Below are 219,161 nucleotides of genomic sequence, written 5' to 3' on the forward strand. Positions count from 1 at the left end.
AACTGAGGCCGAATTTAATAATGTGCTTGGCCACTTTTATTTCTGACTTAAAATGTCAAAGATTGAAAGACCTTTTTTTAAGAATGCAGAGGATTTAAGTGATCCCAGGACACGGCACTTACTATTGTTTGTAAGTGTGCACAAAGGAATGGACTGCTCTCCTCCACGCTGGCAGCTGGGAGCAGTGCTGCAGAAGCCAAGGGCAAAGGCGGAAGCAGTGATAGGAGAGTCACCCCACCTTCTCTCCAAGTTAAAATTCCTCTCTTCTCTCATCTGTGGTAAATGGGCTGGTACAATTTTCAAATTTCCTTGAATTCTTCATTTTGTTTTTTGAGGCTTGGGACTCCTCCTCTTTCCACGCCCCTGGTTTACTCAGAGGAAGTAAACAAACATTGATTTCACCCCCATGATAAGTGCCACAAACAGAGTCTGAGGAGAGAAAGCTGCTCGGCTGTGAAGACAGTTCACGTCCCTGCCTAGCAGAATAGCAGGGAGGGGTTGGTAAGAGTCGTGCAGGACACATTGTCCACTCTTAAGTTAAACTTGCCCTGTGCAACTTGTTTTCTAAGTCACTTGGCAGAAAAGTAGCTATTCAGTGTTGCTGCCATAGGTATTTCAGAAACAGTGCTTTTAGTAAGAGGTGGCAACAGCCCGTGGAAATGTCCGGTTCAGATAGGAAAACATAAGTTAAAAAATGAATGGACAATCTGTTTTCCCAAATCACGCCCATTTCCACCTGTACAATACCTAGACAGCAAGAGGGGTTCTTTTAAAGCAACAGTAAGTCATGAATGCAAAGTGACTTTTATCACTGCTGCTGTGAAGAGCCATGACAAAATATATTCCTTCTTGGCTTGCGGCACCCCTGCATTTATTTCTCTCAGTTTAGGTGTAGTAGTTTCAAGCTCCCATAACATGAAGACTCTTAGACTATGCTAAACAGCTGATTCTAATTTTTCTCTCCATGAGTTCAAGCAACGGTAGCTGGTTGGGTACTTTTAAGCTTCCAGGGTTGAATAGTTCTCACTTATAGGAGTTGCTCCATGTGGTCAGAGCTGTGAGTGGTTTGAAACCAGGGGTCAGATGGAAAAGGGCTGACATGATGATTGATGAATATTTTGTGTTTTTCACTGTCCAGGTGATTGCCAGCCAGGTGAGACCATTGGATATAGAGGTCACTGACAGCAGAGATTTGTCAGTCTAAGTACCTGAGGAGGGTCTTGTGATCCTTCACGATGGGTATCTAGTGGGGTTGTTAGTTCATTGCCTTTGAAGTAAAGGAGGTGTGTGTTTAAGCCTTTGGGGACACCAATTAGTTCAGCATCAATTTCAGGATTTTTTTTCCCCAGTGAGCATGTGAGAACAAAGCTCCAGAGCAAAGGGATGTCTTTTGTTACCCTACAAAGCAATATTTTCAGCACTGTAGGTGCCATCGGAAGATGTGCTTTAGCTCTTGTGCTTGTGCTCAGCATTTGCAAACATTAAGTGTGTTGGGTTGTTATTACTTACATGTTTTTGCAAACAGACAAGAATTGTGTTATGAATTTGTAAAAGTCAAATACCAAGTTAGTCTTGGCACACTTGGAAACCTGGATAAATTAACTTTCTCAGTCATGGGAGACTTGCATATTTTGTACAAGAAGCAGCTTGGATTCAAGGCAGCTCTCTGTCTAACTGCCTGTTTTGATGACTGGGTTGAACTGATCCACCTGAGTTGTAAATTATCAGATTCCATACATAGATTGTGCAAATCAAGAGAGTTCCAAGCTGAGATGAATACTGAAGTTTGACTGTAGACCAAGTGTCCTTTTAGGCATGCATCTATGCTCTGAGCTGCTGTCTGAAAATGTCTTTCTTTTTCCCTTTACAATAAACCTGGGCTTCCGACTGTGGTTCTGCATGGCACTCAAATCAGATGTCTGGAGGAAATGGTATGAGTAGTAGTCTGAATGTGTGACTCTACGTGTGACTGTGTAGCACAGCATCTTGCCTGTAATAGGAAATAGCTGCTCATCTTTCCCATTTCTTTAATATCCTATCCACATTTCATAGACGTTAAATATGTAGCATTTTTGAAGAGGAGTGTTTTCTTCCTCAGAACATGTTTGTTTTTAATGAAAGTGGTAAACATTGTGCTGAATGAATCTGTTCATCATGGCTGGTGTAAAACAGATATGGTTAGGGAGACAGTATGAGTATTTAGAGCGTGAGGATCAGTAAGCAGAGTCTGAATCAAACTTTCAGTCTCTGAGAGGTTTTCTGTGGCATTTTCCTGTGAAAGGAGTCCAATAGTGCTTTCATTTGGAGGTATGACCATCTTTATATACCAACCCATCTGAGCATTGATGTGGTTAGGAGGAGTATGGGCATTGCATTTGAGTGCTAGCCCAACACCTAGAAGACTTCAAGTTGGTTTCCTGCTCTGGGGAATCTCTGGCAGTTTGATTACTCTCTGCACTGTTTCTGTCCGTCAGAGCGCAACTGCATGAAATATGTTAAAGGCTGTGATTCTGAAGGTCAGCCAGGCTGTTGTCTAACTTCTCAGCACAAAATGTTGAAGAGAGGGCAGTAAGCATCTGAATGTGGCATCCCCATCTCTGAGGTGGATAGCTAGGGCAGATAACCTGGTTGTGCCAGGAAGTCTCAGTAAAATAGAAGTCAGTGGTGTTAGAAGCTTGAGTGTTGTAGAAGGAATGGGTCTAGGCTAGTACTGGAGCATAGAAATAGACTTGTACAGATAATACTACCAATAAGCTGCAGTACCTCTTAGGTGAAGGCAGGCGTCTTGGACCAGCCATCCTCCAGTAACTGAACCTGGCTTTCACTGTGAGCTTCTGGTAAAAGATGATGAGTTATGAGCTTACCCTGAGCAGGAGAGTCCATGCTATTAGTATAGTGAATTAGCTTCCCTTTGAGAGCTATGTCAGAGTCAATGAGGTGGGTTCCTATTTTGTGAGTTGCAATGTTCCCCATTAAATTCAGGAAGCCTTTATCTAAGCAATCAGCCACAGTGATCAAAGTAGAGGTAATGCATAGGGAAACCCACAATACTTGGAACACAACTTGTTTAAAAGCAGTTTGAATAGCATGATGCTGAGCTAACCCTTCATCTCTGTGCACTTACGAGACTGCTGAGCTGCATGCAGGGACTAACGCAAGAAACCACACTGGTGGGTGAGGTTGGAGAATTGCCATGAGCTGGAGCTGAGGTCTGCCCTAGTGGTGCCATGAGCACCTGCCTGCAAGAACGTGGGAATTCAGCAGATATGGGCTACTATGAGAGCCCAAGAGCTGATACAAAGGGTAGCCGGAGGAAAGACAACTGCAGTGCACAATAATGTGTTTTATTAATCCTGTAATACCAAGGAGCTGTCTAGGATAGAGACCAATTGCTGGTGTCTCTCTCCTGGCATTTTATCTATTAATAACTATTTACTTACAGAGTGATATAAAGCAATACTGTAATGAAAACTGATCAGCATGGAAGGAGAGACTGCTGCTGAGTTGTGATAGCATCTCTCTTAAGGAGGAACTGTCTCTCCAGTTTCCAACTGCTAAAGATGCAAGCTTTCCAGTGTGTGTACACCATATGACAAGCTGTTTTAGAGCTGGGATTCCCACTGAATATATTTTTTGAGATGGGCAGGTACTTGCCAAAGATGTAGCCTTGTGTTGGCTTCTCATGATGTCTCATGAAGTGGTTAGTGAACCTGAAGTTTTAGATTCACTAACTAATCATGCAGTACATGGCTCTGGTGATCTGAATGAAGAAGAGCATACATGTAAGAAACTGAAAAACGTGTCACTTCACCACTAAAATCCAGTGACTGGGAGAAAAGCCACAGTAAATGCTGAAGCCATGCTGAGGCAGAGAAAGAGAAGGAAATAGAAAGCTCTCCAAAAAGGGCAGTACTTACACACTTATTTCACAAGGTGTATATATATGAACATATGTATGTGTATGTGTGTATGTACCTTGGCAACAAATCTTTTTGTATATGGAAGGTCTGCCTTGGAAACTATCAAATATCAGCCTTTTCTGGGGAGTACACCTGGAAAAAGGGAGAAATGCAACTTTTAAAAATTGACAGAAATTGTGTATGCATCTCAGTTTCTAAGGATGATTGTCCCCTACAGCTACTTATTTTAACAGTCTGCATCAGGGTGCTGTAGAGTAAGAAGGATGTTTTCCTCCCCTTTTTATAACTATTTTGTACTCAGATAAATACAAAGTCAGTCTGCAGCTTTAATACAAAGCTGATACAAGACGAAATACTAATAAAAACCAATCAGACTGATTTTTTTAAAGTATATATACACAGCAAAGTCTGCATTCACAATCAGAATTACTTTTCTAATGGGGTTGAATGCTGTGGCCCCTGCAGTTGCACAGCACCAGGTCATCTGGGGTGCACGTTCCTTGTCTCTAACAGTGTGGGCTATATATGCAAGGCTGCAAGATGGACCTCCCTCTTAGTGATCTGTTTCAGCCATATTTGACATATTTTTTTCTTTCCAGTTTCAATATTTTAATGAACTTTTGACTCACAGCAACAATCTTCATTTTAAAAAAAATTAAAAAGGCAAAAAGTAGTAGAGAAATCTAATCCTGGATCATCCCACCCATTCCTGAGTTGTGCTCTCAGGAGCTCAGTGGGTGCTTTTTGCTAATCAAACAAATCTAAGTCATAAGAGCTCCCACTCACTCTCTTGCTGCTTTTTCTTTCTAGCATCCCTAATGTAAACAACAACAAGGGAGCACCTAAGTAACAGCAGGGGCTAAGTGCTGGGAGGGAACATCTCAGTGGAACAGACATAGAAAAAGAAAATGCCTTTTTCTGAAGACTTCTAGTTTGGGATGTGATCCTTGTGCCTCTTAGATCAGCATGAATCAAGAGAAGAGGCTCTTAGCAGCACAATGTTGTATGCTATTGCACAGAACTTCATGGGGATAAAAAATTCTCACACATTATCTATTTATTTGGGTCTATAATGGACACAAGGAGAGTGGTTGAAGGTATCTGGGAATTGTTGCTTCCTTTCAATGGGTTACTAGGAAGTAGCAGGAATAAAGCTTTCCAAAGTTTAAGTTAGCTTTGTCCCCTTGGGGACCCAGTATGAATTTTACAAAAGGAGGGAAGGTTAGTTTCTGTTTGTTTTCAAGAGAGAAAGGAAATTAGAGAATTTAAAGAAAACCTAGGTGAGACTTCAAGCTACCTGTTAAATGCAAGTGAAGTATCAAGGGCTACTGACCAGTCTGAGCCTACTCCCACTATGGAACTGGTCTCCAAGGAGCTGCCACAGGTCAAGACGGCTGCTGTGGTGGAGGCCGCGAGAGTCATGATTCATACAAAGAGAATGTGAAGTAAGTTGGTTATTCTTTGAGAGTTTCACAATGGCAAAGAATGGGAGCCAATATACTGGCCAAGAAAACAGGCAACAATGGGTAAGAGTATAAACATGTAGGGCAGACGTATAGGGGGCAGGCAGCCAAAAAAGAGGAAGGAAGAAGCTAAAATAAGCCGATGAATGAACAGACAGGAAATATTTAGCAGTGAAAGAGATAACGTGTGACTTAGAGGGAAATAAGAGGAAAGAGTTACAAGGTTAAATCTGTGAAATAATACAGTGGTTATTTAGGGGAAAATTTTCTGATGTCTTGCTGCAAACAGAAAGGACAGAACAAAGAACTACAGGGGAATTGCTGTAAAAATACCGGCAAACAGCCAGCAGTGGCACCTTGCCCCAGCAAAGACTAGCCAACCCCTCTTGAACTCTGGCTTGTCTTGGGCGATCACCGTGCTGCTTTATGCCTTCTCTCACATGGCTTGCAAAATGCATGCAGTGTTTCTGGAGCACTTCTTTTGAGCACTTCTTTGCTGCCTCAGGTCTAAATCCTCTCTTGCCTATACTTTGTATAGGTCATACCCTGTGCTCCGTACTCTGCTTTGAGGTTCTGGCAGGGAGGGCTGCTGGAGCTGGTAGATTTGCATTCAGGTGATGTTCACATAGAGGGGGACAGAAACAACTATCCCAGCCTTAGCGAAGTTGAAAGGAGGTGAAAAAGCAGATGGGACTAACTGAGGAAAAATACTGACTGTTTCAAGCAGATCAGGCTATTTCAACTGCATTAGCAGAGCACATCCAAAACCAGTTTGGTATCTCTTCCTGGGCTGGGAAGAAGTAATCGCAGCTCCTTGTCTCTAAGTCCCTGGCATGCCTCCAGTCCTGCATTTTCCTCCCTTGTGGATGGTATGGGCTGGTGGAATGGTCCTGTAGGCTGGATTCAGGCAGATCAGAGAGAAAAAGAATAACCTGAAAGGCCTGTTTTTACAGGTTAGTAAATAAGGTAATGAACTTTTATAGTGGAATAGAGCCACAATTCTAGGCAAAATTGCATGTTATAAAGCCATATTTTTTTAGACAACTTAATAGAAGAAACAGCTGGGTCTACACAGAACTCTATTATTTTAGCATAAGGCAATTCATGCAAATATGGGAGGGGGGTGTCTCTGTATGATTGGCCTCCCCACTCTTTCTGCATTCCTTCATATTGACTTGAGTTCCAGATTTGAATAAAGTTGAACTCATAAAATCTTTAAATGGTTAGGATTTGCATGTTGAATTTGTAGCATCCTGAAATTAAGCAAGTTCCACATTGTTCTCGTTTTTTTGGATGTGGCCTTTTTGGACAGCTCTGAACTAACATTTTGGGGAGATACCAAAAAATCATCAGTCTGAGAAAACTACTCATCCATCAAAGAGGAACATACGTTATGACACTAAGAAATAAGGGATGAAGATGCTCCAGGACAGCTTCCTTATTCAAAATTAGAAATAAGGAAGTGGAAAAGGAAAAATTAATGACTTTGCTTTGCTCAGCACAATACCGTGATTTGAGTGCAGTGCCTGACTTTGCCCTCAGTTACCCTGAGAAATTCAGCGTGATCACAGTGTAAAAGTGGTAGGATCAGAATAAGACCTGTATAGTTCTCACACATGTTCACATTGCACAAAGCCTTTTGCATGGGACTGGCAGTGTGCTCAGTATTACCCAAAATACAAAGGCAGGCACTGATTTTTGGAGCTTAACACAGGAGTTACAACCTGCAGACGATGATGGCGTGGACTGGATTGAGAGATTTTGAAAGACACGTCTAGGACGTTGGATCTTTCAAAGACAAGAAGGTTGTTGCCTTGTCACTGTGGCCCCCGGGTTTAGTCATTCTCATGATAAGGGGGTGAAAGGTGTGTGAAATGAATACTTGCTACTGGCCTATGTCAGAAAGCAGTGGAACAGTTCAGCTGGGTGACATATAATCTAAATGAGGCTCTCCTTCGCCTCGCAGGATAAGAGCTACTTTCAGACAAAAGAAACTTAACCTGTAATGGTGTTATGAAGATGGCAGTGACTATAACCATTAAACAAACTAATGGCAAGTGCTGGGCTGTGTCTGTGTGCATTCACTTCACCACTTGCTTCCCTTTTGCTGACTTGAATGCCTTCAGCTAGCTGGTGCTCAGACAGGGGGAACACGTAAAGTGAGACCAGCTGAGTGTGCAGACAGCGTTGAGGCGTTCCAGGGGAGCAGTTAAACGTTTGTGTCTTCATAAGGTTTCCAAGTTCCAGTCAGCCTGGAGTTTGCATTCATTTTTGGGATGGAGTCAGCATTGGTTGGTTGGACAATTTCATTGTCGAATTAAATGTTAGTCCAAAGCAACATTAATATTACTTAGTCCTACCGCTTTGCTGACCGTTGTGTAGTCCACAAAATCTGAGGTATGAGATGCCTTTGCCTGTATTGGGAAAATTAATTTTTCAAACAAGACAAAAATGTTACTTGCCCTATTAAAAAAAAAGAAAAAAGAAAAAAAGAAAAAAAGAAAAAAAGAAAAAAAGAAAAAAAGAAAAAAAGAAAAAAAGAAAAAAAGAAGCCAGGATGTTTCTGTTTGGGTCTGCTTGGTGTTCGTGCTGTCTTTTGTTGTTCTCTAATACTTGTTCCTCTGGCATTCTCATTATATCAAGGCACCATCCTATGAATATATACCAAGTGACAGCTATCTTCTCTGGAGCTGAAAATCAAAATTATTACATGATGCAACAAGTCGGTGTGATAAATGAGTAGAGGGAGTGGAAGAGAAATGATGAGGCTAGCAGTGACAGGAAACAGAGTTATATAGACCATGTGTAAAATTTGCAACTTTGCAGCACGTGTTAGGTTTGTTTCTCTAAGATATAAAAAGAAGAAAAAGATTGATGGTGTCAGTAGTTCCTGCTGACCACCTGCTTCACTGTTATGTTGGAAAGGTGAAGGTGCATTCCTTTTATACATCAGGGTACATTTTATGCTTTCTGTAACAAAGCATATCATGGTATTTTGCACAATTGCATTTTCTGTTTAGCTATAAGAAAATGAATCTGAGAAAATGGAGTAGAAGTCATAGATCCTTGAGAACTATGAGCCTGCTAATTTTGTAGTTAACAAATGTCTAGCATGTTGCTTTGCCTTTCCCTTATAAATATTTTCCTGAGGAGTGCTATCTCTTGACTGCACCATCTTGTGACCATTAATAGGGAATGGAGAAAACAGTGATGAGCGCTGTGCTTGGATGAAAGCCTGCCAGAACCAGTAGCACAGCAACACACAACACCCCTCCTCAGACTTTAAACCAAACATCAGACTAAATAATGCATTTTTCAAGGGTGGGATAGTGGTGCAGCTGACAGTTACATGACAGAAAATGACAGAACGTATACACAAGTACATATAATTTTGTGTGTGTGTGAGGGGGGCCGAGATGGCGAGAGAGAGATCAGACTGCCATTTTCTCAGTGAAATCTAATCATACATCAGAATATAATTTTGCTTACATTTGCAGGGAACAGGAGTCTGTCTTTCAAAAAAAAATATATAGGTCCTGGTTCTAAGGAGAGCAGGGATCAGGAAGGAGGGATGAGGCAAGACCTCCTGAGGAAGGCTAGCAGCACTATGCCCCAGGCAGGCAGCTTTTTGCAGCCAATAGCTAAAATGACTTCACTGAGTACATCACAGGGACTGCCAGCTACACCAACAGCGGGGACTAACCCAGGTATATGTAGCTTGAAGGGCACAACTCTCTGTTCCCCCAAGCTAGAGTGCCTCTGAAGCGGAGGACCACACTACACACTCATCTTTTTCATTCAAGCAAAAAGGAGGAACCATAACACAATCTGGCCAGCAAAATGGCCTCAGAAAATTGCTATGAAGAAAGCTGAAAAGCATGATTTCTAATGTGAGAAGTTTGAGCCAGTCTTACACCAGTTAGGGTTAGGGTTAGGGGTTAGGGTTAGGGTTAGACACTTCTAGGTTTGCTTTCACATAGGATTAGGGTTAGGGTTAGGGTTTAGGGTTAGGGTTAGGGTTTAGGGCTAGGGTCAGTAGGGTTAGGGTTAGGGCTTAGTGTTAGGGTTAGGGTTAGGGTTAGGGTCATTAGGGTTAGTGGTTAGGGTTAGTCTTAGGGTCATTAGGGTTAGGGTTAGTGTCATTAGGGTTAGGGTTAGGGGTTAGGGTTAGGGTTATAGTCATTAGGGTTAGGGTTAGGGTTAGGGGTTATGGTTAGAGTTATTAGGTTAGGGTTAGGGTTAGGGTTTAGGGTTAGTTTTATGGTTAGGTTTATAGTCATTAAGGTTAGGGTAAGGGTTTAGTTTTAGGGTTAGCTTTAGGGATAGGGTTTGGGTTAGGGTTATAGTCATTAAGGTTAGGTTATTAGGGTTAGGGTTAGGGTTAGGGTTAGGGCTAGGCTTAGGGTTAGGGTTAGGGTTAGAGTTAGGGTCATTAGGGTTAGTGGTTAGGGTTAGTCTTAGGGTCATTAGGGTTAGGGTTAGTGTCATTAGGGTTAGGGTTAGGGGTTAGGGTTAGGGTTATAGTCATTAGGGTTAGGGTTAGGGTTAGGGGTTATGGTTAGAGTTATTAGGTTAGGGTTAGGGTTTAGGGTTAGTTTTATGGTTAGGTTTATAGTCATTAAGGTTAGGGTAAGGGTTTAGTTTTAGGGTTAGCTTTAGGGATAGGGTTTGGGTTAGGGTTATAGTCATTAAGGTTAGGTTATTAGGGTTAGGGTTAGACACTTCTAGAATTGCTTTCGTTTTGGTTAGGGCAGGGTTTGGGTTTAGGGTATAGGATTAGGGTTAGGGTTTAGCATGTGTGTAATAAGATTTAGGGCTTAGTGTTAGGTTTAAGGTTCGGATTAGGGTTATTGTTAGGCTTAGGTTAGGATTAGGTTTAGTGTTACACTTAGTGTGATATTCATTAATGTTAGGGTTAGGGTTTAGGTTAGTGTTAGGGTTATTAGGGTTACGGTTAGGGTTTGGGTTGGGATTAAGTTTTAGGGGTAGGGTTAGGGTTAGGGTTAGGGTTATGTTTAGGGTTAGGGTTAGGGTTAGAATTTAGTGTTCTGATTAGGGTTAGAGGTTAAGATTAGGCTTAGGGTTATAGTTGTTAACGTTGGGGTTAGGGTTAGGGGTTAGGATTAGGTTTAGGGTTACATTCATTAAGGTTATGGTTAGGGTTGGAGTTATGGTTAGGGTTATTATGGGTTAGGGTTATAGTTAGAGTTGTTAGAGTTAGGGTTAAGGTTAGGGTTAGAGTTTAGCGTTATGGTTAGGGCTTGGTGTTAGTGTTTGGGTTAGGGTTATAGTCATTAAGGTTAGGGTTTGGGTTCAGGTTAGGTTTTGGGGTTAGTGATAGGGTTAGTTTTAGGGTTATTATGATTAGTATTAGGGTTAGGGTTTAGGGTTAGGGTTAGGGGTTAGGATTAGGGTTATGGTTAAGGTTAGGGTTAGGTTTAGGGCTTTTAGGTTTAGGGGTTTTAGGTTTAGGGTTAGTGTTGGGGTTAGGGTTAGGCTTATGATCATGAGTGTTAAGGTTAGGGTTAGGGTTAGAGACTTCTAGATTTGCTTTCACATAGGACTGCTAAAGTTTCTGCACTCCTCTTTCATTATCTTATGTATTTTTGTTCTACTGTAATTCTTTAAATGCTAATTTATCTATCCCTTCTAGACCTCCGTGACCTCCTTGTCATCCACGTTATCATCCCCTCTATTTTTAACGTGGACCACGCAGCCTAGGCTGCATGAGTGCTGTTTTGTTCTTGTATGTTTATATCTGAAGAAGAGCTGCCTGTTCTACATACGAAGCATGTGGTGCTTAATTCTTCCCATCAGGAGACAAATTTTTCAGAATCTGGGAAATTTGTCAGATTTTAGCTGCTGTGGTGGCTTAGTCATTTGTTTGTGATAGAACCTAATGGCCTCTGCATTAGGGCCTCACTGTGCGAGGCACTGCACAAACGCAGAGTAAGAGGAGCTGTCTGTCCTGAAGAGCTGAGGAAATTGGGCAGAGAAAGGCCAGGCGCGGGAAGAAATGACAGAGTGGTAAAGCAATTGTCCCGCAGGCACACCACCCCAGGACAGCGCAAGGATTAAGAGCCGGCTCTCCCGACGCCAGGGCTCTACCTGGTGGGCCATACTGCAGGGCAACAGTAACAGCTCTTTGAAGAAGCAGCTTCTGAACCTCCAGATGAAAGGAGCAGCTGTTTACCAGCGATGCAGGACGTGGATTCAGTGCAGTGCTTTTCCTCACGTGCCTCCTATTAATCTCTAACTAATCACAAGCCGTTAATTTCTTCTGCGCTTGGATGGATTGATGTCCATGCATTGCAGAAATCTTTTCCTTTACCTTTTTTTTGGAATCTGTCTTAAGAGTGAAACCTCTGTGGTAGAAACAACATCTTGTGCATAAAACAAAGCGAGTGGCTCAGAAGATGAAATGTTCGCCCCTAGGATGTTCCCCCTGCACATCGCAGCACACGTCCTCCTCGGAAGGGTTTCTCCTGGCACTCCACCTGAGGGGCTCTCCATTTCCTGACCAAACACCACATGGAAAATTAAACTTCACAGAAAATATATATAAAATCCAACACCTCCCTATAACAAGCTATATGGAATGGCCAGATATTAAGTCGTTAATTCTTACCACTGTTTAATACACAGTGTATAATTACCACTATATAATACTGTACAGCACATGATTCTTTTAATGTGCTGATCAAATTGTAATTTATTTCACTTCTTTTTTCCTTACCTATTCTGGGTTGTCCCTCCCATTTCCTTCTGACAATAGCTCTTTTTTCTCTCTCTCACTTGCTTTCTGTGCAGTAACATATGTGTTACGCAGCCCTGTCCCTACAGTGTGTACAAGATTTGCTTAAGCTTACCAGAACACATACCTGGGACCAACTTAACTCAGAAGCACCGATACTGTTTTTCTGCCTCAGACCCCTGCCCAGGGCAGCCCTCCTACTTTCAGCCTAAGCACAGCCCCAAATCCCGCTCTGTGGGGGAGAGAGGAATGGGCAATGTGGAACAAAGTATATAAAAAAAGTTACTGCTTCGGTTTCTTTTTGCTGTAAAATCTATTCACCTTTATGAGCTTGTGCATCTCTACATCTATATGTATACAAATGTGTGTATGCATACATGTGTATATGCATATGTGTATACATAGATGCATACACCTAGATACACATAGCTTTTTAAAGGTTACTGAGTACTGAGTCAATGCCCCTTTCCTCCTTCCCTGTTTTTAAAGCCATTTTTCAGCTTCATTAGGAATCTGACCATGCTGATAAACGACACGTCACTGAAGGGCATTTCGTGAATTTTCTGCCGCAACAGGAGGATCGGAGCTGGCTACTTTCTTGTGCAGGGCTACTTCTGGAAAATAAAGGAAAACAAAGGTGCTCCTGCGGGCAGGAGGAAGGGGGAACCTGGAGCAGAAAGACCTCCGTGACTCACCGTGACTAGCACGTGCTGGTGCCACTAGCTCCGGGTGGTCGGCACCCCGTGTGCTGGGGGAAGGAGGGATGCCAGCCCCCAGCCCCTAGGAGGAGGTGGCTGCTGCAGACCCCAGCGCCACTGCCTTTCATTTTGCTTTCTCCCAAGACTCTGTCCAGCCTCCCTTTTTACGGCTTTATGTAAACTCTGGGGTCCTGCCGGATGAAAGTGCTCTCTGTTTCACAGCGGAGCTGTGGCTTTTGGATTTTACAGCCCCGAAATTACTTCACGATGATCCAGAGCACACATCACAGCCCAGAAACCACACGGGAGCCGTGCTGGTAAAGGAAGCTGAGAGTTGCTGAAGTAGCCAGACTGAAATTTATAACCGTGACCTGGGCCTTGTCAGGCCTTTACGACACCGTGTAAAGTGAATTGCTGCTTAGTCACCAATTTGCTTGGCAAGATTGGCTGGATTAGGAAATACATAAAAGGTCAGACAGTAGGAGTTTGTCTAGACATCCTATTTTGGATTATATGCTCTACATGTTTCTGTGGCAACCCCTGCAAAACATTCATATTTTAGCAATATTTTTGAAGGCTCCTTTTCTGTAATGAGCTACCGAAGCTTTTGTGAGCAAAATTAACTTGTTTCTCTACCGCCTGCGGCCCGGCGGCTGCCTAGCTACACCCTTTTAGGAAGCGAAGGGGAGCCACCTCGGCCGGGTGGCTGCCAGGCTGCCAGAGCGCCAGCACCGCCGGCTTCCTCACGAAGGCAGAGGCCATGCCTACAGGGGCAGCCGGTGACCCGACGAGGCCTGTGGACCTGCCGTCGGTGAAGAAGCCAAGAGACAGGGACCGCATGCTTCCCTACGGCTGCCAGACCACGCTCCATCACCCTTCACCAGCCCAGGCTCCACAGTGACCTTTCCAGCAGCAGAGGGATGGGGGGACACAGAAGAAACAGGTACTACCTCAGGTTCTCTGCTTGCAAGCACCACACTGAGGTCTGTGAATAAAAGAAACAGCGCCATGGCTTGCCACCTGCAACCGAGTCCACCAGGATTTGAGCTGGGCTGCTCAGAAGTTTTAACAAAAACGAATGCAAAAAAGCAAAGTATTGTAGTGAGAGAGGAAAACCAGCCAGCCAGGCAAAAACAGGCTCCATAGCCAGGTTTTTTACTTCTGTGACATTATTGTTGTTTACTCCCTTCCATCCCATCCCTCGTGCAAGTGAAAAGTGAACTGAACACTTGAAAGGGAACAATTTCAAATTTAGATCTCAGGAATTCTTCCTCTCAGCTCTTAAACTGGGGGGAGGGAGGGAGAAAAAGAAAAAGTGAACTCCAGGAGTTTTGATGACACTAATTAGATTTGGCTGGGCTTTCCAGGTTGAATCAAATAGATGCCAATTTAAACTAAATAGAATGTTGCAAGAAAGATTTTATGAAAACCAAGGGCAGATTTACTTTGTCTACTCAAGTAAAAATTAATGAATAAATAAACACTCCAGACAGCGCTTTTGACCAGGTTCATTAAAGAAAGCACATGCTTTAACTTTATGATTCCTATCATATGATACCTAGAAAACTGTCTTTCAAATTCATTCCTGAAAGGGCTGGTATTTATTAGGACTGGTCAGTTTTCTTTCCTTTTCCTCATAATTATCTTCTGGATAAATAGTACTGTGAAAGGGGTTTTGCATTGCTGTCTGCTGACATAGCCAGCACCTGGAGCCACGGCGGTGCTAATTCAGCAGTGCAGCAGACAATCCTCTGAGAATATCATGCACCTTTCTTGGGCAGTGCTCTTCCTCACCCGCCTCCAAGCCCTTCAGAAAAGTGGGTATCATTATCCCCACTCTGCAGATGAGGAACAGCTGGAGGAAAACAGGGCTTAGAGAAATAAGCAGACCGTTTTGAGAAGGTGTGGACTATTTGCAGCTTCCCTGACACTCTTGGGGTGAGACTGCTGTTTCTGTCACTGCTGGCTTTTTGTTTGTGTGTTGAGAAGGTGTGTAATTAGTTTATTTTGTAAATTAAACTGCAAAATACTATGCTGAGTTATAGCTGAAGTAGACTGAGTTGCTGAACTGAGTAAGACTTCTGAAGTAAGAGTAGAGAATAATAGCTGCTGTGCTGATACCCTTTGAATTTGAAACCTAATGCTCCAGCACTTCCCAGGCAAAGTGAGTCAACATGCATTCATAGTTGTCTCTGGCACAGGCAGAGGGATTGCACATGAATTTTGGGAGTGTAGCAACACCCCCAGGGCTGAGGGTGTGTGCGCTGTGTACGTACTTACTTGTAAAAGATTCTATGCTCTAAAATAACCGCAGGCAGATGCATATTTCATGGCCTACCTGTCCACCAAGGCTCCCAGTTTGACAGCCTATGAGTCCAATAATGTGAAACTGAAATGCACAGTGGAAGGGAAGTTCCAGGTTTGACCAAGCAAACACCTCTCTGGTTCTAAATTGTTTTCAGCCAGCTTCCTTTGGTCATACTTCCTTGGTGATTTGCCTATAAAATGAGCTTTTATTTAATGTTTTGAAATACTGTGTTAATAAGAAGGCTATAGAACCACATCAGATATTTCTGAATTCCAGCACAAATCTGTTATCTATTATTATTATTGTTATTATTATTATTACGCAAACAGCCCTGTTTAGGCAAAGGAGCGTTGCAATACAATTTGCCAAATGAGTAACAGGTCTCTGCCCTAAGGAGCTTACAGTCTAAAGGCAATTTTGGCAAGGTTTTCAAAGGTGCTGCGTACTCACAGTTTACAGTGACTTCAATGAGAACCTGTGAGTACAATGACAACTTTGAAAATCATGCCAAATATAAATACTTCTTTTTCCTTCTCTGAAATCTAGAAGTCACTCATAACTTTTTAATTACAAACATATTATCAAATTTTATTGTTTGACTTGCTTAGTCCCATCTCCCCCTTTCAGGACTGATCTTCATTTGATTGATAGACATTTATCGTTTCTTCCCCTACAATGTAAAAGGAGCTTGATTGTCCTCCTAGGGATGACTAGCCACCACTAGGGAAAATCCTACTAAATGTAGCAGCTATTGGCGTGAACTACATTCCTATTTTTATAGGTGAATATAACTGGAAGGTTGTCTATTACTTGTAAAGATAAATTGAGGGGACAGATTTCGTTAATGCTTACAAATATAAGGGGCAAGTAGGTGGGATATTTTAGATCTGTGATAGTATGTAAAAGTCTCAGGGTGCAGGACAAGGAGGTTTTGATAGGTGCTTGTGCATAGTGGGGAGAGTATTTTAAAGTAGTTTTTAAAAATAGGCTTCCTGGCAAGCTAATACCTTCAAAATTCTAGGGCAACATAATCTGTAGCAAAATATATCATTAAATTTAAAGTTTAAGCAAGTTACACATAGCTCATTATGTTTTCCACTAGTCATAAAGATAGCTGGATGTGGGATATGCAGTGTATTGTGGATGACCTCTCATCTCTCCATACTCCCTAATGAACAGTGCAACACAGTACATATTTCTAAAGTGGGGTAAAGGGAATTAGCAGATTATGCCTAGATTAAGAGGAAAGGATTTTTTATTTTTCTGGGGCCTTGGATGATGGCCACTCTGATATATCACTTTGATATATCATTTTGCTTAGGACTCCATATTCTTCACTCTTTTGCCTTAAAACTAGGCTATGAAATATCAGCGTTTTTATGAAGTAGAAAAGCAAGTGAGAAGATAAATCTATTGATGTGATCTAGGTACTAAGTAGAACAGAAAAGCAATGTAGAACATGTGAAAGGCTTGAAAATGAAGAAGAAAATTAATTCTTCTAAAAGGTAATTTTAGTCACACCCAACTCTTATTTACTGCTTTTCTCTTGTGGATCTCAAAGTACCTTAGCAAATCAGTGAGTACCACTACCTGATTTATGGATGAGGAAACTGAGGAACAGACAGGGAATTTCACATGCTCAAGGCTGCCCAGTATACCAGCTAGGAATAGCAGCAATATCCTGCTGCTGCAGTGCTGCATCAACTAGACCGTATTAACTATGAATGCTGATTCAGCTGAAATCCATGCAAAAGCATTGTTGAATTAGCACCAATACTGGCATGCAAACTACAAAAGAAATTGGGTTTCTCTGACCCAAAATATGCCGTGAGAACAGCCTGTTCCCTCTGACCACGATATCCTCACTCGAACCTGCCATGAGACTGGAAAAGGCAACAGGCTCTTTTGATGACCTGCTCAGCCCTTTCTCCTCCGCAGGTGAGCAGAGGCAAGGGCTTTGCCTCTGCTCCAAACTTTCCACCCAGGTTGCCCTAGAGAGTTTCCATTCCCTTCAGGAAAACTGCTGGGTCGTCCTCCTGTGAGTTTCCCTGGTGCCTGGCATCCTGCCAGAGCTACATTCTTTGGTAATCTTCCTCTTCACCTTCTCATTGTCCACATACATGCGTTAATAACGGTAACTATAGTTAAGTATTATCTTATTTTGGCAGCAGTTTTCTAGAAGATAAAATAAGAAATCTACTGCTTTTGTTGATGTCGCTTATCTCCCTTGCCAAGTCCTCATCTCCTTTTCTTCTCCTTTCTTGGGTCTTTTCCAATGTCTGTTTTCCCTCCACATAATTTTCCTTCTTGTTGAATATTGTACTGTATTAATACTTTTTCTTCCTATTTCCCTCTGCCTTTTTCCCTCTCCCACACTTTGTTTCTGTTCATGACCTCCATTCTTCTTCTTCTGTGTCTCTTTCCCACATTCCTCCTTTTCTATCTGGTTTGTCCCAGTCTCCTCAGTCAGAAACAGATCAATCATGTCGGGAGCTTTGGGGAGTTTCAGAGCAAGTGCATGAACAGCTGTTGGTCAGGCCAAGCGAAGCGTCTGCATTCAGCGGTTTCTCAGCCATTTTTCGTCTACCTTCTGCTTAGTCTGAGCATATGGAAGAAGGCACAGCTGCCACATCTGCTGGAGAGGTGTTCTGTAGCCATAAGGGATGAAAAGGGGATACAGCTATCCAGAAACTATGCCCATGCCTTTTCACCCTGTACGCCACAGCTGGAGCTCACCTCCACTTTCCTTAGAAGTTTAGAAAAAGGTTTTGGGCATGAGCTAGGGCAGGGGTAACCCATTAAATATTTGCAACAACCCTCAAATCAGGACATTTCTGTGGCTAAACTAGAAGAACAGCAAGGTCAGCAATGTTATTTAATACAGTGAAGCAGATTAGCTGATAAAAAATTGCCTGTGTTTAAACACAGCTTTGGTGACGGTCTTCTGTGTACTTAGAGATACTGCCCAGTCAGTATCACAAAAATATTATCTAATGAAAAATATTATTTAATGAAGAATATTAGTCACAGAGAGGACACTTGTGTTTTTAATTGCCCAGTCTGATTCAAAGTTATTAAGAACAAAATTTGTACAATTGCCTGCCTTCATACCTAGTTGTCAGTCCATGCAGAAGGGTACGTACAGCGCAGTATCTTGTGACTGCTGTACAAGAGAATGATTACACCAGCATTGGAAACAGCATTCAAGGAATATATGTCTTGCAGGCAGAGCCAATATGACCAGAGGATTCACCTGCTCCCCAGGACTGATGCCTCGAGCCCTGAGGCTCTTTTTCCCCTCTGCCTGCAGAAGCGTCCGCCACGGGAAGGATGGGGAGGCAGATGGTGCTGCTTCTGGAGGCACCAGCCTTTCAAGCACCGTCCCGTGCAGACGTGCTCTCAGCGGGGACAGATGCCTAAATTGCCTGGGGCCCTGCGTACCCCGACTCCCATCATCACTACCGCCAGTGGAAAAGTTGTAGACCAAAAGAAGCTTCATGTAAATAGACTCTTGTGTAAAAGCTTAGTGCCTTCAGCTGTTTCTAACTGAAGCATGTCAAGGTGTAGGAGGGAAGCCCTAATGGCTTCTGGGGAGCTGGGAAACACCAACTTCCGTGAAATGCCTGTGGCCAGCTTTAAATGTTCTTAGAGGTTTTATTTTTAACTGTTTCAGTAAGTAAGAGATCTCAAGTGTTTGTTTGGAGGATAAGTAAACGAAGTGTTGGTAATTTAATATCAGCTATGTACTTGGCCTCATAATTTTTCTCTTCTCTGTCTGTCAGTTCTTCATCAAGCCACAGAAACCAAACTTTAATCGTTGTCTCTTCATCCAAACAACATGATTGCTTTTGCAGTTCTCTCCTTGACAAGCTGCCAACAGTGCATTATGCTATACGCAGGATCTCACAAGACTTTTAAAAGCTGCATATCATCACAAGCTGTCTTCTTGGTAAGAAATAGTGTAGTGTTTGCTCTACTGAAACAGTAGTTAGCTGTGAGGTATAAATTTCTAGATGATGACTGCAGAGTTTGGATGGTGATGTAAGGGCTGCAGAGAAGGCAGTAACTCTTTGAGAATGCCTGCCCAGGACTCCTCATCACTGAGGAATGACTAAATATACCATAAATTGCAGGCTGATTGGCTGGAGGAGACTTCAGCTCCTAATTATCTCCTGCTAATGCACGCACTGGAATGAGACATCTAACCAAGTTGCTGTGATGCACAGACTATCCTCCAACCCACTGCCTCCCTAACTTTTTTACATTCTGTTCTTTAATAAAAATGCTTACTGTTTTTCTCTCCCTTTGCCTTTTTCCATTCTCCTCTCTAACACTCTTTTGAATGGGTCTGCCTGCTGTCTACACCGAGTCACTAAACAGATCACTTCACAGAAGGTTTCCAAAGGGAAATTGCCCATTCCCTTCATCTGATTGGTGAGGTGAAACCTTGGTCTTTGAAACTTCGGTTTTTGAAACTTTGTTCAAGCCAATAATACATCCGTCCCCCGACACATATACAGATTTAGTATCTGCTTCCTATTAATGTCCTCCTAAGATGTAGGTCATCTGGACTGCTGCTTCTGCTGATAACCTACTTCCATAGAGTTGAGCTACCTGTAGTGTGCTCAAAAGTTGCTTCTGCAGATAACCTCAGTGCAGTAGAAATATAGTTTTATACAGTTTTCTTTCCATAAAGTGGTTCCATCAGTGGAATTACAGAGAGCACTTCAGGTTTGCTCGATTTCGCTGTTACAAATCAAGGTAATTTGTCTCTTAGAATTTGACAGGCTATCCCCTTTTAGAGTTATGTTACTTTCAGTAACTAAAAAAAACCATGAGCAGTTAACTATTGCTTTCCGTAGAGCACAAGTTTGCTTGCTTTTATATCTGAAATCTTGCCAATTAAGGTTTCTACTTAACAGTTAATCCCATTCAAAAATAGGCTCAGCAAAACCCTGGTATATCTTTCCTAGTCATCATACCAGCAAAGTCATAGATTGGGATCCAGAAGGTAAAATTAAAAGGACTATGTAATGGATAATCACAGATGACTACAGTGCAGAGAAAGGAACGAGTGCATGGACAAGTTGTCTTTGGAGTAGTGGCATCCAAGTAGCTGTAAGGATGTGGGCTGTCAGCCATGCACACTTTGTCAGTCAGATGATGGGGAGCTACCTGCTGCCATCAATTCCCTGCTGCTGTACTCCAGACTAGGCAGATCAAAGTCATCTGGGCATGGCTCTGACTCCAGGGCTGGCCTTGTAGACCACAGAGGCTTGCAGACCGCAGAGGACAGGGTTCCCCCCAGCTCAGACACTGAGGTAGTCATTCCAGGCTCCCCAGTTCAGGAGCCCACTTTATGATGATGAAGTGAACCATATTGGGCAGTTTATCCTCTTTAAGAATGTCTCTCTAATTGGATAAGGGCACAGCCTAAACTGATGAATTAAAACATGGTGCCTAATATTTAGTCAGTTAAAATAAATGATCTGAATTCTGCACCAGTTTTGAACATTTCTTAACAGGCTTAGGAGACTAAGCCATGTTGTAGTATTGGAAATGCTACATCCAGCCATATTTATTATCAAGCAAAGAGCTAAGAGGATAGTGCTGCTGTCTCTTCATCTTCTGAAATCTTTCCATGTACATATTTATTTTGTCACTGTTGGAACATGTTGACATATGTTAACTAGTGAACCTTAAAAAGAATCAATTATATCAATAATTTCATGTATAAATACTTTCCAGGATCATCAAAATCAAGTTAATAGGTAATGAAATGTTGTCTCAATCATGACCACCTAGGCCTGAAGCCATGCATTGGATCATTCACCTCACCCATATTTGGAGTTTGCATAACTGATACAAATTGATTAAGAAGCAGCATGAGATGGCTCTAGTTTCTTCAAGTCCCAATTTAGTACCTGTTTCCAGTAATGGAAACGTATGGTCAGCTGGGATGGAGCTAGCCTTACAGTTAGCACACAGTCTCCAAGACAGCTTTCTGTCTTCAGTCCTTTCCTGTAACTCTGCTGGTTTGCAGGGGGGTGGCGAGTCTGACAGCTCCAGGCCTCCATTGCACTGCTTGCGGGGCACTTGGACTCCAAAAGTAATGTTGCAAAGGTCTTCAAGACATCAGGCAACATGTCTTGAGGGCATTCATTCCCCTGTTGTTCTTAAAAATATTACTGAGGTGAACAATGCCATTTGAGAAAAGCCCCTGTTTTCTTTTGATCGTAGCTGATGGGCTCCATTAGCACTTATGCGTTAACATTTTTTGTTTTGCTGTTGTTTAAAAGGAATGTATAAGGCAAGGATTATTTTAGCATGCAGCTGGAGCCGTGGCTTCCAGGCATAAGATGCAGTGAGTGAGGGCTGTGCTGGAACACATCCTACCTCTAAGGAGCTTCATTTGTGTGAGCTGCTGCTGTTAATTTGCATTTGCAGGATCAAGCTCTTCATCAGTCTCCCAGTCATTTCGCTCGGGTTTTCACAAGTGGGCAGGGGCATTTTATTTTAGAAGAGGAAAATACTGGTAATAGAAAGTGCAAAAAATTACTTGGAGGGCAGGGTTTTACCACCCAAAATGGCCTTGGCTCATTTCTTCTTCTTCTTTCTTTTTTTTTTTAACTTAATGAGAAAGTAGAAAATGTTGTTCCTTTGAGTATACTTTATCTTGATGGTTAGCTTTCCACAGAAATTCTCTGCTTTGTTTCGTGGTTTTATCTGTGTTTTTGAATGAGTGAAGGAGCAAGGGTTAAAAAATGTGCTTGGGTTTGAGAAGGATATAAGGCCAAACGTTGTTAGAAAGTTTTTGCCAGATGTCTGCATTCAGTGATATTTTTTTAACAGAGTTGGTATATTTTCTTGAAAAATAGGACGTAGTTCTACTAGGCTCTTTACACTAAAATATTTCAAACCCATTTCACCTAAGAATTCACTGGTTATATATACTTTTAATAAAATGGGCCAATAGAAATGGCCACTGATTTATGGTAGATTGGTTTTCAGTCCTAGCTGTGACACGGGTAAATGGGAAATGCTTTGGGAAGAGCTGAGTTAGTTTTCCCAGACAATCTAAAAGAACGAGTACTGGTATTGCTGCCTCCCAGTTATTCACTTACAGCCTGGTGAGTATGACTAGGATGGCACACATAGCGGGAGGAGAAGCGGCATTCTTGCCTCATTCCTCTTAAATCAAGAGGTAAGGCGGGAGGGATTTCAAGTTGTTTTCACCAAGGCATAGTTTGCTGGAAAAACATTTTCATCCATGATCTAAACTCAGAGCCAAAATTAAAAACTTCTAAAGTAAAGAACAAAAAAATCCCTTGGGATCCTATCAAATGTTTTCTTGGAACCAAGACTGCGAATTAGGCTTCTATTTTGTTCCACTGAAGGTAATGAATAATATTTAATAACCTCCTTATGTTATTGTTGGCCTGCCTCTGGAGGGGTTACCCTGACTGGTCAGTGTGGATAATGGATGTCAGAAAAGGTGCTAGGCTATTTGTATATACCTTGGCGAAGACTTTACCATCTACGTTCAAGAGTGATATGGGTTTTTATGAAGTGTACAATTTTACAGCTTCTTTGGAAAAATAGTCATTGTTGCTGCATTTAGGACAGATAGAAGAAATAATTTGGAAGGCTGTCTACGAGGTGCACACAGGGGATAAGCCGTTTCTTTAACTGGCAGAGTAGCCTAATCTGGATAGATTTCCCCTAATTAAGATGGGGTTTCATGTCAGAGGGGTTGGCCGTTGCCCCACCAGCAGGGCTGCAAAGCCTCAGCCCGCCCTTCAGCACTTCCTCTCATCTCCTGTCGCCCTGCACCGCATCCGCTGACCATCGGTCATTCAGGAGCTGGTGGGTGGAGCCATGGTTGTACAGAAGAGCATTAGCTGAGTGTCCCAAACAATTGAAAATCACTCACTCAGCAGCTGTGCAACCAAAACTCTCAAAGCTCCCTCTTGCTGAACAAATAAATAAAACCAATGTCAAGTACCCCATCTCTGCTATTGAAATGGTTGCCTGCAACATAACCAAATGGCAATGGAAACCTCTAAGCAAATTTCAACCTCAGTTACCCCTCTTCTGAAATTTTATTTTTATTTACAGCAAACCAAATTAAAGCTGTTAAGTTAAAACAAAATATTATGAAGATTAGCTGCCATATCTCATAATTTTCTTCTTTCTTCTGTTTTCTGCAAGCAAGCAAATGCATAGATTCTTCAGATAGCCGAAATGGTGTTTCTTGTCTCACTATGGAGTTTCCGGGCAGCACATGTGAGGATATGGACCATTCCTGTTCCTTTGAACACTTTCATCCTTTGATTTAGGGCTACTTTCTGATTTTTTTTATCAAAAGGTGCTGAAAAGCGATAGCAAACTGTAACTGTTTTGCCCTCGTTTAGAGGGGACTTCTTATTGCTGAACTGGGGCCTGCTGATCTGTCGTCATATCTTCACAAGGCTGAAACTTTTATTTTTCATCTAAATCCTCTAGAAGATTCTCTGCATTTCATGGTGTTATGTTTTACTTATGTTGACATTAAAAAAATCTGCTGTTTCAGCTCCCCAGTTTTTGTTGCTACAATGAGAAGGAAGCGCTATTTCAAACCTCTCTCCTGCCTGTGTCTCCATGTATTCCCCTCTGAGAATCACCCAGCCTTGCAGCTAACAGAGGAATTTGTCTGGGGTCATGTTTTTTGTCCTTTTTATTCTAAGTGGAATTTACACCAGATTTTGCTAGTTTTGTTGTTTAGCAGCCGCAGCTCTCCAGAGCGGTCCTCACTGCCCCACTGGCAGCAGGTCACTCAGATGCCATGAGGTCTGAAGCCAAAGCGACCAAGTACAGCTGATTGGTTTGGTCAGGTAGAGTCAGTGAGAGCTAAGCACCTTCCCAGCAAGAATTAAGGGTCCTGTAGTTACAATATTTAAACCCTTAGAGGTGCAGCTATCCATGTATCTCACAAAGCACACATACAAGTTCATTGTTGCTCCAAATATCACCGGTGACCGCACAGAAAAAGCCAGCTGAGCCCAGGGCTTTACAGCCCATTTAGTAATTGGCATTTTTGTACCCCTCTAGGTAGAATGGATACCTGATAAGAATATAGCACTGCGGGGTTTTTATCCAGGAGATAAAAACCTTTTCCGCAGACTTTTGCTTACCGCTTGCTGGCCACATTGTGGAAGCCACCTGCGTTTGGCAGGCAGCTCCCCTGACTCACCCACTCCCAGTGCCACTTTCACCGCTGCGTAGCCTCCCGCTTCCCTCCGCTGCCCTACCGCAGCCCTCGCGCTGCAGCCGGCAGGAAGCTGACAGGTCTTTCCTGAACCCGTCAACCCCTCTTTGATGTTCACCTCTCTTCGCAAGGGGCAACCCCACCGCCCCCCAGCCACGGGGCTCCTTCCAGCCCACCGCATGCAGCTCTCTGCATCTGCCAGCCTCCCCCACCTCCGTGGGCAAAGGAGAAAGGGAAAATAAGAGGGTGTGAATGAGTAGACAGATAATGGCATTAGAAACTCCCTTCTGGTGGTGCATTAAATCTTCCTTAAAAGCTTTGAAGAGCTTCCTGAAAATATGAGCGTTAAAATGTGTGGTGGGGATGTCAAACCTCAGGCCAGCGAGCCGCCATAGATCACCCAGGCCAGGTCACTGAGCCCACATCTTTCTCTCAGCCAATCTCTTTCCCCACGGCTGCTCAAAATTAGAGTGGAAAGATGCTTAACAAAGTGTTTTGGAAGTCATTCACTGCCAGCTGCCACCTTTGCCAGGGTACCATAGCCCCTCTGCTGTGATGTGATTAATATACAGGTGTTCCTTCTGACCCATGCTTATTCAGTGCAGAAAAGGGCTCCAGGCTGTAAGGGGCAACACCGCTTGCCACAAGAGGACATGTGGACGTCACTGGTGTATGGCTTGCCCTTGAGTATCTAAGGCTAGAGCTACTTTTTCTGTGAAGTGGCAGCAATGGAATAAATGCCCCGTATTAAAGAAGTCTTTTATTCTTGCAACTGTAAAATTGCACTACAGTTTACAGAACAGAGACTACTGTGATCTCTTGGTATTATGGTAGTGCTCGAGGGATGTGCTCGTACACATGCTGGGTAAGAAAGACCATTCCTTAGCCACAAAGCTTAAACCATCACCAACTGAGAAGGTAAAACAGGAGACCAAAACACAAACAACTAGACAAGGACTAGAGAATGGAGAAACAAAAACCAGTTGATTAGAAAAACAAAACTGTAATTCACAAACCAGATCAGGATTTAATCTTTCTGCTTTCCTGATGGTAATAACTTAGAGGTGCACAAATGTGGAAATCGGTCCTCGTGTTGCAAGAGCTATGGGTCTGGTGGGGCAGCTGCAGTTCCTGAACACACTGTGTCTGGGATGCCTGTGGGGATGGCAAGGAGGCACCCTGGAAATCCCCTGTTGCTGCTGGGGCAGTGGTGAGCACAGAGCACTACTCTTTACATTTTCAGTCTTGCAAACTCACTTCACGAAGAACTTCCTTGCAAGACTGCACCATGCTGACAGGACTCTGTCCAGGGAGCACCCTGCTGCTGTAACCCTTGCCAAAGAGACTGCTCTTGCAACTTGATTTAAGCACTGACCCCTCCTTTGCTGACCTTCCTTTTCTGGTCTCTAGACAACTCTTATGGCTCAGTCTTAAGTTACACTGAGTCAGCCCCCGGCATCCCAGGGGCTGCACAGCCGAGTTTGTTACACAGCTCAGTGGACTGCACAACCTGGGAGACCTAATTCATAGTTGTTCTTTGGCTACACCCTGATGTTCAAAACACATGAATCAGATCTTGAAAAATCATCGGACTCACTTAATGATCGTGAGATTTAATAAAAACAAACATGGGTTTCTTTTTATTTGTTTTTTAAAATTATTTCACTTCTATACTTTCAGGTGGCTCTCAGATAAGTGTTCAAAGCTCTTCTCCATACCCATGAGGGCTGCAAGCAGATGTAAATCCAGGACCTGGAGTTTTAATTAAAAAATTGAATACTGAGAGATTTGTGGTTAAATCAGGAGCACTGGCAGCCTTGAAATCACAAAAATTTGCACTGCTTTACACACCCCAGCTTCACAGTGGTGCTACCTAGTGCCATCTTCAGTGTGAGCAGAGGACCTGGGAAAAGAAAGCTAGGCTGGAATTGGGACCTCTGTTTGGTGTCCCTGTTGAAGAGTGCAAGCCAGATCACATTAATCCCAGATCCACTGAACATGCGATGCTGTTCAGAGATTTCTTTCTGACAAATCTACTTTTCTGGCACAATACTTACTGTCTCTGCAATGTGAAGAACCCGTCTAATATCTAAAATGCCATGAACACTGGTGTGATTCTGGGAGAGCTTGTTCCAAATGGGGTGTAGGAAGAGTAAAATTAACTTGCTTTTGTAGCTTTGCAGGGTGGAGAAGGGCAAGGGTTGACAGTAAAAAAATAATGTTTTAAAGTGAAGGTCTCCCCTCTCTTTGGATGGACGTCTCTACCCAGAGAAACCGAGAGCACTGGAAGTCTCAGTGATCTGGATCCATCATGGGGGTAAGATCGGCTGGCTTGTGAATCTTACTCCTGAGGTTTTGTGCAAGTGAAAATTGATCCAGGCCTTCAAATACAGCCTAATTGGAAGGCGGAATTTATGTAAAGCAACTGAATTTGGTCAGACAAGTTTCCTGGAAATTAGAAATTAGTTCAAACTGCACCATTGCAAGCCAATTTTAAACAGTTCAAACTCTAGCCTAGCTGATCATCTCTTCTTCCCTCTTCCTGCCAATCTATTAAAGATTTGGCCTCTGCAAGTGCATTATTAAAGACAGGAGAAAACTGCAAAATGCACATTTGGAACCAGTTTTGGCTTTTGGAAACCCTGATGTACTGAAATACTTAAACTCTCCTTGCTGAATACTTTTCACAAATTTGAGGTTTCTGATGTCGGTCTGAGCCTGGAGTTTGGTGACACAAAAATATGAGACCTTCACTTCATTCAGTCTTTGCTATTAAAGTCTTGTGAACAATGGGCAGACCCTGAACTCCTGTCCCTAAAATAGCAAATTTTGTATATTTTGAAATTTGTGGAGTGATGCAGAAACTATAGGTGAAAAAATCATCTTTCAGTACAGTCCTAATGTGGGTACAAAGACTGTGATTAATTCACATGAGGAAAGCAACCTAATTTGAAGTGTGGGGTTTGGGTTTTTTTTTCCTGTGGTTATTTCCATAATTGGTTAGAAAATCAGCTCTGATCAAGGAATGTTTTTATTTGTTTTAACTATGTCCTACTTAATAGAGATGTAATAATTCAAAACAATTACATTAAGGTAATTATATTTTAATAAACATAAGCTTGGCGCTTCAGACTGGAAATAGAACCTGTACCCTGAGCCAATTAGGAGCTGTGAAATGAATAGGAGACAGTTGACTGCAGTTTGTGGAGTGCATTTATTAAACCAGTAACAAATAACCTATTAATCCTTCTCTAAACATCAACAACATAAAAGAGTTCCTCACCTCAAAGTCAGTTGCATTAAATAATTTCACGCGAACAAAATGAGATGCCAGAAGTTTGCATGTCGGGATATGATTTATAGCATGAATTAGCTGCTTTTGTGTGATGAAGGGTGTAATTAAACTCCAGCGGCAGCGTGTGGCCATAGCGAATGGCTTCGCAGAGAGCTGATCTCTGGAAGCTGGCTCACAGGGAAAAGGGTTTGTGTTGCTGGTGGCACAGGCAGGTCAGCGGGACAGCCTGGTCGCTGGGCAGGCTCCTTCCTACCTTTGTCATGCACAAAGGAAACGCGCGGGTTTACCAGGAGCAAGGCAAGCCAGAAGGTACTGTACATGCCCAGCGAGCAAAACACAATAGCTTTTGTAAAAACAGAAACATTTCACAAAAGCCTTCAGACCGAGACTGTAGAAATATTGTAGGTGAAGAATGTAAAGGGAAGCGGTCAACTCAAAAACGGCATTACTTTCTGAGTATGTTATACTTGTGACGCTCATGTTACCAAACTGGACGATACAGGGAAAGGCTTGTGTATTTTCCTTTGGCTTGCTTTCCTTCTCAGCCCTTTTTCGGCAGCCAGGTCTCCCAGTTCTCCCTGTTGCTTTTATTTCTGATGCGGCAAAGAGGAGGAGAAGCATTTAAAAAGCTGTAATAATGTGAATCTGTAGGCTACATAGAGAAACGGGAAAGGCCAGAGGCACTTGGCATAGGTGTCATTTCAGAAAGTGCTTGTCATGTTCCCTTTCTGTTGGGCAGGATCTCTAAATAGCGGGGGGTCATCTAGCAGGGCCCCACACTGAAGCCCCCGGAGTCTGCCAGAGCAACAGTGTACACAGATAGCCAAGGCTCGTATGTAAAGCTATCAAACATGCTTATTTACCATCTACCTCCTAAAGTAGGTGATTTCTTCATTCATTTAACACCGTGCAAGGACACACAGCTGCTATTGCCATTGGTATTTTCAAGATTTTATATGGATTGTTTTTAGTTCAGTAAGACAAATGATCTCTTTTATATGGCAAGCAAAACCAAATAGCCTAAGTTTGTTGGTGGTGAATCACAAGCTTCTGATTTATTTGAGAAAAAAATGAAACAATCTAATATTTTATTGGTCTGATGTACCAACAGAAAAATTGCTGGCTCTATATATGCAAGCCGATACATTTTCACTGGTAGCATCATTGCAAGTGATGGAGTTAAACTTCAAATTCCCTATGTAAGTAACTTCCCTAGCTATACTGGTTCTCTGTCTTCACTTTTTCCTTCTCTAAATCCACATACTTTTGCCTGTTTGATTTTCTTTTACTCTCTAATGCCATATGGTCTTTAATGCCTTAGTTAACAATCTTAGCATCTTTTTAGGGTCTCTCTATATCTATTGTCCAAAGGGGTGTTACGGCAGATATGAAGCTGATTTGTACTAATCAAGATTATGGACTGTAATCATTTATGTAATTTATCCATTAACTGGATTCGGTATATAATAGAGGTTATCAGGGTGCTTGTTTTTTTGCCTGTGTGCATTGAACGCAACAGGGGCTGCTGGAAGAGCAGTCAGGGATCCAGCATGTCATCTCCACAGGCACAAACACTGTTTTATGCTTGAAAGGGTAGTAAGCAAAGCTGGAGAGCTGCATCATGGTTTTTTGACTCTAGGGAAAATGCATGACGTATTGCTTAGTTGAAAATCTAGATTTTGAAAGATTGCTGAATACTTAGAAAAACTCTTTTATGAGATGGAGGTAGAGACAGCTGCTGAGGAGTTTTAGAGGGACATGCTGACACATCTTGCGGAGAGATTTGGGGCCCTCTCTAGGGAATGATAAAGCTCCAGGAAAAGGCAGACATGCATGTAGACTGTACTGATATGTTGTCATGTATCGCTTTCCTCTCTCACGTTTTTGTTTTTGAATAACTCTGGTTTAGAAAGTCAGTTTGGTTTCCTGACTGCCATTGTCACGGCACCTAAAACCACAGACACTGAAGGTAAGTCAGGCTGCTGAGGCAGTCACACGTAATGAGAAAGGGGTACAAGCCACGGCCTTGCCTGATGCCAGCTCAAGGGAACAGCTGTAGGTTAAGGTCTGAGCAGATGCAGCTGGAAGGCAGGAAGGATAAGAGGTGCAGTTAGCCCAGGAGCTCTGACCAAGGCTCTGTTAATCATAGCCTCAAGTTACTAGCTGACCAGCTTCTGGTATGAGCTGCTGGTGCCTCGTGCAAGGAAATGGTTTTGTTAAAAATGGTGGGTTTGAACGGGTAGCCAAAAACTCTGTAACACAGTTTCCAAAAGAGCTGATCTGAGAGCAGGAGAGAGAAGGTTTCATTATCAAAATTGTAGTGTGTGGTTTCCATCTCTCTCTTTTAGGTATCTGTCATCATTTATTGGTTAAGACTTAATACCTAAAAGAGAGTATAACTCGGCGCTCATTGCCACAGCTCCAAAAGCAAACATGACTGCTATTTTTTTAACCACAGACAGCAGATCCTTCAGAGCACTTTCCCCAGCACCCTCCTCTCCCCAGCATCCCTTCTGCAGTGGGGCAGCTGAAGTACCTCCTAGCCTAACGCTGAGCCAGGCCGCCTCGTCCCCAGCAGCAGCGAGCATGGCACAGGAGATCATGGCCATGCTGCAACCTCCACGCGAGGCAAGCACAGGCCAGTGAGCTTCAACAGCACCCCGGGGAAGGCAGGCTCACCCCACGGCACCGTAATGAGGCCAGCAGGTCTCCATCAGTGCACTTTCTCCCCCCTCGTAGCACATGAGCTAATAGTGAACTTCTTAACCTCAAAGTTTATCAACCATTCAGCGAGCTTAAAGATATTACCACGATACATCCTTCAAATCATAATGAGCAATCTAATCCAAGTTACCTGTCACGTATGAATCAATGAAACAGTTTCATTGGCAACAAAGCACTTTATTTCTGTTTTACCGGTTGGAAGCAAGTCCCTCTTGGTTGAGAGACATGAGACAGTGAAGTCATGTATGTCAATCAATCTCCCAGCGAAACCCTCTGTGAAATGTGAATTCTGGTGCCCTGTTACATAGAGTTTCCATCTTCTGAACCATCAAGGCTACAAGCTGTCATGGGAAGCCTCCCATGATAAGCCAGGCCAGGAGCAACAGAGCAACAATGCCTCAGCCCATGGGAACTTAAAACAGAGGGCAAGAGTGATTTTAAAAATACACCTTTTAAGACTGGGGTTTCTTCCCCCTGCACAAAGGTTCTAATGTATTTTAATCAGACAGCTACACAGACACTTTAGCCCAACAAAATGTTGAATGGCACGGTCAGGCTGTAGGCAATCAGAATTTTATTTCTAGGTCTGTGCAACCAGTGGTAAGGAACTTACTGCAGCTTGATTTTAAACAGTCCCTGGTCCCCTCTGACTGCAAAATGAGCTAAAGACAAGTCCACTCATAGTTTCTGCTATCCTGCAAGTTCAAACCATGTGGTCAAGAGTTCTGGAATCTCATTTGGTTTTTAGTATCTCACGTGGTTTTCTTCCAGCAACTTAAATAGGAATTCTTAGCACCCAAAACTGCTAATATCTGACCAAAAAAGCTTCAGACTAACGCAGAGACAACCAGAATCAATGGCTGCTTTCCCAAATATAGCCCTTTATTTCTCAGCAGCTTAAGTTCTTTATAGTGATATGGAATAAAAATCTTGCTCTGCCTTCTGGGTTGCTGAATGGCAAATCACTTAGGTGGTGAGTTGTGCAGACTCTATAGTGACGAATGCAATAATTGACCGTACCCATTTGGTGTTAGTATTGTGCTGCATGTCATTTCAGTTCCAGAAATTCTGACACTTTATCTTAATTTGGACTGGTCTTTTTTTTGCCACTTTACTACTCTTATTATTTACATCAAGTAGATGCTGTGCTCTCTCCCTGCAATACAGACAATTAGTACAGTTCTATATATTTTGCATTTAATTGAATTCCATATACCTCTAAGAAGGCTGCTGATCTCATCCCAGTGCAGTAACCTTCTTGATATGAAACACCATTAGAAGAATGTTTTCTGCCTGAGAGCCGTTCACATACATGAGCTGCTGCAACCAATTAAAACATTAAGGAACCTACAGTTGAATAAATATCAGTGAAAATATAAGAAGAACAGAGTGGTAGTTTTCAGCCAGTTTTATGGAAAGTCAATAGGTATCCAGAGGTCCAATTACAGGAAGTGGTTTTGCAGTATGAAATAAAATTAGAAGAAATAGAGAAGTAAATGAGAATGTTACAGGCACCTAGCATGCTTTTGGTCCTGGCATAATGAATTAATTAAGAAGAAACAGTATTAAGTAGTAAAGATGAAATTCTGCTGTGAGTTGCACCTCTTTAAATCTGGCATAATTTCATAGACTTCACAGAAATCACACTGGATATAAAAGTAAGAAACATGAAAAACTCTCACCCTGACAAGCCAAAATTTGTCATCCCTTTTGGCCTAAGGTCCACCTCCCCCTGCCTATTTAGTACAGGTCAGGGGCAGGTTCGGAAGCCAATGGCCCCAGTTCACAGGGAGCAGCAAGATAAAGGGCGGCATTTTATTCCCACTCAGCTACTTCGGGGTGTCTGAGCAATGAGGCAGCTTCTTTCTTTAGCCGCGTGTTTCAAAAAGAGTGAGGAGGAAGTCTGCTGTTCCTCTCCTAGATTCATTTCGGGCTGTACAGTCTCCCTGGCTGTATGCTTCTGCGCTTTCCTCTGTTTTCTTGCAGACAACCTGCCAGCACGCATGGGACGGCAGCATCACCCTGCTCCATCTACCTGCTGTTTGCCTCATCAGCGCCCACAAGTGCTGTTTGCTGTTTAATCTCCGAGCTGTGCACCTCTAGTGCTGCCAGGTGTGCCTGGTAAAACCTACTGAGCTGTTCATTTAAATACTTGTTAAACAGGAAACTGCTGCTGGAAAGTTGAGCACTATTTTATATTTAAACAAATAGTGGGAACAGGCATGAGTGTCATTTTGTGATGTAGTGGAAAATTTGAATGACTTGCATTATCCCACAAGTATCCCCTGGAAAACAAACCTGAAAGGCTGTTAAGGACCCTGCTCAAATCTGTAAGCTTTTGCATTGGTAACAGCAGTGAAAGGGTTAACCTGCACAGTTCTTTCACTGCAAACGTAGGCGTTAAGGAAAAGTGATGCACACAATGGTGTAGCATTGGTGTTTCCCTTGTGATTGAAGGAAAGTAGTTATTAAGGTCAACCATGCTTATTTTTGGCTGATGTGGAGCCCCTTTCAGCCTGAACACTCCTAAGGAGTGTACTTAAGGTCAAGAAAGTTGCATATTTTGAGAGTGAAGTAAACAAGGGAAGCCAGAAATGTTGGTGTGTTGAGTACCTCCTTATATTAGCTGTGGAATATTAAGGCTTAAGATTTTGATTTAGCCTCTGTCTCCTGCAAAGTTGGGCATCAGTATTGTCAGGGATGCCGGCGAGGTCAGCTGCAGCTGTGGTGTCTCCAGAAAGTTTGAGGCATTCAGGGGGATGCCGGGTTACAGAGGCGTGGGAAGCTCGGAGATGCAGCCAAAGTGCGCGTGGGTCGGGGTCATTTGGGCCTTCAGATGTTCTGGGAGGGCGTCGCTTCACACCTGTTTTTTTTGCCAGCTCTTTCTGTGCTGCAGGAGGTTTTTGACTCCGCTGGTCTCTTTGCTTATGTTTTGACAGGCCGTCCATCTGTAGAAAGTGCATGAACTCTTGGAAGAAAGCAGACCTTTTCCTCCTCTGTTATCCAGTGATGGTGTGATAGCTACCACAGTGACACGGTGCCTATTTTACCCACTGTAGGCTTACTCCTCGACAGTGACGGTCGCGGTAGTTTACACAGCTGATGACGCCTGCCAAACTTCACAGCATAGCCAGGAGAGCTTTCCTGAGAATGCATTTTTTGGAGACATGCATTAGGCTATCACGGAAACACGTATTAAGGTGAAAGTGGGAGAGAGCCTTACATTTTTCCCGAGCAACCAAAATGGTTAGCAGCTCTGGTCAGCTTCCCAGATACATCACAATATCTTTCTAGTCATCATCACACTTCATTCTTCATGCTCTCCTATTTGCCTCTCTCACTTCATGTTGACAAGTGCCATGTAAACTATCTTACTATTAATAGAAAAAAATTATATTTATATATTTATAATGCATATACTGTATAATTTATACAATTAGCATTTGAATTCTTATTTGTAATTTATGCTCCACAAATGAAGATGGTTATTGATGGTCCAATGCCAAGAAAATACTTTCAATTCTAACCATTTTCTCATGACTTTTTCTAATAATTTTCTTTTTGAGCTTAGGCATGCACTGGCATTACAATATTTTGGAAGGATGCCCTTTATCTTCAGTCTTAGAAGTCCTCTCCATTTAACATTTAATATATTCTTGTCTGCTGGCGTGTTAGACTGAGCTCAGAAATGCATTGCAAACTACAGGCTGAGTTATTTCTCCTGTGAATGCTTTAAAGCACAAAAAATGTTTTTCTGGTCTTGAAAATCTGGCCTGAAAAGCATGCAAAATGATTCTCCACGCAGTGGGTAAGATATTGCAAAATCTCGTCCGCGGCCAGGTAGCGTCTGTGGCTGCTGGCAGCGTGCTTCCTCCCGGCAGCCCGAGCAAGCGCTGATCCCTTTCCCCTGCGGAGCCCACCCTGATCCCAAGATAGGCAGGTGAGGTAATGCAGCTGCATTTCATGACTGTGACCCAAGAGGGTGGTGGGGTTGGGTTTTTTTTGTAAGATTTTGCCAAAACAGAAAGTCAGAATTAGCGCGTACAAAACACATCTAAACAATGGAACACATACAAATTGGAGTACCCACCCACAACGCCTAATACATAACCAGTGAGTCATGCCCAGAGCCCAGTGTGAGAAATCTGTGTAGGTGGGTTTTATTTAGTTTTCTTTTTGATTGCAGTTGTGCTTCTCTCTAGCTAATAATTATTGCACTCTGAACTAATAAACATAAGGATCTGAGCTTTCCAACATGTCCAAGTGGTAAATATTTCATTTGTTAGATTGAAAATTTGATCCCTGTGGAAATGCAAATGAATTATGTCTTAGGACCTTAAACCCCTTGCTGCACATTTGAGTTCAGGGATTAAAAGTGAGATACTAAACCACTGGAATAAACCCAGTTCAAGGTAGTAGTGACCAAAACAGTCGCCGTTAGCAAGTTATTCAATCACCTATGCAAAATGTGAAATGAAATGAACATCAATAGTCTCCTGTGGATAGAAGTACACATCATAAACATCACCGGCAGTGCTGGCTTCTTTCTTATTAGGGTCAGCAAAGATGCCAAAGGTTTCAAACGTGTGGAGCCTGAGCTGCCTTCTCACGCCCAGCAATGGTCCCTCCAGGTCAGGGCTGGGGCTCGCTGGCAGGGCAGCATTGGCAAGCGTGCGATGCCGCTCCCTCCTCTCTGATCGGCCTCTGATAAACAGGGAGAAGGCCAGTCCGCGGAGACATAAACTTGGCACTTTTCCTGAGTGCTGCACTTAGGAAACCAGAATAATGAAAGGGCGCATAGAAGCCTAAGCTGTTTGTAAATGCCATTTGACTTTTAGTGATTTCATTTTCATTATTCTGAGAAACAGATTTTTCTAAGCACTACAATAATGTATATTTTTACATTATTTAAAACAAGTGAGTTTTCTAACCAGCCTCTGAGGGCCTCAAAAAGTTCCCGTGTTGTAATTGCCGCTGGGTGTCTTAATGTCACAAACATCTGAGGTTTTCCAGAACATCTAAGTGGACACTGGCTGTAATTTAGTAGCCATGAGTATTGCTTGACGTCATTGTTGCAGCGGAAGTTGTAAGAAAGCAATGTAATTCTAAGGTGAGATTTTTTTTTAAGTGCTCATTGGTAGCCTGACTCTGCCACCTCTACTTATTTTTGTTGCCAGCATCAATGGGAAAGTAATTACAACTTTTTAGGACAGCGAGGCACTTTTGAAAATCCTGTCCTTAATTTACTGCTTCTGTAGTGCTTCCACTTCATTTTTCCCCTTCTTTACTTCTAATGTTTCCACATCCATTCCCTCCATCTCTACTTCAGTATCATCCTTGCCTTTGATCTTAATGTCTCCTCTTTTTTCTTACTGTCTCTCAGGGTATTCTCCCAGGGTTGTTTTCCTATTGCACTCATTATTGTCCATAGACAATAAGGTGACTCATTGTGACCCATCCTCATGTTGTGACAAGCCACAAAAATCAATAGCTCCCCCCCTCGGTTGGAGCCTCCTTCTTTTCACATCCTCACTTAACCTTATATTTCTGATCTTATTTAATTGTTCATCTGACTGTTAACAAAGTCATAAAAAGCAATGCATAACAAAGAAGATTTATTTCTAAAGTAATTCTAAAGATACAGTTGTTTCCTCAACCACCACTTTTTCCAGGAAACTTCAGTGGATGGATAGACTTGCTCATGTCTACAGTTGCAGCAATTCAGTATTCAATGAGATCAGGCTAAGTTCAGTATTTTCTGACCTATGGAAGTGTTCATGCAAGATACACAGACAGTGTTTAGGACCCCTGCAGTTCATGTTTAAGGTCTTGGTGAGAACAAGCTTATCTGCTGGTATGGCAAATGCCAAATGGTATGAGTCACTTAGACCCCTGACACACTGCAAAAATGCACATTAGAGGGAAACCTTTATTCACACTCTTGGATTTGTGCAGTTTTCCTTTCTTCCATCCTGAATAGGAACACAGCCAGGGCTGACTAGTGTTTCCACACAGTCTCCTTAAGTCATGGTCTAGAGTCAGCAGTTTTGGACCGGACTGTCAATTATCCTCTACTACCCAGCCCAAAGCAGACACCACAGCAAGGAACTTGGACGCTGGAACTTTTAGTTCCCAATGAGATTTTGGTATTCCAGAAGGATTAAAATTCTTCCAAAGCGGATGTCTTGCATAGCCATAGCATCCTCAAACATTTTTTCAGAGCGTATGAGTTCAATGGAAATCTGATAACTCATTACAAGCTATGGAAGTTCCCTTTCACTTGGACACCTTTCACAGTCAGTCTAAACCACTTTCTTCAAATATCAGATGTATTTTCTTCCCTCATTCCACTCTAAGTGTTGTATGTTTTTCAGTCTTTTCTTGGAGAGAATTGTCACTTGAAGGAAGATAAACACTTGGCAGCTTTCTCTCAGGCCATGATAGACAGCACTTCTGTGTGCTCATGCAGCTTGTTTACTCGTGACCTGCTAAGCTCCGCACATTCAGAGCTTTGTCTGTTGTAAAAGCAGAAAAATAACATCTCTGTTGTACTGAAAACTTTTAATTTTTTTTTTTTTTACTATTATTTTCTTGGAGAGGAGAAAACGCTAGTGCTGCCTGGAAATCAGAAAGGCGTAGAACAAAAAACCTCATATGACTACATATGCCAGATGCAGTCCACAAGTGGCTCCATTATTATTAGTTGTCCTCTCAGTAACCTTTCCCTCCTGTGCATAGAGGAGTGCTTGCATGCACCTGCTTCTCTCAGAACAGCAGGTAATTTAGCCTCCATGGTAGTTATAAGAAGCTCCTCAGCCACTAAGTGGGGACTTACAGTCCCAAGAGTCAATCTCATCTGGAGCACGGTTCTTCTTAAAATAAGGTGATAAGTCTAATGCCTGGCGTATTAGACAGAAGAAAAGGAAAAAATACCTTTTTTCCCACATCCAATGTTTTCCAACTGACCGCAGGAGCAAATGCAGGGAATAGGACTCAATGAGATTATGGAGTGCTACCAAACTGTTCCAGTGAAGTGTTTTCCAGATGTGCTGAACAAGACTTTCATTGCCACGAGCTGATTATACAGAGTTCAGCAGGTTGTTAAGGTTCAGATACTACAAATACAAAAGTTAATGGCAGTTTTGCCATTGATGTGCAGGGAAACAGAGTAGGTCCCATATTTGCAAACCACGTTCTGCTTTCAGTCTGCCCAGCAACATTACTGGGGTTTGGAAGCGGTATGTCACCTGAATAACGCTCTGTCTGGGTCCAGCCTGCAGGGATGGAATACCTCCGATGGTGGTGTAATGTCACACATGCGAACACTAGTGAGGCACAGAGCCCCAGGTCCAGTAGTGTGGGTCTCACTGATGCAGCATAGCTCCTCAAAACAGCAGCCAGCTAAAAGGAAATAAGCAGCACCAAGTGCCTGTCTGGACTGCAATGTCTGAAAATGAGGTGTGCAGAAAAGGACCTGCCGTTTTAGTAATGTCACTAGGGATATGTGACTGAATCCCTCTCTGTGGACAAATACAGCTGGACCACCCATATACATTTTCAGACTATCCTCTCCCAAACCATCCTCTGATCTCTCGCACCCTCCAAGCCTCTTGGCCTTTCTTGTAGGCTGCTCTTCATTCCTGTTCTCACCTGTTAATTTAACCTTCCCAAACCCTGCTTGGAGCCAGTTCTTTCCACTGTGATGACTGCTGGAAGGGACCAGCACAGCTTTCTTGCCCTCTCTTCACTGATGCCCCTTTTGCTCCCTCCCAGCTGGCAGGTTTGGCTATACACATTGCTAAGGCTGTGGGACCACCAAATACTTCCCACACCAGTTCACTGGCAGCAGAATAGATGTCACTCAGGTGTTTCAGCCATTTTAACATTTTGCTAGAGGAAATCCTGTACGCTGCCACTGTACTCTGTCACTTTCTGTGACAGCTTCATGTCACTTGTATTTAGTTAGATTTTTAAATCGCATGAGCTCCCTCAACCAAAGTATGATTATTTAAGTGAAGTAGATTTCCAAAAGGCAGGGACATAAAGTCTAAAATCAAGTAATGCTACTCTGCAATCCCTCACTGTTTAGTGTTTAGGGCTTCTAGGTAGCATAGCAAGTACTGCTCAGTCCAGTAGGGTTATTCAGTTTGTGTCTCACCGGGGCTGTTTTTAGAAGGAGCTGAGCCAAAGCCCCAGTCGTGGGATCAAGGCAGTGATCTGTCATTCCTGATGTTCAAGGTCAGCATCTGAGCTGGATGACTGGCATCATCAGCTACAAAAAAACCCCATATATTCCAGAAGACTTCTGTAAACCAAGATGATGCTGTTCCTGGTGATCCCTGCTAGGGAGAGGATGCTACCTCCTTGTTGTGCTTCTTCCCACTATCCTGCAGAAGTCTTTCATTCCACCAGTGCCAAGAGACAGTCTCAGCTCCAAAATGCTAGCAAAGGTTAGTAAATACAGGTTCACAGCAATGCTCAAGCACATTATTTCAATGAGATCACCCCTTTGGAGTGTCCAAACCTGTAGCCTCTCCTGAAGGGAAAACTATACGGAAATTCTGAGATAAATATGTCCTTGATTTTTCAACCTGCTACACCTACCTGAGAGCAATTGAACTGCCTAATTTAGCCCTGATGGCAGAAAACTGGAATTAGGCCTTAGGGCTTAGTATGGCAGATGTACATGTCTACCAAAAAACTTAGTGCCCCTTATAATGTTCCTCCAGCTGTTAGCAATCAGGCTCAGACTTGGCTAGTCCTGCGCAGAGGAACCCCCTACTTCTCTGGTCATCTTTCTTCCTGGATCCAGCCAGGAGATGTTTATTATGAGATGTGGAAAGGGTTGGGATGAGGGAGAGTCTCTGTTTCACATCCGTAGGAAGACTATCCAGGGCCACTGAGACAGCTAGACCTCGTAGGAGGGAAGGATTGACATTTCCCATCTCTAGGGCAAGAATGGGACTAAATAAGGAAAAGGCACAAACTGAGGTGGGATCACTCAGTTAAAAGGTTTGGTGTCCGTTGTCAATTAAGTGCAGACTAAGAGAAAAATCCCATCAGCTTTGTGGTCCCAAATCAACGTTTCACATTGGGCTATCTCAGCCAGCTACATTTACCCCTATCACGCTTCCACTGTATGAGGTGGCCTACCTTGGTTTGTCCCTTGTCTCTTACAGCATCTCAGAAATTTTAGAAAATACAGTATCTTCTAGGTTTTCTACTGATAAAAATATTTTTCTCCTGTTGCAAATTAACTAAACTTCCTGCTGTCTCTCCTACAACCCAAGTTAAAATATGAAACAAATCACAGACGCTTCCTGGAAATTTTAGCTCATAATTTGCTCTGAGCTGCACTTTGTTCTCTACTGGCTACTTCAATGTCATTTCTTCTAGACCATGACTCTCAGATGGTCATGAAACATCTTGGATAAAACACCATGAAAGTTGCCTTCTCATCTATTTTAATTTTGTTTGTTTGTCTGCTTGTTTTCATGGCTGCTGCTTTCCAAAATTATTGTTCTTCTAAAATGATGGGGAGAAATGACAATTTGGGTAACCACTGAGGACCAGAAGCTTCCTACTTGGACAGAGTTCCCATTCTTCATATTCAGTGGAACTTTATTTAATCATGAAATATAGGCTCAGGCATGCAAAGAAATGTAAATATGGGCTTGATTCTGCAATTAGGACAAAACTCACATTGGCCTGAGATGAATTTTCACCTACAGAAAAGCTGTAGGTTTTTATTCTGTGTGTAAAACACATACAACAGCCCTTTCTTCCTCCCATTTAATTAAAACTAACACAGTGGTCTGAGTTCCTTTTATCTGCCCATTCCTTCACTGGAATTCAGATTTTTATATATTTTTCAGTGGAAATACTTTAGACCACCCTAGGTAGACCTCCAACATTTTACTCCTATAAGAGGTATCTATCTCAGAGATGTTTTGGTTGTTAGAACTATAATCAGATAAAGCAGCACTGTATAGAAACAGTTGCTCAATAAAAAAGAATGGGTGGTGCCCTATTTGGCATCCATGCAGCAAGTGATGTGTGATTTATTATTAGTGAGACAAGTACAAGAGGAGATCATCATCCCAAGGAGTCTCAGGCTACGGGCTCTGTCACGCGTTTTACTTGCTGCTGCTCCCACGTTCTGGATGGGTGTGCAACCTCAAGTCCTGGAGGCATTTTGCTTGCACTATGATGAGGTGACCAAAGTGCCCCAGAAATGGAGAGTTTCTTCCTGCCACAGCCCTGCTCAGAGTGTTTTTCTCTCAAAAATTGGTAACCAGCACCTCATGTTAGTGCGACTGCGTGCAAGGACAAGCATGGAAGTGGGCTTTCTGTGCTATATTATTTCCTTCTGTGTACCATATAGGAGAATTCAGTCCATCCCCACATTAGATAAAGTGGGCTTATTAAAATTCCTGTTAACATTTATGGTAAACTTCCTACTGGTTTTAATGGGATGTGGATCAAGCATGGGAGGCACAGGGATCCAGAACCAAGAGTAATGTGATCACACATTTTTAGTTTGTGTTTGTGTGCATGCGTGTAAATACGAGCCAGCAGAGAGGATTGTTAGTGGCAGCAGATTAGCTCAAGCTTTACTGGCAGATGAAATATAGAAGTAGAATCCTGTGGTGATGAGTGTTACTGAAAACTCTAAGACAGGCAGAATGAAAGAAAACACAAATGTAGAAAAACAAAGCCTTGGTCTGTGCGATTACTGAATATGTGTTAGGAACAACCACAGAGTGCTGGAGACCAGAGCTGACCCAAAGCTGAGGAGCAAAAAACACAGAGGCATGGACAAACGCCATAAATCACTCTGACAGACCTATCATTAGATCTGTAGGAAAGACCACCTAGAAGGCCAAAGGGAGGGACTCACCAAGGCTGCGTCTTATGCTGGAAAGCGTTATGGATAGAGATATGCTCCTTGCTGTAGAACTGCAGCTATTTTGAACACTAATAATAGTGTTTCTTTCCAGTTAATATAAAGCAGAAATTGTTTCCCATGTGATAGTAGAACTATTTAATTTACTAGACTGGCCTGTCATAACCCAAGAGCAAAGAGTTATGAGGTCATTTCATTATCACTTCAGTATTAAACTATCTTGATAAGCCAGTAAAAAATTATTAGATGTGTTTTCTCACAGCTTGAAAACATCGTGTCTATTTTCTTTTCAAGGAGTTGTTATGACCTCCAGTACAGATAAGAGTTTTCCCTGATGGGGATAAAAAAGCTTTGTTAAATCATGTATCTCAGCAGCATTTAAAGAGGGCATTTTGGCAGAGAGAGAGAGAAAGAGAGAGATTCTGCCTTTTCTCCCAGTGGCGAAGAGTGTATCTGACAAAAATGTAATCCTCTTTTCCTTTCTGTGTTTCAAAAAGACGTCTATTGTCAGCTCAGTTTATTTATTTACTTATTTCACTGGGAGGAGGAATCATTTATTAAAAAGTTCACTTGGGAAAATTGAAACTGTTGTAACTTGTTTACAAATGGTCTATTGACAACCGGCCATGCTTAAATTTCATGAATCATCCTAATATGCCATAGATGACACACTAGAGTGTGCGAGCAGACTACCGAACACGGGCTACTGTTGGTCTTTCTTCTTGAGGTGGTTGATAAACCTTGTGTTGGTTTCTCATGATTCTTGAAGGTGGACTAAGCCTGCTTATGGACATCTTGCTTCTCTCTAAAGAAGAAAACAAACTGCAAAATGCAGCCAAGGGAGAGTCAAACTGAATGTTAATCTGATGTTCAAAAAGTTTAATGAGATTCCTTGTGCATGGGTCATTCTTGATGCCTGGCAATAAAATACTCCAGGCTGGGCTTTATATGGTTAAGCTGAGTGACACTCAACATGGGTGCATAACAAAGGATGAGGCAGAGCTGAGTATTTCCAGCATCCTCATGTGTGCATTACTCAGCAATGGCTTGTCCTAGAGTCTCGTACTAATTATGACCTGAAAGAAAGGGTAAGGTGGCGTATGCTGGCTTTCTGAAGCATCAGGCTATCAGTTTCATGGCCAGTTTTTCACTGTGCTAACTTCTCCATTTCCAGATTCAAAAAGGAAATGCATGTGACATATGCATCCAGCAGTTTTGTCTAGCAGTACTAAGTATAACGAGATTTTAAAGACAGTGAGGGCTCCATTCAATACCGAACATAAGCTTCCCAGCTGGTGCTGAGCCCCATGCTGCTGCAGTTCAAGTGCTAATGCTGTCACACCTAGCTAATTTAAAGCTAGCTCAGGTGCTACACCAGACATCCACAGAGAGGTTAAGTGACTGGCAGTTTTTCATGCAGGAATAGAATTGCATCGTGCAGTCTATAACAATCCATTTAACATCGGTATTGCTTTTGCCACTGGCTTCTGCTAAAACTGGGACACTGGATTAGGTGAAAAATCTTGTCAATAGGCTAAGAAAGAAACAATAGACACTCTGAAGAGTTGACTAAAACATTTTCCAGTTTAAAAAGACAAATCAATATGTGAAGTAGCTTCTGTTTTTGTCCCTCAGTGCTTAGTATAATATTAGTATAACGCTGGAGAAAAACGGGCGAAATGCACTAGATAGGAGGCTGCAATACCACAAAAGAGTGAACAAGAAAGGCGGTTTAGCCCTGGAAATCAGTGGACCAGGATAGTTTTTCTTCATCGCTGCCACTAATCTATTGTGTGACCCTAAACAAGTCACTTCTCTGAGCTACCTGCTTCAAAAAATAATTGCTAAAAGCCTCATTTCAGACATACAGAAACACATTTAAAGGAGCTCTATAGACAACAATGATCATTTCTTTGAAGTATTTTAAAACTGCTATCCAGTTTGCTGCTGTGCAAGCTTAGTTGTCTGTCTCAAGCACTGAAAAGCACCATTTCTGTTTGATCAAAGGTGAAAATGTTTTCTCATTATCACAGTCCTTGAATTTAATCAGGAGTCATTTTTTCCATTTTGTATTAGCATTCCTTTAAAGTAAATGGTAGCTTTTGTTTGTGCCATGTTTTGTATCCATCCCTCTTTATCAAAGCAACAGTCTGAGCTGGGGAAGGACTGCTCTGACTTAGGCAACCTATAATGCTTTTCCATAGCACGTGATTCCTTGAATAGGATGAAACCCTCCTCCTGTTGTTCCATGAAAGTTGTACCTAAAGTCACAGTCTGCACATGACAAATCCCCTGTCATGTGGACCATGGTTCATTTTTTCCTCTGAGTTTCACAGAAGCTGGGAAAATAGGACTTACCTATTATTTGGCATGTTTGGGGGCAATAGGATCTCCATGTCTGCCCCACACCATCTGCAGTGATCCTCAGGGTTGAACTCACCTGACCTGTGCAGCAACAGGCCTCTCCATTGACATCGGGCCTCTATCTGCCCGGAAAGGAGCTCCTTGGACGCTAAGTCAAATCGCTTCTCGTTGTAGTAGCTACCTCTCTTAATCCCTTTAAAAAATTCATCAGTCCAAAATGGTCTTTGGCAGTTGCAAAATGGTAGTGTGGTGCCTGGGCTGTAACTTTGGAGCACAGGAGGTGAGAGTGGTATTCAGAACTGAGTGCCCATCAGTTTTAATAGCAGGGAAGCAGTTAAAACACCAATGTTTTAAAACTTTTACTTCAGAGAGCAGTTGTTGTAGGGGTTTTGTACCCCAGAGAATATCTGTTGCCAGCCACCACTTCCTACGTGTATAAAGTTAAGCTGAAATTGTCCACAGTTGTGAAACTGTGTGTTAGTGTCAGCAGGTAAAAGGGGGGGGGGGGGGGGAAGGAAAGGAAAACAGAGAACTGGCCCAGAGACTCCGCTTCTGGCTGCAGGGGCCATCTGAGCTGCCAGCCACAGAGCAGCTTGGGCAAACTGAATTCAGCATCTACTCCTCACCACTTCACCTGCACTCAGCCCATCACATTCCTCTTCTGCTGGACCACCTCTAACATCCCAGACCTCAAAACAGCACCAAACAGCAAGCTCTTCTTTCCTCCAATCAGTCTGTTGCAAGAAGTGTTGTTCTTTTAACCAGATTAAAAATTTTCCTTCTCAAAATAATAGCGACTTGAGATTTGGGCTGGGCAGCATTGAAACTGGGAGGAGAATGACAAAGCTAAGACCCGCCATCTAGAAATGAATACTAGACAGTGAAAAACATCTCTAGCAAGTACCTAGTAAAGCTCCTCTTTCCCCATAAACATAAAGCATTTTATTCTACTTGCAGACTAGACTTCAATGTCACAGAGAGAAAAAAATCTTTTTTTCCTCTTTCACTCTCAGAGGGTCAGTTTTACGGCATGTGTGCCACCTTTGCTTCCTGGATGTTTGACACACCATATTAACCCTACAGCTCGATTTTCAACTCCGGGAAGCCAAAGGGACACACAGTCATGTGGCATTTAGGCGTAGTGGGCTCTCCTGCCTAAATTATTTGTGGCTCCAGCATTCTTGAACCGCGTGCGCTTTCCCAAGCTCCTGCCGGGCGCCTTTACACCATCCCTTCCTGGATCTGCACTCACCGCTTCTGTTCCCTTTCCCCACCTCTGTCATTTATATATGTTGTAGGGCTGGCAGCTGAAAGTGTTTATTGCTGATGTTTACCTTTGTGTACTGATTGTTGTTCTCTCCTTGTGTAATTTTATTGTTTCTCTATCCTTAACGCCTGTTATTTGTTGGCAAAGGAGAGCTACTGAAAAAGCCACAAAAAGTACTCTAGCACAGAGAAGAGCGCAATGAAAAGAGGGATTAGACGGAGCCTCTTGTTTACACTCAGCGGACAATGGCTTGCAGTCATTTGAAGTGTGGCGTTTATCCCGTTGCTCTTTTTCAAAAGCACATCTCGGCAAGGAGCCGGGCACGGATGCGGCAGCCGCTCCGGGCCACGGGGCGAGCGGGGACCCTGGCAGCGGCGCTCGGCGCTCAGCGGGGCGGCCGACAGTGGCAACACCCCCCAGCACTCCTCGTGCATGCTGTTTAGTTGCTTTAACATGTGGGTTTGCTCGCTACTTACTTGCACGCCTAAGAATGGCTCGGATTCAGAAATCAACTCCCAACAACTTTTTCATGAGGTCTGACCTCCAGAAAGTCATCAACGCCAAAAAGGAGAGACACTGAGGGCAAAGGACAGCACCTGACAGAATGGGAAAATGTACTGCCACACAGTTGAGACTGGTGTTTCTGATAAGGAACGGCAGACACAAAACCTCATTGTGGATTTTCACTTGAACAGCTTTTGAACAGCCATAGGGTGCAATGTTTGAACCTTGAAGTTTAGAGGCAGTTGGTTTAAGACCATCTTTGATGTCTAAAGCCTCATTGATGTTTTGTTCAAAAATTTTGGTTTAATCTCATCGCTGCTGATCATTCCAGCCATAACCAGTAAATCCTGTCAGCATATATATGCTTAACTGCAAACAGATATGCTGACCGACAGTTTGCAGCAACGAGCATCAGAGTACATTGCAGGTTTGACACATTGGTGGATCATAGAGTTTATTGCCGAAGTGGTGGAAGACAGAAAAAGAAAGTTAGAAAAGGGTACTGGAAATTATTATGCAGTGACAGACAGTGTTAAACTACTTTGTTTCCTGTTCACACCATGAGCTTTAGCCTGCTGCCGATGTAAACATTTGGGCATATCCTTAGGCGATGGACACAAAGGGATGGAAATTAGACAGTTTATACCAATGAAGGTGATACATTTCCAGTAAAATTCCTAATCTTGTTTTCTGTTTACTGGAAAGCAAACTTCAGAATGAGGGGTAACACCACAGCAGAGTGTACTGAACATTAAAGCTGTCAATAGCAGCTTAGTTGTCTAGAAAAGTCTTGCCCTGGCTCATCCCACAATTTCCTGCTCTGGTTAGGCTTTTTATTTTCTAACAACATTTTTACTCATCAGCTTTAATCTGAATCCCTGATCCAGCCAGATGCTCTTGTAGAGAATGAACCGGAAGCCCTGAAAAAGTCTATTCCACTTAACAATGCATTTAAGTAGTATTGAGCATATTAGTAATTTCATGGGTAACAGTACCTCAACTTAAGAAGTCTTGGCCATGATTCAGCAACATACCCCTATTCAGCAAAACATTTAAGCATGTACTTCAAATTCTATGGACTTCAATAAGATTTAAGCCTGTACTTAGGAACCTAAACATTTAGACAGTTTTTTTCCTTCTTTTCAGAGCAGGAATGACTGACTTAGCTTTTCAGTAATTTAAGATGGAAAAGACTGTATAGTTCATCATAGTCCATCCCCATGCAGGCATGCGAGAGATTAAATGGGTAGGCGACACAGAGCTAGGATCTAAGTGAGTTCACCTTTGTTTCACTGTGCTCCAGAGGCGGGAGTCTGAAGCATCTCTTCCTGAGTCTTCATGTCATCTCTTCATCATCCAAACACCCCATTTATCAGAAAGCTTCATGTGTCTCCCAAGACCTTGATATAAGCAGAATTTTATTGTCAAAGCCATTTGAAGCTGAAGAGAAGACATTTCTCACTTTTTTAATAAATAGAGATACTGTTTATATGAATAAAAGTGAAAAGTACTTTCCCTAGATACTTTGGAAGCTTCCAAAAATAGTCCTAACTCTCAGCCAAAATTACTGTTGCTGAGCTTCCCCAGAAGAGCATCAGTACATGGTACTGCTGTGTGAAATATTCTCACTGCCAGTTAAACTGGTGAGAAATCACGTTTTGGTGGTTTTGTAATAAAACAAAATATTTTGTGGCCTGGCCCCTAATTCTTGGCTTATTTCTAAAGAAACAAAAGGCTGTTTCCATAGCTACAAAAATAGGGAAACAACTCTGTAAAAAATTAGGCTGCAGTTTAAAAGAGAAATTTCACAATTTTGCCCATAGTTAAGCAGTGATTTGATCTGCAAATAGAGAACCTTGTTCCGTTTGCAGTAAAACACTGTACTGTTTGAAAGATGCATTTTCCTCTTGATCAGATACGAGATGTGTAGGTGGGCAGTTTTCACATGAGTTACTGCAGAAGCACGCTCTATCACAGGACCTAATCCTGCAAGGTGCAGAGTGCTCTCAGCTCCCAGTGGTGTTAGGAGGAGGAGAGGTCACGCAGAACCTAATTTTTTGCATTTTTTCACCTTTTTATTCTTTTGTTTTCTATCAGAAAAAGCTAGATTTTGGACTTGCTTCTGTATTCCTTACCTACCTGAATAATCCCATAGGGCAACCAGATAACAGAGTAAAAGCTGTGGTAATGGATCTTTTACTTTTGACATAGCAGTAACTGTGAATAGGAGAGCCATTCGGACAAACACTAAGGACCAGGGGATGCAGTCAGTGATACTTGCTTATTATTTTCTGTAACGGAGAGACTATTTACAAGCTAAGCAGTCTTTAAGGCTGGGTATGTATAATGTGGAAAAATATTAAGTAGATCAATATAGTGAAGTAGAAGGAGATCTGCCAGGCACCAGTATCACTGCCATCAATTTGTTTTGAATGACATAACTTCTAATAGTAGGTAGTCGTTGGTAAAACTACCTGTGTGTGGCTTTATTTTCAAATATCATACTTATCCACTCTCTCTAAAAAATATAGCTTTATGAATGCATGCTCGCATGTGAATACATAACTATTTGTTAAGCAGGAATTTTAAAAGTAATTAACACATTCTAGTGTTTTAAAGTGTCTTTAACATAGCGATGTACGCTTCTGTGAATGTGTGAGAAGCACAAAAGTTATCAAATTATAGCACTTTCACGAAGCCTCAGAGCACTGCAAAGAACAGCGGTGGTTCCCCTTTAGAGAGAATCCATGATTATTTTTTCACAGACATGAGGGTCGCTTAGGGCAGAACAAGGGCTGCATACTTCCTGAGCCTTCTCAACATACAGCCTGAGATGATGGGAACCATCTCCTCCAAACCATGCAAAGATCTTATGAAATAATTTCACACTTCAGTTCTGCTTCATTACAAATGGGATTTTGTTATCAATTCTGCTTCATTACAAATGGGATTTTGTTACAGCTGCATCATCATAACTAGGTTCCCGTGCATGCCTCAGCATGCAACTGCCGCTACACTTCGCCTGCCACTGAAGAGAAGCCCCTTTTAGGGACTAGAAATCTCCATTACTGCTATCAGTTCCTGCCTTGTACAATGGCCTGAGAATTGTTTTTAACTCTATTGCTACTTCATATTCAGGACTCTCCTTCAGTAATATGCATCAGTGCATTTTCTATTAGCACTGTGGATGGTAAAATCTAGTATTATAGCTGGGGTCACTTACACAATTCATTTACTGCCAACATACAGATGCTTGAATGTTCAGCCATTTCTAGCACCCAAGAGAAAACACTGCGTTATAACTGGACTTCACGTTAACTAGCTGTTTTTCCACAGGCCAGGTTTGGAACAAGCACTCAGCGCTTGTCTCTTGTGTCCCGTTGACTTGATACAGACATTTCTCATTGAAGCACAGTAATTAGATTTGCTCTTTAGTACTTTGTAAGGTAAAACAGAGGTTCCACTTAGATGGATATGTCAAGCCTGCAAGTACAGTAAGCCTGCATCTCAGGTGCTAACTGCAAGAGTATTTTAATCTATTTCAGATATTGCGGGTTTATTTATAAAGTGTAGTGAAACCAGGTACACCCCTATACTAAGCTTTGGAATCAGCTCATAAAAGAGAAAAGCCAGTTCATCCCTCAGATCATCTTTCTCCAAATTCTTAAGAAAAAAATATGAGCTCAAGCACCATGTCTGGCAGTTCAGTGCAGTGAATTGCTGAGCCAAGGCGGCTTTGGCAAACTGTGCCCCACTGGCAGTCCTTGCTATCAGCTGCGCTCCCACCCAGATGCCTCCGCTGATGGCCGTCTGGTAGCATGCTTTGAGGAGAGAGCCTGCATCCAGAGTTTTAAAGGTCAGCACCAATACCTTGAATCCTGCTGGCAGCCAACGCAGCTCAGAGAGCGCTGGTGTTACGTGCTGCCAACTTAAGCTCTGATTAATATGTGACTGCTGCATTCCTGACTTGCTTCAGACTCTGAATGATCTCAAGTGATAGCCTAAAGCAAAGCATATTACAGGAGGCTAATCTTGAGGTGACAAGACTGTGAAGAAGCATAGCAAGTTCCCTTTAGAAGGATTTTTTTTTACTACAGGTGGATCACAAATTGTGGGATGGAGATTAAAATGTGTACGCACCTTTTGAACTGTAGCACGTGTGAGTGACGGCTGTTAAGTGCATTGAAGTGATCTGATGTTAGACCCACTGTCAAAGGGATTCTGATTCCCACCCTGGACAGCTAGTGAATGTTCTGTTTCATCTTTCCTGTCTGCAGGATGGATGCACAGAGATTTTTCTTGGGTCTCGATAGCAGATTGCTGCTATTGTTCCAGTCAGTTAGAATAGACACTCAGAAAATAATTTGTTAAGTCCACTCTAATAGACTTGTATGTTGCCCACAGCAGTAGATGAGTTGTGTATAGAAATGTGCATCTTATGTTACATGCAGCTTTTTTGGAATATAATGTCCCACTAAAGTTGGCTCAACTCCCATATTCATCAAAGGTCCCTGACTTTTACAGGATAAATGGGGATTTAAAGTCTAGGAAGCAATTTGCTGTGTTGCATGAAAATTAATGAAAATTTTGCTGCTTCAACAGGGGTAGGCAGAATGGTGGAAAAATATTTAGCTCTGGGACTAATTAATAAACCAAGGGATTTTAATGCATTGGGTAGAACTGAGCCAGAGATTAATCTGGCCCACATTACACATACTTTGTGTAACGAAAGATATTAAGCTCCCTCATAATACAGTGTTGTAGGATTCCTACACATTCAATACAGGGCTGCACCAGTTTCCAGAGTTGCACCAGTCTCCAGTTGCTCAAAATCGAGCCTTTTGCAGAGATGGTGGCAGAGGTATGGTGTGTCACTTTTGCTCTGTATTGAATTTTGTCTATGGTTTTATTTTCCTCTATAACATAACACTTTATGGCCAGAATCTTCTATCCTTTCTAATGACGAGCAGTATCTTGCCTTACCGCTTTCAACAGAACATTACACACAGGTGTCGCTTCAAGACTGTATAGGTGACAGAATCTAGTCCTGAAACAGGAACTCCAGTTAATCATAACTTAAATGTTTGTGGAAAAATCTGCAAAATGCCAAACTGTTGCCTTCTTAGAAGCGAGCCAGTAGGAAAGAAACATGCCTGTTTTCTCTAGAGACCTGCCCCCCAGTGGCAACACACCCTAGCCAGGCTGGAAGAGGAGGAGAGGAACAGAGGCAGAAGAAGCAAAGGTCAGTTTTCACAAAAGCAAAAGATGATGCCAAAATTAAGTACAGCAATATAGCTGTTGCATGGCATTAGGTAAGATCCTTTGGTTATGTCTGTACTCACAAACTATGGGCCAAGGCGTACTGTGACATTATCTGTGGCGCATTTTGACCTGGGCCAGCTAACACTCTCCCAGGCAATTCGTAGGCATGTTTTTGGGTATAAACACAGACTAGGAATCATTCCCAGAAGGTAATTTGAAAGCTGCCACCCTGTTTTGGCTGAAGTCTTTCACCATCTGTATGGACACAAAATATGTTGTGCCAGTCATTTCGGTGTCAGGAAACGGGCAGTGGCCCATTTTATTATCATTTTCTATTAATATAGCATTATTGTATACTAGTTATTCTATGCCTATACTAATAGGATGATTAGTACAGACATAGCCTCAGAGACCGGTCTGCCTCACTTCATTCCTTCTGTAACATAAGCATAATAATGTTTGTCCACCCACCTGCCTAACAAGGATGCTGTAAGAATTTATACTCTATTAATGATAAAGCACTGAGGATTTGTGGACAGGAGGACGGGGCACACATTAAATAGAACTTACTACTTCTCATCTAACTTTGGCATTGCTTATAAGTATGCTAACAGCAGCATTTCCTGCCTAGCACCCAGTAATTTTTGTTTTCTGATACGGGCTGAAGGGGAAGAGCCCTGGTTAAACTTATTAGGCCCTCTAACTGAGAAGTAGTTCATTTAAGAATTAGCCTTTTTACTCTGCTGGACAACTGCTACAAAGCCGACTGTCTCCAAAGCAAGGATGTGGTAGAGTGAGTTTGCCTTTATGAAGGATCTAACACGTAGGCCATGGGCAGAGGGACAGGCACATACATATCCCAATATACAGTAAGACCTGCTCATGTAAAGGTCACATAACAAATATTAGCTATACAAAATAACAAGTTGGCTATCAACTGTCCCTAGGGTCGACATTCTCCAAGACCTTATGAAATCAACTTGGCAGGGTATGAAAGGTACGTTGTTGCTCCCACACGTCTCATGCAAAACTTCAGGAAATTGCATTCATGTTTCTTACACCAACACTCACAAATGAGATTCACTTTTTCAGTGCAAGGACACTCAGAAAGGCATATTAAAGAACTGCTATCCTCATCCACTCTGAGATTTCACAGTATTAAGTATTGTCTGGAACAGCGAAATCAAGAATATTGGAAAAACACCAGGAAGAAAAAGAAGAGGAGAGGGCAATTCGTTTGCTGAAGATGAGAGAAATAGAAGAGGAGCGAGGCAGCAGGTCAGTCTGTGCACACAGGCCCAGGAGATAAGCCCTGGTGTTGCCCTGTGTCAGAGGACGACAGGGCCTCTCCAGGAAAAAGGCGGCAGGAGGGGCTCTAACAGGAATATGGTGTGTGCCTGTGCCTTGTGTGGAAGCTGAGGGAGAAAATGCGAGATGTTAACGCTCTAGAAAAGGCATCTCAACTTCCTAGTATTGTTGGACTGCTTAAATGTGCTATGGGCTTTGCATTATTTTTTTTCTTTACAACATCTTATATCTACCTCTACTAGGGCTTAAAGGAAAGGCAAGTTAAACATTTCCCCTTCCCCACCCCCACAGATATCACAGATAGTGAGAGGAAGAGTCCCTTGTGCAGAAGAGATTATGTAGAGTAGAAGAGACAGGCAGTCTGTTGTTGTGTCCCTTCTTTCATCAGTTCAGGGAATTAATGCTTTCATTAATTCAGTAATCATAATTTAACAAATCCCCTAATGCCGATGCTGCCTTTTATTTTGTTCTTTTAATCTAACCTCTTCAGGTAACTTTGATGGTCCAGCAGATGAGTCGTGTATATTTCATCACTGGAAAGCACTGTCTGGAAATTATTAATGGTATGATCTTGCTCAGCCTTGGTGGTTTTTTTCTTTCGCACTGCAGCAGACATGGAGTCCTCATATTGCCAATGATGATACTCAGATAAGGAGCAGCAACAAACCAGTGAAGCAGGGAGGAGAGATTAACTTAAACTGCACCAGCTTAGTTGGCGATGCACATACACTTACACTGTATGGAAAGAGGAGTCTTTGCCATGTGAAGCTAGGTTAGCATATACCCAACTGAAATCGCTGTCCCAGTCCAAGGACTTACACGTGGGAGAAGTTTAGGTCTGGAACTGTGCGTTAATGCTGAGGCAGGGACAGCTGGCAGAGGTAGCTGTGGAGTGCGACCTGTTCTTCTGCTGATGCTTGAAGATCCCTACGCACTAGAGACTAGTCCTAGCAGTCTAAATGAATACTCAAGTTCAACTTCAGTGATGGGGTCCAACACAGAGCATAGGTGAAATCTGTGGCTTAGAGGCCGCATGAGGTGATGATAATTGTTCCATTTACCTTTCAAAAATCTATTAACTGTAAAATTTTTCAGTCCCTAGAAATGCTTTAGCAGATTGATTTGTCATGAAGAGTCTGTCTAATGCACATGCAGTAACATGCACCTCCTGTTGCTGCCGTATGTTGATTGCTTATCTCAATCTATTGAATTGCCTGTGTTCTGACAGAGCGCTCTCCTTTACCAGAGCACACAAGCTGTGGCAGCCAGGCTCAGAAATTGCGTTTTGTGGTGGTGGTTTTGTTGTTTGGGGGTTTTTAGGGATGCTAATTTAGGGGAAAAAAAAATCTTACTGATTCAAACACCGGGTTTCCAGTCTCAGGCAGGGACCTGGGGAACAAGCTAAAGAAACTGGTTTATAATTGCCATTTGCTGATGGCAAAGCTATGAAACAAAGTGACAGTGCTGGGTGTTCAGCCAATTGCTAACAACAGCCACGCTGGAAAGAGGCTGAACCACAAGAGCCAGACTTAATTTGCACACCGAAGGAGGCCACTGAGAATGGACTGAGGGAAACTCAAGAAAAGAAAATGCTATGATTTCATTTCACAGCCTCATTGTAAAAGAAGCATAAGAAGTCACTGCTGAAAGTCAGCTTTGCCTGGTGAATTTTTTCTTGTTGAACCAAGGGCGATGTAGCACAGGGTCTGAGTGACAGGAAGAGGAAGGTTTGAAAGGTGACTCACTACCTTGTTTGCAAGCAGAGATGAGCACTCGGTAATTATGGGGAATATGAAATTAATAGCTAGACAGCCTCGTTGCTGCCTTTTAATAATAAATAAGAGTACTTCTTCTGGTGGCATAATACTGTATATTTGAATCAGCTGTCCTATGAGGAGTCTATGCTTTTCCCCTGATGTTGGAAAGACGCTGCATAATGATCACGTAGCAATACATGTTCTGAGCTTCTGTGCTTCCTGCTCATAACAGACACAAAAAGGAACAATCAGGGCTAATTATGACTGCTAGTAAAGAAGGGATTCATGCCTTAAGGCTTGTGAGTGCTTAGCTCAAATATAATTAAAAACAAGAGTTTAAAGGAAAAAAGCAGCCTGGTCCAGTAAGCAGAACGATCATAAATTTATCCTGTCCATCTAGGTAGATAAAACCTTTCCAGAGTATCTGAATATGTTTAAAATAAACCCCTAGTAACCCTACAACACACTTAAATACCATTGGTCTCTAGCTCCAAGCAGTTCATAGGGAAGGAGAAAGTAATCTGGGTTGCTTGTACATGTATGTGGAAAAAGCAGAGTTAAAAATCACTGGAAGTCATCCTTGTAGCTTCGGACTCCCGTCTTCTCAGGGTGACACCGTGCCAGCGCTGGCTCGTCTTTCAGCTCAGCTGATCTTAATCACCAGAGTAAGAGGTAGGTCAACAGGCACCACCACAGATTTGCCTGATATTATTTTCAGTTTTGCATGCTAAAATTGTTGTGAACTGTGTTTGCTGGCAACACTGTTAGCGGCAACTATTTAGCACAGCTTTCCAAGCAGTGCCAGCATTGCTGATTCATGGCCAGTGTGCTGCATGCCGTCATCCAGCCACGCTCTGCACCACCTGCGGTCTGCAATGGCAGCTCCATGCGCAGTGCGTTATAGCAGTCTACTTTACAATGATACTAGATGTGAACTCCTGTGATGAGATGAAAATCTGGAATAAAGGCCGCATCTTCCAACATTTTCAAGTTGAAAGAAGTAGTTTCTGACCATACCTGAAATTGGTTCCCATATTCAATTGGTAGATAGGGAAAACAAGACAAAGACAACTGTTTTGAACCCTGGAAACCTCCTTGTGTCAAAACACTTGCAACAGGAGGGATGCCATCATGCAAGTGACAGCCTTTAGACATGCTCCTCCTTAAGCCGTTCCTCAGATTCATCTGGTTGAATTCAACTGCTTCACCCCCACTGCCGGGTCTTGGGCAGGTGGCAGAACACTACAGAGAGGAATTGATCCCGTCCAGCCTGGCTAATTGATGCAGTCAGGTCATCAATATCTCACAGTCGTGAAAAGCTACCTAATAGATACGGTATTACCTTTATTGAAAGTTGGGTCTCAAAGTTATCCCAGTCATTGGCCTTTCTGTGCTAGACTGTGGTCTGAAAACAAAGCAGCCCACAAGACACACTGTCTTTTATCCAGACACTTCTGAAATTATTTACCTTCTACTTCCTGATTGCAAAAGCAATCCATAGTTACCTCCTGTGAACCTGGTCATGATTTGTACAGTAAAAAGTGACAACTGGCATAGTTTAGACAATCTGACCTTCTGTCCTATCTGAAGGAAACATGGTTTGACAGAATGCTTCCACCCTCTGAAATACGTATTTAAATTTCCAAAATGCTCTCTGAACACTAGAGACTTTGTAAAGGTGCGTAACTGTGATCTTTAATGTGCGCATCCGCACTGTCAGAGCATTTGCTTACCATGACTAACATCTTGAGGTCCTTTCCAATATTATGGAGGGTTTGATGCAACACTGTGAATGCATTTCCTAGGAAAAATCTCTTTTCTGGTTCTTCCAAAGTTCTTTTCAAGGGTCTATCAGAAATTCTTGCGAAAATTAGATGGTGATATAGAGAGATCATCAAATAGCACTATCTATGTTGTACTTACCTGTACTGGGCATAGACAAAAAGTCAGTCTTCAGAGCTGTCAGCTTTAGTCATTACAACATTATTTAGAGAAAACTAATATACTAGGGGAAAACATTTGGAAGAAAGGCCTATGTTTCTTGCAGATAATCAATGCATTTGCTGGCTTATGTGTGTATCTTCATTTATTGTGCACATTAAACAATATAAATTACACACCTAAATAATCATCTGCATGGCTAATCTCTTTGTCTGAGAAATACAGTTTCAGACCTAACTCTTCTGCATATAAAAATCTTTCCTTTAGAATGTACCTTCCCAAACCACTTTAGACACCTCCGTAGACTAACCCGTGACATAGATGTCATTTTGGTTACTCTTCATAAAACTTAAACAGTAGTCATGATGATAAGGGGTTTCTATGACTGATGTGCTTATTAAAGATTTCTTTTTTTAATTAAAAAATCTCAATAAAATGGTGTTTAAAAAACACCAGGGACTTTCCTTGTCTGAGTGTTGTAGCTTCTCTTACAAGGACATTTCAGCAACCACATAGAAAGCTATTTAAAGAAAAAAAGGAAACAGCACGTTTAAAGCAAGATGAAAATAAGCATCATTGATCTGAACTTCTCTTTTTTTAATTCAAAAGTTTGTCCTTCCCATATTGTTCAGGAAAATGTGCCTGTGTGCAAAAGTATGTAATGCCTAATTGGTTCTGAAAGTAGAGTACATCTGTAAATACTTCAGTGGGAGAAGACAATGACAAATCTCCCCCGTTACTCATCAGGATAGAGCTCTTGCTGATTGTCAGTGCACAGTTTCCTGAGATATCACAATTCTGTTGGTTAAAGCCATATTTTCAGAGTACCAGGTATCTGCTTCTGTACTTAATTTAGTACAGAATATTTACAGTTAGTGGATAAGTTAAGTCTGAGAGTGCATTTTCTCCTGCTGGCATTTATGCTAGACTAGAAAAGGTGGGGGGAGGGAAGAAGAAAAAGGAAACCTTAACCTTTTAATATTTAAAAGCAAGTTTTTAAAAGCAAAATTAGGGAAACACAGTTAACAAAAATAACCAGGGGAATATAACATTTAAAATGAACTGAAGGAAGCAGATTTAGTAATATCTTTCAAAGACAGTGGAAAGTCAACAGAGTTGCAGTATGTATCTCAGTATTGCATTTTTGTGGTAATATTTTTAATAGGTCTTCTTATGGCTCAGTCTCTCTCATTTTCCCCAATTCACCATATAGGGAAGAGTCAGGGCAGTATAAGGGCACTGGCAGATAAAGATTGGACCCATAAAGTATTAAGTTCAACTCAATCAAAAATTTTTGTGGGATCCAAACTCTTGTCTGTCTAAAGATAGTTCTTGCGTCCAAACACTCTCTCCCAAATCTCTCTTTAGTGGCATAACTTGGGGGTGATATAGGTACCAAGGGGTTGGTTTCTTTCCATCTTTACTGTTGGAAATGTTCCATTTCATATAAATTATTAACTACTACTGGTCTAGAAATTGAAGTAGAGGGAAGAGAGCAGGGAGAGAAAAGACACCCTGACTCTTTAGCCCATTAGCTGGGAAATACTGCAGAGTTCAGAGTTCAAATACCTTCTCAAATAGGTACTTAATTATTGATATTAAGTGGACCACCCCTCACAGGAGAGGATGAGAGAGATTTATCCCATATTAGCCAGCAGCCTGGTCACTCAGGCAGTCACCTAGAATACAAGAGACCAGGTTCAACTCCCTGTTTGAGACCAAAGATATGAAGCTGTGTGGGAGGGAGGGTTCACGTTCAGGTACCTAAGCTAGGAGGCTAAGTTAGGCTCTAAGGGCTCTAAGTTAGGGCTAAATTAGGAATACCTAGGTTAGCAGGCACCCTTGAGAAGCTCAGCTATTGGCCTATTTTAAGATGGGTCTTGGTGTTTTCCTGAACTCTTAATAACTAAGAAAAGGTTACTTAGTAAACAAATACTTTGTGCAGTACTGGAAACCCACTTTTTACAACACACACCTCATTAAATACATGCAACATGAAAAATGTTTAAATAAATAGCTACTATCTACTCTGCAAAAAATAAAGGTTCAATGGGTCAGACAATTTTCCTGCAACTGACATCTATTAATGCTGTTCTGGGTATTCCCCTGGCATGAGGAAGTAACTGTCATCTTGCTACTAAGGATGTATTCATCATACTCATTGACCACAAGGAATGAGTGTAAGACACCACTTGGGTACCTACATGAGGAATCTTTGTCTGGAACAACAGCTGCATTTATACACACACACACACACACACGTGTATATTTTTTCCCCAGTGATTACAGAATAAACATCCACTAAGATTTAGAAACTGGCTGAAGTACTTCCAAGACATCATACTTAACATATGCAATAGGTGTAGACAATAATTCAGCCTACTGTTTGCAGATTTGAACCCGTGAATATTTATCAGGAAGGCCTGTTCACTGGCTAATTGAGTTCTGCCAAATGCTGTTAAAACATTGTTTATAATGTACATAAAATGTAAAAGTGGGGGATGTAATGAATTTTTGTTTAGATTCCAGTACTGAAACAAATGACAGGTACAAAAACCTCTTACCTTTCTCCTCAATATGTTTGAAATTGAAGGTTAATGTAAAGAATCAGATTGCTATTGGAAGGAGACAAGAGATATACATGTTTCAGTTGATCTATGCTTGCACATAAGAAGAAAGATGAGCCAATGATAGGGAAGGGAATGAAGCTATCAGTGGATTGTCAAAGGAAAGGAAGTGCTGGAGAAGAGGTTTTGGAATTAGGAGGCTGATAAACATAAGTTCTGGTCAGAAAATTTGGAGAAGGGATTTCCCACTGGAAAATTGATATCTTTCAGCAGAGGAGTGATAACTTCAAAACTGTGATTTATAAATGCGGCTGCAGTATCTCGTTATAGGCCAGAAGTCCCACCTGCCTGAGCAAGTCTCCCCATAGCCTGCACCTCCCCTGGCACGGTACGGCTGTCCCCAGCATGAGCACAGCTCCCCCAGCATGACAGGAGCTGAAGCCAGGATGGGAAACTTGTTCATAGAAGAGAACGGGGAAGCCAAGTCACTGCATTACATTTTCTAAGAGGTACCACTGTGCCACGTTCAAATGAAATAATTTTGGCTTGAATATGCTGGCTGAAATGTTGTATTTCCTTATATTTTCAGGCATTCTCTTTTTAATTACAGTCAACATTTTCCATAGTAAGCAGATACTCTTCTCAGGTCTACACTGCACATGCACAAAATAAAAAACTCAGTCTTCCACTGAAAACAGATTTGAAAATTTTCAAGCAACAATCAGATTTAAAAACTATGCTTGATAGTAAATTATGAGCACTTCTATTTTTCAAATACTTTCTGAAATTTTGGTTAAGCAGTTAGCAGGCTTTCTGAGGAGTTGAATCAATGACATTTCTTGACTTTGTAAAAAGCAGCAATCTCCACGATGGATCCTTAAGGTTAGTCAGTGAAACCGACTTTCTCTCTGATTATCTTTCTACCTGCCTGGCAATGACAGAGAGAAGAAAACCCAGAATGTGGCCTCTGAAGGTCTTCAGTAAATCGTGCGCTTAACCCTTAGGCATCACTGTAGTTACTTTGGAACAATCTTGAAAAAAACAGTACAGAAAAGGCAAACCTACTTTTGTTTCATTGACTCAAGCATTTGCACATGTCACCTCGATATTGAATATTTCAAATTTGTCATTGGATCATTTCATCTGATACTTGTTTTTCATTGTTTGGAGCTTTGAAAGTCTCAGTGAGAAAAATCTTCATTGCAGAAGTAAGCCTTGCCATTGAATCAGTACATGCTGCATGGTATGTTTTGCAAAGATGTGGCTAATGTGGGGGTGGCAGGAAGGGGAAGCAAAGCTGATATTTGTTTCTTCAATTTCTTACACGGTTCCATCAGAAAAGCCATCTTGCTCTAAAGTTTCCCCTGATGTTAATCTCCTAATAGCTTGGTTTCCCTCCACCCCATTGATTCATTGGTCCAATCTTTCTTCAGATTTGAACAAAGGGGGAAAAAAAAAGTGTTTTCCCATCTGCAATAGCAATTCCTATGTTGGTTCTCTGCCTTTTACTATCAGGGGCCTATGGGTTAATACTTGATAAAAGGGAAGAGGTAGGTATTTGTCTCTTGCCTGGAGAGAAATTCTTTGCCTCTTTGCCAGGGAAAACATCTGATCCTGTTGCAATGATTTTTCTTTTAATTGGAATGCAAAGATCTTATCTTTTTATTACTCCTTTATTGTTGATAACCACTCCACTTGCTCACTCTCCACAAACGTCCAGCTTATATATACAACCAGGGAAGCAGTTCATTTTTCCTCCTTTTTAGCTTTAATCATTTGCCTAACAACTGAATTGTGCCAGAGTGGTTCATATATCCCTTCCCGCGCTGCAGTCTCTTTCTCAGATGCCTGGTCTGTGTCTGTCTCTCTCTAATTTCCAGGCACAGATTGGCCCAGTGACTGCCTCTCGCTCGAATAACTGCCTGAGGTGTGGGAGACCACTTTATGGGAATTCAGTCACACGGGCCTATGCAAAAATAACAGTAAATGAGAAATTTGCAGTGAAAGGGAAACATTGCATGCAAGTCATACGCCCACTACTCTCTTAATTTAGTTTCTTTGTGGCTTTGCGTCGCCATACATTCTGTAATGTCAGATTAGTGCGTGGGGAAGCGACGGCCTCGTGGATAGAGCTGAGGCGCAGGAAATCTGGGTTTTATTCTCAGCTCTGCCTGGCTCCCGCAGATGCACAGCTTGACCTGCCTGCTTGCCACGGAGAGCCTCGCCGACAGTCGCCTGCCCTGCCAATCCACGTCATTGCTGCAGCTGAAGGATGCTCTGGGAGAGCGGCTGTGGGCATCTCCAGAGCCTCAGGACTCCCACAGCAGCTCAGCTGGGTGCAGAGCAGGAGGCATTTGGGGCCTTCTTGTAACCAGGACAGGCACAGATGGCTTAACCCTGCCTCTTTCTATGTGAGATAGCCTCCCTCCTCCTAATACCCATTTTCTGCCAATTCTGATGTGTGTGAGCATGTGCTTGTGTACAGGCAATACCACTTGGTCTGTTGCTCTTTGATTATTGTTGCTTTTCAGGACCCCTTTCCCACCACTGTAGGTCCTCAGCTGGTATCTTAAGTCTCCGTGCCCTCTGTGTTTCCTGCCCTCCTCCCTTCTCTTTCTTCCTCCTTTCCACATTCCTCTTCCCTTTGCCCATTTTCGGTTCTGGTTTTGACCATTTCTTCCCTCCCCTCTTCAGCCCCAAACTGCTCCTGCCAAAGGAAAGTGTTTGGAGAGCTGCACTGTGAAGTGCATGCACGTGGATGAACACGCATGCGAAATGGTTCCTTCCAAAGGGGGACAGCTGGGCTCCAGCTCGAGTAATTAAAGGCATTAGAGGCAACAGGTAGTGTTTGCCCATGGTTGTGGTCTGCCTCCATCACCACTGCTCAGTGTCTGCACCCTTCTGACCTGGGGGGCCCGGTGCTGTTGGCTCATCTGTACTCCTGATAACTACGCTGCAGTCCCCTGCCACGCTACTGGTCTAGCCTCTTTCATATTGCAAACTCTCCAGAAGAAGAGTAACTACTTCTACATGGGCTTGTAGCACAACAAGCCTAGTGGAACCCTCATCCTAACGGTGATTTACAAGGAGGCTGTCCCATTCCCCTTCTGCCCCTACTCCCCCACGCAGCACCCCACACCAGCCCACGGTGCTGGGTGTTCACGCTGTGGCTCACACGCTGCAGAATGGCTCCCTGCTTCCCCGCTCGTGCTGCGGCTGCAGCTGGCCCTGCCGCTGTCAGCTGTGGAAATATGTATCATCACCATCGAGGATCAAAATACCTCCCTGTGCCACGGGGTTTTTGTGAAGCTCAGTTCCTTACAGGCTGTGTGACCTGCTCGGGGTCTGTGCAGTTGTGAACTTGCAGTGTCTGTGTTTTGGGATACTGCATCCTGAAACATATGAGAATATTAGCTGTAGCACTAAAGGTTTGTTTTCGAAGGGTTACTGCAGTTGCACACACACATGTACTCTTTATGACTACGTGTTACTGTTTTCTATGTATGAAAGAAGAAAACCCAAATTATATCATGGAAAAGAAGGAAAAAGCTTTTGTATAGTTTAGAGTGAACAGGTAAGTGTTTTTTCTCAGTTCTAGTTAGGCAATGTAGACTGTAGCCACATCTCATACTAAATAGGCATTTCTGTCCACTTTTCAGTTATCACTACACCATTAGAAGAGATGGAGAGGAAGGTATGTCCTGAAAAACAAGAAAAATATTCTTCTTTTTAGACAAAAAGGAGATTTACTTGAAGTTACCCTGCAAAGAAAAATACCAGATTTCAGAAATGTTACTGATATGGGCTGAAGTCTAAGACTCAATGTAAGCGTAGCACTCCTCTCAGATATAGCTAAGACTGCTGGGTGCTACTAGCCATGGAAAATGCATTTTTCCTCCACTAAGTCTTCCAGTGTAGATTCCCGCTACATACAGGCTGGTTCTGTATCAGATCATATCAGTCATCCCAGAAACCTTCTGAAACATAAAACTGCCCTTTATTGGGAAGGGGAGAAAGCAGAAGTAAGTGCTGCTCTGCTGCGTTTCTGTGGAGCCTTTATTACACCTCGAGCAGCACTGCTGAACTGTATGGTTTTTTTATCTGTCAGTGGACTACTGGGACTACTAAACACATGTACATAAGCTTTAAAAAAGTAGCAACACTGACAGATAGCTGCCACTTGAAGAACCCTTTAGCTTTTGTTTATCAAACTGTCTGCAGCAGCAGTCTGAGCAAATAGGTGAACATTGCCCGTGCCCCGGTTGTACCTCTCGGAGCTTTTGCTCGATGAGAACTGGAGTGGCAGAGTTCAGAGCTGAGAGTGCCCAGCATTCACTTCTCTGCATTGAGACTGAGACCCTAACACCCCTCCTGGCTCAGCCACTGGGATGATGTGGAAGGGAAGAAACGACAGGGCTGCCAGTCCCAAGGATTAAAAATCATTAAGCAGGTCCCCAGCATTCAAAGCATTACCCTAAAGATGATGGATTTACAAATTAAATGTGCCTTCATGTTTTGGAGCCAGAGAGTTCCTATTTTCAACTATTCTGTCGAACTGTGAAGTTTTTCAGTGACAAACAAGGTTCTCGTATAATCATAGTAGCTGTGAAATTATGACAGTTGTCAATACGGCATTCAGTCTTCTGGAGCTCACCTGCACAGTCGTGTTGTAGAGATTTAGCTGTGCAATTCACTGACACTGACTGTGTCAGTGTGTCCACAGCATGGACACACGTATCAGTAGGAAGTTGAGCGTATGGGTGTGTTTCAGCAGCAGTTCAAAGCAGGACGCGTTGTTTAAATCCTGCATTGCCCTTGGCGTTAATATAGCCCTGATGATACTTTACTGTATTGCATCTTGACAAAAATGTCGCAGCACAAGCTACGCCATCAGCATTTCACTGTGAATGCCAAACCAGAAAATTGCAATGGCAAGCCAGTTGAATCAACAACCAGCGGAGCCCAGGCCTGAAAGCTTTCTTCAGCTCTGCCATCACATTAACCAGCTTGGGCACGAGGTGCAGCTGGAAGTATGATCCCAGGCTCCCTGCTGCCTCCTCTTGCCGGTGCTGGCACCCAAGCTGCAAGCCAGACGAGGGAACTAATCAGATTAAAAACTGTTTGGTTTTGTCAGGTACATTTTCAGACAAACCAAATTCCCTGATTTGCCTCTCAAAAAGAAAATGGGAACGTGAAGCTGGAGACAGAGGAGGAAGGCTGAACTAACCTTCTGGCAACTGCTCACAGCTCTGTCGGCAGAACGTGCCTTGGGACCACACCGGCAGGGAGTGTGCCTTAGCACACAGGCCAAAGATGCAATTTTAGGGCACTAGCTCCCTAAATTCAAAAGCCACTTAGAATACATCATCTAAATGATCTTTGCAATATAAGCTGTATACTGGGGGGGGAGGTGTAAATTAACTAAATGCACAGTCAGCATAGGAACAAAGCTGAGGTGCGTTTCTGAAATGTGGCATTTATGGCAACACCTCACGTGCAGCAGCAGCAGCATTGTTTTCTTATTGGTTCTGTGTTTTCATAATCCAGCTCTATTTGAAAGGAAACTAGTATATCTTTGTTTTCAAAATGGAAAAAAGCACTACTGGTTTTAATTTTCTGTCTAACTACGCTGTCACATGCACAAGGCACGTACACATACAATAGAAACAGAGGCTGAAAATTAAAATCTTGCACTGCCATCCTGTGGTCAATGTTAGGAAAACATTAGGCTGTCCGGCTCATTGATACGGGGTTATCTTCTCTGAAATGCGGGGGCTTTGCAGCAGAGTTAGCAACAGCTCAAGGACCAAGAGTTACGCCTGGTGTTAACCCAGGAAGCAGAGAGTAGAACCTCAAACACCATTATTTCTCATTATTCCTCCTGCAGTGCAGTATCTTCTAGAGACCTTTCAGAAGACACGCAGTCCATCCCCAAGGATATAGGTTCTTTTGAGAGAAAATACTCTGGGTGAGCAAATAGTGAATAGCATCTACGACACAGCAGGCCAGGTGAGGTAAGCGCAGATGGGCTGGAGGGGAGTCCTCGGGAATCACTGGGAACTTGATACGGTTTCTAAAAGGCAGTCTGGGGGGTACTTTAGGGGTTGACTTTGGCCTATGAAAAGTATAGTGAAGTTCACTTGTAAATAGGTCATAAATTCCTGCTCACTGGCTAAATGGATTTTTTTCCAGTGAATCACCACTAGGCTTAAAAAGAAAAAAAGGGACAAGCCAGAAGGGCACAAAGTCAGCCAACAAGGGAAAGAGAGAAAAGGAGATGTCATGCAAATAGTGTGCAAAATATGCAGTTGAAAAGTAAAATGTTTACCAGAAAGTCTTGATCGTAATTGAATTCAGCGTGAGGATGGTTCTGACTTGTGCTATATCACACCTGAAGCTTGTTTTTCTACTAGACTATGATTTTACTACTATAAAAATGTGCATTTAGTGTACTGAACATTGCCCCCCAGACGCATACCCTATTCACTTGCATTTCTAAGACAGAAGCATTTTTGTCAAACTGAGATGCATACAATACATACATTTGTTCAAAAACCAGTGATCGAGTACCCCAGTATACTGTGGCTTCTTAGTTCTTACTATGTCTCCTTTGGGGGACTGTTCTTGTAAACGACTCCATATGCTAGGACTGTGCTAATTGAGAACTGGTCTCTCCACCCGTGTAATGCATCAAAAGCTGTAAGAAGCTGGCACCTGGAGCAGAGAGGATGCTGACTGAGGCTCCTTGGATCATTGTTAAGAGCTTCTCTCCTTTGCTTTAAAACTGCCCATCAGCAGGATCAGGGTGAGTCCAAATTTTGCCTTCATGAGAACAGAATATAAAAATGTCTCTCCCCCAAAATATTCCCAAAATAATGGAAACGAAAAATCTCAGCACCATCCATACAGCAAGTTTTCAGATGAAGTAAAAGGGGGGAAAGGATTTAGCTCTCAGTTTGTGCAGACACCCACAGTGTTTCTGCATGTCTCAATGTATGATTAGGGGTTTCTTAGTAATGCGCATGGAACTCCACTTTCACCAGTTAAGATGCTCACGACTAATGCTACTGCCATAATTTATGGTTTGTAAGATCAGCTTATGAAGCTACCATGCTCATCTCTTATGCTAACACAGTATATGGTATGTCTTCTTTGATCGTTTAAGTGGTTGTACGATCTTCCCCTTTCCGCTTCAGATGTACTTGTTTTCATCCCTGCTTTGAAAAAAAAAATGGTGCTTGCCTCACCCTGTTCTCACCTGCTAATGACTTCTGTCTCCAGGCACATCTTTCCTCAGCAAGGCACCAGACCAAATCATTTTTTTGTTGTCACTTCTATCAGCAGCTTCGTTCTTGATCACTTTTGATTCTGCTTATCTTCTTCGCAGTGCTATGATTTTTCTCTTTGATTAAAAATTGCTGCTGACAGCTTCTCCCCCCCCCCCCCCCCCCCCCAATTCCTGCTTGGTTTTCTGAGCTTTTCCTGATGCACCGTAAGCAGGAAAGTACTACCATAAATCCTCTTCTGAACTTCGAATCCTACCTGTTACATTTTACCTGTGCCTGTGCAGATGAAACACCACGCTTTTCATTCCCCAGTTGAGTGGGGTTTTCCCCGTTGCTCCAAATAGATTCCACCCCACCCACCCCACCCCACCCCCGGTTTAAAATAAGACTTGTCATACTCAGTATTTGCAAGGTGATTTCTCCTTGCGGACCACTGCGGCGCGAAGGAGACTGCCGAGAAACGCCAAGTCCCCCCGGGCTGGGGGGGCGGCCCGGCTCTGCCACCTGGCGGGGACAGCGCGCAGCACCGCCCGGCCTGTGGCCGAAGCGGGGGGGCAACACCCCCGGTCTTCCCTCGGGCTGGAGGCTCGTGGCAGTGGGAAGGGGAAGGGTAAAAGGGAAGGGAAGGGCAGAAAGTTCTGGTCTGAGAAAAACTTTTTTTAAAAAGAAGTTCTGGCCTTCCATAAAGGGAAGGGCAGGGTAAAAAGTTTTGGTCTGAATAAACTTTTCGCCCAAGTCCGATAAGCAGAGCACGTGTTTCATTATGGCAGGGCTTTTGCGCTGTTTGCCGGTTTTCACCTCTATGCATTTTCCAGTGGAGGTGAGGGAAAAACGTTTCGCATCTGTAGATTACTTAGAGAGCAAAGTGTCTTTCTTCATCGCCGTCAGTGGACTCACCAGCCCCAAGAGTCGGCAGAGCACAGGCTGAAAATCACCGCTGTGAAGTTTTGCAGACACAGCTTCAGTTACAAAAATTGCCCGTCCTGCCTGGTCGATGGCCCGGTCTAGAGCTTGAATGAACGTCTGTTGTGATGGCACAGGAATCTCTGCCATCAGCTTCTCTTCTGAAATGAAAATGTTTAGACATGTTCCCCTTCTGCAGAGGATGGAAAGGATGTTAAGTCGTACACATCCCTGCTAAGAAAGGGAGAAGTGTTGATTCATGCTTCCAAGTCATGCATTTCAAAACTATGTGGGCTTCAAGATGTGAAGCGTGACTGTGAAGGCACCGTCGGGCTAGCCCCAACAAAGTAAATAATGGTTTACTTTGTGAGTAAGGACAACTACCTGTAGGGTTTTCAAGGGCAGGACCAGAAGGATGTGTCTGTCCTGGGGTATGCATGGGTAGCCACACTCAGGTAGCTGCGTATGTGATAATCTCTTGTACAGATGAGCTGGCATGAGCCAGTTTGTATGCTGTTATACAGAAAAATACCCATCCAAAAGTATTTGCACTGCTCAAAATACACCTGTGCAGATCCATCAGTGTAAAACTAACCCCACTTGTAGAGAAGGAGCAGCGGAGAAAATGTAACCAACTTTCACAGATGCTTTATTTTTTATATCCTTTTCTTTCAGGTTGCCCAAGAAAAACAAAAATTGAGAAGCTAAATTAGTCTCTGCTATATTTCCACTGAAGAGCACAGAGTTTTGCCAAAGATACTTGCCAGAGAAAAAGATCCTATGCGAACAGAGCATGAAAATCGCATTTTCAAACACAAAGACCCAGGTGATATAAAAGCTGGTGACAGCACAATTTAAACTGCCTGCTAATTGATTATTGTGGTGCTAAGAATTTGCATCATCTCCTTTTGAAGGCAACTGACAACATTTGTGGTAGTTAGTGCAAGTGGGTTCAAGCCCCAAATACGCATTTTATTGTATTCCGTGTGTTAAAGTCATTCCCTAAGTGGCTTCTGTAAAAGCCAGCAGAAACCCTGGCAGAAGGTCCTTGGCTGAGAAGTCAAGAGTCTAGAAACAGGAAAGGATTGCCACAATGGAAACTACCCAAACCTCTTTTACATGGGGCGCTCACGTACGGCAAAAGCTGCTCTAGTTTCTGATGGTGAGTCCTGCTGGCTTTTGAGGAGGGTAAAGCTTCCCTTCCTACTGGAAACACTCAAAAAACAGGATGAGGTTATTTCACTTCCCCAACTGAAATCTGTCACTGGTTATCACAGTGGATCCAATGAGGTGTCTGGGCACGGAAGAGCTGTGGGAGTTTTCGAACGTCTCCTATTTTGTCGCAATATTTAAATGAGATACTGCCTTGCAGACTTCTTGCACTGAGGAATTATATATAAATAGCTATATACTCCCTGCCATAGGCACTGGCCAATCTGTGACTCTTGAACAACTTTTGCATCACTTCTGAGTAGTTCAGATACAACTCATAATAACATTACATCATGCAATTGGCAACAGGGTTGTCTAGCACCAGGATGGCTGGTGCCTTCATTCAAATCCCCAGCCAAAGGGGAAAGCCGAGAGTGACTTTGCCCAGCCACCCTGCACCGCAGCTGCGTGCCCAGGCTTCAGGCTGGAGCGGGCTCTGTGGATCGCTGGTGAGCTGCTGTCACGTCCTCTCTGCAAACCACCCCACAGCTCTCCTGGGAGCAGTGAGGCATATAGCGTGCGGTTTGTGGCTCTTGCCCATTCGCAGATTTCAGTAAGCTGCTTGTAGACTTTGGGAGGTTGGCCACCTCCACAGCCTCCAGAAAATTACTGTGGAACAGGTATTAGTGTGGATTAAGTATGCTGTGACAGGCTTACAGCATCAAAGTCATCAGTCTGAATAGGAAAATACTCAGCCAAGTCACCTTTAAGAGGCATTATATAATGCATTTTGAATTTCCATTAAAGCTAGAACACCCAAAGTAGGGTAACGTGTATTTTATTTTAAAAGACGTTTCAGCTAAGCACGTTTCAACCTTAAGTAAATAAACTGCAGATTATCTCCTTTATCTTCTTGGAAGTCAGCCGTACTGAATGTGTGTATTTTTAAAAATCTATCGCTTTCAAGAAATGCTTCCCCACAAGGCTATATCTACCACCCCAGTGCTTTCACTCGACAGTTATATGAAGCTGATATCTACAGCATATGCTTTTGTTCATGCTACGTATTCAAATACAAAGGCGTGGTTAAATTCTGATGTCCTTTTTGAGGGGAAGACTGGGGAAAACATCTGCCTCTTGATGGAAGCCATCTGGTATAACCAGACATGAAGTCAAGCATTTTAACACAGTGTGTTCCTTAGAATTATACTTACTTAAGAGAATTACAGATTCTTCCCCTAATGTTCTCATCACATACCATCTCAGGGATTTTCCCTTGCACCTACCTAGGATTGATCGGTGCAATTATTTTGTGAAGCTTTGTCTCAATGCAATCAAAGTAACCAGAAACAATAATAATTATTATGTAGATTTCTGTTGTTATTCTCCTGGGTAAGCTTTTCAGCTGCACAATTACAGGTGCAGAGAAAATCACAAAATAGTTTCCGCGGAAGGAGGGGCTGCAGAAGCTTTCTGAGATCAGCAGTACTGTAGAAGCTGCAGCACACTCTCGGTTTGCTCCAGAGATAAGAGTTAATGTATCAGGGTTGGTAAGGTGAGGTGAGCTCATCTTACTTCATCCCTTACCTGTTAACATTGCCAATTCTAGCCCTGTGTGGCCATGCAGTGTCAGACTTCAGTCACTCAATTCTTACATGCATCAAACCTGCCGGTAAGGGATCAGATATTGTCTATCCTTATCTATCCAAGGAGGTCTGGTAGGACAGATACGATGTTGAAATATACAAAAGCTGTGTGGTAGGCCAGTTTTCAAGAAAATGGCAGGTGTTCAGAAAGCTGCATGACCCTAAATGTAAGTCTTCGGGTGAGGGAGATCAGCAAGCAGAAGGAAAACAGAGTAACCATTTGTAGGGCAAACAAAGCCACATCATTTTTGTGACATGGTTCTGCTCTGCTGCCAAGACCATCATCTCCACATACAATAAGGGGACATTCAGTACCAACAAACACAGTTTGTTTAACTGAGCTAATCTTCAAACACGGGGCAAGATTACACTCGGGGAATGTGGAGAAAATTTGCATTCTTTTCTGGTTTCCTTAAAGAGGTTATTCCCTACGGCAGAAATGGAAAAAAAAGATACTGCATGAATATGAAGCTGGTCCCTGGTGCTTCATGTTATGCTAGGAGTATCCTGTCACCAGTTACCCACTCACTAGTGGTTTGCCCAGGGGTCAATACCAGGGCCAATACTGTTTAACATCTTCATTAATGACCTTGACGATGGGGCAGAGTGCACGTTCAGCAAGTTTGCAGGTGATACAAAGCTGGGAGGAGTGGGTGACAGGCTAAATGGTTGTGCTGCTATCCGGAGGGACTTTGACAGCCTGGAGAAATGGGCAGAGAGGAACCTCATGAAGTTCAAGAAAAGGAAATGGCAAGTCCTGCCCCTGGGGAGGAACAACCCCAGCCACCAGAATGGGCTGGGGGCCAAGTGCCTGGAAAGGAGCCCTGCAGTAAAGGCCCTGGGGACCCTGGTGGACTCCAAGCTCACCATCAACCAGCAAACGTAACCCTTGCAGCAAAGAAGGCGACAGCATCCCATGCGGCATTAGGAAGAGCACTGCCAATAGCTTTGAGGGAGGTGCTCCTTCCCCTGTACTCAGCACGAGTAAGACCACAAGTGGAGTGCTGGGCCCAGTACAAGACAGGCATGGACATACTGGAGCAAGTGCAGCAAAGGGCCACAAACATTAGTAAAGGGCTTGGAGCATCTCTCAATGAGAAGAGGCTGAGAGAGCTGGGACTGTTCAGCCTGGAGAAAAGAAGGCTCCAGACGGGATTTTACCAACGTGTATAAACATCTGATGGGGCTGGGGGAGGGTTGATAAAGAAGACAGAGCCAGACTCTTGTCAGTGATGCCCTGTGAAAGGACAAGAGGCAACAGGCACAAACTAAAACACAGGAAATTCCACTTAAACACAAGAAAAATCTTTTTGCACTGTAAGGATGGTTGAACACTGGCACAGGTTGCTCAGAGAGGCTGTAGAGTCTCCATCCTTGGAGCTATTCAAAACCCAACCGGACACGGCCCTGAGCAACCTGCTAGTTGCCCTGCTTTGAGCTGCGGAGTTGGGACTAGACGATCTCCAGAGGCCCCTTCCCACCTCAGCTATTGTTTCAGTCTTGACTGTCATGACTACCACTCTTGATGGAACAGCGTTTTGCTAGATTTGGAAGTCTATAAAAGTTTTAACAATAGGGAAAGTCCTCATGAATTCTCCTGCTTTTTGAGGCTCTCTCTTTTCCTTTGCACTCTTGAGGCAGGCCTCAGCCTGCTGCCCCTGAGCAGAACATTGTCAATCCACCCCCCAAAAGAAAGAAGCCTGGGTGCGAGCTAAAAACACTGGTCAGATGAGAGCTGAGGAGACATGCTGCAAGTCAGCACTTCCTGGTGGTGGTCCACGGTGGCCTCATCAGTGGTCACTGGTGGTGTAAACTTCAGTTTTCATGTGCAAAAGGACATGGACATGTTTCTTCAGTGCTGATTATTTTTATTTCAGATGAAGAAATAGCAAATAGAGCAACATATGTAGTAGAGAGATACTACCAGTCTCCACAGTGAGAACTGTGCAGCCTTGTAAAGGAAGGAATAGTACGCAAAAAGGAAACAACTCACCTTTTATGACGTAGCTTTACTGCATGCACACGACAACATTAAAAGAATATTATTAAGAATAATACACACTAGGGAACATAAGAATTAAGGCTGCTAGTCAAAATACAAAAAACAGCTGGGGCTCACATAGCTAACGTTCAGTATCCAGTTTTAAATCTAGTGTTCAGTGTGTGGCCTTATCCTCTACTTATTTCCCACTGTTCAAACCCTGTTAATTGCTTTAATAACAAAATTTCTTGTAAGTAAATCCCTCCAATAAGGGCAAGGTGGTATAACCCCCTCCTCACACACTCCAGGACAGAGTATGTACACACTTTCTTAAAACTGTGGCTGAAGTCACTTGCCTTGGACAAGAACTCGGGAGCAGAAAGAGAATGAGTAAATACCATTCTCCTAAGCAGTGTCCAAATGCCTTCACCATGAAACTGAACTATTCCTCTCGCAGTTCCTTAGTCTCATTCATAACATACCTTCCAACTTCTCTAGCAAGTGAGTGGAGGACTATACAGTCAACAGCCTCCTTTACCATGTAACCTTGAGGCTTCCCAAAAAGCAGCTCCCTTCAGTTCATTGTAGAAGAAAGGGATCTAGAGAACGGATGTGATCACGCAGTGTCGTTATGCCTGTGTACAAGGAGCTGATAAAAGACGCATGGCAACTTTCATTCAAGAATTTCCGTGTCTCTGGTTGCTGGCGATAGCGGCTGCCTCACAACCCAATCTTGTCATGAAGTTGACAGCAACGTCTTGCAGGCCAAATTCCCAACCAGTCCACACTGCTCTTGTTTTAAGGTATCTCTGCTGACATGTTAGGAGGAGGAGAACCTCCTGTTTAGACTGCCTGTAGACCGTGCGCTGTCAGGCTTTCCTGTCCACATTGGCTCCTCCCTGCCAAAATCGTGGCTGCTAGCAAGTCAGTCAAACACTCTCCAGAAAGGACCTCTTGTGAAGCCCCTTGCGGCTGCTGCTCTGAGCTCCTAGGTCCAGACACGTTAACCCTGGGAGTGCCAACGAGGAACAAAGATTTGGTGTGCTCGCTACACGAGTGCTAGAGATGCTGAGGTAGTCGTGCATTCCAGGGGTGCTTATAGCATCTCGCCCCTCCTTGGCACGCTGCACGAGGCCTCCCTCCTTGGCACGCGAAGAGGTAACTGCGCTCCGTAGGGTGGCTGCGGCGGGTGGGAAGCACGCCCACGGCCTCTTGTGGTGGAAGTGCACGCACACCCCCAGGAACACCTCAGACCTCGGCTCTAGTCGGCCCTGCCGGCCCTGGGGAGAACAGCGGGGCCGTCCCTGTCAGGGTTTGCCTGTGTAGGAGCAGGCAGCACGCGCTCGGGCTTGCCTGCCCCTGAGCTCAGCGCTGCCGGCCGCCCCCCGCCCCTCCTCCCTGCCCGCCCAACGCACCGCGGTACGGGCCCGGGCCGCAGGCCAGCGGCCGCGCCCTCCGCCCGGGTGAAGCGACCGCCACGCCAGGCAGGGGCGCGCCCCCCTCCCGCCTCCCCCTCCGACCCGGGGGGAGAGCGGACGGCAGCGCGGCGCCGCCGCGGGCTCCGCGGGGGCCGAGCTTCGGGAAGCAGCTCGGCGGCCGGAGCCGCGACGACCCCGCCCCCGCCGGCGCCGCCACGTTTCCCGCTCCCCGGCCGGAGGGGGAGAACTACAGCGCCCAGCATGCCCCGCGCGTCCCGCCCCCGAGCGAGGGCTGCCCCGCGCCTCGGGGCGGGCGGGCGCGCGGGGCACGCTGGGGCTGGTAGGCCGCCCAGCGCTCCGCCTGCCGGGAGCCGCCGTTCTCGGGCGCGCGCCCCTGCAGCTCGCCCCACGCGCTGGGGCAGGTGAGGGCGCGCGGATCCGGAAACGTGTCCGCAGTGGGGGAGGGGAGGGGCGCGGCGCGCCCTCCGCCGGAGCGGGACGGCGCGGGCGGGGTCGTCCTCGCCTCAGCCCCGCCCCCGCCGCCTCCCCTCCCGCGCCGCCTCCGCGGGGTGAGCTGGGTGCGCCTGTGCCTTTAAGCCCGGCCGGACGCCCGGCGTCCGGCGCCTGCGCAGAGGGGCCGTGACCTCGCTGCCTGCCGGCGCCGCCGGTGACTGTTGGGGCGCCCCCACCCCCTCCCCAGCCCCCGGCGGCAGCGCCAGGCTCCGGCCCCACTGCCGGGCCAGCGGCGGCGGCGCGGGCGTTGCCATAGCGACACCCCCCCACACACACACACACACTACCACCACCACCACCACCCCCCCCCCCGGCCGGGACGATGGAGGGGCCGGCGGAGAGGGGCGGCGGGCCCGGCGCGGAGGGCTCGGCGGGGGTGATCACGGAGATCCGGGCGCCGGGCCCGCGGCCGCTGCGGCTGCTGGAGTGGAAGGTGTCGGTGGGGGCGGCGGTGCAGATCGGGTCGGTGCTGGCGCTGTGCGCCCCCCCGCCGCCCGCCCCGCGCCCCGCCGCCGGCCCCGCCGCCCCGCCGCCCGCCGCCAGCGGCGCCAGCACCCGGCCGCAGCGGGCCGGCCCCGAGCGCAAGCTGAAAGCGGAGCGGCCCGGCGTGGTGCGGGAGCTGTGTGCGCGGCCCGGACAGGTCATCGCGCCCGGGTGAGTGCGGGGCCGGCGGCGGGGGGGCGGCTGGCGGCCCGGGCAGCCTGTCCCGGGACGCGGGTTTCGCGCTTCTTCTGTGGGGGCCGGGCCGGGCCCTGCTCCCCTGCCCGCCCTGCCTCCCCAGCGGGGCGGCTTGCGCCCGGCCCGGCCCCGGGGCGCCGCGGGGAGCGGGTACCCGCTGGGGCCGTGCCGCCTGCGCGACCGGCGCTCCCCATCCCCTCGCTGCCGGCGCGGGGTGGGGGGAAGGCGGCACTGCTTTCTCCTCAGCTCCCAGTGGTCGCAGGCGCTAGCCTGCTCCTGTGTGTAACAGGAGCCTTGTCCCGTCCTTAAGCTCCGCTTCCCCTTCACGGCGGTTGGTGTGGATCGCAAACCCGTGCCTTGCTCTGGTCTGCGTCTCACAGCCGTGTAACTGCCGGCAGGGAAGGGCCCTTCCTCCGAAGCTCTGCGCTGGGAAACGTGCGGGAAGCAGCCGTACGAGGAGGAGGAGGAGGCCGGGGAGCTGCAAGAGACCATGCTCTAGTCCCCTGTTTCAGAGCCGAGTCCTTCGCTATGAGCTCTGCCCCAGAGAGCTGGGCGAGCCCTTTGCGTGTTTCTGAAAACTCTTACTGGCAAAACTAGTTGGAAATACTTTTTTTTTTTTTTTTTTTTTTTAGTTTGGCGGTTCGCTGTTAGGTTGGTGCAAAACTCAGGTAGCAAAGGGATCGTTTCCTGCTTGATAGGAGGAATTTTAATGGGAATCAGCGCTGCGGCAAGGCGTTTTTAAATTACTGGATGCCATACATACAATATTGGCAGCCTAAATGCTTTTAATACTGTAGATGTTTTAATGTATAAGGCTTCACAAATATAAATGAGATGGTGTAATTTGAACTTTCAGAAGAGCCAGGGATTAAATGAGAGAGGTTTTCCGTAGTTTAACAATGGCTTTGTCTTGATAAGACTGGGTGTTGGTCAACTTTTAAATTCTTAAGTGGCTAATAGTTACATAGGGCCTCTCGGGTTTCTAGGTTAAATTGGGCTAATAGCTTGCTACCCTGTACTAAAAGCAGATTTTTTTTCTCAACAGGAAACCATTGAAACACTCTACTTCCTCTGTTTTATGACAGCAAGTTATTTTCTTTTATTGCAGTTCTCTTGACTTTTGGGTGGGTGCAGCCAGGCCTAAACTTTCTTGATTGAGAATCACCAGCATATGCAAAGCATCTGTGTATGGGGGTGCTCTCAAAGGTTCAGGGGGGAAAAAAAATCCAATTCTTTTTTTATCAGTCAGTAATACAAGGTGCTACAGAGGAGATATAAGCTGTGTTTTTCTTGCTAAAGAGAGTATTATTCTTTCTGAGATAAGACTGTGGCTTTCCTCTTGTGCCACATCAGTGTTCTGCTATTGCATCTGTTGCAACATGGACAATCTTTTAATATCTGATTTAGAACAAAGGTACCATAAATGCTAGGTCAGACTAAAAACACCTTAAAAATACAGACTAAAATTTTAAAACACCATATGTGTGATGAAATTCATCTTGATAGTGCTGAGTAGAAGGGGAGATAAAGTTATCTTGTTGTCTTTTCATTATGTTAGCAAAGCACTTGGGAGGAAAACCAGAACAAAAAAGATTTTTAAACCGTAAATGTAAACAATTTAAAATGTGCTGGCTCTGATGTAGCAGTATTTTAGGTTTAGCTTTTCCCAATGTAAACTTCAGGACTCGAATGCACCAATTTTTATACAATGCTTTTATTGGATGTCTCTAGTCTTGATTCACTTGATTATAATTAGCAAGTCCTTGCTTTGAGACAATTAGAAAATTGTTGTTCTTGGCTTCAAAAACATTTGTATCTTATACTGCTAAAAGTTAGTTCTTAATATTGACCATTGCTGGATGTTACACTTCTGGAATTCTGACTTTTCAGCGTGCATTTTCTGTTGCATGCTGTAATGGTATTTACTGGGTGGATGTAAAAGAAAAGTTCAAGCAAAGAGGTAGAAGCAGCATGACCTAAGGGTAGTAGAGGTGGTCAGCAGTTGGAGACACAACTGCATTTCTTTGGTCTACTTAAAAGTTTTTTTGGTGAGCATTTAATCTCTTGCCTGTGGCTTCCCATTTTGTGGAATGAAAATAATATTTCACTACCTATCAGCAATATTTAAATACACATTAAGGTTGTGCGGTCTTAAAATACAAGTGTGATTAAGGTAGGTAACATAGCTGAAATTTATTAAGCCTCTCCCGAAGATAAACTTTTTTTTAAATCCAAACTATCCAGGGTGGTAGGTGCTGTTTGCTGCCTTCAAAAAAGTGGGTTTGGTCAGTTTAACCCTGAATTATCTATAAACCAAAGATATGTGCAAGTATTTGTCAGGCACTTAAACACTGTAGAAATACTGTTTCTATTAGAAATATTTTTCCTTTTCATTAAAACATGAGAACATAAGTTGATTAAACCTTTTTATTTGAGGATAAATAATGTGACTGGCTAAGTTTTTTTTATGTTGATTTGGTCACCATTATTTCCGAAAATAATGACATCTTTTAACACAAGTCTCTCCCTCTTAAGAAGATACATTTCTAACTTTTGGTTATTTTTCTTTTATATCAGACATGAGAGGAAATGTTTCAGTATATGAAATTAATTTCCCACATATATAGCACTTAATTTTCTTGTATTTAAGTTTGATTACTCACTTTTTGGCATCGACAGTGGTGTAAACTGTCCACAGGGGAGAGGATGGTATGGGGTGGGGGTGACAGTCTGAGGCAGGCAGGAGGTGGCTTTTGCTTATACTAGCAGAGGTAGGCTTGCATCAAATGTCAAACTGGGACTGGAGAGAGGAAGGTGTTTGACCTGTTAGGACTGTAAATAGCAGGGATGACAGCAAGCAGTTAATGAAAAGTCTTTGATGTTAATGAAGCATGATTTCTATGGGTAGCAACAAATGTCAAAAACTGCTGCGCTGCTTTGTGTATTATTAATGCCAGTTACCCACCAAGGTTAATCATTCTGAAGCTGCTACAGGTATGTCAAGATCTGGGCTGGGTCAGTATTTTGTTCTATGTGAAAATTTACATAAGCGTTTCTAGTATGAAACGATTGTCCCCTTTCAGGCCCTACTGATGGGATAGGCTACTGAAAGTCTATTGTTTGGTTCACATTAGTAGAACCTTCCAAAGTATTTATTACCTGTACATTTAAACTGGGTATCTTTGTGTCTTACTACACGGCTTTAACAGCTAAAACTTGCATTCTTCTACAGAACATAAAGTATGTAAGTGTTGTAATAAAAATCTTGTTTAAACCTATCTGGATTCTAGTGAAGCAAAACTTGTATTTTCTCTTTTTGGAGAAGATAGCAGGAAAGAGGTGGGAATTTGTTCTCTAAAACTATAGGATTTTATGTGTTGTTACTTGGCATTTTTTTTGTATCAAAAACTTGATTATATATTTAAAAAATGTATCTTCCTTTGGTTATCTAATGTCATAGAGCCTCAGGGCCTAGTTTACCACCTAAGATGAGGACACTTAACCCTGGGCCCCAGTACCTTTCATCTTAGAGTCTTCAAGGGGAATAAAATGCTGATGAATTACAGTTTATTCTGAAGTGATGACACTTGTAATAAACTACAGGAAAAACAACTTGCTGTTTCAGTTAGACACAAATGTTTTCATAAATATCCTGTCAAATATTTAATGAGCTTATTAGAGCCTACAAAAAAACCCTCATTGCCAAACACTGAGGATTGTTGAATAACACTTAACAGACCCAGCTTACTACATCTCTCACCTAATTCCTTTTTACCCTTGGATTCATTCCATTTTTTTTTTTTGTAGTAAGTTTTGGTATGCATCTTTCCAACCTTTACCCTCAGTAAGTTTGCAGACGACACCAAGTTGGGCAGGAGTGTTGATCTGCTCGAGGGTAGGAAGGCTCTGCAGAGGGACCTGGACAGGCTGGATCGATGGGCCAAGGCCAACTGTATGAGGTTCAACAAGGACAAGTACCGGGTCCTGCACTTCGGCCACAACAACCCCATGCAGCGCTACAGGCTTGGGGAAGAGTGGCTGGAAAGCTGCCTGTCGGAAAAGGACCTGGGGGTGCTGGTTGACAGCCGGCTGAACATGAGCCGGCAGTGTGCCCAGGTGGCCAAGAAGGCCAATGGCATCCTGGCCTGTATCAGAACTAGTGTGGCCAGCAGGAGTAGGGCAGTGATCGTGCCCCTGTACTCGGCACTGGTGAGGCCGCACCTCGAATACTGTGTTCAGTTTTGGGCCCCTCACTACAAGAAGGACGTTGAGGTGCTGGAGCGTGTCCAGAGAAGGGCAACGAGGCTGGTGAGGGGTCTGGAGAACAAGTCTTATGAGGAGCGGCTGAGGGACCTGGGGTTGTTTAGCCTGGAGAAAAGGAGGCTGAGGGGAGACCTCATCGCTCTCTACAACTACCTGAAAGGAGGTTGTAGCGAGGTGGGTGTCGGTCTCTTCTCCGAAGTAACAAGTGATAGGACGAGAGGAAATGGCCTCAAGTTGCGGCAGGGGAGGTTTAGATTGGATGTAAGGAAAAATTTCTTTACTGAAAGAGTGGTGAAACATTGGACCAGGCTGCCCAGGGAAGTGGTTGAGTCCCCATCCCTGGAGGTATTTAAAAGACGTGTAGATGAGGCACTTAAGGACATGGTTTAGTGGGCATGGTGGTGTTGGGTTGACGGTTGGACTCGATGATCTTAGAGGTCTTTTCCAACCTCAATGATTCTATGATTCTCTGAACCTGTTTCCTGTGTATCTTCCTCCTGCCCTCCTTCCCATCATATACTGTGATACTAAGGAAGCCTGCTTTTTAATGCATCTGTCTTGTGTTTGGCTGAATTTAATATGCTCTAAATGAGGGGTTTGTCCTTCATTGCCTTCTTTTTCTCTTCTTTCTAGTTCTCTAGCACCTAACAAGTTGGGAGCTTACACTATAGCTAATAGTGCTGAATGGTAGAGTACAAAGTCTCTCTTCTTTATGTGGCTGGCTGTTTTCACAAAACTTGTAGGAAGTCATACCTAAGAGAATCAAGCTGCTCAGTCAGGTCTGGTTAGAAACGGGCATCAGGCTCAGAATTTAGCAGTGGTGTGGTTGTAGCAGACTTGTGTCTGCAGTTCTTCTCGGTGCAGCTTCCTTAGGCCATGGTTTCAGCTTCCTTAGGCCATGGTTTCATGATTGCTTCAGGCTAATATGAGAGTTCGCTGGAAGGGGTGCTCACAATTCTGTGCACCTCCAGCTTGCATTGAGTTGGGTGTTGGAAATCATGTAGCTAAAGATGGCTTGGTCTCTCTCTTTTTTTTTTTCCCCCCCCTCTCCTTTCCATCCTTCCCACCCAATGTCCTGTGAAACAGTCCATACTGATCAATTCCCTCATTTTGCTTAGTTGCTGCAACAGGAGCGTAGTGTAGGGAAAGGGAGGGTGATTTATGCTTTCAGCAGTAGCCTGTATTTAGGTCAGATCAAAGTGGTTGTGTGAATGCCAGTAGAGTCATTAGGGGGATAAATGACATGTTGACATGGGGAGATAACATTATTGAGGTTGTATGTGTCCCATAAGGCATTTTGTATGATAGTCTTTAGTAACACATTACTTTTATCCTTATAAGGTTTCTCCTAAACTAGGGGATTTTCTGCTCTGCATTCTTATAATAAGTTGCTCATTGTATTTGAGCTCAAGGACTTTGCCACTGTATGTGAGCGTATGCAGAATCCCATGGGCCAGCAGGCAGTGAGATAGCTCATGGGGCTATTTTATGCGTCCTGTTGTAGAACTACAAGTTGGTTATAGCTCTCTTTAAAAAGTGTGTATGTTTGTAGATGTCTGTGCTGGAAATCAATTTTGCTTTTACTCAAATTGTAATGGAGTCTTATTTAATTGCTGTCTAGTTTCTTTACTGTATTTTTGAGCTTTACTTCAATACTAGAGTTGTTTAGAAAACCATTGTCTTTTTCAAAGGCAAATATGCATGTTATTTCTTCTCTGAAACTGCCACATGGTTTTCCTTAATTATAAAATAAATAGTCTTCTAAAGAGAAAAACGTATGGACAAAAAGTCTGACTGGAGGACTGGAATAAGACCTCTAATTTTTGTGCTGCACAATACCTAGCCCTTTGAATTGTAAGGGATTGGAAAAGTTTGAGGAAGGAAGAGAGAGACAAGACTTGTTTTGAAATGTCTTAAAAGTTTCTATCTTGACCTAAGAGGTTTTTTCCTTCAAGAAATCTTAGTAGTACAACTTGCATGCCTGGCTGGACCTTTCTGATTTGATGACTGCGTGTTTGGTGTTAACTTAAGGGCTGACCCTAGTAGGGATCCCAGCTGTTCGGATTTTCAAAGTCAGTCTTACCCTGAGAAGACTCCCCTTAGGTAATTTGATAACCCAACATTTGAACTCACTAAATAAAAATGAATATGGGGTGATAGTATTGCAAATTCTTAAACATCACCATAAGTATATAAAAATATTTCCAGTTGGGACTTTCTAGCCTGAAGGTTCAGTAAAGAGCTACCAGCCTTTCATTTTGGGATCTCTTTTTGAGAATGATAATAGACAATTCATTGAGAGTTGTCACTTATAAAATATTCTTACAAATATCTGTTTTGTGTAGTTAATGTTAATTAAAGGTTAATCTAAGGTCTTCTAGCACATGTGGATAGTTGAATTTGCAGCAGTTGCCTTTTAAAGTACATAGGAGAGCATAAAATTACTTCCTGGAAGGCAGGTAGTATTGCATTACAGGTTACAGTTCAAGGATCTTGATTATACATTTTGTCTAGGTTTTGTTTTGCTGAACCTAGACCTACGGAATTGGAAATCTCACCCTTGGACTGTAGGGGAAGGATAGATTCTGTCGCTAACAGGAGAGAGTTACCGGTCTTCAAAAGACTTTGGAAGATGGAAAGGTTCCACCTTTTTTGGTGTGGACAAGCAAGTGCTGCCATATATAATGTGTACTGTGAAACTTGGGTGAGAATTTCTCACCATAACTTGTAGGGTGTTACAACAGTGCTCAACAACCGTGTGTTTTCGTTCAGAATCTATATCCCTACTTCTAATAAATAAGTGCTGCTTGTCTGAAAGGATGAACCATTGTTTCCAGTCAGTAGAAACTACTTCTGTTGGCCTCAGACTAGCCTGTTGATGAAAAGGAATTAGCCAGAGTGAAATACATACGCCATTTGTGAGAGCACACTGTATCTTTTCTGATGTTTTCTGAAACACTGGTCCTATTGAAAGAAAGAAAAAAAAAAAGCCAATATAAAAACCTATTTTTGAAACAAAGAGCAAAGGTTTTGTGCTCTTTCCAGTGCAATGGGAAGGGAATTTTCCTTTAGTCATCTGATGGGACAGAAATGATTTAGGTTTAGGGTAACCGGGCTGATGCTAGATGAATGATATCTTGTATAAAGCATCAGAACCATCTAGATCCAGAAGGACTTTTTTACTTTGTGCGTTACTGTGTAAAAGGTGGCAGTATGCCATGTAGATTACTTCTTACAAACACATCAATTTTTTATAGTATGTCCTTTTTTAAGGAAAGGATGGGATATTGCCAAGCCACTACTTCACTGATAATCTTTTAAAAAAATTGCCTTTCTACAAATGTTTTGGGAAAAACTGTAGAACAAGGCATTGATTTAGAAATTTAGAGTAGAACTGAATAATGCCCATTGGTTTGTATCGTAGTGCTTCCTAGTTTAAAAATTACATTTAAAACTTTGCAGCATTCGGCTGGCATGTAAGGCAAAAGGTCTCAGTTCAAGCTTAGTGGAGTGAACTGTGTGAATCCCCATTCACAGGAGAGGGTGGGTGAGCAGTTCTAGCCAAGGAAGGCATCGCTAAACAAGAAGGGAACTTAATTAACTTACCAGGTAACTTTACAGCTATTTATAATACTTCCCCTTTATATGCTGAGCAGCCTTCTAAAGTGTTGTGCTCTGTTTTTGGAGTGTGTGTCGGGATTCTGGGCTCACGTGATGCTGTTGGGTGTCCCGACAGCATGTGATGTCACGTGGCTGTTGCCAAATGTGAAGCAGCTGCTCCTTGGTTTGAACACTGCTGTGTAACTTTACGGTCTTGTTCACAATTGCTTTTAAGGGTGTTAAGAGTTATTAAGTTTTCCTATATAAGTGTGTCCATTTGGCTTGACAGCAAGTCCCAGAGGAAAACATATGCAGAAGGTAGTGTCAAGATAAAAGTTTGCCTCAGTATCCAAAAAGGGAAAGGAGGGGAGGAAGCTGTTAGACTTGAGGTTTCTGCATCCTGTGGTAAGCCTCTTCCCATTTTATTTGTTGTTTGGAAGTAACAGACAAAGGGACTGTGATTGCTTAAGTGTCTTGTTCTAGTGGAGAAGGTGATGAAATGTGTGGAGAAGGTGTAATGTTCTCTGTTAATAGTTGCAGCTTTCTAAGGCAGAGGGGAAGAGATCACAGGATCCTCCCAGATTTCTTATGCAGAGGAAGAAGCAAGAAACACGTATATAGCTTTGCTGCCAGCTCTGTGTGTGTCAAACTGTCTCTTTCTAAGTCATCTTTCTCTGCTTTGGTGTCCAGACTGTTTTGATGTTCATCTGTAGCTGTTTAGATGTGGGCCTGCAGTTGCAGAAGGCAAACCAAATCTGTTCAGGTAATCACAGATGATCTTGGCTTGGGGGTAGGAGGAATGCAGTGGTAAGTTGGTCTGAGATAAGGAGAAATTATGTGCCTTTACCAGAAGGAGAGGTGGGGGATTTGAGAAGGTGTACGCCTGAAAAGAAGGAAAAGGAGTCAGAGATGGGATTAGTCCAAGACTGTTGTCACCTGGCTTTGCAGCAGTTCAGCTGTGACTACTGTTCTTCAGTAACTGATGTGAAAGTTGAAGTGTGGTTTGAGAAAACTGCAGTTTTAGGTTAATTATTGTTCTGTCAATTAGGAGGATGTACAGTCACCACTCTGCCACTTCAACTTTTTGGATAAATGCCAATTAGGTTGGCAGTGTTCATCATATATATGCCATGTATAGATTTGGATGACTTAGGTTTTTGATCCTGCTGTCAGATGGATGTTACTGAACCAATGAACTTGTCTTGAAGTACATGTGCTAAAAAGCTACACTTAGTGGTTTAGAAAATGGATCCTGGGATAATGTAAGCTTTGAAAAATGTTTCCTTTGAAAGCTGCAAGTAGATTTTCTTAGGAGCTGTACCATGCCTCATTCTTCCCTTGCCAGCTTTTTTTGTGAGTGAAGTAGTTTTCTTTTTTTTAAACCCATATCACTTACTGCTTTTGCCCTGTGATTCTTATACAAGCAGGTGCTGATGGCAGTGGATTCGTGAAATGCTGAGAGGGGAAATCATAAAAAAATGAAACACCTTCTTTAGTGTAACAATGAAAATCCTGGGTATTCATATTAAAACCACAGGTACGGTTCACTGTTTTTAAATCTGGACATGTTCTTAAAGTTACTATGTTTTAACTATTTCAGAACATCTTTTATACCCTGCATAATTCTTACTTTTCTAAGACGTGTTATGTGGTAGAAGGAAGCTGGCTATAATATGCATTATGTTTCCAGCTGTAACTGGCATCTGTTAGACTATTGCCATGATGTTTGTGTGTAGAATTTGCAAATACCTCTTAGATGCTGTCAGCAGTTTGAAGTCCCATGGGGCTTTTCCGATAATGTTTCTATGGTTGGTGTAAAGTTCTAATGTTAAGTGTAGTCAAGGAGTCAAAAGACATGCATTCACTTTGGTTTTACTGTTACTGCTTCAAGTGATAGTCATCTCTTCAGTTAAGAGAACGTAACCTGTGTGTGAATGCAAAAGTAACTTTCCAGTCTTTCTGGCCCTGCGCTGTTAGATGCAGTTCCTCGACTCTCAACCGGAGTTGTGCTGCAAGTATTTGGGAGGTGCTGCATGACTGCTAACACTGTGGTTGGAGAGAGGTGGCAATAGAAACGCAAATACATAAAACAGGAATGTCAGTAGTTGACAGTAATGATGGGGGGCACGGACTGCAGAACCGTTTGCTGCTTCAGTGAATTTCTGAGATGTGACAGCCTATTTTCTTCTGTTATTGTTAGAAGTACCACTTAATACTAAAGAAACAAGTTAGAAAGACGTGAGCTCTTAACTCCTTACTTTTGAATTCATTCTGTATAAATGTCATTGTTTTGAGGGGGTTTTATGTTAAAGTATGGAGAACTATATTCTTACCTTTTAAAAAAAAAAAAGGTAGTTTTGAATTCTCCCAAATAATATGATTTTAGTTAAAAATGTTCTAAATAAAATAAATTCTGAATCATCTTTGGAGGATTTACAAGATTTTATGTAAAGGGCACTGCAAACTGTTTTGGGTTTTTTGTACCTTTTTATTGTGCATTGTTGACTTTTAACAGTGGCTTTTTGAAACAAGTAAGAAGCTGCCCATAGATGTGTGCATGGAAGGTGGGAGAGGGTTACCTCCTCTCTTGTAATGTCAAACTCTTCTCCAGAAGTAAATGAAGATGCTTCTTAAAGGCTTGCAAATCATGGAAATAGACTTACTTCATGCTTAAGATGTCTTTTGGATTATAAATAAAATCCAGAAACTCTGGGTCTAAGTTTCTCTTGGCATTCATGACTTGCATCTAAACCTGAACAGATATCTTGCCTGAAAAGGAGAAGAAAAATCACTTTTCAGCTTTTCTGTTCTAAAATGTTTTGAAGTTCACACACATTTTAACTCATAATTGTGAATAGTTTGTGCTTAACAGGAAAAAAAAAAACCTCAAGTCCCATGATTTCCCTGTTAGCTTTGGAGAGTTGAGATGATGCCTTGAAGTGTGAACTATGCTTTCTATGAGCTACTGCTCTCAGCAGTTATTATATAGTAGTTGTAATGGCAAATGTGTCATTACCCTGATGTCTGCATCATGCTAGGATAGGGCATGGGTTTTAGGGTTTTTCTTTGTTTGGTTTTTTGGGTTTTATCAAAATGGCTGACTTGGTTGGGTGAGGCCTTTGTGGCTCACACGTTTGAAATACAGCCTTCTCTGCTTGCTTGTCTTTGAGTGTAAGTCAAGTGGCTTCTGTAGAGAACTGATGAGACAAGTTTCTTGCAACACCTAGAAGAGGCTGTAGGCCATGGGCTGCCCGTAGCAGCAAGGGCCATGTGTACTTGTCATCCTCGGTATTTTTTTTAATCAATTATTCAAGGACTCTCTCTGCTTCTTCACAGATATTGATGAGGGGTAAATAAATACAATGGTTAAATATCTAAGGAATTAGTTATTCTTATACATGGTGATTTCAAGGTGATTAAGGCTTTGAAAAATCCTTGCTACGGAACTGGAGTACTATGTAACAGAGGCTGTGGTTTGATGTAAATTGGGCTTGAGGGCTCTTTGTAGTGGTTCTAAATGCTGCAGCCACATACCACAAAATGTGTTCTGGTATAAGCTAACAAAAATGTCAGTGTTTCACAAATTTGAGTAAATTATACTGTAGAAGCAGGCTTTAAGTTGAATCATCTGTCTGCCGTTCTAGTCTTACGACAGCTACAAGATTGTGTACTCATATATGTTCTAGATCAGTTGGTTGATTCAATAATAGTTGGTATTAATAATCATTGATCTGATACGTGTTCATCTGGTATTTTTACCCCTTGACAATTTGCCAATAACACCCCCTTGAGCATGTTGCAGAACCTGGGGGCGGCTTTTGTTCACCTGTACATCAGAATCTCATTTTGCTGCATTAGTATGGTTTTGCATCTTCTGATGCTAATTGCAAGGGCATATGGCATCAGATTGAGGACAGCGGCTTTCAGTGATCACAATGACAACTTGGGGTATGTGACTCTTGTGGTATTTGATACCTTTCTCTATCCCAAACTGATCTGAGGAAACCCAGCAATCTCTTGGCTTTAGACAGATACCCGTGAGATACAAGCAAGTGGAGGGCAGTAGCTACGTTTTGTAACTTTTGTCTGTTTTACCATTCACACATTTGGAAAATTGCACTATATTTTCTATGCCAGTGCATGGTTCCTTGAAACAGACTTCAAGATAATAAATAAAACTTATGTCTCCATGGCATGGAGATGTTCAAGCTAGTCTTGAACAGATAGCATTTGTCTTGCCTAACAAAGTGGCCTGGTTACTGTGGGGAGAAAATGCAAGTTGTTGAAACTGCCTCTGTCCTTCCCTAGTCTTAGCCCTGTTTGTAAAAACATTTGCACCATTGATCTCTTCCCATCAGTCACCCTTGTTGGACTCCTCTGTCGGCTGCTTTGACTCTCTAAACCCAGCAGCAAACCTGGATAGGGCTGGTCAGTTCTTCTACCTCCCAAGGTACTGAAATAGTCCTTTCTGGAAGTGTCAAAGAAAGGGGGTGGGCTTTCAGCGGAAACATGAGGGTAGGGGGGGAAAAAGAAAGTAAGCCATTGCCTTTCTTTGGCAGCAAGCCATTGGAACAGTTGCCTCTGGAAGTGGAGCCAAGCTGTAATAGAAAGCCATGGCTAACGTACACTCAAGTTAGACTAGTTCTGGATAACTGAGATAACATGGTAACAGATAGGTTATGCTGGGTACCCTTAAGGGACAGCTCTTTGTAGTTTTCTTCAGTAAAGCTATCTCATGGCCATTGTACTCGTGTGCTGCAGCTGGACGACCCCCCTGGCTGCAGGTAGATGTTCTCCTCCTTGATAAGCTAGCTGAAGACGTTCTTGCTCCTGTAACTCCTGCACTTGCTGCCATCATTCTTCGCTGCTGGAAGTGTTAGGTCATGCTGAAAAAACAGATTTAAAAAATAATAAAACCTTTAGGGGATTGCTTTTTGTTTGCAGTGGGTTCACTTCAGTGATACAAGTTAACTGGTTGCTACAACTGAGTAGCAGCAAGTTGTAGCATATATATAACTTTGTACTGGCTTTTCCAGTGTAATTAACCTACCAGGAACCACAGCCGTGGTTGCACTTGATACAAAGTTGTTACACTTGGAGTCAGCGCTAATGACCAGGCTTTAGAATTAGCAAAGGCATTGACTTACTCTGTTCATAAAAGCAAAATGCTTGGATTTCATGAAAGCTTTCCTATTCTTTTTTTTCTTTCCCATGCTGCTGATTGAAAGCAGATATTGTTAAAAGACTTGTTTTAGAAACAGTCAAAATGTGTACGTGTGGAAGTGCTGGGAGAACAGTGACGGGCTTATGGTCATCTGCATCCTGAGGCCATTAGTAAATGTCTGTCCCTATCCATGATCATTGCAACAAAAATAAAATTTTGCTATAATGGCACACCTAGTGTCTCTGTTTCTTATTTACAAGCACATCTGGAAAGAATGTGAGTAAGATCCTAGAGTGGGTTTCCTTATTTACTTGTTCAAGTTTCACTTAAATCCCATTGTATTCTGGTACTTAAAAGAAACCACATGGGCAGTTCGATGTCCTGTTGCAGTCCCTTGGCTATCAGGGTGGGTATTGGAATGGTCTACCCCCTCCACAGCCACCCCGCAAAAAACCATGTGCCTTTCACAGCCCGACAGCTCTTCCCCAGTACCTGGCTCACTTGCATAGTTGTGACAGTTTGTAAAACTGGAAAAAGATTTTGCATCTTGTGGCCGTTTTCCTTGGAATGTTATTGTTGAAGTAGCCGATGAGCTCTGCTTATTACCAAGTGGGTCCTGGAGAAGTTTGGGGAGAAAGAAGAAGATGCTGTTAATGCTGCCAGCAGTAGAATGTATGGTAATTCTTCAGATTGGGGTGGGGGCGGGGGGATATCTGTTTCTTCTCTCCAGAAATGGAGTGGCTCTGTTCTTTAAGCGAACTTCAGTCATGACCCAGAGAAAAGAACAAGCAGAAACCTGAACCCCTATTTGGTATATACAGCCATTTAAAAATAGACATGCACACTTTGATTCGGCTTGCTCTTGTCTGATAATTGTCTTGGATCTTGGCCATTATATTTTGAAAATCCCTCACTTCAACAGTAAAGGCAGTGTTTCCAGTTCTGAAATTCACAAAAGTCATTTTACTTGAGTTCCATGCTTGTTCTTCCACAGTATATTCCCTTTTAGTAATTAAAACATAAGTGCTAAAATTTAAGTGAGTAAAATATTTAAGTAGGCTTAAGCCTTAGTAGCATTCAGGCCTTCTTTCTGCAGCATTAAGTAGTATGTGGGTTGTTTGGGTTTTTCCCCTGGGAGAAGTCTGCTTAAAATCCTGGCAGGTGTACTTGAAACCTGACCAGCTTGGTTGTACAGTGCTCAGAAGTTCACTGGTGCTCTTGGAGTTCTTCCTCTGTCCTTTGGGTTAAACATTGTCACAGAGAATGGTATGACAGAGGGCTTGGTATCATGTACTTTTTATCTCCAGTAAGCACCATAAAATTAGGTGTTCTGGACATATTTAAATGTGCAGGGGCAGAACTGATATTTAGCAGTGCTGTTTAGTATGTGATAAGGTATAGAGGTGTTGTTTAGGAACAATATCGATGAATAACTTAGAACTCTAATTTTCTTATAAGAATCTCTGCTTTGTTAAAATCAAAAGGATGAGATGATGTATACCTGTACATGAATGGAAACTCTTGCATGTCCTAATTTGAATCATACCTCAGCCCAAGAGTATACCGGCTCCTCTTGTTGCATTCCTGGAGTGTGACGTTACCTCAGATGCAAAGTAGAGAATGCCTGAAGATATTTTGGTTTCTAAGCTGGCATCAAAAGACTTTTCTCCTAAACTATTGAAAATCAATTAAATTGGTGTAAAAACTCAGTCATTGTAAACTCTTATGTACATTTCTGTAGCTCATATCGTGGGGGTTTTTTGGCCTTTTAGGTGTCTGTGTAATTTCAGGTTCACACACTGAACACAGATTGAAGATGAGCAATTCTGACACGGTCCTCAGTGTGAGTTGGTAGCCTAAAAAGAAGGAACGTAGTGATGAATCAAAGTAAAAGACAGCAAGACAGACATGTTGTCAAAGGGTGGGGGGAGAAGAAGAGTCAAATGAAGTAACGCAAATGTAGGGGGATGAGAGGAGAACTAAATAATCAAACAATGAATTGCCAATAGCAAAGGGCCACAAAAATAGCTTGTCTCTTATGCATTTCTTGTACAAAACCAAGACTGACTATTTATTATTTTTCTGTGAAATACATAACGTGTTTAAAAAAGGAGATCTGAAATGCTTACACAGGAAGAGGAAGTATAATTTTCAAGCAGATGATGACTGCCAGTGAGAAGGGAATAGATCTGCACTTTTGTAAATGGGAATACTGGTAGTACTGATGACTTGTGAAGACTTTTCTTTACATAAACCTGACCTGAATCTAGTTTTTACTCTCAGAGGCAAAAATCCTCAGCATGGACATCAACTGCAGTTTTGTTAGTAGAGTCATCAGTCTTCTGGTCATTGAGAAATGAATGACACACTGAAAGTAAGCAGTTGCAGGCATCATTTGGAAAGTGGATTTCCTTTTGGAATTCCCAAACACTTAATAGCCAAATATATGAATGAGATGAGCATGCGAAACAGTTTTTCTCCTGGTCCTGTCTGCTTATTGCAATGAAGATTTGAAGCCAAAGAGAAAACACTACAACAAGCTTATGAAAGAGCTTGGTTTTTTTTTTTTTTTAGCTGCTTGACTTTTTTATTTTTTTAAAATATTAGAGAGATGCTGCAGCTCATGGCCAGAGTTGGGGAAATTTTGTGGTAGCTGAACTATAACTACTTATTAGAGTTTAAAAAAAAAAGCTTAGTCTGAAAGATCAACTTCAACTGTATTGAAGAAAGTGGAAGAAGTCTCTTGTAATGACAGTTCAAGTAATTGAGAGAAAATAAATGATGATATTTTCAAGACCCTGAATTTTGAGAACTGAATTTGAACAAAGGAGTACTTCAGTTGGATCATTCACCTGAAAAGCAGACTTTGTCTTCTAAGCAGTTTGGGATAGTAAATGCCACACTTCTCTGCATTTCAAGCTCTAATTTCTGATTTGTTTTAGCCATTGTTTGGAACAAAGAATAAAATATCCTTTTGTGCATGTCTTTATTTTAAAATGTGGCAATCCAAGGCTTAAGGATCAAAAATTAAAATGTTTTTGCTTCACTCTTCTCGCAATATATGTTTCTCCCATGACACAAGAAAATAATAAACTAAGAAGAAATCATTACAGAACTCGTCCCCCTGTACTCAGCACTAGTGAGGCCGCACCTTGAATACTGTGTTCAGTTTTGGGCCCCTCACTACAAGAAAGACATGGAGGTGCTGGAGCGTGTCCAAAGGGCAACGAAGCTGGTGAAGGGTCTGGAGAACAAGTCTTATGAGGAGCGGCTGAGGGAACTGGGGTTGTTTAGCCTGGAGAAAAGGAGGCTGAGGGCAGACCTTATCGCTCTCTACAACTACCTGAAAGGAGGTTGTAGCAAGGTGGGTGTCGGTCTCTTCTCCCAAGATAGGGAGAGATATCCAAGATATCTCCCAAGAGATAGGACGAGAGGAAATGGCCTCAAGTTGCGCCGGGGGGGGGTTTAGATTGGATATTAAGAAAAATTTATTCACCGAAAGGGTTGTCAAGTGTTGGAACAGGCTGCCCAGGGAAGTGGTTGAGTCACCATCCCTGGAGGTATTTAAAAGATATGTAGATGTGGCACTTACGGACGTGATTTAGCGGTGGACTTGGCAGTACTAGGTTAATGGTTGGACCTGATGATCTTAAAGGTCTTTTCCAGCCTAAATGATTCTGTGGTTCTAAAGTTTCCATATTTGATTTCCATTACTGTGTAGCTCAGTAGCATATTAATGGAGAGTTGTATCTAATTGAATGTAAACTGTTTCTGGACAAACAATGCTTGTTTTGTTAATACACTGAACTTCTTTGCTAAACTAAGGTTAGAAACTGACATTAATATAAGTTTCTGTGACTTTTAAAGGTGTGAAATTGAATAATTTGAATACTTAGTTGGTGTCTTTTCCCCCATGTTGGGGCAAAAGCATGTATCTTAGGCAGCTGGCACTGACATCATAACCAGAAATTATTCTTTGAACTCTTTCAATCTGCAGTCGTCTAAGTGTCTGAAATCAACCTGCAATATAATGGAATGACTACATCTTTTTCAGGGGTGTCTTGGTGAGACTGGAAGGATGCAGCCATCCTGTTGTTATGAAAGGCTTGTGTGCAGAATGTGGCCAGGACTTGACTCAGTAAGTATTCTCAGCTCTTTTTTCCAACTTTTCCTTGCTTGTGATTAGGGATCCAAGCTCTTCCTTCTCTCATTTACTTCTTTGCTTCTCCATTCTGAGTCTTGGTAGTTGTGAATCATACCTATAAGGGTAACTGTGAAGTTGTAGATACTAGTAGGGAGGGAGAAGAGTATTCATGCTGCCTAACACAAGTAGGTCTACTTAGAGTGCTCCTATAAGGAAAGTTGAGACGGAGTTTCCTTCTAAAAGTTACATTTCAGCATAAAGCACTCTTCAACATTTGCTTTTAAAAAAAAAAAAAAAATCTATTGAGATTGGCTCATGAAATTGTTGCTTAAAGTTGAGTGGTCTGAATATATTAATTCTTGATCACATTATTAATAGTGTAATCATTTAATGAAGTATATTTCTTTATTGAAAAATTGCTGCTTGTAGGCAGGAATCAGTGTTCCTTGTGGATAAAACCAACACATGAAGAGGAAATAGGCAAGATCTGTGCCACTGTTGGAAAGTGTCTTAATTTACTTTTGCTATTTACACAAGGGACTTGTTTTGTCACCCTGAAATTTTCAAATACATGCCCTCTTTCTCCTTATTTGTCACTGTAATCACAGATACATTGTTTAGAACTATATTTCCTTTTAGCCATTACAGAGATTCGTAGCTAGGAATATGGGTGAATAAGATGCCACGTGGGTACTTGAGTTACAGTTCACGTTACAGATTTATGACTTAACTGTGCACGCTCTCTTTCTGTGGAGATAAATGTAGGGTAACTTACTACCTTAGGTACAAAATGTAAAGAGCATGCATACAGACATAAATTCTCATCACTGTGTATCCTACTTTGCTTGTTACGTACTCATAACTGAAGTTGAGAGTTGTAAGGTGTGTCAACAGTGACTTAATAAACCTGAGAGTTTTATCTGTGCAGGTGTAAAATAGCTGTGAGGTAATACCAGTCTCATTCATGTGACCTTGCTTCATTTGTACTGTGTCTGAATGGGAGCTAGCTTGTCTCCAGTGCTTTCAATTTAAGGCTTCAGAACTGTTTTCAATTTTTTCATGAAATGTTCTGCCATGGAACTAAAGGAATTTAAGCCTTAGGCCAAAAAGAAAGCAAATTCAAAAGATGATTGTATTTCTCTCTTGCTCTGTCTCATTGCTAATACAGTTGGTAAAGAGAATGTTGCTTATGCATATCAAATTACTAATTCAACAGCTGTTTTCCAAAATGGACTGTATAGTAGCCTGGATTTTAGAAATTAATGTTGCATGCTCACTTCATTTGGAAGGAAATGCTTTGGTTTCATTTTAATTCATACTCATTATTAAGAATTATTTTGTGAGCGTTATCCCATATACCAGCGCAAGTGGACTGAATATTGAAAATGTTATGCAAAATGTAGCCCAGGTAATGGTTGGATATAACTTTTAATGAAAAGTTGACTGTTAATATTTTGTAAACAAGTATTATTTGGCAAAACAACAAACCTAACAAAAAGTTAGTACAATAGCGAATATGGCTTTGCCTGCCCTGAATGAATACTTGATTTGAGGTTTGAATACAGTCACATCTAAATATTGCTATACTGCTGCTATTTCATTAAAAATCTAGATCAATTCAGGGTATGCAATGAATTCAGTTTTCTCAATTCATACTCCTCTACTTCGACGATGTCTTCATTTTATACAAAATGGCTTATACATCTGGAAGAATGTGTTAGGTCTGCTAAGCCTACATTAGAAGGCAATTCAAAAGCATCACTGCTTTTCTTGCTTGAAAAAAGCGAGTACAGCCAGTTCACTGCCAGCTTGTTGGGTGTTAGCCAGTGGTGCATCCTTTCTGTTAAACAATTCTTATGCTCATTCAACAAATGGTCTGAAAACAGTTCATCTTTTTCAAAGGCTCATTTAAAATACCATTCAGTGTTATATATAAGAGGTATTCTGAACTCTGAAGCAAAGGATGTAAGATGCTGAAATGTGCGTGTAAACTTTGGACAAAATGAAGTATCTGTCTTTCGTTTCTGGGTATCAGTGCTTCCAAACACTACGGTAGAGTAAAAGCATATCTGTCTGTGATTGTGTCTGCCTCAACACAGCTCAGTCACGTTTTTTTCCTCAGGAGCTTGCTTGCCATGAAGTGAAAACTGGGTGAAGTTTAACTGTGGCTATAGATCTGATACCAAATTTTGTCCTTGGTAGGACAGGTACTTGGGAGAATTAAAAGATGTGCATGTGTCACATAGGACAAAATTTGTACGGTAGTATTTTTAATATTGGTGAACCATAAATAATGTCTTTAAAAGTAGATATCAGAGTTCCCAACAAATTGATCTGTGTAAGCTGGAAGCTAGTGATACTGATGCTATGTGGGGTTACTTGGTCAATTTTCAAGGAATTTCATACTCGTGTGTGGACACACACGAACACTCTCTCATATATATGTATATGAGGATGATATGTATTCTGTATACATTAATATTTATCTGTATATACATGCATCTATATATCATATGGATATGTATACGAGTAAAACTGTATGTGTGTATAATATACACATAAATAAAATAAATACAGGCACACACATGTAGTACCTCATTCTGTTTGTGCCGAAGGGAAAAGCATGTATGGGGATTTTTTGGATGCTTTTCTTGAAGCAGCAGTCACATGTAAGTCACTCTGCTATGCGTAAAGAGTAACTTTGCCTATCCTTTGCTTAAATTTATTTCTTAGTGTGGCTTGGAGAAAAGTAGATAATTGCATGCTGAGTGATTGCAAAAAAAGGAAAGGAATACTTTTAAAATTAAATGGTTTGGTAGTTACACTTAGTTTATAACTGTTTCCTAATGCCAATCAATACATAGATGTCTGTTTCATCTTAATGTCATTTTTCATGAAATAATTATATGGAAGCATAACTAATTACAGTGACTTTTTGCAAGGTTTTTATGATGAGCTGCTTTGATCTCTATATCCATTTTGTTCAGTAACTTGCATTAACAAGAATTTGAAAGAGTGTATTAGTCAAAATAGCTGGTTTTAATCATAGGTTTTTGGTAGTGACTAGTTTGATACTACAGATTTTAGTGTGTTCAACTTTTCACTAAACTATTACTCTTTTGACGCTTTTTTTCCCTGCATGGTTAGGATACGAAGCAAGAACGGGAAGCAGAATGTGCCATTATCCACAGCGACTGTGTCTATGGTTCACAGTGTCCCAGAACTGAAAGTTAGCTCTGAGGTAAGTACCATCATGCTTGCTTTATTCATACCTTTCACTGTAGCTCTACGGTTGAGAAGCTTAATTATAGGAGTTTCTTCAATGTTGTATATACTTCATACAAAAAGTTTGGCTTCCCTTTGAAGAGGAATTTGGTGTTGAACATCAGCAGTCCACGGTTTTTGTGTGTTTACCCTAATGCAGTTTGATTGTTATCAGGTTTTATAGGGGTTTTTTTAGAGCTGTGCACTGAAAGGATGGCACTTCTGTGACCAGCCTGAAAATTTACTACTTTAATGTTTTTGTCTCTAAGAATGAGCAGTTTGTGGAAAGTTCAGTTTCCACTAGCTGAAATGTGTTCAAAGCTTACAGTGTCTTTGAAACCTAGCTTCACCCTTCACCTTGAAATTGGTCCCACTAGATATAGTAAAGCTAGTTTGTTTGCAACTTACCTGTATGTTAAATTTATTTCATTATTTTTCAAATATTCCATTCAGCTGAGTTATCAAAATACGCTTGTTCATCCCTCAGTTTCTTTAGAGGAAAAATCATTTTTATGTTGAAGATAAACATTCTGTTTATCTTCCTTACCAACTTGATCGGTTTTTACCTTTTTATGTTGCTGCTCACTTTTTTTTTTAACTCTTCAAAGAACACCAATGAGAATAAATGTGAAGATATAGGGAGCTAGAAGTGTCCTTATCATAGAGGTGCATTTCAAAGGGCAATTTGCACTTGACTCCTGCTTCTCCATAATGCTCCACTTAACTTTGCTTTTAAGTTTAGCTGTGTTGTGGGTAGCACTGCAGCTTGCTATCAGAAGTGGTTAAAGTGAACGCCGAGCTAAATGTGGTACTTTGAAAGTTTGTAAATATGCACAAGAGGAGTAAACTTCAACTCAGATTTACTGGAGTATAAGGTCTTTGATATCAGTTCCCACACAGAGCTACATAATTTAACTATTCATGTCTGAAGGCATATATTCTTTAAGCTCAAGTTGACAGTTATAATCATTTCTGTCATTAGCAGCTTCAGTTTTATACTCAGCTTAACGTTGTCAGCTGTATTGTGATAACTGATACGGAATTGCTGAACATAGCAGCCAAAGTTTTCAGACCCACTGATGAACTTGTCCTTTGTGTACTCCAAAGCTACTGCTATTTCCTCTCAAGACTCTTGGCCTTAAATTAATTTGGTGGTTATTTATTAAATTTGGAAGTTGTTGTGTTGAGTTTATAAATTTTAAGAGTTACTAGTGTCACAAAGATCTGAGATTAGACTTTGGGAATATTTTTTTTCTCTGTAGAAAAACTGCTGACAAAGCTGCCATCACTACAATTATGTTGAAGCATCATTTCTTATGCAGCTAGTTTGTAGCAAAACTTCTTCTCAAGTTTACAATACACAGAAGGCAATAAACCTATTTTCTTTTCTTTTCTAAGCTAAGCTTAGTTGTGAATATTTTGTTACAGCAAGCTGAGCAGCTAGGAAGAGAAGATCAACAGCGACTACATCGAAATCGAAAACTGGTGCTCATGGTAGATTTGGACCAGACATTGATCCATACCACAGAACAGCACTGCCAACAAATGTCTAATAAGGTAAGTATTTGGTGTTAACTTTCAAGGCAAAGTAACAACAGGAATATTTTGCTGTTAACTTCCAAGGTGAAGTAACAACAGGAATATTTCTAAATATTTAAATGATGGTTCTTTAAGAAAACATTCTGTGGTTAGGTAAAATTGTAGTTAAACAATAACAGAAAATGAAAACACGTTTTCTGAAATATGTTCCCCTTTTCTCCACATTTAAATTGATGGTTTTCTTTCTTCCGTTTATGCTTTCCTGCACTTTTCCATTCCAGTAACTTTAAGCGAGAAGTTTCAGGTAGCTGTTTTTAATCTCTGCTTTCCTTCCTCTACAATTCACAAGCTGAGTACTCAGTAATGAGACTCCCACCCCCCCCCCCCAAGTCTGAGGCGGATATAGTGAATTATTGTTCAAAGTCCTGTGTGTTACTACATCTGTCATTCCATGAATATGTCTAGTGATTTTTTTTTTCTTCAGTTTCATTTTTTTGGGGGGAGTTTGGGTGTTGCTGTTTAATTTCTTCATGAAACACTTGTCATTGAACTGATAGGGACTATTGGCTTCTAATATTTCCAATTTGGAAACTTTAAAACAAGAAGCACGTTGGAATGTGTCTACAGTGTCTTGTACAGGAGGATGCAAATTCAGACTCCAGTGCCATGCAAACTGCAGTTGCCTAGTTCCTCTTTCTTTCTTCTTGCCATTCTCATGTCCAATAGGTTCAGCATGGGTTCACACCTGCTAGCAAAAAACAAGCTGTAAATGTACTTTGCAATTGAGAGGAAAGGAAACAGTGAATATTCAGCTTAAAGATTAAAAAACCTTGTGTATTTGAAAGTCTATGTCTTTATCTATATAAATGCATATTTTGAAGAAAAACATTTTTTAAAAGATTTTGAGATTTTTAACTGGGATCTTCATCTGCAAACTTCCTTCCTGGTTTGTTATCTGATGGTATGTTTCCATAGACATAATATTTTTTCATCCAACGAAGTCTTTCTCTGAGCTCAATATGTACTGAAACTAATCTGAGTGAAGTTCACTGGGTAGTACTGATTGGAGTGAGATCCTGAACTTTCTGAGAAACTTCTCAAGTTGCTTTTTTCAGATTGGTTTGCCGTTAGTAAAGATTTGAATGAAAGTTACCTTGATCATAAACTCTTCAACAGTGCAGCTTCCTGCATTTGAAAAACTTAGTGTTGGACTGCTTGGCACAGAGCAAAAGATGTGCTTTGGATTTTAATCATCCACATAATCTTTGTGGCCGAAACTTGCTTTAGCCTAGTCAGACTGAATAAAAGTAGTGGAAGTGATGAAAGAGGGCACTTCTGAAATGCTGGCATTTTTGTTCGGTATTTTGATAATACAAAACATGCTTTTTCTTCTAGGGAATATTTCATTTCCAGTTAGGTCGAGGTGAGCCTATGTTGCATACTCGTTTGCGTCCTCATTGTAAGGAATTCCTGGAAAAAATTGCCAAGCTGTATGAATTACATGTTTTTACTTTTGGCAGCAGACTGTATGCACATACAATTGCAGGTGAGTAGTATGTTACATTTAACAATATTTATGTAATCAGCCTCCATACTCATATAAGTAGTTTTCTTTCTGTGGTTGTTTTTGAGTATTTGTTCTTTGTTTTGTGCAAAAACACTTCCTAAATAGTCCTGTAAGCAGAACTCTTGGCTTGTTTACAAGGCAGTGCGTGTATGGCCTGTAATTTTAGAAAGAATCCCTTTTACCCATCAGACATGCTTTTTTTGCTTCCCTGATGGTTAGAGAATCAGATTGTGGCAAGACAACCAGTGCCTTCCTATTGAATTAAGTAAGAAATGATGCTGATGGGCTCTAAAAATGATCTGCAACATCACTTGTCTTAGAAATCTAAAGCAACAGTTCCATAAAAATCAACAACATGAAATTATCTCCTCCTGTGGGGACCTCCCCCTGCTGTTTCCTTTCACCAAAGGAAGTTTGGCTGCTATAAATCAATTTACAGCAGTTCTGTTTGTATCCTAGAGCTGAGATGCGCTTATTTGAGGAAAAGCACAGATCTAGCAATATTTTCACATATTCTTCTCAAGAACTTAGAAATGTTTTCTCCTAGTAACTGAAAACGTGCATTTAAATTATAGCAATAGTAGTCTATGATGTGGGTCACTGGCTGAAATGTTTTCTTTTTTCCAACAAGCATAAAAGAAACCTACCCTGTTATGCAAGCATATGGGTCAAATTCATGTTAGGAGTGTGACCCTGTGTGACCAACTGTAAAATTGGCTTTCACCCCATCTTGAGTCTTCCTTGACAGAATAGCATTTTCACCTCAGACTTTCCTTTATTAAGTCTGTCGGACTAACACAATATAATTAATGATATTTTAGGTTATGACTCTGCATGTCAAACTGTCCTTGCTGCTGTTTCATGTCTCCTAGCTTTTTTTTTAAGTTGTCTTTCACATCTGCTTTTTTTGTCACGTTGCCACAAGCGCCTTGAGCAACGCTATGCCAATGATCCCACTTTTTGGCAAGAAAGGAAGATTCCAAAATAGTTAGAGAGCTAACTATCCTAGTTTAGAAAAGAATTGTGTAATTAGAGAATTCTTTATGCATGTTAAATAAGCCACAGAAGATGTTTGTAATGACAAATGTAAGAGACTTCTGTAATCAGAAAGCGATACCTATTTGTGGTCTCCAGCTAATTCTTCTTGAAAGAGTTCAGGAGAGGCATGTCCTGTTCTGCCCATCCAAGTGAACATTTCTACATTATTCAATATTTATTGGCTGAGGTGTTTGAAGAATCTTCCTAAAGCTTTGTCAGTCTCACTGTTGGATTATAGATTGTGCACTCCTAATGCATTAACACTTTCGTACCCTGCTGTCCTTCTTAGAGTGTGGTTATTTCTTATGTAGCAAAATGGGAATGGTTTTCTTATACTCTAGGTCTAAATACCCGGTAGTAAGAAAGTGGGTGGGCAATCTTCCTCACTCACATCTATGTGGCCAAATCTGCATGTGGCCTAAGGTCAGAAGATGTGCACCAAATAAGGTCAAAAGGCGTATAGCAAATATGCTTCAGAGCCCGGGAGAAGAATGAGTTGCAGAGGTACTCAACTCGTGATGTGTAAGTGCTTCCCCAATGGTTGATCTTCTCTTAATGTGTGATTTGGTCCTGTGTTTGCTCATTTTAATCTCTGAGCTAAAATTTGGATTACCCTGCAGTCCCCATGCTGGCACAGACTGATACTTATAATGTGACAGGCCTCTTTGTGGACATCATACTTGAGCTGCTCCATCTGTTCCGTAGAGGAAATAGCCACCAAATGAGCAAATTAGGGTATTGGTGCTTCGTGACATCCCCAGACTTCTGGATTTTTGCCTGAAGCTGTCTAACCTCATCAAAAGCATTCAAACTACAACTGGATTACTTGTACAGTGATGATGATAGTTTCAGCTGAAATATGTTGGTACAGAGAAACAGTTGATATAGCCTTTGGTCCACATACTCACCTGTGTAAGCAAGATGCAGTAACAGAGAAATATACAGCTAATACATATAGAGAACACTTGATGGCAGTATTGGTTAAATGATTCCTCACAGAGAGCTGTCAGTTTGATATTTTACCATTATCCCTATGTTACATAAAGGAAGGACTTGTAATAAAATGCCGGGAATCTTTTTCGTAAGAAAAAGGTTGTTTTCTTAGGTCCTCCATATACATCCTCTATTTCTTTGTGAAATCTGAACTCTGAGCTGCTCCTTCCATGTCCTGGAAGGCTTTTTCCTCATTTTGCAAACAGATGACATCTTGTCAGTCCTTTTCTCTCATCCCAGCTGAGTCCTATCAGCTTTTAAGTGGGATTAGCTGATATTTGTAAACACCATTTATGTCTGCTGAAGTAATTTATCCTAAACCCTTTCTTTGCTTGACACATTTACAAAGTGGTATCTTGTAGTATGTTTATGAAGATGAGTTTTGGATTTTATAATCTAGAGCTTCCTATAGTATTTCTCTTCTACATAATTATTTTGACCAATTGTTACTTAATTTTTTTTCCTACTCTGCATAAGAGAAGTTCAGTGTATTTAATACTGAAGTCAGCTTAAATTCTGGTTGTAAAAGTCAATGCCACTGTGAATTTTGAGTTTAGAGGCCACTAGGCAACAATAATGCAATGTGAAATCACTCTTAAGATTTATAGTGAAATTTAGAAAGTAGGACTAAGTTGAGGGCATTCATATATATGGTTTGTTACAGCAAGTATACTACAGTGTGTATTTCAATAAATAATTGACAGAATATGTGTGTATATGTAATCCAATGCTATTGAAAGATTGGGTCAACAGCTCTTTCCAGGTTTTAAAGTAGGACCTGAAGTAGAACTGGAGGTGGCCTGATGCTTCAGAAATTAAATTTTAGATTTATTTTTAAAAGAACTTCTTCAAATTCATGTTGGGTCCTACTGTTATATCACTTCTACTAGGAATTGCTATTTAACTCAGTCTGTCTCTAAGACTTGAGACTTCTCCAATATGAGTCAGTTACTTTTGAACATTGCATCTTGTGATGGTTTTTTAACTTTATTTTACAAGTCTTATTTACAAGTTTGCTTTTCTAAGAGAGTCTATATAAGATCAGGTAATGCAGCTAGGTAAGACTGTGTGTGCAAAGACCCAGTCTGAGATACTGGAAAACAAACGACTGGGGGGAATAATGTCTCTGCTAGATAAGTCTACTGAATAGTCCCTTGTAATATGGCAGTCAAAGTATAATGATAGTGTCCTCAGTTTGTTCAAGAAACTACTTAGAGGCATACTTAGCACATTGTTTAATTTATGAGAATAAATGGAAGCTCAGTTCTGATCTGAAACAGCAAGTATTCGTCTTCAATCATTTTGACTTCTACAAAAGGCTTTAATTTTTTTTAACACGCTTACAAAATGAGAAATTCATCAACATTTATCCTTCTGCTGGAATGATTTGTGCAAACTGATACTTCTCCAATAAAAAAAAATTCTGTTAAGAAAAAAATTCATTATCAACGCTAAGGCAGCAAACTGTGACCATAATCATTTTTCAGGATATGATGGTGGGAAATGGATAGGAATAAATAAATAAATGAAACTAAGTTAAGAGTACATCTCAGGAACACTTTCGCTGTTTCTGTATACTCGATGAGTTTATACATAGACCTTTTCATTGCTCTGAAGTCATAGAAACTTGCAACAAAATGCCCGTGCAGAAAAGTGACATCATCTAAACAGATGCTTTTTTGGTGGTCTGTATTGACTTTTCTTAAAGCAAAAGCCACCAATACTTTGGAAGGTATCATCCATTTGAAACCTGCAGTTTCATTATTAAAGGTTAATATCCAAACAGTGTACTATCATAAAAATTCTAAATCTTTCAATATGTAGGTTGTCAAAAGATTTTTATTTTGAAGATGATAGAGTTTTTCATAATGAGTGTTTCCCAGTTCTTTTTGTTACTGAAAACAGGATAATGATGATTTTGTTTTTTTTAATGAAGAAGTTAAATCTTAGCCTTTACTTAGTTTTATCTTGGAGGGCATATCTGCATCTACATATTTATAATGTAAAGTTCTTATTTCTTCAGATTTATGTTCTATTTGCAATCATAAACCAATTCAAAGTTAATGTTTTAACTAACAGTATGTGATCTAGCCACTAGGTGTCTTGTTTGGTCTTGCATGGAGTAGAATCGCTAAATAAGTTAGTGAAAAGCCAATATAGCCTTTTCAAAGATTTAAAGATGATATTAACATACAATTGAAGAAAACAAATGATGTAAGACGCATGAAATTTTATCTGTCATTTCCCTGAAATGTGAAAACATCAGGATTACGTCTGTTATATTGATTCAGTTGGCTAGGCAACATCCAAAAGAAACCAAACAGTTTAAGACATGTGAAGAACTTCTTTAAAAGACCAGTGCTGTCTTCCGTATTGCTATTCAAGTAGCTGAGCTTTGAAAGACCCGACTCTCTTAAGATGGGCTTTTATCTTTGCAGGTGCATCTCTGGTGAGCTGTATCCTCAGTGTATTTTTAGTGAATTATCAAGGGGAAAAAAGTATTAAAATTAGTAAGTCTTTACCAAAGCATTATTGAAGAGCTCCAGAACACTACCTCATCTCTAATCCCTGGCAGCCAGGGTTTCTGTGTTTGGGCTTTCTTAGTTCAACTTCCCTTTTCTTACAGTTTTAGCTAGACGACGCTGGAACTGAATACCTCATTGTGGTTTTGCCATTTAACCAGTGCACTCCTGTCCAATTTAGCGTAGAGAATACCTGTGTATTCAGACAATTAGTAGAAGAGAATTTGGTTGGGGAGAACAGCAACTTGTATGACAGCTATGTAGTTTGTCAAAATATCTGTGTGTACGGCAATAAATCTTTGTAGCTAATTCTCTCAATTCATTATGCCTAGGTACTGCAAGGGTCTCACTACAGGGGATGATTCTACGAGTTTGCAGCAATTCTTAAGCATAGTCGGGTGAGTTAAGGTTGAACCTCTGTCCTTAACTCGGAATTTTCTTGCTTTTATGGGTTTTAAGTTATTCCAATTACACATTACTATTAAATACATACAGGATCAACTTTTCAGAAGTGATGACTGATTTTTATTTTTTTAATTTTTTTTTTTTTTAATTTATACCCTCTGTTTTTGAAGACCCAACTTAACATACTCCTGGGAGCTGGACTTCTAAAAGGAGTTGAACATGTGTTCTGTGCAAATCTCAAAGCCCCTTGAAAGAAATTAAAGTTGGTCCTTAGAGTCTGTAGTCATCTTGAACTCTGGTTCTGGCTATGAGATAGCCACCATTTAAAATAAAATAAAGTAAAACTTTAAAAAATTGTTCCTAGATAAGTATTGACTGCCTTGTATTACTCATAAGAAGAATGAGAAGTTGATGCTAACTTCAACGCAAATTCAGTAAAATGAAAAATTCAGATTAGCATGTAAAATGCCAGTTTTCTTTCTAAGCGATTATGTGGCTGTGATCTGCTCATGAAGATGAACTTCATTATTGGAGGCTAGGTTCAGAAGCATGTGCATGTCTGTACACCCAAGTCACCATTTTCCTAAATAATGGCATTTTATCTTGCTTTAAGATCAGCTAGCACAGCTTCTCCTGTTTTGTTTTTGGTTTATCTTTTTTTTTTTTTTTTTTTTAAAGAGTGCAGTCAGAAAAGTTACTGCAACTGGGCCTAAATATTTTTAGGAATCCCAGGATATATTCATTATGTGTCAATGTATTAAAGTATTTGTTAGAGGTACAACTTAAAACCTACAAATGCAAGAGCTCCGGCTGAAACTGTCCCTTAACTTGCCCATTGTGCTTAAGTATTGCAGCACATTGCCGACTCTTGTGAGACTTCTCTGCAGTCCCTAGGCATAATGAGCTAAGGAGAGCATTTAGCTTTAAAGAACCACCTGTAGAGAGATAAATGTAAGTTGCAAAAATCATGTGTATCTATCACGTGCTGTATCTCTTTCAGCCTAATTCATTTGGCTGTCACAAGTTTAGTTATTTTAATTTCAATTTTGTTGCTATGTTGAAAGAAAGAGAGATGGGATTTTTAAAATTAATCCCACTGCATTAGTTACAAATACTTGATCTGCTGTGCTTACCCTTTCCCCCATATAATATGTCTTGCCTTAAAATTGTCTGTTAGTGAAACTGCTGTTGCACAGATTAAAATAACTGAATTATATAGAACATAAACAAGGAACAAGCATCTTGAACATTAACTTTTTAATTTCTTCTTTCAAAAGGATTTTTGGACCCTGAAAAGAAGCTTTTTTCCCATCGGATATTGTCAAGGGATGAATGTATCGATCCATTTTCTAAAACTGGGAATCTTAGGTATGTATATGGGTCTTATGCATTAAACAAAATAGGACAACAGAAACAACAACAACAATATGCTAAATATAATAAAAATTACTCCCTCTGTACTTAACATGTTTATAGTCCTTCCTTATCTGTCTCTTAAATATCAACACTGTCTCAATAAAACTGAGATGTTAGGTATCACAGCATTTCATCTACTTAATGTGTTCTGTGGTACTAGAACAGTAAGAATGTGCAACAATGGCATCATGTTTTCACTTATACTTTTTTATTCTTGTAATAACTTAACCATATTTCTACTTTATGGCTTGTGATCTTGTATAATGACTTATATGTTGTGGATTTTTTTTAATTAAACCAAAATTCTCATTTGAGGTTAATTCATATTTGAATATCTAGTATTCTGGCTTTCAAATGTGCTATACATCTAGCAGCTTCTCTTCTGCAGTGTTTCTTGAAATTAGGTCATCTAGAGCCTTGAATTCATATTCTAGTCTACATTCAGGTTCTGATCTTTTTCAGAGAATAAAGCCAAGATTTTTTTCTAAGACAGATATGTTTAGTATTTCATAAAGCTAGATTAAAAATTATTGTCTCCTCTGACCATAGCAAATGAGAAGCTTTTTTCTTCTTTTGCGCTGTTTTCATATGCATGTGTATATCCTAAGTACTCTACCTCCTCCGCCTAGGTGATATAAGTATTAGTACTTTTTGCTTCCTTTGTCTTAGATTGAATGAGTCTACTCTTTAAAAATTGTTCTTGTGTCTTTTTCCTAGTTATAGATAGTGTATTGTCCATGTGATAGTTGGCTTTGGGCTGTTCGTCGACATAAACTGTGAAAACTAGACCGAAATGTTGTAATGTTTTGTTCTTGCAAAGGCTTGTTGGTTCCTGCTTCTAGCCTTTGGGATAGAGATTTAAAAATAGCTGTTTCCTTTTTCTATTAACTTTAATTAGTTCGAATATTGTATTTTGAATTCTGTAATTTTAATATTGCTGATTTTTTTTTTGTAAGTTCATATATAAGCATGTCCTGCAGACATGCTCGTAATAAACCAGAACATCAACAGAAACTACTTTCATTGGTAGTATTAAATTCTAAAACTGGATTCATTTTATCAACTCTTTTGTCTCTTAGAGATCTCTTCCCATGTGGAGATTCCATGGTTTGCATCATTGATGATAGAGAGGATGTTTGGAAGTTTGCACCCAATTTGATAACTGTGAAGAAATATGTATACTTTCAGGGGATAGGAGATATTAATGCACCTCCTGGATCAAGAGAAATTCAAATGAAGAAGAAAGGTAATTTACCTTTAATAGTTTTTTGACCACTTTTACAACTTTTTCCACTTTTCAGATGTGACTGATGTAAGTCATTGTGGTGGTCTTACTAGTATTGCTGTTGCACTCAGATGAGCAATCCTAGACTATTGTAGTTGACAGAAAGTGCTGCAGCAGCACAAATGCAAGTAGCTTAGTAAAACTGGGCTGGTCTTGTTGATAGCTTTCCTTTTGGTGGGCGACCACAGCAAAAGTGGAGTACTGGTAATAGCATTTTGGCAGTTATGGCTGAAGAGCTGATGTGGCAATACACCAAATTGTTCAAGAACATGTAAAGGAGGACAGTTTCCAGTTTCTCTCTCCTCCCCCCCCCCCCCCCCCCCAGTAAAACAAGGCAGTTTTTTCTTTGTAGGTGGTCAGGGAACCAACTACTACTTTCTCCTTTTTGGTCCCCTTCCCTGCCCCACTTTGGAGCAATAGTTAATAAAATCTGGTCTCAACATACTGCTGAAAATGAATGTTTTGATCTCTGCTTACCTCCCCGCCTAAATCATGCTAATAAAATTAGTGTGGGATTTTTAGTGTCTACTGAATGTGGTGTTTTGGCATTTGACACGAGAACCTTATGTTCAGCAGGCTCAGCAGTGTAATACAAATAGTGGATTTAGAAGGTATACATCACTATGTTAGTATCAATTTGGGGGCAAAATGTATTTGAAAGACAATGGCTAAGAAAGAATTGCAGGGGTTTTCCATTTTAGCCAAGGGCTATTTTTAATTTAATATATGTGACATCACTCTTTTTCCCTTGTTGAACTAGAGATGTCCAATATGGAAACAATAATAATGTACTCAAACTGAATCAGGCCGCTATGACGCGGGACCTCTATGCTTGGCTGGTATTGTTACTTGCAGGGCAGGGACATGCACACAAAAGGGAGACAAAGTAGGGTGACTTCATCCAGTGTTCCTGATGAATGTCTGTGTGCAAATTTCTGGATGTCTACAGTTTCTTCAATTGTCTGTCTCTCTTCTTCTGCAGACATCTGAAGACACATCCTAAAACTATTTTCCTGCCTTTGAGTCTATTACCCTTTACTTGCATTCCAGCAGAGTCTCAAATGAACCTCGAACAGCATCTTTGTATTGCTAAAACATGTATCCTCAACTATTAAAATACAGTTATTCTGGTTATGAAAAATAGGAAATATATGAAAGCCATGGAAGTTTATAAAGGAAGTTCTTGTAGTTGTAGTTCTGGATTGGGACCTTCTGAAGTGAATTCTGCTTTTTTTTTTTTTCTTCTCTTCTCTGCAGTAGTTTCAATGCCCTGAGATGTAATCGTAAAACTCATGCTACAAGATAAATCCTTTAATGTTTGCATAGTTAACAATTAATTACTTATGATCTGTGTGATTTTTTTTTAAAAAAAAAAGCTGCTTACACAGCTGCTTTACAAAAGTAAAGTTTGTTAGGTTTGCCAGTTCTTTCTAGTAATTGTTGACACCTGAAGTATCTTAACAACTTTGAAAAGCCTAGTTGTCACTTCTAAACATAGTGAAGTCTAACTGGATATGTAAACTGTGTGTTTAAGGAAAAAGAAAATTAAATTTTGATTAAGCTTTAAAAAAAAAAAAAAAAAAGAGAGAAAATATGTATATGTTTCATTTCTTTCTTTCCTGTGTCTTAGTAAACCACTCTACAAAACCAGAGGCACTGGATTCAGCAGTGACATCAGCAAAAGATGCTGAAGAAATAAAGAATGTTACATGTGTAGAAGAACAAAGCAATGGTCTCAAGAAAGCTACAAAGGACACTTGCACTGCAAATGGAAGTACTTCTGTAAGCAGTGAAACATCTGACTGGGATATGAACTCTCGTGATAAAGTTAATGCCCAGGACTCCTTAAATGATAGCACTGATCACAAAATGGACAGTGAGGTCACTAATGATTTGAAAAATACAAAAGAATCTCAGATTTTTTCAGAACAAGTTGACAGAACAGTGATAGAGAAGCAGCAAACCCAAGGCAAGACAACAAATGACTTGGACTTTGAACTGTCTAGTGACAGTGAAAGTGACGGTGGATTGGATACCAGAAAGTCATCCACTTCTGTATCAGATAGTGAGAACGAGGAAAAGAGAAGCTGGAAGAAATCCAAACAACCTCTGCAGGATGAAAATTTGCAGAAAGGGAGTTGCACTGATGTGAGTGAGAAAAAGGATGGTCTGGTGAACCATTCTGGGGACACGCAATCTCTAGCTAGTGAAAATATTCATGACAAAACTGATCTTGAAGCACAAGAAGAAAGTGAACAGGAAAGCCTTTGTGATTTAGGAAATGGGTGTGCAGACAAGAAAGAAGCTGAAACAGAGTCTCAGAATAGTGAACAGTCTGGAATTACAATGGGTGAGTCCTTAGACCAGAGTATGGAGGAAGAAGAGGAGGAGGATGATACAGATGATGACGACCATTTAATATACCTCGAAGAGATCCTTGTGCGGGTTCACACTGATTATTACACAAAGTATGATAAATACCTGAAAAAAGAGATTGAGGAAATTCCAGACATCAGAAAAATAGTACCAGAACTGAAAAGTAAAGTGTTGGCAGATGTAACTATAATATTTAGCGGACTCTACCCAACAAACTTCCCCATTGAGAAAACACGGGAACACTATCACGCCACAGCACTAGGAGCTAAAATTGTGAAGAATCTAGTACTGAGTGCTGATGATCCTGACAAAGCAACACATCTCATTGCAGCAAGGACAGGTAGGTAAATGAGACTCGAGTTTTCCATCAGCTTTTTTCCTGTTACAGTTCATTCATGCCTTGAGCTGTTCTTTGTATAACCTACAGGCTTTAACGTAACAGATTAACTGAAATTAAAGAGAAGATTCTTCCTAAAACAATTTAGAAGCCTTTTTTAAAGGCTTTTTTGCTGCTTTTTGATCAAGTGTGGCTTTTAATTGTTGAAAGGAGGACCCTCTAAATAACCTCTGATATAATGTGTTATGTCTCACTTCCTGGTTAAGAGTTGGTGATACTGAGTCTTTGACTATTAAAGATGTTGAATAGAAGCTTTTAATATTTGTGTCAGAGAAAAGTTTATAATGGTCTTGCTATAAAGTTATAGCAATGCTTGCTTTCTCAGTTTCTCAGGTTTCACCTCTCATGGTTCAATTTCACTTTGTATGGAATCCAAATGAATTATCTTAAGAGACTGGACTCTGATGATACCCTGTCACTCCTGTGTGTGTAGCCTGTATATCTTTGTCATGGGAGATGTAAGAGAGCTTAGCATAACTTTTGATAGGTGTTTCACAAAGCTACCTATTTTTACATAGCTATAATGGATAGGAACGTACCGTTGGGTAGCTGCCATAGAGGAGCTAACAGGCCACCACTAGCTTCTAGTACAAATTTTATGTGTGCACCCTGACCCTTGGTTCCCTCATTGTCAGCCTTTTGAAGTTGCATGGAATCTAAATATCTGATAATCAAAACCATGAAATCCAAAAGTAAAACTGCATGTTTTGGATCATCTAAAACTTCTAGGTAGTTATAGGACATCTTTAGATGTTGTAAGCAAAGAAATATACATCTGTCACCTATTGGATAACTTTTTTCTTGACTGCTCTTCATGTAAGCTTTCAGTACATTAGAAGCATCTTTGTTTCATCAGCTTGTATTATAAAAGAATGGAGTATATTTTCACTGGCTGTAATATAGATATATATACTTTTCTCAAAGTGCGTGTGACTTAAGAAATCAAACAAGATATTTCTTATACAGCTGACCAGGAATAATTTCTTCCTGTTGAGGAGGCAGTGATTAAAAAAACCTCCAGTGTTTAGTCACTAAAAGGAGAATGTTGCGATTCCTTAATTTTGACCCCTTTAAATATGAGTAGTGTTAAAAATCTATGGATTAAACCCAGCCAATTTATCAGTATATTGTGATACACTAATCAGCTATTGTTTTAATATATTAGCCTAAATAACAATAGGGCTGTACATTTGCTAGACTAGTGTAAACTTACCTCACTTTCCAGTTACCTCAATGTACGGTTCTAGTGACAAAAAGCACAGGTAGCTTTTATTAAGAAGTTGGTAAGGCCAACTGTAGCAAGAAGGGGCTGCAGTATTGACCTAGTCAAGTAGCATCAGAATAAAAACTGTACCAATGGACCCACAGTGAAGTAGCAAGTTTGTATTAATTGTCCTGATGTAAATATACATTTAAGTAATAAAAACAACCTAAGAAACCAGAAGAGGCTGAAATTAGTTTAATCAAGATTAGCTGGGATCCTGATTTGTGAAGGTGTGATAGTTGAAATAGTGAATGGGAAGCGTTAAAATCGGTGGATGCATCAGTTTGGGATTCTGTAGTTTTACTACAGTTGCTGAACAGCTCTTTTAAAACTGCAGGAATAGCAATACTCTTATCAGTGAAGAATTACACAAGTTTGTCGTACTTCATTGGAGACATAATAGCTGTCAATATAACTTCCATGTTTTTCTGATTTCAAATCTTAAACTGCTTCATTTCAGAGTTGCTTTGTCTAACTTGCACTAGATGGCTTCTGAATGTAGTTGTACATTGGATGCAACTATTGAGTGATGTGGTAAAACTGATAGGATAAATGTAAATGAGACACACACACACACCCCACCCCAAACATAGGCATTTCTCTAAAGGAAAAAATGTTGCATAACATTATGTTAAGATACACAGCATGTTATAATGAGAAGCAGTTGAGGCTTCTTTTTTTTTTTTTGCTTGTGTTTGGAATGTACAGTTTGAGGGGGGGTTGTATATTTATACAAATACATACAAAAGTAGAACACAAGGATGTGTATACGCAAATTATTCACTACATGCACGTTCTTAGTGAATCATCCACTAATGTAGATCTTAATACAAAAAACTATTTTAACTTTAGGTTTTGATTACATCAATGTGCTTTTACAGTATTTGACTTGAGTTTATTAACACATTTAAAATTAATTTTCAGTGCTATTTTGAAAAATACATTAATTTCAGGGTGGTTCATATTTTTCAGACTTTTTGTTAAGACCTAGACTCTCCTTCAAAATAGTCGTGTAATGTTGGTGTTGCACTTGGTACTTAAAATATATTCAAATATTGCCTGCTAATTAAAACAAGAAATCACAAGAACAACGCTATTTCTGAATTGCTGCGTTGAAAAACCTTTATTGTCAGTATGTAGAAGCTGACCCCTGCTTTTAGTAAGAAAAGGATTGCACTAATTCTAAAAGAGGCAACTTGCAGTCTTTTCTGCTTAATGAGCAAGACTATTGTCATCTTTCATCATCACTTAGTAATTATTTCTGTAACAATGGCAGTGAAATAGGGGGGTTTAGAGTAAAAAAACTATATTCTCCAATAAACCTTTTTTTTAAGATTCTCATGGTTTGCTTGTGGTTTTGGTTTTGTGATGGGTTTTTGTTTTTTCAACTGAAGACTATATTTTCTCACCTCTGGTTAGATGGGAGTAGTTATGCTGCGTCATCCTAACTTCATGAGGGAAACTCTGAAGTTTAAGCAGAGATTTCAAGGATATAAATCGTGTCCTGTCACAGCTGGATTTGTGATAATTCAGCTGTCAACGTGATTTTCATACTGATTCTCGTGTGGTTAGAAAGCAAATTCTGCAAGTCTCTATTATGGCCGGTAAGCCATACAAATAATGCATCTCTGGCTCCCGTGGCAAACACCTGAACCACTGCTTGATGTCTAATTGCTGGTGAAAGGGGGAAACAAAAGCATGTCCCTTCTTGAGTTTTATTCAGAAGTCAATGACCTGAGACCAGACAATGTCGTTCTGCTTCTTTTTTCTTTTTCTCTTTTTCATTTTTTAATGTGGTTATGAAAAGGTGATTTTAAAACGCATATGTCAGTTTGGTATTTCTGGATGACCCCACTAGCAACGGCAGACTTAGGACTCAGACAAGCAAGTTAACTTACATGTTTACTTTGCATTAGCTGAGCTGTACTAAATGGCATATACTTAATCTGCAGCAGCGGTGGGGGTAAATACTGTTAGCTTTTGAGTTTTGAAGACAGAGGAAGAATTTGTCAGAGGAAATAAAAAGGGAAGAAGTCAGTGTGAAACAGGGTACCCCGTAGGTCTTGGAGGGGATGGGTTTTCCCCCTGCAAAATGACCACATCATAGCTTGGTATATGGAATGAACAGCTAGTGAATACCATTTTACATTGTATTTACAGTATTCTTGCCAGCCTATGGCAGTAAATAACTTAAATTTCTTTTATTCTTTGTATATACGTGTCTCTTTCTCTGCAGATAGGCAGGTTGCTTCTCTGCAGACTGAGATACTCTGAATTCTGAAAATAAATCCTTGTTCTTGGAGAAAATTTGGATTTTTTTCATTTATATAGGGAGGAAAATACTATCTACCTGAATTACTGTAAAACACAAGGATCTTTCTATCATCTAATCAGCTTTCATAAACCTGAGTGACTGAGAAAAGGCTACTCTATAGTCCTTTCCACTTACCGATGGGCTGCATAAATCTTACTTCAGTCTTTGAAACATCCGCTGTTTGTTTTAAGCAACAGTAAACTGCACTGGATGATGAGTTGTTATAGCTGTGTACACACGTTGCTAAGCAGTTACCACACTATTTCATACACCTTGTTATGTTCCTTCCTGAACAAATGAAAGATACTGTAGTTGATTTTTGTATTGAGTTTTTGCTGGTGGAGCAGATAAAGCTGTTCAGGTCACTTAAATTATTCTAGTGGGGTAGGAGCAGAAATACGTCAGTTCAAGCCCTGAATTTTTCTTTTCTTTTTCAAAATATCTTTAATTCTGTGTCTTTTCCTATACTTTAGAAAAGTATATGGGATAATTTCCTTACTTTTGGTGACTTAGCCAATGTCAAGGTTTGCTTAATATCATTAAATATGAGGTTGCTTAAAATACCAATTGTACTATGAACTATGGCTCCTTTTATTCATCCTCATCTACCTACTTAAATGCTTACTCCTGAGTCTGGCTCTGAGGTGTTGAGAGAGGAGAAAGCTGCCAGCTCATAAAGTCTTGTTAGCCTGTCCTATGACTTGGTGTGAGGTCTTCACCAGACATAGCTATGATGTGTCCACAGATTTCTTTTTTTTTTTCCTGAAGAAAATTTTCAAAGGCTGTGTCTTTAAAAAACTCCAGTTAAACACTGCTCTAAACTCGGGCACTGACCAGGTAAGCCTGCTGATTTTGCTGGCAAAGCACAGTGCAGTGTTAAAGCTGAACTCTAGACATAGCCTCCAAAGAGTGCATCTATCACCATTTTGTGATCGCTTAATTCTTGTAGGACAAAACACTGAGGTCTGTACGACTTGTCTTAGGTTAACGTTGTTGGAGAAGAGCTTCAGGATTTGATCATAAATCAAGATTTATATATAAAAATGGTCTGAAGAGAAATAAACTTTAGTGATCAGATTTTCCAAGCAATTTCTGGCAACCTGATTGCAAACTGCTATAAGGATATGTTGACTTTGGTGTGTGTCCTGGTTTTGGCAGGGATAGAGTTAATTTCCTTCCTAGTAGCTGGTACAGTGCTGTGTTTTGGATTTAGGGTGAGAACAAAGTTGATAACTCACCGATGTTTTAGTTGTTGCTAGGCAATGCTTACACTAGCCAGGGACTTTTCAGCTTCCCATGCTCTACTGACCCAGAAGGCTGGAGGTGCACAAGAAGCTGGGAGGGGGCACAGCCAGGACAGCTGACCCCAACTGGCCAAAGGGATATTCCATACCATATGACATCATGCTCAGTACATAAACTGGGGGAAAGCTGGCGGGGGGGGACCGCTGCTCAGGGACTGGCTGTGCATCGGTTGGCGGGTGGTGAGCAATTGTACTGTGCATCACTTGCTTTGTGTATTATTATTATTATTATTATTATTATTATTATTGTAATATTTCAATTATTAAACTGTTTTTATCTCAACCCATGAGTTTTTCTCACCTGAGCTCTTCCAATTCTCTCCCCCATCCCACCGGGAGCGGGGAGTGAGCGAGCGGCTGCGTGGTGCTCAGTTGCTGACTGAGATTAAACCACAACAGTCCTTTTTGGCACCCGAACAGGCACACAAAGGGTTTGAGATAACAACAGATTAACTGGAGCGTATTAAGGAATTTATATCTGTTAACAGTTGTGGGTCACAATGTTGGTTTCTCTGTTCTCGATATTGATTTGTGTAATCTGTATCATGCTCCTTTTTTTGCTGTACATGTTAGAGATTGGTGTTGGTTTTTGCAGTTTGCTGTGGTCTGCAGTGATTAGTGATGTTTTGCCTGGGAGATTTGTTATTAAAACACTGGCCCTGAGCTTAATCTGGTATTTCAGCTTTGTACTGAAGCCATTACTGTACTTTGGGTACCACTTCGTGGAGACAATTAGCAATTACAGTCCTTCCTCTGTGAGGTTTTTTTATGGAGGAAATACAGAATGGCAGTGTCACTACCTTCTTCTATGATGTTTCCTCCTTCATTACAGTAACTTTTCAATATCTTAAACATCTTTGGGGAGTTAAGATACTTCTACTGGTATCTCTTGGGCATATTGTTTCGGTTTTGTCTAAGGTTAATAAGCAATTTAAGAATATCATCCAGAGATCTGCCCCAAGGCTGGATAGTTATGAGTGGCAGGGTGTGTGGGACAAGATGGGCAAGTACCTAGGCCAGTGGGCACCCCCAGTGTTTTGGAACTTCACCCCTGAGAAAGTGCAGAATCCTGAAAAGTTAGTAGAATATTTGGGAAAAGTATGCTGTCACCCTGGCAACTCCAGAGAGACGCAGATCATTGCAACGTGCTGGGGCCTGGCCCATGCCCACCGAGCCCTGTTCAACACTACTCAGTACCCTCAAAGGGAAGAGAAGGTCTCTGGATCTGACGATAAAATGACAGGCCCTGCGGCCACTCTGACCCCGGTGACAGGCCCTGTGGCTGAACCAAAGAACCAGCCTGTGCCGGTATCAGTCGCCCCTGTACACAAGAAGAAATCTTGGAAGCAGAAGTCGGCTCGTTTAGTAAGGGAGGAAGAAGCTTCTTCTAAAAGGGAGCCGGAGGAAGAAGTGTACGAGGCAGACTACCCTGGAGAAGGGCCATCATGAGAACAGGAGGAGGAGGGCCGGCAACTGCTCGGGGAGGAAGAAGAGGAAGAACTCATAAACAAGTTCAATAAACAGTAACCACCCGATCTCTATCCTTGAGTGAGCTGCGAGATAGATGAAAAGATTTCAGCCATCATCCAGGTGAGCATATTGTCACCTGGCTGCTCCGATGCTGGGATAATGGGGCCAGTAGCCTGGAATTAGAGGGTAAAGAAGCCAAGCAGCTGGGATCCCTTTCTAGGGAAGGGGGCATTGACAAAGAGATTGGAAAAGGGACATGAGTCCTCAGCCTTTGGAGGCGATTCTTGTCAAGCATGAAGGAAGGGTATCCCTTCAAGGAAGATGTCATATGTTGCCCAAGCAAGTGGATCACCATGGAGAAGGGTATCCAGTTTCTGAGAGAATTAGCTGTGCTGGAGGTGATTTATGATGACCTGAACAATGAACAGCTATCCAAAGATGCAGATGAAGTCAAGGACACACGACCCATGTGGCGGAAGTTTGTAAGGAGCTCCCCATCGTCATATGCCAACTCATTGGCAGTGATGACCTGGAAAGATGGAGAGGGACAAATGGTGGATGAATTGGCTGGTCAGCTCCAGCAATATGAGGAAAGTCTCTCTTCCTCCCTCGTCTCAGCTGTGGAGAAACTGTCCCGGGAGATCCAGCAACTCAGAGAGGACAGGTCCTACTCCCCACCTGTACGGACCAGTATCTCGGCTATTAGGAGTCAGCGTTCTTTTGCTCAAGAGAGAGAATATAAAGGGTACACACCACGGGGCACCCTATGGTTTTACCTGCGTGACCACGGAGAGGACATGAGGAAGTGGGGTGGAAAACCTACCTCAGCCCTAGAGGCGCGGGTACGTGAGTTGCAAGAGAAAACAATCACAGAAAGGGGTTCTTCCAGGAAAATTGCTGCTCCAGTTTCCAGTGGGCAGTTCCCCAGAGAGAGTAGAAGGGCTGATGTTACTCCTGATCTTAATGAAGAAACTTCTGACTCATATGTACAAGAAATGAGAAACGAGTACTGTGATGAGGATTAGAGGGGCCCTGCCTCCAGCCAGGGGGAGGAAAGAGACAACCGGGTTTACTGGACTGTGTGGATTCGGTGGCCTGGCACATCAGACCCACAGGAGTATAAGGCTCTAGTGGACACCGGTGCACAGTGTACCCTAATGCCATCAAGCCAAACAGGGGCAGAACCCTGGAGTATTTCTGGAGTGACAGGGGGATCCCAACAGCTAACTGTATTGGAAGCCAAAGTGAACCCAACTGGGAATGAGGGGCAAAAGCACCCCATTGTGACTGGCCCAGAGGCTCCGTGCATCCTGGGCATAGACTACCTCAGGAGAGGGTATTTCAAGGACCCAAAAGGGTACCGGTGGGCTTTTGGTATAGCTGCCTTGGAGACAGAGGAAATTAAACAGCTGTCCACCTTGCCTGGTCGGAGGACCCCTCTGTTGTGGGGTTGCTGAAGGTCGAAGACCAACAGGTGCTAATCACTACCACAACAGTGCACTGGCGGTGATATTGCACCAACCGAGACTCCTTGATTCCCATTCATGAGCTGATTCGTCGACTGGAGAGCCAAGGAGTCATCAGCAAGACTCGCTCACCCTTTAACAGTCCCATATGGCCAGTGCGGAAGTCTAATGGAGAGCGGAGACTAACGGTAGACTATCGTGGCCTAAATGAAGTCATGCCACCGCTGAGCGCTGCTGTGCCGGACATGCTAGAACTTCAATATGAACTTGGAGTCAAAGGCAGCCAAGTGGTATGCCACAATTGATACTGCTAATGTGTTTTTCTCCATCCCTTTGGCAGCGGAGTGCAGGCCACAGTTTGCTTTCACTTGGAGGGGCGTTCAGTACACCTGGAACCGACTGCCCCAGGGGTGGAAACACAGCCCCACCATTTGCCATGGACTGATCCAGACTGCACTGGAACAGGGTGAGGCTCCAGAACACCTGCAATACATTGATGACATCATTGTGTGGGGCAACACAGCAGGAGAAGTTTTTGAAAAAGGGAAGAAAATAGTCTAAATCCTTCTGAAAGCCGGTGTTGCCATAAAACAAAGTAAAGTCAAGGGACCTGCACAGGAGATCCAGTTTTTAGGAATAAAATGGCAAGATGGACGTCATCAGATCCCAATGGATGTGATCAACAAAATAACAGCCATGTCTCCACCAACTAGCAAAATGGAAACACAAGCTTTCTTAGGTGTTGTGGGTTTTTGGAGAATGCACATTCTAAATTACAGTCTGATTGTAAACCCTCTCTATCAAGTGACCCGGAAGAACAACGATTTCAAATGGGGCCCTGAGCAACGACAAGCTTTTGAACAAATTAAAGAGGAGATAGTTCATGCAGTAGCCCTGGGGCCAGTCCGGGCAGGGCAAGATGTAAAAAAAGTGCTCTACACCGCAGCTGGGGAGAACGGCCCTACCTGGAGCCTCTGGCAAAAAGCACCAGGGGAGACTCGAGGTCGACCCCTAGGGTTTTGGAGTCGGGGATACAGGGGATCCGAGGCCCGCTATACTCCAACCAAAAAAAAGATCTTTGCAGCATATGAAGGGGTTTGAGTTGCTTCGGAAGTGGTTGGTACCGAAGCACAGCTCCTCCTGGCACCCCGACTGCCAGTGCTGGGCTGGATGTTCAGAGGGAGGGTCCCATGTACACATCATGCAACTGATGCCACGTGGAGTAAGTGGGTCACACTGGTCACACAACAGGCTCGAATAGGAAACCCCAGTCGCCCAGGAATCCTGGAAGTGATCATGGATTGGCCAGAGGGCAAAGATTTTGGAATATCGCCAGAGGAGGAGGTGACGCCTGCTGAGGAGGCCCCAATGTATAATGAGCTACCAAAAAATGAGAAGCAATATGCCCTGTTCACTGATGGGTCCTGTCATCTTGTGGGAAAGCATCGGAGGTGGAAAGCTGCTGTATGGAGTCCTATGTGACAAGTTGTAGAAACTGCTGAAGGAGAAGGTGAATCGAGCCAATTTGCAGAAGTAAAAGCCATCCAGCTGGCTTTAGACATTGCTGACCGAGAAAAGTGGCCAGTGCTCTGTCTCTGTACTGACTCATGGACGGTGGCAAATGCCCTGTGGGGGTGGTTGCAGCAATGGAAGCGGAGGAACTGGCAGCGCAGAGGCAAACGCATCTGGGCTGCCGCATTGTGGCAAGATATTGCTGCCCGGGTGGAGAACCTGGTTGTAAAAGTCTGTCACGTAGATGCTCACGTACCCAAGAGTCAGGCCACTGAAGAACATCAAAACCACCAGCAGGTGGATCAGGCTGCTAAGATTGAAGTGGCTCAGGTGGATCTGGACTGGCAACATCAGGGTGACTTATTTATAGCTCAGTGGGCCCGTGACACCTCAGGCCATCAAGGAGGAGATGCAACATACAGATGGGCTCATGATTGAGGGGTGGACTTGACCATGGACACTATTGCGCAGGTTATCCATGAATGTGAAACATGTGCTGCGATCAAGCAAGCGAAGCAGTTCAAGCCTCTCTGGTATGGAGGACGATGGCTGAAATAGAAATATGGGGAGGCCTGGCAGACCGATTATATCACACTCCCACAAACCCGCCAAGGCAAGCGCCGGATGGCTGGAAACATATCCCGTGCCCCATGCCACTGCCCGGAACGCTATCCTGGGCCTTGAAAAGCAAGTCCTGTGGTGACATGGCAGCCCAGAAAGAATTGAGTCAGACAAGAGGACTCATTTCCGAAACAACCTCATAGACATCTGGGCCAAAGAGCACGGCATTGAGTGGGTGTATCACATCCCCCATCATGCACCAGCCTCCGGGAAAATTGAACGATACAATGGGCTGTTAAAGACTACGCTGAGAGCAATGAGTGGCGGGATGTTCAAAGATTGGGACACACATTTAGCAAAGGCCACCTGGTTAGTCGACACGAGGGGATCTGCCAGTCGAGCAGGCCCTGCCCAGTCAGAACTTTTACGTACTGTAGATGGGAATAAAGTCCCTGTAGTGCACATAAAAAAAATATGTTGGGGAAAACAGTTTGGGTTATTCCTGCCTCGGGCAAAGGCAAACCCATCTGTGGGATTGCTTTTGCTCAAGGACCTGGGTGCGCTTGGTGGATAATGCGGAAGGATGGGGAAGTCTGATGTGTACCTCAAGGGGATTTGATTTTGGGTGAAAATAGCCAATGATCTGAACTATGTGATGTTAAGTACTACATAATATTATATGCTCTACTAATGTTATTACAATAAGAATCACCCAGATTAATGAATAACTTCAGTGAAACCAAGCAAAGCACAGTGATGATAGTACCAGAACTGACTTCAACATGAAACAATCCAACACCACATACCATCTCCATTTTTCCTGCCCTGGAAGATTATTACAACAGATGGAGCCCGAAGTCATGGGCTAAATGAACTCAATGTCCATTTTAGAGGGATGGCCCATAGACTAAGGGAATGATATCTCTGTGTGTGTGTGTGTGTGTGTGTATATAAAAAAAAAGGGGGGGTGGTGATTAATGAAAATGTACTGGAAAATGAGAGACTTGAGCATGACGTAGACAGTATAGAATAAGGGGTGGATATTGTCCTGGTTTTGGCAGGGATAGAGTTAATTTCCTTCCTAGTAGCTGGTACAGTGCTGTGTTTTGGATTTAGGGTGAGAACAAAGTTGATAACACACTGATGTTTTAGTTGTTGCTAGGTAATGCTTACACTAGCCAAGGACTTTTCAGCTTCCCACGCTCTACCAACTGAGAAGGCTGGAGGTGCACAAGAAGCTGTGAGGGGGCGCAGCCAGGACAGCTGACCCAAACTGGCCAAAGGGACATTCCATACCATGTGAGGTCATGCTCAGTACATAAACTGGGGGAAAGCTGGCCGGGGGGGCCGCTGCTCGGGACTGGCTGGGCATCGGTTGGTGGGTGGTGAGCAATTGTACTGTGCATCACTTGCTTTGTGTAGTATTATTTTATTTCAATTATTAAACTGTTTTTATCTCAACCCATGAGTTTTTCTCACCTGAGCTCTTCCAATTCTCTCCCCCATCCCACCGGGAGCGGGGAGTGAGCGAGCGGCTGCGTGGTGCTCAGTTGCCAACTGAGGTTAAACCACGACAGTGTGTTGGAATCAGGAGAGTGTTTTGAGAGTGACTCTGGTGGTCACTTCCCATTGTGTACTTCAGTTCGTTCTGGCACTGCCTCAAGCCTGCACACTGGATTCCTCATGGGTGAGATTGAATTGGAGGGCACAGTCAGCTGAGCCCTCACGGGCGTTTGGTCCACAGGACTGGGCAGAGCTAATCCAAAGCAAAACTCCCTGAAATGCATATGGGGTGGGCATGGCTCTTCCAGCACCCTTTTGCCTTGCAGATCTCCCTGTTGGGCTGCACTACTTAGTAATGTGAATGTAGGCAAATATGCAGTGTAACATTTCTTCTTAGTCTTTGTAAACATACAGCTGAGAGTCTCATTTATCTATGTTGCCTAAGTGCCTAGTGTGCTTCATACTTTGGATAAGATAAAATAAATTGCTGTAGTGAAACTATGTCCTAGAGAACAGCTGTGGAAGTTTATTGTTGCATTATTGATTTTGGTCACTTTTTTAGTAACAAATTGTCAAGATTAACAGGAGGCTTTTTTGTGTTTTCAACCTTTGTTTGCAAGTTCAAAAGTAGAATTGGTGAGTCCCTTCCCCAGGTTTGAAAATAACCTTTTCCCAATATTATGTGCTTCAGGCTGTATCCATCAGAGGGTAGATGTGATAAATGTGGACCGTAGCTGCTTCATGTGGAAAGTCTTGTGTGCCTCTCTAACTTTTTGGAACAATTTTAGACTAGAATTTGAACTATGGAAAGGTGATTAGAGGAGAATAATGCAAAAAAAGTAGTCCAGAAATAATAGTTTTTCTCTATGTGATTTTTAGCCGAGTTGGATGATTCAGGTGTTCCTAACTGCATCAGAAGTACTATTGCTTGGATGGATTAAAATCCTTTCTGCTATTTCTTCTTAATAAGCATACTTCCAAAAGGAGACATTACACAGGGGTAAGGGAGAGGAGGAGGCAAGGATATAAAGTATTGCAGTACTATTTCTTCTACCCAGTTAAATTTGGTGTTCCACCAAATCTTGCTCTAAGAACATCATATGTGTGAAATCTTGATTTGTGAAGATGTCAGCTAGAAATAGAAGGCAGCCCATGAGATGACACAGTTGTATTACCTCATGCCATTTTCTGAATGCTGGAGCGTGCAATAGGCAGCTGCACTTTAGAAATGGGGAGGAAGCAGAAAGCCTTGGCATTGTGGAGGTGAGAAAGGTAAGGCTTTTGACCCTCGGGAGGTGGGTTTGGTTACACACTGGTCTTCATGTCGCCAACTTTAATTTTATGTCATGGCTTATACCTTTCAGAGCTATTGTTTCAGAACCATAAGAGCTTCATACAAAATAGTGCCATTTTGGCTTTCATGTTTAAGGCTTCCTTTGCCTTTGACTAGAAGAATTTACTTAGCTCCTCAGCATGCATCCGGTTTGAAACGATCAGATATGCGTGAACGCAGAATGTGTATGCGTGTGGAACGGGCAGCAAGGTGAAGCACCTGACAAATCATCAATGCAGAAACATCAGTTTTAAAAATAGTTGGAGGAAGCCATCTTCTCACATAACTTCACAGATTTAACATGAGATGAAGGTGCAGTTTTATGGTTTTATTCAGGTTCCCCCAATGAAGTCCAAAAGGAGCAGCAATATCTATAGTTGGGCGAATGGATGTACTATAGTATCAGATAAGCTTTTCTTCAGGGTATTATATAAGTGCAGTCTGTCTATCCAGTAGCACCACCAACTCTGGTTAACTGTTCTGTATGCTTACTAGTGAAATCACATGCTATTGTATGTTGTATTCAATCAGCTCCAGAGTTATGTGCAGGACAGTAATGCTAGTCCTGTCTGATATTTGATTCAGTATCTAATACCAGGCACAAGTACCTAAACTTCCACTGGACTTCTTGCTTTTGTTGCCTTTTTTTTCCCCTGAAACTCCTATGCTTATGAACCTGATTTCAGCATTCTCTTTATAACAGCCGTCTTCTTACCTCTTTGTTCTTATTATATTGTCGTTGCTTTTCTCCGTTATACTCAAAAGAAAGCATTTTCCAAGCCAAGTCTTTCACTTTTTTTAATATTTCCCCCCCCCCCAGATCTCTTAATCTGATTCTCCTTCAGAACATCTGCTTTCTTTCCTCTGAAACATACCTTGTGTATAAATTAAATACAGCTTTATACTTACCTGTTTCTAACTGCAGGTATTTCTACAATTCCTACTGAAGTTATATAAATAATAATAATAATAATAATACCACCTCCTGTGGAAGCTCCCTCTGGCACTGTAAACTGGCTCATTTCTGTTGCAAGAAAGTGCTCTGGGTTGCTGATTATTTTTGTAACTGATGATTAATTGGAAAACAGATTTCTTGTATCGGAGGATGAATGATCTGGGTGCATTGGCCTTCCTTCTTAGACAGTTTTGCTTTTTAGCCAATTAAAACCTATTGAACAGCAAAGGTGTGCTGGGATTAATGTGGTTGGAGTTCTAAAATTGTTTTCACTGAGTCTTTGTTGGACAGTGGTTTTATTTTTATTTCATGGCAAAATTGAAAATATGGCATTTCTAAGTCATTTGTGGTTTGGAAAGGACTTTATCTTTAAATACTCAATTTTGTGTTTGTGTTTATCTTGGATTCTTAAATTAATGCTTTTTTTATTGCAAAGATACTAGTGGGGAGAAAAGCTTTACATTTACTGTACAGCTCTTAAATCCTGAACTGTGGAATTACTTGCATTTGCTGCTGAAAATAGAAGAAATGTATTTGTGCACAGAACATTTTTTTTTTTTAATCTAAATCCAAGAAAAAATGTTTTTGTATCTGGAGATAGAGGAAAATGTAGCTCTACTCCTGTATTCTGTTGGGTTTGGGGGAAGAAAAGTAGGGAAACAGAAGCTTTCAGCACTTTGGTAAAGGACAATGATCTCCTGCCCTTTCTGTTTATTTAGTCTTTTGAATATACAGAAGTCTAGAAACTGAACTGTCTAACTAGTTAGGTCAATCCTCAAGTGCATTTCAGTTGATCAGTCTACCTCAGTAGATTCTAGTTCAGGTTGTACACGGGCTTTTAGGTATTTGCTATTAACTGTTTGCTTTCATCTTGAAATGATGTGGAGAAGTATGGGTACTTCAAGACTTTCATCTTAATTGAAACAAGTAAAGTCATGTTGTTAAATGACAGTCATGCAGATAAAACTCCAGGGAACTATGCTGAAATCATCAAATTAATTTACTGCTCTTGCTTCCTTGTCAGAATTGTTCTGAAATTTGATTTTTTTTTTTTTTTTCTTTCTGGAAGCTTCATTCCTGAAGGCACATTTATGAAAATAGACAAGGGCTCATAAATTCTAACTTTAAATTTTTAAAAAATTAAAAACTTCACTTAGAATATTTTTTTTAAGTTAATAAGGTAAACTAGACTGGAGTATTGTGGTTTTTATATAAGCATCTGCAGGAAGAAACCCCAGGGTCTTTGTGCAGAATTGACAGGCATCAACAGGAGTGGGTAGTGTTTGAAGTGATGCATTCTTCACCTTCAGTTCTGAGAGCTCTGCTCTTAACCTAGAGGAGAGGGCTAGGTTGTTAATTGAACTCCTGCCTTTAGTTCTTGATGGTCTCCTTTTATTTCACATTTCTAAACAAAAAATGTAGTGCAATATTAAGTGTATTTAAATGTCTTTGCACCAAGAGAGAACGTGGACAAATGATTGGGTTTGATAAGCATTTTAAATAATGTATAAATAAGATGAAATGCTATAAATTATAGGGATATAACAAAAGGGAAGAGTGATGGCTTTCAGCTATGAGACAGACTGTCAGATTGATGAGAGTTCCTTTATCACGTTCTAGCTACACCAGTATTTGTGCAGTGTAAAAATACCATGTGTAAGTGTCAAGCATAGATGTACCAGATCAGAATCCTCGGGGTTTTCTCTATTGCGTATATATTTAATGATTTATTGGCAGATCATACAATTTTGTGTTGTCTCTAAGTGTTCAGTCCCTCCATAGATCTCTCTGATAAATGCTGAAACAAGTACCACGATTGGTAAAATTTAATTTTTGCAATCAAATAGAATACATACATTCTTGAAACATTTGGACAGTCAGCTGTTTCTGGGAACAGACTACACTTTGAGGTTAATGTCAACCTTTATTTTATTCACTTCTTTTTGTTTACTGGTTTTGATGCGTCTTGGCAAAGATTTATAGCAACTTTACTGAGTTTCTCTCTTGTTCTGGTTTCTCTAGAGGGTGGAATTTGAGATCACCTGTTACTTGCATGCTGCATTGTCGATGGTTTCATGTGGACTTTGTGCTAGCCTGCCACGTTTAACTTCACATTCGTTGTTCCCCTTTGGCACAAAATAATCCATTTATCTGCTTTGCCCCTGCTTCTGGCAAATGGAGGTTGAGTGGGTGGCTGGCTGTTAAAAGGTAGCATACTGTGTGTACAGGGGACTGTGCATAGGAAAGTTAGTATGATGAGTTAGTGTTAGGCTTTAATGGCATTGAAGAGTCACTGCTGCTTAGACTCTGACAAATAGAAATGAAGGAGATGAAATACAAAAATGCATTTGTATTGTTTGTTTAGTCAACATGGAGGTGTAGAGGATTTCCTTATGGATTAATTTTAGTGGACTACTTCCACGGTGCCAGTGCTTCGGGAAGTTACAAATCCCTTCATCCAGCTTGAGACTGAGGTCACTGCATCTTATTTAGTCTTGCTTTTATCAGTTGTGACTGTTTTGTTGGATTGGGGAGGGGTGGGGTTTTTTTCTGTAAGATTGATCACAAAATGTTCTTCTTAAACCGGTGTGTGCTTAAAACTATCTTCTGTGTTTCTGGGAACACTGTAATGTTATGTTTGGCTTCGTAATAGGCACAGAAAAAGTACGGCAAGCTCAGGACTGCAAGGACCTCCATGTTGTAAACCCTGATTGGCTGTGGAGCTGCCTGGAGCGCTGGGACAAGGTTGAGGAACAGCTCTTTCCCTTGAAGGATGACTACATCAAAACACATAGGTAAGTGGGAACTTGGGGGAGTAGGGGCTGTGACAATAGGTTATTCATACAATTATGCGAATTTGTTAATGCAGCTATAAAATCGGTTTCTGACAAATTCAGAATGATGTGCAATGCTTACAGATTTTATGAGAGAACCCTCCATTTTTGTCCATTTCTATGCTGCTTAAACTGAAGACTGTTAAGGGATCGGGAGGCAGTTCAGCAGCTAGCAGAATCAGTAGAAACCTGTGGTACCCATAGTTTCTCTAGCATTTCTCATTGTTAGCCATCTTCAGCTGGAGCAGTTGACCTTGACAGTTCATCCACGAACTAACACAGGGAATGCCACCAAGGCACAGGATCATTCATGCTGCCAAATGAATTAAAAAATGTACATACTCCCACAACATGAGAATTGATAAAGTATGGCATTTTTTTGAGTCTCGGTAGTGAGGAAGAAGAGAGAAACAGAAAAATACAGCAGAAAAATGTAAGAGGGGTTGGAAGGCATGAGGGTAGAAGCAAAAACTGGAAGAAAAGAAGTAGTGAGAGAACAGGAGGTTTTGGCATGATAAGAAAAAGTGTTGAAGGAGAAAGGCTTAAAAATAATCAGTGCACTAGGGTGACAGCAAATAGAAGGACAGCCAAAAACTTTATTAACACAGAGGAAGTCAGAGGGCTATTAAGAACAGTCCCCTTTATGAAAGTGCCATGGCTAAAATAACTCATGACAAGATACTGTAGAACCAGCTTCTGCTTCTTGACTTGTTATCTGTTTGGATAGACTCACATTAATAGCATCTTGCAAGCCTAATGGAGGACCTTCCCTTCTGTGTTTAGACAGGAAGGGGCATAGCATGTTGGGTTTTCTGTATTAAACTGATAGTGGTGTGATTGACTGGGTAGGCTAGAGATTTGCTTTCTGCTTAGAAGACGCTAGCCCTTTGAGGGCAGAATGTGCATGTGTAAAGTCCTCATACACTCTGAAGACACCAAAAGTAGAAACGTCTGGAAGTGAGATCACTTATCAAATGAGACTAGGTAGAGACCCAGGATCTCTAAAACTTAGGAAAGAGATATAGCCTACTTATGGCTTGACTAGAATACTTTGTTTTTAAAAAGTGCTATCAGATTTTTTTTTATCAAACTTTGGAATATTTGTATGGGATATTTAACTTGTCTCAGAAGCCTGACCCTGCCAAGTTCTCAGTAGAAATCTGGACAGTGACTTGTAAGCATCATTTTTTGATGTCTAGGTGAATGTTGGTCTTTCTACCTATCTTAATTTACTCTTCCATTTTATTGAAACAAGATGATAATTTTTCCTATTTCTGTGTTTCAAATACAATATACCTTAACTTCATACTTTCCCTCACTCCTTTCTCCTCCCCAGTCAGTCCTTCAGTCAGTAAGACATCTATCTTAATGCAAATACTTTTACTTTATTAACCCAACATGTGCAACTTCTTTGGAAAAGATTTTCTCCTTAACGAAGCTGCTTGAAATAGTGATTACTGGTCCAAAGCACTTATGAACTACGTGAGGGATGAACTCTGAGAAAATATTTGCATATAAAATGAGCTTAAGAATAGCAAAAAAGAATAAGTAAACTTGGAATTGGTTGACCTTAAGTACTGATGCTACAAGACTACTTCAGAAACATCCATGAAAGCATATGGTAAAAACTCCAGTTTCGTGGCACTTCTAATATTTGTTACAATATAGTTTAATTGTTTTTTCTATAGCATTGGTTTTGTGGTGCATAACATGCTGTTTTATTTGATTTTTTTTTTAATGATGCAATTTGTTTCCTTTTTTTTTTTTGTGGCACTTCATCATAATTGGATAGTATGCCATAAAGGTGATTTCTGCAGACTGATCTCTGAATGTTTCTGCTGACACTTCTAAAATTATGTTTTAAAATGCAGCAGGGTGATCATAGGCCGCTTAGTATTTTAACAAATGAATTTGGATGATTTGCAAATTAATACTGTGTGTTTATTTTCTCTCAGAGCCAAGTTGGAGACCAAATACTAAGATCTGATACAATAGCACGCTTTTCTCTTTGTTGCATATATGCAGATTATCATGCTACTCTAGTTGTGCAGTTGTTACTAACTGGAAGCAATTTCAGTAACTTTGTATGTTAAGACACTTTTTAAGGCACATTTAATAATTTTTTAATAATGTAAATATGCCGTTATCTGTGTCTTTGCATTTTTCTGTTTTAAATTCAGTGAGACTTTATTGGGGGTGGGGGAGAACAAATGTTTCTTCAGAAGTCTTCCAAACCATTTTTTTTTCCCCACTTTCTCCTTTAGAAGAAAAGAATGCTCATTTTGTACATTTTGGTTAGCCCATTTAAATTTCTAAAGCGATTTTTTTCTGAACTTCATCCAACAGAGAGAACAGCCCTGCCACATTTCCTGATACACACAGCACATTTCAGACAGCTCTGTTTCACCCAACACCCATCCATCCAAAGTCTCAACCTGGTCCTGAAGTTCGACTTTATGATCCTAACACTGGAAAGCTAATCAGGAAGGGCGCTCAGACCTCTGGCCAGTCAATGTACATCCAGTCTCCAGCTCCTCCCATCACCTTACCAGTCCACGGTGAACACTCGTCCTTCAGGTACCTAAAGCATAGCTAAGAGTCACTTCAGCTATATTTTCAGATGCTGTAGTAAATTTAACTCTTGTTATCTTTGCATTTGATCAAATTGTCATCTTTGCTTTAGTTACTTTGTTTGCTTTCTAAAAAGCCAAGGAAATGAGTGAAACTGAATAGTCAGCTGAAGTGAAATCAGGATGCTAGAATTCCAGATGCTTTTTGTGCCTCACCTAAGTGTGACTAGAAACCTCAAAGCAAATAAATGCAGCATGTAGTTTATGCACTCTAAAGAATGTTAGAATAACTCATCTCTGAAGCGAGGCAGCCTAATGTTTTTTAACAAGTCTTAGAATACTAGATTGTTTTTTGTCTATAAAATATATCTGATAGCCTTTGGCTTTTGTTTATAAAATTTTCCTCTTCACCTAATTCCTTCAGATGGGACATCAGCTTTGTGTTTTGTTTTGAGGAATATTAGAAGTGGTGGACGAGGGGTATAGCTAACTGAGTATTATTAAATAAGGCCATATGACTGAGTGCTAGTTAATAATTCTTAGATCACTAAATTAAGACACTAAAGCAGCAGGAGGAGGAGGTGGCCTGCTTTTTGAACTACAAAGGCTAGCATCTGGACTTCGCCAAAATTCGTTAAAAAAAAAAATTTGGTTAAGCTACAAAGACAACACTTGTCTCTTAAGGATGGATAAAATATCTAAAATTCATCCCTAAGTGTCTACATAAAAGATCTAACTTTCTGGAATGCTAACAAGTTTAGCAAGGCTTGTTGACTCCAGTGGTAAAGCATCATCCAGTTGAAGGCAAAGCTTTTCTCTTGTCTGTAAAATGTGATCAAAATTCCTTTGTACAATGTGATCAGAGTATAGCAGTTGTTACAAAGCAATTCAGTTTTCCAAGCAACTACGAAAATACAAAGCACAATTATAAATGCACACAGTTTTCTACCTTTCTTCTCCCTCCCCTGCCACTTTTGCAGTATATCACTTGTAAAGGTTTTGTATATTGGTGTAGCTTGTTATGTTTCCACTCTATCTTCCTGTTGCTAAATTATTTCAACCTATGTTTTTTTCAGTTGTCATCTTTTTATAGGCTTTTTCTTATTTCAGCTTCCTTGTTTCTGTCAACACAGGTTTTTTGAGTCTCTTGTTTGTGAAGACATCTTGTTTTCAGTTCCTTTTTAACTGTGTCTTTAAAGTCTGTATTTTACTTTACTATGACATGTTAAATGAACAGGAAAAGCTTTAAATGATCAAGACACAGCATGTATCCAGAGAGAAGCTGAAAAGCTTTTGGGTTTGTTTGTCAGTTATTATGGAAAGGAATTTGTCTAGAAATAGAGCTGGGAAGGTTGTATGTGTATATAATTGTCATGACACTTCTAAGATGCTTCAGTATGATGGTTTATGTTGCTATTAATGCATCGTTAAATGCTTTAAAAAGAATGGGTTTTGATGTTTGTTCTACCTTTGTCAACAACTTAATGAAGAGTTATGTCCACACCTAAGCCTATTTTTCTTTAATGCAGAGGTGTTTCTTCTCGTGAACATCTTATGGAAAAGGAGAGAAATATACTTCAGCTGTCCTCCTAGTTGAGTTTCTCAGAGCCCTAGACAGGTTTTGGGGGTGGATCAAGACTGTATCTCCTTTCCCTTATTTTATTTCACTTAAGCATTTTTTTGACTATCAGTGCTCAGGGTTAAGACACTTTAATCTAAGAAAGTGAATCCAATTACTCAGTGCTGCAACTCCACCCCATAACTAAGTAGCTGTAAAAAAAGAGATTAGCATAAGATATATGCTGGGAAATAGTATTTTCATCATCATTTCCTGTTGATTTGATTCTAGTGGTAAAATTAGTGACCTGTAAACACTGATTTCTTAATTGGGGCATGTCTATATTCCTCAGAGCAGTTCTGCTATCTTCAATTAAGATGGTGAGGAGTGTCTTGGTAAAGTCTAGGAGGAAAGCAGTGCAGTGATCAAACACCATTTTAAGTACTTTTAATGGATAGGAAGTACAGTGCAGGCAGAGCACGAAGGCTGTAAAGAAGTAACAAAAAGCCAAATAGGAACAGCTTTGCTGTGTCTTGACTAAGCAAGAGCTGAGGCAGAAGTACTGTATCATCGCTTTGCTTTGTCTTAATGCATACATCAATGATAGCTTTTTAAAAAAAGCTTCACATCCAATTTAAAAATTGATGCGATACTTGACTTCAGAGAAAATTACCTCAGTGCAGCAATTTCTTGGTAGAGGGCAATGTATTTTGTGTCCTGACAGACTTCATGTGCTCGTATGTTCACCTCCTACAGAAAAATGAGAGTATTTAACTACGCCATTGAATTTAAGCAGAGTTAGATAAAGCTGTTAACACTCACAACTGCTCCTGTTGTGGGTGGATGTGAAAGCTTCCAACAATCTTCTTTGATAGTTTCTAAAAACTTATCTGATTCTGAAGTTCAGACAGTGGGCAACAAAATTGCGCTGCTGCAAGAGGAAACCCTTGGGGAGATGGTAGTTGCATGTGGCCTAGCAATGGTACTCGGTCTCTTACTGTAAGAATAGACCTTTGAAGATAACCTCTTGCAAGGCTGGTTACTGAAAAGGGTTTCAAGTTATCTGAGTACCATTTCATAAGAACTGTTTCAGTTCTCACTTTTTTATTTTGGGTTCAACAGTTTTAGTTTCTTTCTGGGATTCAACTTGAAACATAATTTAAAATAGGATATGATTAGTTTAAATATCTACACACAATTTGTAGTGAAACTGTCACCAGTGAATTACAGATGGTTCAGTTAATTTGGCCAACGTTTCGTGCAACAGGCATAGATCTTGCCATTGTGCTCAGTGCTGTAAGACTTGAACACCTGCTTTTTGTCATGGCTGTTGCAGCCTGAGCAGAAGGGTGGCAAAGAGTTTGCAGCTGTACTGGAAGGGAAGGGAATGCAGTGCTGCTCAGTGGCTGCTGGCAGCTGGCAGGAGCTCTTCACTGTCTGAGAACAGGAAGGATTCTTCTTTAAAAACAACCTGCGTGTCAGAGCTTTGACACTCCATATGTATCTCAACAATTTGCATTTTCATATGGAAGCAGTATTCTACAAACATTATAGTGAACACTAAAGTTGTAACAGGTCATGATGTGTAACGTAGTATTGTCCAAAAAAAAAAAAAGCAAATGCTAATGGCATCTTGGACTACAATAAAGAAAAAATAATATTACAAGTTAAATTCTAGTGAATGCTAATAATACACTAACAGATGAAGCAAGGCTTAAAATGTGGATATAATTTACATGTGAGAAGTTAAAAGTGGCACTCGGGTTTTAAATAATGCTAAGATGCACCAAATGTTTGGTTTGAAAAGGTGTGTCAAGCAGATGTGGTGGCTGAAGCAGTTCTTTAAGATTCGTATAAATTAATTTCACTTAAAATTTTTGTTTCTTAATTTGCATGCTCATTGTTACAATTTTTCCTATCTAATGTTATCAGTCTTGTTATAACAGCAAAAATCCGAAGTACCAAATTGAAATCATCAATGGAATTTAGATATTTTTAACATTTTCATGATGATAATGCTATTTTAGCTTTTGCCCTGATGCTGTATCAATGAAAGTGTTAAGATGCTTATTACTTCCACAAATGTTGAACACACCCTGCATGCAGTGAGTTCTAGCGCACGTGCACGTCCTTGTGCATGTAACACTGGCAAGCGCCAGCCAACCTGTGCAGGGTTGAATATAGTGTTATTTTTGAAAAAGTACTGATGAATCTCATCTGATTAGAAATAAATGTAAATTCCTGCATTTGTATGTCTTTAAATTTTGATCAACATAACAAGCAGCTGAAAATGTAAAGCCTGAAAAATGTCTTTGATAAAATAAAAATATTTCTTACAAACCTTAAAGAAGTCTTTGTTTTATATTGCTTTTTGGAATGCTTTGAGGAAGAGTCCCGTTGTTTCTTATCTAGTAGCAGTGGGAAAATACTGGGGGAAAAAAATCTGACAGAAGCCTTTAGAAGCTATTAATACAGTTAATAGGTAATATTTAATACAGTTAATACAGGTAATATTTTTTTTATGATAATGTGGTCAAGGATGATCTCACATTTTATGCTTGGGGGGGTTGTTTGGTTTTGGTTTGTTTGGGTTTAGTTTTTTTTTTTCTCCAACAATGGTGGAGTCTTCAAGACTAACCTGAGACTTGTAGTATTTCTGCATATTATTGCTTCAGAGTAAAGAAGTTCATAGCTATGCCTAGTCCTGGATGCAGTATCTCCAGAATTAAACTGTCAATACAGTTTTTATTTAATGATGATGCAAAATAATTCCTGCCTTTGCCACCCATTGAGGTGAGGGTGATGTTCTCTAAAGTGTTCAAATATAAATAAGAATACAATGATACAGAAACTGCAAAAGGACGAGTTCTCACTGTCACCAGTATGATAATGTGTTCTTAAAAAAAAAATATACTAGATTTATATATATCTAGAAACCTGCTTGGCTGCCTGCTGCATATAACTTGTGTATAATTCTTGGCATGGTCAAGCTTGTCGTGTTTTTAATGCAGTTGTGTAAGATGCTTACACCTTTTGTTTCGTCATTCTCTGTTTTAGTAAGAATGTGAATAGCATCACCACCTTTCTCTTGACTAGGGTACCTATTAAAAAGGTAGGGTACCTATTAAAAAGGCGGAGAAATCATATTTTAAAATATCCTTTTGGAAAATATAGTGGAATGCTGTATTTTTTTCCTCTTCTACATATGAAAATTATTGTCTGAGAGCAGTTTAATAGCAAAAGAAAACTGTGTGGTCTTGTAAAGTAGAAAACATTTAGTAGAGGAAGAAAAACCCAAAAAACTACTAAGCTGTGATGAAAACCTCTAACAGAAAAATAGTTTGGTTAGTTCATTTCCACAACATCTAAATCATTGTTTTGGCTTCATAGGAAATTCCAGTGTACAGAAATGACAAACTGCGAAGGGGAACATTTCTGCTCTGTTGCTGAGTGGTGCTGAGCTGATGGGGGGTCTTCTGCAGCAGATAGCGCAGTTCTGGGTAGCACAGCAATGGCTTGGCTCTTCCTCCACCACCCCCAATTCAAAAAATGAACTCGCATCTCCTGCATCTATCCATGGGATCTGAGAGCAGAGATGTGTGTTTAGGAAATATGAGCCCTCAAAATGAGCTCGACTGACAGCTTCGTGTGGCTTTCAGATTTCATACATTCTGGGATTGAAGTACTTATGTAGGAAAAAATCTTGATATTTAGATGGCCTTCTTAAGAAGCTGTCAAGTTCATGAGAGAAGAAACGATTTTGTAGAACCTTACCTGTGACTGGATTTACGTAACTTAATAACGGCTTTTTTGGGTGGGGCTGCTGATCTAAAGTTGTTTCTTGAAAATCCAGGCTTGTCGAGAAGCAGCCACCCTGCGCTGAAACTCTTGTCAGCAGAGACCATGCTGTACCCTTTCTTAATTGCCACCACCCTCAGAAACACCTTGGTGGAGTCTCACCTGGTAGTTACAACTTGAAACAGCTTGTGATTTCAAATACAGTTACTTTTATACTTGCTTGTGGTAGTCATTCCACACACACACAATCTTGTGGCTAGCATAAATAATTTGTGATCCATGAGCTTTATGACCTGAGATCTTTGAATAGGATTCTGGTTGGTGCTGAGCTGCTGTAATGTGTTCCAGGAGGTTAGTGTGACAGCCCAATATTCATAGTTAAACTGCATTGTGTAGCAGTTTTAGCTTCTCCAAGTCTTTAATAGTTAAGTAATATTCACAGAGAGAAAGTTACCCAAGAAAGGTAGAAGTCCTCTGGTGTTGTTCTAGATGTAGTCTATCTTTTTATTACTATTATAAAGCAATTCCCATGAAGTTATGATAATTTTATCTATTTTTATGAACATTTTTACATTTTTTGTTGTATCTGTGTGTTCTGGCTAAATACAGTAGCTAACAAGGTAATAAAATACAAACTAAGAGAAAATGCTACCATATTTGAATACACTAGCAAAAAAGAAATACGGTCTGCTTTGCATCTCATCCAGGCTTAGCATCTGGGAAATGTCTGAAGATTGAGGTTGCAGAAATGAGCTTTCTACTTGCAAACCTCTTGTCTGTAAGGTTGAGAAATAGAAAGGTATACTTTGAGACTCAAGAATACAAGCATAACATAGATCAGGAAAAATATATTAGAACGTAAGAATGGTTTCCTGAATGATAAATGTGTCAAGTGACGGACGAACTTCACTTGAGCACAAACCTTAAAGTATTTTAAGGGCAACGCATCTGCAGCTACTGAAACTCTTGGCTTCAAGAAAGGTTTGATGGTTACTTATAAGAACAATGGGAAGGCAGGAGAGCGAGTACCTTGTGCAAAGGTAGAATAAGAACTTAAGCCATCAGACTGAAAATAAAAGCAATCATTGGGAGATTTGATCTTTCTTCTGTTGATGAACACAGAATTTTATTAAGCAAAATCATAGGTATTCAGCAGTCATAAATTGTTTATAGGAGTTTATTTCTAGACAAGCTGTAAGTCAAGTAAATCTTTCTTATGTGGGACCCCTGAAATTTTTCAGAGTTGTTCAACCACATCAGCAGCAGATGTTCGAAGAAGAAGACCTACCAGCAAGTGAAAATGAAGAGCAGCCTGGTCCATCTAAGCGGAAACGCCAGCCAAGTATGTCTGAGACAATGCCCCTGTACACCCTATGTAAAGAGGATTTAGAGAGTATGGATAAAGAGGTGAGCTTAACTAATTCTGACAAGTTTTTAACATAATGATTGTTAGTTATGCATAACAGTTTAACTTCTGTTAAATTATGCATGTATGTGAACTGACCTTGTATCCCTACAGTAACTTGGCATAAAAGCCACAGCAGACTAAGAAGTACAGTTCAGTCTAAAATGCAGTTATGGTCTGCAAAGCAAACTTGAATTAAGGAATGGGAGTGTAAGCAGGCCTTTAAAGCAGAACTTCATTTAAGTATAGCTTTGTCACATGAAACATGTTATCGCATTTGCTGTGTGTTTAACTTTGCCAGGTGTCACTTTAAACTTTTTTATTTTTAAAGTAAATCTTCAAATGATCTGGATAAAATCAGTGGTGGGATGGGAGAAGAGAGGTCTGTGGATGTAAAAGGCATAGGCTGTAGAGAAGATCACAGAGCCAAAGGGGAGCATGGAGCCTCATTATCTGTAGATATCTAATTGTGGTGCTGTTAAATCATAGCTATCATGGTTCTGCAGGTGAAGGGAGCTTTCTGTTACAGAGTGAATTGCACTTTTTTCATACAAAAACACATTACTTGAAATTCATTGTGAACCTCTAGCAGCTGCTTATATTTCACTTACCCTTGTGTGTGCTTTTTTCAAATGAGCCACCATCTTACATAATATTAAATGATACATAGAGGAAAAAATACCTATCATTGCACACCATGTTTTCATGGATTTGTTACACAGTGTGTGACTTTACTGTAAAACCTAGTGACCCTGGAGCTTGAATTCATCTTTGAGCTTAGATCATTCACTGGGGTGGGGACAGGAGCGTATAACTTGCCAGCTTCTGGCAGTAAGTTGCTTACAAGGTTCTAGCCATAACAGGCCTCGAGTTATTTTCAGAAAATATAATAAAAGTGTGAAAAGGAAACTGCATATTTCACCAAGGCAAGAAAGAGTTTATGTATACAGCATAGCGTAATTTTGAGATGTGCTGTTCCTAGAGAGATCCTGGAGGAACTTTGACCTGGTGTTCCAGGGGAAGGTCCAATAACTTTCAACTGCTGTGATGATCTACTCTGAATTTCAGATGAGTGCAAGCTTTTAACTTTACACCGTAACTCTCGGAGTTGACGACTTTTGATTTCTTTTGCTTTTTGTTCCAAAGTATTTTGCCCATTTGATCTCAGACTTTCACAAGAAATAGTATTTCTTCTTGTCATGATGCCAGTCCCTGAATCCATCTGTCTCTTCCTTCTGTGTTGTCAGTGGTACTTAAAGCAAATTGTTATTACGTGTTGTTTTTATGTTTTTGTGTACTAACATTTTCCTGATGGTGTGGCTTTTGGAAAACATTAATGAATTGCTGTTGCAGTGTGTGCACTGAGCCAAAAGAAAGTGTGCATGTTTTCCAGAATTACTGCATAAAGTATTCATTGTTCCGTTTTTAAAGATACTATTTAGGGACCTTGTTAAAAATCTGAATCTTCTGGCACTGTTCATTTTGTGATTGATTGCTCTCTATGCTGCTACAGTTAGACCAAAGAAATGAAAGTTTATCTACCTAACCTACAAATATAAACATCTTAAATTGCGGTGATTTGTTTTTAAATTATGCTTTTACTTAAGTTGCATGTTATGTTTGGAAACTAGACTACATGAACTTCAGAACAAATGAAGCCCAGATTCCAATGGATTTTTTTTTTTCATAGTTGCCTTAGCTTTGATTCCAGGAGTATGATTTAAGGTTATAGTTGCTGCCAAAAGGTTTCCCTTCCACCAGCATCTGTTCCCACCCCTGTCTTTATTAAATTTACATTTCTCTGATCTTCGAGCAGCTGAACCAGTAGAAACTCTTCACTTTTTTGTGGGGGGCGTATGTTTTGGGTTGGTTTGGTGGGGAAGGGGGGTGGGAGTTTCTGGTATTTTAGCTCCCCAGCAGGCGATCAAGGATCAAACATTAGCACTGACATGGAGAAGAGGACATATATTGGAGAGGTTGAATGTGGACATGGTAGTGCCAGCAGGTCGTCATCTCCTGGGAGCTGACTACAGAGGCAGCCGAGGGAGACTAACCTTTGTGGACTAGCCTTGGGACTGCTATCATCACCTTGGTAAAGATAATGCATTCATGTACAAGAAATGTAATGTAAGTAATGAAACAGCATTTTATGGGGTCATGTGGGAGCACACTTATGAAACAGGGAGGACGTGTGGTAGCGTAGTCCATAAAATATAAAAGTTTAGTGGAGCATACACAGGAGATTCTGCTGTCAGGAACATTATCAAATAAAGTGAAAATAAACGTGATAAGCATTGCCAGTTAGTGCTCAGTTCACTCTGGTGACACTGTGACTAGTTTAACTTCCACAGAAAGATGTTTGCCCCCATCTCATTCTTCAAACCATCTTAAAGGGTTAGAACTTTCTGCAGTCATGCCACTAAGAGGTGTGAAATTTCTGCTTTCTGCCATGAAAATGCTTTTGCTTCATTTGTATCCATTCTAGTGGCTATGCCAGCCACAAGATCTACAGCTGATTGCAGACTACCTTGGTGGAGTGAGGGGGTCAGTTTCAGTCACAACGGTGCTGTCTTGCTCCATAACTACAAGTGCTAGTGCTGAGACTGTTGGGGTTAGGAGTACGTGGTCCAAGAAGAGTGAAAGCAAGTTACAGTGCGACTTTGCTGCAGTGTAAGCCAACCTAAGTCTCAACTGCTGTGTTCCTGCCCCTGAGCTACTATTGATAATCATGGGACCATAGAGCAACCCAGTTCAGGGAGCTGATTTGGTCAGAAAAGATCACTTTCTAGGTTAATCTTCATCATTACCAGCTTCCTGAAATAACTCACAATTGCCACTGTATGAGTGCTAGTGCCAGGAACAGACAGAAGATGGGAAGAGCTGGGAATGAGCAGTGAAGGCAGAGCTGCAGCCCTCTAGCTTTAAAACTTCATCCTCAGTATTTCTGCTGAATTTACCTGGCAAATTCAGATAAGGATTTTTACTAGATCAAAAGGAGTCTTTTAGCTTTAGGCACTGGGATTTTTTTCAATGAAATGAAATAGGAAATGCAAGTGTCTATATATACTGTTTCTGTGGACATAACAAGCAATAAATAACTCCTTTGCGCTTAACATCAAAAGGAAATCTTGCTTTTTCTTTGCAAAAATCTCTGAAAAGGCCACACAGCCCCAGGCAATAAAGAATTTGCATGTGGTTTATACATGGGAGAATTTTATTAGAAGAATCAAGATGGAAGCCAATAAAGAGAATTTAATTATGATTTATTCCCAAATTAAATCCCTTTCCGTCCTTAACATATTTAAACATCTGTTGGTCGCTTTTCCTAGTAAAAAAGCAGTATCTGTCCCAATATTCCATGGGGAAGAACTGCCATGGATAGGCATCTCTACTAAAACTTGATCTTACATGGACTTTTATCTTCTCTTATTATTTTAGCTGTAGTTGTGCTATGGATACCAAATAAGTCAAAGGAAATGAATAGCATCCCAGCTATTGGGTTGCAGTTTAAGGTCACTTAGCCTTTTGTATCTTTTTTCAGTGCCAAAGATCTGGGAGACCAGATCTAATGGTAGCTTCTTTTCCTCTGACATGAGGGACTGTTTGAACTTTAGGAAAGTGCAAGAACAAGAGTATTCAATGTAACAGGATTGCTGTTCAAAGGGCAATTGCCAAATCAGAGTAAGTGCATAAGGAATAGATCCCTACTGGGGAAATACACAGCCTGCTAACGCTGCTGCCTCACAGTTGAGAGAACATTTTCCCCCCTTTCTTTTCTGTGCTAGCTAGACACAGATGCTTTGCAACTGGTTGCTGCTGTTTGTCTCTGCTATGGAATGGTAAAGGGAAGCAGAATTAAATGCTGCCAGTTAAATTAGCTTGCTTATAGTCATTTTTATAAGGCCTGGATAAATTTTTATTTCTAAATAACTGGTTTTCTAATCTATAACCTGTAAAAGATTACTCCATAAAAATGCTGTTTATATCCGATTGTATCTAGTATGCTGTAATCTTCATGGCATGTTGCTGGTTTCACCGAAGGGCAAGGATTGAAAACCACCTTTAAAGAGGAGGTTTCCAAACAATTAAATGCAGTCAACAATAACTAACTAGAAATATCTCTTGTCCATAATGCCTGTTCTGGGATGACTTTTGTTTTCTCAAAACCAATGATCTCACTTACAGGGAAGGCATCTACTTTTCCTTTCATTGACTGTGTTGGAAAGTAACTGTTGCAGAAGTCTGTCCTGTAGGGACAGCTGGGCTGTCTGCATGTCTTCCCGTCCCCCATTACAGCAGGGGTCTGCTTGCCCACCTGGTTACCACAGAGGTACAGGAATGTTCATTGCGTGCTTTTGGTGTGATTGTGTGGAGTCATTGTCCTTCCCCTGGGCTAGGTGGAAGTTGCTGACCTACCAGTCACTACAATGTTGTGCAGATCTGCTGTAGTTTACTGACAAAAATACAGAAAGTGGAATCCAGGCTTCAAATGACTCTATTCGTTTCCAGAAATAAGATTTATTAGCTATAGCAAGTTGCACAAAGGAAGGTAATGGCATACAAATCATGTGAAGACATGCACGTCTTTCCATTCATAATTATCTCGGTACAGGGTGACGTGCAGGTCTCCTTCCCAGAGGTTACTCATGGATCATCTTGTGAGGCTATTTTTCAGAATTCATTGAGAACCGCTCGTGTGAACTTCTAGTGTATTGATTCCTTTCTGCACTGATACAATTACTTACACATTTAAAGAAGAACAGCAAAAATGACCTATGATCAATATTTAATAAATTCCCTTAGTCTTGCTGATTTAGAAATTGTTTTTATTTAATTTAAGCTGTTGTTAATTCCTTTTTCTTAAGGATGGTTTTCTTCTGAATTTGTATTCCTAAATGATATTTGGAGAGAAACTTATGCAACTGGGCTAGTATCGTGTACAGTTACCTAGTCAAGCTGATCTAATCTCAACACTGTTGTGTCCTATGTGCTATAAATAAGCTGTGTTTGTTTTTACATAGTAATTGCTTCCTGATAGACCTTGACTTTGCTTTTCTGTAAAACTTATTCTTTCTTCGTGGATATTTGTTACAGACCCAAAAGGTGATTTTTAGCCCCGTGCATTGTGCTAACTTCTTTTAAAAATGTTCGGTTGAATCAGCTTTATATAATCTTAAAGATTTTCCCTTTCGTAATCAGTGTCCCTTTCATAATTAGGTTGACATTCTTGTGTATGATAAATCACTTGTCCATGAGATAAGTAAGCAATGTCAAGACTTTTCGTTCCTCTGTTCCTTTTGGCTACAAATTATTCTCTTGTCTGTTCCTTTAAGAGCTGTGGTTGGCAGTACAGTTCCTTTATTTTATTTTTCAGGTGCTTTCTAATTCACCGGTCCGTGTAAATTGTAGACATGCATAGAAAGATTCCAAGATGCTCCCTTATAAAATGCCAGTGACAAGAGAAAAAGAAATGACCCTCGTCTCTTTTTTCTTTTTTTTTTTTTTTTTTTTCCTTTTCCCTCCTGTGAATTATGAGCCTGTGCTGAGCTTAAGACCCTGTTCTCTTGCTTATGTACAGGCTGCTGCCACACCCATGGTAGACTGGAAGTAACGGTAGAAGACAGACAGCCATAGGTACTTATATCTGTCACTGTCAACACTTGCAGGACTAGTCTTAGGCAGATACCCAGTACAGGCTTCACTGATGGGAAGTTCAAAAAGGAACGTCCAGTAAAGCCGTAAGATTTCAGTAAGATTTAAGTAAGTTCAGTAAGGCAGACAGAATTCTAATTACGTTTTGCAGCGCCTTCTCATCCAAGATGGCCTGGGATTACTAATGTCCTGGAACAGCTGTGCACACGTAGTCTACTAGTTGTATTGTCCTTATGCTTTTGTGTTTATTACCGTGTTTTTGTCAGGGTGTTTGAGAGCGGCAGCTGTATCTTGTCAAGTGTCATCATCTCTGCCATCTAAGGTAAAATGTTTTGCTGGTTTAAATTCCTCTCAGTTTGGGACTTGGGAGAGGGGAAGAGAAGGAGTGAATCTGATACCAGTCAGACCTCCAGCTTTCCCATCTCTCACTTCAGTTAGTGGAGCTGCAATGATTCCTACCATCTGGCTGGATATGTGCTTAGCAGCTGCAAAGTGACCACATTGCAAAGGTATGTTCTGTGCATCAGTCCATTTAAGTATACAGATTTTTCTTGAGTGGGAATTGTCTAATGAACTACTTTTGCATGAAAATGGTTTCATTGATTTGGTACATATTCTGCACATTCTTTTCCTTTTAACTAAGTTGGAATTTATGTCTTTATAGACTGAAATTGCAACATTCTGCTCTTACTTAAGGCCATTTTATCACTCTGCATTTTGCTTTCATCTAAGCAGATTTATCCCTTAATTTCTCTTTTGTATTTTAAGTTAGTGGCTATACCATGCTGTGAATTAAGAGGCACTGTTTTTTCTCCTTCACTTTAGTGACAGCTATTATCTCAATAAGTGGTTAGCCTCTTGGTTAGTTTAAAAATACTAATTTAATGTGGAGGATGTGGTCTCTAGTGCAAAGTAATAGCTGCCTGGGGCTCACTTGGACACTGCATTGCACACTAAGAGTTCTTTGAATTTCCACAACTGCATTTCTCATACAAAATTTCTTGTGTGACACCTTAACAGGTAGCATGTCATAAATTGTACAGATGCTAAATGTAGTTAGCAGTCTGTTCTTACAAACTGTAGCCGCCTTTGAAGTTAAAAGAATGAGCCTGTGTGTACACTTGCTGTTGTCAGTGATTGTCATCCAGGCACCTTGGCCCTTGGAAGTTATGAGGTCTGCTGTAAAGTTATTAGACTGCTTCCACTCCAACTGAACTTTTAAAAAAACTGTTTGAGGTAACTATTGGTGAAAGTATACATATGGAGAAGTATCAAAGGTAAATGCGCTACTCTTCATCAAAAACTTATGAGGCAGTAAGAGCCTGTATGAAAACAACTTGCCAAATCATCTTGTGGCATAAGCAGACCTGAGGACACTCAGGCTGGCTGGCCTAGGTCTGTTGTGGGCCTCGGTGCTTCCCGGTGCTGTCTGTTTCCTTGCCTGTGGCCCTCCTGTCACCTTCCTTCCTGCGTCACCTCTGGCCCCCGTGCTCTGGCCAGCTTCTCCTGCATAGAAGAGTGGGCAGCATGGAAGCTGGAGAAACTACAATTCTCCAGCCCCATCAGCTTTTCGTTTTCAGTGTGGAGTGCTTATTAGCGAATGGCTTAACCCAGCAAGACTAAATGTGGGGGTTGCTTTCTTGCACTCTGAGATTAGTTTTCTGGAGAGAAATGGTGAGGCTGTGGTGCTAGGAATCAGGGTGCTGGTTTATCTTCGTGGAGCACTTGCTGTGTTGCGGTGGCTGGCTGATGCGCCAAGAAATGTTACTTTGTTTTGTAATGAGCATAGCCTAAAGCTGTTGTAAAACAAGGAAAGTATTTTTACAGCTTTCCCCTGTTTAAGATTTTTACATTCACCTGTCTCTAATATGGTTAAATAACACAGAAGTAATTGAATGTTAAGATATTATGATGTTAAAGCAATTATTTCACCCATATCTCATCCGATTAGTAGAGAAAACTGAGTAAAGTTGTCTAGTACTGTTTTTAATAGTTTGGCAATGAGAATCAGCAGTGTAGAATTACGAGTGGGATGGAGAGAGGAAAGACAAGCACTTAAAGAAAGCTGGATGTCGTCATTTGTTTCTGCCTTTCTTTGTTTTGTTTTGAAGAATTCATTTTCCACTGAAAAATGGAAACAATTCTAAAAAGTAGCAATGTATTTCTACTTATTTTTAATTACAGAAGATATAAACATATTTAAAAAAAAAAAACAAAAAACAACAACAAAACCAGTATTGGTCATGTTTAAGTTGTAGGTAAATCATCCTGACCGGAAACATTGACACTGACTGTTATTCAGCTAATTGAAAGAACACTAAAAGAAATGCAGTGTAGACAAAGCTAGTGAAATTGGAATGGATTATCAATATGTGAAACACATGTTTTCCTTTTTTTTATCTGCAGACCATTTGTTTATGCACTAATTACATAGAGCTGGTTATTAAGAGGGCATCATGGTCCAAGCTTGCCCTAGCAGCTTTAAGTGTTTGTAAAGAGGTTTTTTTATATAATATCACATTTTACAAGGGGACAACTGATTACCAAAATAGGAAAATTATTTTTATCCAATTTGATGTTATCTCAAGTAGGCAATCAGTTTTGGACGGCTTCTGTTTTTCTACACAGGTTGCTTAGAAAACATTATTTAAGCACAGTTTCTGGTGTACTTGGACACCTTATTTTCATTTTAGAGTTATTTTTATGAATTTATATGCCATGAGGGAATATGGGAAACATATTGGAACCTTTTGGCATTCAGATGGCACACTGTATAAATATCTGCATTTTGTAGATATTTATTGTAGATAAAAATGGAAACTACGTATATACGTAAGGATTAGTTTGATGGCACTCATGACAAGTTGTTAATTAAAACGTGATATTATTATATAGAATATTCTGCAAAATGAACGTGATCAGTCAAATTCTTGGCTGGTCAGGCTATTGTTAGGAGAAAATAAAAGAAAACGTATGATTGAGACTGATTCACTTTTATTATGCCCAGATATTTTAACAGGTAATTTAATCACGAGGTAAATACAAATGGTTGTGCTACAATAGATATTATTAATGGGCTGCACCAAATGGACATCAACTAAAGAAGCAGTCCTACTTACTTCAGAGCTGACCTCTTTTTGAGGAATCTGATAAAATTTATAGTAGTAAGATTGACTGCCTGAGTTTTGTCTGGATTTCCCTGTTTATTCTATTGACAGTCAGTCAAAGATCGATTTGATTTACTTGTCAACAAAAATGCTTCTGCCATCTTACATATTCTTCGTACTTTTCTGATGCAATCAACAGTTGATTTAGATCCTCTGCCATTCTTCCAAAGGTGTTCTCAAAAATCTTTCATTGTAAGTAATCTTGGGTTTTTAGAGGGTTTTCTCATAAGTTACTGAGAAAAGTAGCTTCTTTGTACATGTTGCTACCATTCTGCTAAGCACGGAGTAAAAATTGTTACGCAAATAAGATTAAATCTAAGCTCTGTGTGTTTGTTTCTGCAGGTATGAACAACTTCTTTGGCTTTTAAAGTATGCCCGGTTATATAGTAAATGCATTATTCTAATGTTATTCGATATGAAATGGAAAGTAGGTCTATAAAGCGTCTACCTCTAGAATGTATGTACAAGGTGTTAAAAAAGTGAAAGTTGGTTATTCTATAGGGAAGAAGGCTTTTCCGTACATTCTGTTTGGGTTTTGTACCAACACTGATAGTACATTATGTATCTGCAGCCTTCTCTGCTTGGCCTTAGTAAAGAGAAGCTGTAAGCCTTTTTCAACTGTTTGCGTGCTCGCTGAAAATGGGGCAAAACTTCTTTAAATAGAGTTCACATTTTAACATATGTGTCTACCTCCATATTCTAAATCAAATGCAGCTAGGCTGTCAGCACTAATTGGCCACAGTTAAGAATGAGTTGTCTGAGCCATGTTAAAAAACTTGCAAGCTGATCCCTAACATAATTCTGAGCAGCTGCATATAGGGGCTGATTGAGCCTCGTCACAAGTCTAACATGTTTTTATATTTAAATTTGAGCTGTTATTCTCCGTGAGTGATATTTAAAAGTGTCTGCTCAAGTCCTGGTCTAAGTCTGAACTGTTTCTTCATAACTATTTTTTTTGTTGTTGTTTTATCAAGATACTCTGATACTTGTATTTCAATATAAGAATAAATTATAGCTATGCAATATAGCATAATATATGTTAAGTGCTATGGAGAATCTTTAGAAATACTTGCGTAATGCTAGTCTGCTATAATTATTTACAGATTTAATTTGTGTTTGGAATTCTGGGGTTACAAAAATGCAAGTCCATTGTGGTGACATAAAGGCCACGTTATTTATAAATGCAGCATTGAATGACAGTTTGTACCATTACCCTTTAATCAGCTGTTCTTGATCGGTTATCATAAGGTGACTTATTTTTAAATTGAAATTATGCATCATTGCAATTGCTCAGTTCTAAGACATCTTTGAGATAAAATATCTTTCCTTTGCTTTGGTAGTCTTCGTTCTTGTCAGGCGCCAGCTTCAAGAGCACTGAATATAGCCACTCAGCTCTGCCTCTGTATGATAGCCCTGCAGCTGCAAGTGTTCTGGCTCCTGTGTCAGCATCACCAAGTATATTTCCATTCCATGTACAACTTTAACAGAGATTATGAAAAACTGCAGAACTAGAGCCCCCTACTGATGTAAAAAATTCCCTGCTGCAATGCAGTCACGAAACGAATAATTACCTGACTGGCCATGCTGCTATAACTTTTTCATGTCTACAGTAGTGGTATTAATTTTAGATTTTGAGAGGATGTCATTGTTACTCTATATTGTTATGGCTTTTGTATATGAGCTTGCACTTTCTCTTTGCCAGGGGTCACAGTCAGCTGTAGACAATATTCTCTGTCACTCCTCGTAGCAAATATGATGATGCCGCTTTCTCTGAGATGAACACAGACAGCTGCCTATCTCAGATATTTTAGTGCTCCAGCATCAAACTTGCTTCATCACAGAGGTATTGAGGACTGGATATAGCTGGCATACCACGACACAGAGATCATATCAGAACCTGCGTAGTATTCATCACCTTAATATTGAGCTTGTTGTAGAAACTGACCACTCTTCAGCTGCTGGGCTTATCTTTCACTGTGTTTTGGATTGGTTTTTTCTTTTTTTTTTTCCCCCCCTCAACTTATTCTGTGCCTAATTCTGGCTATTGAGTGGGCTAGCTATGCAGGACGCTTGCACATACACAGTGCTCATTTCTTCACTACTTCACTTAAAAGTTGCATGTTTGATTGTACAGAATCTGTTTGCAGTCCCATTGCCTAATTCAGCAGAAACTATTTCAAAACTGACCTGTCTTCACTGTCATCTTTAAGTTTCTAGTAAAGCCAGTTCAGAAATAGTTTTCCCCAGTGCTCGTTATCTGAGGTGGCTTGGTTAGCTTGAGCATGCTGGTAAATGTCTCTTGGCTCTTGTGATAATGAGACCAAACTAATGAGGCTTGCTGAAGAGGGAAGTTCACTGGCAACCAGGCAATGCTTCATGAAGCCAGCTGATGTCTGGCAATGCTAATGCTAAACTTAGGTTAAAATTAGTAAGTCGCGGCAGATCCAAGCTGGCTCTGCCCATAGCTAGCTTGGATCAGGGTGGGTTTACTAGCTTGTTCATAGTATGTGTGAATAAATCTACTGAACACAGCATATCTGTGTTTATATAGCAGTGTTTTTGAGCTAGTAAGCCCTACTGTATCCCAATTGCTCTACACAGTGGTAGCTTAAGTTCCTTTGCAGCTGTGATACCTGCAGAAAACCTGCACTTGCAGATAAATGAAAGCAGATTTTTGCCTGTCTTTTGTTCTCACCTTAGTATTTTCAATTTCACTTAGTAGACTATGACTTCTGAACAGCTTTATATGATGCTGAACAAGAAGTTGAGGAGTTCAACCTTTGAAATGGAAAAAAACTTATTATTTTTCTCTGAAATATGTATGTAGCGATGAATATTTATTCAGTCTTTCTAAGTGAAAGATAATGCTTTCAGTTAACCTTGGGATGGTAAAACCTAGCACTGTGCTAGCAGAGTTGTTAAAACATCTGATAACAAGGATTCACTGTGAGAAAGCTTTGAAACAGTCGAGATGCAAAAAATACATTTTTTTGACTGCATATTGTGTATACCTGAAACTCTTTGTTTATGCTTGTATATATCTTCTTTTAAAGGTGAGGATTATTTGGGTTCTCATATCTATTGGAGTAAAGTCCATAGCTGTGACTATTATTCTACAAAGACAATGTTTTCTGATCATGGCGCTGTTCAATAACAGACTGCATTTTTGGTTGCAGCATTTCAGAAGTTTGGTGTTTGTCTCTGAGCTTAAGCACATTAGAGCCTTAAATATAATCTAAATAATCTGTAATTCAGGTTGAAGTGACTGGAAATTAGTTCAAATCAAGCTCCCTCCCACTCTTGGATTTCTTATTTTAATGGAATAACCAAGTGGGTTAAGCCCTAAATTGTTCTCAGGAGTTTTCAAGGATAATCTGCTAAGTGTACTTGCAGGTTGACTACAGCATTAACTAATGCCTTTGGGGATGACTTGGAAGAGACTATGTAGATAAGTATCCTGGTACTTCTTTCAGAAAAGCTGAGATTTTCTATTTAGAAGTGCAGGCTGCAAAAAACTGTATCACTTTTCATATGGGGGGAAAAAAAAAAGTATTATTTTAAACCTCTTCTACCAGTCCAGCACATGTTGCCAGATAAAATAGTGAGTATATAGAGAGAACTGTCCCATTCTCATTTTAAAACCAATTTGACAGACGACAAGCTGGATTGATGGAGGAAACCTGCCCACACCTGTTCAGAGCTGCCTCTGTGTGTCCAGAAACATGATAGCAACTGGGCCAGAGTGGGAGTGAGTTTTAGCAGTAGATTACATTTCATCCTAATCTTTGTTATCTAGGAATCCCCTTGCTTTTAGGTTTGGACAATCAATATGCTATCCTCTACAAAATGCTCGTGAAGGTAAACACTGTAATAGATGTGTTCAGTGTCTATGGATTTTTTCATTTTTGTTTTGTGTTTTTTACGTGGAACTTGACAAGAGCAGATGCTGTCCAGAGGGCACTTGAACATATTTTGATGATCAAAAAATTGTTGTAAAATGAAGCTTATGTCCAAAGAAAACCTGCTCTGAGAGAATAACTGGAAGGAATACAAATAGACTAAATATTTTTTTTTTATGCTAAGTGATTTGTACCCAAATTTCTATTCTTTTTTTATAACATAAATAATATAAAAACAGATTAGGAGCTCAGAACTTGTACAATCCCTTGATATTAACGTACTGATACCGTGCTGCCCTCAGCACTTCATTAGCATCTTGCTACAGATGTCTCCCCTTGGCAGTGAAATGTGTCAGAAAAGATCACTCAGAGCCTAGGCACTGTGCCCTCTCAAATTGCCATGTGTCATTTTTAATAGTATTCTAACTTAATGTGTCAGTGGTATTTTGTGAGAATATTTAAACACCTTTTGCAAGCATTCTTTCATTAGCAAATTATATTAACTTATGTTACTAAAAAAAATCTTGATCACTAGACTGTGCACGTCTCTTACTAAATCTCTAGGAATAAGAAGAAAGTTATGACTTTCTTATGACTGAGGCACAAAACTGTGCCTCAGTTAATAGCCAGACTGACAGTTCTCTGGAGGGACTTGCAAAATTGTAAAACAAAGCTGCTTCTTGCTGCATATCAGCAAAATATACTTTCTTTAAAGTAGAAAGGATGACTTTGAGAACAAAAAGTATCATGATACTATCCTGTTTTAAAACAAGGGTGAGCAGTACTACTGTAAACTGTTACGACTTCTTAACATATTGTTATAAGCGTTTACAAGGTGGGAGCTATACTGATTCATGTTTGCAGCAAGCTGAAATCCCTGAAGTGTCCACCTGTGTTACCTTTTTTTGTTTAACAGGTATGGGTACTTCTAGTCTTTACCAGGCCTTTTTGTTGGCTAGGAAAAGATTACACTGATGTTAGTCTTTGTTCATTTTGCACACCTGAAAGTTAATTTCTATTGATTAAAGATCATTGAAGGTCTATTTGTATAAGAATTTTCTCCTTGCTCCTTTCCCTTCACTCTAAGTTTGTGTACATTAGTATTCTGTTTGTATAGCATCAACAGACTCTAGGTTTTCCAGTCTCTGGATATTTAGATAGTGCTTATCTCTACAAAAAGAGTGTAACAGAATTTGAGCACAACAGAAGATTATCTGTGGATTCACTCACTTTAAGATGAAGGTTTGCCTAAGGTAAAATCAGGACACTTAGTATAAGTGGGGCATTTAAACTTGAGCATGCAGCTTGGGTTTCTGTTCCATTGCAGGTTTTTTGGGTTTGTTTTTTAAGATTTGCAGGTACGGAAAAACTTGAAAGATTGCCCAGTGACACAAATGTTACTATTCATAAGAGAATCTGCTGACAGTGCCAGTAAGCCGCAATAGTAGTGCATGGTTCAGTTTCTGAAATTCTACATTGGCCACGAAAGAGCATATGATAATACTTCTAACATAACTTTTTCAAGTCATCAGTCTGCTTCCTGTTGCAGACTTCCACTATTCAGGTTGTGGCTACATGTTTAAGAGATGCTTATCAAAAGTCTATTCCCAGTGGTTTGTTCCTCCTGTCATGTACTGTTATGGCATGGGTGTTTGTGTAGACATAAAATGAAGTGGGACAGGAAACTGGTGTAGCTAAGCAATAAACCAGCTTAAAAAGGTAGTCGGAGGTAATTAAGCTATCACCGAGATGTTGCTTATCAAGTAATGAGATAGTTTTGTTGCATGTAGTCCAATCTAGCAGCGGGATGCTGAAAGTGGCAGTCTTCCTTCCTTCTTGCTTCTGCTCATCTTGTAAGACCAGGAAACCCTGTGTTTAAATTTAAACCTACCACCTATTTGTTGAAGGTAGTAAGCAGAAACTCACTCATGTTTCTGCTTGATGCTTGGTAGTGGTATGCGGGGGACAAAAAAAAATTTTGGATAAATCTAACTAAATTCCTCTTCCCTTTTGGTGCTCAGTTTTTGTCCTGTAATGTCAATGTTCTTATCCTGGCTCTCTGAGAAAACGCAAATTAGAAGTTTTGAATTTGTGAAAATAAAGCCAAACTCCAGCATGTTACTTTGCCCTAAATTTTTTTAAATTCATAGTCTTGATATTTTTATTTCAGTTGTCATTTAAGTATTAGCTCTTCAGAGATCAGAAATGAATGTTTTATTAAGTTTAATGGTTGATTGTCTGTCCTAATAGAAAAAGCCATGCAGTATTAAAACAATCTGCTTAGAGCCCCCCAAGATCCAAACTAGTGTTTTTCCTTAAAAAATATGCATGATTACAAACACATGGCAAATCATTCAATGCTGGCAATGAGAGTTCAGTAGCTGTCAACAACTGCACAACAGTTTAGAGAAGGCAGAGGCGGACCCTTCCCAAAGGTGTGCATTGACGGTGCAGGAGGCAACAGACACAAATTGCAACGTGGATTACTTTGTATATAAGGAAAAATCTTTTCGTCTTGAGCGTGATCAAACTTTGGAACAGGTTTCCCAGAGTGATCGTGGATCTCCATATGTGGAGATACTCAAAACTCTCCTGGACAAAGCCCTGAGTAACCTGATACAACTGGGACGGCTTCAAGCAGGGAGCTGGACCAGGTGACCTTCAGAGGTCCCTTCCAACCTAAATTATTCCATGATTCTAGGTGTTTACAGACTAACAAACTCTCAGATGTCCCATAAGGTGGTTTGGTTTTTTTAAACAGATAGGGTAAGTGAAATAGAAAAAGCAAGATTAACAGTCTGCTTAATGGACATGCTGAACACTCAAATGGTTTCCATTTCCTTCAAGCTTGCAAGTATTGAGCATGTTTACTAGTCAAATCCCATGATTTTCAGTAGGGAAACCAATACTGAAGAATATGCGGTTCGTGACTGAGTATATAAATGTATAGCCTTTTTTCTGACCAACTTTGGCTTCACCAACTGTTTCAGCAGACCGCGTTTTAATTTAAATTTAGGGATCCAAGACATGAAAGTCAATCTCTAAATGAATTACACATGAAATAAATCTCATAAAAGCTTTTTTCTAAGGTTTGGTAATATTCCTTAAACTGTTTACAGCAAATTTTTTCTAATCTATCAAAGTAGATATAATAGCACTGCCAGACTTGATATTCTAACCTGAAGCATGCCTTTATCAAAAACAGGATACTACAAAGACAGTTTTCAGTGTATGGAGATTTAAATAGAGGAAAAATTTTTTTTTTTTTTTTAATGATTAACAAGACTAGTTTTTGTTCCATTTCTGATTTTACTGATTCACCACCTGCTCAGATGAGCCAGTGGTAATTGTGGTAGAGATCAGGAAAATCTGCATTTGAAGTGCTTGAGACAAAGGGGTGTTGAAGCACATGCATAAATGCATTATGTGACTCTAAAAATCAAGTCAGAAATTTGAAAGGAAAAAATGCTCTAATGCCAAAGAAAGAAAATAGATGAAACAGAACGTGAAAGGCAAGTTCTTCTGAGGTTACTCGGAAGAAATGGGACTGAGTTATATCATGCATTCTTCCTTAAATTTCATGTACTGAAGGACAACTTAACCTACTTCAGACAGTTTATTCTTCCAGTGACATCTTTGTAGAAGAAAATATTTTGTTTCAAAGTGACTTAAATTCAGCACAAACCTCTTAATACAGACTGTGTATTGTACGAAAGTTTAATTGTTCACATGCATTATGTCATAATATCACCTCTTAAAGCACGTTAAAAAAACTTGCTAGCTTTTTTGAAGAAATGGGTGGTAATGCTCTTCAGATAACTGTTCCTTAAACATTCAGGTGGTAAGAATATACATAAACTATTCAATTCATTGAGACCAAAAAAAAGCAAAACTAAAAGTTTTCATCTACAGAGTAAAAAATTAAGATCAAAGATAAGTTTATTAGATTAGCTACCATATTTGGAAAAAAATTTCCTGATGTCAAACTAAGTGGATTCTTTTCTGTCCAGTAAGAAATGGCCTCATGCTGCAGCCCATAGCTGCTTATAGCTATGGAAGTTAGAAGAAATTATAGTTAGCTCATTTCAGCCAAACTTAATAATGGACTCAGAAATATTGGGAAGAGGCACCAAGAAGTGCAGAAATCCAGGCCCAAAATGGGGTTTTTCTTCTTCTGTTTAAGGTCTTGCAGCTGAGCTATGCAAGTGCTGTAGAGTACATCAAAGTAGTCTAGTCAGTGAGGTTTCAACCGATCACTCCTAGCATGCTTTCTGTGATCGCCCAACTAAGCTTGGAGAGGAGGAAAAGGTCTTACTCGACTCTGTCTTACCACATCTACATTTGTTTAATGGTATTTAGCTGTTAATGACTGGATAAAGTAATACTAAGCCAACCATGAAAATGGTATTGCAAAGCTAAGCTATACAGTGTAGCAGACTGGAACAACATTACTCAACTGAAAGGCTGTTTGCTACTGAGGAGGCAGCGTTCCCCTGGCGTGAGCGGAAGATTGCTTCCCTGCAAAGAACCCCAGGACAGACCTCTCCCTACTACTGGCTTTTTGTCTTACCTAAAGCCAGAACTTTTTGCAAGTTACGGTCAGTAACAGACTGAAAACACATTCTTTCTTTGAAGGGTAGCTGTAGATCATCCTCTTAGTCACTGGCCTTTAACTCATGTTTTGGAGCCTTTTCTGGAATTCTGGCATGGATATTTTCAGCAGTCTAAATTGAAGAATCATTGCACTTAGCAGCCAGGGAGCTCTTATTTCTGTCAGGGTATCATTGTTTTAGAAATGCTGCAACCAAAGAAACAGAGGGCTCTACCCTTGCTGCCTCTGGTAGGCTCAGGCTATCCTTCCTCTCCATCCCAATCATAAGCTAACGTGCAGTCATGGCAGAGTTGAAATGCTGTTCTTATTTTTCAGTGATTCCCATCAAGTCTGTCCTACTGGATAGGTGAACAGCTGTATTCTGGCCGTAGGTATTGTGGTAATTTTGATTTTATTCTCAGACTTCATCATTACAATGTAGATTTACAGGCCTATTTAACAAACTTTTGGCAGAGGATTTCTTTTGAAAACAGAATAAAGGAAAGGAAGATTAGAGGTATGGATGGCTTTTTAATCGGATAAAGCCGTAGCTTCCAGGCTGCAGTGATGTGACTGACTCAGGAAGGCTTTGGAGAAGTCGTATTATCTCCCTTGAGACATTTTCTCTTTAGAGACTTTGAATTAAAAAATCATTGTGAATTTTACAATTAATAACTTTTCGTCCATGCAAATTTATTTTGTATTTCAGAAATTGGTAGTTAGGAATGAGCTTTTTTCTCTTTCCAACATGATGAAGTGTTACTGATTTAATTGAAGAAAGCAATTTTCATTATGCTGATAATAATGCTAATGTTTTAGAGGGACTGCCTAGAATCCTTAAGTCAGCACTTGAGGCACCCTAATTATTAAGGAAAGACTTGACCTCATGTTTCTTTTAGCAGTTTCAAGTATTTGTCCTAAAGATCTCAAGAATGTTTATGAAGTTTCTACTCAAATCTAGGCATTGCTTTCCAGATGGGAAATTCAAAGATATTCAGAACTTCCAAATGGCATTCTTTGAAGGATTAACAGCCTCACTCGATCATAAGCAAGGATACAGGATTGTTTAGTGTTGCATTTTAATAACGATATCCATATGTAATCTCTAAGTAACATTTTATTTCATTTCTAGTCTAAGTATTAACTGCAGTAGTAAAACCCAAATGTAGTGAATTGTACAGTTATAGTCACAGTTACCTTACCTTTTCATTTGCAGAAGTTAAGCAGTCAAATTAATACAGGCAACCTGTTTGGTTCATTTGGTTTTCTTCCCTGCAGCATCTGCCTTTTAGGAGCACACGATATTGCCCGGGGCCGCAAATAAAATGTGTGCGGGCTTTCTAGCCAATGCTGTGCAGCAGTGTTGTGAACTACAGCTATTGGGACTGCCGTGGCTGTTGTTCCTTCCCCAGCAGGGTCCCAGTGCAGCCTCCAGGGATTGTCAGTGGGAGCTCCTGTAAGTAACTTCCACATGGTATTTTTCAATTGCTGTTTTTCAAATTTGAGCATAGCAGCTGTGCTCAGCATAGAGCCAAGGGTTAAAGGTTTTTCTTCTCACATAATTGCTTTTCATCCTAAAACTGGTAGGTCTTTACTAAGGCTGCTAATATTTCTATGTGCAATTCAATAATAGTAGATGAGCAGAATTCCAGACTGCGAGTGCCAGCAAGCACACGTTACAGGTTTGATTTTGCTCTCATTGCAAAGGCCTGACTTCTAATATAACTCAGAAATCTGTTCATTGCCTAAACTAAAAAAAGCTGTCCGTGGATAATGCCCCTTCACAGAGGAAAAAGGTAATCATCTCCCACTCAAAAATATACCATAAGATATTTAGAAAAGCAAGGTGTATTTTAAATAATACCTTCTGAGAATGAAGATCTCTTATTCTGGGACTTCTGCTGCTGAGGAACAAAGCAGTAATGTTTTTGATTATTTCATTAATACTGTTGTATTACAAAAACACAGTAAAATGTTTTAATGATTCCTTAAATGCTAATGAAGAAACTACTCAATTTTTTAGGGTTTTATTTTTGTGGGGGTCTTTTTGCTGAAAGGTAGAGAGAAACAAACAAAAATGTATTTATGAATGTAAGAACAAAGAACAAGAATAATTAAATACAGTAGATGGTAAAATTTATGAAGAAAAATATGTTCCCTTATTTTGAAACTAATTGGATGTTCTGAAAGCTTGTCATAAAACTGGTTTTAAACCATTAAAAACAGATTCTACTTTGAATTTTTTTCACAGTGTGAATAACTGTGGTTGTCTGTAATCACTAAGATAAATTCACTTGACTTCAGGTATTTTTTCCTCTTTCTATAAAAGGTTTGCTTTTGGAATTTCAGTGGAACTCTGTCTTTAAGTACAACAACGTTTTCTTTACACTTCAGTGTTGATATTGCTTCTTTTGTGCTATTTGCCTTCACTAGAAATAAAAAAGATTTTATAGGTACATTGCTGAACTCGGCCCCTTTTATCGAGGATACAATGTAACACAAATCAGTTGCCTTTTACAGTATATGTAAAAACTAGATTAATGCTGTATTCGGTAGAAGACAACTCAACATTCAAATAGGCAGCCATCGTAGAAACCTTACTCTGACATATGAAGTTGCTTAACTAACACCTGATCTTGCTTATGTTTTACACATGGGTAAAACCTGTATTATGCTGTTCAGCACAGAACCAAGCAGGATTTGAAATTAAAGATGGCTGCCTGCAAAAGTTAAATGACCCTGTGCTTGACTTTCCACCTCATGCTCATGAAGGAGCTTTACCAATCCTGTCACAGCCTCTCACTCTTCTTCTTTGCAAAAGTGCTTTTTTTGTGTGTCGAGGGGTTAAACTTTCCAAGCCAGTTGCACAAACCTCATTCCTCCTGCCCCGCTCTTGATAAACTTTTCCTTGCTTTACCAAATTACCAAAATGATTTGAGGAGCTTGAGGAAAGAGAGGACAAGCATTCCTGAATGTGCTATGATAATAATTTGTCAGGCAATTGTATGCCATGTCAGTGTCAGCAACTAGGCAGCCTTGCCCTGAACCTTTTGAAGAACATAACTTCTTTTAAAAAGAGTTCTCATTCTTATCTTGACTGTGATACTTTGCCAGTGAAATATTTTTAGTGACCCACATTGCCATGGGACAGCGTATGGCTTGTTTGCGTGTTCAGAAGCGTTGCTTCCAAATTGCATGTACCTTTCAGCTGGCATCGAATCTTCCAGGGCTGCAGCGCTGTGGTAGAGCACTGTTGGGTGACCTCTTGTAAGTTGGGTTATGGGAAGATAACTGCACCTTCTTTGGAGTTATCAGTACTGTATTAATTCCTCCTAACTACTTAATAATGTGGAGTTAGTGAACTTTTTACAATATTATTTCCATTTATTTTGCCACTGACAGAACAGTTTTGTTTTCATATCTCTGGTGGAAAGTTAGAAAGTTCAGTGCACAACTCCAGGAAGATGGAGCCACCACTCTCTCTGATTTGGTTTGCAATCTAATACCATCGTTCACTGTTAATTTCACAGACTCAGAAGTGCTTTTTTAATTTGTAATTTTTAATGTTACTTTTCCCATCTACTCTCTTTCGCTTCTCGTTTTCCTGCTGTGTTAAAGTTCCTGAAATAGTCTGCTGATTCCTCTAACATTTCATGTAAAATATATGTAAAAACTCCACTGATCTACTAAAAAGCAATAGTTTGGGACAAAGCAGAAGGGAAATTTGGAAGTGGAAGCAGGGGTAGAGATTATAGGATCAAATGGAGAATTATGGGAGTTTATAAAAGCAAGCTCTCTGTCCTCTAGGGAAACTTTTCATATTCTACAAACAGCATGCCCACTGGTTCTGCTGGAGAAACAATGAATTACATGGAAGAGCATCTTTTGGCAGTATTGCTAATGCACTGCAAAGCAATTAGGATGTTAGCAGCATTTGGAAGGTGCCCATGTTTCAGGGACAGCTTTCTAATGCAGATGTGGCTTAAGATACTTTAGACGTAATTGAGGATAGAATTAAAAAGCAGTCTTTCATGTTCTCTGCCTTTTTATGCACATTTATTTGATAATTTTTAAAATACATGCAGTATATTTACAGCCTTGAGCAGTTTGTGTCCTGTAGTTTAGAAGTAACCTGTAAGACCAAAACACTAGCTTTTTACTTTTCTTTTTTAATAACAAATAATAAATCTTCATATAAGTCATGCAAGTGTATAGGAGATCAGTCCCAAAATACGTTTTGGTAAAAAGAGAAAATGTCAAGCAAAACCAGCCCCAAACACTGGACTGTTCTGGTTCTTAGGACCAGTTTTGAGCACACTGGGATTCCAGGATGTCAGCAATGTATTTAAGTATATTCAAAAAAGGTGTGGTGTGCATTTCATAATTAATTTTTTTCAAGACTACCAGCCTATTATGTTTCAAGTACTTGTACACATACAGTTTGAGATATACATTAAAAGAAATTGGTATTGATCGTGTTTACGATGTAGGTATATCATCCTGACCAGAAACACTGAGTCAGACTTAGCTAGTTGAAAGAACGCTAAAAGTGCAGTGCAGACAAAGCTAGTGAAACTTGAATTGACACATGAAACATCTATTTGCCTTTTTTAGTCTGGTATTTGTTTGCAGAGCATCAATTTACCTACTAATTGGATAGAGTTGGTGGTCTGCTAGCTTTTATGTTTAGTAACTACTAAGAGAGCATCATGGTCCCTGGCCCCAAACATGGCAGCGTTTTAAAGTATTTGTAAAGAGTATGTTGAGGTAATACCATGTTTTACATGGGGATACTTGCAATTACTGGTGTACTTGGACATCTTTATTTTCATTTTAGAGTTATTTTTATCAATTTATATGCCATGGGGGGAATATAAAGTACATATTGAAACCTTTTGGCACATTCAGATGGCAGATTATATTAGTATCTGCAAGTTCTTCCTAAGATGCAACGTATTCAACACACTCTCAAACACATGCTTAGGAGACACAGGCTTTATGCTGAAATGCAGTTGGTTTTTATCTGTGCTTACTGTTCAATTGTTTCCATTGCTAACAATGAACAGTCATTTTTGTGGCAGTAGAAACAAACCTAAAGAACTCTTTGTAAATACTTGTTTTTTTTCTGGTTTTTCCCTTAACTTACAGATGGAGCACATCAGGTGGAGCAAAAGTGTAATTGGTCTATTGGGAAAGACTGGGGTGGGGGCGAATGTGTGTATCTTCATGCAAAACTGGAGCACAAAATGAACAGCCATCCATCAAACCTATTTTTGTAGAATTTTCTGTAATTCCAGTAAAGAACTGATTCAGAGCATTCTACCACTTTTAGGAGAGATCATTTAGGCAGTTACATGTGTTGTCCTGTTGCTAAGGTAGTTAGTTTCTCAGTTCTATTAAAACTTGAATTTTTAAATACTTGCTAGTTTAAAAACAAGAATTAAAGTTTATTCACAGCTCCTTTTTTTTTTATATTTAGTTTACATTACTGCATAATGCAGTAATTGCTTCTTCCAAAAAATGTAAAGCATCATAATAGGTCTCTGCCACATCCATAATGCTGTCCCAAAACATTGCCTGTAAATTATCTAACAAATTGAGGTTGCTCCCGACAGTTTCTTTTTAGTGTTTTCTCAGAGTCTTGATTAATTTTGAATGTGTAAACTCAACTTCTGGAGTAAGAAATTTTGCATCTGACCTGGTTTGTTAATACTACAAAAGGTTTTGACTTTCTGTTTAACAAAGCATTAGATACTTTACAGCTCATAATCAGAGAATATGAGACTGAAAATCTCATTGCTCTTTGGTCTCTATATTTTGTCTGCATGAGTGTATGCTGTGTTCCTCCTAAATGAGAAATAAATTAGCTTTGTCAGCTGAGGACTTTTTCTGGCTTTTATAATCGGGTGTTTAAAAGAATTGTCAGACTTTTCATTCTCTTGCTAAATGGAACAATTTGTCATCTTCAAGGGATGAATCATTTTTCTTTTTCAATGTTAATCATTCTTGCTGTATTATAAAAGTCTTTAAGTATTTTAAAGATAGCTGCTACGGTAGTATCTAAGCAGTAAACATCCCTTCCCTGTATCCTGTCAGTAAGATTTGCTATTAGCTGGCATTTTCTGCTGGTGTTACGTGTTCCACTTATATTAATCACATAAAATCTAATGTTATAAGCAGAAGTTGTAGGTGGTACATCAGTATCTGTCTTGGTCTGAACCAGATTGAAAGTTTCGTCTGTTCTTTAAGCTTTTTTTTATTTATTTAAAGTTAGTGATGTGTCTAGATAGAGAGTTGCTGCTTAAATATTAATGTGCTTTTTTAACCTATTAATTTGTTCAAGTGAAGGACTTAAATCTCGCCTCAGTGAAAACATAGTTTGTTTTCCATTTCTTTTGAGAATTCTGGAAGATGAAGACAGTAATCTTTATATTTTTCAGCACAATTTGCAATTTAGTCAATAGTTAGGCAGGAATCCGTATTTTGGGAGCCCTTCTAGTTTGTAAGGACCATACCACATTAATTGTTTTCATATGCAATGATTTTCAAAATTTGCCATATTTCTGTGATTTATACATGCATTTTAAATGCCCTGCTACAGAAACAGGGCATGTGTGTGTACAACTAACTTAGTAATTCTAATATTAAATGGCATTCCAGACTTCAAAAGAATAATGTCATCTTTGTGCAGAGTGAAAGAAAAAAAGACATGGCAATAACTAGACTGCTAGTCTGTCAAAACTGTTCACACAAAGTAGATTTTGAAAGACTATAAAAGTTCAGTTTGAGAGAGACATCTGTAACACTGAATGTTTATCAACCTAACTTTGTCCTTTGAAAACCTTAACATATTTTGTAGTGAGAACATAGGTTTAAACATATGACTTTCTGGAAAAGCATTGCTTTTGGAATGAAGGAATGTAATTTTAAATGTAAGGCTTGCTGGAAAGGAGTTCTTAGAGCTGTAGATCTGTGCTGCCATTTGACTGTCAATTGCTGGCCACGTTGGCTACAGTGAGTATCTTCTAACAAAGCTATACAGGCATGGTGTTCCTGCCATCCCATCCCAAACTGTAATACTTAAACACTTGAGACTTTCTGTGTATTCTGTACACACCGAAAAATCCCTACCCGGTGTACTTTCCACACTTTTACCAGGTTCACTGTTGGCTTATGTCTAGCTGTCTTTTCAGTCTCCCTGACCCTGAATTGCGTTCCATGATTCTTATTTTCCACACATATGACAACTTCTGGTCATGGGAAAAGCATTTTTGGACTAATGTAATTTGATTTGATGCAGCAATTCCTAAAGTTTCTACCTGAAACTGTCATCTGTGTTTAGATGCAGTAAGCTGGTATGTGGTTCCTTTTTCAATTATGGTTTCTTTACAGCTTTCACAATGAAAGAGCTGGGCATTAAACAGCAATGTTTCAGATAGTAAAAATGTACCAAGACAAGGGCCAATGGAAAAACAGCTTAAATTGTAGATCTAAGAAGCTTGCAAGTTACTCTTCATTTTGTATAGAAGTCATTCTACCCAAGGAGAGTATAGCCTGGATTTTTAAATCCAGTTTTAAAGCTTGAGTTGTAGAACTATGAAACAATTACATATTTAAAGAAATTGTTTTTCACAAGTATACTTTGTAAAAAAATGTCCTTGCTTTCCCTTAAGCTGGCAAGTCTCCTCAAAATTATTATTTTAGGATGTTTTGAAGTACTTCTTGCCTTTTTTTTCCCCATTATTATTTCTTCTACATCATTTCTCTTTTGCAACAATATAGATTGGTAGAATCCTCAGTGGAAAGCAGCACAAGATAAGGAAGAAAAATTATTTGCTACTACCTTCAAACAGGAGTAGCTGAGTGAGGCTTGTAGAAAGATAATAAATCCCCCAAGTCCATCTGTTTAGCAGAGGACTGAAGACAAATGCCACATACTCCATCTTTCTGAAGTCAACAGGAGTGTGATGGGAGTCACCTATGTGCTTGGTGAAATTGCCCTAATGGAGCACCTTCATCATCTTGGGTTGTATGCCTTTTCTCTCTCTATTAGGACATCTGAAAAAGAAATGGAATAGGTCTTTGACTGTAACCAAACTTCTATATTTTCTATTTCCTCTCCCTCCTTGCTTGCAAGCTCTCCCTTGAGTTCCCTTTCTCTGAAAAAGGTATTTCATTTACCTCTACCGTATTTTCAGTAGAGTACTGGCAAGGTGTAGATCTTTTGCATTTAGTTTGATAAACAGAGGGCAGCTTTGACTTTCCTTCCATGCATATCAAGGTAAAGAAAGAAATTAGAGGTGCATTTATGAAGGACCAGATATAAGTGACTTTCTTACAGCTTTCTTCTAGCTTTTGGGATTATCATTGTAAAAGCAGTGGGTAAGCAGTGTAAAATCTTTTGGTCCATGTTCATATACAGAGTTTTTCTTCTTGATAAAGCAGGTGTGGCATCAATGAGAACAGAGAGTAATTGTGAAGCATATTTTAACTTATGCTGAGATAAGCTGCTTTTAGAAAAAAATCTTAAATATCAGTAGAGAAATACTCACACGTAGCTTCTTTCCATGTCCTCTGCCATTCACAAAAATAGAGACACTGTGGGATCTTCACCTCTGTTTTCTCATGTTTTCATCTCTTTCTGAAGGTTGAATGCCGACTCAAAGAGAATATAAACTTCTGAAGCTCAGCGGGGGGTAGCTCATGAGTATGATTTGCTTTTAATGATGGTTTCAGCAGTTCCAGACCTGTTAGAGCAAATTAGCATGTTCTTAGAGGAGTATCAAATCCCATGCTAACTTTTCAGAAGCAAAGGCCAAACAATTATTTAATCAAATGTGTAAACATTTTGATAGATTTGCCTTTATTAATTAGCATAAGCAGACAGTTAGAATGGGGTTCTGTACATTCTGTTCCATTCATACAGTATTATTTAGGAATGCATTTCTTTAAAGTTATATATCTATCAAGGAATACCTGTAAATATAAGAATACTTATTAGCTAGAGATTTTAATATGCCTTGCCCAAGTGATTCTATATGTTATAAGAGTATAAAATATATGTAGTGTAAGGTATATGTTGTTATATGTTACAATAGTATAAAACATCTACCCCTTTAATTTCATAAGACAGCACTTTTTCCATAATACAATTTCTTGTTTACAGCTGTTCATGTTGTTATAATAAAGTGCAAACACCTTCAAATGTGACTGTGTCATGTATGTGAGTATATGTATATCTATCTTAAGTTAAACATAGACCAAATATATTTAATTTTAATAGAATATTGCTAGAGCTGTTATAGAAACTACGTTGAAGACATTGGGGTTTAATTTGAATTTTCAAGGAGAAGGTCAAGGAAAGTTGAAGCATATTCTTAATGATTATTTAAGAGCAATCCAATAACTATGAAAGATTCATATAGAATAGTCTGTTAGTGGATACACTGACTCTCCACTCTTTGACAGGTGGATGACATCTTAGGAGAAGGCAGTGATGAAAGTGACAGTGAAAAAAAAAAGCCAGAAGAGGAAGGTGAAAAACCTCAGATTAGTGCAACAGAGACTCTAGGAATGAAAACAGATCAGAGACCTGGATCATCATCGTCGTCATCATCATCGTCAAGTGAAAGAAGCTTAACAGGCAGTGTACCCAGGTATGAGTTTTTCAAATGTAAAAAGAAGCATTAATGATGTTTCATTATGTTCGTGCACTATTCAGCATGCTTTTTGGCAGTGCATTCTTTATGTTGTTGTTAACCTCTGTTATGTAGGTAATTTTTTTTTTTTTTTGCAACTGTGAAATTGTCATGCTTACCTCTGTTTTGGGATTGATTCAAGGAAATGGTCATAGTAAATGTCTGTTGAGAACCAGGATATTGCCTGTTTTGAAAGAATTGAAGACCACTGAACTGCGCTTATTTTAAAGTAGTCTTGATCTTGAATCAGATATAGGACAACGTCCTCTGCAGTGTTACTTTAAGTAAAATAAAGCATGGTTTTGGAAAGCTATGTTTTTCATCCTGAATTTTCGAGATTTTTTTATATGGGAAATTAATAAAAATGAGGTCATTGAGATGGTTTTCTGCTTTAGTCTCTTAGAAAGAAATTTAAACTTGCTAGTCTCTTCTGCAAAAATGATTTTAGTGTCCCACCATTGACTGTTGAATGATGACTATCAACCAATTTGCTAGTAAACTAGAACTTGATAAAATAAGTGCACATTTTAAATATGTTAAGGAATGGTTCTTAGTTTGCAGCCCCTTAATAGTTTTTAAGCCTAACAATATAGAGAGAACAACGTAAGATGAAGATTGTAGCAGTTTTAATTTGGAATTGCTGGGGTCATCATCCTGTACCACAAAGTGCTAAAAGTGCAAACATGACTCCGATGTGCATTGTAGTTTCTTTCTGCTCTCATAACCAGCTCTGTTCTCACTCATAAGAATTTAAGCTCTAATAGTTTTTCCTTAATGGAGGATAATATAAGTAGTAGCACTTAAGCGACTTATTTACATTATTTTAACTTTTGTGAGCTTTGTTCTAGCACACAAAGAATGTATGAGAGAAATTGCAAAAAACACCACAGAATGCAATATATAAATATTCATGAGGTGATTTTGATTGGGGTAGCGAGGTTCCTGTGTGTCAGAAGTTTACTGGAAAAACAGCTACATGGGAAGCTTGCACAGGCCTTTTAGTTTATCGTGGGTATGTCTCACCATTGAGCATCTTCAGAAAAATGTCAGTCTAAAAAGTATAAGAATTTAATCTGTCTCACATAGCTAGAAGAAAAATTCCCTCCTAAATGAAGTTTGGAAGAGGAAAGGCAAGCCAGTGATGAATATTTTTAGAATACCATTTGAAGCAGCAAGGCGTGGTGGTGGCATGTCACTGTTAATTCATCCTAATACTGTGATGTTTTGTTGTGTAGAAAATGCACCAAATTCTGAAAAACAAAAGGCAAAAAGAATCGTATTAAGGAATATCGCTTAAGGTTATTGCTAAATACTATTCCTCATGTATGGTTTACAAAGATAGAGCAAGTACATTTGCAATCAACTTTTGCTCCATATAGGAAAGTTCATAAGTAAGCTTGGCAATACTTCTGCACTCAGAAGCCATGTAGAGCTAGTAGTGTTGTTGCTAGAATGAAGTTTTTGAGAGGGCTTCTTAAGTAACTTTTCTATTTTTGACCTTTCTACCTCTTAAGAGTTTCCCTGTCAGTTTGTTAAATTGCATCCAGGATTGAACCTAAATGGAGTGCTGCAAAACATACTCACAAAGTGCTGGTTCAGATGCTGACCCAGTGTCTGCGAGGCAGGAAATTCTGCTTGATAGAAAGGAGCCTCCACCTGTCATCCTAATTCCATTTTAAGTTTGAAGCTTTAAAGTGACATTTTCGTGGTTAGTCAACGTTGTATGTGCTAAAGAGATACCGTACCAGAGGGGTAATGTAGGAACAGTTGTTAAACAGCAGGATTAAAATCTCCAGGACCTTAGTCCACTCCAACACAAATAGTAGCTACAGTTTCTGGGGACCACATTTCTAAAAGCTAAGTGCTATACAAGCATGTATGTCCCAACAAGATTTGAAGTTTTTGTTCTGAATATTGGAGTCTGTGGGGTGTTAGGAGCATAATGAGGCTGAAGTTGTATGTAATAATTTTAAATTATTTCTGCTCTGTCATATAGCCTGAAGTCACGAGTTGTTACCATGAACACTATCACCTCTTGCCACATTAAGAAAACAGAGGCTTTGTATTCTAAAGACTAGTCCCAACTATTCATTATGTAAATCCACCCTGGACCAGGTGTTTAAATCATTATTTCACAACCTGTTATGATCACCCTGATGTCCATATTTTAGTTATTAATGTTTCCAGAAAACAAAAGATGAACAAGAGAAAGGCAGTCCAAATATGATCCAGTAGTCATGTTTTGGCTCAGCTCATTCCCAGCAGAGATGAGCCCTGCAGAGACTGTAGGTTCCTGGTAAGCAATGCTCCATTGCTCCATTAAACCTTTCCAGTAGTTTCTGACACTTGGAACCATAGAACTTACAAGATAGAAATGTAGCACTTCTGTTTCATGTTAGTCTTCAGTCTTGAAATCTACAGAATACCTTGATCATTTCTCTGGTGCCACTTCTAAAATTCTCATGGGTGGAGAAAAAAAAAATCTTTGAGAAATCTAATAGCTACTTTTTGAGAGGAGGAGGGGAAATGCAGCATCCTTCCTACACCCATTTACTTTTATGACTTTTGGTAGGTACCATGCAGTTAGGTTGCAATTAGACAGCCTAGAGTTGTTTTAAAATCCTAGTTTCTTATGCAACTTAAAATGCTTGCCTTTATCTCACGTGTCATATTAAAAGGGTACTGCATAGACCAAACAATGAATGTAAGTTTCATACTGTGTAAAAAGATGAAATAGAAAATAGTAAATTAAAAAAACATAGTTGTTTATACTATTCACATTTGATCAGCCTCTTGTGATTATGACCTGCTTAATAACAAAATACATTTGCAGCTGACTTTTATTTAGAATATGTAATGGAGGTAAACAAGTTTTTATTCTTAAATGGTCTTGATCTTTATGTAGATGGTATTTTTCTGAGCTGCTTCTCATCTAATTTTTTAAAATAAAAGAATTGCTGTTTAGAGCTCTGATCCAGCTTTTGTTGAAGCAAAGAGGAGCCTGACTTCAGCAGGAGCTGGACTTGAGCCCCCTCACAGTTCTTCTAAAATTTTCTACTTAGAATGAAATTCCACTTAATGTAGCTGAAACATGTCACACATGAAACTTATTGCTGTAAGTTATTAATAAGCAGTTGTAAGTCATGAAAGTGCACAGGTGTTTTTTAATAAGTGTTAGTAATGATTAATGATACATAATATGAAAAAGCTTTTGAGACTAGTACAAATAGAATTTGTTTGTAAGAGAAAACTTGAATGTTTGTATATATAACACAGTATATACCTAGCAACAAGAGGTGTCTAATTAGTTATTTCAAGCTTTAAGTTGTCAATGCACAGTTTGCTTTATTTTTCAAGTGCATTTTGATTTCACTCTGCTGTCTCCACTGAGACTGAGTGGTAGGGAACACATTTGCAGTTCTCGTATTTCCCCTTATCACCTTAAACTTGCATATTGTGAAGTAGTTGCCATAATAATATGTTGGGATTTAGCCTCTTTCAGTTTGTAGATCCTGGAAATGTCTAGTGGAGATGTGAAGCCCTGTACAGCAAATATATGTGGGCTATGTGTCTATTGCCTTGCCTATTTTCTGATGCAGAGCAGACTTTGAAAATAGTTAATTAAATGCTTCAGTTGTATTACTGAAGCTAGGAAATCAGGTGCACTTCATTTAATACATTGAAATGTTAAAGGAATTGGGGCAACAAACTGGAATTTGAGATGTGCCATCTCTATCACCGTCTTCCAGTGGCATGTCATATATCTGTGGCATGTGGTCTTCTATAATACACCTAAAATTTCTCTTAAGATATTGGAAGTATTTAGTGGTGAGTGGGAGTAAGCAGGGAAAAAAAATCGTGTAATACTAATTTAGTTTCTGAGTACTTATGTTCATGTGAGATGCTGAACTGGTAGTCCAGACAAACTCTTCCATTTCTGTGTTCATATGTTCTAGTGCAGGGTTTGCAGTCAGGTTCTAATTCTTGAGGAAAAGGACGTGATGGGAACCTTCAGATTTTTGAAGGATAGCTCGTGCTGCAAACACCCTGCTATGCAGTATCTCTTTATGTGCCTCACTTGTGCCTGAGGAATTATGGTCCAAGCAGAGAGTACTTTAAACAGTGGGAAACGAGCCCAGCAGTGGCACTGAAGTAAAAAATAATGCAGTTCATTTGCCTATACTGTAATATTAGTTTTCATAGAATCAGTATGTTGTAACTTTTAATAACTTTTAAGTAGGAAACTGAACTGTTGTAGCAGTATTCAATTTGCTGTTAATAGTCACTATGATATGGAGAGTCTTCCTCAGAGGTCTCCAGTTTGTAATAAGCTTAAGGGCTTGTTATACTGCGAGAAGTAAAGGTCTGGCAGCTGCTTCTTCACGGGGAAGACTATTTGGGCGTTGGGACTACTGAAAGCTTGCAGGTCTTGCACGTGAGGCCTCCCTGAAGCACAGGGGGTTGGAGGCAGCTTGCTGGTTTTGCATCCCTCTGCTGCCGAAGCACAGTTCACAGCACATCCATGGGCTTTTGCGGCTTGGTGTTTGGTAAAGGGCAGTTTTCTGGTGTGAGGAGTTGGGTTGTTTTTTTGTTCTGGTTTTTGCACAGGTTGGCCACCAACATGAGATCTTCCCCTGAGGGTGAGCAGGAATGAAGGAGGAGGGTTGCAAACATGAAACGGATTGATGCAGTGATGCAATGAAGTGTTTAAGTGGATTATTTTAGTCATGAAAGGCTACAGCTAAAAAGTATGGTAGTTGTTTGAAGCATGCTCATAAACCACACTTCCATGTGTATCTATTGTTAAGCATTTAACTTTATTTAGACTTCACGTACATCAGACAAGTTTGATCATGTATTCACTGAAGACCTGTATGGATTTTTCATTTGATTTTCATAGGTTTTGTTCAGGTTCCCAGTGTGCTCGTTCTTTTTTTAATAAACTTCTTTCTGAATGCTCTCAATTCACAGTGCCAAGGCCATTTTTTCTACAGTGTTTAGTTCCAGTCTTGGTAATTTCAGCTTGTGTAAATCTGATGTAAGGGCTAATGGTTGCTCTGCTGAGAATTTATTTACTTTGGAATAGAAATTTCAATACTTGTGTTAAGATATGTTTTTCAGCTTAAGAAGGAAATATTTTCCTCTAAATAACTAATGAGAAGAAATCTAATAACTAGAAGTGATATCTAATCTATTAGCAACAAAATTTTGCTTGCAGAATTTGATCCTCCTTTACAAAAGTATAGCTCAGTGAAATGTTTTCTTTAGCAAAATTTCTTACTGATAATTTCTGCATCAATCCCGAGTAGATTATATTTTTGACTGATGGAGAAATCATAATTTTAAGAACAAATGGGTAAATTATAAAAGATGTATATGAAATGGTACTTTACGCTTGGACTTCAGCTTATTTTCAAAACTTCTTAAATGCCTTCTGCTTTTGTACATTCACATTGTGAGTTTGATACATATTTCTTACTAAATTCAAGAAAAGCATTTTAAGTTACTTTGCTACAGAGTGGTATTGATCTGAAGTCTTTCAGGGAGCTTCCAGTCTTTGAAACTCTGCATAGAATAAGTCTTTGAACTCTGGTTGAACTAAAGCAAATTATTTTACTCATTTTGGGCTGTCTGATCAGAAAGAGTGTGCATATTAAAGCTGTCCTTTGAGTTCTTCCAAAACATGTTTTGTCAATCTGTCTATTCTTTGTTGTCCTAACGAATAAAAATAGTGGTTTAATTTAAAGTACAGCTGTGTTAGATGAGTCACGATGTAAGGTAGAACTTCAGCTATCTATAGAAAGGGCTTGCTAGTTCATAATCAAGGAAAACTGAGCTCAGAATCTCAGAAATCTCTGAATTGTCTTTTCTGTACCCATTTACTAGACTTTTAAAAGGAACAGTGATATCTTATGTACTACCCTAAGAATGTCTTTGATTCTTTTAAGTGTTTTCTTTTCTTTCAACAGCCACTCTGCTAGAAGACAGAAATTATAGTTTTGCTTTCTTTCTTGTTGCCAGAAAAGACTGCTGCAAACTTCTGGGCAAAATCTTGTTGATGACACCTTTCATCCTAATTGAACCAGTATACTCACTGTCACTATAACTGTCTTCCAGTTCCCAGTCTTGAGACACTCGGCTCTGAGAATCTTGGGACCTAAGTTTTCACAGCTCAATGCTTCCCAGGCTGTCAGCCTTGCATTTGTTATTCATAGTCATCTGAAACTTTTTCAAAAACAAATTCAGTGACAATCTATTCAAAGCTTATTAAGGAACTAACCGGTCAAAGTCTTGTTGAAAGTACCCTTAATAGCCAACAGCACATCTCAAATATGGCTGACAAAATAATTGTAGAAATTCAAGCATTTTGCCAAAGAATGGTCGTCCTTTGTTTTCTTATCCAAGCAGCTCATTGCATTGTTTCATGAGTAAAGTCTTAGTGTTATTACACTTCATAGTCTTCCAGAATTCCACTCTAAATGATGTGAGTATACTGTTGATTTGATCTTTAGAATATAGAAAAGCTGAAGATCTAAATTTAGAAATATTCATGATTTAAAGTCATCCTTTCCTGCCTCCTGGCTCACTTGCTGCATCAGCACAGCTCACTTAATCGTCGTGCAGTCTGTCTGGTGAAGAGCCTCTCTGTAAGGTCACCCTAGAGAGAACACATTGTGTGAAGTTAATTTTAAGAATTAAATCTTTCATTAGCTCCTTTCCCTTGAAGTAGATTTTATTTAAAGGGACACTCAGTATGGCAAAAATGAACTGCAAAATGAAAAGGGGTTTGATATTTCTGTATTTGGTCAACACTTGGATGTTCAAGAAAACATTATGCTTAATTCTGGAGATAACAAATCCTAAAGTAAACAGTTACTCGCCATTGTAGGTAATTGGAAAATTTTGTTTGTCTGACGAAAAATTTAACTTTGCCCTCATTGATACATCTTTTCCGAAGTAAGTGCTTCAGATGTTTAATCTGAATCTGTGTTGTGTGGTTATTCTGAACTACTTACGTTTCTGAAGCAGTAGAGTTTAGTCATGCATAATAGTGAGGTCCTTTTGTAAGTCTCCTGTTCAGATCTCCCTCTGTAAGAACTGGAGTTAATTATTGGAATTGGCCCGAACTGTAGTGTAAGCCCATTTCTAAAACAGCACTGTGGTTTTGGCTGTGGGCCTGCCATGTCAATGACTGTGGGATTACAGAGGAAAATGTCTCATCTTAAAGACTGTGTTCCCTCAAAACTTGTTACATCTGTCTTTGTATTGCAGAAGCAGCATTTCAGTTAAGCGTTGGTGAGTTAGGTTGAAGCTTGCAGCTTGTTTGGGTGGTTTAAGATCTCTACATGGAATTAAGATCACTGGAAAATTTCAGAAAGCAAATACCACTTATTGATATTGGCAATGAGATAATGAATCCACAATCAAACAAAATAAGTTTTATAGGAGCAGCAGCTCATTATTGTTCCTTGATGTAGTTTCATAAATAAATGCAATCCTACTTGAATACTACATGTTCATGAGCATCTCACTCCATTTTAGTGAGATCCAATAGGTCTCCTCGCTAAAGGAGGAAACCCACTCAGCCTTTGAAGACAAGATAATGAATAATCACTGAGTAGGGGAAAAAACAGACCTAAACTCTACAAAATTAAAGATCCCTGACAGGCAACCACCTCCTCTCCCAGTTGTGGGAAAAGCTGATTTGCTTTAAGAATTTGCAGTGATAGGTGGCATTTGTCAGCTTGAAGGTACTTCCCTGGAAATTCCTTTTCTTAAGGTGGAGCAAGTAAAGGAAGCTCAATAGAGATGATGTGATGGCTCCAGTTTTATAGATTGTTATAATTCTGAAGTTTCAAGTTGTTGGGAAAAGTTTCAGTCTGTTTCACAGAGAACAGCCCAAATTTGTCTCTGCAGTTATTACTGTGATTAGTCTCATTCCTTATAAATTCAGCCTAATTCAACATTCTAAATTCAGTATCTGAGAGGAGAAAAGATGCTTCAGCTAATAAGAGAATGTGATTAATATTTGTTTTATATAACAGAAAATTCTGATTAAAAATTTTTGCAAGGTTACCACGAGTACTCTTTTTGGGGGTTTAAAACTTAACTGATATGGGTAATACAACACCTGAACTAGCTAGCGTGTTTCAAGTCTGTACAGTTATCTTGTGAAGAGATTAAGTGGCTATTTAAGGGGGATATTTTGAGGCATTAAGAATTGAAACTTCCACCAACTTCATTCTCCCAAAAAGTGTTGATTGAATTCAACTTCCAAAGTGGAAATTTTTGCTGTTGTTTTCTGGTGGTACAAATTTTTCCTGATAGTTCTCATAGTTACAACAAGGTAAGAGTATGTTTAAATAACTGAATTTCCTTGCATTTCTAACAGCTGGGAAGTAAACAGACTCTTTGTATGTAGTACACGTAAGCAATTAAAAAATTACTGCAGCTTCAGTTAGGTTTTTTTCCAGAAGCAATGGTGAAACACTCCAGACTCAAATCCAGGATCAGCTTCTCAAGACAAGCGCTCCTGTTGGCAGCACATCTTCCTGTTTTCACATGAGCAGGCTGTTCTGCAAAATTTTAATGTCATTTCTGTTTGGAAGTGATTTTGATGAAGAGTCTAAGAAGGAAGAGAGTTCTGGGCATGCAAAGCATAAATTTGCTTCTGTACTTAACTATCATTATTGAATTGAGTGCCCACTGTAAACATTAAAGATAAGTTTCCATTTAGGAATGTTTTTACTTGAAAGTTCTCGTGTTATCCAAAATTTCTACACAACAAAATCGATACTGGGGCAATAACAGCTTTTTGAAACCATCTTAAATCAATGTGTTTCCTCCAAAGGTGATTTTTCTTGGTTTTGGCATTTTTTTGTTTTGGGGGTTTTTTTTAGTGTTTCTAGTCCCAAATGCGCTACCCTCTGTACTATGTTGAAGCAACAACTCATTTTCACTGATTGCCAGCTAGAAAATTGTAGATCCTGGTTCTAGAGGGTTGAATAAATGGAAACAAAACAAAAAAAAAGCAGAAGGCATTGATAGATCCTTAAATTAAACAGTAAAATCAAAAAAACGCAGGAAATGAGTGTTTGATTGTTGATACCAGGTTTTTTTCTTAGCACAGTTTTTTTTTTTAGTTTATATACCTTTTTCTCATAAAGAAAACATTATATTGAAGTATCTCTACTGTATCTATCCGCCTCTTCATCCCTCTTATTCACACTGTTTCTGACTAATATGTTAGAATCAGAATATAGTCTCAGAATTTCCTAATTACCTTTATTTAGGGTTGTAATGAAATATTGACGGATATAAAACTAACTGCTGATGTGCACACAGTTGTCTTGTAAAAATGTATTCTAGTGGTGTGAGGAGGTAGGCAGCAAAGAGTTACTGCATAATTATTAAACTGCAGCCTGGTAAAGGCTTTTTTCCATGTGGGGCAAATATCTAAAATACTTCTCCAACCTGAACTTTTTGCTGTTGTACCAACTAGAAATCGCACTGTTGTAGTGCCTACAAGCCTCTTGCATTCCAAGTCCTTCTGGACTTGCTTAGCTTAAAAGGGCTAAAAAGCAAACTGGGCAGAATTGGGGGCTTTGGCAGGTGATAAATTGTTGTGATGGAAGGCATTTGTCTTTGCAGAAATGGTCTTCAGGTAAACATTTTAATAGGTGGGATCAGTAGCATTAAGTTGCCTGACACTTCCTTCTTTCATAACTCCATTTTACTGGGTTTAACTTTGCCAGACATAAACTGCTAGAGCTAAAATACTCTCTCAGACTTGCTCTGTGCTTCACACTTCATTGCTTTTGGAAAAATTAAGCAAAAAAGATTCAGCCATTTAAGCTGGGGGGAGAAAGATTAAAAAAAAAAAAAAAACAAAAAAAAACAAAAAAACCCACCACAGAACATACTAGTTTTCCAGTGTTGAAAAAACTGTTTGTTTCTTGGTAACCCTTGATTTTGGAGTGCTGGATCTCAGGTGACAGGCTGCATATGTATCAAGGATGTGTCTTTTTTCAGTCCCTCTTGAAAATTGTTCAAATATGTGGCAAAGTTCCAAGTATGTGTGTTTCTCCCAACAGTTTGTTAGGCATGTGTTAGCCTATCCTTGTTCACGTTTTTTACGATTAGTAAAGTATTTAATATCAAGTATTTCCTGCTGGAGAAACTAAAAGTACTGTAATCCAGAATACTTAAGATTCTAAAGCTAAAGACATATCGTAAAAAATCCAAGAGTCCTTCAGCTGTAATCTTTGATTAGGTAAGGATCTGATTCCTGACCACCTTCAAAGGTTCATTAGGGTTGTGTTAGGCAACTGGAGTGCATTCCATCAACATTTAACCACATTCTTGAAGTATTAAGAACGTTATTTCTTTTGATAGTTGATACTTTTGTTTCAAATATACTGTTAAGGTTGATTCTCAGCTTTTTATCTTTGTGTCTCTCTCACATTCCTGGTAAAATTGACCACTCCAAATTTATGTATATCTGAACCAGTCAGTCTGCCCTGCCTCTCCTTGGAGAAAAATAGTTAGTTTGGGGAGAGTTTATTTTACCAACTTTTTGAATGTCTACACCTAGTGAGGTAAATCTCACCCTTTGGTGGTACTTGTCTCTGGTTTAAGGCACAAAAATTTATTTTTAAGAGCAAACCGTGCAAAGGATAGCTATACTTCAAAAATGTAGTTATAGCCCATGCTTTGTTTCCTTTGAGTAGCTTTGTTTCATGAAAAGTAGATTTGACTGAATTGAAAGACTGTCCAAGCTCTTAAGTGATTCCTTCCTTATAGCAACCTTTATGACAAAGCTTCAGTATATGCTGTTGAGTTATTCTAAGTGTGTCGCTACTTGTTGATCTCTGCAGCTTTAACTGAAATTTGAAAATTAAGTGGATTTTTAAGCAGAAAAGTTCAACGGTATTATAATGTAATTGTAAATGTCTAAAGTCACTGACAAACTCAACTGTTATAACACCATATTGGAAGCATTTTATAATTATCAGTGGAGAATTAAAAAATGCAGAAGGAGGAATCAAGAGAGCTGGAAATCTTACTCTTAAAATTGCACCTACTTGCCAGCATGCTTCTGTTTATCATGCCACTTACTATCTTTAAACTAGATTTCTTTTTTTTTTCCTTTTTAAAGATGCCAATCATATCATTTGACTGTAAACATACTTCTAAAAATCATTCTTATGCTATGGCCTCACAAATAATATATATAAGGGGTTGTGCTTCATTTGCAAGTGTAACATTGCAGTTTGCTAAGCCAGTCTTTCTTTTGAAGGACTATTTGAAGACTTCTACAATAGAGAAAATAACTATTCAAATGTCATATAAGTCTGTAAGTTTGCATGCATATTTCCACCAAAATATTGCCTCTAAAATTTCATTTTGATGATATGGAGGGTTACACTGTACCTGTGTAGAACAGAGAGAAGCAATCATCTTAAACAACTGCCTGAAAGAATTTCACGTTTAAATTTTGCCATATATTGCTCAGTAGACTTGAATCATTGTAGAAGCAAACCTGTAGGCTTCTTAACAAATCAGGAAGAATTTCCACTGTATTTATATTGTTTAAAGCTTTTCCTTGGTTTTAGTTGTCATTTGTCTGTTAGGTAACTGCTAGTCTTTCAGTCTGTGTCTGACAGTGCAAGTACTGTAACAGTGCGACCAGAAAGACAGGGAGTTCTGTCTCCTCATTAATGAGGTTAAGCATCATTGGTTTTCGTTGTAAAATGCTGAGTTATTACTTAATTTAAAGCTATTACAGAATATAGTTTTTAAGCTGTCTTATTAGAGAAACCGCTTACTTTTTTCCTTCTGATTATTAGAGCAAAATGGAAGATCCGGCATGACTTCTGCCCCGAGGAGGCTGTCAGCTGCAGGCAGTGCCTGTCTGTATGTTTTCTCAGAGGGGAAGGGCAGGGCAGAGGGGGAGCTTTCCCCGCCATGCGAGATCATTTTGTTAGGGCAAAACTAGTTTTTGCGTCTGCAGCAACCAAAAGAACTGTGAGGCTTGTTTGTTACTCCTGGCTTGGAAAACAAGTTACTACTCTGACTGCTCGCTGTTCTTCAGTGTCTCCTCATATCAGAAAATTAACAGTTATTTTGTGTTCAAGAGAAGTATTGTTAGGGTAAGTCACTTAGTCAAGTGAGGGGAAAGGATGCTTCCTGTGGGGAGGGACTGCTGAAATCTATCTTCTTTGTCAGCCTAATATTCCAATGTTTTTCCACTGGGAAGACATCTATCTTCTAAAAAAGCTACGAAACAGAGTTTTTCTGGAACTTAACTTTTTGCTCCCCAGCAAGGTTTGTCGGGCTCAGCGAAGAGGGTTAATGGTATGAAGGATCCCACTAACTCCTTAGGTCCCTGTGCCATCGCACTAGTCACTAGTCTGACAGTATTCGGCCTTTGGCTATTTCTAGAGCATTGTTCACTTCTGTTTAAAGTCTGCTTTTGTTCTGGAGGTTTTTTCTTATCTGGGTAGAAATACTGCTTTCTTTTAAAGGAATACGGGGAACACAGATGTGGTAAAAGTCAGTGAGGGATTCTCTCTTTAGTCTACATTTCAGGGGACTTAGGGAGTTAAATATGTATTTCTATGCCTGGTTTACAGACACACACACACACCCCTCCATGAAAACGTTGAAGGATCTTCATGTTATTTTACTATTTGAAAAATATATATGCTGAGAAATTCAGAAATTTTCTGAATTTGGCCAAAATAGATGCATAGAGAAATTAGTTTGAAAATAGTTTTTTGTTAAAGGTTTAAGGTGTTAAAGCTACATGCTATTTCAAAGCTACTTTACTGATTGAGTTGTCTTTTCTTAAGATTTAGAGAAGTCTTTTTTACTCATGTCACTCTTTTATACACAATATCTGAAATAATGGTATTTGCAAAACAGCAACAATATTCTACTCGTTTGCTGTGCCTGAATTATGTCTTTTAGCTAATTTGTTCACTTGTCTTTTCTTTGTTGGATGCACAGGAGGAGTTGTAACGCTTCATAGACTGCTTTTCACAGAGGATTCAAAATTCCGTTGCTGTGAAAGGATTATACCCAATTTTCTCTGCTTTGTTCTGTATAATCTTCCTAGAAAGTTTTACTAACAGAAAGGTATCTATAGGTCTTTCTGTGCCAAAGGTTTGATTTTCAACTTTTTTTCAATATTAAATTAGGTCTCCAATCTGCTGTAATGAGTGCCCTATAAAACTAGAGGCGTTTTTTTCCTCCTTCTCCAAAGCTACAAGGTGTAGTTATGGTATGTTATTCCTGGGGGACTAACTTTAAACCCTATGGAAATGTTGGGTTGAAAAATGGGTATGTGTTTGTTTCATCAGGGTTTTGCGGCACTGGTGTGCCAGTAGCAGGTGAAGGTGCAGAGGAGTGGGTTTTCTACACCCTTGTAAACCCACAGGTGGATGGAAATATGCTGAAAGTTATTGGTAGTTAGATGTGGTCTAAGGAACATAAACGTGTGATGCTATTTTCAAGATGCTATTTTATTTGATAGTATCAAAAAAAAAAAAAAAGCCAGGCATGCCTCACTAAATTGATTGTTTAAGGAATATTACATTTCTATTTAAAAAAGAAAGGGAAAAAAAAAACCCTAAAAAAATTAATTTCCACAAAGAGGACAACAGTGTTAAAGGGAGGTTGGCACTGAACTTTTTTTTTTTTTAGGAAGGCTGAATGGAGTGTTCTAATACAAGTAAAAAACCTCAAAATTATCATCTCAGTGAAAAATATTTTTCCTCTTGATTTGCTATTATATGCTATCTGATTGAGGGAACTATTCCACAGGGGGATTTTTGAGACATAAGCTATATCATTTTGCTTGTTTTTTAAAGAGAAATTATCTTTCTATTAATATCTTAAACCTGCAGAGCTGGTCTGTGTCCCCTTCACTTTTAGCTTTTGTGTTTAGTTTTCTTCTGCTGCTGTGGTAAAGAAGCCTTTTATTCCTAATTTAAAGGAATTAAGCTTTATGATCTCATATGGAAAAATTAATGTGGACGAGTCTAAAAACTCATAAATCATAAAGCATAGTTTGAACTACTCTAGCTGTTCAGGAAACAAAATTAGCAAAAGCATGAAATAAAATCGTCAGTAACTGGAGTACAATTTATTTTTCCGTTGGTTTTGAAGAATCTTCTGTTTTATTTCTGTATGTCATTCAGCTACAAAAAGAAAAATTATTTCTAACACTGCTGCTTGATAGGCTATCACTTGAGCTATGCAGGATTTGGCTCCTTTATATGCTATCAAATGACCTTTTCAGCTGTGATTTCATTACTTCAATGTAATAAGCTATACTCCAAATGTACTAACATCATGACCAGCCAGCATTAGAATAATGTATAATAGAAAAATATTGCTTTGTTTAGAAAATTCTAATACACTCCTGTTTACAAGGGACTTCACAAAACGTAGGTTATTTTGTCTGTGGAGCTATTGGATGTTTTTCTTTTTACACTTGGCCAATCTCAGATCTAATGATTTCCCAGTGGTCACACTTCGAAAGTTGGTGTAAGCCAGACGAGCATTAATGATGCTGACGTGGTTGGGTGAGGAGTAGAGATTCTTGGTGGATTAAACCAAGAGTACTGGAGTTGTGTGGATGTATGAAGAAATTTAAAAGAAATAAAAAAGAAATCAGAGAAGAAACTATAGCACACGTGGTGGTAAATATTTGAAAGAAGTTGTGAGAAATGAACAAGCAGTCTCTGTGTATGTAGAAGCGGTCTCTGTGTATGTAGTAGGTACCCAGCTCTCAGTGGAGAAGCAAATGGTGGTAGTGAGCGTGTGCTCTGGTACTTAGAGGTTGTGTCTACATTAGTGTTTTACTGTGCCTTTGAAGCAATGCTTTGGTGTGCCTCCCAGAGGGGTCTTAGAGTTCATCCTTTCCTTTAGGTCAGTCTAAGCTCGGATTTAACTCTAAGAGCTTGCCTGCTGTGCTCCAGCCACTAATGCACCTTCAGTCCACACGATGAGCTTACAGCTTGTCTAAAGTAAAACTCTATTTCTGTCTTTAATCAGCCGTATGGCCCATGTGCATGAATGCCAAATGTATTTTCTCAGTACATACAGTGTCAACAGGGCAATAGTAAATACGTCACCCAGAATATTATTCCGTTTAAACTTTTGTATGCTTTCAGGGTTGGATTCCTTTTCTATCTCTTTTGACAGTCTCTTATATCTAGACGGTGACCACAATTTTGTATTATTTCTTCTTGATCATTTAAGTGTTGGGACATTGCAGTACACTGGTTTATTTTAAACTTTCAAGTGGTAAATTACTTAAATTACAAGAGTGGCACTGATGAATGGCAAAATCAGCTATATAACCAAATGAATGCCTGGCTTAGTTTTATATAAAAGCACTCAATTAAGTAGATGAGACATTCATATCTTCAAGCTTGTTAACGAATTTAATGGCCTAAATTTTCAAGCTGTTACTAAAAATATACCTACTACAACTTCAGTTAAGTTGCAGATCAAGTTACGGTTGTGTTTCCAGCTGCTGATTAGTCTTGTTGGTACACAGTGTGCATGTGGATATCAAGAAAATTGTAAGAAAAATACTTGAGAAAATGAATCTGAATATTCAGTAAGTTGGGGACAGAAGTGGTTGCAGTTCACCTCAGGTTTTTTTCAGAGAAGTTTTCTCTGCAATTTTACAGTTGGCTTTACTCCTATATTATGTTGTCTGTAAGAATCTACTGTCATCCAATTACACTGAAAAACTATAATTTATATTAGAAAGTCTTCTCTTGGCTATGTGTACGAATTGTATTTACAGCCTGCAGGAAGACTTAAAGGTGAAAAGCTGCAATAATTAAAAGTCAGATCTCCATAAACTAAGTTCCTGTTTAGGATGCTTACCTGGGAAAGCAAGCAGCCCACCAGAATTTTGATGTACCCAACAGAAACTAAAAATCAAATTCACGTTGTCTGTACATGGATGGGCTTCTAAGCAGATGACAGCATTGCTCCAGAAGAGGAATATCTGTCACAAGAAGTAGCCATGTAAGTGATTTTTGTACTTTGAACTTGTAGAAGATCCTAGAATTTGGATAAGGCATGAAACCGAACCTAAGTCTGAGACGGCAAAGAAATTGAGAATCAGTACTTTGCTCACTCATTCAAATAAGTGTCTTGCACTCTTCCTGTTACCAGACATCTTCTGTATCGGTAACCAGCTGGGCTGTGTCCTGAGATGAGAAAAGAGAGTGCTATAACATGGCACATTTCTATAGTTATGTTTTTATTTTGAAGTTTACTTTTGGACAAAGCTTAATTATCTGTAATGTGTACAAACATTTTCTTATACTGGAATATTGTTTTATGAAGGCAAGTCAAATGTTGACTTCATTATTGCATACATATTAGCCTTGATGATAAAGTCATCTTAAAAATCTGACTGTGGCAAAGCTGCGTTTTATTTCTAGCCCTGGATCTGCTTGGATCTGGAATTTAGATCTTTCTGAAAAATGTTAATCTGGTTTTCACAGGGCCAGTACTTCCTGCTGGAGACAAACTTGCAGCGAGGGCCTCTTTTTCTTACCGTACGTGCCTCTGTTGGCGACTTTCTCACTGTGGCTTATGATTTCATAGACAGCAGGAACACTGTGTGAGCAAACACTCAGGGAATCATAGAATCATAGAATCATTGAGGTTGGAAAAGACCTCTAAGATCATCGAGTCCAACCGTCAACCCAACACCACCATGTCCACTAAACCATGTCCCTAAGTGCCTCATCTACTCGTCTTTTAAATACCTCCAGGGATGGGGACTCCACCACTTCCCTGGGCAGCCTGGTCCAATGTTTCACCACTCTTTCAGTAAAGAAATTTTTCCTTACATCCAATCTAAACCTCCCCTGGCGCAACTTGAGGCCATTTCCTCTTGTCCTATCGCTTGTTACTTGGGAGAAGAGACCGACACCCACCTCGCTACAACCTCCTTTCAGGTAGTTGTAGAGAGCGATGAGGTCTCCCCTCAGCCTCCTTTTCTGCAGGCTAAACAACCCCAGGTCCCTCAGCCACTCCTCATAAGACTTGTTCTCCAGACCCCTCACCAGCCTCGTTGCCCTTCTCTGGACACGCTCCAGCACCTCGACGTCCTTCTTGTAGTGAGGGGCCCAAAACTGAACACAGTATTCGAGGTGCGGCCGCACCAGGGCCGAGTACAGGGGCACGATCACTTCCCTGTTAGGAAGAACCTAACAGGCAGTTTGTACTATCTTCAGTTCTAAATATGTGAGCTGCTGCTGCACTGAGAAAATCAGAAAGCTGGATGTGTACTGATTCATTTATTCACTATGTTCTCTGTAGAGTCTTAGTCATGAATTACCATAATCTCAGTGTTTTCACTGGTACAGTGTTGTGTGTTCTTGCTTGAAATTGTGTTTTATCCACATACAGAAATGTAGGCACAAAACTAGATATTTGCTAGAGAAGTCCAGATGAACAAAGGGAATGTTTCACTTGGAAAGCAAGCTGGTGGAAGTTTGTGCTCCTTGAATTCTGTAGGCTTTTGTTCCAGAAACCTTGAGTAGCCCCTGAGAAAACTTTCTCCTTTCCAGAACTTTGCAAGGAACTCCCCTCCCAAATTCAGAATGAGGACAGATAAGATTCTGGAGACTTTTCCAGCCACAGGAAGCCATTCCTTTTTCTGTCTTTTCTATGGTGTTCTGGTATCATGAGTTGTCAGGGGAGAAGGGATGCAAATTTTCAGTCGGTTTGCAAAGATAGATCTGTTAATATCTTGTCTTTATAATGTATAGCCCAGGTTTGTTTTGCTGTGGTCCTTTTTTCTCTGTAAGACCTGATGCATCAGTCTCTAAAACACTAGAGACTATGCAATGATTGATTACAATTGGCATATCCACATCTGGGAAGTATGTAATGGATGGGTTTTAGTGGTATTTGAGGCAATAGAGGATGAAAATGATGGGGAAAGTAGATATAATTATAGCAAGTCATCTAGCCGTCTGCCCATCTCTGTGCTCTAGTGTTGTTGTGGAGGTAGGACCAGCATGCTGCTGGTTTTTCCAAAAGATTTGGAATGTGTTTGGGTAGAGGACAGGGAGAACAGGCAAGGGCAAGGAAGCACTAGAGGTGAATACTGTCTCCTCAAAGTCTGCTGGCCCTCAGATGAGTGCCAAGGTGCTCAGCACTGGGAGCATCTTCCATAACAGGGGGAGAGGAATGATTTCATATCTCTGCAGGTCTAATCTAGCATTTATTTAGCATCAGGCTCTTCACATGATCTTAAAGTTTCTGGTGTTTCATGACTGAGAAGCATGAAATACTTATGCATAAGACAGGAGTTCTCAAAAGGGCTAGAGAGACAAGGGTAGTGCTGCAGTTTTTAGTATCTCCAAGGATGAAGCCTCAACAACCTCTCTGGGCAACTCGTGCCAGTGCTTAGTCACCATCACAGTGAGAAAGTGTTTCCTGATGTTCAGATGGCACCTCCCGTGTTTCAGTTTGTGCCTGTTGCCTCTTGTTCAGTCACTGGCCACCACTGAAAAGTGCCTGGCTCCATCTTCTTTACACTATCCCTTCAGGAATTTGTACACGTTGATAAGATCCACACCTTACCCCCTGCCCTAAGCCTTCTCTTCTCCAGTCTAAACAGTCCCAGGTCTCTCACCCTTTTTTCATAGGAGAGATGCTCCAGTCCCTTAATGATCTTTGTGGCCCTCCTCTGGACTCTCTACCATATGTCCATGTCCCTCTTGTACCGGGGAGCCCAGCACTGGACACAGTGCTCCAGGTGTGACCTCACCAGTGCTGAGTGTAGAGGGGAAGGAGCACCTCCCTCAATCGACCTGCTGGCAACACTCCTACTGCAGTCCAGGATGCCACTAGCCCTCGTTGCCACAAGGGCACATTGCTGGTTCATGAACCAGGGGTTCAACTTGGTGTTCACCAGAAACCCTAGGTCCTCTTCCACTTTTTAGCTGGTCAGTACCCACCTTGTACAGGTCATGGGATTATTCCTCCCCAGGTGCAGGACTTTGCACTTCTGTCGTGGTTTAACCTCAGTCGGCAACTGAGCACCACACAGCTGCTCGCTCACTCTCCCCCTGCCGTGGTGGGATGGGAGAGAGAATCGAAAGAGTAAAAGTGAGAAAACTCGTGGGTTGAGATAAGAGCAGTTTAATAATTGAAATAAAATATAATAATAATAAAAATATACTAAGGAAGTGATGCACAATGCAATTGCTCACCACCCACTGACCGATGCCCAGCCAGTCCCCGAGCAGCAGCCCCCCCTGGCCAGCTTTCCCACAGTTTATATACTGAGCATGACGTCACATGGTATGGAATGTCCCTGTGGCCAGTTTGGGTCAGCTGTCCTGGCTGTGCCCCCTCCCAGCTTCTTGTGCGCCTCCAGCCTTCTCAGTCGGTAGAGCATGGGAAGCTGAAAAATCCTTGACTAGCGTAAGCACTACTTAGCAACAATTAAAACATTGGTGTGTTATAAACATTCTCATCCTAAATCCAAAACACAGCACTGTACCAGCTACTAGGAAGAAAATTAGCTCTATCCCAGCTGAAACCAGGACAACTTCCCTTTACTCAACTTCATGAGGTTCCTGTCAGCCCACTTTCTCTAGCCTGTTGAGGTCCCTCTGGATGGCAGTACACCCCCCTGGCCTATCAGCCACTCCTCCCAGTTTTGTATCATCTGCAACGTTGCTGAGGGTATGCTCTGCCCCATCATCCAGATCACTAACAAAGATGTTAAATGGGACTGGACCCAGTATGGACCCCTGGCGTACACAGCTAGTTACTGGCCTCTAACTAGACTTTGTACTACTGATCACCACCCTCAGGGCCCGGCCATTCAGCCAGTTTTCAATCCACCTCACTGTTAATCCAGCCCATACCTCAATAGCTTCTCAATGAGGATCTTATGAGAGACAGTGTCAAGGGCCTTAGTGAAGTATCCTCTGCTTTCCCCTCATCTACGAAGTCAGTCATTTCTTTGTAGAAGGTTATCAGGTTGGTCAAGCACAACTTCCCCTTGGTGAAACCGTGCTCACCACTCCTGATCACCTTGTCCTTCATGTGCCTAGAAATGGTTTCCAGGATTAGCTGCTCCATCACCTTCCCAGGGACTGAGGTGAGGCTGACCGGCCTGTAGTTCCCTGCATCCTACTTCGTGCCCTTTTTAAAGATAGGAGTGACATTTGCATTCCTCCAGTCATCAGGCACTTCTCTCAATTGCCACGATCGCTTAAAGATTGAGTGGCCTCACAGTGGCATCTGCCAGCTCCCTCAGCACTCATGGGTGCATCCCATCAGGGCCCATGGACTTATGTATGTCCAGTTTGCTTAAGTGTTCCCTGACCTGATCCTCTTCCACCAAGGGTATGTTTTCCTTGCTCCGGCCCTTCCCCTGCTCTCTGGGAGCTGGGACTCCTGAAGGACAGTCTTGCTAGTAAAGAAAGACTGAGGCAAAGGTGGCATCCAGTACCTCAGCCTTTTCCATGTCCTGTGTCACTGGGTCCCCTGCCCCATTCAGCAGCAGGCCCATGTTTTCTCTAATCTTTCATTTGACACTTATGGTACAAGACCTTCTTGTCGTCTTTGACATCAGCATCTGATGGTCACTGCAGCCAAGGCTGCCTTCAACCTTCACACCCTCAACAAGCCCCTTCTTGTTTGTGAACGTGAGATCCAGCAAAGCATCTCTCCTCACTGGCTCCTTTGTTGCTTGGGTTCAGTGCTGTGCAGTACTGTTGTAGGCATTAGAAGGAAGGCTGGGGCCATACTGTGCGATGAAGGAGTAGGGCACATGGGGTAAACAATATTTGAGCAATGTAACTAAGAGCTAGATACATAATCATGGACACTGAAAAACTGAAGCTGAGCTAATACAGTACAAATTCAGGTCCAACACTTCCAAGCTGCACAATTTCCAGCAGGGCAGCCACTTTTGGATAGCTTATAAACCCCCCAGAACTGAGGTGGCTTGATGCAGTACAAGTTGGATGTTTCCAGGAGGATGTTTCCAGCATGCTATCTCTGTGAAGGGTTTGTTTGGGGGTTTTTTTTGTTTATTCCACTAATTTTTCACCTGTCTGAGAACACTCTGGAGTTGCAGTACAGAAATCTGGGGTCTTGCAGTGCCCCAGCTTCTATCAGTGATCTAAATTGTACTTGGTATTTCTTACACTGTGCTCCAACTGCACCTGATAATACTTGTATTACCTGAGTTTTCTATTGTCAAGGGTAACCCAGCACACAGAGTCTAGCTACCCTGTTTCGTACAGCTGTAAAAGTAGGGAGCATTACAGTCAAATACATTCTTTGGAAGGATAGTTTTCTTTAAAAACATTCGTTCAATAGCAGCCAGTTATTAAAAGCTGTTCCCGATAAAAATAGCTTTCTCTAGATGCTATTGACATATTGCATCAAAGTATGGAAGAAAGGAGGGGAAATCACATGTTCTCCTCAGTAGAAAGGTTCATCTTCCAAAAGAGGTCGACAACAGTGACACAAGTGCTTGCAAGCCTTGAAAGTTTTCCTTCACTCTACCAATTAAAATTTCTTTGATATTTGCTGTCACCTTTACGAAGAGTTTTAGCATTGCTGAATTTTTAATACTAAAAACAACCCCTCAAACCCTTACCATCTTCTGTGTTCATTAAGTTCTCCTTCCAGCTCCTCATATGGATTTAACCTTCTTCACTCTTCATAAAGGAAGATATATGAGCTTTCAGCTGATGCTTTATTTCCAGTAGCTGAGGGCACAAGTATAATTTATAAGGTGAATATTAGGATGTAATGCCTGTGACATCCATATTGCTTATCAAGGAATGTATTTTTCTTTCCAGAAACTGAAAAGTAAATGTGTTTTTCTGAGCTTGGGCTCCCTTCTCCGTTTCATCACTTCTAAATTTTTGTGTGGCTGGATGTCTTGGCAAAAAGGCAGGTTTCTCTTGTGAGGATGAGGGAGAATTTGAATTAGAGAAGAAAAGAAGGTACAAGAAGAAAGGAAGATACAAGTTTTAGGGAAACTAATAGAAAAGGTGTGAACTGCCAGGGATGGTAGGAATGTACCTACCTTCCTTGATGTAAGGAACTGGATAGTTCTGGAGGGGACAGAGGGGAGAGAACAGAACAAAATCAAATCCTGAAGACAACAGAGAGGGAAATATGCTCTTGTAAATCAAAATTGTGTACTTTGGGTGTAAAGCACCATATACCTTTTATGGCAGAGTCATCACTGGAGTTTCTTCCTGCTGTGGTGCACCCTTTCTGTGAGCGGTACAACCCTTTCAGGGATTGCATTTTCTATTAGATACGTCTTTCAGTGTCTCCCAAGCTGGAAGAAGAGAAGTTTCTGAATCATACTCTTAATGTCTTAAGAGTTCAAGTACAGTAGTGCCCATCTTAGATATTCTCTGCCGGTTAGTCCCGCTGGTAGTATTTTAAAGCCCTGTAATTGATCAGACTTCCTATTATCTGAAGCCACTCTTCTAGATGAAAATGCTGTAGCATCTTTATAAAAATAAAAATGTGAATGAATAATTCCCATGGTCTGGCTGAGGCTTTTATACTCCCTGTATTCCTGATTGCTTATTCTCCTCCCTTCAATATCATGTCATCTTCCTTATTTCCTTAGGCTTCAGTGCTATCAGCTGTTTCCATTACAAAAGAGAGGTAATTTTTAAGATTTTTTGAAAGGACAATTGATAAAACCCTACATTGATTTTAAAAGGAGACTGTCAACTCTATTATGCCCTCAAAATAGCTTCCTTTTAAAAATCACAGTCCGTACTGCATATGTGTATATTGTCCTTCCCACCTGGGGATCATAAGATATGGGAAGGGGAAGACTGAAACCCATGATTTCCTGGGTATCATGGACATAAAGCTATGTTCCATGCACAAAAAAAATTAAATAACAATCTCTATAAGAAGAAATTTTAGGTGATTGCTGTCTTGTATATGTGGTGAAAATAAAGCGTTTTGAAGGGAATCATTTTAGTGAAAATGACAGATAGTAATACAAAGAGATCAGCTTTTAATATATACAGTCATAGTTTCTTCTTATCTTAACCAGTTATTTAAAAAAAAAAGGGGGGGGGGGAGAGGAACTGGGGAACTCTCCCCAAAACCCAGGCATCGGTTCTGAGGGATAAACCTGGGTCTAACGGAAGGATCTGTGCTGCTCTTGACCTGGGCAGTTTTGCCCTGAAGACTCATCAGTGAATTTTGTAGGAAACTGTGTATTCTTATTAAAATACATTTCATATGCTTGTCTGGAATATAATCTTATATATTCTTGTGCTTAAGAAGAAATTGATGAATAGTATGAAAATCAGAGGGTTTAAGAAAGGTATGTTGCATGATTAAGCAAGCTTTGTGCTTGCAGCTTCATTGGGGAAGCATGCATTACTTTAGTTTTCTTCTAGTATGATTCTCGAGGGTGACATTTTTTTAATGTGGTAAATTAAGAGATTAAACAACAGTGTTGACAGCCATTAACCTTAGGTTTCTTCATAACTTGTGTTATAAATTTATGGTAGGGTTCTGAGAGGGAAGAAAAACTGTAAGAAATTCTTCATGGATTCCTTACGGAATACTTAGGGGAGATTACCTTTTCCTATGGCACATTTGTGCCTACTGAAGTATTACATCATGTTTCAAATGAAGGTACTTAGCATGTATTTGACTATGGGAGAAATGTGTAGATTTCACTAATCTTCAAAAGCAAAGTAGCAAAAAGAATACTGGTCACTAGAGAGGAACAAATATGAGGAAGCACACACCAATTCAAAATATACTTTATTTTTTCCCTTTAAGGTATCTCAGGTTTTTCCAACCAGTGCTCAAAGAAGAAATATAATGGTTTTAAATGAAAATAGGAAGGCAACATTGCAGATACAAAGCTACAACTCATGCAGAGCTAGATGCTACTCATATTTGTACATTTCTTTTCTCCTTCACATAAAGCATACTCTTAATCCTGTGGAAAGCAGGAAACTCTTTAAGTGTAGATTTGTAACTACCCAGAAGGTATGGTACCAGTGGAGTTAATGGAAATTATGTGTGTGCATGACTAGCCCTCTAACGTGTCACTGTCCATGCTGCGATGGGAAGGATGTAAGCACAGAGTAAACTAGTTTTCAGAGAGTGATACAAACCTTCGAATGACATAGTAATTTTTTTCTCAAGTCCCCTTTTGTTTAAAAAAAAAAAAATTATCATTGCTGTTACGTAGCATGCCTAATAGTAATTCCAGAATAAAGGCATGGAAAACGTGCAATATTTAAAGTACTAGCCTAGATTTGAAAGTACTTTAGTATGATGAACAGATGAAAAGCGACTGCTTTTGCCATCCAGAGTTTGCAGTAACAAAGTCAGTTTTGCAAGGCACTAAGGATTCTTATCTTAAGAGTTCAAGTACAGTAGTGCCCATCTTAGATATTCTCTGTCAGTTAGTCCCGCTGGTAGTATTTTAAAGCCCTCTAATTGATCAGACTTCCTATTATCTGAAGCCACTCTTCTAGATGAAAATGGGTAGCCATAGGTAGAAATTTAGAGGAAGTAACATCTTCATCCTATTCTTCTGGCATAAGTTACTGCTCCATAATGAAAGTGCTTGCATGAAATACAGATTACTCCAGAGCTGATCTTTGGCACCTGGCCCTCAAACTTTTGTTTTTGAAACTTCAAGTTCAGCAAAGAGGTGTTTGAATAGGAGTTCTGTATCAGAAAAACGTGGAAAATTCTTCAGTAAAGCTTTTCAAACATGATATAATTTTCTGAAATTTCAGTTTTTCAGTTACTGCACTAGGCTTACTATTCATGTCAAAATGGAGAAACTATATATATATATTCATTCTTGCTGTATTCTTGCATGAAATTCTACAGTTCTCTTTTTTTTTCTTTCTATTTGTCGGAGATGTATCCTGAATTTTTTCTTTCTCCTTGATAAAATAGTTTTCCTGTGTCGAAATTACTAATGTGCAAAGCAAGGAGAATGGGATTTCACTGTGCAAGGGGGATGTTGAGAAACTCAAACTGGTTCCATCCTCATTTACAGCAAAATCAAAACTCTCAAAATTACTGAACAATTACTGAGAAAAAACAGGTCGAACTAGGTCTGTTGTATGTTCAGAGATGCATAAATCAGTAGGGAAACAAAGGTATGCTTATTCAACTGTTGAAGAGGAAGGTCCTTGTTCTAAGAATCCAGGCACATGTACATCATTGATATACGTAGCACAAGAGAGAAATGCAAAGTCTGCTTCAGGAGAAATCACAGGACATCGTTCACTTCATAGCTGCTGCTTATAGATACTGAAATACTTTGAGCTGTTAACTTATGAGTTATTGCAAAGGCCTAATACGATATCTGTTAATTAAAGAGGAACATGTATTTTGGAAAGCCTCAGATCATTAACTGGATAAGAAAAAAAAAGTCACAGAAGAGAACAGTGAGAGTGTAAACTTTCACACATTTAGACTATTAACTAGAGCTAAAATTAACCAAGGTGCTGGTTCACATTTAGATCATGAGGCTGAAATGGTCTTGTATTTCTCTGTTTCCTACAAGGAGCAAGTGCACAGCTTGTGCATGTTTTCTGAAAGTGTCGAGCTGCTAAGTTTCCATTGCAGCTTTTTCGTCTCCTCTAAAATGGAGATGCTCATCTTCCTAGAGGCTTTTAGAAAGCGAACTGTGCAATCTAAAAGTTCTCCGGCCCAACCAAGCAAACCTTGGCACAGAATTAATGCGAAAAGCAACTGTGGACTGCCCTAGAGCCTGGGTTAACCTCAAGGCAGCTCTTTAAGGTGTAACTGGGCCATTCCCACAGTCCTAAAATGACAAGTGGTGTAGTTACATATATTATATCCATGGCACCTGTCCTAAGAGAGCTGGCTCTGCTCTCTAGCGTGCAGAGTCAATGCTTACTTGCTCTCCGAGGGCTGCTTGTGGCCTGCTCAGAACTGCAGCAGCAGAATGGAGTGCATGCAAGTATGCTGCTGACTATTGTATGGTCAGTGATGGTGATCTTGTCCTTATAAACTTCAGTATTATCACTAATACATGGGTGTTTTCATAAATCTTACATGGCAGGTGCCATAGCTGAAGTTCGAGGGGACTGACTGGTTTTTGCTGGTTTCTCCTGGGATGGTTCTTTCTGGAGAGAATATCTGAACTACTTGTCTTGTACAGTGTTCCTAAACAACTTGAATACATTGTTTCTCAGTAACATTCATATCCACAAAACATGAGTTTTTTTCCAAATCATCAAACCTATCAAATATAAACAGCAGTTGAATTTTTTTAACCTTCTTTCCTTTTTCTAAGAGATTTTTTCCAAAGTCTCTCTCCATATGGATATGATGTTGCTTTTTTGCCAAGTTCCTTTAGCATTTGGTGGTATAATAAGTGAGGTAATCTCCACTTTAACTATCGCCTAAATCTAATAAATTTTACCTTAAGAATAATGTAAGTTGTTATAGTTCTATAAATATTTTTTTTCATTGTTCACTAAATAGCTGAACAGTGGTACTTTGAACTTGTGCGAGATATTTTAACATGATTCTGTGGTATCTTCACATTTCCCTCCACAATATGGAGGATTCAAATCATTGCAAATTGCTAAAAGGCATGTAAACTGCACAGGACTGCTTTTCTCACAAAGTGGTGGTTTATAATACCTGTGATTGTGTTAGACCATGTCAAATGGGAAGTTTGAAAATGCTTTGAAATACAGTCTGGTTAGAGTGACCACCTGCCTTCAGCTTCTAGGTATTTTCACAGGAGGCAGTAAAAGAAGTTGCTTAGATGCAATAATGCAATATATTATCCAGTTCAGGTGTGCCTGTGTATGCAGTTAATATAACTTGAATTGCACATGATATTGAGGTTATACATATTAATGGACATAGTGATTATGCAATTGAGATCAGGAAGAGAATTGTCTTCGGAAAAGTGAAAAATAGCATAAACGTCTCTTATACTAAGTGTTTTCAGTAACAGATTTGAAAGCTAGTGTGTCTTAGTATATAGAGAATTCATTAAAAACGAACTAAGTCATCAATACCATTTTTTTAAGGGGTTTTCCTACTTCAATACTGTGTGGCTTAAATGTGTAAGTCTACATGATGCTTAAATTCTAACAGTTCTAATACTTCGGGGGAAGGCAATTAAAAGTCTATGTTACTAGAATTAGGAAAATGCTATTAAAATATATCTTTATTTTTTCAATTTACTTTAACATTAAATAGGCTTCACTTGCACTTTCCTTAAGAAGTGTGGTGGTATCTGCAAAATGAACTGAGAATCGAAGACGCTACTTTTTTCTAGTTTATACAGGAGCAAAAGTTTGGAACCATAATGTAGGTCATCAGGCATAAGTGTATTTACCTTGTTCTCCTTGTTGCCTTAAATGTGCTAATAAATGCTAAAGTATATACAGGAATTGCTGTTATTCTTACATTTCTGTTTTCTAACTCTTACAACCTGTAATGATTTAGTGAATCTGTGTATAACTTAAGAGTTCTAGGTGAAGTAATGAAATTGATCTCACTAATGCATCAATGTATTTGAAGTAGAAGTCTTTCTGCAGTCATTGCCTTTTATCACTGCAGAGCCATTAACTAATAACTTCCATCCCGGGACAATGGAGTGACTAGAGCCTGAGGGAAAATAATTAATTTTCTATAATAGATCTGCAAAAAGGCACCAGTTTACAACAGCTGGATTTTGTAGAAGCAGACTACAGAAATCAAGTAACTATCGTTTTAGAAAGAGTGAGGGCTGAAAAGTAATGAGAGGCATTCACATTATCAGAGAAAGAACAGAGAAAAGATAAATGCTTTCTAGCAGAGGATTCTTGTTTAACTGTGAGACCAGCTGAAGAAGAAAGTGCAAAGCATTGGAAAACAACACCTTAGTTTGGAGAAGAGTCTGTGTGCAGCAGGGAGGATCCTGGCACCCTTCGAGGACCCTGACCTTAAGCCTAAGGAGTGATCTAGACTAGTGAGAGGAAGAAATTAGGTGAACGTGTTTGTCTTTTTATCTAGCTCTGTTTTTCTTGTGCTTCTGCAGTAAAGATGAGTTTGTCTCAGAATCAAGAATGAGTGTTTTGTTTGCTTTAAGTAGCATATCGCCATTAAGTGAACTGTAAAATCAGTATTGTTGAGGTCAGAGTTGAAGGAAAGAGTATGCGTAAGCTACCTGGGAGTCAGAAGAGCCCTGAGCAAGTCCTAGGAGCCTAAGCAGAGGTGCATGAGGTGGAAGAGGAGGAGAGCCTGTGCTGATGAGATCCCAGCCTAACCGCAACCCAGGGAAATGGGAGCTGGCTATTGACCCCATCTGAGGAGCTTCCAGATAGGGAGAACTCTTGATATGTAATGCTACCCCTTGAGATTGTTGGCTGTGGGACTGTTCAAAAAAATCTCACAGATAGGAGTGGAGAGTTTTCAGAACAATGCACAAAGGGCAGTTATCTGATGCTGGCTCTGTAGCCCAGCTGGGAGAGGTGCTATTGTGCAAAACATTTTATTTAGGTGTTACTTAGATCCAAAAAATGCCAAGAGTACAATTTAAGTTTAAAGAAATGAACACTACAAGAAACTAGACTAATGGGAAATGAGTTGGAAGTTCTTGACTTGATCTGCTTAAGGGTCTGTTACTACCTCTTCTGCCACCTTGTAGAATCAGCAGCTCCAGCTTGGCTCCTGTGATTGCCAGAGTGAGAGGGGGAGAACTAGAAACATGCTCAGGTTTTTCAAATCCACTCTCTTAGTGTTCACTCGCAAGGAGAGGAGTAGGAAAAAACATTTCACTCTGACTTCAGAGCACTTGTGCCACACAGGGGGGGAAGTTCCATCCTCTGATGGGATCCGAATTCAGATAAGAAACTCTAAGCATCAGATTGTTTTGGAGTTATTTCTGTTTCTCTACAGGAGCAATTAATAATACCAAGCTCCAGTATCCTGCTCCCATTCACATAAGAGATACAGTTCCCCCAGCACTGGGTGAATATTTAAGCACTTGTTACCACCACCACCATCCCATTTCAGCAGTCCTTAGATATTAATGTTGTTTTGCATCTGTGGCTTTGAAGGAATGGAGACGGGTGAGGAAGACGTCAAGTAGAAGTTCAGGGTGGGGAAAACTAGTAACATACTGCTTCAGTTTAACTATAAGTGAGAAAGCTGGCATGAAGACTCTGAAGAATAGCCTAGCGTTGGCCCTAAGGTAATTTAGACAGCATTTTTTCCTTTAGTCAGGCTGATTGCTTCAGTGCAATTTAAGTGTTGTGGTTTAACCCCAGCTGGCAACCAAGCACCACACTGCTGTTTGCTTACCCTCCCCTCCCTGGTGGGATGGGAGAAAGAATTGGAAGGGCAAAAGTAAGAAAACTCGTGGGTTGAGATAAAAACAGTTTAATAATTAAAATAAAATAATAATAATAATGATAATCAATTGTAATGAAAAGGAAACAACAAAAAAGAGAGAGAGGAACAAAACCCAGGAAAAACAAGTGATGCAACCGCTCACCATCCACCAACTGATGCCCAGCCAGTCCCTGAGCAGCAATCACTGCTCCCCGGCCAACTCCCCCCAGTTTATATACTGAGCATGATGCCATATGGTATGGAATATCCCTTTGGCCAGTTTGGGTCAGCTGTCCTGGCTGTGCCCCCTCCCAGCTTCTTGTGCACCTTCTTGCTTGCAGAGTATGGGAACCTGAAAAGTCCTTGACTTAGTATGAACGCTGCTTAGCAACAACTGAAACATCAGTGTGTTATCACATTATTCTCATGCTAAATCCAAAACACAGCACTGTACCAGCTACTGGGAGGAAAATTAACTCTATGCCAGCTGGAACCAGGACAATAAGCTATTAAACAACTGATGTTTTTCCTCAGTAAGATGTATGGATATCTAAACATCTCTTGAGAATAAGAAAACCAAGAAGTATATTAACAACTGTTAGCGAAGGTTTTTAATCCTTCATTTTATGCCACTGTTGAGAACGTAGGACATCAGCAGGAATGCTGCAAGGCAACATTGTTCCGATCAGGAAAAACAGCTGATATATTACAACCTTCTAGTTTCCCTAATGAATTCTAAAAGTACTTTAAATTTCACATAATAACTAATGTGCATTAATCTTGACCCCTGCAAGTCTGTAATGGCTGCGAAACAGCACTGTATATCAACAATTAAAATGCCTGCTTGAAGCATGTGCTAAAAATGTTGGTAGACGAGAAGCAGTGCTGCTTCTTAATGGGGGGGGGGATGGACACCCAGGAATTAAAATTATTAGATCTTCACATTTGTGAATAGTCTATTAATCATTTCAACTCCTAGTAGGTTCTTCCATTGGGAAAAACAAAGTCAGATTTTGTAGAAAACTTGAACTCATTTTGCAAGGCTGTTGTATCAAGCTGATCGTGGATAATTGTCTCTGCATTGTTATCAGCCAAGCACGTGAAAAGCAGAATATGGGTGTTTTCATTCCCCACCCCATGGTAGATGTCACAGCAGCAAAAGTGTCCTTTGCCATGTGGCTCAAGCATACTGCCACCGCATTGTGCAGAAGGGGTCCCCGTTCACTGAAAGGAACATCTGTTCAGAGCTTCATTTTGCCATTTCTCAAACTACCAGTGTGGCTTGAGTGTGCCTTTAGCTATCCCAGGAAATATTTACTGGAAAACTTAAATTAAATACATGACAGTATTTGTTTTGTCAGTTACAGTGAAATAACCCATCAGACAAACCAGATCATGTTAAATGCTCATACAAAATATATTCCTGCTAGGCAGAGGACCTGTAGAGCTTGCAGACGCAATCATCAGAAATATAAAAGACGCATCTCTCAGCTGACATTGCTGTTCACTTCAAACCGCTGTGTCTGGAATGGTAATACCTGAAAGTCTGACCAGAAGGTTTTTAGTGTTCCAGGTGTTAACAAGGGTGGGTAAACCACACCTGAGCTGGGGGGCCAGGACTGCTTGCAAAATCTTGGTACGTGGCCAGGCTTCTCCTCTCTGCCACAGCTGCACACATGCACTATCCCCATGAGGGTAACCTGGCTGTGCAAGCTAGAAAGGAACAGTGGTATATCTGAGTGAGTCCTTGCTCCAGACAGTCAGCTGTGGGGCATGCTCAGTCAGTTTGGAGGGTGCCTGCCTGCAAAGTGATTTCATTCCCGAAGTCACGCAGAGGGAAGTGTCTGGTCCTTCTTCCAGTCGGGTCTCTGCCTGGCATGTCAGACCTTGCTTTTGTCCCTGCACCAGTGTGGCTATCTCATTTTCAGAGAGCAAGTAGAAAGAGAACAACTTGTTGCAGTCTTAGTTTTTGTTAAATGTTTGAAGTACTGTGACTCTTTCAGTAGTCATTCGGGGCCCAAAGAAACACCTTTTCACACATTCGTCTTGCGTGCATCCGTATATCCACATAACTTGCTAATCGTACTTTATATGAGCCTATGGCTGGTACCGCTACATCGATAAGACCAGGCTTAGTAGCACCCTGTTACTCTGGATTGATAATAGATATGAAGCGTCTTCTCCTTCAGAGGTCTTCTTCATTAGAGGTATGGGAAAGGCTGCAGGTGAACAATACAGTGAATCTGGTTTTTGGACAGCACCATCAAAAAAATTTGCAACTGCACGACAGAAAGTACAGAACAAGTGTAAACTGCCTTTGCTAGTTCAAATTTGTTCCAGAAATATTGACAGAAAAAATGGTAGAGCAGACTGTAGATGGGATCAAGTACTGTTTGTCAGCAGAGCTGTGATCTGCTGCATTGGGTAGTTTGTCATATCTTAGCTAGTGTGAAAACAACAGGTATGGTGAATTCTCTGCAGTGTGATTTGATTTGGTAGATAGGCTGGCATATGCCAGTTCGATCCAGGTTGAATTTGTGATGCTCAGTGACCCAGTATTGTAAAGAAGCAAATTTAATGAACATAGACCCAGTTTTTAGGGAGTTTGTTAGTATTGCACAGTTAAAGAAAGATGGATAGCCTTCTGTTTTGAACGTATTGCATGTATTGGTATGCTGTATATATCATTTACACAAACCTTATAAAACTGATCTAAAAGTCAGGTAGTTCTGTCAGATACTCTTACAACTTTAATGCAAATTTTTCTTATTTGTAAATCAAGCTTTGACACCACTTTCCTCTGTTTCTCCTGGAAACCTAGCAATTTCTAGCCCAAATTTCTAACAAATTTAAGTTCAACATTTCTTCTACCAAGAGGTGGCTTCCTTGATGTGAGCAAGGTGAACAATGCCTTGATGTCATTTCATCTTGTAATGTAGTGGCTTTTCTAAAACATCTTGAAGCATACTGGAATTTCTGAAGCAAAATGTTGACTTAAAATACAACTTTTTAATGCTGATAATTATTTTCAAGGTTCTTTGGAGCTTTGCATTTCACTGCTCTTGTATCTCCAGAACAAAGTCTTCCCAAACCTGTTTTACTGACTGGAAAAAAGATTTATTGTATAAAACTTCTACTTATAAATAAAGAAAAATCTAAGCTGGCAGGACTGGGAATCTGGGGAAGGAGGAGTTGGGAGGATGGGGAGTGCCAAGATAATATGTCTTGCCATCGGGAGTGCCGCAGTTTTCTGATAAAGAAACAGAAGTAGTAGAGGAACGTAATATTCCAGGAAAACTTTGTATTATACAAAGAAGCAAATCTCACAGCTGATTCCAGGCAGGGCGATCTCACTCCCGTGTTCCTAGCAGTACCACAGTATCACCCGCACCCTCACAACAGCTCTAATGCCCCAACACCTGCACAATAAGGTAGTACTCATTGAAAGCTAACTAGAAAGACAGTGGAAAACTTGCTATGCTAGAGGATTTAACTGGTTTACCACACCGTTAGGCAGGCAGCAGAGCCAATAAACTGAGGGAGTATCCAGTTAAATCATCTGGGAATGTGAGGAGGATGAAGGCCTTCCTTTTTTTGGCAGGAGTGAGCAAGTACATGTCATGAAAGAATATACCTGCATGGAAAGAGTGTGTGTATTTTACCCCCTCGGAGTGCAACATTTTAAAGGAATTTTAACTCTTTTTTGTGCTCCAGTGGAGATGGCAGTGTTACCAGTATCCATACAGAGTCAGCGATGTGTTTTGTATTATTTTTGATATTTTATGATGAAAGAGAGATGTTCTTAGTTAATATTCTTGTGAGCAAAGCCATTATTCAGTGAATGAACATCCTAGAAGGATGTTGGGTTTAGCTATTTGCAATTTGATCTCAATAATTTCTTGAAAACAATGATAAAGTAATAGAAGAGTTAGTAAAAATCAGAGTTAAAAGCTTTGACAAAATCATCTTAGTTTTCAATATAACTTAGTGTAGCCCATAACGTATGTATTAATATACATATTAAGATAATCTGTGAATATCTAACTTTGAAAGCTACCACATAAGTAAGAGAATACCAAATCCTACTTCCAGCCTCCTTGGTTAGCACAGTCAGTGTGTATGAGCTAAATTATATCTTTAGTTGTTAAGATGCCCAATGATGCATCTTGAAGAATGTTCTCAGTGTTTGGGTGATGCTGGCAAATCCGACCAGGATGACAGGGCAGGTGAATTCCAAGCATTACTCTCCAGCACTGGGTCTTTAAACTGTAGTTGTATTCCACTATATTGGCACTGGGGTACCTCCACACACACAGTATGCTACTGTGAGAAAAATGAAGGTAATTTGACTTTTCTCAGAGAAATCAGATGCTGTTTCTTTTCCAACTCTTTATTTTGATATACAGGTTTGAATTTTCTGAATTGTCCATACATCTTACATATTTTGCCCACTTTTCATCTTAATTTTTTTATTGCATGCTACCATTTTTTAAAACAATAGTTCATATTTAAATCTCTACTGAGAATGTTATTCTTCATCACTATCTGAGACTATCTCCTGCAGTGCTTCCTGTAACAGAAATTAATTTGAGTGACACCATTTCCAAAGGATGTTTTTCAAACCAAATCTAGGTAGAGTTGCTGTACTGAACCCATTAGGCACTGGTGAAGGAAGCCTTGAAGCTTCCTTTGCTCACTGCTGATCCTTGGTACCTCCTATTACGGCCTCCCAGAGCTACTCAGAATCTCTACAGAGCTATAAATCTACCATCTGACATTTGTTGTCAGAATGGGTAATATTTGTAAACTAGAAGAAGCTGGAGAGAGAACTTGATTCAAACAACAAAGGCCTGGTTTAGCTTTAAAAATATTGATATGTTGATGGACATGTATTTTTTTGTCTGAATTTTGGCTTGTTCCCCCATTGGGAGGTTATTCAAATGCAGTCATCTAGAAAGGGGGTGAGGTTGTTCGGGAAAGGTGAACAGATCATCGTGTTTCTGTTTGTTTACAATAGGATTAAGAGATGATATGCCAGAGTGCATCTGTGCATTTTCCGTTACGGAAGTATCAGGTAACAGTCTGGCATTCCACATACTGAAAAGGATATTTAATTTTCTGTTGTCTTCTACAAATCAATACAAATCAAATCATGTTATGTGATACAAAACTGCCACTGTCTTATTTGCCTTTTGAAGAAATAGTCAATGTTGCGTGTTGTAAATGTCGTCTTATTATAACAACTACATGGATTATTTTTAAACAATTTGAAGTTAATAAAATAATAAGTAATATTTTAGAGGTACAGTTTACTTATCTGTGATTTAGTTATATAAGCAAAATTGTAGATTCAACTTTTCAGTTTTGCATTATCCAATTTAATTATTATCTGTATCTGATTAGTTCAGTGCAGAGAAAATTAGTTCAGTGCACAGTCTTTCATTTTAAAGCTTTATTGCTACACTGTTTTTGAAATATAACAACCAAATGTTTAATTGTTGAGAAGTAACCATTTTCAATGAGTTGGGGTGGGTTTTTTGTTATTAAACTTTCCCATCGGTCTAAATATCAGGAAAATACAGCCTTGCCAAATGGACAATTTTAGAAAAATTTACAAAGTATCCTTGCTGACACATTGTAGTAATTTCTGAATTTATTTTAAATTTTCTATGACTTGCTGACTTTACAAATTTTCTTTCAATTTAGATATACATTGAGTGTTTACTTCAGGGAACTATAAAGCTGTTAAAATAGTTTTAAAATTTTTCAGAATAGTTTCTCACTGTTAGAATAGTGTGCAGGTGTGCTGAATTTTAAAGCAGAAAGGCACTGAAGCTGTACAGAATTTAATTAGATCTCACTTTACCGTTGTGTTAGTTAAAATACATTTTGGAGCTGTCAGTTGGAATTGGTGGATTTCCTCCAACTGCAGGATCTCTTTCTGCACGCCGGGGCTGTGCAATAAACATTCTCTGTGCATTTTTCTGCATATTAAATTTCTGGTTCATCCTGTAATCCTGCAGACAACGTTGGATGAGTTCATGAGGAAATATGTGAGGTGTCTGGCGTTTGTTCCTGCGACACTAAATATTGTCCTGTTTGTCATAGCATGAGCGTAAAGTAAAAACACACACTCCAGCTTGCCAATATGGGGCTAGTGCTATTTGTTGCTCTTAAGGCTGTGTGCTTGGCAGCGTGCTATGCCAGGGCCAGGGAGGAGCACCAGGACAGAAAATTCAATGTTCCTGCACAGATGTATGAGACAAATTGCCAGAGGGTAGACACCTGAGTTTTACAGGCCTGCTATGGACAATTGCTCACTATTGTATCAAGCATACATAAAAGGTGTTGCCATGTTATCCCACGTTAAGAAAACATAACTGCAACACTTGGAACATCTTCCTGAAAATTTAATCATCTTGTCTGTCCAATGTAATGTATTAATGCCCACAACATTGATTTTCAATCTGTATGTTCTCAGATCTCACATCCTTTAACCTTGTTAGTCAAGCACTGGGCTGGCATCTTCAAAATTGGTTGAAGAACAGTTTTCCTGGTTTACCAGCTCTAATTCATAACTGAAGAACATTGCCACAGAACTAGTTTATCTAAATAAATTGTTCCCATAGTCAAATTCCCATGGAAGGGAGTCAAATTCCTGTTACATTACCAAACTCAGCATCACCCTTCTCTCCATTATGGAAGGAGTTTACAGAAAGCTGTGGGCTAGGTGTGTGGGACAGACCTTCCACATCGGACTTCAGAGGTATGCCTGGGGCAGCAGGGTTGTAATGCTGGGGGAAGGCAGCAAGCTGCTTCAAAATGCCCTTTTCAAACCATTGCCTCCCAAACTGCTTACAGCTGCTATGCGAGTATTCTCATTAGAGGGTAACTTGACTGTACTTCGTACCAAATTTAAGTCGTGATTTGTGATGTCAATGCTATAAGCTGATTGCTTGTAAAAGACTAAATGCATTTAGTCTGCAGACTCTACTTTGTTACTGTACCAATTTTAGGAGCTATTGAAAAAAATCAGGTCAATTTGCAATAATTTAGAAGTTTACTTCTTATCAGAGTAGGAATGGGGGTTGTGGGTATTTGGAGTTTAAAGTATACACGAACATTTATTTAAATACTTGCGGTAGTTTTCTTTTGCAAGTTTAAAACAAGGTTTGGAAAAGGTTTAGGTTTGCTTTGTTTAAAACAAGGGTTACATTGCCCTTTGAGTTCCTTTGCTTATTAGATGTTTCTATTTTAATGCAGTACTGTATTTCTTAAAAGGGTGCCACTGGGATGCAAAACAGACCGGAGACAATCTGCTTTTCAATTAATAGAAAAAAATGTTTTTTCCAACATTATTTATTTTGAGCTAACTATAAATTAAGGCCTTAAGATAATAGAAGCAACAAATACTGGACTTTTTTTCACTGCTTTGTTCCCTACGGCTCTTTCAGTGAACTAAATTTAAATTGAAATTATAAAAATGAAGTTTTCATTCGACCTATAGTTGTACTTTGCAGTCATATTTTAGTGATCATTTTAACAGATCAAGAGCTGAATAAATTTTTATTTTCAATAATTTTTCCTGTGCTATTTTTCACCTGCATACACCATGCTCTATTGCAACTTTGTAATGTCTTCTCTTCCTGTCTCTTCATTTGGAATACCACTAAGTATATTTCCCATTAGCATTCTGTAGATTAAATTTTCCTAAAAATAACTTTTATACATTTATAATTACAAGTGGGTTTTTTTTATTTTAATATCATTATGTATTACACTTGTAGTTTATTTAAATATCTTGATAATTCATTTAAATACGTGGTTTTTAAAAATGTAGTTCTCTTTTACAAAGATTTCTCCATCACATGAACTGGTGGGCCTCCTAGTACTGACTATTACAAAGGAAAAATATTTAATGCAAAGGCAAAGGAAATATGAATTGTACAAGTCTTTTCACAGAGTTGTCACGTATTTAAAGCTCTAAATTCAGTCTTTTGGAAACTTTAATTTTTCGTTTATGAGGTTAGAGATACTCAGTTATTATCCGTATGTTTGTTTTTTAATAGCAGTCAAGCAAAATTCCTTTTAAAAATGCAAATTAGGATAATGGAAGCCTGCAACATACTGCTGAATCATTTTCTCTAAATATTAAGAAGGAATCCTGTATGTGCTTAACTTTTCCACTCAAAAGTGTTATGCACTATGGCTCTGAAACGGGAAATGACAAGGAGTGGGCACAAAATAATGAGGAAAAGATACATTTTACGTTGTTTGTTATGTTAATAGGTATGCTGCCATGGGGATGTACTGCTTTTCTCAGAAGATAGAAATGATTAATGGGATGTTATCTCTCTTTTCTGAATTTGCAAATAAAAAATGCAGCACTATGTTACTGTTGTTCGTCCTCCACGCTTCTATCAGCGTTAGCTTTGCATTTGATTTCATAATATTCATTTAAATGTTTTTAGAATAGGTATGAAGCTGCAGTTTACAGACCACAAATAGTGAAAGGTGTTTACATCTTAATAAGAACAATACTCACATTCTCGAGATATTTTTTTGTTTCTTCTAGCAGAGGACTAATACTTAGTTGTGTTTTCTTTTTTGGTTTTGATGTTTTTTTTCTTCCCTGTGAGTGAGGAAGTTTTCATACCTAGACTGAATACAGCTGTCGTTCTAGCCTTCCCAAAAGAACAAGAACTGACAAAGTAGATCACATTCAGTCTTTTGCATTTCCAAAGGTACTGTTTAATACAACCAAACGAGGAATGAAAATATGTCAGGACTGTCCCTTAAAGTTTCCTGGGAAGTTTTTTTGTAGACTGGAACTCCATTCTTTAATTAACTAGTTACACTGAGTATTTCAGGTCCCTGTATTTTGTTGATTGTCCTCACTGAAATGTAGTTGCTGTGGAGTAGGTTTAAATAAAAAGGTGGCTTTGTTGCATAAATTAGTAATTTTGCTAGTCTTTGCCTTAATTATTTAGTAAATGAACTGTTCGTCACTTTTAAGAAATAATCAACTGGCAGTGAGATATTGTTTCTTCATAGACCTTTTTTCTACAGGATCCTTGCTATTGATTTAGGTCCCAGCAAACTCACAGTATCTGAGCTGGCTCTAAAAAACTGCTTGTCCTGCCACGTTCTTTAATACATCATCTGCGGTTGTGTGTACGTGTTTCATATGTGTAAATTATAGCTGTCAGACTGTTAATTTTATTTTTCAATTGGTAGATACCATCAGTTTCCATAGATGCAGTGTTACAAACAGATGAATACGAATGTTTTCAGCTGTGAACATCATGCTATAGATTCCCTCCATGTCTTTATTTATCTTTATTTCTCAGTTAGCACTACATGTATACTTCTTATCTGCTACTTTTAAATACGCACAACTTTTTTCTTCTTTTGCTGAGTAAGACTCTTTCAGCTTTCTTGAATTCCCAATTAGCTTTTTTCTCTAGCTAATAGTATCACTAATGCCTAAAACAGTGCTGTGTCTCTGAAGGCTGAAATCATCATGAAGTGAGCAAGTGGAACTCAAGCTCCATACATTTGTACAGCTTGTAATGGAAATGTGCTGAGATTTCTTCCCAACTGGGCATTTTTAGCCTGAGTGCTTCCTCGTCTGAACTGCGTGATAATGTAGGCTGCATGGAAATCGGTGTTATGCCTGAGAAACCGCTTTTTATTCTGTATTAGGCTGCATTTAGTGCCCTGTAACTCCCTCAGCTGGCCACATTTGAGTTTCAATAGCAAACTATTCAGGAAATGCTTTCACTTCATCCCGTTTTTCCTTGTTAGGGATATAGACCTCAGACTGAATCCCAGGGCTTCAGCATTACCTCCCTGGAATATTACTCCTACCACCCTATACTGAACAGAAAAACCCATCTAACATCACTGTGAGGAAGCACTCAGTAAAGCATCGGCAGTGTATCCTTTGGTCCCACTGGTGCAGCAGAAAGTACTGCTCACTTCCCATTTTGATTCGGACTCCCCTCCTGACTTCATACCCTGTCTTGTCCATCTCCCTGAAAAGCTGAGAAAGGGGAGGTCAGGTGTCACTCAACCAGCCTACGAATCAAGCAGTCTGGGCTCCTGAGAATTAATGTTTCTGGGAAAATGGCAATAAGAATGTCTTTATAAATAAAATTTTATTTTTAATATTTATTATTCACCTAGCAATGAAAAGGACAGTTACTTAAGAGATACCCCCTTTGCATATATTTCTCTGCTTGAAATTTGATGAAATGGTCAAGGAAGGATTTTGAAGGTGTTTCTACAGCTCATTATGAATTCTATGCAATGCAAAGTCTCAACTTTATTTTTGTCTCAGAAGTACATGTCTGATATAAAATTCCCTTTTGGCAAGGAAAAGAGATTTTAGAATTCCACAAATCCAAATTCTTTTGCTTATGGCTATGTCCCAGTTGAAGCGTTAGATTTTCCTTGGAGATCTTTCACAACCAGGAACATGATTCTTTCGGCAGGGTATGGTGCACATCAGCTTCCTGTTTAAACTGGTTAATTCTCCAGAGATGCTAAGAAATGTGTTGTTCAGCCTGGCAGTGCTAATCCAAGGAGACATAAAAGGGAAGAATGAGACCCCTACGTTTGGGAGTATGAAAGTGTAGAAGCTGGTGCAGTGAGACTTGGTTAATCAGTTAAGGTTTTATTTTTATAAAAAAGCAGAAACTTGAATATTTCAAAATCATATAACAACGTATAATGTATTTTGGTAATCTCTCGTTCACACGATGGATTTCTTCTTTCTTTTGGGATGTGAGAGGAAAGTAAATGAACTCATTATTTTCAAGCAGTCTTATACTTTGTTTTCATTCTTTGTTCAGAAGAATGGGAGAAATAAAATTAACAGTACTTTGTTCTTTGCACCTACAGCTGACAGTAAATAACAGCAATTAAAAAATCAGTCGTGTGAACTAACTACTGTTCGTTCCTTTAAAAGCAAGTGCTGTACTTTCTGTCCAGACCTGGAAAAAAGCTGAGTCCTTTACCCTCATTTTCTTCTCCTGTTAAATAGTGGTCTGTGTTAATAAGCAATGAGATACCTCAATTCATGGACATTATCTCTGTCAACCCTTCCAGGGGTCACAAGCGCAAACTGGATGAAGATGATGCTGCCAGTGAATCCAGTAAAGAATCTAGCAATGAAGATGAGGAAGGAAGCAGTTCTGAAGCGGATGAAATGGCAGCAGCACTTGAAGCTGAATTGAACGACTTCATGTAACATTCATGCAGAAGACGGAATTTGTAATTATATTTTACTTCTCAGAAAGAGATCGGACTTCAGATGAGTCCCTTATGTCAGTACTCAATGTTTTTCCAAAATGTGTGTGTATATTTTGCAAAGCAACACAAGAGGTGACACATTATTTTACAAAATCGGAAATAGATGTTTTTAAGGTGTTTTACTAAAGGAAAATATACTTTTTTAAACAAAAAAAGTATTAAATGGGACTTGGTGTGCTATGCCAAAGACATGTTAGGAGCTCTGCAGAACCTTCATATACAGAACAGTGATACAAAGATTTGTGATTAAACATGCAGCAACTTTTTAAAAATATTGCAGTCTGTAGTTTATGGGTAACAGTCTTCAAAAAAAAGGAGATAAAAGAGATGGAATTGTCTGGGTAGTACAGCAGGAACCTGATGAACTGGTCATCCTTTTCCACAAATAAATGCTATCAAATATAAAAGGATTTTTAAAATAAAAAAGAACAATTTATATTTGTATAGAAACAGAGAATGTGATATGCAAGCTTTGTGAACTCTGCACTTGACCCACCTGTCATTTGCTTCTAAGAGAATACATAATGATCACAACTCATGTTTTTAAGTTACTTTGTGGAATCGTTGGGTTCTTTAGGGACATCGTTTAGATTTTTAACCTTTCTTCTCTGTAACCGGAAATTTAGCACAGCATACTGTGTGATCCTGTACTGCCCTAAGAAGCATATTCACCCATTCGTGTTGTCTTGGAAAGAACGAGTGCTACTTCAGTCTAGATAGGATTTAATTTCTTTGACAAGAGATCTGATGTAAAGTTTTTGTATATTCTATTTCATATTTGACCCACAAAACAGATTTTCTTTCATTTAATAAAAATTCATTTTGTATGCTTTGTTTCCCTTTCCTGTTCATTTACTTCCATCAAATACAAGGCACCTTTCCGTGTTATCTTTCCTTTACTCTGCATGAAAATAATGAAAAACGTTGAAAGCAACTGCAAATTTGTAGATTCTGGCAGGTAACTGAGGCAGAGAAGAGAAACACTGGCTCAGAAGATTCCCTTTTCTTTGGTATGTGAACTCTTACATTCTGACACTTTCTCAGGTCTCTTTGGCTGGCCTCTGAAGGTACCGTAAGAGTTATTGCTCTGGTATTGAATTTCTGAGGCTAGAACCATGGTTTATTCTCAATTGTTAGCAACTGGAGAGACAAATCCTTTTAAAACATGTTAGCAAAAGAAGACTCATTAATCCAGATGTCATGCTTAAAAGGAAATACTTTCTGGTGCAGAAATACTTAATTTTGCCACTTAGCAGTAAAACAGAGAGAGTATTTCAATAGAATCTCAGCTGGTTTACAAAGAACAGCCTAGTTTTCAAAGCTTCATAATGGCAGTAAAAGGAAGACTGAGAAAATAGGAGAATCTTTTCACATTAATACTACTTTTCCACTTCAGAATGCAAGGGCAGCATCCACAAGACAAAAATAGTGTTTTCTGTGGGAAAATGTTGCACTTCCTGGACATTTACACAGGTGCCACATAGCTGAAGTCTACAGCGACCTGCCTGCTGTAGCTCTCCATGAAAACAAGCAGGTTGTCTCCAAGTGAGTTGTGCTGTATAACAGAAGAAAAAGGCTAGTGCTTGTAAAATGGGAAGTAAAAATACTTTTTTTCAGCAACTTAAATGCAGCCTCCCCAGCTACCAGAGGATGACTCCTTGCAATTAAATATTAAAATGTCAGAGGTTGTTGGGTACGTTTTATGTTTTCATAAATTAAACCCAGTTGAAATAATTTGAAATAATACCAACTTACCGGGTCACTGTGATGCTGCAAATGACAGCACAAATTTCAGCAGAGACTCGTTCTGGCTGATGATCTTTGTCAGTCACGCAGCTCTGTGGCAGCATTCAAGCTCTGAATGTAAACACAGCCAGTGAGCAAAACTGGGTAGGTTGCTATTAGCTCAGCAGTGTTCTGCCTTGGTTCAAGCTGCCTGTTGGATGCCACGTTCCCGGAGCGGCAGCTGTCTCGTAGTGCTCGTGGAGTGATTCCATACATGTAAAGTTTGAGAAGCTTTTTGGTGCGAAAGGCTGTAACCTCTTCCCAGTTTTATTTTATGGCTGCCGCTTTCAGTTTAACTGGTGGTGTGTGTGTGTGGGCAGGAGTCCTCAGGGCAATCAGCCCTCCACTAGACCCAGTATCATCTGGACCCCTGTGTAAACACCGAGTGAGGGCTCCCCACCAGACTGAGAGCTGCATCTATCTAGGGGTCTGGTGCCAGTGAAGACTCCTCCACCTCTACGGGAGCTGCGAAAGCCTGCAGTTAGTGCTGCACGCAGGGGCCCAGGGAGCAGGCAGCGTGCTGCCAGAATTAAAGCCAAGCAGTTCTCTAATGACCGTTACTGCACAGACAATTCTTATTTTGACATTAATTATTCTGGTAGCTTTCATAACCCCTGCTCTCCAATCCTCAGGGTGGGGGAGGACCTAGTACGGGGGTTTTGAGAGGCACCAACCCATTGCTCACTGCCAGAGCGACCCAGAAGGCATTGAGCCTGCTTTCTGTCCAGAAGTAGGCTCCTGCTCATTCAGGTAGCTGTATCTAGCAAACTGGTCACCAGCCTCTCTCTCTGCATGGGCAGGAGAGATAAATGGAAACTGAAAATTTAATAGATGATAAGTTAAATGCCCTGGCTAACCTGCCAGCAAGAAGTCTTGACGTATGAAGTTGTCACTCACTCCCACTAACTTAGGCTTTTTTCAAGGTGCAGGAGCGTCCTAGGAAAGGCAACAAATGTGCTTTGGGAAATGGCTTTTAACTCTTTATTAAGTGACCCACATCTCTTGACTAGTGGTTTTATCCTATCTTCTTGACCTACTTCTGTACGCTAGGTAGCTAGCAAGGACCTGCTGCCAGGAAGGGCGCTCTCACAGCAGAAGCGAAGACTGGACTCCCACGGAGGCTGTTAAACTTACCGGGCAGTGCTGGTCTCTGAAGGGGCACCAGGCATGGAAGTGAGCACAGAAGGGGCGTACAGTGCGCCTTGCTTCATGAAGCTTTCTGAGCGTGTACTATCGCTGCTGTCCAGGAAAGACAGCTCCTAAGGTCTGACAATTGTTTAAAAACAGGTAAGAGCAGTCATTTCAGTTTAAAGACCGGCAGTTTTACTTCTTCCGTCTCCATTTGCCGTCAGCAGTTCTTAAGAGAATGGGAAGACAGCACAGCTCTGTGTAGGGGATGTAGTGGGACCCGTGATAAAAGCAAAAAGCATCGGGGTAGTGGCCAAGCTTTTCTCTTCGTGCGTGTGTGCTGGGAAGGGGGGAAGACGAGGGAACAGTGTTGCTTAGCGCTGAGATATGAGAAACTCCAAGCATGTAAATACTTTCACTGTTGGGTTTTGTGCATATGTGGAGTGGGCCCTCGAGTCTTCTCAGTGTTAGATAGTAACATCCTCTGCGGAGGGTGGAAAGTCTCAAGTTTCCTTCTTGGCACTACTGCTTGCAGAATAGGTGACTGTCTTACAAGCGTGAAAATCCACACACACAAACCTGGAGCTGTACCTAAAGATTTCTCAGCTCTGCCTATTTTTACTACAGTGAGCGCTGCAGTAGATGACAAGTCCAAGAATGAGTATCTAGTGGTCCTGTTAAGGAAGTGGCTCTCTTCATGTAGCTGAAAATTCAGCATGAGAAGTCTCCCATAAATTATTAAATCAGGCTTAGCCAAAAGGAAAACATTTGTGAATCATTTTTAATTAAAAAACAAAAGCGTGCATAGAAGTTCTTAAAAACAGATTTTTTTAAGTAGAAAAGTTCCCTTCAAGTCAAATTGATACCGCAAAAAAAATAGGTGCGTTTACGTGATACAAAAGTTAAAATAGGGGGAAGGCTGTGCATTATTTCTTTTGCTTCTCTCCTCAGCAGAGCCTCCAAATCCTCTTTCTTTTCCTTGTCTAATTCAAGTTTATGTGCACCATGTGGGCCACTCCATGCCTTGTCTTGGCTTGTCTCCTTTACTTCTTCACTGAACCCTAGCCATCGTGTGCCCAATTCCATCACTGAAGTAACATTTTCCCATCACTGTCTTTATCCAGTAGGTCCCAGTTCTCACTACCTGCACACATGCTTTTTATACATTTGTTTTTCCTGTCCAATACCACCTTCTGTTGTCATTTCAGAAGTGTTTGGAGCCCAGCGCCTGGCACAGCCTCCTCTCCCCTCCCTCTCTGAGGAACAGGAGGCAGCAGTATCCGATCCCCCGAAGAGCATCACCTACAGCAGGCTGGTTTGCTGCAGCTGCATACCCTCGGCTCTTCCTGTTGATCTGGCTGGGTTTTTTCTGCACTTTCTTTCTAACGAGATCTTCCTTCCTACTCACACATCATTAATAGTTGTTATTTTATCATATTGTTCTGATCGTACCAGCCTTTCTCCTCCCCATCTAAAGCACGCTAAAAGAACATGCAGCTTATGCAGTGGCTCTTCTTGCAATCACATCATCTATCTGATCTCCCCATAAAAATTCCAAAACCAGCACTAGATGTAAGGCTTCCTCCCCCAGCACAGCTCCATCAACAGGGTCCTCCTCATCCTGGCATGCTGGTGCTCTCCCAGCTGCCAGCCCAGCAAAAGCCTTGCGTTCCCCAACCGTGAACCCAGCAGATACAGAGGCAGCTCTCGGGCATGGCCACACAGGTAAGGTATAGAATCATAGAATCATAGAATCACATAATAGTTTGGGTTGGAAGGGACCTTCAAAGGTCATCTAGTCCAAACCCCCCGCCCCCGCAATAAGCATCTTCAACTAGATCAGGTTGCTCAGAGCCCCGTCCAACCTGACCTTGAAGTTTCCAGGGATGGGGCATCCACCACCTCTCTGGGCAACCTGTTCCAGTGTTTCACCACTCTCAGCGTAATAAATTTCTTCCTTATATCTAGTCTGAATCTACCCCCTCTTAGTTTAAAACCATTACCCCTTGTCCTGTCTCAACAGGCCCTGCTAAAAAGTCTGTCCACATCTTTCTTATAAGGCCCCTTTAAGTATTGAAAGGTAGTCCTGCTCAGGAGCAGCAGGATGATGAAGGACCCGGTGCTCCACCTGTTGTACACACAGCCATTACCTGAGGTGCCAGAGGCTTCTCAAAGCCCATTTAGGTAAGTCTCAGTTTCTTCCAGGTGGGAAAGTAGCTACCACAGTTGTTTTAATTAAGAGTCTTTGAGTGGCTTTATTTTATATATATGAACTACAGTAAGTGAAACCACTGCCTTTCTGCAGGCTGGGTGTGAGTGCTTCCATGTGGAGGGAGGAACATCTTTCATCTATGGAAACTTTATTCCTCAGTGTTGTACAGCTCATAACTATAAATGGAGAAACTCACCTTTGCTTCTGGGCTGGGCTTCCATGTAAATCTCTCAGCTGCCTCATTCCCAGGAGCTGTAAGGTCATTTTCCCCGAGAGCTAGGCCAGCTGCTTTCCTGGATCTCCACTGGGTCTACACGTGCCCCTGTGATCTTTCTCCTCCAAGGAAAAAGACTGAGTCTGTTGTCATCAATATATGCATATAAACAGAGAAATTCACAGAATCACAGAATGGCTGAGGTGGGAAAGGACCTCTGGAGGTCCTCTAGTCCAACGCCCTGTTCAAGCAGGGAGTGCCACCTACAGCTGGTTACCCAGGATCATGTCAGGTTTTGGATGTCTCCAAGGATGGAGCGTCCACAGCCTGTGCTCAGTCACCCTTACAGTAAAAAGATTTTTTTTTTTTGAGGGGATGTGCAAGGGAAAAAAGAATGAGCACAAGGAGCATGATTGCTGGTGCTTATGTCATACAAGCTCCTTAACTATTCCATGCTGGCTAAGACAGAGGAGGCATGAGGCAGGTGTGGTCCTCACTCTTGGGTTTCTCCAAGAGCTGAAATTTTTGGATGAAAGATTGCCAGAAGCCTGTTGTCTTCCAGGTCCAATACTAACCACTGTACTGCAGAATTCCCTACCACGTGTTAAGGAGAGAGTGGATTTTAATATATATGGGATGGGGTTTTTTGAGCCACTTGAGATTTTCATATGGGAACAAGGTTTGAGAAGGATGCCAAGCACTTGAAATGCAGGAGAAACAGAGATGAGCAAAAAGCCAAGGTCCTGTTTTGCACAACCTCTGTTTCTGGTACAGCCAATCATCCCTTTCTTTGTCACTTTCTCATTTTGCAGGAGAGGCAGAGATGACCTGTGGTCTGATCCCAGGGCATGATGGGGTTGTTCATATACCCCAATCCCAGAGCACTAAGATCATTTACTTGGCAAGGTGGGAGCTGATTTTGGCACAGATTCTGTACAGTGTGTGCTGAGCAGAGGATAGGTTTGATGTGTTCACATTACTCTGCATTGCTGACATGCACTGGCCCTGGAGTTCTCTCACCTCTGCAGGTCACATGCCCACAGAGCCTGTGCTGCCACGTTAATGAAGCCAAGCTGCCCGCATGAGATAGAGCTCCCTTGGCAGAGGATGTTTCCCCTGTGATGAATTCTTTGTTCTTTCCACCCTACGTCCTAATTCTGTTTCCTGACAAGACAGGGAGCCTCACCCGGTAGATGTAAGCATGTATGGCACTTGTAAATATCTCCATCCCAAGAAGAAGCTAGACTGATTTAGCCATTGGGTAGGTTTAGAGGCGCTTTAAAGGTCAAGCAGATGCTAACTTGTAACACCAGAGGTAAGAAAAGTGCATTTTGCTGCCATACCTGTGGGATGGACAGCTGTGTCCATAGCTTGCTATGTGCTGCCCTCGTCCGCTGAGCTGTCCTCTGTGAGTCAGTGTGTCTTGCCAGGAGACGGAGAAGAGGAAAGGAGCCAGGCATTCCTCCTGAGTCACCCTTCTCCAGCCTGCCCGCTGCTCTCTTCCTGAGCCAAACTCTCGCCAGAGTTGGCAGACAGTAACCATATTGCAAAGCCATGTAGGTTTAACAGGCGACGACAAAACGTCCATCCTCCTCTAAGTTTGCTGTGGGACATGAGCGATGCAGATGTTTCTCCTCTGCCACTTCCACATCTGCCACAGAACTCCTGAAAAAGCGAACTGCAGTGACAGGTCTGTGCTCACGGGAACCATAAGAGAGAAATCCTGGCCAAGGCCCTCAGAAGGGGTGTCCCTTCCTCCCTTTCCCTTCTATACAGCAGACCAATGTCTCTAAGTCCCCAAGAATGTTTGCCTTCCTTGTCTGTCAGATTTTGGATGTTGTCACTCTTTCACAACAGGCAAGCTGTTCTCACTCAAGCACAACCTACCATTGCTATTGATCAACTGTCAGCAGCAAAGCCCGTAGGCAACAGCCTCCTCCTCCTCATGCTGCCTTCAGACCAAGCACTGGTGCTTTTTGGCAAGGAGTACAGCAAGTTGGAAAAGCTTTTTATCTTTTCAGATCTACCGCTATGGATATGTATGACCCTTTCAGGACACAAGTATTAAATGTGTCAGTGCCAATATAAATGGTCCTTGGGAAGTTCCCTGTTTTAATTAAGTGGATGCGTTTGGTCCTCAGAGAGCTCAGCATGTACTTGGGTGAATAAATATTTTAATAATTTAACTTTGTCTCTCCTAATCTTATAGCTGCAACCCACAGAAAAGCTTTCTTTTCCCTGACACTGAATACCAAATGAAGAATGCTCCATTTTATTTCTCTATTTTTTTCCTTTCTGTCCTTGGATCCAAGTTCTCAGCCATCCTCTGAGACCACAGGGGAGCCCCACCACGGGACCGACGTGCACAGCAGCCCTGTGCCGACTCCACAGGACGCGGCCATCAGCCAGCATCCTCCTCGGCTCTCCCTCCAGGGGCTGCCCGAGGAAGCGGTGCCACCACTGAGCATATCTCAGAGCAACGGCTGTGCGTCTTCCAGCGTCCGTCTGATTCACTGGCTGTCGCCTTTCCCTCAGCGGTGGAAATGCCCTTTCAGCTTGCTTGTGTGAAACACTCACAACTTCCCCTGCAGCTGGCTCCTCCTGTCAGTAATTCAAGCCACTTTCCAGCACTTTGTTTTGGCATTGCACTTAAAAATCTCTGTTCCTTTTCAAAACTGAGAAGGCAGCTAAGGAGGTGAAAGCAGGCCCCAATGGTCTAAAAGTTGTACATTGCCAGAAGAACTCATCTCTCGCGACAGAGACTATGCTTGGCATGCATTTAATCTGAACGTACCCATCAGGCAAGGAAAGGTATCAGTCAGTCATTTTTCCAGGTCAAGGTACAATCTACAACTATTCCTGATGGCCCGGAGATGTGCGTTGGATTTAGCACCACAATTTTGTGATGCTGGTGTTATTCTCTAAGGTTGTACAGTTGCAATCTAAAATAGCCTGTCCACAAAAAAAACATGTTTTCTGGGGAAATATGGAACACAGGCCCCACTCCTCCACGCCGTGTCCACCCACATTTATAAGAAACCACAACATGGATGTCTGCGTGTAACAAACCTAGGATGCTTTTAAGGACAGGAGGAGGAGGGGAAATCTGGCGCTGTGAACAAAGGCTGGGCACCGTTTCCTTACGCAAGAGGTTCATTGGTCTACAAGGGGAAGGAGGATGGCAAAACAGCAGTTCATCAGACTAGAAATTGTCCTCAAAACCCCTTCCCCGGGGCTGCCTGCAGCTCAATGAGACTGTTACCAACCCAGCACCTATTACTGTCCTTGTTACTTGAACCGAAGCCCGTGCACAGGCCATCAAGCGGGGGCCCCTCGTTTGCTTCATTACAGGAGGGTGGCTCTGCTCATCTGCGAGCCCTCCGCCTGCCAACGGGTGCAAACTGCTGCATGGCAGGGGTTAATTTCAGCTGTGACCTTATGTAACTTTTACTTTAATTGCCTGCATTTGTCATCTGTGAGGCTAAGGCACTAACAGCCGAAGTGGAAGTGCTGAGGAGTAAGTCCGTGAGTAATTCCTGTTTTCTCCCCAGCTTATATCATTTACCTCATTATGGTACTGCCTGCAGCCTTCAGCTGCTCTTTGCTTACTCAGAGTCAATAGATTTCACATGCTCTGTGCCACGTCCCTCTCTTAGCCAAACTAACTCTCCATGTAGGCACACTGAATGACTTCCTTCCGTGTCCACTGCTGCCGGGTTAGCATGAAGACAACCCAAGTGCTCTGTAACTGGGATGCAGCAGCTGTGTGCTGAAAATTTAAGATGTTCGAAGAGCAACCCCTGGCCACGGTGCTTTGCCATGATGCAGCACATGCCATGACAGGAGCGGCAACGCAGAAACAGCTGCTGCTTTCAGAGAGCAAACACTGAAAATACTGCCCGTGCAGGAGAGGACTGGATTGCAACGGAGCTGCACCTCGGTTACCTCAGGCTGCGCCTAATCTGGAGCAACCCCAGAGCAGGGACATGCAAACAGCCCCAGCACTCTGGTCTCTGCCAGGGTTTGGGTGCAGCAGGCCCCCACTATCAGCATGAGCTGCACGCTTCATCACCCTCATCTGGAATCCAGGTCTTGGGATTAGGGGTACAAAATTTGTTGCTTTTTTAGATCCACCCCCCCCTTGCTTGTTGTCTTTGTGCATGCCCCTAGTGCTGCAAAGGGCCGCAGGACACACGGGGCTCCCAAAGGGGCAGCTCCTGCCCGGTGGAAACTGCCATGGCTCCCTTGATGTGAACCCTGAAGCCCTCCAAGGCGTTCACGCTGGCTGAGGAGGTGCTCTCTGGCATCTCTGGAAGCTGTTATGGACCACTTTCTGGATGAGAAGTAAGAATTCAGAACTAATTCAGGATCCTCTTCTGGGTCATTGTGGAAGCATGTAGTGTTTGGAAACCTGGAGAACACAAAGGAGAAAATACCCTCATTGCTCAGATTTTCCTGATGCGACATTGAAGGCTCAATGCTTGTAGCTGTCATGTTATGATGTTCACTTGGCTTTCTTGGAAGATATTTAGCTAATCATCAGTATAATTTAATACATTTTTATCTGTAAATATAGCTGCACGACTCTTGCGATGCACTTTTGCTACAAAGCCCGCTGTTACCAACCCTCTTTCCATTTAAAACTGTGGTTTCTGGAGTCTGCTAACTACAAGAATTTCAATTTGCACTTTAAGAAAATGTAAATTTTTTCTGTACTCCTCCAGGTTGTGAAGCAAACTTTGAAAGTATGTCTTGGCTGCACTGTGAAAAAGCGCAGCACCAACAAGTATACCTGGTGATTTTTAAGCTAAGCTCATGGCTTTGTGAGGGTTTATGTGCAATTTTGAATGTGAGGGGCTATGAATAATAATTGTGGTCTTGAGGCAATGAGGTGTAAAGGTGTAAACAACGTGAGATTTCCCCACTGGGTTGAAATGAGACTCCTTCAAGTCTTTTGTGAAATTTCGACACAGCTCAAAGAAACGATTTCTGAGCAGCATGTGGGCTGCAATATTGGGAACAGGTTCTTCCAGTGTTAACGAGCGAGCATCCTGCCTCAGAAATTATATCCAAGCATTTTCAGAGCAGAGGATCTTATAAATATATTCTTTATGTTCTGATATGTGAGATCAGGCACTGGAGGATGCATCTGTTTTCCAGCAGAGAGGTTCTGAACAACGTAGTGTGAAGAGAAGAGTTAGAGCTCAAAAATAAAGTCTCACTACGAAGTAGCCTACAAAACAAGAAAGCTAGACCAAGATTCAGAGATATTTGGGGTGAGAGGCATGCAAACCACCCCAGATACTGATGACTTCAATGTAATAGCATGAATATGGGTCCCTCACAAAACTCATGAGTACCCTTCATGTTTCAGACAGTTTTTGCCCCCATAAAGACTACCTGAGACAGAGGCTCTGAGTGAAATTTGTTTAGGGCAATTAGCCGAATTTCCACTTGCTATTTGCTATCCATTACTTGGGCACTTTGGGCCAAACATTTTAAAATATTTTTCATGTCCCGTCTTGAAATTATCAATATGTAATTCTTCACCAGTGCTTCTGATGTTTTTCCATACCAACTGCATATGTGCAATTGCAGGTGGAGTTCATGTCCTTTAGCACATAAAGGCCAGGATCACTGTAGAAATGATCATAAAAACATAGTTGCTACAAGGCACATAATAGTTTTTACCTATTCCTTCTCCTGCTCAGTATTCTCTTGTAATAAATTTCTTAATGGTTTGTTGAGTTAGTGGAAAGAATCCAAAATAATGACATTAGCCATTTCCTTAGAGTAATGTTTTGCTGGAGTGGCCTCCAGCAAACTGATGTCCAGGAAACTTTTCCTCCCAATATCTGAATGATAGTTTTTAGGGATCAGCTTTGCCAGCTTTTGCTAACCTTGCTGCTTGCACTCTTCAAATGCCAAGAATGTCACAGCCACAAACACTTCAATCTTTTGTGGCTGTTCAGCTCTTGGGCTCTGGTAGGAGATGTGCCCCTGTGATCACCTTTAATCGCTTGCCTTTTGGGTTTTGCTCCCAGCTTTCCAGCTTCTCCCTGGTAGCATAAAGCCAAGAAGAGAAAGGGGGCCTCCAGAACTGATACCGCTGGGCTCAGGCAGCACCCCTACCATAACTCCTCTTCCAAGTAGTCTATGTGGCTCAGCCACACTCATGCCACCTGTTTGCCGAGGCAGAACTGGAAAGGGGTTGATGTAAATCACTAAGTGAGATGATGCTTCTCTTTCTCTTGCTGAATAAGTTGCCGTGTCAAGCACCCAGCCCAACGTTGGCTGTTGCTTTTTAGCATCTCACTACACAGCAGACCTGGTCCAGCAGCTGCCCCTCAGGTGGCCCTGCTGACATCCAGGTCCTGCATTCAGTCAGGCCACCTCTCACCTGGTGGTTTCCTCCTGCAGCATCATCTCAGCTGGGCGCAGGCACCTAACAATAGGTCAGGTGGCTTGTGCCCATCACAGTGCCTTTCCCAGTGCCTGGAAAACTTTATCCCTCTCCCGTGTATCGCTCTTCATTCTCCTCTGTCTCAGTTAGTCATGCTCCCCTTTTCACATGCATGCTCTTTCCATGCAGATATTATGATTACACAGACTGTAATGCACTGGAAGATTTCTTTTCCCTCCTCCACAAATATCTAAACTTATCCCTAACTACCTAGCTAATCTGTCTATCAGATCCAAATGTCCCTAACATTTGGGGGTGTTTGGGTTTGGGATTCTGATTCAGGCTTATCTAGAGAAAACATTGAAAGGTCACTGCATTTTACTTCATCCAGCAAATGAAGCTGAAAGCTGTTCAGCGCTACTGTATGAATGTACTGCCTGAAACCAATATCTACCTGCAAACACAGTGTGACTAATTTGGGTCTGGAAGAGTTTTACGTAAGTATTGTTTTACTTTTAATGTTCTCTTTACTTTTCATTGCTTCTTTAAATCCCACCGAAGGCAAGCTTTCTCACAAGATGACGCCTTGGCATTTTCACTCAATGATATTGACTTCCTAATGGCAGTGGGGGAATAAACCAGTAGATTAAACTGTCCAATCAATTGCCCTCCTGCCTGTATTATGTGCGTTATTTCCCACCGTACATATTCAATGTTATACTCTATGATCATTAACACAGTAGGTGCTGTTAGACAATGAAAGCCAGCAGCATGCTAATAAAAGGTTTAATGAATAACTTGATACCCTTACCAATAGCCACAGGAAAGTTGTTTTAGGGAAACAGGAACTGTGTGTTGGGGCACATTGTACATGAAGTAGGGTTGTTTGTGCTAATAAGCAAATACTCCTTTATCGCAGGGCTGGTGCTGAAATGCCGCCCAGAGAGAAAACTGAGTTTGAGGGAAATATCCCCTTGGATCAGAGAGGTGGACAGAGCAGACATTACCTCCCAGCAACTCTCTTTCCATGCTACACAGCTTAACTGCTCAGCAGGACATTAATGCCAAGAAATTTAACAAGCATTTTCCCGGTTTCAGCACTGCCAGGTTGCTGAGCCATAGCGTCACTCTTTGCTCCCTAAATTTCCCATTCAAATCTCACCTGCTGCTCTCCTCTGCTTTGTGAAAAAGGACAGAAAGCTGCACTTCTTCCCAAAGAGAGGGTCAGCCTTGCAGCTGCCCAGTTAGGGCTTCTCATTCCCAACAGACACCCTTTCCCACTGATGCTCTTGTACTTGCCAGGCTCAGAAATCCCGTTAGCCTCTGCTAGATAGTCTGGCTTTGGCACAGCTGGGTTTGCAAAACAAACAGTGCCATTCTGCCAGCACAAACTCGTTGCGTGACCAAGAAACACTTGAACCAAGGAAGGCGAAGACTTGACTTCTGGTGGGATGGAGGTTAATTCATGCCTGAAAGAGTCCCGCAGAGAGTGAGAAGCAGTTAACCAGCTGTGGGCAGAGCAGGGGCATAGGGGTAGCACTGACCAGGGTGTCCGCGTCCAACTGACTTGGTACTGCCTTGTGACATCCCTCTGGCGAGAACTGAGGGGCCGAGGGAGGGCAGGGGAACATCAGTCACTTCTAGCCGGGCAGCCAAATCTGCCTACTCCTGGCTGCCTTCTCTTGCACACTTTTTTCTCAGGTTTTGAATGGGCCAAATAAAGTTTCTTTCATTATGTCTCCTGCAAGATCACCGCGCAAGCTAACAGAATGTGCTGTTAGGAAAGGGACTGTTGACATCAGTCTGAACTCCTCCTTTCTTAGTTTCACCTATTTATTTATGTTTGCTTTGAATTTGCTAGTTACGCCCCTTTATCTACATTATTTATAGGTCTTATGTATTTCAAGACTGTTCCTTTGATCCCAGGCTGTACTTGTCTCTTAATCTAACTAATCTAATACATTTTGAAGTCTTTTCATTCTTCCTTGTAAATCGGACTTTAGACCTTGATGAATCCGTTTGCTGCGCTGATCTGAATTCTCTCCCATTTATCAGATCTTCTTCATCTGATACAGAAATGAACAGGCTATTCCAGGTGTGACTGTGAAAAGATTATATCTGTATATTCCAGCCTCATTATATGTTGCTCTGGCTATTTTACTTTGCTATCCTGCATTGCAAATACAGTCCCCTAAGATTCTTTCCATGTCATTTCTTTGCAGGTTTATCTGATTGTGCATGTCTTGGATTGTTCTTTCCCCTTGTGAATTAGAATAGCTTTTCATTTCGATTGGGTTTTATTCCATAAATGGTATCTCATTTTCTCTCTTTCTCCCTGTATTTTTTATCTGGGCAAGTTCTTTCCTGTTTTTTTCATTAGTAATTTCCCTTGATTTAATATATCTGGGACTTTCATTAATATGTTCTTTATCTCTACTTTAGATAATTAGTAAAAGCATAAAAGAACATATGCATGTTATTTAACAAATGTCTCTGCTGGTGTCCCTGCTGACCTCTAAGTCGTTACTTCAACCATTTGTTTATAATGTTTAATTTTATTTTAAAAAGACATGTGATCATCTCTTAACCCTAGTAAATGATGCTGAGATGAAGATTCAATGGATGCTCTCATAAAACATTCTACAAATAACTCCAAATATAACAGTAGGAGGAGGTCATATGAGATGACCATTGCAGGCTCTTTTGTCTGCAGAGTCTGTATTACAGATGTTGTTTTCCCAGAGCTGTTTGTTTTGTAATTTTGCTGTTATTTATTAACCTTGAGAAAAAAGGGTGCTCAGAAAGTCATGACATTTCTGTGCTTTGCATTACTGACTCTGGGGTTTTTTTTTTAAATTCTGTGGCTCTGAAACGACATTACCTTTCAAAGGAAAAAAATAGATTGTCTTCCCTCTGTGACAAAACTACACCAGACTACTGGAAACTAGGAATTACTTCTTCTGGCTTCAGAAGCTCAGCAAAGCCTTTTCATTATTATTTGTGTTTCCCGTGAAATTAGTCAAAAATCTGGCCTAATGCTGACTGCGTATGGAAATCACCCTCATGAAAGGTAAAATCCTTTTTTTTTACAGCATAAATCAGGGTCCTGTTTTTTGAAGCATAATTCAGTTCTTCCAATAACTTATTGGGAAATGATTGGTTCCCTCTATATTTTTCCCTGTTTCAAATCTTATGTGCAAGAATAAAAAAATTTTGCAATGCACTGTGAGCATACTGCCCCAGAACTGCAAAAAAGGGTTATTAAATTCAAGTGCTTCAAGAGGAACAAATTATCCCTGTTTCCCCATTTACCTTTGTATTTTCCCAAGTGGTGGATAAGCAGTCACCATTACATTGCTCTAATATCCTCCTTGTGTTTTTGTGGCATTCCCTGCTTATGACATCCCAGCCTTCACGCTATCGGAAATGCTCTCCAAGGCTTTAATTCCTGCATCCTTGCACGGAGAGTGGCAGTTCCTCTCTTGGTGTTCGTACCATAACCCGGCCCAAGCAGGAAATCAGACCTCTTCTGAAAATCCTGTACGGCTTTTGCTGATCTTTAGCCTTCTAGAAAGCCTTGGACTATGCCAAATTTGTAATGTTTACATCAGTGATATAGAGTTTATTGGCCAATACTGCCAGAGGCCAGTTGGGTTTCATTGACTCTCACCATTTAGTGGGAGAAGGAGGACACTTTCAGACCCCTAAGACACTCCCCCCCCGCCCCCCCGATACTGAAGGACTTCTGCAAAATCTCTAGGCTTTTGCAAATCAATTCCTTATCAGTATTTCTTTTAATAATGTTTTTCTCCCTGCTTACTTAGAAACAGCCTAAAATAGCCCACACATCTCACATTACCATAGTTTGCTTATTTAGAGATCACACCTGCATTTTGTGTAAGCACCGTACATATACCACCTTTCCTTTGTCTACTTTTCTTTGTGATGGAAGATTTTTCTACGCAGCTATCCAGCATCTCAGCCATTCTCCATTCATCATTAATTTCAGATCCTTCATAATTTGTAAATGGCATTGCAGAATTGCTCACACAAATGCTGTAAAAAAGATGGTTTAAAGTACATAAAGGTCTCAACTGAGTAATCCCTGCCTGTACAGATAGTTGTACCAACGGTAGTTTTGTAGGCCCTAGAACAGCATCAAATATTTCCAAAGTAGACCTGATTTGTTTCTGCAAAATCAAACTCACAGCAAAAACGCAGTGTCAGAAGTGCCTTGAATTAATCTAAAATAAACAATGACACTGAAAAACTGTTATAGTGGCAGATGACTGGCAGTATACAACTGAAGTGGTCCACAGGCAGTGAGTGGCTGTCAGTGTACATATATTTGTTTGAGCCTGCAATTACATAGACTAAATGGATTGGTCTGTCAAAAAAAACCCTGTTCTCACTCAATTCAGTGAATATTTCCTGCTGAAGAGAGATTACTAAGTGATAGTGCATAATTTTGCCAGTGAAACTTGAACTTTGTGCTCGTTTCTCCCTGGTAATAAGCAAAGCCAATCAATCCCAAATGTTGAGCTGATGAGTAATGGTTTCTTTTAGGAACAAATGATGTCATATGCCCGTACACATGCCAGCACTTTCTTAATCTCTATTAATCATCCAGAGACCAATGACAGTTGACTGAGTTTTGTTGTTCAGTAAACTCCATATCCAGTTTAAATCAGATGGTTTAAAGCAAACCTTACATGAGATGGTAAGACTAAATAACAAAAACTCAAGGCTACTCCACCAATTAAATCTACAATTAAATCTAATGATTATACGGCACTAGTGCAAAAATGTAAAAGAAAGCTTCATCTTAGCCTTGAAAATTGTTTTTAAATTATGTAAGTTATAGTTTATAACACAGAACCCTTAAAATTATTTCCACATTGTAACTGGAAAAAAATATGTACTATAAAATCACAAGCACCTATACCTATAACATTTTCCTAAGAAGAGTTTCTGAGGTTTATTGACACTTTCTTCTATTTCCCTTACCATAAAACAGAAGCAAAATTTTAATTGCACTAAAGAAGGAACATCAGAGAAGAGCGTTGTTCCCGCTAGACTGAAAAAGCATCTCCCTGTATGTCACTTTGACCAACGCCCATCAGCATGCAGTACAGATGGGACTGCAAATAGTTTGGTCTGTGCTCTGCTTCTTTGCAGCCTTGGAACTCTGAGTCCATCCCAAGGGCTATGGCGATGCCCCTGAGGAGGCTGACACACCCTTTGGGGTACCCAAAGCTGACCACAACCTTGCCATGCCTCTGCTCCAGCTGGACCAACTCTTGTTGGCTGCCTGAGCTTCTGGCTGCAAATCTAGTCTTGTCCTGATGTGTCAATGCTTTGCTCAACATGTTTCTACTCAGTGCGAGTGCTGCTCTGACTCCTGGCCGAGCCCTTGCCTGTTCTGGCTCACAAACGAGCCTTGCCCTTAGCTCCCACTTGCCTTCCTGCAAGCCCACCATGGCTCCCCAAATCCTCACCCCAGTCCCGTCTCCACTATCTGCTCTGGTGGCAGGAGCCTCTTCGAAGCCCGAGAGCAGCAGGCACAGGGCAGTCCTGCACGCCAAGGTCTCTGCCTGTGCTGGGTCCTGCCTGCGGCTCGATGACCAGCCCAAGCCTGCTCAGCCCAGCACACCATACCCCTAGATTGCTAAAACATTGCTCGGGAAACAAAATGACACTGTAAGTTGAAGCACTAGGTGGAAAAACAGCCACGCTGCACACAGACCTGCCTAAACCTGTGCTGAGCTTCACTCCCAGCTCCACACAGCTTAACGACTGATTTGATTTGAAATCCGTATCCATCTGCCTCTGAGGTGCCATCTCACCCATCTAGAGGCTGCCTTGAGAACACAAGTGCTCTCCTTCACACACAATTTTTTTATTGCTCACATGCTTTCCTTTTTGAAAATAATAAAACGTTTAAGCTAGAAGAAAGAAAAGAAATGGAAACGCATTCACTAAAAGGCCAGGGGATGGCATGCTTC

The 219,161-nt window shown here is 40.6% G+C and overlaps 1 protein-coding gene across 2 annotated transcripts; it reads left to right on the forward strand.

The window, feature by feature from the left end:
• Nucleotides 1–73,753: 73,753 nt before the first annotated feature.
• On the forward strand, nucleotides 73,754–202,241 carry CTDP1 (CTD phosphatase subunit 1). 2 transcript variants are annotated; one of them, XM_076330659.1, is made up of 13 exons: nucleotides 73,754–73,838; nucleotides 90,944–91,027; nucleotides 94,181–94,274; nucleotides 95,726–95,854; nucleotides 97,232–97,382; nucleotides 103,639–103,729; nucleotides 104,857–105,023; nucleotides 106,693–107,778; nucleotides 124,171–124,312; nucleotides 126,698–126,928; nucleotides 133,519–133,684; nucleotides 160,460–160,647; nucleotides 201,211–202,241. In XM_076330659.1, the coding sequence occupies exons 2-13, from the start codon at nucleotides 90,987–90,989 to the stop codon at nucleotides 201,350–201,352; spliced, it is 2,628 nt and encodes an 875-aa protein (XP_076186774.1). In that variant the 5' UTR covers nucleotides 73,754–73,838; nucleotides 90,944–90,986; the 3' UTR covers nucleotides 201,353–202,241. The 2 variants fall into 2 exon arrangements, with proteins under 2 accessions (XP_076186774.1, XP_076186775.1); XM_076330660.1 differs by lacking the exon at nucleotides 73,754–73,838 and adding an exon at nucleotides 82,111–82,130.
• Nucleotides 202,242–219,161: the final 16,920 nt, after the last annotated feature.

Source organism: Aptenodytes patagonicus, chromosome 2 (assembly GCF_965638725.1).
Source record: "Aptenodytes patagonicus chromosome 2, bAptPat1.pri.cur, whole genome shotgun sequence".
Lineage (NCBI taxonomy): Eukaryota > Metazoa > Chordata > Aves > Sphenisciformes > Spheniscidae > Aptenodytes > Aptenodytes patagonicus.

Bases quoted from the DNA above. Each gene is read 5' to 3' on its own strand.
- CTDP1 (XM_076330659.1), top strand. From the start codon at position 90,987: ATGAAAGGCTTGTGTGCAGAATGTGGCCAGGACTTGACTCA. The intron at 95,855-97,231 runs GTAAGTATTTGG...TTTTTCTTCTAG, and splicing joins GCCAACAAATGTCTAATAAG to GGAATATTTCATTTCCAGTT. The intron at 107,779-124,170 runs GTAGGTAAATGA...GCTTCGTAATAG, and splicing joins TCTCATTGCAGCAAGGACAG to GCACAGAAAAAGTACGGCAA.